Source organism: Misgurnus anguillicaudatus, chromosome 14, assembly GCF_027580225.2.
Source record: "Misgurnus anguillicaudatus chromosome 14, ASM2758022v2, whole genome shotgun sequence".
In the NCBI taxonomy this organism is placed as follows: domain Eukaryota; kingdom Metazoa; phylum Chordata; class Actinopteri; order Cypriniformes; family Cobitidae; genus Misgurnus; species Misgurnus anguillicaudatus.
This window is the reverse complement of record NC_073350.2, coordinates 20,880,707-21,133,813: the sequence shown is the minus strand read 5'-3', so window position 1 is coordinate 21,133,813 and position 253,107 is coordinate 20,880,707. Positions and strand designations below refer to the sequence as shown.

Here is a 253,107-nt window from a genome sequence, read left to right as displayed (position 1 = left end):
TATTACATTTTTTTAAAGCCTGTGCTTATTTACTGTAAGTGTTGCCTGCCACATCAGATCAGATACGGAGCTGTACACTGTAACATTATCAGGATGGTTATGTTTAATGAGGTAAAAGGCTAATTTGTTATTTTATGACTTTTCAGGTTACTTTAAAAAGGCAATTTAACACAACTTTTATTTAAGGGCATAGGAAATACTGACAAATTATTGCCGTTGAACGTTATGTAATTAAATAGTAATACAACCAAAGGTTATATAAAAAATTAATTGCTGCCTTAAATATTTTTGTTGATTTACAAGTCATTTCAACTTACTATTATTTATCTTGACTAGAGATGAGTTGTTATAACTACAGATGAGTTGTTATAACTTGTAAAATATGGTTGAAAAATGACTTGTAAATCTGAATTGATTCAACAAAAAATTTAAGGCAGCAAAGATTTTTTACAGTAACGTGTTGTGGCTGCACTGTAAAAAAAATCCTTGTGCCACTTAACTTTATAAAAATCTAAATGATAAAATTCAAGTTAGCTTAAGTTATTTCAACTTTATTTTGAAAATGTATGGCAACTCGTCACTAGTCATGAAAGTTAAAAAGAATTGTAACTTCAAGTTAATTAAACTTAAAAGTGTAATTGCAGCAAGGATTTTTTTTTACAGTGTGGATTTAAATGTAACAGTGTTGGGAAACACTACACTACAGGATACTAATATATAGTCTAATATTGTCTTCTACAATAATGTAGTAGAATATTGTCTTGTACAATAGGAGACCTTAGAGCCACTATTCTAGAAGCTGTATACTCATGAGACAGAGAAAATCTTTTAAACAGCGTAAGTTTACATAATTTCATAGTTTATAGTTTCATAGTTTACATAGTCCCTTATTGCTTTTACAAAACGGTTACCACATACTGTAATAAACACATTAACACAAATGTTAGTTTGAATGTTTTGTCCTGACATATGAACAGTAACAGAATGTTGCTATGCAATAAAAATCAATGATCAGCTATGGGTGATATGCTGTGTTTACATTTATGCTGGATGAAAACAAATTATGATTACTGACCAAATTCCATAATTTCTACAATGACCAAATTGTTCACGCAAAGATCAATTTAAAAAATATGATATTTTAGATTACAAGGAAACTGTCTTTAAAATATAAAAATAAACCAAACCGATCAAAAACCCCATTGACTTTCATAGTATTTAGTCAGTGGGGCTTCTGATTGGTTACAAACATTCCTCACAATCATTGCCATAGCCAGGGTTTGAAAATTAGTGCAGTCTAGGGCGGGGTGTTAAGAGTTAACAATATCTTAAACATTAAACACACTTTTTGAAGTAAACTTAAATGTACTATTTTTGCACACTAATTTAGTATACTTTTCCATGTGCACTGAAGTACTAGGCTTAAGTAGAACTTTACTTTTAATTAGTTTGTTTTAAAAATGCAATTGCTACTATTAATGTGTAGTTTTAGTACATTCAAATATACTTTATCTTTACCTGGGATCTGTCTTAAACTTTTTGACATTTTACACTTTGGGTACACACTCTGTCTGTTTGTACTGGGGGTGGACTGTTAAATAAGGGTGGATTCTTTTTCATGCAACAATTTTTATTATTGTAATCATTTCAATAAGCAATATTATATGAACAAGATTTTTACAAGATATTAAACTATTTGTGCTCTTATGGTTGTTTTCGGAAGAACGAAAATGAATAGACAATGATGTCCAACAAAAAAAGATTCACTGTTACAACAAGAAATTTATATTTTGGAGCAAATGAAAAGAAAATTTGTGACAAAAAACTGTTCTAAACTCAACATTTTACTAAAACACATATTAAATTATACAAAAAAGTAGTGCTTTTGGTAATAGCCTTATTTTTTTATGTTTAATTACACAGAATTCATGATAAATTAATGTATTTTATAAAATGTCATAAAACTGGGGCCCCCCTGGAACCATCTCACGGCCCCCCTGGGGGCCCCGCCCCCCAGTTTGAAAACCCCTGGTCTAGAAGATTGTTTTCCTTTAGTCAGATAGCTCAGATAGCAGACAGAATTTTTCCTTAATTTTTCCATGTTTACCATTTTGGGGGCCCTAAGCAAAGTCCAAGCACCTGGGGGCCCCCATTCCCCAACATTGCCTAAGGTTTTTAATTTGAATTGCACAACAGTAATATTGACTATATATAGGATAGACATATATAAACCAGATTCAACATAATACAAAATTGTGACAGTTTGGTAGCCTGACGTTGCCATACTCAATTCTAGTCAGAATTTGAGTCTGATACCGCTCCATTGAGCTATAATTATGAGGCGTGTCTCAACCGAAAAATGCCTCTGCACTCAATTGGATAGACCTACGACCAATCAGAGCAACGGAGTGTGTGATGTATGTTGAAATTACGTATTTGCAGCCTGACCGAACTGCTAGTTTATTGACACAACGCTACAATGACACAACATTGTGATTATACTGAGTTAGCGAATGTACATCAACACCTATTATGTTTACAACATTTCGTTTATATCACAACATGAAGTATTTACTAAGTCATAGAGTAAGACTATCTCTTACCATTTGTACGTTAGGTGAACTTCATCCACGACAATACCCATTACGTTGGCTTGAAAATATTGGAGCCTAGCATGTCCCTCCACTTATTCAGCAACCATGATTCCGGGCTTCCGAAAAGAAGCTGGCAACGACCGCCAACCACATCCATCCCGTCGTGCACGCTGAGTTGCATCGCCGTGATAACGTTAGCCATTTCAGTTGCGACCAACTTTTGCCGAATAGGAAGGACGGCAAAAACATCAACAAATGCCCTGCTCGCGTTTCTCTGTTCCTCTTTTAAAATCAATGCTCTGTCGATATCTTTTAGAACAGACTCAATGTCAGAATCCACACATCTGAACTCTACAGCGGCAGCCATTCAACACACGCGCTCTTTGGTGACGTGGTTCATTACGTTACTGTTGATTATCTGTCCATCATCGTATAAAGCCCGCCCTGACAATTTGATTGGTTCGACCAGCATTTGTCTTAGCATAGTAGCTCCTCAACGGAGAAACCCCAGACCGATCTTCCCGTTTTCAAATTCTTGTGGGCGGGGCTAAGATCGGCTGGCACCCAGGCTAACAGTTTGGTATAAAACAAAAATTATTGGTTGAAAAAAAATAGTGCCCATTGTCTTATTCAAAGTGATACAGAAACATACTCTGTAAAATAAATAAGGGTCTTGGTTTTACCTTAAGCCAGTGATTCCCAAACTTTTCCATCAGGCCTCCCTTTTGTTCAGAAAATATTTTTAAGCCCCTTTCAGATGTATCCTTTGCTTGCAAATTCCTTGTAGGATTTATTTAAAATAATGTAATTAATACAGTACTAAAAAACTAAATAAGATAAAAGGGAAAGCATTAGATTACAATTCAAACTAACAAACTGAACAAACAAACACCAGCAAACAACGTTGTAAGTTGATTATTGCCTGGATTTATAACGGGAATTACATAGCTCTCATTTTCATATTGCAGAAACAAACTTACTGAGATACAACAAGTATAGACTAGACATACACTAAAGATAAGATTTTGATGACATTGATGAGATACAGAATATGATTTATGTATTTTCTGCATGAATTAAACCTCTGCTTGGTGTCTATTATGTTTCTTCCTGTATGTGTGTCACTGATCAAACCAAACCACCAATCACAGGTGTGAAGCCCAAAGTCTCAAAAGTCAACTTGACAATCGAGAGAGTCTAGCGAGCGCTCATCCCAGCACTTGCATGTGCTGTCGAAGCTATGCTTACCACGCCCCCTTTTATAAATCTGCCCGTAATCATTAAATAAGAATTCATTACATAAGTTAACCGCTTGTGGCCAGTAGGGGGCACCCCAAGCCCGCGGGGCCCAACGCAAATGCGTGGTTTGCGTAGTGGATAAACACTATGCTACAAATTATCTTTGTCATATGTAAAACAACAATAAAATTGGCGGCAAGTTTGTCTGCATGATCATCAAACAAAAGGTGGAGGTATTTTTTTAAAGCATTATACCACCTATCAAAATGATAAATACATTATTTGATCTGTATAATGTTAATTTTGACATTAAATGCATTAATTTTGCATTAAATGCATTAATTATGTAAATAAAGAGACGGACTCTGTTATTGCAGAAGGTGCTAGACATCATTGTTGGTGGGAGGGGCCCCTTTTCGTTCTTTGCAGGGGGGCCCCACAGAGTTGTGCTATGCCACTAATTGAATTGCTAAAACACTACGTCTAAAAAGGAATTTTAATTAATGGGATCTGGCAACACTGCATTTTTATTTGTTTTTAATTTAGGCTTTTATAAGAGAAGAGAAAAGAACTATAATAAACTGTGAAAAACACAAACACATTATATTTGCATCATATTACTTTATTAAAATTTTAAAGATTATTAAAAAAATTTATTTTTTATATTTTATATATTACTTTATTTAACCACTTAAGATGTAGCAGCTTGTGTAGGTAAAAAAGAGACAAATATGCCTGCTATATATATTTTATTGAAACTGAAACAAACAAGTGGATTTTCTTTCATAAGAACAACACACTGAACCTTGTTTCAATTTACATTTGAATGTATTTAGCAGTGTTTTATATTGATTGTTTCATCTGCTTATGGCCAGTCGCAACATTTGCAATCGTCAACAAAGACAAGACCTGGCTGGCAATGTTGCAGGTATGTGTTTTCGCGGAAACAGTGGAAGTAGGTTGTCTCATCGGCTGGATTAGGGTACAGCCCGTCTGGTTTACCAACACAGAAGGAGGTTGAGGGGTTCGCAGTTGTGGTGGGTCGTGGTGGAGAGGTGGGCTTGGGACCGAAACCTAGTGAAAAGAAAATCAGCATTACACGCTCAGCATTTAACAAAAGAAAGACTATATAAAGCATTCATCACATAAGAAATGCTTGCAAAATGTTTACCTAGTGAGTTGCGCAAATGGTTGACAAGAGGGTAAGATCCTTGGGAACAGAAACGCCCTGAAAAATCATCCAAATCTATCGAATACACTGAGACTCCACCTAGACCAAGGGAGTTGAGCCACTCCACCTGCCAATATCAGAACGGGAATGGTTATCAAACATTGCATTGCCTTTGCGTAACTTCATATATTTAGGACAAAAGATAGTTTACCTTAGCAGTGTAGCTTTCAAAATTCTCATAGCCCACCCAGGCCTTTCCTTTAACTATATAGGGGACTTTCTGATCATCAATCCATTCCACATTGGCATTACTCACCATAGAGCAGATCTGTGAATCAAATAACATTTCAGAACATCTGTGGGGCCAAAAGTGAACAAACATCACACATAGATTTGTAAAGATAATATTAATACAATACCTGACCCAATATTTGTGCCATGTGTTAGGCTAGTAAATGGTAATATAATTAAAAGTCATAATAATTATAAGTATTATAACCTCGTAATAGGACCAGTAGCCTGCATCACGTGTGTAGGGACCAGCATCAGCGGGGCCGCTGGCTGGGGCACCAAGACCTGTTTCTGAACTGGACAGGGTGAATGTGCGTCCCCATGTGGGGAGGACAATGAAAAGTCTAGCAGGAATAGCTCCTCCCTTCAGCCAGTGTGTCACTGAGGCATTCTAGTCAAAAAATACATTAAATGACTTCTAATGCTTTAAATATATGGATTTAAATTTGTACGTATGGTTTGTCAGTCTTACGACATTGAGTTCAAGGGCGTTTCCACTGTCCAAGTTGCTCTTAAAAAGAGGACTGTTGTGTCCAGTCACTGGATCCCAGTGCCCATGGTAGTCGTAGGACAAGACGGTAATGAAGTCCATCAGTCTATAATGACAGAAAGGTGGACGTTAAACACTTTTCAAGCACACATCATGGCCTGAAGAAGTTTGAAGAGGTATTTACTTTGAAATTTCAGGGATCTCATAACCCCTCTCAATAGTGGACTTTACAGAAGCAACCTTGGCAGAGAGAATCAGAGGGGGGTTCTTTGTGTCGTAGGCCTCCTGTTCGATAGCTTTTCTCAGATCCTGAGAATTTTGAGACAGTTGAAATATAGTCAGAAATATAGGAAATGACTGACATACGACTCATTATCTAAATCGTAAGTTATATAGACACGATATAATAGTAATAATGTTAGATTAGAGTCTCAGATCCTTGATCAATTCGGTGAATCTCTGCTTGTCATCAGGTGGACTTCCATTCTGTCCAGGATACTCCCAATCCAGCTCCAAGCCATCAAAGCCATGGGCGCGCAGGTACAACATTGCAGAGCGAACGAAAGCTTTGCGGTTTTCTGGAGTTGATACCATCTGAATAAATCTGTAGTGCAAAGAGGAACTTAAGTAACCGGCTATTTATTTGTTAAATTTATAGTGATAGAACATACGTTTATCACTTAAGTAATGTCTAATCACTTACGGACTGATGCCGTTGGTCAAACCTCCAACAGACAACATTGTTTTCAATGTGGGATTTCTATAAATCAAATTCAAAAATATTAAAAAGATCACTTGCAAACAGCTTTCACATTTAGATCATGAACAACCAGAAGAATTGAATAATTTAAGTTGGCTTGTTTAATAATTTGCATAGCTTTTGCTCACATTGTTTTTAAGGCATTTAGAGACTTGAACATGATGTCGTCATTCCATTCAGTGTTTGTAATTTCATTGACGGAGTTAATGGTGGCCAGAGAGTAGATCACATGTGTGCAGAGGAAGGGATCAACATTGTCTGGGGTGAACTTTCCATTGCCTGGTCTGTACTGGGACCAGTTGGTAATGTAACACGCCAGTTTTGCAGAGTTCACTAAGAGAAAGGATTAGTTTATATCATAATAGTTATATGTTCAAATTTAAAAAAGGAATATTTATTTTGCTTCGGTGCTTTTTTGCACTTATTGTTTATTTGCAAAAAATAGTTTGATTAAAATTAATTCTTACCAATCTGAAGTGTTAGCAGGAAGCCCAGCCCTGCACGAAAGATAAGAGGGTTATGTACCGAGTAAAACTGTTTTCATAGCACATTGTTTTTGCCAAAAAATTGAAACGTACCTGCTAGGAGAGTAAATTTAGTCATTTTAGTGTTGAATCCAATGACACAGATTCTTCAGAATTGTATAATGCTGAAAGAAAAAAATAAAAGAATTCACATGACACTTTGTCACTACTTTAGTTGCATATAGCTGGCATTCAATGAATGTTAATGTAAAAAATGTGTGCACATAAACAGCTTTTAGAAACAACAATAACAAAAATGAACTAAAATGAATGTTAGGAAAACTAAAAAGCTTTGTTACCTGAGCCAGTGTCACTGAGAATGAGCTGTTCGGGAAACCTTACCATATTTATACATTATTAATAGTTCCAAAGTACAGGTGATAAGTGTTAACTTCATCAGAACTAAGCAATAAATTAAGCATATAAGTCATATAACTTGCATATTGTTGGATGATGTTATTATCTTTGAGGTGGTTATGAAATATCGTGTCATTTACCTTCATTTATTTAGCAGACAATTTTATTTTAGCAAGCATATGAGAAAGGCGAGCATTTTACATGGTGCTAGAACTGAAAACATAAATATCCAATATCATTATTTAAATATAATATTCAAAATGAAAAAAAATATATACAAAAACCAATAGCATATTTTGTAAAGATCATGTTCCATGAATATATTATGTAAATCTCCTACTGTAAATATATCAAAACTTTTTTGTGAGTGGAAGCATTTGTTAAAGGAAAACACCACCGTTTTTCAATATTTTACTATGTTCTTACCTCAATTTAGATGAATTAATACATACCTATATTTTTTCAATGCCTGCACTTTTAATTTTTGTACAGCGCTTTGTGAATGTGTTAGCATTTAGTCAAAAAATGTGTTAGCATTTAGCCTAGCCCCATTCATTCCTATGAGTTCAAACAAAAGTTTTATTTTGTGCCACTATACTGACTCGTGTAACTACTCATGTAACAGTCTTTAAATAAGAAAAACATGCAAGTGTTTGGTGGCTTATAAATTCATATCCTGTTTGGAGCCATAGGAATGAATGGGGCTAGGCTAAATGCTAACACATTCACAAGGTGCTGTACAAAGATTAAAAGTGCACGCGTTGAAAAAAGATAGGTATGTATTAATCTGCTAAGTTGTGGTAAGAACATAGTAAAATATTGAAAAACGGTGGTGTTTTCCTTTAAAAACTTCATTTGAACAACATTAAAGGTGATTTTCTCAATATATCGATTTTTTATGCAACATCAGATTCCAGATTTTCCGGTAGTTGTATCTCGGCCAAATATTTTCCTATCCTAACAAACTATACATTAATAGTATGCTTATTTATTCAGCTTTATGTGATGTATAATACACAGGGCTTTGCAGAATGTATATATATAAAACTTTGCATTTGCAATACATTTGTTTCTGAATTTTGTTTATTCTATAATCATAAATTAAGCATGCATGTTTGTAGGATAACAGGCATCAAAGGATTTGTGCACGTGTCATGTTAGTAATTAGTGTATTATAAATTGTGCATGATTCAGATGTATACTATTTACCTTTTAATCTTATCTACAGCTATACTGATGGTGAGAACCAGTAGTTAGTCATTTCCACAGTTTATCACACTTTCTCACACACTTAAGGGCATTTTAGCATCTTCAATGCATTGGAAACCAGGGAAACTCCACACAGAAAGTGTCAAGACCAATAACCTTCTTGCTGTCTTGCTTCTTGATGTCTTTTATGTTGCAGACCTGCATATAGTGTATCTTAACTAGTGTTTATTTGTTGAGTTCGCATCTATATTTGCATGTGCAATAAATAAATCAACAACAAATTACTTATAGGTACTTCAAATACAGTCAAAAGTTTTTTTTTATTGAAGGATATTTACAAGTGCTGCATTATTCACATTCAGCCCACAATGGACAGGCTCGACATTTACAACAACTGGGGTACATGGTAGTTCAAAGACACAACTTGTTGACATCACAACCTGAGTGAGCTTCATGAAAGAAAAACTATAAGCTGTAATCGTACCTACAGCCAGTTTGGAATAAGTTGTAAAATGAGATGATACAGATCCAAGACCAGTTTACCAGCTAGCAATAAAGCCTGAACAAGAGAGGGCAAACCCCACACAATGTGATAAACAGCAAAATCATTACAGATCAAATAAATGATGGGAGATAAAATACAATCATGAAATTGTACATAGTGCACACATAAAGTCATTACAAATTGCTTGAAAGAAGAGTACAAAAGTTTTGGTTTGCAGTGATTTTTGAATGCTTCTACATTCTCATACTGTGATGAGAAGTGTAAAATATACCATTTTTATTGAACCACTAATGAGCTACAAATGAAGCGTTTTACGCCTCAGTTGGCTAACTCTGCTCTAAACATCATTGAGTGATCATGAATCATAATTTTCACTATGCTCAAGAGTTATTGAATAATAATGTCACAGGTGTTAGAGAATAAAAATGTGTAAAAGCAATAAAGCACATCAAACAGTCAAGCACTCCTCACACACTCTGAAAATTGCAATATTTACATTAAAAACTTTTTAATACCACAAGAACTTATAATAAATACCAGGTGTGTACAGTAACATAATAAGACATGGATTATTTTAAGTAGCTGCCCTCATCCTGAAAGATTTTAATATAGAAAGAAAAACAAGTGCACACTGAATGGTTTTAGACTGAAAAAAGTCAAATATCACCTGCTACACTTCAAGTGCATTCATATTTTATCTGTTCCTGACACAAGGACAAAGCAAATGAGCAAATATCCAGTTTAGCATTAATTAAGAAAATGGCTTCACGTGTACCTTGCAAGGAATATTAACACTTAAAAAAGTTTTATAGTAAACTTATTAACTTGTTTGCTCATGAATGTTATCATCAGCATTGTTCAATGTCCGCGTTCGTGCTCGTTTAATGTAAAATTTGCGCCAAGAAGATAAAACGATTTTTTTTATCATTTCAACACTCAACGAAACAAAGCATAATGGCAATAATAATAACTGAGATAACAGTGATAAAGTTGGCGAGCCAAACCCACTTTAACAACAAGATAATCAGCTTCTGTTGTACCGCCGTATTCATCAAGACCTTTCATCTTTAAAAGTAACACACAAGAACGCTACAGTCAGGACCAACACATGAAACATTGTTCACAAATGTTGCCTCTAAATACATTATTAATAAAAATAAATAAATAAAAAATGTAAACAGTTATTTGGATCATTTTGCTGCCATGAAATAGCAACAAAGTATTAAAAAAAGAAAAAAAGATTTTGTTTTACTCAGTATGAAATCTCACAAATACATTGATGTGTATTCACTGTACAGTACTGTACCAGAAAATCAAGGCGGATTTTGACGATGTTGGTCAGCTGTTAGGATTTTTTTGAAAATATAACCAAATGCTGACATAACCATTGTTCAAGTTTAAATGTCCGATAAGGCAAGCTTCTGTCGATAAAATGTTACACAATCAAAGTCTAGTCTTCTACAAAGATTCCTTTGTATTCTTCAGTGACCAATCATCCTTGTACAAAAGCGTTTTATACAAAAGAATAAAATGACTTTCTTCACATCCGCACATTTCCAAAACTTTACATCCCACACTATTCAACCGACCATTGCAAAAAACCTTCCTGCTCAAAAAAGCCCCCCCCCAGAGGAAAACCTGTTTTTGTCAATTATTTTGTGATATTAATGTGAAATGGCTTTTCACAGGCTAAAATCACAATCCCGATAAGTCCATGAGAAGGAGTGGCAGTGCAGTAAATACCAAAACTGATGTGCAGAGACTCTCTGAACCGCCAGATGTGTTCTGGACCATCATTCCAGTTCCTGTTTATCAAACAGACAGACTTTCAGACAACATGCCATGAAAAAAAGATCTTAAGGAGAGATTCACTCAGAATTGAATTCTGTCAATATTTGCTCACATCCTTTCAAACCCATTTGGTGTTGAATAAAAAGGATTCCTGTGTTTTTTCATACAACAATATCAGTGCATAGTCACTACGTCTATCTAGGTACAAAATTATAAAGTCTGTATAGCACAAAAACAGCATAGAAAAGAAACAAAAACTGGACATGGGTAGGAAATGATACGAGAATAAAGAAAGAAACTTAATTTAATTCTTTAATACAATGGTTAAAATTACTTAAAGGGATAGTTCACCCAAAAATGAAAATTCTGTCATCATTTACTCACTCTTATGTTGTTACAAACCCGCATACATTTCTTTGTTCTGATAAACACGAAGGATAATATTAACCAAACCTTACGTGGACCCCATTTACTTCCATACTAGAGTGCGGATCGGGCCACATTTTTCTGTCCGAGCCCAAATTTAACCATGCGGCTCGTGACGACACATCGATGTCCTAAGACAGTGGTTCTCAAACTGGGGTCCGGGGCCCCCAGGGGGGCCGTGAGATGGTGCCAGGGGGGCCACAGTTTTATGACATTTTATAAAATACATTAATTTATCATGAATTTTGTGAAATTAAACCTAAAATAAATAAGGCAGCACTACTTTGTATAATTTAATGTTTTGTTTAATTAAAATGTGAAGTTTTATAACTGTTTTTTGTCATAAATTTTCTTTTGGGGGGCCACGAAGGAATGCTACGTACACAAAGGGGGCCACACGCTGAAAAAGTTTGAGAACCACTGTCCTAAGACACGAAACGATCGGTTTGTGCGAGAAACTGAACATTATTTATATAATTTTTTACCTCTAACGGCGCATTCACACGGGGCGTCAGCGTTAACGCTTCCCATTCACTTTTAATGGGTGATGTCATGCGTTGCCAAACTGAATTGTGGATCTGTCGGCGCCACATCAGTGCCATTGCTCGCGGCAGAAGTTGAACATTTCTCAACTTTTCAAGCGGCAATTCATGCATCAGCCAATCAGATTGCCTCATGCAAATAACCTAGGCAGAGCCAGCCAATTACGTTTATGGAAAAACGGAGCATGTGTTGCGGCCACTGTGATTGGCTGTTGGCCACGCTTCAGACAAGCCATCCGTTAAGCGTTAACGCTTTTGCCCCGTGTGAATGCGCCGTAATACAACACTATCTACAGAGAAACGGGACCCCTGTATAGTGTACGCTCTCATGCTGTGCACCCAATACAGCAGGTGGCAGTATGCACCTATGAAGTTGTTTCACAACCCACTATTAAACATTAGATGAATAAGAAGGTGATGTGAACGCGCGTGTTTCATTTTATGATGAACTATCGCTTTAAACAGGCTCATTGGCTACCTACATATTATAATAAGCTGATTTAAATTTCAAATGTGCAATGCCTTATTGCGCTGAGCCCGACCCGAACCCGAACATAATTTCTAAATATCTAACCGAACCCGACCCGGCCCGTCGGGTACCGTCGAAATCGGTTCAGGTATCCATCCTCTAGGAAAAAAGAATACTATGGAAGTAAATGGGGTCCGCGAACGGTTTGGTTACAAACATTTCTCAAAATATCTTCCTTTGAACAAGAAATGTATCTAGGTTTGTAACAACATGAGAGTGAGTAAATGATAACAAAATTTTATTTTTGGGTGAACTATCCCTTTAAGATTTTTTGACACAAAAAGGTGGCTTATGTTTAAAATAGTATGAATACTAAAAAGTGACCCTGCCTGTGAAAAGCCAGCTAAAATCATCTTAATGATTTTCTATAAAAAATATAACCTTGATATTATTAATATTAATTGAGGAAGACCATGACCATGAAAAATTTACTAAATCAAACTTTGACACTGCTAATCTCATAATTTAGATTATGATACTGTAGCCTGGATTTTACAGACAGGGTCACTAATCTTCTTTCTGAGATCCATATACCTGAATCTCGAGACACAATGGTCTCATGGGCCACTCCGTCTCCTCCATCACCCCAGGAGCGGATCTCAAGAACCACATAGCCGTTGTCTTTTGGTAGCGGAAGATTGATGGACGTCTTGCCTTTGTCCAGTATCTTCAAAGCAGACTGGCCTTCATGCTTGTAAAGGACCTGGCAGAATAGTTAAGAATCAAATATTTTATAAAAGGTTGATACATGGGACCTTTTAAGCAATTTAAATATTTATTTTTATATCGTTTTTAATTACTTACAATCTGACAAAAAGAACTGAAATTATTTTGGAAACATTGTGTACAATGTTGCACAGAAAGGCACAAAGGACTTTTCTCTAAGCCTTTGGAATGCATTATATTATAAACATGTTTGCCGTCTTTCATAACCGGACAAAAGACATCGATAGCAATTTCTGTCACAAAGTTTCTCTGCCCATTTCAAAAGGTTATCTCAGATATCACGAGTGATAACATAAGGTTATCTCACGTTGACATTTTACTGACAGGTGATTTTCTGATAGAAAAAGTTACATTGTCAGACCAAAATCTAATGGAATTGGTTTATGACGCAAAACCATTTGTATAAAATGTGACTTTAATTCTAGATAAGATGAGAGGTAAGATACAGTTGTGCCAAATGACAGCTCTTTGCGCAGGTTAAAAAAGTTTTATTAAAAGTTTCGTAATAAAACTGGTGATTTTCTGATAGAAAAGTTACACTGTGAAACTGTAGTCTAATGGGATTGTCTAAATGTGACTTTAAGTCTACATGAGACGAGATATAAGATTCAGTCGTGCCAAATGTCACCACTTTACACAGGTTCAAAAGGTTTGTTAATTGTTTCGCAATTTTTTTTAAAGGGCACTATACTGGTGGTTAATCTTACACATCCTCTTGTGTGGTATTTATTAAAAGGGAAGTTTCACAAGACTTTTTAAAGGGGACATTCCATGAAAATCAGACTTTTTTCATGTTTAAGTGCTATAATCGGGTCCCCAGTGCTTCTACCAACCCAGAAAACATGAAAAATAGCAACACTGTAACTTTGTTTTGGTAAGGCTCTCTCTGCAAGCATGTGAATAAATAGGTCATGCGGATTTCGCTCCCCCCATGACGTAGGTAAGGGCTCCTATTATAATGATACCGCCCCTTCAACTGCGCTATCCAACCATGAAGCTACCTCGAGTGAGAGTGACCGAGAGAAAGTATGACTGACAGCATGACGCGTTTGTATTCCCTCAAACACAAACAGGAGCCTACAATCTTATAACTTGCAGAGGTGTCAAGTAACGAAGTACAAATACTTCGTTACAATACTTAAGTAGATATTTTGGGTATCTATACTTTACTTGAGTAATTATTTTTCAGACGACTTTTTACTTCTACTCCTTACATTTTCACGCAATTATCTGTACTTTCTACTCCTTACATTTTAAAAATCGCCTCGTTACTTCTTTTAATTTCGGCTTGTTTTCGTTTTTTACATTCCGGCTTGTCATCGTTAAAAAAAAAAAAACCTATCTTGATAAATTGCATCATCCGGATGAATGCGAATGTGGTTGGATGAGAAGTATAAACATACACCATTCCGACACCCTATTGGTTTGTACGCAATCCCCGCCGTACGCAATCCCCGCCCCCCCAGCTGACTGCAGATGATCAAAAGTTTGTTCGATAGCGCTGCAAAGATAAACTTAAAAGAACCGCGAGAGCGATTGCAAAGCAGTTGGAGCAGTTTGCTCTCGCGATGCTTTGATATCATCCGCCATCCGTTTGTACAGTAACAGACTGCGGCATTCTGCCTTCAAATGGAAAAGGACGAAATAAAACTCGCGCATCACTTTCAGGTCAGTGCACATTCACAAGCCTGTGTAAATATATAGCTGGCTGCTGACACCAACGCATCTGTGTGATTTAAATAGTATAACAATGTACCAATTTAAATCATATAACTTTAGTTGTTCAACTTAAATGACATTGTGCTGCGTTGCGTTTTGAGGCATGGCAAAGATATCTATGCTAAAGACATCTGTTGTTTTGTAATAACTGCCCTAAATTTTATTTGCATTAACAAAACCTACTTAGCTAAATGCTTGAGTTTTAATCAATCAAACACATAACCATACATAACAACTTTTGCTTTTGTTAATAGACATCATCTGTTTCCTTAAACCTGACTTTTAATTTACTTACAAGAAAGACAGTCTTCAAAATTACTTGGATTTACACTGACATGTAAGATCAGCTTTGTCACATTAGATTAAGCTGAAGTCCATTAGCTACACTGGGACAGATGCAGAAATATAGGCTTTAATATATAATTGCATATGTGTGTAATTGTAGATTGTGTTGCTGTGAAAATACAATTGTAAATGATAACAATAGCATATTTCTATCCTCACACATACTATAGTTTGTTGTTTTTTAACTAGAGAGGGCACCACTGTAAAAGTTTGGCCAGCAGCGGCCCTGCTCTGAATTTTGACTTTTTGCACCATTATAATATTTGAATATTTATATATAATGCTCAGTAGTACACATATAAGGTTCTTTAATGCAGTGGTTATGAAACCATTTTTTTTGCGGCCTCCCTTGTGTACAGTGGATTCCTTCACAGCCCCCCCAAAAAATTTTATGACATAAATCATTCTAAAACATAAATTTTGAATTAAACAAAACATGTTAAATTATACAAATGTATTGATTTTGTTTAGTAGCCTTATTGTTCTGAGGTTTAATTACACAGAATTTATAATAAAGTAATGTATTTCATGAAATATTATAAAACTGGGGCCCCTGGCACCATCTCGCGGCCCCCAGTTTGAGAACCACTGCTTTAATGTACTTGTTTGCATTGTACTAAAATGCGTTCATTTTTAATGGGCATATACCGTATGCAGTTGAAACAGATATAGCCTAGTGCAGGGGTAGGCAACATGGAGTTCCGATGTCCTGCAGAGTTTAGCTCCAGGTCTAATCAAAAGCCCCTGAAAAAGTCACCTGAAACTGCAGGTAGCCAAGGTTTTGTAAGGGTTGGAGCTAAAATTTGCAGGACATCGGCACTCCAGGACTGACATTGCATACCCCTGGCGCTAGTGCATCCCACATTTTTTAACATTAACATTTTAATATGACACTATAGTTATTATGGCCTTAAGGAAAATTTTTTAGAGGAGATAGGGTAGTGCACAATAGGCCCCTGTGGTGCGGCCTAGGCTTTTTTCCGTAATGACATTTTTTTCCTTACATTACTTTTACTTTTATACTTTAAGTAGTTTTGAAACCAGTAATTTTTCACTTTTACTTGAGTAAAAAGCTTGAGTTGATACTTCAACTTCTACAAAAGTCTTTTTAAACTCTAGTATCTATACTTTTACTTGAGTAATGAATATGAGTACTTTTGACACCACTGATAACTTGTAGTTTTAATATTTCTAAAGATTGAATTAACGTTCTAAAGGATTAACCTGCAAGAGAGAGAGCGAGTGAGTAAGAGAGAGCGAGTAAACGAACGAGAGAGAGAGAGAGAGAGAGAGAGCAACGCGACGGTTCGCTTTCAAGTAAGTTATGTTTAATGTGTTTCTCTGAAGTTTATATGAATGAACACGAGGATTAATGCACTGCACGAGACAGAGTGAGAGAACAACGCGTATTCACTATCATACACAATAAGTAAATATGTTGTTTAATGTTTCTCTGAAGTTTCAAATGAATACGAGGAGTAACAAGATAGATGAGAGACTGACAGAAACGCGAATGTGTTCAATCACAATAAACTTAAACATGTCATGTGATCTGTTTCTCTAAAGTTTAAGCATTAAACGTGTCGTTTTATTACAAATCATTTAAATGTGCTCGTGTGGTTTGGTCAAAAAGTAAACTTCTGAGTGTTTGTGGACGTGTAATTTATTGTAACATGCTGAAAATCATTGTGCCTGTTTAAAACACTGGCAGCATACGAGACCTAAAAGTCTTTATTTTTATTCCACAATGTTCCCCATCTGCTGATAAACATGTATTTAGTATGCATAAAACAGATGATTGACTTTTTAAACTTGTTCAAATATATAATGCTTAACATCGCTCACTAACTTCTTTCGTGAGAGAATCTTCCTCGATGCTACAGCGTGAGCGCTTGAGACTCCGCCCACCTGAGCAGCTCGTTTGGATTTAAAGGGATACACACAAAAACGGTGCATTTCTGCTCAGACCCATAAAGTGCCTTTTTTAACATGCCACAATAAATTACCTATATGGTATTTTGAGCTAAAACTTCACATAATATACTCTGGGGACATCAAAGATTTATTTAATATCTTAAAAACGTCTTGTGGAATGTCCCCTTTAATATGTCAAATAAAACTTTGTTGTCCCCAAAGTACGTAAGTTTAAGCTCAGAATACCATAAGGATAATTTATTATAGCATGTTAAAATTGGCACTTTGAATGTGTGAGCAAAATATGCCATTATGGGTGGGTCCTTTTAAATGCAAATTTAGAGTTGATCTATGCACTAAATGGTAGTGCAGTGGTTGGATAGTGCAGATTAAGCGGCAGTATTATCCCCTTCTGACATCACAAGAGGAGCCAAATTTCAATGACCTATTTTTTCACACTGCATGCTTGCAAAGAATGGTTTACCAAAACTAACTTACTGGGTTGATCTTTTTTACTGATAGAAGCACTGGGGACCCAATTATAGCACTTAAACGTGGAAAAGTCAGATTTTCATGATATGTCCACTTTAAGTGTCTCTTAGGTATGAAATGAAATCATCTTCTATCAAAATGACTGAAACTGAGTTAATATTCTCATATAGTGACATTTGAGCTGACACAAGACATGCAAACATCTATGGTGTCAGGGGGAAATGTACAGTATTACTCACCTTATAGCCTAAAACAGCAGACTCATTGTCCATGGATTTAACGTGATCCCACCTCACAGTAACCCAAGACCCAGACACCTTCCATGAGACATTTCCTGGAGGACGGTTAGGGGCTAGAAATGAAGAGCAAAAAGTAAGCCCATTGGCTTTCACACCGTTCTCAATGACAAGATTTGGAAATGTCCGGTTTTGGTATATGGTTGTTGGTGTAATTTGAGCCATTTTGCAATTTAGAGATTGTTCTAGTTAACAAATTTTCTGGACACAAAATTTAAGCATTTAATTCAACCTATCAAACTATTATTTTATTTATAAAATAACTTCTTGGTTCCCTGAAGAACATTTTAGACAACCATTCTGAGAAATAGCATTTTTTATAGTCTGCAGAATGTTTGTCCAATAGAAAAAAAATATTTTGTGCAGTGGAAAGCTTCGGTGGATGTTAAAGGTTTTTTAAGGAACCATTCAGCCTGACAAAAAGCATTTCTTTGTAAGATTTTTCAGTTCTCTAGGGGATAAAAAGCTAGGACAAAAGCCATTAATAATAGCTCTCAAGTCTCTGTTACCTTAAAGGAACACGCCCACATTTTGGGAATTTAGCTTATTCACTGTATCCCCCAGAGTTAGATAAGTCCATACATACCTCTCTCATCTCCGTGCGTGCTGTAACTCTGTCTGACGCAGCCCCCGCTAGCTTAGCTTAGCACAAAGACTGGAAATGCATGGCTCCAGCTAGTATACTGCTCCCAATAAGTGACAAAATAACGCGATCATTTTCCTATTTATGTGTTGTGATTTGTATAGTCAAACCGTGTACAAATAACAAGGTGATATGAGACACAGCGATCTTTTAACAGTATACATACTGAGAACTATATTCTCTGAAGACGAAGCACTGCCGCATGGGCGGAGTGATTTGCACAACTCTGACCGAATTCTCTGCTCCTCACCAGGGGCTTCTCGTGTGCTGCGAGCAGATCACTCCGCCCATGCGGCAGTGCTTCGTCTTCAGAGAATATAGTTCTCAGTATGTATACTGTTAAAAGATCGCTGTGTCTCATATCACCTTGTTATTTGTACACGGTTTGACTATACAAATCACAACACATAAATAGGAAAATGATCGCGTTATTTTGTCACTTATTGGGAGCAGTATACTAGCTGGAGCCATGCATTTCCAGTCTTTGTGCTAAGCTAAGCTAGCGGGGGCTGCGTCAGACAGAGTTACAGCACGCACGGAGATGAGAGAGGTATGTATGGACTTATCTAACTCTGGGGGATACGATGAATAAGCTAAATTCCCAAAATGTGGGCGTGTTCCTTTAACCATTAGTGATAGTGATTCATATTCCTCTTCCAGGAATATCGCTCTTATCAACCATTCAGTGCCATCTGATTTTAAAGTTAGGGTTCCAGTAATGAAGCTGCAATAGGTTAACAGATACGAGTTCCAGAAAGTCATATAAGGCTTGCGTTGCAAAGATTTTAACTTGAGTAAGTTGTGTTTTTGTATATTTAGCAAAATATATTTATGCTAAAAAAATCAATAAGAAACAAGACTGAAAACTCAAACCATAGAGCATGTTGCTTGCACACAAGTCATGGGTTTGATTCTCAGCTAATGCATAGAAAAGTATACGTCAAATGCACTGGAAGTTACATCGGACAAAAGGATTTATGCATAAACGTGAATATGGAAGAGTCAAATGAAAGGGGTCTTACGGGGTTTCTTCGTGACAACTGTGGTCCGAGGCGAGGGTGGGCCGGTGCCGGCACTGTTGTAAGCCAGAACAGTGATGTGATATAAAGTATTAGGCCTTAGGCCCGTCACCCGTGCGGTGTTCTCCAGTCCTGCTGTTCTCACACGGTCCGCTGCCGCTTCCCTTTCATGCTGGCGCCAGTAACGGATCTGTAACCAGTGCAAAACGGTGTAGAAGAGTATGTAATTACCTCTTCATAATGAAATAAGGGTGTTAATTGTAAACTTACAAATAACATAATAGTCGAATTGATTATAAAATATTTAATTAAGAATAAAATAAATATTTTATTGCTAGGTTTTATCTAAGACAGGTTAAGATTCAGTTTGTATACCTAGATTTTGGCTTTAAACTGCAACCGTCTATGACAGATAACACCACAACTGTTACAGTGTTCACTGCATGGGCAAAGCTCATACAGTATATGCTACCTTGCCAACAATAAGCAAAAGTGTCAGCATACGAACATTGACTCTGTCACGCTATATATGCCGTTTATAATAATTATTAATCCACCACACACACCAACAGATATAAAACACATATTAAAGGCAGAATGGCGTCTAGACTGACCTCATAACCACGAAGTACTCCATTAATATTCAAATGCTGAATGGGCTCCCAAGACACCTGAATCTCAAAAGCGGTCACTGCAGTGGCGTTTATTCTCCGTGGAGATGCGGTTGGTTCTAAAGGACCCGAAAAACAGAGACCAGAGATGATGTATGAAATATTAACTTTATTCAAAATAGTTTTACTTTTTAAAAAATGCCTATGTTTTGCGATGTGACTATTGCATTTGCGATTTGATGACTATTGCGACTGTGCATTGCGATGTTGATGCTGAAACAACATATTGTGCAGCCTTAGCCACAATATTTAATACTTTCCTATTTAACGTCATTTTGTTTTTCTCTCCCCGTGTCGTCCTCGACCCCGAGGACAATGGGACAAACAGACCCAGTTCCGGTAGATGTGAAAGTCGGCACACCTCTGATCTACTGGTCGTCCTTCAACGTGATGCCCAGCTGATGCCTGACCAACGATCACCGGCAGAATCCGCTTAATCTCCGCTTAATCTCCTTATCCGTTTATATGTGTGTGTATATACCTATATATCTCCCAAGGGTTTTTCCCTCCTAGGATTTTTTTTTATTTCCTCGGCTAAACAGCCCGGGGTTTTATTTCTCCTAGGGTTTTTTTTACCCAGGGGAGGCAGCCTTCTTGGGCTTAACTTAGCTTCCTCTTCTAGACGTTACATTAGTAATACGCTCGCTTAAAATGTCGAGTCATAGCCGCAGCAAATTTGACTGCTTATGCTATCGTGTATTATGTTGTGCTATCTGTCGTTTTTCTGTGCTTTTACTGCTTCTATTAATGTAAAGCTGCTTTGAAACAATTATGTATTGTGAAAAGCGCTATATAAATAAAATTGAATTGAATTGAATTATAATGAATGATTTTCACTATAACATACAAGTGACCGTATACACTTTCTTAATTTTACATTTTGGTATTAATTTACATATATAGGTTAATGTGGTCATCATATAATTATTTATACCATTTATAATATATTATACAACATTATAATATAATATATTATATTACAAGATTTTTCAAGAACATCTTTCACCTCCCCCTGACCCTTTGAGACATTTTTGTAGCTCTTTTTGTACAAAGGAGCCGGTTTTGTTATACATTATTTTTTACTGTAGATTCACGTTGAGGGTGTGTTTTTTTCCAAAGCCTGCCCTCTAGTGGTGCAACTGTGATCAAACAATCTAAACTCATCGAATATAACATAAAATCTCAATTAAAGTGCATAACAAAAATATAACCCAAAACATGAATTAGACCAGTGGTTCTCAAACTAGGATCCGGGGCCCCCAGGGGGGCCGCAAGATGGTGCAGGGGGGCCCCAGTTTTATGACATTTTATAAAATACATTAATTTATCATGAATTCTGTGTAATTAAACTTAATAAAAATAAGGCTACTAACCAGCAGCACTACTTTGTATAACTTAATTTGTTTTGCTTAATTAAAAAAGAAATTTTAGAACAGTTTTTGTCATAAATTTTCTTTGGGGGGACCACGAAGGAATGCACCTTACACCAGGGGGGCCGCACGCGGAAAAAGTTTGAGAACCACTGAATTAGACAATTAAAAGCCTCTTAGTGATAGCTGCTATCCACAAAACTCTTAAAATCATATTTAATATCTCTCACCCTCTTCTGCAGAGTGCACTACGGCAATCTGGCTGAAGGGACCCTCTCCTTTTTTGTTGTAGGCCTTGATTCTGACCTCAAATGGGCAGTAGGCTGAAAGACTCTCGTTGCTGTAGACATATCGTGAAGAGTCGACGTGTGGCACTTTTACTACGGTCCAGGTTGGCAGACCTTGCTTTCTGAATGCCAGGATATAACCAAAGCCATCTCCATTTTGATACTCCCTGGCCATTGGCTACATTTACACAAACAAAAATATTTTTTAATAAATAGAAGATTGTGTAATAACTCTTTCTGCTACATAATACAAACAAACATTAAATTTGTAAGTCAATTCATCTGCTAAATAAATAAATGTAAATGCTAAATACAGATGCACAGGTATGAAACAAATGTAATTTGCAATGAGAGCATTAAAGATCAACTGCGCTTACTGTCCATGTAAGGATCAGTTCATTACGGTTTCCACCACCTCCACCAAGTCCACTGGGTGCCACAGTCGGTGCTGCAGGACAAAATAAACAGCTATACTTTAGTGGATCGATCAATTTACACTTACTGAATGTGAAGTAAATTCTAAAGTATTCAATACGATTTAATATAAGGTGGTTCTCTGACCTGCTTGTTTGGTCCGGACTGGCTGGCAGGGCATGCTTGGTTCTCCACTACCCAGGATGTTGCTGGCAATGACCAGAAATTCATAATCCATCCATGGTCGAAGATCCATCACACGTGCAGACTCGGCATTTCCTTCTATGTTTGCTGGGTCCGTCGAAGGCATTTGTGTGCAATGACAGGCACACATTGAATCAGTGAGGTTGACATCATGAATAATGCTTTGATAGACAAATTCATATTTGCCACTTTACGGCTCAGAGAAAATGTTGGATAGAAAAAAGATACTGAGTCCTTCATGTATAAAAAAAGCTAAAATCTGCATTATATTTAATGCATAAAGTGTACATTAAACATTCTGGTGTTTGTATGACACCAAAATGAGGTGCAACCTCACCCGTCCTCATCCGCTTCCAGTCATGAATCTGCGCTGAGCGGCCCATAATAATGTACTTTCCAATGGGACTGTGGTTGTCATATCCACGACTCCATCTTAACTGAACTGATGTGTCATTGGTACTTGTTACCACTAAACCTCCAGGAGGACCTGGTGGGCCTGCAAAGAAAGAAAGAGTTGAGTTTCAACCCTCATAGTTTGCCATATTCTCATCTATACACACGTTCAGTTCAGTTCAGTTCAGTTGGGGATGGTTCAAAATATGTATCAAACAGGCTTATGGGTACCAAATCCTAAGGATATGGATCTGCAAAATATACATTTCACATCTCCACAGGGCAGTGTGTCGAGACTCACACGGCTGAAAATAAATAAAGTTGACCTAAATCTGAAAGAGACTGAACTGTGTAAGATTCACTGGCTATAGGCTGGTAAAATGTGCTTTAATAAGATCTTGACCAGCTGGAAATTCTCACCTCTTACAACAAGCCTGGCTGAAGCCACCTCGCTGTCCACCACCGTCTGGGCCGTGCAGGTGTACGTGCCGGCGTGATTAAGCTGTCCATTCACTATCACCAGGTCACCGATCGTCTCTTTCTGTAGAGAACAGCCCAAAGTAAACTACATTAAAGCGATATAGCCCGTGATGTACTCATCCATAAGCAATCCGAGATACATCTATCATCTTTCAGACTAACACATTTGGAGATATTTAAGTAAATGTCCTTGCTTTTCAGCCGTGATTATGCGATCGCATGATTCAATGCATAATCAGCCAAAGTCCGCATATTTATGCGGGGGCCGCATTTTTTAAATACGCCGCACTTTCGCAGCATAAATTGCAGATTTCTGCTTGCAAAATATGCGGGGCTTGCATAATTTCATAATCCCCGCATTTTCGTAGCAAAAAGTCATATATATCTGAGCAGAAAGTTGAAAAATGTTGCATTTACTTCACACAGGCACAGTCATGTCCCCTGTTGTCAAGGGAATGTTAGGAAGTGACGTAATTACTATACACAACGTGAACATCAATGAAAAGCTGCAAAAGCTGCAAACAGTTTTTGCAAGTTCACACAGTTTTTGCAAGTTCTCGCAATTTTGCCAAGTTCCTGCAATTTCATCACATAAAATTGCATATCCCGCATATTCCATCGCATTTTTTTAAGAAAACGTGCTGCAAGATCAAGGATTTTTGCCCGCAACAATCACAAAAAAACTTTGGGTTTTTCTGGAAGGACTGGCTTTTCTAAGCTTATAATGGGCATATAATCTTTTGTGGGTAATCAATGCGATATTGTAAGAAAAATATACATATTTTAAATAGTGCTGGGCAAAGATCGCGATTAATCACATACAAAATAAAAGTGATTTTTGGCGTAATATATGTGCGTGTACTGTGTCTATTTATTATGTATATTTAACCACACACACATTCATATATTCATTTCAGAATTGTTTTACTTATATATACATTTTTTAAATTTATATTTAATATAGAATATATAAAAATATAAATAAATATATATAAACATGTAAATGTTTCTTAAATACATACATGAATGTGTGTGTATTTTTTATACATAATAATTACACACAGCACATACTCATATATTATGTCAAAAATCACTTTTATTTTGTATGCGATTAATCATGATTAATCTTTGCCCAGCACTAATTTTAAACTTTAAGGGACGGTTTCCCAGACAGGTCTTAAGCCTAGTCCCAGACTAATTTAAATGTTAATGTTGTTTTAATTAAAAACAACTTGCTCTGACATATCGTAAAAAATTTGCAAGTGTTGTGTCTCAAGATGCACACCAGTAATGTTTATTTATAAATTTTACTTTTAAAAATGACTTAAATATCCCAAATGAACTAAGGCCTAGTCCTGGCTTAAACTAATCCCCGTCTGGGAAACTGCCCCTATAAGATATAATAACTAGCAACGTAACTATGGCAATAAACGCTTACTACGCTAAAACTTTTGCGCAAATCCCATTAGTCCAAAATGGCGCAGTTAGAGCTAGTTATTACAGTTTATAAAGTTTAAAATATGGGTATTTCTCTTACAAAATTGCATCAATTACCCGCAGAAGACCTTTATTAAGGGGATATTTCGGCCAAAAATGATATTAAACCCATGATTTACTCACCCCCAAGCTGTCCGAGATGCATATGTCCATCGTTTTTCAGACAAACACATTTTCAGTTATTTTAGAAAATGTTTTAGATCTTTCAGTTAATTAAATGTGAAGTTACGGGGTCCACGACCTTCAATTCCAAAAAATGTGCATCCATCCTTCACAAAATAAATCCAAACGGCTCCAGGATGATAAATAAAGGTGTTCTGAGGGTAATCCGCACAGTGCTGTTGTAGAAATATCCATATTTAAAACTTTATAAACCAAAATAACTACCTTCCGGTAGCGCCGCCATCTTAGACTCCTCTGTATTCAGGAGAAAGTATTAGCATAGTATACGCACTTTTCTTAGTGACGTATGACAAATTCGGAGGGTGGAGACACCGAGCAGCAGCAAAGTAACCTCCGTAAGCTGCGTAAGCTCTCATCCTGAATGCCGATGCGCAGGGCCTGAAGTTAACTTTTTTGACCACCAGCCACTGTGGCAGGTGGATTTAGAAATCCACCTGCCACAGAGACTTTTTACCAGACAGTTTTTTTTTTTTTGCCTGAATAGTGAATGATAACGCTGTCTTTATTGTATGAATTAAATATATATTTTTTTCAGATCTACAAAAGTGAATTTCTCTTTGTCTTAGGTTGTTTGATTAACATTAATGACACAGACTTAAGTAGGTTAATTGAGGTTACTGTCTCTTTAAGACCAGCACATACTGGTTTTTGACTCTCTATAAATACACTTAAGACATAAAGAAATGTTTTATTAGAAAATGAATACTGTTGAGATAATTTTGTTAATATGTGCCCTGTCAAGAGCAGAAAAATTTTATGTAGGCTACGCATGCTTTTAGGAACGCGTTTCTCCGATGTGCCCTATTAAGTCCCCTTAAACCCGTGCACGCACACAGAGACAGAGGGGGCACAAACTGCGCACATAAACCCCGCACATACGTTGTTTTTCATTACTATATTCGCAAAATGTATGTTAATGTACTACAGTATATGGCATAGTAGCGCAACTCTTTTTAAAGTTTACACATCAAGAGTTCTGATCCGTCACAGCAGCACTACACATCTGTGCAACTGTGATTGTACAGTAGCCTATGTCAGCATTGCATTCTCTTCCCATCACCAACAGTTTAATACTTACTCGCACATCCAAACGTAGTCAGAGAAGTGCCTCATCTTCTTTCCAATCGCATGAACGTTGCGAAACAGAAGGCGCATCCTCTTAATGAATCACTCAATTTGCATCAGTGATATGCGCAGGTTGATAAAAAATGAGCGGGTGCCGGTTACGAGTCATCAAAAAATATTTTAATGATATTCAGGACGCGGTCAGTCGGTCGAGTTTAAAAACTATTTTCAACATTTGCGGGCGGGTTATAGTGATGGGTCGTTCGCGAACGAGCCGGCTCTAAGAGCTGATTCTTTGTACCGAACGAGCAGAGCCGAATCTTCAACGCAGGCAGGGGTGGGACCATAGAGGCCAGAAGAGCCGAATCTATGAAAAGAGCCGGACTGCCATCACTAAAATGTAGAGCCGGAGCCGAAAGAGCCGAATCTATGAAAAGTTGAAAATGTCGGTCGGTAGTGGGTTGTTCATACAATGACCCGCGCATAACTGATTCGCATTGACTACCCGCCAATGTGGCTAGTAGATTGACAGTGTTACCCGCCAATTACAAAATCCACCCGCATTTGGCGCGTGGTCGGGTGTTAATTTCATGCCCTGCCGATGCGACTAAGATGGCGCCATTACCGGATGTGAGTTATTTTGGTTTATAAAGTTTTAAATGTGGATATTTCTACAACGAAACTGCGCGGATTACCCTCAGAGGGACTTTGTTTGTCATCGTGGAGCCGTTTGGATTTGTTTTGTGAGGGGTGGATGCACATTTTTTGGACTTGAGGGTCGTGGACCCCGTGGCTTCACGTTTGATTAACTGAAGGATCTGAAACATTTTCTAAAATAACTGAAAATGCCATCGTCTGAAAAATGATTGACATATGCATCTCGGACGGCTTCGGGGTAAGTAAATCATGGGTTTAATATCATTTTTGGCCAAACTATCCCTTTAAACCATTGGAGCCATGTGGATTACCTCTGTGAAGGATGAATGTACTTTTTTGGGGTTTGGGCATGTTTTAAAGTCAGAAGTTGTTTCCTGATCCCCGTTTCATACTATTATAAAGCTTGGAAGAGCAAGGACATTTACTAAAATAACTCCAAAAGTGTTCGTTTGAAAGATGATTGACAAATATATCTCGGATTGCTTGAGGTAAATCATGGGGTAATTTTGATATTTTGCTGGAATATCCCTTTAAAAACTATTAGCCTTCAACTTCACAAGACCGATTATTGTGTTTTTATTAGTTGCTTAATCTGGAGACTCGAAATTGGATTTTAAAATAGACTCTCCAGTTAAGTTAAAAGGTATAATAGCTATATAAAATATTAAATGTAAAAGGGATTTACTTTGAAGTAAATCCTATTAAAATTAATCTCTGAATGTGAGCGCAGTCATGACTGGTGGTAATAAATTAATATAAATTCAGATTTAGTACTTTATTTGTTTACATTTTAGGAAACTTGCCCATTAAAATCCAAGGCCACAATGGCTAGGTGTCTGCTAAGATGTCCTGGGGTTTTTTAGACACTATTGGGCCTTAGAAAGCACTACTAACGTTATTGCAGAAATACATAATTTTAAACCGAATATTATGGTTGTGTAGTGCAGCCTTATAAGCCTATATAAACCAATGCCAAGCAAACAATATTGTTGTTCCTGTTGGCTTGGTGTAGAGCTTTGGGTCAGCAGTGCAAAAGATTGTGGGTTAACACATACTTATGAATGTACACTGCTTTGGATAAAAGGTCTGTCAGATGCATAGATATTAATGTACAGTAATGTAAATGTAAGCATACTCCACTCTGTGTCTGACACAAGGTTTGAAAATACTGTTTTAATAAAAACACATCCTCACCCCCTCCATGCGACGATAGTGTCCATTTGGTTCCTCTAGGTCTAGCAGAACCCCATTGAGGGCCCAGGTGAAGGTGAGATCCATAGAAGTGTCATGTGATGCGTGGCATTGCAGGGTGACATTTTCACCCTGATTGATGTCTGCATTAGAGGGCGCTAGTGTGATTTTGGTGGCATCTGTTTGGGAAAATCAGGTACACTGTCAGACACAGTGTGTCTCATACAATGCTGATAGAAAAATATGAACATTACAAAAATGGTTTGGTTTGCATCATGCATGTAAATGCTTTCACTGATGTCAGGTTGAAGTGCTAACCAGTAGCGCTATAAACAAGCGCTTTAATGTTACCTCTAACAGACAGGTGTCCTGTGCTGTTGGCTTTGCCCAGGTAGTTTTCTGCAAAGCAGGTATACTTCCCTTCATCAGCCCGACTGATATTGTAAATCCACAGAATCCCATCTGGAGTGACTGTTATCCTGGAGAGAGATAATCACATCGTCTTTTTAAAAACTTTCTCTGAAGTCAGTTTGTTACGCTCTGAAATGATAAACAATAAAGTCCCCCTGTAGTCGATAATTTTATCATTTAAAACTCATCTTCGTTCATCTATAAATACAAATATATAAACTTGATTTTTTAACACAGGGGGACTTTAAAACTGTATGACTGTACTACCTGCTGCTATTGGTCAGGAGCTCTGTGCCACGACTCCAGAAGAGAGTAGGTTTAGGAGCTGCACGAGGTTTACACTCCATTTTAACCCGTCCTCCACGGGCAGCAGGAACCAGCCTACGTACCGGATTTAACCTGAAATCTGGAGCCTGGACTGAAATGGGGCAAAAGAACAGGGCATGAAGGGCCAACCACACAGTGAGCATGCAGAAGAAACACAAATAACATTGGGTCAGATATGGATGGAGGAGGGCTAGAAGTGCATTGGGGTTGATATCAAGAGAAATATGTCAAAGCTTATGTAATAATATTTTGATTATATGTATCATGTATCACCTCTGATCAAATTAGTACAACCTAGACACAGCAACACACCCTTTAAAGGTGCATTGTGTTGATTTTAGCGGTATCTAGTGGTGAGGTTGGAAAATTGCAACCAATGGCTAAGGCCCTGTCCCAAATCCTGTCTCTCACTTTTGTGGCCTTAAATTGCGTGTGCTCGCTTAGTTTACGAGTCTGTGGGTGTCCCATCTGTCATTTTTACTCTTGAAGTGTGCTCATCAGCGCCCCGTTTGCATCCTTGATGCGGTCTTCGGCAAAGCCCACACTGCTGCGGGCTTCACGCACTTTACCAACCCAGACGTCCTTGTGAAAGAGCAATAAGAGCAATAAGACCAATCAGACGACGGATGGGAGGAGTTCACACTGATGGGCAACTTCTCTTCCTATTTCCGGCATTCTGTCCCAAAATACGACTCCGGTGCACCCTCATGGACTCCCGTCAAGGGTCCCTAAAGTCTGCACTACATGATGTCATCAAAGTGTGGACTCTGAGGAGGTCCACAGGTCCGGGGTGTGCCATTTGATTTGGGACAGGGCCTCTTCCTATTTCTGGTGTGACGCTCAAGTCTGTCCCAAAATACAACTCCGGATCACCCACGTGGACTCGCGTCAAGGGTCCTTAAAGTCTGCACTACATGATGTCATCAAAGTGTGGACCCTGAGGAGGACCACAAGTACGGAGTGCGCCATTCGGGACAGGGCATCTTCCTATTTCTGGTGTGACGCTCAAGTCTGTCCCAAAATACAACTCCGAATAACCCACGTGGACTCGCATCAAGGGTCCCTAAAGTCTGCACTACATGATGTCATCAAAGTGTTGACTCTGAGGAGGACCACAAGTACGGAGTGTGCCATTTGGGACAGGGCCTCTTCCTATTTCTGGTGTGACGCTCAAGCCTGTCCCAAAATACAACTCCGGATCACCCACGTGGACTCGCATCAAGGGTCCCTAAAGTCTGCACTACATGATGTCATCAAAGTGAGGAAGTCCACAAATCTGGAGTGTGCCATTTGGGACAGGGCCTATGTCTACCGCTATCCACTCTTTCGAAGCACATAGAGAAGCTACGGTAGCCACCACAGGACAAACAAGTTGTCGTCTCAGACAACATAGTGACAAAATGTAAAGCAGTTTCAGGGCTAATGTAGAAACATAGTGCCGCAAATTAGCGACTTCTTTGTAAGGGGACTCGGAGTGTATGTAGATAAAAATGTCTCATACTAAGGTAATAAAAACATAACGGTTCATTATGAAAGGTCTTTATACACCAATGAAAACATAGTTATGTATATTATATTGCATTTCACAAATAACAAAAGATCTAAGATATGCGTTTGCACAAAGCTAATACACTTCAAAAAATTACTTTCTTAGTATTTTTGTCTTGTTTTCTGTAAAAATATCAAAAAAATTCTTAAATTAATATATATTTTCTTGATGTGCAAAATGACCTAGAAAAATAAGTCTAGTTTTTAGACAAAAAATATAAACTTTATGGGGCGGTTTCCCGGACAGGGATTAGACTAGTCCTAGACTAAAACACTTTTAAGAGCTCTCCAAACTGAAAACAATTTGCACTGACATATCTTAAAATACATCAGTGCCCTTTGTTTTACCTCAAAATGCACACAGGTAATGTTTTTAGTAAGGCATGTTTGTTCTAACTAGTTATATTTCCTAAATAAACTAAGGCTTAGTCCTGGATTAAGCCAATCCCGGTCCGGGAAACCGCCCCTACGTAAATTAGTGCTTAAAACAAACAAAAAAAATATGCCAATGGATTAAGTAAAAAATACTTAAAATAAGTTAACTTTTTTTAAAAACACTTAATTCAAATTTTTCTTATTCTATTGGCAGATTTTTTTGCTTGTTTTAAGCACCAATTCGCTTAGATTTTGTTTTTTTTGTCTTAAAACTAGCCTTATTTTCCTAGGTCATTTTGCTCATCAAGAAAATACATCTTAATTTAAGGATTTTTAGATATTTTTACTGAAAACAAGACAAAAATACCAAGCAAGAAATTCATTCCCTGCAGTGTATATAATATTTATATATTTCACAGTAAATACAATTTTAAGTTTTCATACACAGGCCTACACTTCTTTCATCTTTAAAGTTTTTTAAATTTTAGCGCACCTTGAACACGAAGCTCGGCATTCGAGTAAATGGTGCCATGTTTGTTTTCGGCCACACACTGATACATCCCAGAATCCTCCAGGGCAAGGTTACTGATCTTAAGTCGCCCATTATTCACTTCCACACGGTCCTGCATGCAAGCAAGTGTAAAATCAGATTCTCCTACACTTATCAACATGCAAGCAGAGATATGCTGTACATGCACCATTAACACCAGCAGAGGGCCATGCAAGAATTTCTCCTCTCCATCTCTGACACACTTTCAGTTACACAAAGATAATGAGCAAGTTATTCACTGTCACACCTTGCTGCCCCCGAGAAATTATGAGTTTTCCTAAATGAGTTAGTGGTTGTGTTCGAGTCTGATAATGCACACGGTGTGATGAAGATCACACTGCAAAGTATTTGTGGCTGACCTGTGTGCGGAGCGGCTGTCCGTTACGCAGCCAGCGGATGGCGGGTCTCGGTTTGCCTGCGGCTGCGCAGCTCCACTGCAGCTCGGAACTGATCTCCACCTCGGAGTCACTCATTACCTGCAGCCACTCAGGCTGGGCTGTGGAGCGAGTGAGCACACACACACATTAATATCATTGCTTATTCACTTTGCTTTATTTTATACAGCATGACAAGAAGAGAAAGACACTTAACTTAATTTGAAAAGCATTAAGTCAAATTTAAATAATTTTTATTCCGTTTTCCATAGAAACATTGTCACGCTAAGATTGCATAAATGAGTTTTTTGCTTTTAGGGAAATTAAATCAAGAAATCAAAATTGGAGATTGGTGGCCTTTAATCCATGATTTTAACTAGTATCCTGTTGTCCTTCAAGGTGTCAGCCAGCATTTAACTGAGCTGTATTCCTACCTTGTACAGACACGCGTGCCTGATGTGTTTCCCGGCCCTCTGAATTGTAGACTTCACATTCATACATGCCCTCATCATCAAAGGTCAGTTCGGGAATAACCAAGATGGGCCCGTCTACACTGGCAACCTTAGCTGGGAGGAACCCATCGACCTTCCTCCAACGAATCTTGGGAATGGGACTATAGGTGGCAAAAAAGTAAAGAGGGAGGAGAGAAAAAGATTGTTAAACCAATGTAGCAGTGATAATGAAAGCCAGTCACATCTCCAAAGGGAAGTGTATCTGTGCTTAGAGGGACTTACTTGCCATAGGCGAAACATTCCAGCTGTGTGGTTTGTCCTGCTAATGCCGATGTCTCAGCGGGAAAACGCACTCGGATTTTTGGAGCAGATTTCCTTGGGTTTGCTTTGGAACCAAAGGAAAAAATACAAAACTGAGAGAACGCTGTATTAAATTTGTATATGTGTTACCCTTTCAGTGAAATCCAAGGTAAAGTCTCATAGTTTATCTAAAATGGGAATATGTGTATGAAAGTTTGATTTCAATCTTGATTTCACATTGAATTCGAAATTTGAAATGACTTTACTCAGTCATTCTTATGTCTTGCATTTAAATTTGTCTTAAAGGAAAACACCACCATTTTTCAATATTTTACTATGTTCTTACCTCAACTTTAATGCATGCACTTTTAATCTTTGTACAGTGCGTCGTGAATGTGTTAACATTTAGCCTAGCCCCATTCATTCCTTAGGATCCAAACAGGGATACATTTAAAAGCCACCAAACACTGTTTTTCCTATTTAAAGACTGTTACATGAGTAGTTAGACACGTAAGTATGGTGGCACAAAATAAAACATTTGTTTGGATCCTAAGGAATGAATGGGGCTTGGCTAAATCCTAACACATTCATGAGGCGCTGTACAAAGATTAAAATTGTACACATTGATAAAAGATGGGTATGTATTAATTTGTCTAAGTTGAGTTAAGAACATAATAAAATGTTGAAAAACTGTGGTGTTTACCTTTAACCTTTAATTACAATAAAGACGGTATGGAGCTTTGCACTAACCATCGGCGTAAACTGTCAGTTGGACGGCTTTGCTGAAGATGCTCTTGGTGCTGAAGTCCATATTAATTGTGGTGAAACAGAAATAGTTTCCTGTGTCATTAGTTCTCGCATTGGCTAGGTACAAGTTACCCGTCACCTGGGAAACAAACCATCTGCCCTCCTCCGGCTGAATGAAGTTTGGAAATTCATTGATGAACCAGCGGTACGACAAAGCTGGTGGACATAAATGTAATTTTAAGATTTGATGGATTTGATGAAGTTTAAGATGGACGGTGATAGTTGTTTGAAGGCACACCTGGGTAATGAGCTGGTGGTTGGCAGGCAAGGAAGGTTCCAGTTCCTTCATGGACTGTCTGAGGACTTCTGCTTTCAGGAGGGAAATCATGGAGGTCTAGAAAGCACAAAAAAGTTGTTTAGCCATTTAATGGAGGAAAAAGCAAGTAGGAAAATATAGGCATCCTAGTAGATCAATGTCCTTTGTAGTAAAAAGTTGATCTATGAGGCAGATACAACCGATTTAAACCATGTGTTTTATTTACATTTGGTGAGGGTTCATTTGAGATATTTTTATTCAAAAAGCTAATTTTCATACTTGAAGAAAATCATTTGGTTTGTACTCACAGCCGAATTTGAGGGTAGCAACCCGGCTAACAATGGTGCCACATCGGTTAAAGGCGAGACACTGGTACGCCCCTTCATCTTTCCCATGCTGAGGGTTATTAATCACAAGGTTTCCCGCAACCAGTGTATAGCGTGACCCCTCTCCAATATCAACTTCAGTGCCATTCACATGCCACCTGTTTGAAACAACATACCAGATTTCATTTCAATACCTTGAACACTGTCAAAAATGGAAAATGCTGTAAATTTACTAAATTTGTATGCATACAGTGTCCCTTATTGTCACTTATTTTAAGCATCAGTTTTTGTTGTTTGTCTTTAAAAACAAATAAAAATAGTTAAACAAGAAAAATATTTTTGTGTTCTTATAGCTTAATAGTTAGAGCGTTGCATTAGTGCTGCAAAAGTCATGGGTTTGATCTCAGGAAACACACCTACTTTAAAGATACAGGGGACATCTCACATTTTTCATGTTTAAGTGCTATAATTGGGTCCGAAGTACTTTTATCAACCTCGAAAATGTGAAAAAGCACAACCCAGTAACTTAGTTTTGGTAAACCAATCTCTGCAAGCATGTAAAAAAATAGTTAATTTGAATTTTGCTCCCATTGTGATGTCATAAAGTGATAATTCAGCCCCTTGATCTGCACTATCCAACAACGGCATTGCCATTTAGTGCGGAGATCAGAACATTTTCATTTTAAAGGACACACCCAAAAACGACATATTTTTGCTCACACCTACATAGTGGCAATTTTAACATGATATAATAAATTATCTATGGGGTATTTTGAGCTAAAATTTCACATATGTACTCTATTTATTTGACATCTTAAAAAAGTCTTGTAAAATGTCCCCTTTAAAGAAATGGTTAAAGAAATGCACCATACAGATTTCCCTGTAAGTGTCTTTGGATAAGATATAAAGATACATTTTGCAAAAATATATAATAACAAAATGTATTCAAGATTTATTCTCTGAAAACAAATTCCCTGAAAACAAGATGTTTTATGGAGAACAACACAAATGCAGATTAAAATTAATAATTTCTGCAGTGTAAAAAAACATGAAACTCCAATTGAGTTGGATTGATAAATGCCAAATCTGATCTGAGTACCTGTAAATAGCAGCAGGGCTGGCACGAGCCTGGCAGCTCAGGGTGACCTTGCCTTCTGGCAATCCCTCTGGGTAGATCAGACTAGACGGCTGCTCTTCAAACACAGGCCCACTGTCGTGACCAGACACACACACATCCCCTGCTAAAAAAACACACACAAACAGAGCTGATGTCAGATGTCAATAGTAATTTATTGTTTTTTAGTAAGCCTTTTAAGACAGAAATTTAAAGTGGTGATAAGATTGCAGTGGCGGCCGTGACTTCTTTTTTCAAGGGCGCTCGATGCGAAGTTCGTCACAACATGTATGTAGCCCGTCATGTGTGTGGTTCCTTTTTTCAAAATATGTGTTCTGCGCATCAAGAGATCCTGTGTGCATCACGTGTCTTGTCAGGGTGGGAGCCTGCTGCAGACGCGTCTAAAGGGTTTATGATAAAAGAGACGCTTGCGTTTACCAGATTCTCACATAATTTCATGCGTAATCAGAGTTTAGTGTTAAGGGAGTGTCTAGCGTGTATTTTGTGAACGTGAGCGTCTCTTTAATCATTAACGGTTTTGACGCGTATGCAACAAGCACTTATTTTAACAAAACACGTAATGCACATGGTTTACATGACGCGACAAACACATATTTTGAAAACGCAAGCAACACACATGACACCCCAAAAACTTATTGTGAATTAGTGCCCCTCGGATGAGCAGTCACGAGCCATAATAATGTACCATACTAATTACATTGTGCTTCTAATGATGTCACTGAACCACAGTAATACAAAACAAGACCATTTTAAAACTATTTAACTAAACTTTATCCAAAGCAAGGGAATCCCTAATACCTTAAGTAATGTAAGAAGCCAACAAACTTATATAGATCTTTAACCACTAGTCTATATCACACTTAAGAAAAGACAACGATAAATGTAAAATATCCTTTGAGAGTGATCTCAAGTACTTAGTATTAAAATCCTGTCATTCCTGGTCTCATTTGACTGCCAGTGTTCGGTGCCAATGAGATTGACACCTTAGGGATGTCTGTGCCCAACAACAGCAGAGTATTTGCACTCAGAGTGGGAGCGTACTCCACCCGGAGAAACTCAGTAGGGAATACAAGCTGTCAGATATAATTGCATGCACTCAGCTATTTTGACAGAAGAGAGGGGAACTGGGGAGTCTAGAGACATTCAGTAAAGTCTCCAGATAGTCGTGAATGCATCTGATGCATTATGAATTAGGTCAGAGATGCGTTCGGATTATATGGGACTTAAATGCGTGTGTGCATTTATGTCAGCGTGAGCATCTGCAATTCAGATTTTGCTTTTCATCGTTCAAGAATGTAGAAGTTTTATTATAGATTTGAGACTGCATATTCTGTTGCTTTAGATGGGGGAATTTTGTATTAAGTGGAACGCTCCATGCATAAACATGTCTGAATGTGTATGTATAACTGTGTTATCTGTATTGTTCTTGTCTTTTAGTAAAATTATCTAAACATTGAAAGTAAAGTCAAATTGAATTTGCATTTTTTTTACCTTATTGGAAAAATAGCTTTTCTCTTGCAACTTTTTTAGTTACAAAGAAGTATATAAACCAACATGCAATTTTATGTTTCAAACAGAGATGGAAAAAATAGGCAAAAGTTATTGATTGCAATTCAAAGGAGTACTCCACTTTAAAAAAAAAAATCCCAATAATTTACTCACCCCCATGTCTTCTAAAATGTTGATTTCTTTCTTTGTTCAGATGAGAAGTAATTACTTTCTTTAGTATTCCATATATTCCATGATTTTTCTCAATTTAGTAGACTCAACACTTTACAGTTTCAATGCAGTTTAAAATTGCAGTTTCAAGACAGCATCAAGGGCTCTAAACGATCAGCATCAAAGGGCTCTAAACGATCCCAACCGAGGCACAAGAGCCTTATCTACAGTAGCAAAGCGATCATCATTTTCATCAAGAAAAATAAAAAATATGTACTTTTCGCCAGCGCGACCTCACGTAATACGTCATGACGTCAAAGGTCACGCGTGACGTATGCAAAACTACGCCCCAGTGTTTACAAGTGTGGAGAAAGAGGACCATTCTGACGTTGTTGCATATGAAATGATATCAATTAATGTCCTTGTGTTATATTTATTGTTTATTGTCCGCAAATATACATTTCACATATGTAACGTGTGACCTTTCCATGTCATGATGCATTGCATGTCACATGGATAGTGCTAGATAAGACCCTTATGCCTCGGTTGGGAACGTTTAGAGCCCTTTGAAGTTCGTCACAACATGTATGTAGCCCGTCATGTGTGTGGTTCCTTTTTCAAAATATGTGTTCTGCGTGTCGAGTGATCCTATTCGCATCACGTGTCTTGTCAAAATAAGTGCCTGCTGCAGACAAGTCTAAAGGGTTTATGATAAAAGTGACGCTCGCATTTGCCAGATACTCGCGTAATCTCATGTGTAATCAGAGTTTACTGTTAAGGGAGTGTCTTGCGTGTATTTTGTGAATGTGAGCATCTCTTTTATCATAAACGGTTTTGACGCGTGTGCAGCAGGCCCTTATTGTCACGGTGATCCGTGTCATGTTTTGTTTGTCTCCGCTTACGTCATCTGGACTATTCACAGACTGATTCATCACACCTGTTCCGTGTTTAGTGCTATGTATTTATACTGCTGTCTGTTTCTCACCTGTCGCCGGATCATTGTCATTGTCATTACGTTCATGTCTGTTCCTGTTCCTTCTGTTGGATGTTCCTGTGTTTACCCGCCTGTTGTTTTATTTCCGTTCTGTTAATAAATGTTATTTATTTCATGGTGAACCCAGCACTTGCGTCCTCACTCCTGTTACCAGTCGTGACACTTATTTTGACAAAACACGTGATGCACATGGTTCACATGATGCAACAAACACATATTTTGAAAAGCAACACAAACAATTCTTGTCTTGCACTATCCGTGTGACGTGCCTCACGTAATGCATCATGGATAATGCAAGACAAGAAGTTGTGATTCTTGCCGAAAATGACAATCGTTTCACTAGATAAGACCCTTATGCCTCGTTTGGGATCATTTAAAGCCTTTTGAAGCTTCATTGAAACTGCAATTTTAAACTGCATTTAAACTGTAAAGTGTTGAGGTCCAATAAAGTCTATTAAATATAGAAAAATCCTGGAATGTTTTCCTCAAAAAAAAAAAACAAATTTCCTCTCAACTAAACAAAGGAAGATTGTCTTAAGGTATAATATTACTGAAAATCGAGACAAATTTAAGTTGATTAAGAAAATGCTTTTGGCAGAGTGTCTGCAATTTCAGCAAGCCCAACAGAAACTAGGGCAATGAAAGTGAAGGAGGCGAGGAGAGGGTTTGACTCCTCAGGGATTACACCGAAATTCAATGATGTGTTGGCTGCTATGGGGATAAACAACTCAAAACTGCCACTTACGTTCCTTTGAACTCTTTATACAGCTCTTCACATAAGCACTTTGTAAAAGTTGTGTAAAAGACTAAAAACACTGTACTTATGCTGTTAGCCAATTCAACCTGAACATCTACAATAATAAATATACCATTACTGCAAAAATGACCATTACTGCAAAAATGAATGTTTGTTTGTTAGTCTAAGCATGATCTCAAAGCATTTGTTTCTTTTATTGCTAGCCTATTATGTTATTTTACCTACCATAATAAATCCCAGTGTAAACAATATATCCACTACTATAACTGTATATTTGCCTTGTCTTCTGAGCTATGTTGGTGCTTATTACTTTTGGATGCACATTAATTTTGTTTACACACATTTGCACTATAGCAACTTCAGTGGTTTCAGTTCAAATGGTTGCGGACTGACAACGCTGTGTCATTATGGAAATGTGGTTGCTCGTTTTACATGTCGGTCTCTGTTCCTGTTTAGAGTACGTGAGCAGTTCTTAGGCAGAAATTGTTATAAAGTAGATCATGCTTCATGCCGACAGTCAAAGGTTTCCCGCTGTGAGACCAGAAGAGCTTTGACTTGAGTGCCGTTTGAGAAGTTAATTGCATTATGGCCACAACCACACTTTTATTAATGTTTAATGGCTCCTGGATTACTTCAGCCGGCAAAAACACCTCTCAAGTAAATCAAATCCCTTCTGCCCACTGATCTAAAATAACAGAATGAATAATTCATTTGTGGACCCCCAGCCTTAAAACCATGTATGTCAGACACATTACCTGCCATCAAAGTGACATTGTACATTTCAATGATGTTTTAACAAGAACATGGAGCACAGGGAATAGGACTGGAGGAGTGATAACAAAGTTTGGGGACAGACGTAGCTTAGCGAGACCACTAAGGCTATGGGATTGTTAATGAGATAAGATGATAGGAGACAAAAGATCAGAGCACACTTACCCACTGCATAGCTCAGAGCAAGAGAGCTGATAGACAGCAGACACAACAGACTCCTCATCCTCCTACTGCAACCACACCCTGATGAGAGATGAAGGTCTGTCAGCTCCTGGAGAGAAAGAAAGAAAGAAAGATGACTCACTAAAAACATCTAAATAATTACTTCCTTTGTTGAGATCGAGGTTATGGTCTGCAGCCAACCTGATAGTGAGGTGCGCTTCCTTCTGCTAATATAAGCTCATGGATAATTTGGCTTTGTGTCTGACTCATACATACACTGAGTTTCTTTTTAAACATAAATCTTGGCTTTATGTTACTGCATTCAAACTATTTGCAATGGGACTTTATTCAAAAATTTTCTGATTAAAAACGACAAAAATACTGATGCAGAATGTTTTGGTTTTTTACCGCAATGAATCAGCTACAGATATTAACAGATTTATATGCTTCACACCACCTCACCAGAGTGAATCAATCATGCCTTTTGTTGTGTTAAAATCCCTTTCTCTGCTGTGTCCATTTCGAATTTCAAAGCCGAAAAGATTCGTATCAATCGTTGTGACGATGCCCGTTCGGTTGCTTTAGTTTAGGATTAGTCCATTTAAAAAAAATTCAGATAATTTACTCACCACCGTGTCATCCAAAATGTTGATGTCTTTCTTTGTTCATTTGAAAAGAAATTATGTTTTTTGAGGAAAACATTCCAGGATTTTTCTCATTTTAATGGACTTTAATGGACCCCAACACGTAACAGTTTTAATACAGTTTAAAAATGCAGTTTCACCGGAGTTTCAAATAACTCTAAACGATCTCAAACGAGGCATAAGGGTCTTATCTAGCGAAACGATCATCATTTTTGACAAGAAAAATAAAAAATATGCACTTTTATCGTGGCGTCTATCTCAGGTACTGTGACGCAATACGTCATGACGTCAAGAGGTCACTGAGGACTTATGCGAAACTACACCCTAGTGTTTACAAGTGTGGAGAAAGAGGACCGTTCCGACGTTGTTGTATGTGGAATGATACTAATTAATGTCTTGGTGTCAGTATATTGTTTAAAATGGTCCGCAAATGTGCGTTTACAATATGTAACACGTGACCTTTCCACATCATTAAGCAATTATAGGAGGTCGGGCTGGCGCGTCACAGGACCGGAGATAGATGAGAAGTTGTGGTTTAAAAGTGCATATTTTTTATTTTTCTTGTCAAAAATGACAATCGTTTCGCTAAGACCCCTTTGCCTCGTTTGGGATTGTTTAGAGTCCTTTGAAACTCTGTTAAAACTGCATTAAAATTGTTACGTGTTGGTGTCCATTAAAGTCCATTAAAATGAAAGAATTCCTGGAATGTTTTCCTCAAAAACATGATTTCTTCTCGACTGAACAAAGAAAGACATCAACACTTTGGGTGACATGGTGGTGAGTAAATTATCTGGATTTTTTTTTAAGAAAATGGACCAAAATTCCTCAAACAACCAGAATCCTGTCACCTGCTAATGGATGCCTCTGAGGCAAAGCCCTACTGTATATAACAGGGTCACCCAAACTGTCAAATCGTCTTATACGGCTAAAATAACAAGACGGCAGCTGGTTTGCACTGTTCGCCATCCAGACCTCGCATCTGCTTTATCTCTGCAGGATTGTTTCCTCTGCTGTGCAACATAGCCCCCAAGCCCCGTAATTGGCAACTGTATGTGTTTCCTGGCTCCAGTGATGCCAGTCGCTGCATGGGCCGCTGCTCTGTGCATCCCGTTAAGTCAGACGAGACTGTGGGCGAGGCAAACAACCACAAAGAGTCAGCACAGATGTGCCGTTTGTGATGCGTTTTCACAAAAATGGCCCTTTGGATGCCTCCCAACAGTCATTTGAGAGGCTCCAAAGGGAGAGAAACTGACTATCATCAGAGAAATTCCTTAATTACATTAAACGAGATGCCGACTGTCACCTGACTGCGCTCTTAGGCACTGTTTCTGTATATTGTCAGCTTTTTTTACTTCCCTCTGCCTAGCACATTATGATCTGTGAGCAAACAAGATTTTGCAATGCCTGATGTGCCCATTTCATACTGTGTGGACATGGATGGAAGCCTGCGTGGTGCACCACGGTAAATGTAAGCCAGCATGTCACTGAACACACCAATTGCCAAAACTAAAATTAAAGTGAAGCCATATTAGAAACTTTATTTTTTCACTCTTTGGACTACATTTTTGAAACCATTATCATAAGAATGTATTCACTATAAAAAATAATATGCTCAATAAGTCATTACAACATCTTTTTAGATTATTTAAACTTATTTTACATTATATCAAATTGGCTTTAATAAAAAATAAGTTAAGCAATTCGCAAGATACTCCTAAATTTTACTAATTTTATTAATATAACATAATCTCGACTAATGGAGATTGAGTCCTTCCTCAATCACATAAATATTGGCTCTATGCCTTTTACTTATAGAAAGCCTAAGGGTGTTACCAAGATGGCCGCCCAAGGAAATGACTTTCGCTAAAGGAACTTTTGAAATATACAGTAAATCTACTCCTAACAGGCAAATGAAACATGCATACAGCTAATAACGTTTCACTGCAGCTCCCCCAGCACTCCTATCATCACATATTCATGTCTCAGTACTTCTTTTTCTCTATAATAAGTCATGTTATTTGTAGGTCCCAGGGACTGCCTGGAGCAATGGAGCTTTTACTGTCACCCTGACATCTGCTAATGGGACAAACCCCCCAAAATGGATCTTTCCCAGCAGGTGGCCTGTTTAAGCCAGAAGTCAAAAATACATCAAAAGAATTTTAAAGCAGTCTAGCGATAACTTTTTGTGCATTTCCTTTTGGGCACCTGTACTAAGGGGGCGGTACCAAAGAGTGCATATTAGTATCTCAAAGGTACATAATGGTACTAAATGCATGTATGTACCTAAATGGTACCTTTTAAAATGTACTGCCCCAGTGCAACCCATTACTACGAAATTACGTACCTAAAGTCAGAGTCTTTTCCGTGACACTGACACGTTTTTCCGCCTTTTTGCGTGAACATGTCACATATTTCTGTTTACATGTCACTGTCACGTATTTGTTACTCAACTCTTTTGTCCTATTTTCTTACTATTGTCGCTTCGGTTTAGGGTTAGATTTACACCCAACTCTAACCCTAATGCCAGGCGACAATGGTTTAAAAATCAGAAAATATTTTTAAAAATTATGAAAAAAGGTATAAACCAATACTTAAAGTGACATCCTAATGCAAACACCAAATCTAACCCAAACCGAAGCGTCAATGGTTTGAAAATAGGACAAAAACAGTTGAGTAACAAATACGTGACAGTGACACGTAAACAGAAATGCGTGAAATGTTCACAGAAAAAGTCGGAAAAACGTGTCAGTGTCACGGAAAAGACTCACAAATTTACGTGACTATAGGTACATAATTTCGTGATACAGGGTTGCCCAGTGACAGCTTGGGACCATTTTTGACCATTTTTTCTGACAGTGTAGTGTAATTTGTTAGCGAAAGAGATCAGTCTTGGCTTGTGACTTTGTAAAACACTGGCCCGTAAGCCAAAAAGTCAGTTTTACCTTATATCTTTGAAGTTTAAACAGGTGAATTGAAAGTAAACAAATCAAACTTGGCCTACAACCAAACAACATTTTTTGTACATTTTGCTGATACTGCAGAAATATCTTGAGGGCCAGAAAAATCGAAAAGGACATCAAATTGGTATTCATTGAACCAATCCAATCCTGATATAAAATGTATGGCTTAGTGTCTCTAAGTCATGGCCTTGTCACTGAATAAATATTCAGTGTTTGCAATTCCAGTTTGCAGATAAAGTTAGCACTTGATAGCTGGGATTTAAACTGCATAGTGGGAGGAATTATAACAACAATCTATGCTGGTAAAGCCCATTTATTTTCTTTGCAAAAAAAAGATAAAAAAAACTGTATTGGTTTCTGGCTGACTTCGTGCATTGCATTCGCAGGTGTCTCCCTTTCCAATTCTCTACGAAGAAAAAAGATTAAACAGTGTCTCATAGGCCATCCCATAGAAAATCTAAACCTATAGGTTATGTAAACACATGCGGTTTAACATCATGGGTTCCCTGTCATGAGTATTCATGGCAGTTTATTACTGTTTGTTAGTGACTGTTTGTCATTCAGCGCGTTTGCTCAGAGCAATGAGTCACTGCATGAGAGTGTTTAAACAGTGACACAAAGCGTGCACTTATTGAACATCTTGGGTACATTAAACCTAATCATTATAATGACTATGCCATTAAGTCCTAAATCCATGAACCACGAAAATAAAGCAAAGTAGTGAGAATAATTAAAGTTTAAACAGCAATGAGTAATTAACAGATACTACTGGGAGAGCTCAACCAAGCTTACTGTGGTCTATAGATTTATTAGGCCATATACAGCTATGCTATACAAACAGCTATACTATCTATATAGTTAAATGAAACAGATTGCGTGGTATGTTTATCTGATCATATGCTGAAGGTCCTCAAATTTCACACCCATTAGCATAAGCCACTGATGTTGGGTATTCAATCAGTGTTCCTGTTCATCCCAAAGGTGTAAACCATTTTTAATCCCAAAGGTGTTTAGTGAAATTCAGCTCTGGGCTTTGTGCAGGCCTATCAAGCTTATCCACACCAGACTTAGTAAATCACTTGTTTACAGATCTCGCTTTGGACAGAATTCGAAACAAAAAAGCTCCCATTCTATTAAAAATGTTTGTTTGGGAAGATCTATATAATTGCAAAGAGGTTAATTATGTGTTCCCCCAAAACTTAATAGGCCATACAGTGTATAAAGTACATTCATCTGGACATCTATTTATCTTTTTATTTTTAACCCAGCACCCTTCAAATAATGGCATTCGATTTGTTACTATTTATAGATTTTTCCAATGTAGGTAACTCAACACTCAGGTGTCTACAAATGCACCACACAAGAGCTCACTGACTTTGATGACACATCACCTCTTAGGACTGTGCCGTTGTGTACTGAAATGAAATAAAACGAGGCTTAGAAAGCTATGCAAAAGCTTTATCTTGAATGAAAGATGCTAATTATTATGTGAACTATTTAACTGTCACCATAGTATTTTATTACAGTCATAATAATCTTTGCATGTGCATAAAGAAAATATATAGAAGAACCATTGCTTGTATAGAACATTGATTGGTTGCACAGGGCATATAATATATATTGAGCTGTCACATAATGTACTTCAGGATTACCTTTCTGTCCCAGTCACTGTAATTGGTGCCACCACAAAGGACAAACACAGGCACTGAAGCATATGTGCAGGGGAAAATGCTGAGGCTGGATACAACACATGGCCTTAGACAGCAGTGGTGAAGGAAGCAGTCGGCTCAAAATGCTGTTTTTCACTGACTTTCATGGATGTTTGAAACAAGATCTCTGTTGACTCAGATTTCCTACATCCATAGTGCTAATGTGCTTAATTCAAATATGTTGCAAAATTTCAGGAAAATACATTGGCTACAGAAATAAGAATATGCAGATAATTAAATACAAATATTAGATTTTTTTAATATAAATTTCTGGTTGTCCAAAGTAGTAAAACATGTATATGATATAATCGGCCAATAGGAAGCACGTATATCCATGTTATTATTTCTGACATGAAAATAATTCCGGCATTTTGGATTTTGTATAACTAACCCTCGATCAGAGCCAAGTCCGAGTTCATTTACCAATAATTATTAGAAAAGTTGAACTTTTAACGCTGCAACACCACATCCAAACGTTTAAAGTGGGGGGCCACTTTTACTTCAAGGATAAGTCCATTTTCTTAAAAAAAATCCAGATAATTTAATCACCACCATGTCATCCAAAATGTTGATGTCTTTCTTTGTTCAGTCGAGAAGAAATTATGTTTTTTAAAGGAAAACATTCCAGGATTTTTCTCATTTTAATGGACTTTAATGGACCCCAACACTTAAAAGTTTTAATGCAGTTTAAAATTGCAGTTTCAAAGGACTCTAAACGATCCCAAACGAGGCATAAGGGTCTTAGTGAAACGATTGTCATTTTTGGCAAGAAAAATAAAAAATATGCATTTTTAAACCACAACTTCTCGTCTTCCTTCGGTCCCTGACACGCCAGCTCGACCTCACATAAATATGTCATCATGTGACGTATCAAGGATGACGAGGTCAAGGATGACGAGGTCAAGGATGATGTATCGAAACGAAAAGTGTGAAGAAAGAGGACCATTACGACGTTGTATGTCGATCGAATGATACTAATTAATGCCTTTGTGTCAGTTTATTGTTTAAAATGGTCCGCAAACGTGCGTTTCATGTGACACGTGACCTTTCTACGTCACTACGCAATTACGTGAGGTCGCGCTGGCTTGTCACACAGCCAGAGGAGGACGAGAAGTTGTGGTTTAAAGGTGCATATTTTTTGTTTTTCTTGTCAAGAGTGACAATCGTTTCGCTAGATAAGACCCTTATGCCTCGTTTGGGATCATTTAGAGTCCTTTGAAACTGCAATTTTAAACTGCATTAAAACTGTTAAGTGTTGGGGTCCATTAAAATGAGAAAAATCCTGGACTGTTTTCCGCAAAAAACACAATTTCTTCTCGACTGAACAAAGAAAGACATCAACATGTTGGATGACATTATTTACCTCCTATTTACGTATCACATGATTTTCGTCACAGAAACATGCAATAGCAAGGCAATGGCAACACGCATTATCAAGGTAATGGGGTCATGCACAGTGCATTCTGCAGCGTTCATGTCTACTTTCATAACAGTGGCTACATAAAAGCAATAAAATAACGTTGTGGCTTTCGAAAATTGTGTTTTCCTTGCCTTAAGAACAACTTTCTTCAATTTAGCTTTGTACATTTATCCAGAAATAAACTTGACAAGAGATGCTGTGTGCAGCGTAGCGTTGCCAAATCCTCTGCTTTTTTCGAGTTCAGATTTGGGCTACTGTTTAAACTGATATCATTGCGAATGAGTTTGTTTGTTCCCTGGCTGTATTTCGGAGAGGATTGCTTTACAAACAAGGCTCAGTTTGACGCCAGATTTTCCACTTTTTTACAACTATTGGAGCGGTTTGTTTCTGCAGGTAAAGATTAAAAAGTATTTGGTTTTTTAGTTATTGGCATTTGGGCTGAGAATAGTCTTTTTTGGGCTAGTTTTGAATGTCCATTGGGATGGTTTTGATACGAGAATCTGGCAACCCTGGCTGTGCGCTTGCACAGAGGTTTGGTTTGGATGATATAGAATGTACATGTAAACTAACATTTTAATCAGATTGCAATGTTTATGGTGCATGTAAACTGTATTGCCGTAACTTTCAATTTGATTAAATTCAGTCAGATTGAGCAAATTGTGTGCAAGTTAACATAAAGAATTGGCATCTGTTTGAACCTGAAAGCAACTGAATTTATAGATACTGTAACATTATGCAGCGACCTGTTGGTAAAATTAACTGAAAATATTTTGAGTATTAGTGTCCTGAAGTGTCCAAATATATTTTTGCGGTCACTGAATATTCAAGACATATACACTGTATGCATAATGCACAGATTCGGCAGCAGCAGATTGTGCACCACCTGTTTTAATTGTCCTGATTTACATCCCCTTTTAATGTCACCTCATTTCCTCCACATGCCCTGCAGATGGTACGTAACATGGTGCCAGTCTGGGTCTATAAGGTCACCGCCATGTGTCATACTCACGAGACAGACCAGAGAAAGATAAACTGCCTGGTGTAGACCCTCTATCCCTGCTGTAACTAAAATATCAACATGATAGTCTGCGAGTGTTGACAGCCTGCCAAGATGAAAAGTCCTGTAATAGCTTGGCTCACTTCATGGAGGACAATGATATGCTTATCCTTTTGAGTGGAAAAGACTTTAAAATTTGGTGAAAGGCTGATTATAGTCTTTTCCTCCATCCTGTATCTCAGGGGAGAATAGTCTAGTAAAGAATGAGGTTTCAAACTGATAGATGTAATTCTGGATTCACTGTGCATATTTTTAGAAAATGTTTAGAGAAGGATATTATGGTTTGTGGTTTCAATTAGGTCCTGTGGAGAATAGTGAACCTACTTCAGCTGTAAACCTTGTTTAAACCGCAAATGCATATGTCTACCGTATTGATTTAAAAATTATTTAATACAACAACTAAAGTCTCTGACACATAAAAAAAATCAAAGATAGAATCACACATAACCAGAGGCTTGATCTACCCTATAAAGAAACCAAGAGAAATTGCACAGAGGACCGTCTCTATTCCACATTTACTGTGATAAGACCCATTGAAACACATGACGGAGTTGTGGATGGCCGTGCCGAGGGAGGCAGCAATTATGATGCCCAATGACTCCAATTGTTGCATGCCATGTTCTCACTGACAGATACAACATCTGCAGCACTCAATGGAGGAGAACAATGACTGCTCTATATGCCATAAGTGCTCATTGCAGGATACAAAACAGAAGCTCATCTGTACTGGAGTATTTCACAGCAGCGATAAGAGAAACGAGAAACTTTCCTTTTCATTTAATACCTCCTTCTTCACACACAGGCCCGGTCATTCTTTCTGAAGCACAGATCTTAACTATTACCCCATAATCCAGCAGATGTGAAGATGCTTGACCTTATCACCCTCTTATAAAGACGCCGGACCTTTGACCTTGTGAACTATGCCTTTCTATTTGATCAGATATTTTATTGGCACTCCCATTGAAAGGCTGGACTCTGAATATGTGCAGATTAAGGTTAAGTAAGGGCATGGTCCTGACCTGAAAATGAACACACCACTCAAATATATAACACACTTCAGTTCAGGTTTTACTGCAGTAAGCATCTCATACTAATCTCATGAGTTCATGGTTTTGTAAAGGATCGTATTTCAAAAGCTGGACAGGAATGTACCTCCAGCTCCCACACTAATTTCATTTGATCTCACATTAACACAGATTCTCACATCACTGTAGATGCATCTTATTCTCACTTCATCAATGATCCATGAGAGGGTTAATTCAGCCCCTCTTGTGTCTGTTTAGCACTTATACTAAAATTGAAATTTGGAAGAATAATATAAAGTGATGTTGTCTAATGGTATTTAAAGCTACAGCATGCACCTTGTTTACATTAAAATAATTTTTATCCCAGGTTATTATCCAGAAACAATGATAGGTAAACATTTTATGTGGCCTTGACACCTGCATGCCATTAAATATACGAAAACATCAACATCTTCAGTTCAGCCCTTTCAATATTCAATATGTAACATAAATGATACAAATAAATGAAATAAATCATACAAATGAAATATGAACAAAATTAAATTATCAAAAATACGATCTGAAAGGTACAGTAAGACAGTGAAGAAACTGTGAAAAACTGTAAAAAAAAAAGTAGCTCCCATAGTATTTACTATAGTGAACTGTAGAAATATTTTGCAACAACCATTACTTCATAGGTCATAGGCCTCCATAGGTTAAAATAAGTATTACATGGTGGGCTTTTTTGAAGTACAGGCTAATATAGAATATTTTAGCTTCATAGTCTAGGTACCCTTTAAAATAATTTTTTAGAAGTCAAATAAATTGTTGGTGTCCCCAGAGTACGTATGTGAAGTTTTAGCTCAAAAATATAGATAATTTATTATAGCATGTTAAAATTGCCACTTTGTAGGTGTGAGCAAAAATGTGCTGTTTTGGGTGTGTCCTTTTAAATGCAAATGAGCTGATGTCTGCACCAAATGTCAGTGTCGTGGTTGGATAGTGCAGATTAAGGGGCGGTATTATCCCCTTCTGACCTCACAAGGGGAGCCAAATTTCAATTATGTATTTTTCACATGCTTGCAAAGAATGGTTTACAAAAACTAAGTTACTGGGTTGATCTTTTACACATTTTCTAGGTTGATACACGCACTGGGAACCCAATTATAGCACTTAAACGTGAAAAAAGTCAGATTTTCATGATATGTCCCCTTTAAGAGTGTATGTCTGAGCACCCTGGGCTAATAAAGTAGCATTATCTCAATCAATTAAATGTGTTTTGGGCTGTATATGACTTAACACTGACCAACTTTCATTGTTTTTACCAAATAAAGATTATGTTAATAATATATTTTACTTAATTGAAACCAATTCATCATCATGTTTCCACATAAAATACTTTTTAAGGTTATTTTATGAAACATTTTGAGCAGTGAGTCATTTGAACAATCATATATGCTCACTTCACAATATAAACAATTTAATAATGCGGACCACCTACAAGTTTGCCCTCTGCACAGTTGCAAAAACAAGCTTATTGATCGGAGCTATATCTCAGGTCCTAAACTTGACATTGCAGTAAAAAAGCAGCACGTAAACTAAACCGTTTTGAGGCTGAGAATCAGAGAATCAATCTGCCTCATTTACTGCAATTTCTAAACAAGTTGCAAAAGATACAATGCAGAGCGCAAATAGGCAGAGCGTGACTCATAAAGTTTTAAAAGGTGAGTGAATGATTTTGGGATCTCCTTTATCTCTTTAATCTATGTTACTGTGCTTGCTAAGTTTGGTCATTCACTCAACTTATTTTGAAAGCAAGGTGTTTTGAATGCTTTGTGAGTCTGTGTGGATATAGCAAACGCCCTCATTCCATTAAATTGTGAAGCTATATTTACATGAATTATTTTATAAATAATTCTAGGTCATTCTGTAGCCTGGCAGATTCAGAACTTGGTTGAATCAGCGTCACGGTGCCTCTGTTTAGTTCAAACACCTGAGCACAATGATGGTGCTACTTGTAGCCACAAGGCAGGTAAGCATTAGCAGTCTATTGTGTGCTTATCCAGTACTTCACTAAGCTTTAATTTGCTGTTGCTGCCTCTGTCTGCCGTCAGGTTTAACCTCTGGCCATTGCTGCCATTGCTAAAACACTCACGACAGGTTCTCCACTACCATCACAAATAAACCAGAGTCATTTACCATTTGTTTACTACTTTTATTGCCCAAATTACTTGGCCAGTTTTCAAAATGCAATTGGAAGATTAAGATTTGTTTACATGTGAAAGCAGCCCGAAGGAAATTTGATTGTTTAGTGGTTGTGCATATAGAGGTAATGGAGATTTGTTTTATTTATGTGTCAACTTTCTCAACAAGCAATAGCTGTCATTTCACTGTCTATGTTGACTATAGACTCAATATAGACATATAAACTTTTGGTTGCATGTCATTTTTGCCCAAGTAACTTGATGTTACATCATGTAATGTTTACAGAAATTATAAGGTGTTTGGTTTAATTTATTTATTTATGTCATTTTTAGGCTACGGGTATCTATTAAACCTCCTGTTATGTTCAAATTTTAGCCAAATTTTATGTCAAATTGATCCCAAATAGTTTAATATATGCTAAAAACAGTTTAAAAATGAAATTGTAGGCATAAACTTTTAAATTGTTTTATGTACATAATTTTTTATTTAATAGATTAATTTCTGAAAACTTATCTTTTGTAGCACATAAATTGAATGTATATTTAGTAGTGCTGGGCATAGATTAATCTAGATTAATCTCATACAAAATAAAAGTAATTTTTTGCATAATATAAGAGTTTGTGCTGTGTGTAATTGAAGAATTTCGTTGCAAAACGAGATAACTCATTTTTTGGTTGTGCATTCCAATTCATATCAATTCAACTGCTGTTGGTTTGTTTTGATTTAAACCTTCATAACTTAAAAAATACAGCTAAGTAGCAACATAAAACAAAATAATAACATGATAACATAATAATAAACATATTTTGACAAAAAATGTAAAAAAATGGATTTATCTCGTTTTGCAGCAAAACTCTTCAATTATTATGTATATATAAATAGACACATTCATGTATGTATTTAAGAAACATTTACATGTGTATATATATTTATTTATATTTTTATATATTATATATAAATAAAAAATATATATAAATAAAGCATTTCTTAAATTTATATATATGTATGTGTGTGTGTGTGTGTGTGTGTGTGTGTGTGTGTGTGTTTAAACATTTACACACAGCACAAACTCATATATTATGCCAAAAAATACTTTTATTTTGTATGAGATTAATCTAGATTAATCTATGCCCAGCCCTAATATTTAGTAAAAAAAAAGTAAAGTAGTAATGAAAATAATATATAACATTTTATTTATTTCAGTTTTCACATATTAATAGTAAAAAAGCACTCATTAGATCAGTTTTACAGAAACACAATGTACATTTACTTGGCAGACACTGCTGGTATCCAAAGTGGCTAAAAGTAACTTCAAGTCAAAAGGTATCAAGAAAAAGTCAAAAAGTAGGTTAAAAATTTATAAATACAATTAGCACATTTTTCAGAGATGTCAAAGTAGCTTTGTGGTCAATTTGACCCCAAACATAATAGGTGGGTAAAATTTTCACTGACTAATTTTTGCCTTTTTTTTAGCCTAGACATCAGGGCTATGTTTGGAGGGCTATTAGACATCTTTTAAATGCAAAATTGGTTTCTGGGATGTCTTGGGTGTTTAGCATGACTTTTTTGATAAATATACATTTTTAAATTGCATTATTTGGTTTTTTAAAATCGGAGCATACACTCTAAAAACAAACGGTGCTATATAGCACCAAAAGTGGTTCTTTGCTCGTAATCATAGAAGAACCGTTTTTAGTGCCATATAGCACCGGTGAAGCACCAGTGAAGCACCTGTGTAGAACCATATAGTGCTATGTAGAACCATATTTGGTGCTATAGTGGTTCCACATGGCCCCTACATGGTTCCACACAGGTGCCTCACCGGTGCTTCACCGGTGCCACATGGCACCAAAAACGGCCCCTCCACGACCACGATCCAAAGCAACAGTCTTGGTTCTATATAGCACCGTTTGTCTTTTTAGAGTGTATAGTGCAAGACTTGACAAGATCGATTTAAAAATATCTGGCTCCTTTTCAAAGTCTCACAGTCAAAGTCTTAATTTGCTCACTGTTTCCTCTTGTTGCTGTCTATGAGAAATGACTTAGATTTTAAAGAGATTATTCGTTCTTATAGGAGTTCATGTTCCAGATATCTTTGGTGATTCAGACAGTATTTTCTTACAGGGAGGGTGTAGCCTGTAGCGCATAAGAGCGCAGAAAGATGAAAGGACTCAAGGACTAACGCAATGCAAAAATGGACTGATAAAATCACCTTTCAAATAGAGATAACATTTATTAATATATCTAAATATCTAAAATTGATTTACTCAGTAGTCAGTAACAAAGAGGCTTTTCTGAAATCCTACAGATTGTACTGATACGATCAGAAATGAAGCAAGTCTTGGGTTCCAGAGGACTGATTCACAGAGTAAGGCGGGTAGTATTTGGGATAATGACCTTGGGGAGCTTTTGTGTATCATCTGAATGTAGTTTGTTCAGACACAAGCGTCAGGGTCTGCAATCTTTACAACATTTCTATAGAAGTAATAAATGCAATTGCCTTACAATGTGTTAGTTTGAATGTAATATTTACTAAACACATTTTAGCACTATAATCAAATGTACAACATATATTCTATACAGTTTTAATATATTGTATAGGCTACTTCTTTCCACATTTTTTTGGTCTAATAAACTATTTTCTCAAGTTTTTATTCTGAATTAAAAAAGTACTGTGATACGGTTTAATATGATGCATTAATATCAAATGCAATATCATGGCACTCTGATACAGCATAATTCTGAACATATTTTATTTACATTTATAATGGTATTACCACAGCACATGTCAAAACACGGTAATACCATGGTACTTTTTGCTACTTTTGTTACTGCACACGGTTTGTTTTACACCTGTTTAGCTTACACAAAGTCAAATTAGATCTTTAAAGAGTAATATGACAGAAAACCGTGGTTGTGAACAGATGCACTTGGTTAACAGTTTACGATTTACACAGGTGACAGAAAGTAAACAAACCCTGCCACATTACTCCTTATTTATTTAATACAGGTATGCTAACATCTGTTCGCAGTATTTACGCAGACTACTGACATTTTACACAAGTAAAATCCCTGTTGACATCTATTGCGCAATCCCTTTATATATGATATGGGACGCTTGGGATTCTCACAGCAGTCTATAAACACAACGCGTGTCGTCCGATACAACATAAAAGCTCCACAATAGATCAAAACGCAGCTGTTAATAAGACTGAATGGAACGGACTTAAAACGCTTTCTTACCTGGAAATAAAATGCTCGCGTGATGCTTCCTGGTGCTGATGCTGAAGGATGCTGCGCCTTTAACGCCCTGCGTCAATAACAGCAACTGCAATTCTTGAATCTGATATTAATGCTATTCTATATCAACCGCAACCCCTGTCGCAAAAAAGATGTGTCGTCTGTGCGACACGACTTCTCTTTCCCGTCTGTCTCTATCTTCCTTTCATAACAGCCTAAAATCATCCCCCCTCCCTCTTACTTCCTCTCTTACCATGCGCCAATCCACCTTTCTCTCTCCTCCCACCCACTGTCTGTACGCTTGATTCAAATGGAGGAACAGATTAATGCAACTCAACCCTTTTTCTTTAGTGCATTGTATTTCCACAAAGAAGGTAGGTTTCCTCAAAGGAGGTAAAATGTGCGCCCCTCCCCCAAATATACTCCCCCTCCACACACCCCTTCACACCTCTAATGAAACCCCATGGCACAATATGCTCATAGCTCATGGAAACCACATTGTCTGGGTCACAACACACTTATTTGGAAATACTGTCTAAATTATATATAGGGTTACAGATGTTGCATTCAAATAGTCTTTGTTAGTAAAATACAACATTTTTCGAAAAAATCATCTTTTTTTATCTGAAGATGTGAGATCTCTGCATCTGAAATGTTTCTCCTGGACAGAAGGTAGATTTAATGATGACAGATGGAAACCTGTTTTTCACATTTTCTTTTCAAAAAGAGCCTTGCATGTGTCTCCAATTGAGTTTTAGAAGACATCAACGTGAAACCCTGTGCTCACATTGACCAACATATTAAAATCTCTTGCCAAAAGTCTGAGATTCCATATGAAAATCAATTTATGTTATATCATCCGTATGGATTCGATGTGTGCCAACTATGATCTCATTTGTGTTTCTTTTTAATTCTCATCTTAATCAAAGTTTATACCTTAATTAATGACAGTAGAAAACTCAATTGTGTTTAATGGAGTCAATTAAGCTCATCGAGCTATATAAATGGAAAAAGGCTGCGCAATTAAATAACCAATAATAACTCTGGGGGTTTGTTATCAATCTGTTTTTTAATACAACATAAGACACATCACAGGGCAGAATATTGAATGTCTGGGTTTTGGTAGAAAAGAAAAAAAATGTTTTTTTTTATTTAAGGGACTTTTATCATAGTCATAGCCATTGTCCAAGCACATATTATGACACTTTGATTAAATGCCAAATGCCAGAGGATGTGTTTTTTTAGTACAGAGCAAAGAGAGCAAAAGAATATATGACATTCAATTTCTTCCTATTTTAATTGGTTTTGAAAAACTGGATGCCAGAGCACAATATAGACATGCTGTGATTTAAAAACCAATGTAAAGGCCTAAAACAGTGATAAACTAATCTTGAAATTGCAGAGTAAGAGAGAAAAAATTAAATTCAATGGGAGATGCTTGACACAAATGAAGAAAAGCGCATTTGTTAATTGATGATGTTGTCTCAGAATGAAGTCATGAAAGGAAAGATAAAATAGCTGTCAGGGCGAAGCAAATGATGCTGAGCGCTGTGTCTTTAAATGAATTTATTTTACAGGATTCCAGGAAGGTCTAGATTCCTCGATCGTACACAGACAGGAGGATGCGATCATTTTTCAATGCCCTGGTCCCCTGAGACCCTCACTGCCCATCTAAGCCTGACCTCCGCAGGCCAGTGCTAAAAACTCGGCCTCTGATTGACTGCGTGCGCTGGTCCCTGATGTCGTATTAATTTTCATTTTGACTGCTGGAGCCTCAACAAATCTCATCAATGCTGTCACGGACTGTGGCGGTGTGTCTGTGATTCTGGCACTGGGTGATATGATACGTACCCTGATTCTCTTTGTTCTGGCCATGTAATGAATAGTTATTGATGTCGGAGGGAAACCTGTCACTCCGGGTATATTTGCATGTAGAGTGGATAAAACATGGATCTTTGTAGACCTGCCAAAATAAAACCTTATAAAGTTACTACACGCAATATGCAATATACAGATTTGTAGAAAACAACAATCTAAATGCAACTGTCCATCAACTGTATTGTGGTAAGCCGCCAATCATTGAACACAATTACTTTAACAACTGCATTGCACTACATTTTTTGGTTTTGTATGATGCTGCATCCCTGCTTACTACACTCTAAAAACAAACGGTGCTATATAGCACCAAAAGTGGTTCTTTGCTCGTAATCATAGAAGAACCGTTTTTAGTGCCATATAGCACCTGTGAAGCACCGGTGTAGAACCATATAGTGCTATGTAGAACCAAATGTGGTGCTATAGTGGTGCTATATGGCACCTATATGGTTCTACACAGGTGCTTCACCGGTGCTTCACCGGTGCTATATGGCACTAAAAACGGTTCTTCTATGGTTACGATTCAAATCAACAGTTTTGGTGCTATATAGAACCGTTTGTTTTTTTAGAGTGTATACAGGTCAGGATAAAGACCACTATCATATCGACCACTGGTTTACTGGCAGTCAAAAAAAAACAAAAAAACAATTACTTACTACTGTACATTTTATGTGTTATTCTTATTTATTTATTTATCCCTCAAGCATTGCCAGCCGTGACACATTACTCTCTATATCACCACTATAGTATTCCAAAGAGATTATTGATAAAGAAAGCACTTTAACATGAACTAGTATTATGCTGATAATGTTACTGTCTGGTTGCTGTCACTAAAGCCTTACTGTATCGGCTGGCTCCAAACCTTCTTTAGGAGAGCACAACCCCATCTGTTGCTTTCAGTAGGATCAATAGTTGTAATTTCTAATGATCTCTAAAAGCTCCGGGTAACGTGAGCATTCGGCCCAAGGCCCCATTGCTTGCTATTGACTGCCACTGTGGTACGGCACCTTTGTGCCCCTTTTATACAGTAAGTCCCCAGATCTCTATACTGGACTGAATAAAATACTCAAGTCAGATTTTGCACAGCTACAGAAACCCTGGAGATCAGAATGCATTGTATGAAAATGAGATTCTTGCTACAGTAAAATCACTTAAATTTATAGCTACAAAGAAGCAGTAATTTATAAAGCTGCTTTTTTACTATTATTATTTATTATATTATTATTTTATAAGATCAATAGTGGAGTGTGTGCGCAATAGAACCTATATGGCAAAAAATATATTTTCAAATCTTGTTTTAATTATATTTCAAAATATACAAAAATGGCCAAATATCATATATTTTCTGAAATATGTTTAGAAAAATGTATTTCTCACAAATATATTTTTTGGCCATTTTTATAGGTTGAAATATATTTTAAAAAATAAATACATTTTAAAGCATTTATATGTTCACATCGTATTGAAGAAAAACTCTGTATTTTACAAACCTGTAAACATAACCAGTTTGAAAAATTAAATATATTAAAATATAAATTAAATATATTTTCAACCTTAAAAAATATATTTTATAACATTTAATATTTATACATACTTTATAAACTTTTTTTGCCATATGGGTTGTAAAATTGCTCCTGAAATTAATTAAAAAAATATATGAAGGTTGAAACTAAATATATTTTCAAATTCAAAAATATAATTAAGCTTTACTCTACAAAATGTATTTAGCATATATTGAAATAAAATATTTTTTACATTAAAAAATATTTTTAGCCATATGGGAAAAACTGACATTACAATGCTCAATTTTGGCTTCAGTAGTGAAGGACACAGACTTACAGCCCTGCATGAATGCATAAAAAAACTGACTAATTCTATTAAACACCCACACCTAAACTAAACCTCACACAAACACTGATGACAAAAAATGAAAATAAAAAAGTATTTGCTGATTTTCACAGACAGGGTCACATTTAATAAAAAATTATAGAAAAACCTGTACACACGTGAAATGCAATGAACAAAAAAAATCTCATTATATGTGTTCTTTTGTAACTTTTCTCTTTTTTACATTATTCAATCTCTGTTATTCATACATATGTCCAATCAGCAGACCTCTCATCATCCCGATTCCCTTTTCATCTCCAGGCAAAAGTGACAATTAGCATTAAGATAAGAGGTACTGGCCCTCTCTCGAAAACTCTGTATGCCCTTCAGTGTAAAGATTCAGTGACAGCAGTCTAAAGGGCATCGCCACTAGCAAGTAAAGGCTGGCACCTGGTCATGGTCCTCTAGGGGCGGTCTGTCATCTCTTTTAAAGGGGCACAAACATATGTATATGTACTTATGTTTGTGTGTATGCATGACTTGAGCAGAGACGGGCTGATCGGAGGTCCTGCTGGGCTGTTTGTCAGCCTGCACTAGTCTATAATAAGCACTCATCCAGAACAGCCAAAACATTTTTTTTTAAACTTGGCTTATTAAAGGTGCAGTGTGTAATTTTTAGAAGGATCTCTTGACAGAAATGCAAAAAAATATATCAAACTATATTATCAGTGGTGTATAAAGACCTTTTTATAATGAACCGTTATGTGTTTATTACCTTAGAATGAGACGTTTTTATCTACACACACAGAGGCTCCCCTTACATGGAAGTCGCCATTTTGTGCCGCCATGTTTCTACCGAAGCCTTTAACGGACAAACTTTGGGACAAAGTTGTCTCCGACAATGACGTGTTTGTCCGGTGGCGGCTACCGTAGCTTCTCTGTGTTTTAAAAGCGAGGGGTGAGCAGTGGACTGAGCTGTTGGTTGCAATTATCAACCTCCACACTAGATGCCGCTAAAATTTACACACTGCACCTTTAAGGTTTCATTGAATGCTAAGTTTTCTAAAATTTTCAAGTGAGAGACTCTGGGGTAAATGATTGAGATTGAATTGCACCCGCTGATGGCATTGTTATTTGTAAGTGCTGTTTGTGTTTCTTTAGCACCTGATTTACTACATACATTATGCAGATAATCTGGTAATGGCAGCCACAAAATATGTTTAACACAGTTTGCATTGCAATTCAAGATCTTATAGGTCACTTCTGAGTACTACTGGATTAAATCAAAACCACCTTAATTGCCAAGTATCATGGGTTACAAGTAAAGCATTTGTCTAGTGTATTGATGTGACAATGACAGTGAAATAAAAGCCGGTAATAAACATATTATTAGATGAACATAAATAAAGCTATATAAATATGAGCATAAATATAAAAGGCCAGGCAAATAGTATTTTTGTCTTGTAAATAAACTGCCATCTGTAATCATAATTTACATAGAATGAACTGAAAGTGTTTTGCAACTTGTGTTTATTTTACATAAGCATAGACACTTTTATTCAAAGCAACCTGTGCATGCATGCAATCTTTACATTTCTTTGATCAATGTGTGCATTACCTGGGATCAAACCTAAGACTTTTGCCTAATGCAATGCTCTACTCACTAAGATACAGGATTAAACCAGATAACACTTGGTTGAAATTAACCCAGAAAAGGTTTAAATTTGAGCCAACAATGGGTTAAAACAACCCAGCATTTTGGGTTGAAAGAGTGTATAGGTGTTGGTTTGTAAGATGCAGTTTTGCTCTCATAGTTTCAACACTTTGAAAATGTGCTCTTTAGATATTTGGCTTCAGAATGAAACTCCTATGCTTGACATGAATTCACCAGCGATCAGCCAGTTTGCAGTTCAATCTTTTGCTTCTGAATCATACGCCATGCTCTATTTCATAACATCTCACAGCACACATCTGGGTCCTGCCAAATGATGAGCTGTTTATTCCTGCCACCCGGGAACAAGAGAGTGAGGGGAAACACAAAGCTCAGAGAATTTTCAGCATCTTTATCTTTAGAAAGTGTCAGGCCAGCCTGTCTGCTATAGAGCAGCAAATCCCAGGACTGGGAATTGAGGATATGTACATTGGCAGTCCTAATGCCATCTGCCTGCGGGCCGTATTGTGATAGCACCGGGGCACTACCAGTCTCCAGCATGTGATGTGTGATAGAGTCAACACACACCTGTGATAAGACAACTGAGGTATGCAGCATAAAATGAGATGAGATGATCCACTTCATAAGCATTAGCACCAGTTGCACATGCGGTGCATTTATATTTATTAAAAGACATTTTTCCCTGCTGTTTGCTCAATGTTCGTTATAAGATTTTGTTACATTGTTAAATGTTACAAGGTTCTGAGTTGTGTAAAGTGTGTAAATGTGTTCTCAGTTTGTGACACCACAATAACAATCTAAATTTGAATGATTTAAAAAAACACCAAATATTAAATAAGTTATTAAAATCTTGGGAAAACAGGCAGGATTCTTTGCTCTCAAACGCTGGGGGCGTGTCCGCTGTCTGTGTAAAATCACGCCCACTCGCGGAAAAGCGTCCGTCTCTCTCAACTTTTTTACAGCTACAACCTGCATGGATGTGTTAGGGGTGGAGCCTCCAGTGTGTCATCAAGCCACGTTTTAGCCCCACCCAAATAATCCTGAACACAAATAATAGTGTTTAACGGTGTAATGTTATCGTAAGTGTAAATGTTAACTCCACAATTAGCTAACATGAACTAACAATGAATAATACTTCTACATACTAATTTCAGTATTTACTAATACATTCTAATACATTAAATTTAAAGCTAACATTATAGTTAATCCACAATAAAAAAAAACATGTGCAGTTGTATTGCCATTAACTAACATTAACAAAGATAAAAAAAAATGCTGAAAATCTTTATAGCTTGTTTGGTGATTTTCAAACCCAAAATTGAGTCAAAAGGGAACAAACCCAGCCATTGGGTTAAATTTACCAATTTTTGACCCAACGCTGGGTTGAACCAAACCCAGCATTTTTTTTTATTTTTTTTTTTTGGAGTGTTATGTAAGCAAATCAGACTGATCTCACGGAAAGTCGTGTTATAGTCACACAAAATTTGATACAAAATTTGATATTTATTTGTGTCCATGGCACAAAATTCAGATTTTTTTCGTGCCTTGAGCAGGAATGTCTTTTTCGTGACACTCGCACAAATTTCTATAAATAGTTTTTTGTGTGCGTTGCACGACTTTGCTTTTCATTTTATTTTATGTATTGTTTTCTCATCGTTTTTTCCTATTTTCTTACCATTGTCGCTTAGGGTTGGGGTTAGAATTACTTTCTGTTACATTTCATGCATCCTAACCCAAACCCCAATTCTAACCCCAAACCCAGGCGAGAATTTTCTAAGCGTAAGAAAAACATGTAGAAACAATTACATAAAAGTACATTCTAACCCAAACACCAAATCTAACCCCAACCCCCAATTGATAATGATTTAAAAATAGGGGGGGGGAGAGAAAATACATAAAATTACACAAAAAAGAAAGTTGTGTCACGGATGAGAATCTATTTATAGAAATTTGTGTCACGAAAAAAACATTCTTGCTCAAGGCACATAAAAAAGGTGAATTTTGTGCCATGAATAAATTGATCAAATTTTGCGTGACTATGACACGACTTTCCATGAGATAATGTTGCTGCAAATACAACCTGATTGTAAAGTGCTAGTTCTCAAGATTTTTAATGACCACTATATCACTTGCCTATCCACTTTATGGATGTCTGAACTGTTGTGTGCAAATATGCAATATGCATTTTTTTTAACAATTATACAATCAAAAATATGTTTATGATTCAAAAAATTTAGACTCTACTTTACACTAATAACCAAAGGCACACTTCAATATCTTTATTTTTAACCCAGCTCCATGAGACCCAAAGGTTTCTAATCTAAATCTTCTGTGGAGACACACTTAGCTCTAGATGGATTACAGAATTAGCCATGCAAACAAAATGAATCTTTGTCATTAGAAGCAGCTTGTGCAGATGGTTGCATATGTAATCTGAATCTGATTAATTCTTCCATCTTGACATGCCTATTGGAGATGTAATAATATTCTGACATGAAACAGGGACGGTTGCAGTGCAGGCCACAGGTGGAGTGAACCCCACAATAAATGAACCTTCAAAGTTTTAAACAGGCCACACCCCTCAGCTCTTATCACAGTAGATGAATCCCGTGGGACACGACCCATTAAACCCCATTATCTAGATAGAGAGAATATGAGAGAGCAGAGTCATTGATTTGTTAGAGGAGGAGAGAAGAGAGATAGGTATCATCTCTTGTCTGCTGGCAGATCTTCCTGGGGAGGTTGACATTTGCGGAGGTCCTCAGAAGCATGGAGGTGACATTGCTTTGTTGTAATACAACTGCTTTGAGTCTAGCTGATGTTGGGTTGGCCCAAATCTCAACAGATTGACCATCCATTTGTAAAATGAACTTTGAACTTCAATGGACCAGATGTCTTATTTTTTAAACCACTAAAGAGAAGATGTTTAATTGTGGAATGAGATGAACTTCCCTTTAGCATCGTCTTGTGCAAGCAGCTCTTCAGATGAAAGTGATGTGTAGTCTCTATGAACCAAGTATCCGAAGGAGATTCAATGCCTCTGACATAAAGATGAAAGAATCATCCTGTGCAATGATGAGTAAGATCGACAAAACTGCAAAATGCACACAAATCTCCTGACAACCAAAAGATGTTTCTCATACTTAGCTTCACTATTTTTGGCCTTTCACATCTCAGAAGAGGTTTTAGTCAATAGCCCAAACTGATGCTGTAAGTACTGCAGCAGTTTTATATGCTTTAGGTTGTTCTTGGTTTACCATTAAATCTTACTGTACATGTAGGACACTTATAGAGACAGTGGGTGCATCTGCAAAACATGATGATGATTAAACTAATAGTACACTGTAAAAAAAAACTGTAGAAATGATAGTATTACTGGCAGCTGGTTGCCAGTTACTTACTGTAGAACAATATTTATGTTATTTACTAGCAACAGTTTGTTCAAAGTTAAATGAACATTAAACATTAACAAGTCTTTGGGCCCTATTTTAACGCGCACTGTCTAAACGGACGTGTCCGATTCCACTTTTGCTAATTTAACGACGGGAAAAATGGTTTATGCGCCAAGCGCACGGCCTAAAAGGGTTGTTCCTATTTTCGTAATGAGTATTGGGCGTAACGTGCAATATACCAATGAAAGTCTCAGCTCTCATCCCCTTTAAAAGCAAGTTGCGCCTGGCACCATACCTAATCCCTATTTAGAAAGTGGAATTTGTTAACTGAAAAAATAAGCGGAGGAAGAAAACCACCAGTGTAAGGTTAATGTTAAAAATTGTGTTGTTTTTATTTGTATTGAAATTATTATTTTTTGGATTAAAACCTTTAAAATCCGTTTTCTTTCAGTCATAGAAGTAAAAATAGCATGCTTTTATGTGCTGTAAATGTATTAATATCTTTCATAATTATTGTAATCTTATAAAATAATTTGCAAATAAGAAAAGGTTTGTACTCTAAAAATACAAACAAGAGATAAAGAATGCGGAGAGCCGTTTCAGCACTCGGACAGCGCCATGTTTTTTTTAAAGCATTACTTAAAAATGTTTTTCATCTCACCATATCCACAGGTTCAGAGTCATCATATACAATAAATCCATTGGGAAGCATTTAAAAAACATTTAAAAATAGATGCATTTGTTTAAAGCAAAGCATTTATTTACTTACCAGGCTACAGGTGAAGCTGCTCTTTACGCCTTCTAACGTCTCATAATCGGTCCTCATTTATGTCCAAGAGACTCAATAATAATCTTTTACATTTTAATCCTTTAATTTTTCATATTTTAAACCGTTTATGTGCTGGTGCGGCACATCCATGTGTGTGATAAGAAAATTAACGCACGTTGTCGTCCCGTTTATAGGCGCATATTTCTATCGCACTCATTAAATAACAAGAACAATATTGCGCCATTAACTTTAGATTTTAGACCAGGTTTTTGTTGGTCAATGGCGTAGTCCATTTTAGTTGACTCATAATAGCAACGCGCCAACAATGCACCTGAACACATCTCGTTTTCAGACCAGAATTGGGCGCAAATGCATTTGATATTTAAACAACGTGGCGCAAAACGTGAAAATGATAATTGCGCAGGGTGGAAACTAGCAAAAGCCACTTGCACCGAGTGTATGATAGAGCCATTTATCTTTACAGAATAAAACTATAATAACAACCTCATGTAAAGCATTCTGGGAAACAAAATCTGAAAGAAAAAAACTGAAAAAGGTTAATGAAGATTTCTGGTTCGCTGAATGCTTTGCATGAGGCTGTTATTATAGTTTTAGACTGTAAAGATAAATACTTGTTTATGTTAATGTTCATTTAACTTTGAACAGGCTATTGCTATAAATAAAATAAAAAGATTTAAATCTACTGAAAAATTACCATATTTTTGGTCATAAAATCATTTTTTGCATTATCTTTGAAATATAATTTTATCTGATGGTAAAATTATTATTTTGTTCATAAAAAATAATATTTGTTTATTTGTAGCTGTTTCCTCAGATATTTACAGTAGCAGTGAAAAGAATATAGCTGAATTTTATGAGGCAATTCAGTTTGTTATATTCTTATCACCACATTATGCAGGTAAAACATTAAGCAGGTAGACATCATATCTGTCATAACTTTGTATCAAAAAACCCAATTATCTGCCGACTTATAAAACTCCAGACAGCAGAAGTAATGAAGTGCGTATTTGAAAGATTAATATCTCTGACTTTAAGGATCCTTTATTAAATATTAATAGTACTGTATGTGTGTTTATTTTACACCGCCTTCTTTCTCTATGGCTCAGTGATTAGTAAGTATGTTCAGCATTGCCAGGACCCATAGCATTAAACTGAGAAGTATGGAGTCTTTACAGTATGACATGTGAGCTAATAGACTTCCACTGCATGGCATTAACCCATTATGCCAGCTGGGGTATGTCATTCTGGCATGCTTTCATGAAGCCTCGGGGACTGGAAACCCCATCCTTCCCCCACAAAAGATGTTTTCTGTGAGAATACATGGATGAACACATGGACAGACGGAAGTGTATAGAAAGACAGCTAGAAGGATAACTGTACAGAAGAAGCAGAAACACTTTGGATATTTTCACATTTTGTGCCATGCTGGGCATTAGTGGTCCTCTGCAGTCTGGTCATTTGCCTTAAGTGACATAAATTATTGAAAGCTTGCTGAGTGATGGAAGCTGTAGCTTTTAAGCGCAAAGGCTGCCTGACGTTTAGGTCTGACCCATTTGATAAATGAAGAGTAATAAGATTACTCACACACGCTTTTTGTTTTTCCTCCTTGATTAATGTTCAATGGGTGACAAATGTCACATGCATTGATTAATTGTTGAAAGGTATAACAATGCATTATCACAACACAATGTTCCCAGAATGTCTGGCACTCAGTATTTTTATTTATTTAGGTGAGTGTTTTTATGTATATGACAGTAAAAAATATGAAATTTCATGGTTGTCTGGTGAGCCACATATACAGGTCAATGACAAATAAGAGCAAGTTCACAAAGCAAGTGGTACATTATTAGAAATGTAATCTTTTTATTCAGGATAGGTTCATACATTTGTGAAAAAAAAGGTTTGTAGCAGTTTCAACTAAAATTTTGAAGAGGTGTAAAATGTTTAAAATTAAAAAATATTTTTTACACTTTAAACACATTGGTATGATAATTATTTTTAAATAATTTTTAAACAAGGTAAAAATTTTCTTTTTTCCTATTTAAAATATTTGGAATTTTAATGGAAGATTTAATGGAACTGCTAAGAAAAAGTCTTAAAAATGTTTATAGCAGCTACTGTTAAAAAAAGATTTATTGTTTCAACTTAAAAGAGTTAGTGTTCTTGCTGCCTTAAAATTTTGAGTTAATTCAAATAAAAAATATTAGTTATCTCAACATTTTCAGTTAACTATATTTTTAAGTGGAATTAACTAAATATTTTAAGGCAGCATGAACACTTACTTTTTTGGTATGATAATCATTTTTAAATAATTTTTAAACAAGGTAAAAAAAATTCCTATTAGAATTTTTGGAATTTTAATGGAATATTTATTGTTTCAACTTAAAAGAGTTTGTGTTCATGCTGCCTTAAAATTTTGTGGTAATTCAAATAAAAAATATCAGTTAACTCAACATTTTTAGTTAACTATATTTTTAAGTTGAATTATCTAAAAATCTTGAGGCAGCATGAACACTTATTTTTTTGTATGATAATTATTTTTAAATAATTTTTAAACAAGGTAAAAAAATCCTATTCAAATGTTTGAATTTTTAATGGAAGATTTAATGGAACTGCTAAGAAAATAAAAATAAAAATTAAAAATGTTTATAGCAGCTAATGTTAAAAAAAGATTTATTGTTTCAACTTAAAAGAGTTAGTGTTCATGCTGCTTTAAAATTGAGTTAATTCAAATAAAAAATATTTGTTAACGTAACATTTTAGTTAATATATTTTCAAGTTGAATTAACTAAAAATTTAAAGGCAGCATGAACACTTATTTTTTTTATTGAATCAACAAATCTTTTTACAGTGTATAGAAGAAGAACCATTTTGGTTCCCCAAAGGACTGTTTTAGAACCTTTTCCACTAGAACCTTTTGTGCAACAGCAGTTACACTGAAAAAAATGATTCATTCAATTTACTAAATTTTTTAAGGTAAGTGGTTGCAGTCAATTTATTTAAGCTACATGTAAACAAAAAAGATCAGTAAAATAAAATAAAATAAATAAAATTGTTTAAATGGAGCTTAGATAAATTGATTGCAACCACTTAAAACTTAAAAAATTAACTAAATTAAAAGAATAATTTTTTTCAGTGTAGATCTTTAGATATTTAAGGTACTTCATTTAACCATAAATCCTGAGAAAGACTCTTTTAGGAACTTTATGAGTGTATGCGACCAAAACTAATCTTCTGTTGTCTCATTAAAAGATCAAAATATCTTCACATAAAAACCACCTTGACACACTCATAGGGGTCATTGCCTTCTTTTAGGTTTTCTGGTCACATGACAACTGAGAGATGCATTCATGTCACTGTCTGTATCAGTTGTATTTATTACATTATGTATTTTTGAATCATAATAGATAAAAGAACTTTCGTGTCATTGACTCATACGCGGTGGATATATTTAAAGTGACGTCCACACAAAACAAACACGCAGACAACAGGTAGGGATTCAATTTAGCGGACAGGAGAATGACTGATTGCTCTCAAGGCTTTCAGAGAGATTGCATATCTGACAGTCAGGCCGTAGTGTCTGGAGCAGATGTTCTCTGACAACTACATGTCCATCAGTGAGGATCAATATTGGCCGTGTATTTGAGAGGAACAGAAGGAAAGGTTGGAGAACAAGTCATGTTTTATATCACTTCTAATGTAAATGACACATGCGCGCACACACACACACACTCAATACTTCTGACTTTTTCATGTCCGGTGATCCCTGTTTGTTTGCTCTCGAGATAAGCTATTAGCTCACAGTGTGCCTGGATGACCTTTACCTCATTTCTTTGGTCTGACACCCTGATTAGAAAGGCTGACATTACATTTCCTCATGCATTTAAGTCAGCCACTTAGACAAAGAATAAAGAATAGTTAAAGAATAAAAGCATCATGTTTTAACTGAGTGATATCGAGCTGTGTGAGATCATTAGACCAGTCAGAGGCTTTGACTGATGTCTGATGTTTGTAATGGCTGATATGAAGTGTACAGCACACAATAAGACTTGTTTTCTTTGGCATGCATAGACTTAGTATAAAAATGTGAAAAACATTTTGGTTTAAAGTGCTTCTTTTATATCAAACACTTAAAATAATGACCTTTTCAACAATGTATACCAGACCAAAGTCATGAAGTGAAAGTTAAAATATTAATACTAAAGACTTTATTAAACACATTTAAAATTATTCAATTAAAAATTAAGATTTGAATTTAAGTTTTTGATGTGAATGGTTGCATGCAAGATACACTCCGCGTTTTTGAAACCCAGTGTTGGGTCAAAAAGGGACGAACTCAGTCCATTGGTTTGTAATTTAACCTATGCTGGGTTGTTTTAACCCAAATGCTGGGTTGTTTGAGTAAACATTTTCTAGGCCAATTTCATCCAATAGTGGGTTTGTCCCCCTCTCTATATTTTACAAGTCCTTACATTTAAATACATCTAAATAAATTCCAATTATTTGGTTGTATTCTGCCTCTAAACTCAAAATCATATCACAATATATAAATCATAATTTGGTAAGAGGACCGGTAGGTGGTGGAGACATGAAGGATGTCGGCTGGTTTAGCGGTCAGCAAAGCATTGCAGGTGGTTTCAGTACCTCCACTGGCTCTCTGCCGGTGAGCTATAAAAGCTAAGCAATAAATGCCAGACTTACACGTGAGACCGGACGGCTTTGCTGTCCTCAGCTTTGAAGTTGCAGGTGGCCATGTGTGAGATATGATGGGAGACTGGTGGAAAGCATTAGATCTTCCTGCTCTTAACACTTTTAAACCCGACATCAGCTTGGTCAAGCAGTTTATGAGTTACTAAGACACAATTGCAAAATGTTTTTAAAGAACTTATCTAAGTGTACCCAAACCTGCTACAACATATTCTTTAGTAGTAGGTGACTCTAAAGTAGTCTACTGTGCAATAAATGTTATATGTGATTTTATTGCTTTTATAAGGCAGAGAGCTACAGGATGTAGATCTGTATGTTTAATGTTTGGAGTTTATAGAAAGGACACATATGTGCAATATCATTTGAATTATGGCTCTTTTCCAGAAATAATCAATACACACAAATGGGTTTGTGACCATGAACATATGGATAAGTGCAGTGCTAAGTTTAAAGGGGACATTTCACAAGACTTTTTTAAAATGTACAATAAATCTTTGGTGTCCCCAGAGTACAAATGTAATGTTTAAGCTCAAAATATAGATAATTTATTATAGCATATTAAAATTGACACTTTGTAGGTGTTAGCAAAAATGTGACGTGTTGTGTGTGTCCTTTTAAATGCAAATGAGCTGATCTCTGCACTAAATGGCAGTGCCGTGGTTGATTAAGGGGCGTTTTTATCCCCTTCTGACATCACAAGGGGAGCCAAATTTTAATGATCTATTTTTCACATGCTTGCAATGAATGATTTACCAAAACTAAGATACTGGGTCACATTTTCTAGGTTGATAGAAGCACTGGAGACCCAATTATAGCACTTAAAGATGGAAAAAGTCAGATTTTCATGACATGTCCTCTTTAAAGCAAAGTCGTGCATGTCTTGGAAAAACCTAGTGGCATGTCAAGTTTTATTCATCTAATTCTTTATTTGTATCTTTCATGCATAGCCATAACGTTTAGGTGGACAGTGGTGGTCGATCAATTTGGCATTTTTAATGGTTGATACTTTACCTCTATATCGCCATTTCTGTTTAAAACATAAAATTGCAGGCTACTTTACATACTTATCTTACTGTACGTTTGTTGAAAAATAACTACGAAATCCAACTTGAACTTATAATTCATTATTATAACCTTACTGTTGTGAATAACAGATAGCTGCTTTAAATCTTTGCATTTGATCACCTAACACTGAATATGTGGTTATATCTTTGTTTCATGCCAAGAATTGTCAGTCAGTCTGGCTCATCCAGAGTTTTAATTTAGATTCAACCCTTTTAATTTAATTTCATTGTTTAGTATTTCAATTACAGTCAGTAGTTAAACTCTCTAGAGCTGTGCACAATATGCCACGGCAATACTATTTGCACTGGCAAAATAAGTAAAAATGGACATGTAGGAACATCAATCACTTTTTTTGGCTATGATTTCTGAAAATCCAACCCTTTTATGGAGAGTAAAATAAATTAGGGAGTGACTAAGAGCACTCTGGAAGATTAAATGATGTTAGAAACAGAGGTCGTGTTAGGCTTTTCATTGTCCATCAGACAGCCCAGATAGCAACCGCATATTTTTGGTCCAAATCTTTCTTACATTGGGCATTTCAGCTTAATTCTGAATCCTGGCTTGAGTTTGGTCTACCAGAAAAAAAATAATAATAAAAAAAATAAAACAACCAAAAAGGTTTTTGTCTTGAAGAAATGTAAAAAGTCTAAATATTTTTGGCATGACAAACACCCTTTAAAATAGTTATTGTAATAGCAGACACATTTTCTGCTAAATACGTGTATCTTTATTGAAACAAAACTTAAAAAACATCAATTTTATGAGCTGTTAATGTAAAGGTGTCAATGTGCAGTATACAAACAAAGGTATAAATAAATGATTTCAGAATGAAGAAAAATTATAAATTATTCAGTCTGCACTATCATACAACAGACAAAAGACTTAATGGGTGTTAAGAGTTCATGGTTAAATGGATATTTTAAGTATGTCAGAGGGTTTAGTTTCAGTCCTTCAAGTTGTCTTTGTTCTTACACTGCAAAAAAATGATTTTCAAGAAAACATTTTCTTAGTATTTTGTCTTGTTGTCAGTAAAAATATGTACAAACTCTTAAATTAAGATGCTTTTTGATGAGCAAAACAACCCAAGAAATAGGTCTAGTTTTTAGACAAAAAAACTTGAATATTCAAGAAATTCAAAAAAATAATGCTTACCCCATTGGCAGATTTTAGTTGCTTGTCTTATGCACAAAATCACTTAAATTCGATATTTTTCGTCTAAAAACTAGACTTATTTTGTTGGGTCGTTTTGCTGATCAAGAAAAAGCATCTTCATTTAAGAATTTTTAGATATTTTTACTGAAAACAAGACAAAAATACTAAGAACATTTTTTTTCATGAAAATCATTTTTTGTAGTGTAAAGCAGTTATTTTTTTTAATAAATAAGATTTTATATAAATAAGATGTTAGAGTTAGACCTGGAGTCATCCCAATTTTAATTTCCAACTGAAAAGGAACATTCCATTTAGGGTGTTTTCACATATAGTTCATTTTAAAAGAACCAAACCCAGTTCACTTAAAGTGAACCAGAAAAGGGACTAGCCGAATGTGACCTCAGTCCTTTTGGTGTTCATAATATAGTGGACTCAAAAGATGACCCAGTTTTTTTTTTGGTCCTCTTCAGAACTGAAGTGATCTCAGACTTTTTCTTGTTCACATCACAACTTCATAAGAACTCAGACCCCAGCTTTCTGTGCAGCAGTTGATTTTGATACAATGTCAAAACCACACGCGAAACGGACAGGGACCTCATTGATTTCACATATCAAAAAGAAATCGAACCACAAAAGAACCCAAAAGCGCTTTTGGGTCCTTTTAGGGAGGTCTGAGATCACTTGAACCTCATTCACACAGACCTCTGGTCCCAGAAAATACCCGTAAAATTGCCAGACAAGCGTCTGTGTGAACAAAAACTCGTTCCTTTAATCTTCTGGGATCGTTGCCGGAAAGAGGACCTAGTAAGATACGCGGGTAACCCCCTGTGTGAACAAGAAGCCGCAAGGATGCCGTAATGGGCGTGTCGAAGTGAGGACGCGCGCGTCATCATCACAACACAAGTTATGGTTCAGCTCCTTACAACGAGATAACATGCATATAAACATTCATCACGAGAAATGTTGCAAACTAGATTGACGCAGTAATCAGGAAATTATAAATGAGACGCATAAACAATGACGCACGTGCTGTAGTGAGGACGCGCGTGTCATGGCAACATGAAGTTGATTCAACTCTTTAAAATGAGGGATTTACAACATTCACAACGAGAAATGTCAGCAAACTGGACTGAAGCAGATATCAGGTAAGTTAGCTCATTACTTACATCGTTGAAACGGAGATCATTCAGCAGCATAAAAGAATATCACGTCACATGCTCATTTGAGCTATAATAAACGAAAATACCCGCGCGTCATCCCAACAAGTCGTATACAAATATATAACGATATAAACAATCACGATGAGAAATGTCTGAAAACTGTATTAAAGCAGAGCTCAGGGAGCTCGTCAAATATCCACTCTGAAGCTGAGATCATTCACCAGCATTAGAACGGTACGTGCGTCACGCGCTCCTTAATAATCTTATCATAAACAAAAGTGCACGCGAGTGGTTCTTGGAGGGAGAAAAAATATATAATATGCAAACTTCAGACGCTGCGTAGAAGAGAGGGCGGGACTTTCAATAGGTCACGTGTCTTTCCGGGACCGTCACATGCCGGGTAAACTTGGCAGTGTGAATGAAAAAAAATCTAACTATTCCGGAAAAATCCAGGATTCATATGCCGGTTATTTTACGGAATTTGTGTGTGAAAAGGGCTTTGGTTTGTTCACATATACACCCTGAACTGCACTGAGAGTGTTTGGAGGGCTCAAACGAACTAGGTGTGAAAACACCCTTAGACGTCAACCCAACATTACAGCTTACATCGATCCGACGTAAATTTATGACATCAATCCATATTACATCTGGACATTAGTCTAAAGTTGTTTTTTGCCGTCAATCTGATGTTACTTTTGGACGTCAGGCCGACGTTGGGTTTTGACGTCAACCCAAAGTTACAGCTTGACGTCAGCTTGTACATTTACAAGTTGTAAGTGTAATCTGTCCGAATGACAGATAGCTTTTTAGATTTTTCTGTCACTGCTAAAAAAATCAGTCAGAGACGTACATTTTTTGGTTAACATAATCCAGTGGTTTTCAAACTGTGCAGTTTTATGACATTTTATAAAATACATTCAAAAACTTAAAATACAAAATTCATCATTCATCACAAATTCTTGTAATTAAACCTCAGAATAATAAGGCTACTAACCGATCCATATTCAGAATGTTGTTCTAGATGTAAAACAGAAGTTGGTACATTATTGCATATGTTTTGGACTTGTTTGGAACTTAAAACCTACAGTATTGGAGAATACAAACTATTGACAAAATTGCTAATGTTAAACTTTCATTTGATCCGATATTATCACGAATTTCCACGTTTTTTCGTGATCGTAAAAGGTATTCCTGTTTTTGTGTGATTATCACGTATTGGTTACTCAACTGCTTTTTCCTATTTGTAAACCATTGTCATTTCGGTTTAGGGTTAGATTTGGTGCTTGCATTAGAATGTCACTTTTTCTTTTTTTATATGTCGCCTGGCGTTAGGGTTAGAGTTGGGTTTGGGTAGGGATGTCATTTTATGTAAATCTAACCCTAAACCGAAGTGACAATGGTAAAAAAAATAGGACAAAACAGTTGAGTAACCAATACGTGATAATCACACGAAAACAGGAATGCGTTATACGATCACGAAAAATCTCGGAAATTCGTGATAATATTACGAAAAAAGTTTACGTGACTATTAAACTAAATTTCGTGATGCTGGATAGCAGCAAAGAAATGTATAGCAATTCAATGGAAATTAGAAAAACCACCCAGTCATACTGTATGGCATAAAGAACTGTCATCCTATGTTCCTGTTGAAAAAATTATGTTTAATTTGAAAAGAAAATCATCAATGTTCGACAAGATTTGGGGCAAGTTTATTGAATATATGAATATGTTACATCGACTGGAAATGCCGATGTGATAATGTAAATTATTTACTGTAACACATTATTTTTATTATTATTTTATTTTTATGTAATTTTTTTCTCTTTTTCCTTTTTTCCTCATGCATCTCAAGGTCTTGTCATAATGTCCATATAAGTGTTCTGTCTATTGGGGGGTTGGAAAGGGGTGAGAGGGTGATTAGAAAACATTTTATATACTGAATTGAAGCTGTTCTTGTGAAAATAACAAATATATTGCTAAAAAAATAAGGCTACTAACCAACAGCACTACACTGCATCATTGAATATGTTTTGTTTAATTCAAATTGTAACTTTGAGATTGTTTTATGGCATGAATTTTCTTTAGGGGGGCCGCAAAGGAATGCACCCTACAAAGGTGAGGAGGTACACACCGAAAAGTTTGAGAACCACTGACGTAACCTCTGATTTGGATGTTCTGAACAGGTTGTAATAATGTGACACCTGGCATGATTTGGTGTCACGGGTGAATAGATACAGAAGAAATGAAAGGCATTTACAATCATATGATATTTATCTTAATGCTCAACAATAAAAGATCTGAACATCTTGTCCGTTTACAGAAACTACAGCTAGTTACAATGTAAGCTCTTGTGATTGACATTATATAAACTTTAACAAAACTCTGTTCCCATTACCAAATAGCTGATTTGATTAAAACAAATATTCAGCTTAATGCAATGCCACTTGTTCACATTAATCACTGGAGAATACCATTCGTCAATTGCACCTGCATTAAGAGAGTAACCTAATGCCATTATTTATGAAACCAATTACAAAATGCTATCTAGTGCAAAAAAAATTAGGGTGAGTCTAATCTCTGGATATTTTATCTAATGGTGTATAGGGTGATATATGTGACAGGTGTTTTAAAGAACTGGGCATTTCCCTCAGACAGTGGAAGATAGAAAGCATCAATATTTACCAGTCCCAGAGAAGTCAAAGCAAAATGTAGTCATCTCTGTTGTGCACTACTGTATATTCAGGGTCCTGTTATTAAGGACTGTTATTACGTTTACCACTCTGTTTTTTTTTTTTTTGCATCCTGCCATTCGAGACAAGGAGTGAAGTTTTATAAGCTAAGATGTGAAAGTCATTATTAACATCCAGATGTGGGGAGTCAATGGAATGAACTGAAGACTTCACTATCTGATAAAATAATAAATGTCCATCTAATGGACTTTACTTTTAAGGCATACAGTATGTGCTTTAAAATGAAGAATATGTAGAAAAGTATGTTTGACTGATGAAGAGAAAAAACGTATTTAAAGAAGCACAAGAGTCAATCAGAGGCGTGGACAGATCAGAAGGTTGCGAAAATGACACATTTTTACTTTAAAGGCTTCTCGAGCAGATAAGTTGCAGCATCTTGTCATACACGCATACATGGTGAACACAACGACTGGCCATTTTTCTATAGCCAGAATTACAAATAAACACTGTTAACCTACATGATAAGCCATTGAAAAAGCTCCTCTGATGCACATTGGCTGAAAACGTTTGAAACCAATAAAAACTACCAGCAAATATATGCAGTGGTAGTATATATTGTGTGAACTTTGTTCAAGGCAATGTGACGCAACACACTATACGTTTGAGCCAACTCTAAAAAGCCTTGATGTTAAGGTGTGCCACACACAATGCTACAGTCTCTAAGCACACCAGAATGTGTCGTCTGTGCACATACAGTAAATTACTTGAACTCCAATAGCCGGTAGACCTATTGTGCAGAAAAGCAAACAAGGACAGTATTGCTTTGAGGTACAGTATCAGAGAAACAGAATTAATGGAGTGGTCCACAGTGTGCTCCAATGAATTTCATGAACAGATTTTCTTTAATGTGAAGGCATTGTACAGGACATCACACCTCTGTCAGGAAGTTACAACCTGATATTGAGCCCTTTCAAAGAGCAGGCATGTAATCTGCTGGGCCAAGACGTCTCAGAGGTGAAAGGCATTATGGGAGACTGCTGCATTAAACATGAACAGACAAACCATTTCTTTTGCGTAACACAATTGAAAAGTACAAAAAGCTTGTTAGGGATGTGCAGAATGCTACAATGATACAAATCTACAGCATTTGCTATATATACATAATTATTAAAGAGCGCTTCGAAACTGGAAGGTTAGTGACAAATCTGTATGTCACCTACATAAGACAAAAATGACAAACATAAAAGAGCATTTAAAGAACCACCGCTTAGCCACTAGTTGTCCAAACCTATGGAGTCTTTCATTTTGGGATGCACCAAAAGCATTTTTATTATGAAATATTATGGGTACCTTCAGATACAGTAAACCTGCAAAAACGAAGGGATATTTACATGTGATGATTACAAATTCTAGGCCCTAGATGAGAAAAAATACACCATGTTTTCATTATGTAAAGTTACATTAAATAAATTGTAATATATTAACACAGTAGAGATGACACAACAATATTAATACTAAAAAGAGCAGCACAAATAACAAATAAGACACATTCCCTTTAATTAATGGTGACATTTCATTATTTTACATTTCCACATATGGTCCTAATATTATAATCTCTGAAACATCCTACTGTACACAGATGATTTCATGTGCTAAAATCACAGCTGGGTCATTCAGTCAGATTAGCTGTTATAACTGAATGTGCAGTTATTAATAAATTATTCATATATTAGTACCTATTAATTTCATAAATAAAATAAATAAGTGAGGTGCAAAATTTTGAGACGTTTTCTATTATATTTTTGTTCATTACAAACGACTAAAAGTGTAGGGAAAATTCATAATTTCCAAGGACACCATTCTTGCACTTAAATTATGCACTTTATGCAAAACCCTATAATGCATGTTATCCAGAAATGATCAGTAATGATATCGAAAGAAAATGCATGGTCAAATTGGTTTGAAATTCAAAAGGTTTGCTTATTTTCAAGTTTAAATGTTTATCTCAGACTTTTGGACCCCACTGTAAGTACATTAAGGCCTCGGGTAAAGGAGAACAGAAGATTTTGGGGCAGAGTCTCAATCAATAGCGTCTAGAAGCTGCAATCACTAACAAAGGCTTTTCTACAAAGTATTAAAAAAGTGTGTTCAATACTTATTCCCTTTGTCATTTCCCTTTATTTATTATGACTCAACTTGTATACTTAAATGTTCTGATTTCTTTGTATGAATTCGATATTTGGCTTGATGGCTACATCTGGTGGAAATTTTGTGTCAATAGCTCACTTAGAAATCCACTTACTGATAAAAATTCTGATGTGTCAAATACTTATTTTCCCTGCTGTACATCCTCGGAAAATACCACCCCGGGATAATGAGAATCATGAACTGAAAGGACTTTGAAGAGGAGTTGGAATTTCTCTCCCACCCTTAATAAATTAATAAATTATTCATATATTAGTACCTATTAATTTCATAAATAAAATAAATGAGGTGCAAAATTTCGAGACTTATTCTATTATATTTTTGTTCATTACAAACGACTAAAAGTTTAGGGAAAATTCATAATTTCTCTAATAACTTAAATGATGCACTTTATGCAAAACCTTATAATGCATGTTATCCAGAAATGATCAATAATGATATTAAAAGAAAATGCATGGTCAAATTTGTTTAAAATTTGAAAGGTTTGCTTATTTTCAAGTTTAAATGTTTATCTCAGACTTTTGGACCCCACTGTAAGTACATAAAGGCCTCGGGTAGAGGAGAACAGAAGATTTTAGGGCAGAGTCTCAATCAATAGCACCTCAAACAAACAAAATGCAACACTGGATGAATCTCTTAAAAGGATTAAACTTTTTACTGCAGTCTATGGCTACACTTTATCCTTCTGGAAAGATTCAGAGCTACAGGACTGATGGTCTATTACCTTTAATTTCACGAGTGTTTCTATAGCTCAATCCTAAATCCTAAATGCTCAGTTTGGTTTATGGCTCATTATCTGTTTACTTTTTATGTCTGTTACTGTCCCTGATCTCTTAAATGACACCCCACTAATGCACTGATGCACCCCAAATGTTTTTAGACTCATTCTGAAACCATAAGCTGATTGAAAAAAAAACAAATGTGAACCATTTTTATCATCATCATTCTCCTTTAAAGCAAGATTTATATATATATAAAAAAAATGAATATATCATTGCGTATTTATCAAGAGATTTTGACTCTTGACCTCTCCATTGTCCTTTGCGCTAAAATACTACCATGCTTCAAAATAGTGTCTTTTTTATCGTCATTTACAAGTTATGCCATCTAAACCTCAGCCTATAAATATCGGTGGCATTTTATAGTTGCAGCCAATGAAAATTTATAAACAAAGCTTCAGGTCAATGGCAAATGAAAGCATGATATCAGTCCAGTAGCACATACAAGAATATACTGTAGCACTTCACGGACCAGAGGTTCTGCTTTTGCAGTCAACACCAAAAAGAAAAGGAAACATGAGTTCAACCCAAAAGCAAGATGTGATAATACATAGTGCATAGCTTTGTATAGCACAGCAACCTGTGCCGGCACTGTATCCAGAATCGGTTTGGACGCATCTATCAGCTGTGAAAAATTCCTTTGCTGCGGAAATATCAATATGATAAAGTCTTTGCTGACATTCTGAAGTTGCGTCGGCACACAGTTGATATATGTCACAGAACTGGTGCTTATGTTTCCGTTTCTTTGATGCTAGCTACAGTAAATAAGACGGAGGGGCAGAACAATTCCTAAAATAAAAAAGAGCAAAAGCCACACAAAATGCTTGAAAGTTTCAAGTTTCCACCCCATTGCCCTGAGGGCACACTAAAGTCTGTGTGGGGCCTCGGGGACACAGGTATCGTTCCTGCATTTCTTCTCTTCCCAATACCTTGTTTAGAAGAATCATGCACTCCGGTGCTTTGTATGTGACTACTTTCTCATAACGCTGTATATATATATATATATATTTCTTTCTATTTGTGAAGTTGCACCCTCTGGCCTGCTGGTGTCACCGTCCTCGGCTCAAGGTGCTATGCCAGAGAGTAGATAGCGTTTACAGGTGATGTGGCCTCCGAACTCTCGTTTCCCTCCGTTTCCTCTTTGTCCTTCTTAACTGTGTATTGGCCAATGAAGGAGCCATCTTCATTAAACTGACCGTCTCCTCCTTCACCATAGTCTACCAGACTGTCGTCACTCTCTTTAACATCCCTATCCAGAGAGGTCTGGCTGCCCTGCAAAGGCTTGTTGTCTTCATCGCTGCTGCTGGGCAAAAATAGAAAGAGAGTTATAACAAGTTGAGCATTTTTGTCTGTCATAAGAACTGTACAGCAGGGAAAACAAGCATTTGACACATCAGCATTCCCACCAATAAGGGGATCTCTAAGTGGGCTATTGACACTGAAGAACTGAAGATCAAAGTTCATAAAATAGGCCCAAGGAACCTTCAAGATTTAAAGACCATTTGTGTGGAAGAATGGAACAGAGCAAAGCAAGTGTGTTCAATACTTATTCCCTTTGTCATTTCCCTATTTATTATGACTCAACTTGTATACTTAAATGTTCTTATTTCTTTGTATGTATTCGATATTTAGCTTGATGGCTACATCTGGTGGAAATTTTGTGTCAATAGCCCACCTAGAAATATCCCCACCGACAAAAATGCTGATATGTCAAACACCCACCCTCCCCGCTGTACATCCTCGGAAAATAACAACCCGGGATAATGAGAATCATGAACTGAAAGGACTGTATTTTTGGCATCTGGATGAAGAGGAAACCCGGCTCAAAATATAAAACTCCACATTCCTGTTTTGTAGACATTCATTTTTTGAGAAGATTTCTGAAGTTGAACTTGAGAGGTTTGTTTCGTGTATCAAAAATTCTAACTAATCCGTACTGTAGAAAACAACACTGAGAAAAAATGAAAAAGATAAAGGAATCGCATTACTGCTGACAAAAAATGGCAACTCTCAGCTATATAAATCATAAACAATTACACTATTACAGATATATTTCAGCTTCTCTGCATAACAAACACATGCTTCTAGTATGAAAACAGACTTTTTTTTAAGAAAAAGAGCCACTGCACACATAAAGTGTGTTCACCTGAATTTCTTTTCTTCCCTTCATGCACTCCGGTGCTTTGTATGTGACTACTTTCTCATAACGCTCAAACACATGCTTCTAGTATAAAAACAGACGCCTACTACGGAGTCATACAGTGAGTGTGTTTACGTGCACAAATATGCGAATATCTATTAAAAGTCGGAGCCGATGATGTAGTGGGCAGTGCTTCGACATAATGGTGCAAACGCACTTTTGGCGACCCAAGTTTGAATCCCAGCTCAAGGTCCTTTGCTGATCCCGTACCCTTCGCTCCACCCTGTACTCTCTTACTGTCTATCAAATAAAGGCAAACATGGCCCAAAAACATAACTTAAAAAAAAAATCTTCTTATTCTAGAAACCCGTTTTAACCTGCAAATAAAAAACTGCTTTTAGACGGATTTAGAGATTGTCAGGTTTCTCGCAGTCAGTGACGTCAGAGTAGTCCACCTAGTCATTCAAAAAGCTGGTGGGAAATCTGTCAAAAACTATACTGATGCATTTCTTCTCATGCCTGCAGAACCATTAAATCTAACACAAGTTTTGATTTTCACAGTTTCTCCGTCAACTGCATGAGTCGAGGGCAGACTTTTATACATTACTTTACGCTTACTTCCATTTGTAATGTTTATCTTTCATACGCAGAGACATGCAGCCATGAATAAAACTGCAAAAAGCTGGCTGAAGGGGCGGTCACACTACACTTTCCGTTCCATTGACTTCCATTCATATGCATGCTTATGCATTAAGCGGCCTTTCCACTGCACACAACAAACGACGCCAGATAAACCAGAAGTCATTCATTTCCTATGGAGAGTCGCAAAGGGGCTGCGTGAGGTGCCAACCATCTGCGTATGCGTAATTTTTGGATCCGTTTTGAGCGTTAGATCCGTTAAAATTTTTTAACTTGCACCACGAAACAAAACAAAGTACTCCAGCCAATAAACGACAATAATTATTTGGGGGTGGGGGTTGGGCGCATTCATGAAAGCACGGAAGGGAGGGGGAGGAGTTAGCTACGCTCCGTCTGTTTGAAAACAGTTCAAACATCAACAAAAAGTGACGTCTCACAGATTCGCTTAGAGCGCCTTTAACTGTTGCATCAACGTTATTTCAGCGTTGAAACAAGAACTGATGTTATTTCAACCATATTTCAATGTTAAATGATGGTCATATGCCTGCTGGGTATGTTCTCTACAAAAAATATTGGCAGTCTTTGTCATATATGCATAGCTGTTTATTGTTTCATTAATTTGCATTAATTTATGTATTCGACTATGGTAAATATTAGGTTGAAGCCTTTTGTGCTGGAATGAGCTTCTCTCTTATGTTACGATTAAACTGAAACTTTATTACGACTGCCACTAGGGGGTGAACTCCGCCAATCGCTTGCGTATGTCGTGTGCAGTGAAAAGGCAGCTCTAGACGAAATGCAAGCTTGTATGAAGTGAACTCGGACCTGCAAATTTGTATCACGTGGAGAGGAAAACAGGTAGGTCACGGCATGTCCTTAATTCTCTCTACTGAAAAGTAAAGATGGACGAAGCGCACCCCGCCCATATCCGCAGTAACGTCCAAAAATATTTGCATGCTCAAAGTGTAGTGTTACCTCAAGGCGTGTACATGCAATGCGAAAACGGGGGGTAATGGGGAGAAATCTACTTGTTTAGATTGTTTTAAGCTTTAGCCTAATAACCTTTAACCGATTAAAGAAAACTGTTTTATGCGTTTATGACCTTACATGTTATCAGTTTATAAAGCATAATGGGGATAAGACAGTGCATGTAAACACACTCAGTCATGCATAATGATTTCACAGCTAACAGAACCAATAAGTACAAGGCAAAGCAGAAACAAAAAGAGATCTTTATTACTGAATAGAGACCCATCTTCGTTTTATGCAATATCAATAAACCTTACTGGAAACTGAATTACAAGTAGGATGTTACGAGTAAATATTGTAAGCTTCTCACAAAATATGGTTTACAACCAGGCGACATGCTATTATCCATTTCTGGTGATCGTAAAAATGCTTTTACCAATCTCATATATTGTCTCTATAAACGTAAACATAAAGCACTTCTGTGCAATAAAAACGTTTAGATGAAACGGTCATAAATGGTGTGACAGCACCAAGTGGCTCAGTTCTCTACATGCACCATGTCAACAGCTAAATCATATCAGTTTATTTATCTTTAGAGTCAATAAGGAGCATTAAATAAATCTTGCTTCCTTATTCGCGTGCAAACTTTGACTGCCACTTGCACAACCTATAAGAGTTTCAGGTAGGCCAAGTGACAATAGGAATCATTTCTGATTTAATCGATTAAGCAATCCTCTCACTCAGAAAAACCTGCTGTAATAATTTTAATAAAGGGAAAGCAAAACTATGTATAACTTTTGACAGTATATGTAAAGATTATGTGATGATATGGTTAGTCAAAATCAAATCAAATTATAAATCATGTTAAAATGAGAGTAAAGTAATAAAATCTTTACGTCGTAGTCATTATTTATACTTTTAATCATACCTGTTAATAATAAATAAATAAATAAATAGGGAAAGGATGTGTATTAATCGATTAAGATCAAAAATGTATGGCAAATATGCTTGAGTTCATTATTAACATTTCCAAACCAGATGAACTTAATGCCTCTCTTCCATACCTTTCCCTCTCCCTGTCAAGAGACCTTCATTGGACCAACGGGAATGGAAAACACCCAAGAATACAAATGATGAAAGGAGAAAGAGTCAGATAAAATAACGAGTAAAACAAAATATTGTGTGTCATCAAAAAGCACTTTGAAATAAAAGGGAAAACAAAACAATTATAATTGGTAAACAGCCCTGAGCGTGTAATCTGATGTAACACTATTGAATATAGATTACTGACAAACCCAGGGGCTTTAATCTGCAGCAGAATCTTCTTCTCTCAGATTGTAAGAATTGCATTTCAAACCATTAAACAAAAAAATATTTTTTTTTTCATTTCTTGCATGCAAACTTGATCGTTTCCATGTTTCATGCAAGAAAATACCTGTGCATTTAAAAATAATTGACCTGTCATTAAATATTGCGATTTGGATTGCAATTTTCGTTAAGCAGCATTTCAATGGCGTTAAACTGTGACAGAATGTTGGTCTCTCTACAACATCTGAAATTGACTTATAGCTTGACATCACGTTGGATTGTTAAAATGCTAACCTTTCAATAAAAACAATTGTTGTAATTTTGTTTTATAAGGAGACAACATTGTTTTTAGAAGGAATAGGCTAATTGACATTATTTTAAAGTTATTTTTCCAATTCGCTTTCAATTTTTTTATGAACCTTGTAAAAAGTGTGGTGTTACACCTGCTGTTTTTTGTCATAAACGGGTGCAATGTTTCTGGCAACATGTCAAAAAAAAATACAGTATAAAGGGCCGTTCACATTATAACAACTGTAATGATATTAGCGTCCACATCATTATGCTAATTTGCTCACATGCGCGGCACTCTGCAAATACTTGCCTTTAAAGGCAAGATAGGCAGGAATTATCTAAAAAACTTTTTTACAAATTAGTTTAAACTGTCTTTATATACCAATACATAATTAAAATGTAAGTACTAAAATGTGAGAGTATAAAACTCGAGGGTCTGTATAGACCGCTCATGACATTCAGCTAATTATTTCCATTCAGGATGAAACAAATGATTGGCTTGCGCGACTATCACTCTCTATCACGACCATGGGACCACCCCTGTTGCTACGGGATCTGCCCACACATGCGCACACCCGATTGATTTGAACGTATATGAGGCACTCTAGGAAGAGCAAAAGTACGGCAGAGAAAGAGCATTCAGAACTCACAGTACCTGCATATGCAGTCAGCCAAGGCAAACAAAGGAATAAACGAAGAAATCTAACGAGAGTAAATATCGCGTGGCTTTCCCTCGAGTCGACGATGCGGTAACGGTATTGTCTCCGGTGTGTAGTCCTCATCAGAGTCAACAATGCTTTCATCACAGAAACTCTTACATGCAAAACATCGTAACGTAATATGTTATGAATCTTCCACGAAATTCACCTTCATCACAGTGTAACTAATGGTAATAAAAAACTTGTATCATGCAATCTGTTTTTAGCTTTGTCTTATAAATATAACTAGCTTGTTTGTTACCAAATCAAACAAAATATATTTTAAACTTTACCAGTATCGATATGCTAGCTTAATAGTGAGTACTTAAAGCTATCGTATTTGTTTATATTCATAGTGATAAAGTTAGGTGTATTATTACATGTGATTGTGACATGATGTTACTACATGCACCGCGCTCCTTCCTCTCCGCTCGCCTGGTAAATGCTTTTCCTAGCAAACAAAACTTATCAAACCTGGTTCTTGCTCCGGCTTTAACTTCTGTGTATTCGGCAGTTTTGCAACAACGGACCGAATAGATTTTCTCACGCCTTACTGAACTACAACTCAAACTGACGCACGACCTCAACGTCATCGTTCTTAGCCACCCCCATCTGTTCGCTGATTGGTCCTGCAGATTTTTGCAGGAGAAAACGAAACTCTACAGAGCAGTCCCAGACGTAGTACTGAAGCGAAATGAAAATTAAGCGGAAGCATGTAGGAGGGCGGAGCCAGGCTATGCCTATCCTGCCTTTAATGGCATTAACTAATATTGGATATTTCTTGTAATAACAACTTTTGCAATCGTTTACATGTCACTGAATGTGTAAATATGATGTCCTTGTTGCATTTACACAGTGGGTATCGTAACTCTAAATAGTGAATCTAGAAGATTGTGTAATTTAATATCTTACCGTTTGAAATAGTCAGTGTGGTAGGAAAAAAGTAGTACATTTCACAACAACTGCATCAGCGCTGGACACATGAGGTAATATTATGTTATAGACCTAAGCAGGTTCTCCACCAAGCTTCCACTTGCGCGTGCACACTTAAAATTCAAATAGATTTGATTGGCTGTCAATGGTTTATCATTCATCAGGTGGAGAAATCGCCCAGAAAGTAATCCCAACGATATCGTTCATTGTATCTTTATTGTTATAGTTGTGGTGTTAACCTTTAATATAAATTGTCTTTCCTATAAAACGATTTTCAAAACTATATTTTTTATATTTATCGTTATAATCTGAACGGCCCTTAATTCTGAACACTAAAACACTGTGCAACGACATTATTGCAACTATTTTAAACATATACTGTACTGTTTGATGTGTAACATACAGTGTTGGGGAAAGGTACTTTAAAAAAAGTAATGCATTGCAATATTAAGTTACTTCCAAAAAAGTAACTAATTGCGTTACTTAGTTACTTTTTATGGAAAGTAATGCTTACGTTACTTTTTAGTTACTTTTGCGTTACTTTTTCTTGTCTGAGGCTTGATCTCTTTCAGTCCTTGCAGGTGTTTTTTATAATTGAAAAGTTCTGCATTCAGAAATTGCATATTTCATCACAAAAATGTCGAGCTCTGGCCTGCCATCTCAGTTTCTGACTTAAACTGTTCCCACACAGGCGTGTACACATAGAGTGCATAATGTGACTACATTTTGTTTAATTCAGTACATCATTTTTTTATCAAATTAATTAAACTAAAAAAGTAACTCAAATATTAATGTGTACATTTAAAAAGTAATGCGTTACTTTACTCGTAACTTCAGAAAAGTAATATCATTACGTACTGCACGTTACTTGCGTTACCCCCAACACTGGTAAGGTAGACCAAAAGCTTTTATCAATTCTCATGACATCACATTGTATCTGCATAGGACATGGTGTGTTTAGTGGCTCCATAAAATGTGTGAGTTTTAAAGTTTAACACCATTGAAAAGCTTGATGAGAGATTTTACAGCAGCTTTAATTCCTGCTCCGTCATTCATATCGTAACCAATGACATGCTCAGGCTCAAATGATGTGCTAAAGCCAAATACCTGTTCTCGTTCCTTATCAACCCAGCCGCCAATTTGAAAGAGGGAGGGGGGAAGAAAAGCGTTGATGAAGATGGAGTTGAGCACATCACACACGTTAAATGGAGAGAGAAGTTAGTGCTGAAGCCGTTGTGTGAGGGAGAGCTTAGCATAACTTACATATTAGCTTTGCAAAGCAAATCTGCTGTTTGTTTATTAAAACTCATGTTTTAGGATTAGGACTAAAAGTAAACCAGTAAATATATATCACCACACATTTGTTAAACACGAAACTGCCAAGTTTTTCACTGTGTAGTTTTTCATTAAATGCTTGTTGCTGAACTTGTTAGTGCCATGTTATATTTACACACTAAAAATATAGTTGCAGAGTTAGCTCAGGTACAGCTTTGAGAAAGATGCTAAGCTTAACTCAATTCAAACTGGTAAAATACAGCCATGCTACCCTTTGTTACCAAAAAAGTAGCTGAGTATATTCTTAGATATTTAGGTTGACAGTTTCTTTTTAATCTGTAAATTGGCTTTTTGTTTGGTAGGCTATGCTACACAGATGCGTGTTTGGATAAAAACAACAGTGTTTTTAAATATCTGAGGTAATAATATTATGTAAGAAGTGTCACTATATCTCCCCAACTTGACAATTTTTGCTTTAGCAAGCTAGACATATCAATTTACACTTCAGTGTAAAATTTGGCCTGTAGTCCACCCTGAAGAAAAACACTTTTTTTTCTTTTTTTTTGACAAGGTTGTAATATTCACAGCATTTTGAAATGTTGGCTTATGTAACAAAACATAATGCACTTAAAGTAAGAATCTGTCATATCTGGCAACAACAGACAGTTAAAGGAATAGTCTACTCATTTTCAATATTAAAATATGTTATTACCTTAACTAAGAATTGTTGATACATCCCTCTATCATCTGTGTGCGTGCACATAAGCGCTGGAGCGCGCTGCGACGCTTCGATAGCATTTAGCTTAGCCCCATTCATTCAATGGTACCATTTAGAGATAAAGTTAGAAGTGACCAAACACATCTACATTTTTCCTATTTAAGACGAGTAGTTATACGAGCAAGCTTGGTGGCACAAAACAAAACGCAGCGCCTTTCCAAGCGGATCCAAAAGAGGAGCTACATTTTATGGCGTAAAAGCACTTTTGGGAGTACTTCGACTCGGCGCAGTAACACCCTCCCTCTCCCATAATGAGAGTGAGAAGGGGAGCGGACTTTTCAGGCGAGTCGAAGTACTCCCAAAAGTGCTATTACGCCATCAAATATAGTTCCTCTTTTAAATCCGCTTAAAAAAGCGCTACGTTTTATTTTGTACCACCAAACTTGCTCGTATAACTACTCGTCTTAAATAGGAAAAACGTTGATGTGTTTGGTCACTTCTAACTTTATCTCTAAATGGTACCATTGAATGAATGGGGCCAAGCCAAACGCCATCGAAGCGTCGCAGCGCGCCCCAGCGCCCACGCGCACGCACACAGATGATAGAGGGAACAACTCCTAGTCAAGGCAACAACACACTTCAACATTGAAAATGAGCAGACCACTCCCTCAACTGCTACTGGTACTTCACAAGTGTCCCAATATACACCGATAGGGTTAACACAATTATTCAATAAACACCCATAACGGCTATAAGATTGTGTTTGCTGAAGCCGTCTAAACTCTTCTTTAGATTTGCACATTTGCTTTTTCTGATCAAAAACAGAAAGAGGTTTTATCAGAATTTGTTGCTTGAAGTTATGAGATTTTTCTGATTTGGATAGCCGAGCTTCAGTTAGGCCACATTTATAGTGGTTGTTGTTGGTACGGCCATGGTAGCTTTGCGTGAAATTCTTAAAGGGACACTCCCCAGTTTTTGAAAATATGCCCATTTTCCAGCTCCCCTAAAGTTGAACATTTGATTCTTACCGTTTTGGAATCCATTCAGCTGCTCTCCGGGCCCGGCGGCACCACCCCCAGCACAGCTCAGCAAAATCCACCGAATCTGTCCAGACCACCAGCATCGCGCAAAAAACAACCAAATCGTTTTGTTTTTTTAAACTAGTGATGGTCGTTTTCGAAGCACTGCTTCATGAGGCTTCGAAACATTTGCGAATCTTTTGTTTCGAATCAGTGGTTCGGAGCTTGTTTCAAACTGGCCCAAGTCACGTGATTTTAGCAAACGAGGCTTTATTACGTCATAACTGTTTCGAAACGTTTCGAAAATCCGATGGTTCACCACTAGGGCGAGTTGATCACATGACCAGTGTCTAATATGTTTAGGTGAACTCGGGTCAGTTTTACTATGAAAGTTCATAAAACATTTATCCTTCTGACTAATAACACTGCCATTTTGTCTGCTTTTTGTTTATAGACAGATTTCATGACAAAAATGTGCATAACTAAAAGGGTAGTTAGTTTTAATCATTTGTTTGCCCTAAATAAAACTAAAAATACATAATACACTTTTAACTATGTCTTTATTAAGTTAAATAATTTTTTGTAACATATTTTAACAAAAATCTTGCTATTATTTTGTAAAAAAGTGTAAAATGTTTGGACACATCTGCTTGTACACTATTTTGGCCAGCAGGGGTCGCCAGCGTGTGTGGGTTTCGAACTGCTTCGAAAAACTGAATCAATTTTCGAAGCAATTGGTTCAATTGATTCGAAGCTTTGAAAAGCTTCGTTTCTCCCATCACTATTTTAAACGACTCTTCTCTAGTTACATCGTGTACCAATATTGAGGTGATATGGCTAGGAACCACACTCCCACTCCGGCGCAACAATCTTGGACCCCGCTACCACAACATGGCCGCAGGAGGCGCAATGACACCACGCAGCGCCTGAAAACAGTCCCCTCTATTGAAAGTAACCCAGGGGTACTATTTTCAGGCAGTGCGCAACACCACTACGCCTGCCGCAGCCATGCCACGTCAGCAAAGTCCCTGATCACCACGCCAGAACAAGAGTACAGTTCCCAGCCACATCTGCCTAGAAAATCACAACATTTAATTTTCCGTCGGTCTTAGTACATGATGTAACTACAGAAGAGTCAAGTTTTAAATAGGAAAAATATCTCAACTCTTTGGTTATTTTTAGCGCGATGCTAATGGTCTAATCAGATTCAATGGATTGTGCTAAGCTATGCTAAAAGTGGTACCGCCAGACCCAGAGATCAGCTGAATGTATTTCAAAACGGCAAAAATGTAAAAAGTACCTAAGAATCAGATGCATCATTAAAATTATTTTGTGCTTAAGCATAATGGAAAAACTTTTAATTTGGGGTTGTTTTAGATAGCTTGTTATAGCATTTGTTTGGTTAGTTGTTATTTTTGTTTAGAATGAGAAAGACTTATTCCCCAGGGTAAGAGCTACGTTCGGGACCTGTAACAGGTAAAACAAAGTAATTCATCAGGTTCAACACCAAACACAGCACAGAATGCATATCAAGACCTTTAATTTCAACATTTGAAGCCATTTTCCTTTAGGTGAACCCGAACAGGTTTTTACTGTTTATCTTAAAAAATGATTGATAGTGCAAACTTACTGATAGTCAAATGATCCATCTTGGTCTTTATGGTCAACGGCATCTAATGGGAGATCTTTCTTTTCTCTCACTAAAAAACAACAACAGCCATAAACAGTTATTATCCAACAGTTCACAATCATCCCATTCAAATTACAACTCGCATGCAACAAAACAAAATATAATTTTCATACTGTGCTGATCTACTACATCAATATCACAATAATAAACCAGTGTTATTGACTCTAGTTGGCAGTTTCGTGCATGTGCCGGATTTTACCTCGGTATTTACCTCCACGGCTCCTCTTAATGAAGCAGACAATAAGCAAGATGAGTACCAACAGAGCGACGGCACACATGAGTCCAATAAACCAGCCTTGAGTAGCAATGTCTTCGGCCTCCTTGTAGGCTGTTTACCACCAAACAAACAAACACACGGAAAAGACCAGGAGACAAGAGAGGTACAGAATAAAATGTTTAGGTTTGTAATGATTCATCCATAAATAACAACAGCAGAATTCAACTCCCACATGCTATCTCACACATTTTCTTTTCTTTCTACGTGATCCATTGCATGAGGAGAACAATAGCTGAACAATATGAGACCCCCATAAATCTCACTGACTTTCATCAGGCGCCATGGTGGGAGTAATCTGACAACTGTTCTTTATCAAAAACACATTAGTGGTGAGAACGGTGGATCTGAATTTTTGTATATCCTATCCTTAGCATGGCACGGTATATGTAAAGAGTTATCTGATGAAAATTGAAACTCAGTAAAGACAGCAGCTTGGAATTAAAAACATCATGAAATACTATATTTTTTATAATACCGTACTATGATCTAATAGCTGTATCTTGTTCCCCCTATATTAGGCTGATTCTTATAATATTTCTGTGCGTTTTCTGAGTTAAATGGACATTTGGGATGTTTCGACATTGTTGCATAAAACTTAAGTTGCCTTATAAAAGTTACCATATTTTGGTGGAAGATTTTGGAAGGATACCTCAGTGATAGGAGCAAACCATTAAAGTGATGGGTTGAATTATTATGAGCTCAGCGTTCCATATCAGAAAACCCCGAAATGCCATTTATAAGGATGAACGGCCCTTATCATGTTGAGGATTAATATCTTGCTGAGCTCGATCTTACAGAAGATGCTTTGAGATTTCATCTTGTTCACCACACCTGAGGCACACATCCTGTGAAGACGGGTGCTGCTAGAAAAATAACTGTTTGCTTATGGATCTACAATGAGTAATGAGAGTATACAAAATAGATGAGGCTTCAGAAATGATTTTATCAAGCAATAGCATTTATAATATTACATTTTGCATATGCTTTTTATAAAGAGACCCTGGTTCAAAAAATAGCATGTGGTGTGTTTTGGGGACTGGTCTTAACTAGGATAACCACACTTAAAGGGACACTCCACTTTTTTTGAAAATATGCTCATTTTCCAGCTCCCCTAGAGTTAAACATCAGATCTTTACCTTTTTGGAATCCATTCAGCCGATCTCCGGGTCTGGCGGTACCAATCCATTGAATCCGATCAGACCATTAGCATCATGCTAAAAATAACCAAAGAGTTTTGATATTTTTCCTATTTAAAACTTGACACTTTTGTAGTTACATCGTGTACTAAGACTGACAGAAAATTAAAAGTTGCGATTTTCTAGGCAGTTATAGCTAGGAACTATACTCTCATTCTGGCGTAACAATCAGGACCCTGCGCAGCAACATGGCTGCAGGAGGCGCAACGACACTACGCAGCAGCCGAAAATAGTCCTGTTAGTAATTTTCATGGCAGGGGACTATTTTCGGGCACTGCACAACATCACCGCGCCTCCCGCAGCCATGCCACAGCAGCAAAGCCCTTGATTTTTACGACAGAATGTGTTACCAGCATTATCTGCGTAGAAAATCAAAACTTTTCATTTTCTGTCGATCTTAGTACACAATGTAACTACAGAAGAGTGAAGTTTTAAATAGGAAAAATATCTCAACTCTTTGGTTATTTGTTTAGGCGTGATGCTAATGGTCTAATAGGATTCAATGGATTATGCTAAGCTATGCTAAAAGTGGCATCGCCAGACCCGGAGATCAGCTGAATGGACTCCAAAACGGCAAAAATCAAACGTTCAACTCCAGGGGAGTGTCCCTTCAAGAAAAAAATCTGTACCACAGCTGTCACGGGGGCAGTACGCTTTTAAAAAGTACAGCTTTGCACCTAAAAAGTTCATATTAGTATCTCAAATGTACATATTTGTAACAAATGTATACATATCTGTACATAATGACCCTTTTAAAGGGTGACAGCTGGGGTACATATTTTGACGATTTTTTTTCTAACAGTGCAGAAAGACTTCAACCACAAAACAGGCCATGTTGAACAGCTTTACCAGCACCAACCAACCAAGCTGATTCATCACCAGACAAGAACCAACAACCAGTACATTTGAGCCTACTGGTCTTTTCAGCAAGGCAGGCATTCAAATGTACAATTTAACAGTCTGCACATTTCCCAGGAATCAAACGTACAGTATATGCCCTGGCAGTGCTGGCGCCAGCCACAGAAACCCATAAATACAAAATAAACATGACAAAATGCAGTTGCATACACTTTACTGTAGATTTTTCTAATTCAAATGGTGGAGGTCACGTTGAACCCTTTCCTAGTCCTTCCTTGTGTCTCGGCCACCCCTCACCTCTGCCTGTCTCGAACGTGACATAGTCGCTGCTGATGGTGTTGTGCTCGTGGGAATACACCCGCAACCGATACTTGACCCCGGTCAACAGATCGGCCAGCTTAATGGGAGGCTTGTGCTTTACTTGTATGCTTTTCATCAACCCATTACCTTCAGGGGAAGACACAAGAGAGGTGTCCATCAAAGACAGAGAGTGGCCCACAGAACAGCTATTGGACAGCTAAGACCTAAGATCATTTGATGCATCACTCCAACTCTGTCTAGGTGAATTATTTGTTTATCCTACTATGGAAGTCAACAGGTACCGTCAACTGTGTGCTTACCATCATTTATCAAAGTATAGCTTATTTTGGTTTCAACAAAATCAAGAAACTCATACAGGTTTAAAGCAACATGAGGGTGAGGAAATACTGATAGTTTTAAGTGCATCACCTGTCTCATGATTCCTGTTTAACGCTTTGATTATAATATACTCTTACAAGTTTGCTATAATGAGTCCAGGACAAGAGTGGAGGGAGGTGCATCTTGTCTCAGCTACCCATACACATCATCTCATTTTTGAGGACGCTGAACCGTGGAGAGACAAACCCCAGTGGCATTGCCAGGATGTGGACATGATGTTCCAATGAGGTTTCCTGATGAAACCTGTCATGAAAACATCATGCAACATGCAACTCATTAGCTAGCATGAGTTTGAGAAAAAAAAATACGTAAATGAGCATTGCCATTTAAAAATAAAATGAGCACAGTTGTGTGCCATTTTAGTGCCACTTTGAACTATGCTTAGCCTAAATAACAGTAGCTGACTTTTGAATGCTATTATAATCTAATGGGGATAGATCAGCATAGATCTCATTTTAACTATACACATACACAGTGCATGCAACCGCCACAAATTTGACACAACATGATGTGAAAATGAGGAATAACAAAAAATCGGAGTGAAAATAGTACCCAATTTCTATTTCCACATCTTGTACTGTATGCTTGTGCATATTTGGACTGGCCTAATTTAACCCCTCGTCTGGCTAATCCTACAGTAGGTAGCCAATGTTAAACAAATAGTTTCATACAGTAGCCTTTATGCAAGCATTGGATTAAACTCAGATCCTTGCTGACACAGTTACACTAGCCTAATGGAGTATTGCATCAGCACATATGCAACAAGTACCAAGGTTAAATGTGTTACTTTGATTCTGACCTTGAGCGTGAAACATTAACCCTCCCATTAACCTTCTCTGTCTAAAACATTTCCACTCCATATTAAAAAGGAACAAAAGAGGCATCAATCAGATATGCCAGGCCTGCCAGCATATGGGATGCGACAATGGTGGCCAAAATGAACCATGAGCCAAGCAGTGGCGGGCAGGCAGACAAAGAGCATTGCTGGGAAGCCAATGGCAAGGGTTGAGAGGCAAAATGAGCAATCACATCTGATAAGCTGAACAGATAGCCCAAGGACAAAAGAGCAAGCGAGATAGAGAGAGCAAGATGGTATATGAGAGAGAGAAAGAGAGTTTTTTATAAGAAGATACACTGTAGTCAAATGCTACTAATATTTAAATACATTTCTATGCTGGTAATGGCTCATACATGTACATGCACAAGCACAGTACGTGTACAACAAAACACTGGCACAGTGCAAAGAGACGTATTGTATTTTGGTTGGTACTCAAAGTTAGTACCTGCCAAATAAACAAACATATACTTTATGGCTAAAGAGAGTAGGCCGACATGCTCTTCACACAATCATTTTTTAGATCAGTGTTTTGTTTTTTCTCTAAGGTCTTTAAAGAATGCTTAGATTTGTGACCCTGTCTGTGAAATCATGGCTAAAGTCTCAATTTAATTAAAGTTTGGTTAACGTCACACTCCTCGATTTTGCATTGATTTCGATCTTTGACATGACCTTACAAAGGCAATATTAAAGATATTGAGATTATATTTTCATTTTCACAGAAAGTTCTTTATATTCTGTAGGATGATTTTATGTAGAAAACAATAAGGGCCCTATAATGCATTTGGTGCAATGCAGTGTCTTTTGCTAGTTTCAACCGGCACAATTATAATTTTCACGTTTAACGTCACGTTGTTTAAATAGCAAATGCATAAAGGAGGTGTGTTCAGGTGCATTGTTGGCGGGTTGTTATTTTGAGGTAACTAAAATAGACTACGCCCTTGACCAACTAAAACCTGGTCTAAAGTCAATGGCGCAATATTGTTTTTGTTATTTAAAGAGCGCGTTAGTAATATGCGCCTATAAATGGGCTGACAATGCGCGTTTGCTCATCACACATGGATGCACAGCAGCACAAACGTTTTGAATATGAAAAATTAAAGAATTAAAACGTAAAAGATTATTATTGAGTCTCTTGGACATAAATGACGACCGATTATAAGACGTAAAGAGCTGCTTCACCTGTAGCCTTGTATGTTATTAAATGTTTTGCTTCAAACAAATGCAAAAATTGCATCTATTTTTAAATGTGTTTTTATTCTACCGCACAGAATAATTTTTTATGAGTACTTTGTACCTTTGGATATGAGATGAGAGCCTTTTTTTAAGTAATGCTTAAAAAAAACTCACGGCACGGCACTGTCCGAGTGCTGAAACGTCTCTCCAAAAGTTTGTAAATTCTTTATCTCTTGTTTGTTACAAATTAAGAATTTTTTAGAGTACAAACCTTTTCTTGCATATTTGTAAATTATTTTTTGAGATTACACTGATCATGTAGGCTACACTTCCATTTACAGCAATTAAAAGAGTGATATGTTTACTTACATGACTGAAAGAAAATGACTTTTAAAGGTTTTGATACAAAAAAAAGTATTTCAATACAAATGAAAACAACACAACTTTTTAACTTTTTAACTTTTTTCCTCCATTCAGTTTTTCAAGTTATAAATTCCGCCATCTAAACAGGGAATCGGCATGGCGCGAGCACAAATGGCATTTAAAGAGGACGAGAGCTGAGACTCTCATTGGTTTATTGCATGTTATGCCCAAAACACACCCATTACTCATTACGAGAATAAGAACAACCATTTTAGGCTGTGGGCTAGGCGCACAAACTATTGTCCCGTCGTTAAATTAGAAAAAGTGGATTCGGACACGCCCGTTTAGACTGTGCACTGTGCGCTTTAGACAATGTGCTTAGATAGGGTATTCACAGGCATGGTCACATTGTGTAACCAGAAAAAGACAAAGACCCTGATTAAGCAAATGATTTTTGCAGTGAGAGCAGTACTTCATGGACTACACGACTGGACTGCAGTATGCACTCAAAGTTATTGAGCAAAAATCTCACATGCCCAATTAAAGTTAAATATGCAGATTTTGGTGTTTAACCAATCGAGTCTAAAGCCTCTCTCCCCCTCATAGATTTAGTCTAACCTCTCCCTGTTCTCAGCCAATAGTGATAAATACAGCTGCCTAATAAAGGGAACATGCATGACTGCTGATGACACAAAGCAGACACGGTATTGCATCTAGACATTAGTACGTATGACTTGAATGCTCAGGACTGCCTTAATATTACAATTTATGCTACTAAAATATCAAACATTACAGGGAGTCCTAGCAGGAAGATATCATAAATGTAAAAAAATTCAAAACAACATTTACAATTCCTCCCGTTTGAATTAACATAAACTCCCTGCAATGTTTATTTCAGTGTTCTGTAAGGGCCCCATGAAATGCATTACGAGCAAATGATTTGGGTCTCCAGCAGGTCCAGTAAAATCTATGCTGTCCCCTTTACAAGCTCGGTAGGTACGTCTGGCTCTTACTCTCCGACGTGTACTCTATCACAAATGCACCGCTGTCAATGGAGAAGTTGTGCTTCCAGCTGACAGCATAGTCATTGTTTGCATCCACGGTCACATTCCAGATCTTTACATTCGGGGCTATACAGAACAGGTGGGAGAGGAGTACACTTTAATATTTTGTAGTACACACAAAGTTAGCAAATTGTAAATCATTCGTAAACCAAATGTCAATATTAATTCTGTGTAATCTGTGTGTTCGTGAGGGCACAATGCAAACATCAATCATGCCCTTATCCTAACTGGACGGCTAACTGAGTCAAACATACATAATGCATGTCATTTGAACAATCTGATCTGAACGCTCATCTGCTGTTTAAACTGTAGTGTAGTCAATGCACACTGTGTCATTATCAGATACCCAGCAGTTTCCAATCCACATTTTTAGGAGAAACAGGCCGAACACGAAGAACTGTAGTTGTAGTTGTAGTTGTGGTTGTAGTTGCGATAGTAGTAGGTTTAGGTGGAGCAGCAGTTGTAGGGGCGGGTGGGGCAGGTGTGGCTGGTTCTGGGGTAAGTATTGCTGGGACTGGGACGGTGGGAAGGGGAGGGGGAGGAGGAGAAGGAGGGGTTTCAAACATCAAGGCATCTGTAAAGGTAACCGCTGAGAGAGGAAGAGAACACAGAGAAGTTTAGATGGAAATTTTAGGGTTAGACACCAGAGAGACAAACCATCAAAGAGATCAAGTTTGTACAATGGAATTCCCACAATCCTCTTTTTCTGATCATTAAATAAGAATGAAATACTAGTATACTGTATACTTAACAGTATGCGGTATACTATTTAAAAAATTAGTTTATGAAACATTGTGCTGAGTGTTTAATTGAGCAATTCGAGTCCAAATATGTGTATAGCTCAGTGGTAGAGCATTGCATTTGCAGGGCAAAAGATCATGGGTTCGAATTCAAGAACACAATTACTGATTAAACTTTACAGTTTGTAATGCACTGTAAGTTGCTTTGGATAAAAGCATCTACCAAATGCATAAATAAATCAAAAATAATATGTGCGATGTGTCATGAGACACACAGGAACCAATGCAATTTTATGTGCTGTCATATTTGAATTAACCACACACACAATTGAGCAATTTGAGTCCAAATATATATGTTTCTATGGATGACAAATCCATCAATAAAATTATTAAACTTAAAGCTTGTTAAGCAAACATAATTTTTTACTTATATTAACCCACTGGACTCATATGTAATACATTAATATTAAATGTTTGTGCTTTGCCATGTTGGCTCTAATAAAAAGGTAACATGATGTCCACTTTAATATCAATTTGTTTATGTTTAACTGAAAAAAGAAAGTCATATACATCTGGGATGGTGTTAGAGTGAGTAAATTATTAAGATAAAATATTATTTTCCTATTTGGGTGAACTATAACTATTGCTTTAATTATCCATATAAATGGTGCAACAGCCTGACAGATATTAATAAGCAAAGATTTAGGCAAATATTTTGCAGTTCAATGATTCTGCATAGGTTTCATACAGTAAAGGGTATTTTAAAATTGATTGTTGTGCACCACCATGGGGAAGAACAGGGTTACTGCAGACCACTATGGTATTAGTTGAGTAAAATTCCCATCCAGTCATATAAAAATCCTCTCTTTGTAAGCATTATGAGGCATTTCTTCATACTATATCAAATCTGCCATGTACTTATTAACTTATACAAACTCTAAAAACAAACAATGCTAAATAGCACCAAAGGTGCTGGCTCATAATCATAGGGGAACCATTTCAAGTGCCATATATAGCACCTGTGTAGAACCATATTGTGCTATATAGAACCATTTCGGGTGCTATAGTACCTCCGTATGGTTCTTCGTATGTGCTTATAGGTGCTATATAGCACTAAAAATGGCTTCCCTATGATTACAAGCCTTTAGTGCTATTTAGCACCATTTTTTTTTTTTGAGTGTATATTGTTTACTTGTAGAATAAAAAATGGAAGAAAAGGATGTGGGGAAATCCATTAGAACACAGTTGATAAAATTATTAAAAGCAATGGGAAGACTCAGAATACAGACACATTTATTATTCTTTGCGCATACAAGATTTTACCTTAGAAACATTTCCAGAGCACCAGAAACCAACTCAAACCAGTTATAAAAAAAACAAGTGTATAACCAGTGTCCAAACTCAACAGACAAGCGAAAATGAAAAGTGCAGTTAATAATATTGTATCAAAAAGCCCAGAGAGCTTGGTGATTATGCCAGACCAAAACAGAGCCATGCCAACAGGTTTGAAACCAATGCACAAGGGGTGTGGTTTCCAGTCAACTCAGACAACAGCAATGTGGTCTCTTACCTGTACTGTACTGTACTGTACTGTACTGTACTGTACGGTGCTGTATATGTTGTCCGACTGACAAAAAATCATGAAGCAAAGGAAAATGAAGGTGACACATGGCAGAAGCGGTGATGTGCATTGCCAAGGCGATGAAACCAGTCTCTTTATGCATCTGTGCCTGATGTAGTTTAGTCTTTTGATAAGTGTGCTTCGCAATACTCTTAGCTGGACCTTTGACCTTTCATGCTAAGTGGAACAAATTTTAATCCATGGTGCACGGTGGACATTATTACATAATTATTTAACTAATGCAATTACTGCAATAATTATTTAACAATGTGTGTGTGTGTGTGTGTGTGTGTGCGCGCGCGTGTGTGTGTGTGTGTGTGTGCAAGCGTTTGTCTTCATTTAGCATGCTTTCAACATTGAGTATTTAATGCTGTAAATGGGCAAACTTTATTACTACAACTATTTATGAATTGTAAAAAGGCTACTAGATGTTTTATGATGAGCAATTTATAAAGTTTAAACCTATAAATGATTTAGGATATAATCCTAGATGATTACAATTTATGTTTTACTACCAGTGAAGACATTATCCACTTCATTTAAACAATATCCCCTGTATTATTTAACTGGCCTTCTGCTGTTTTCCTAATCATTTTAAATAACAAGCTTCATTAAATGCATGCCATTTGTATATATATATATATATTGCCACTTGACGTTGTTATTATATATCTTATGAAAAACAATAATTATGTTTTATCATTGTTCAGTTATTCAAAAATAACAGGACACTCTGCTGTGTAAAAACTGAATTCTTGAAAAATGTCCTACACAATCACCTGAAACTTAAAGCAACACTATGTAGTTTCCATGTAAAAATGACTTACAGCTCCCCCATGTGGTTGAAAAGCGCAACAGTGCCTGGTATCAGACACTCTTCTGCAGGCAGGGGGAGGGGCGGGGCTGTGTGCTCTACCCTCCACCGCCACTTTCAGAGTGTGCTTGTAGCAGCTAGGAGGCTGCTCAGGTTGCAGCAACAGTACAATTTGTCCAGTTAAAAGTTGTTCTATCACTGAAATAATTTTAGAGACATTATTTAAAGGTAAAAAAACTACATAGTGTTGCTTTAATATCCGCTTCATCTATATCTAAACGCCTATGTCAAACCATACCACATGAGGCCTCTGTTTCAACCAATTTGTTTGAATCAAATAGAGTTTTAAATTGATAATGAGACTAGCATGCTGGGGTATGCCAAGCAAGGCATGTGACAGGAAGTGATATCAGGGCTAACCTCGGTGCGATCAGGGATTAGAGGTCAAAATTATGTAAAGTAACCTCAGATTTACCTTAAAGGAAAACACCACAATTTTTCAATATTTTACTACAATTTTTACTCACCTCAACTTAGACGAATTAATACATGTGTTTATTTTTTCAATGCATGCACCTTTAATCTTTGTACAGCGCTTCCTGGATGTGTCAGCATTTAGCCCAGCCCCATTCATTCCTATGGCTCCAAACAAAAGTTTTATTTTGTGTCACCATACTTACTCGTGTAACTACTCATGTAACAGTCTTTAAATAGGGAAAACATGGAAGTGTTTGGTGGCTTCCAAATTCATCCCTGCCTGGAGCCATAAGAATGAACGGGGCGTGGCCAAATGCCAACACATTCACAAGGCACCGCACAAAGATCAAAAGTGCACGCATTGAAAAAAGACAGGGATGCATCAACCCGTCCAAGTTGAGGTAAGAACACAACAAAACACTGAAAAACGGTGGCGTTCTTCCTTTAAAACAGAACTACGTGTTGATTTAACCATATTTTTGCGGCTCTTAGGTCACAGTAGCAGAAATTAAACAACATTGCAAAATGATTGTAGAAACTATAATCTTCTACACTGAGAGCAGATTCAGTGAGTTCACAGAAATGCAGAAGGCCCATCCCTGAAAGCACACAGTGATGGATGATAGCAGACATACTGAGAAACAGAAAGGGAAAGGCAGCAGTAGACAGTGCAGTTTAGCACATTTCAGCACAGAGTGTCAAAGGTGAAGTGTGTTTCTGCAGCAGTACCATCTTACAGAATCGATCTAAACTCAGTGGAAAAATTATAGCAGATGCTTTTTTACTGTGCATTAATGTGCATTTACACATTTTCTCAGTATATGAGTTCCCTGGGTAACATTTCTGTGCTGCTAATGCAATGCTCAACTAATTGAGCTACAAGGACACTTCTTATTTTGTTCTTGTTTTCCAGTATAAATAATTTTACACTTTAAAACAAGACACATTTAAATTGCACAAGACTTGTAAGCAAATCATTAAGCATATAATATCAAAAGTTTTTGTGTCTTTTATACTTAAAGGGGAAAAAATGTGGTAAGATAAATAAATGTATATTCCATAAAAACATCTACAATTTTGGTTCTCAAGTTAAATTATCATACTTGAAAAAGAGCCAAAATACAGCAAAGATTATTGTTCTCTGATTCTGATTCCAGGTTTGTTTGGTTTACACACTTCACCTTTAAGAAAATAATGAATACATTTCGAGTGTGTGTAAAACTCTCTATGGCTACGTTTTCGTAAAAACAGAAAAGTTTTTCCATTGCGTTTTGAAGTTTCATTCGACAATGATGTTAAAAAGATCCCCATTCACACGGATCAGTGAAAACAACTGGAAATGCTGTATAATGCATGCCAGGCCAGAAGTACCTGTACATTGTAAAAAAATCTTTGCTGCGTTAAATTTTTTGTTTAATTAACTCAGATTTACAAGTCATTTTAACTTACTATTATTTATCTTGACAAGAGATATAGAATATAGAATAAATTTGACATACAATATATTTTATAGGTTAAAGGTGCAATCTGTAAATTTTAGGAGGATCTTTTGGCAGAAATGCAGTATAATATACATAACTATGTTTTCAGTGGTGTATAACTTACATAATGAACTGTACTGTTTTTATTAACTTAGAATGAGCCGTTTTATCTACATACACTGCGGGTCCCCTTACATGGAAGTCGCCATTTTGCGCCGCCATGTAGCCCTAAATGGACTAAGTTATTTACAGAGCGCATTTGATCATGTTTTCTCAGATGACAACATATTTGTCCTGTGGTGGCTATTGTAGCTTTTGTAGGAGGGGTGAGCGGTGGACTCAGCTGTTGGTTGCAATTCCCAATCTCACTGCTAGATGCCGCTAAAATCTACACACTGCACCTTTAAAACAACTCAACATAAGTTGAATGACTTGCAAATCTGAGTTAATAAAACAAAAAAGCCAGCAAAGAACTTTACAGTGTAGGTGATGTCATACGATATCTGAACAAGCATGCATATGACATCACCTTTTTTACAAATTCATATTTTTGTAGTTTATAAAGAGGTGATAAAACTTTTCAGTTTTTGAGTTTTTTCTGGAAAATGTGACCCTGGACCACAAAACAAGTCAAAGGTCCAAGTCGCACGGGTATATTTGTAGCAATAGCCAACAATACATTGTATGGGCAATTTTATTAATACTGTATGTTCCATGAAGATGCAAATATATCAGAAGTTTATTTATCATTAGTAATATGTGTGACTAAAGACTTCATTTGGACAACTTTAAAGGCCATTTTCTCAATATAAAAATTTTGACCGATTCCAGATTTTCAAATAGTTTTATCTCCCCAAATATAATCCTATCCCAACAAACCATACATCGATGAAAAGCTTATGTTTTGTGGTCCAGAGTCACAAATAGTGTCATGTAAGCACCCCTAAACAGTATAAGACAGCGCTCCGTTCAAATTCATCAGGAACTTCAAATGTAGTTGTGAGCTTAAGTACTCAACTGCACTGTCGTATTCAATAAGGACAAACAGAGAATGTGAGGTAGACCGAAAGTGAAGAAGAAACAAAGTAGAGCAAAAGAGAAAGACGGTCAGGCAGGTCATCCAATACCCCATTACCTACAACTGGAGAATCAGTATCTGGGGTGCCTTCGGTCAGCACCACAGGAAAGACAGGTGGAAAAGAGGAGAGACAAGTGAGAGAAGAAACAGTAGAAATAAAGCAGTTAAGAGAGAAACAGGCCAAGTTAGAGACACTACAAAGCATCAGGAAACAACAGTGTTGAATGAGACAAGAAGTATTAACAGGCGAGATCAGGAAGAGTACAGAAGGGTGAAGCACAGACAACGACCAATGATTCTGCTCTCAGATTTTCTAACAACAACACAACACACAACACTGAGACGTATGTTTGCTGACCTTCATTAGCAAAATGTGGCGATTCTACGGCGTACACCTCTCCTGCCCCAACCTGTGTGCGAGCCGCCAGGTAAAACTTGTATCGCGTGAAGCGGTGAGGAAGGTTCATGGTGTACTCTGTCACGTTGGCTGGAAAGCTCTGAACCTTTCTCTCTCCCATCTGTGTCCCATTCACTAAAATAGCAGAACAGAATGGACCGTTTAGTGAAAAAAAAATATATAGCCAGTTTACACAGCGGCCCCAAAAGATATGCAAATGTATGCATTATATGGTTTAATATTTTAACAAAATATTACAGCAGATAAAATAATTTAATTATCATGATGTATTAGACATTTTCTAAAAATTCGGAGCCATTTTTGCATTTACTTTAAAGGAAAACACCACCGCTCCTCAACACCTTACTATGTTCCCACCTCAACTCAGACAAATGAATACACACCTATCTTTTTTCAATGCATGCACTTAATCTTTATACAGCGCGTTGTTAATGTGTTAGCATTTAGCCTACCCCCATTCATTCCTATGGCTCCAGGCAGGGATAAATTTAGGAGCCACAAAACACTTCCATGTTTTCCCTATTTAAAGACTGTTACATGAGTATTTACACGAGTAAGTATGGTGGCACAAAAAAAAAAAAAATTGTATAATGAGAACTATAATATTGCATTAATATTGACGGAAGTTTGAGCAATAGGAGGAGTAGTTAGGAGTGATGATGTTACTGCACACCGAGGTCGAAGTGCTGCAAACTAAGTGCTCTTCCGCCATACAATATAGTTCTCAATTTGTATACTCTTAAAAATCGCTACATTTTATTTTGCGCCACCATACTTACTCGTGTAACTACTCATGTAACAGTCTTTAAATAAGAAAAACATGGAAGTGTTTGGTGGCTTCTAAAATCATCCCTGTTTGGATCCTAAGGAATGAATGGGGCTAGGCTAAATGCTAACACATTCACGATGCGCTGTACAAAGATTAAGTGCACACATTGAAAAATTATCGGTATGTGTTAATTAGTCTAAGTTGAATTAAGAACATAGAAAAATATTGAAAAACTGTGATGTTTTCCTTTAAACGTGTTCATACAGGACATTAAAATAGGATATGCACAATGTGTCTAAATCCATTTCACCTCAATTTTAAACAATAACAAGTAACAAAGACCTTTCACAGTTTCGAATGATGTATTACTATTATCTCTAAGACCAAAATCAGAGGCGTATTTTAAGTTTCTTTCCAAAACAATAAGAAAGAAACAAAGTCGACCCCTGAAGGTTAATGATCAACATACATTAAAAAGTGAAATGTGTTGCCTGAAAGTATTCTTGTAATATCTAATAATAAACTGCAATTGTTTTTAATTTTATCTCGTTTTTTAAGCATTGCTTACATGTAATTGTACAAAGTGTTCTCACCTGTGTGGTATTGAAGTGTGTATCCAATCAGCACACCGTTTGGCTCCAGGGGTTTGTCCCACTTCAGGTGAACCACGTCCGTGTGCTTCTGAATCTTGAAGTATTTTGGGGCTCCTGGTTCTATGAAATGATCAAGCAAGCTATTCATATTATGTTTTAGATACAAACATCAAACATTTCTCTCATTATAGCTAAAACACTCCACAAGCCTATAGTGACTCATACCTCCCTCCTTAGTTTGAAACTCCACAATGTTGCTTTGTGGTCCCTCGTATTCTTTGTTAGCCACAACCATGTACATCTTGTATTTGCTGTAAGGATAGAGTTCAGTCAGGATGCCAGAGGGCTGTTCTGCTGTTGTGTAGAAACCTTTATGAAGCTTTGTCCTGTTGACTTTCAGGCCCTTTATCAGACTGGCCTCCCTCCAGTAGTACAACTGTGAAAAATGATGAATAATGCTAGTTATGAACACTTAATGAAAAGGATGTACTACAATAGTACCATAGCATTTTTTATGCATAACATGCTTTTTTGGATAGTGTATGTATTATGTTAATGGTATTTTGAGTACTGTACCCTGGAGAACCATAAAAGCATACATACTTTACCATGATTTTAGCATCTACAGTAATACCACCACTGAACTACAGTACCCTTGCAGTACTTTGTAAGTGAAGGTACCAATGTGGTTTTTATCATGCAGGATATCATGAAGATTTATATCATCCACTCACTTTATATTCCCTAAACTCTCCGTTCACAGTGCTGGGGTCCACTGGGATCCAGTGAATGTTTACTTTGGTGCTGTTGATCTTTGAGACCCTGAGATCTGTAGGTGCAGCTGATGGTTCTGAGGATGAAGCAGTAAAGATGCATTACCATCTATAACTGATTATATACGTGACATTAGATATCATATGTTAGTACTTACTGTCTTCCCCAGAATAACCGATGACAATATCAGACTCAGGACCGAGCCCAAAATCATTGACGGCTTGGACTTTCAGCTCATAAGGAACATAAGTGCCTGTATCATGGATCGTGTGTTTCGCTCCTGTGGTGGTTACGTGGCTCCACTCTTCATTTGTGTCTTTTAATCTCCACCACAGCATATATCGCAGGTTCGGCCCGTTCCTCTCTGTGTTCTTCAGGGCCTTTGAAACGTACAGATTGATCAGCTTAGTTAGCTTATCTGATTAGTTTTATTAATCAGATATAGGCCTTGTCCCCACGGACACTGGAATTTTTATAACCGTGACTTTTTATACGCATTCGGCCGTTCGTCCACACGAACACGTAGTATCACGTCACTGAAACCGAACATTTTTGAAAACTCCTGCCAGGGTGAGTATTTTAAGGGGTTTTTGCTTCTGATTAAGGCTTCTGATTGGCCGATGTGGTTTAAGGTTAGGATTATTTCACCGCCTGCTGGTTTCACGTGTTTTTGTGTGTTCATGTAGGCCAAGATTTCTTTTAAACCGCAGGAGGAAAAACTCTGGTTATAAAAATACCCGTGTCCGTGTGGACCAGCCCATAGATTCATAAACGTACACTTTGTAAAGATGTGACTCTTGATATTTTCATACGTTATTAGCACTGTTTAAATGGAGGGTCTCTTTCTACAATATTTACCTGCCAGGTGACCTCCATGTTGTTCTTTTTGTTTCCCCAACCTTTAAGAGCACTTGGAATGACATCAGGAGCTGAAACGCAGACTCACAAGTCAGTAAATGTTTTAACTTTAAATTATTCCTAATTATTAACTTTAAACTAATCAGTTAAACTAGCATTTATATTTACATTTATGCATATGGCAAACTGTTTTATCCAAAGCAACCATTCAGTCCATTGGGAATCTAGTCCTTGACCTTTGTGCTGTTAAAATCCTTGTTTAATTAATATAATGGTTAACTTACGAGCACCGCTGGTCTGATAGCGTGCAGAGGGTTGGCTGGGTTCACTCTGGCCCACGGCGTTGATTGCTATGACTCTAAACTGATAGTTTACAAATGGTGACAGCTGCAGGTTAACTGAGTTTAGGTTGCCATCATGCACTGACAGATTCTGCCACTTTCCCGGCTCCCACTTGTCTTCCTCAAATTGGACGAGGAACTGTGCAGATAAATTTGGTGCATTATCACATCTGTGAGAAGCAGGTGACTGAACAAAGTCAATATTAGTTTGCATTATAAAACGGTTAGTTCCAATCCTTGATTCTGATTGGTCAATAGGTGTGCTTTATTCACGATAAAACACTGCTATGACCGCTTCACCCAACGGTTCTATTTAATATCACTGCGCCCTTAGCAACACCCTTAGCAACACATAAACATACAATGAGACAAAGTCTAAGAACAGTTTGTTGTTTTTATTTGAGTTTTCATGTTGTTGTTCGCAGTCAGGGACTATTTTGTCTAGCGGAAGGAATGCTTTTATTGATTTAACTTCATGAAAGTTGCGCTAATATTTTTTTTACTTTAATATTGTGTGGTAACCGTTTTATAAAAGCAATAAGGTACTCGAGGCAAGTGCTGTAATGTGAATAAGTAACGGCTGAAGGGGTTGCAGGCACTCCGCTTCGCGTCGTGCCTAACAACGCCCTTCAGCCGTTACTTATTCACGATACAGCACAGCCTCTCGTACCTTATTGCTTACTTAAAAGACAAATTATTTGAATATCACTGAAATGCTTTCAGCGATGGATGAGACATCAAAGTAGTGTCTTTGCTAGCATGGACGGTACTGTACAAGTTTCCTGCTACTAAATTAAAGGGACACTCCACTTTTTTTGAAAATATTTTCATTTTCCAGCTCACCTAGAGTTAAGCGTTTGATTCTTACCATTTTGGAATCCATTCAGCTGATCTCCGGGTCAGGCGGTACCACTTTTAGCATAGCTTAGCACAATCCATTGAATCTGATTAGAGCATGTAGCATTGCTCTCAAAAATAACCAAAGGGTTTCGATATTTTTCCTATTTAAAACTTGACTCTTCTGTAGTTACATCGTGTACTAAGAAAATTAAAAGTTGTCATTTTCTAGGCAGATATGGTACTATACTCACATTCTGGGTAATAATCAAGGACTTTGCTGCTGTAACATGGCTGCAGCAGACGTAGTGATATTACGCACTGCCCAAAAATAGTCCCCTTGGGTACTTTCAATAGCAGGGGACTATCTTCAGGTGCTGCGTAATATCATTGCGCCTCCTGCAGCCATGTTACAGCAGAAAAGTCCTTAATTATTACGCCAGAATGTGAGTATAGTTCCTAGCCAAATCTGCCTAGAAAAGGGCAACTTTTACTTTTCTGTCAGTCTTAGTATACGATGTAACTACAGAAGAGTCAAGTTTTAAATAGGAAAAATATCCAAACTCTTTGGTTATTTTTTTGCGCGATGCTAATGGTCTAATCAGATTCAATGAATTATGCTAATGTACTGCTAAAAGTGTTAGCGCCTTCTTGGAGATCAGCTCAATGGATTCCAAAATGGAAAAATCTAATGTTTAACTCTAGGGGAGCTTGAAAATGTGAATATTTTCAAAAAAAGTTTAGTGTCCCTTTAAATGTGACATATAGATTATAAATTAAATAATAAGCATATATTATTGCATGATATTTTGAAAAGCTCTTATTCATGACAGTAGTGGCAAAACAAAATAATTGATGCAATACAATGCAAACATCACACCTACAGTATTTGGATAGGGACACCTTGATGTCCGCAAAAATTTTAAATATCCCGGAAATCAATTATTTGGGAACATCCAAGTTAGAGTGGTCAAGTTCAAATATTTTTTACAAGGTCTTAGATTGTCATCTACACTTCAGTGTCCATAACACAGAAAATACTACATCAATTGCATTGTAAAAACATTTCATTCAATTTAATAGCATAGATGACTAGCTGTTAAAAGAGAGACCCTATTGAAGTCATAACACAATAAATTATATAAAAAAGGAATTTGGTCGGTGAGCTACCTCCCTGAAATGAGTTTTGTAGGGTGGGGTGTCTACAAAAAAAAAAACGGTGAAAACTATGGACACCACCTGTACAGCAACAGCTCTTATTAGAACTCGAATAAAGCATGGAAAGGACATTCAGGGGTTTTTAGTCAGCACATAAACAAAGGTACAGTCGTCAGTCTTACGTGTAACTGGGCTGTTGTTTTCATTTCCATGCACCCAGGTGAGTCTGACTCTGCGAGCTGAGGGATCAGACAGCTCAAGATCCAGAGGGGGGTCGGGTCGACCTAGGTGAATAATGGCATGTTTTTAGCCAGGTTCACTTAAATAAGTACCTTTCAGGGATATTATATGTTAGATGCACTAATTGAATGTTAGATAGATAGATACTGTTCTAGATTTGTTACCTGCGGAGGGACTACGAGTTGGGTCAGGACCGTCACCCACTATGAGGTAAAGGTCAGAGGTCAGAAGTCAAGGGTTAGTATGACTATTAATACTATTAAAAAAGGCAAATATAACAACAGACAAATGCTCTAGCTAAAGGAAGAGGAGTTTCTACGCAAAAGTAGTTATATGCAAACTATTTTGAGAAAATACTGAGTAAAACCGGGCTCACACTACATTTTTTAAATCCTGGTCAAATATAAAATCTGGTTGCAATAAAGAATATTGTGCCAAGGATAAGATAATTGTGCCAGAGGGAGAGCTTCACATCACCTCATGAGGAAGCGGATGCAAACGAATAGAGATTGTGACGTTTTCCAATTTGTTTTGTAATTTCCTGATTGAAAATCTAAAATATCAAACATGTTTGCTATGATTGATGTGCCCCCAATTTGCTGGCGAGTCTCCAAACGTCACACATTACATGGTGAGCCGAACATTGAAACCGATTGAGGTCCAGGACCCGATTTGTCTTTGAATCTCCGGAGGGGAAAATCAGGGTAAATTCTGGCTGATAATCCTGTAGTATGAGCCCGGCGTGGTCTACTGTGCCATGTCTACATTCATTTAGTATTTATTATGACATGTGTAAGTTACTTAACATTAGCATATAAACATGTAAACATAACTCAAAACATTATGAAAAGCAGTAGACAGTTATGGCGTGTGCGTGTGTGTGTGTGTGTGTGCGTGTGTCCTTCATTTTTAAGAAATTTCCCTCAAAATGTTGATAAACTTTAGTACATTTGGTCAATGGATGCCACCATTTTTACTGCTAAACAAATGTGTACCTAATACTGTAAGGCGAGCTGATGCTGAGTATTCATCTATCTCAGTTTTGGCAGTGCATCTATATGTTCCTGAATCCTCTGGATTGATATTGGGAATAGTTATGGATTCATCATCCTTTTTTATCCGGCTCCTAAAACATAGACATTTGATGTTACATACACAATCACACAATACACAATTATCTTAAAAACACCTTCCAAATGTGAATATCGATATAATGTATCCTTGTAAAGTTTACAGAAGTGAAGAATAATATTTTTAATACAATTATGATTATATGTGACCACCTGTGTGTGAAATCCAGGCTAAAAGTTTCACTTATTAATTTCACTTCATTTTTTATCTTTGCCATGGTCTTACTCTGTCAATATTAAAGACATCAAGGTTATATTTTCACAGAATGTTCTTTAAATATGTAAATGATTTTATGTAGAAAACAGTAAATCACAAAAAAATGACTTCAGCTTGGTTTTCACAGGCAGGGTCACATTTTATGAGATTGTATTGTTATTGTATATTACAGCCAGCCTAAGCTCAAAGGCTTGTCATCTTTCAGCCATGTGACAGTAACGGGAAGGGATGCGTCGTGTTTAACTCGACAGTCAAAACGAGCTGTGCTTCCTTTAGGTCCAGTCATGTCCTCTGGGGCCCGAACTATTCTTGTCGGTTCTGAAATGAATCACATCTAGCATAAGGAAATTTTTAAACCTACAGTATGTAAATATACCAAAAAAATCAGCAAAATAATTTTGATGTGAACTGAATGGCATTATTGTTTCATACCTTTGACCTCCAGGAGCACCTGATTATCCACCTGGCCCAACATATTGGTGGCGACACAGGTGTAGGTGCCTTGGTCTTCTGGCCGAGCCTGTGTGATTTCCAAAGTACCATTGAAATACACCTTATACTGCCCACCATCAAGACCGCTGCCTTGGCCATTCTTGAACCTGAACACATGTACACACATTGAACTCTCTCTCTCTCTCTCTCTCTCTAGCTAATCTCTCTTTACTAATCCTCCTAACTAGATCTTAAATCAAGCTTACCAACGGAGCGTAGGAAACGGTGAGCCAAAGAAAGGGCAGTCAAGAAAGGTTCTGTTATTTTCAATGACTTTAATCTGTTGGTTCTTCGGACCTAGCATCCGTGGAGCCATGTCTACAAATAAAACAACAGTAAGATCTCACAAAATGAGCATTGTGTGACCCATCTGAACCCTCTGAATGGTTGAACTCATCTTGTACCTAGGATGCTGACAAAAGCATTGGCCAGTAGGTATCCGTGCTCATTAGAAGCATTGCACTGGTACACCGCACTGCTGCCGATCTGCACCGAATGGAACATGATGGTATCACCCTGCACTTCATGGCTTGACTGTGAACCTAAATAGGGGAGAAGATAAAGTATCAGCATATGAACTACAATTATCATTGTACAGGAAAGGAAACTGACTTACTCTCTATAGGTCCCCCATTCATCAGCCATTGGATACTTGGCTTTGGGTTCCCATTGGCTCGGCATACCAGTCGTCCATTTTCATTAGGGGCAAGCACAAGATTGGTGGGCTTATCGAGCCAGTAGGGAGCAGCTTAACAGGGCAAAGACAAGATGTAGAAATTAGACCAAAAACCAGATGCTTTCATTAAAAAATACATTTTAAATCTTCTCAATGCCCCACCTTTGACCTGGACTTCATAGGAATGACGAATTATGCCAATCTTGTTGCTGGCCATGCATGTATATCCCCCGGCGTCTTCCTCTGACACGTTGAGGATACGTAAAGTTTTATTAAAGTTCTCAAACTTGACCTTCTGTAACGGAAGATCTCCTCCTCTTTTAAACCATTCGATTGTAGGGGTTGGGCTAGAAATGGAAAATAAGACTACATGTTGGAAACATCTCACAAACTACTGGACCCCAGTGTTGTTCTCCTTAAAAGTCTTTGGCCTTCCAATACCCAAACATCTTTAGGAGATACCGCCTATAGTATTTTGTTCATACTTACACTCCAGCAGCTATACACTCCAACAGAAGCTGTTCTCCTCGTAGCACCATTTTGGAGCTGGATCCGCCTTTTGGAGACAGAAAGCTGGGCTGTGTTTCTGGCACATTACGTACTGTTAAAGAAAGTTTGGGGGGAAACTTGGTTAGATGCACTAAGAAAGATGCACCGCAAACAACAAGTGATAATTGCTTCTCTGTTATGGATTAAAATTAGTCTCAACTATCACATATAATACACAAATGTTAATTTATTAATATATTGTGTACTGCACGTCTAACTGTGCGTTCACACCACCTGCGTTTGAGGCGTCAAATTTGTGTCTGCCGCATCTAGCTTGCCACTTGAACATTTTGAGTTTACTCGCCTCATTCACGCCAGAGCCGGCGCCAGACCATAACTAACAGGGGGGCACATGGCTTCCAACAGGGGAAAGCCGCATTACCATAATCATGTCGTAATGCTGTTAACGGTCTATAGCCACACTTCACATTTAAGCTTACGTAAATTAAAACAACGCTATCTTACCTTTAAAAAAGCTGAAGCCGGCGTGTACGAACATTAAACTTCCTTAAAACAGTGTTCTGTAGATTTGAAAATTCTTTGAGCCAAGTTTGAGCCAATCGGTGTTTGCATGAAGTCAGAGGGAGCAGGCGGTGCTGGTTTGTTCTAAATGTTCTAAGATCCATAAAATGCCTCGAAAAAACACGTTGCTAGTGTCACATTATTATGCTAAAGACGCATGAGATGCCGCAATACAACCAATCAGAGAAACTGGTCTATTTTAAATAAAGAAAACATATATCAACTATATTTTCCTCATTTGATTACATTAAAAGTCATGAAACATTCAATGTTAAATTTATTTTAATTATTCTTGATATATATTAAATTAATAAAAAAACGGTGTAGGGGGGCACAACAACCTGTTTGGGGGGGCACGGCTCGCGAATGCCCCCCCCTGATACCGGCCCTGATGACTGCGCGTGAAATTCTAGTCAACGATAAATTCATGCGGAAATTTGCGTCATGGGAGGAGCTTCTGTGACACCGCTCGCTTTCTGTAATCACGTCACTACTAGAGCAAACTCCTGATTGGTTAACATGGGGCGTTTTTTTTTCGCCAAAGTCCCAAATGTTTCAAATTGTGCGTTTTCCGCGGCAAAGATCAATTCGCGCCATTCGCACGAACTATAAGCGCAAATGAGGCGGAATCGCATCTACCACGCCACGCTAAACGCCTCATTCGCGCCACGAGACATTCAGATCCGCTTCAACGCGTCTTCACATTGACTTAAAGAAACGGTATGTAAGAAATTTATATCAATTATTCATAAAATGGCCCTGATATGTCACTATACATTAAAAAAATCATTTTCATTTCAAATACTTATATCACTGACAACAGCAGTTCGTCCAGGATATTGTCATTTAAAAAGTGGAGTTGCAGCCCTAAACTAATGTTTATGTTGTCATGTTGTGTATTGGCCACCAGTTGGGTGATTGCAGTACCAGTTTTAGCCACAAGTTTCCTTATTGCAATACCAGTTTTGGCCACAATCCTACATACTGTTGCTTTAACATTGAAATCATTCGCCCTTGACGCCTCTACCGTGGCTGGTCTGAACGCAGCATAACATGGTGAGGGAAATACAGGAAATTACATCACTGGAATTTCTAAAATTGTGAATCTGCCTGTGAAAATTCAGATAAAGTAATTTTTCGTGATTTATTAAAAAAAATCATCATACAGTACATAATGTAAAGACAATTCTGTGACAATACAACCTTGATATATTTAATATAACTGAGTAAGGTCATGTCAAAGATTTAAATGCAAGTGAATTCAATTATTGAAATCAAATTTAGATTTGACTATGAGACTTTAACCTGGATTTTACGGACAGGGTCACCATTTGAAAAAATGTATCCAGGAACTGTAAGGTTGTTACTGCCGTAAGATGTCTGTACAAAGAGTTAATGTTAGATCTTAATAACAGTTTCTTATTACAAACAAATAAACATTGCAAGAACACTTAAAATCTTTATATAGCCTAATACATATAGTAAACAAAGGGAAGACCCATATAACTGTGACAACAGACAGATGGTTAGTTGTGGGCATAAAACTCTTGTTACGTATGTGAAGACACAGACAATCCGCTCCTGCTGATGAGCATGACAGTATTAGTTCTATTGTAATGCATATGTGGCGGTAAGGTTAGCACTGCCTGCAGCTATTAGCATTGCGAGTTGCACCCTTAGAGATGGAGTGACAACTGGCTTTGTTGTTTACATGAAGTGGGAGGATAACGCCCATGAGATTAGACTGTGAAGCTGCCAAGAACATGTGTTATACGCCAGGGTCATGTGTGTGTCTGTGTTTGTGGTGCCAGTCGTGCCAGTTCCCTGTCAGTGAGACCCCACAGTGGCCTATAGACCTGAAACATTGCATGTCTGTGAACTCTACAGTACTTCTGATAAAATCAAATTAAAATCTAAAAATTTAATTTAGAGTAGTTAACTGTCATGAAGGCCCTAAAATTAAATTCCAATTTCTATATAAAACTATAGTTTCAGAATGAAAACCCAACTAGTTATAACATGAGATTCAATTATTTTTTTCATACTTGTCTGTCCATTATGACCCTCAGGCAACATATAAGGATTTGCATATGGTTGCGATTAAACTTACTGAAATATTAATGAACACCTAATCTTTTTCGTTACCATATCTCTAATGAGCAAGGTGATTAGAATAATTAAAGCAATTCCCAAAGATAATCTGAATATTGTTCCTTCATAACAACCTAAGCCAAATGATTTTCACCTTGTGATAAAACTACTGTAGAAATATGCCTTAAAGGGATAGTTCACTTTAAATTTAAAATTCTGTCATCCTCATGTGTTCCAAACCTGTATGAATTTATCTTTTCTTATGAACACAAAAGAAGATATTTTGAGAAATTATGGTAAACACACAGCAGAAAGTGACTATTGACTTCCATAGTAAATAAAAAAAAGATGGAATTTAATGGATACTGTCAACTGTGTGCATACCATCATTTATCACAATACTTCCAAAATATTTTTTTCCTACTATGGAATTCAATGGTCACTATCTGCTGTGTGTTTATCATGATTTCTCAAAATATCTTCTTTTGTGTTCATCGGAAAAAGGAAATTCATACAGGTTTAGAACAACATGAGGATGAGTAAATGATGACAGAATTTTCATTTTAAGTGAACTATCCCTTTAAATAAGATATTTCTTTAAACCGCAGACTGAAACTGAGAGCAACATCCTTCTCTTCCACGTATATTATTTGCCATTTACAATTACGCATTTGGGATTTACTATTCAAGCTATGTATTTTTTCAGTATGTGTGGATTGAATACATGACCTTGCCAATGCAATGCTCTACCAGTTGAGCTACAGAAACACTTACCAGGTGAAGTATCTGTGCTTTCTCTCATGTGTTTGTTAGAAAAAGCAGCATTGACTTAGTTAGAGTGAGTTAAACTAAAGCGTACAGATAACAGACTGCATATGTAACTCACCACTGTACGGGTCAGTGGAGTTGACAAAGGTGTCATTATACGGTTCATCTGTGAAAAAAATCATTCAGTACGATACAGAAAATATAAAATACTGCACATTCACCTGAGATTGATAAAGTACAAGGATGAATCAAAGTTATTTCAAAGTCAGACAATTTACAAAAGATTTTCACAGTAAAATTAAGCATGGATTAGGGCCTTTTAATCCTGGGTTTAGTGAACCCTTAGTAAATAAGACCTGCTTTTGAAATGCAAGTGATTAAGGATAAAATGTTGAACATAAAACAAGATTACCGGTATTCAAAATTACGATAACCTCTGTAAAATGACTTAAAGGTGCAGTGTGTACATTTTTGTGGCATGCATCTAGTGGTGAGGTTGCGCATGGCAACCAACGGCTCAGTCCACTGCTCACCCCTCGCTTTTGAAACACAAAGAGAAGCTACATTAGCCGCCACGGGACAAACATGTCATCGTCGGAGACAATTTGGTAAAAAAAAAGTTTGTCTGTTAAGGGCTTCTGTAGAAACATGGCGGCACAAAATGGCGACTTCCATGTAAGGGGACCCTCTGTGTATGTAGATAAAAAGGTCTCGTTCTAAGGTAATAAACACATAACGGTTCATTATAAAAGGTCTTTATACACCCCCGATAATATAGTTTTGTATATTATTTTGCATTTCTGTCCAAAGATCCTTCTAAAAATTACACACTGTACCTTTAACAACATCAATTGTGAAAAGCCTGTTCAAGCTTTTAAAGGGAAAGTTTACCCATAAATGTAAATTCTGTCATTATTTACAAACCTTTATACTTTTTTTAAAGATATTTTGAGGAATGTTTGTAACCAAACCGATCACAAGTCCCATTGACATCCATAGTATGAAAACTATGGAAGTCAATGGGGCTTCTCATTGGTTTGCAAACATTCCTCAAAATATCTTCCTTTGTGGTTTTCAGACCAAAGAAATGTATACAGGTTTGTAAAAACACGAGAGTAAGTAAATAATGACAGAATTTTCATTTCTAGGTGAACCATCCCTTCAACAGAATTGTTTTAGCCAGCATGATCTTGGATCTCCATGGTCACCCTGTAACAAAGAAAGTATATAAATGGGCTCAGTATGTCAGGGGGAGGGGAGGTGATCCTTCAAACCAAAATCGAAATCGTATCAAATGAAAGTTAGATATATGCCTAAAAAAACGAAACAAATATTTAAAAACCTGTGAATGTAACCAATAAACAATCAAAATAACACCTCTAAAGCCTGTGAACAAAAGGCAATCAGCACAAATAAAGGTTCACTGGCATACTGCACTGCTATCACCTAACCAGAAGATGGCAATATCCACCAACACCTTTTGAGGACAGCACAGACAGCAGTATATCCGACATACCGTAATTCATATTAAATACACCAATCATGTATTTAATACTTACTAGTTTGGACTTTAAGGATGTAAGGGTTCTTCTGCTGAATGGTGTGTGTGAACTCAAAGCGAGCGTTGCAGCTATAATCGGTGCTGGCATCTTTAGCAAGAACATTGGAGAAGTACAGGTCACCATTCAAACCCATAGACACCCGCTTGTCCTGTGTTATAGGCATTATAGCTGTGAAAAGAGAACATAGTAAGATTTATTTAACTTAACTGGGTGAAAAAAGCCAAAGGCATCCACGTAATGATGCTGAAAATGAGTGTGTGAATCGCAGGTAAATGATCAGCATGTGCTGGACTGAACATTTTGTAGCCATCAATGAGAAATGTCTCACTTAAGAGTATGAAAAGGATAGTTTAAAAACTCAATTTTGGTGATCTAATGGTGCAAAAATGGCACTTAGTAATCACAAGCACAGTAGGCTAGTATGTATGTGTCTATGCTGCATGACTCTAGGATAGTTACAGTATACCGTGCCATGCATGTTTCTGCTCTCTCAGCTTTTAGTCAGTTAGTGGAGATTCGCTTGCATGCACTAGCTCAGCACTAATGCAGTAACGGACACTGCTGTGCAGAGGACATAGACAACGAGAGATAAAGGAAGGCAGGAAGGAAAGTATAAGAGTGTGTGAAGGTGAAGTCTGAATGACGACGTTGCTGAGGAGGCTTAATGTCATCACATGAGACCCAATCAATCACAGGAAGATAAGAGGAAAACTCACAGCTGTCCATCCAAAAGGTTTCAGGAGGAGGTAGGCCAGGAGGTGGGTTGCAGGTGAGGACGAGCGATCTCCCTTCACGCACAACCATCGGCTTCAGAACCTCCTTTGGCCACAGAGGAGACTCTAAATAATTGTGAGAAGTGTATCAGATCGGCAATCATAAAGACATCACATTATTAGAGATAGTGAATTCTGCAACCCGTGTAATAGTTTACCCCAAATTTAATTCTTAATTTCTTTTTTATAACATAAAACTGATAAGAATAAGTTTACATTTTAAATACATTCCTCACCATGAGGGTGAGCAAATTTATTTCCAATAATTTATTTTACATTTACAATTTACAGGTACAGTGCATTACAAGATGTACAAAAGCTGTCCCTTCAAGAGGTCCCGATATATACCATTGAGGCACAGATATGTATGCATTCAATAGGTAATAATGGCGCTTTTACAATGCATAGTACCCCACAGTTTGGGTCAGGGCAGCTTAGTTTTGGGGGCTTTTCCAATGGGTGAAGTACATAGTACCTGAAACTTTTTTTAGTACCACCTCGGTTGGGGTTCCAAGCGACTTGAGCTGATACCAAAACGTGACGCAAAAACACTGTAGATCACTGATTGGTCTGAGAGAATCGTCACTACAGCGTCATCGCTATTTGTAAAAGATTAGCTTTACCTGTCTCGAGTAAACCTGTTGTCATCTGTGCTTTGCTGTAACTTCCCAAACTCCCTTTTAGTGATGAAAAACATCCACAGGTTGAGAATCAGGAACACCATAACCGTTTTTTCCAGACTTGCAGTTTGTGGCAGCACATTTGTGATGCGCACATCCGCATATATGCTTAAATAAGACTCAGCGGAGCGCATCGACTGACGCCATGGGTGTTTGTACAGAAAATGTCATGTGAGATAGAGATAGTGATAAACGGGATGTGCAAACATTTATTTGTGGTGGTCAATTTTAATTTTGTGGCGGACTGAGAAATAAATGAATGTATGGGAATGTATAACGATGCTCTCACTTGTATGATGTCACAGCACTAGGCAGCGCAAATATAACGTCACGCCTATAATCCCTCCCACTCCGAAGTGTTACTAAAATCGATGGAAAAGCTAACCAAGCCAAAGTGAGGTGAGCTGACCCGACCTGACCCAATCCAAACCGTGGGGTACTATGCAAGGAAAAGCGCCATAATATGTACTTTTTTTAAGAGTACCGCCCCAGTGACAGCTTAATTCCTTTTAATAGAGCATGTGTGTGTTAGTTTGTGTAACAATACAGTCAACTGGTCCCTTACTGGACACTCGTAGCAGGATCTTGTTGGAAATTGCCGTGCCAAAATCGTTGTTGGCAAAACACTGGTACTCTCCCTCGAAATCTTCTGGTTTCCCGCTACTTCTAATCTCCAGCGACCCCGACGGTTTCCGCATGGTCACCCGCGGGTCCTTCCCCACGTTAAAAAACTTCCCATTCCGCCTCCACTGAAACCTGCACAGAGCAGCCACACACAGGACATGAGCCAATGCAGTTGTTGTAAGACCTTATTAATGATGAGAGAGACAGATCGAAACATCTTAAAGTTTAGCTTAACTTTGTTTTAAAAGTGAGGTCATGGCCTAATATACAGTGTACAACAATGAAGAGATTTATACCAAACGAAAGTTTAAAACCTTGTTTGCTTGTTGTTGACTGAGTGCCATTTACTAACCTACTAAATATTCTGTGAGCGTGAACAGTAAACTGAATGTATTATTAGAGCACAATAGCTTTACTGGGTCGGGCTGAGCGAAACGTTTTGTAAAGTCCAGCAGATCACCAAACAAAAACAGGCTTTCTGAATGGCCACACTGTGTTGAGCTGGTCAGGCCTGCATTACAGAAACAAGCACAAGGGAGCTGAGCTAGACAAAGTGCCCCAACATATCTGATGGCATGAGAAAGAGGGAGGGTGGACAAAGCTGGCAGTGCCACTGTCAGGTTGGGGCATTGGGTGTCACTCACACAAAAATGTGCTGGTCTTTGTCGTGCCTACGCTAATGGCCATCTGGTTTCATTAAAGAGCCACAGAAGAGAAAGAATGAGCGACAGACAGGAAGATGAAGCTGAAGATTGAGACAAAGAGCATGATGGGGTTGCAGTTTCCCATAGGAAAGATCCTTTTAATAGCTCATTTTCTTCTTGGTATGGCATCACTGTAAAAAATCCTTTTATTTTAAGTGTAAGGAGAAGAAAATCTGAGACAAAGTCGATACTTACATAGAACAAAACTGAGAACTCAATAAAGTTTTTCAGGTTGAGACATAACAGGTTGATGATAAACTGAAAACATGAAAGTGGTGAGAGATGGAAACAAAGAAAGCGGAGAAAGTGAAGATGAGATGCCTTAACAGCAAACAGAATAAAGGGTTTCGCCCATTCTCACGTTGGCACTGGGTTCCCCTTGGCCTCGCATTCAATGATGATGTTATCTCTGGGGTCTACAATGTAGTCCTTCAGTGACTGCTTCACAATAGTGGGGGGTTGTTTCACTGTGGTGGAGAGATAAAGAGAGAGAGTCTTATCTAACCAGCATTGATGCAGAACACTCACATTTTTATATATAAAAATAACACTCAAATACATATATACATAAAAGGACCTATATTTTATCATAAAAATGTTGACAATGAATTAAAATGATTATGCTACATGATTAGCCACATGATTCTTGACTGCTCTATTTTACTTCTAGCTGGCTGAGATGGAGATCTGTGGGTATGGCTTACAAACCCCTCAAGTGATCCTCATTCTTAAATCCACGGCCTGTCAAAATACATTCTTTTGGGCTTACATTAGAATATTAATCAGCTTCATTCCTTATTTAAATCAGTGAACTCATGTGAGCTCTACATGTGAGGATTGTGTTTGAAACCCTTTCAATGTATCTTCTGTATCTTCTCTATTTTCAGGCAATGCCATTTCTGATCTGATACGTTTGGTTGTAATCTGTATCAAAACCAAGCACTGATTTAATGAAGAAGTTAACCTGTGTTAATGAGGCACTTACAGTCTTTCTGGATCATTGCTGTTAGTTCCAGATACGAGTGGATGGAGAGAAACACAGATTAAATGTGGAGAAGGGAACGAAAAGAGTGAGGAGAAATGGTTATAAAACTAATGACAACAGTTTTATATTAATGTATTAATGTATTAAAATTACATTTATATTAGTTAGTGAATGCTACAGTGCAACATACATTTTCTACATTTACAGTAACTGTAAGCATCCATGTTTGTGTTTTAAGCAACACCAAAATAAACCAATACACTTACCTGTTAATAAGTCACGGGTGAAAGGAGCATGTAAAAAATGCAAATTAGAAGAAAAGATTAATTTTATGCTGAATGAGTCACATCACAAAAAGAATCACATCACAGATAAATCATTACATTGTTACGTTAGCAAATCATAATCGGGGCATTTATCTTCACCGATGTGGCAGGATATTCAATCTTTGACTGCGCTTCTTTGTCCAGCTGTTAGAATGACAGAGCCTGTGGGGGTTTTCTTACATGATAATAACCACAATCATTGTGATGTATGTTCTTTAAGACCCAAGATTGGCTTTTGCATTGTGCTTTGCGAATTAAAGGAACATGACCTTCATCCCCAGGTTACAGCACCATCTAACAAGAATCATCCATGCTCCTGTGGTGCATCTCGCAGGATAGCGACAGGTGCATTTCTGGCTTTGTGTTATTCATGAAATTACATCAATCATAGCACATAAGTAAGGTCATAGGGGAGGGGCGTCATCGGCAACATATGTGTTAGTGTGTGTGAGCGCATGTGTAATGGGTTCAAAGGTTAGCTAGGGGGGCTATGACAACCTTTGTCAATAGAAATCACATTTGGGGGTACTGGGAGTAAAGGGTTAATTTGAATAATAGTAAGATGCTAATAGTTACATCATACATACGATATGTTAGAGTGGTTGAAAGACAATCCATTAAAATGAAAATAATCGTTCATAAAAAATATGAAAAACAAAGTTTAAATTGATCTTATCAATTAGTGAGTAAGTTAAAGGAGACAGTTCACAACTTTTTTAAAATGTCAAATAAATCTTTGGTGTTCCCAGAGTACATATGGAAAGTTTTAGCTCAAAATACCATGTAGATAATTTATTATAACATGTTAAAATTGCCACTTTGTAGGTGTGTATGTGTCTTTTTTTGGTGTGTCATTTTAAATGTAAATGAGCTGATCTCTGCACTAAATGGCAGAGCCGTGGTTGGATAGATCAGATTGAGGGGCGGTATTATTCTCTTCTGACATCACAAGGGGAGCCAAATTTCAATTACCTGTTTTATCACATGGTTTACCAAAACTAAGTTACTGGGTTGATCTTTTTCACATTTTATAGATTGATAGAAGCACTGGAGACCCAATTATAGCACTTAAACATAGATAAAGTCAAATTTTCATGATATGTCCCCTTTAAAGTTTTAGATGGTGCTAAATGTTTTATATCTTATAGGTGCCAGGTTTAAAATGGAGAACAAGTGTACAAACTGAGCTATAATCACTAATAGTACAATCAGATGTCTCTTCCCAGCAGCCTTTGCTGCTGAATACATTTTAGTAAGGTCGAGAGGTCAGAGGGGTATTATGAAGTGCTCAGAGGCAGAATCAACGCTGCAATCTTCTCTATCTACACAGATCAATAGAGATTCACACTGATGGAACCAGAGCTTGCTGTAAAGGCTGGATAAAGCAGGAACGAGGACAGAAATAAAGGTAGAAAAGAGGGGAAAAGAGGAACTGAGAAAGAAAAAAAGATGAATAGAAGTGAGAGGTAACAAGGAAAAGATCCAATGTGGGAATAGCAGAATATGGGAAAAATAGGAAAAGGAATTGATGGCGTTTTGGGAATACACATCAGGAAAAGAGGAGGTGGGGAGGTGCTGACAGCCTCTGGTTAAACTGAAATTTTCTCTATTGTTAAGCATATCGCCCGTGGGGTGTATCTCTCTCTTTCTTTCTCTCTCTCTTACTATGGGCTCTTATCATTTTTCATAAGCATCAGTGGCAAACGTTCATGCTAATAATATAAGAAAACTAATTAAAAAAAAAAATGGGTTAAACATTTAGACAACAGAACTCAGAATCGATGTATTGCTTTCTTTGTTAAAGATGCAGTGCAAAATAGATGGAAATTTCAGTGCTTAAGTTTACATTATTGTCTGTTTCCTGAATAGAAATTCATCTTTGACAGTGGCACAAAGAAATATATCTTAACAAACAATACAATACATTCACATACCACATAATAAGACATATGGAGCACACATTAATTACCCATAAATGTATGTAATACCTAATTTGGAAAAACGTTCCTTTCAGCCATTTTTAGCCTTATGTGTTTCTTATAAAATCTGTTAATCCATTTTTGTTATTGTCCATAATGAAAGACCTAAATTAGAATTTTGTGGCTTTAAGTTTGTCTATTAGCTTTGAAGCAATATAGTCTACTTTTAGGATACAAATGGGTGGTGCTCAATATATAATATTGGCGTAGTCTGTTTATAAAAGAAAATATGACACCATTGTAAATGGAAGTCTCGTCTGTTCTTTTATGCAGAATAGGAGAACAATAACCCCAGTAGTGCATCAATGAGTAGCTTAAAAACCTCATCACATAAGTGCAGAATATGTCATTTATGTTGCATGTTAAAGTGGCAAGCACTCTACAAAGGTCTGTATAGGTGTGCTTGTGTATAGTGGGGGGTGGGATTGCGTGTGATTCTCTGTCCCGGGTGTATTTTGTAAAAGCACATTTTGTCTGTAATATTTATTTGTATTTCTTGACAATAACTATATTCTTATACCATTACATTGTATAGAAATACACAACTTAGAGTTACAGATATTGACAGCATGTTACAAACACCAACACCAGAATCATTAATTCCCAATCAGCTGAGGTTATTTGGGTTATAATGATGACTTACGGTCTAGTGGGACTTCAATTGAAACCGCCTCCTTTGACAGCACTAAGATTATCGACAACACTGTTAGTGCCGTCCACCGCCCCTGCGTCCACATCTCTCACCTCCGATTGGCTAATCCCTCCCGTCTCGACTCCCTACTGGTTCAGCAGCACGCTTTGAGTCACACTGTATGACCTGTGAAAAGAAAAGAAAGTGCTGCTTATTATTATTGCACAATACTTTATTCATTTCTTTAAAGGGACACTACACGTTTTTGAAAATATGCTCATTTTCCAGCTCCCCTAGAGTTAAACATTTGATTTTTACCATTTTGGAATCCATTCAGCTGCATTAATCTCCAGGTCTGGCGCTAGCACTTTTAGCATAGCTTAGCATAATCCATTGAATCCGATTAGACCATTAGCATCGCACTAAAAAAGAACTAAAGAGTTTTAATATTTTTCCTATTTAAAACTTGACTTTCTGTAGTTACATCGTGTACTAAGACAGACGGAAAATTAAAAGTTGCAATTTTTTAGGCAGATATGGTTAGGAACTAAACTCTCATTCTGGCGTAATAAACAAGGACTTTGCTGCTGTAACATGGCTGCAGCAGGCGTAGTGATATTATGCAGTGCCCGAAAATAGTCCCCTGCCATTGAAAGTTACTAAGGGGACTATTTTCGGCTGCTGCGTAATATCATTGCGCCTCCTGCAGCAAAGTCCTGATTATTACGCCAGTTTGAGATTATAGTTTCTAGCCATATCTTTTCAACTTTTTTCACAACTTTAAATTTTCTGTCATTCTTAGTACACAATGTAACTAAAGAAGAGTCAAGTTTTAAATAGGAAAAATATCGAAACTCTTTGGTTATATTTTAGCGCAATGCTAATGGTCTAATCAGATTTAATGGATTGTGCTAAGCTATGCTAAAAGTGGTACCGCCAGACCCGGAGATCAGCTGAATGGATTCCAAAAAGGTACAAATCTGATGTTTGACTCTAGGGGAGTTGATCTCATTTTGTTAGATATATGCAAAACAATGTGCCCATGGGTAAATAATCAACTTCTATCTATTATCTTAAGTGAATTCTTAATATTTCCATCAATTTTGCAAGTAAATTTATCTTATTTATTATTGCAAAACTAGGCAAAAAAAGACAAAAATATTTTTTCAAAGCTTCAAATGGCATGCAGATTTCGTGTGGCAGGTGTATTCGCCACTACAGGAGTGGGTTGTGTGTATGTGGAGGGTTTAAGCTGGCCTACATTTACAGTTGCCATGAGCATTCCCTGGAGCCATTAGCCCTCTCGCAGATTCTTAATATATGGCATCAAGGCGCTACATAAAGCTTACAAACCAGCACATGAAAACAAAACCACTCTCCAAACCAGATTAAGACACTGAGGGCTAGTTTTGGTCGGCATTTTTTCTTGGTGTGGGCACTGACAAGACGAAATGTCAAATCCATAAAGGGTTCAAATCACAGGAAATTAACATGCGTAATAGTACGCACTGCATGTGCACCACCGGATTTTTGTAACTGCACATACTTTTTACACGTAGGTTGCACATGCGTGTACAGGAGAATGAAGTATTTTGACCAAGAGATGCATTGTATTTTGTTGCAATGTGAATGAACATCTGTCTACACGTACATGTAATAAACTACGCTTTGCAAGGCTGTGAGTTCGACCGTGTAAACAAAATTAGACTTGAGCCCCATGAGATCAGGTTGTTTGGACTGTGTGTCTTTGCATCAGTACATCTGTCAGATCCTGCCTGTACAGAACTGATAATGTAACATGCATGCCATCTACTGTGCTCTCTCTCTATGCCTTGAATAATAACATGCACGCTCTGGAGGTTAGTAACAGGCCCTCCCTGCAGATACCATTCAATTGGAATAGGTGATCATACCTCTATTATGCAAATGAGAAGTGGTGCCCCTGAAAATGACACGCCTCGGGTGGTCTGGGTAAGCAAGAGTCTTTTTGCGTTAAGAAATGTAATTTCATGGACATGGTTGCAGCATGGATAATACCCCAACCAATTACACTGCCTACTTTTTCACTGTGCTCTACTAACACAATACTGTGTGTGGATCCATGTGCTTAAATATTAGATATTCATGTGGTCTGTTTATCTGGTATGTTGTTTGATTAATCTGATATAACACACTGTATATTCTGTAATATTTAATGTGAAATGAAATAAACAGATGAAAGCAGAATTCTTTCTTCATACCAATATGATAATGATCACACACACACACACACACACACACACACACACACACAGTACACACCATCTGCTGCATGTGTCCAAAGTACCTAATCCACACCATAGGAGGTAAACACTTTCCTCTTCTAATACTATGTTGGACTAGATGAGTATGTGTATCAATCTAAGAGAAGCTACTTAATTTGTTAAGCCATGTGGTTAGCTACACTACATGTTACTAACAAAAAACTAACCACACAGAAGCTACTTTGTAGGGTATCTCTGTAAAAGAAATGAGAGAGAGGATGAGAATCAATTTTCAGGGTGCAGTGAACCCGACCCAAAACGCCCTTCATTCGTCTCATGACTCCCGTCATAACAGAGTCCAGGTGGTTAGAAAGCGAGACGGTCTGAAGCCTGGAGAGAAGATGAGGACGGAGCCAGAAACATACAGCCGGAGAGGTCACGGTCACCCGAGAGATCCCAGCATCCTTTTATTTCACATTCGCTCACTTTCAAAGAGCCAAAATTACTTCCGGCATTCAGGATTCCCATAAGCACGATTACAAGCAGCTACTGTATCTTTACTGCCAACATTTTGACATCTCGGTGTCAAGGTAACACAACTGCCTATGATAAAAAGCCTGATACTATACATGCACACACAAACATGCATTTAAACAGCGCTAACGCCGGGAGCATGAAACTGGCAGGATTTCTTTGGCAGGCTAAGCTGCCTTTGAAACTCCCAATATGTTGAATGTCGGTACAGTAATAGTCTAACCCATATACTGTACAGAAAAAAGACAACCCTTCTAGCAACCCTGCTAGCATTTGCTGTCTCCCCCCATCGTACTGAGAATTTCACCTCATTCTAATGGAAACAAACTGAGCTTTAGACACGTACGATGAAGTGCATCGTGCTTGGTGAACTGTTGCATATATTCAGATTAAAGACATTATAGTATAATGAGCCAATTCCTTCTGTGATCTTGAATCGGTTTCATTGCATGTCCAAGACAAAGTTGTAGTGGGTCTGATCGCTGCCTTTTGTTTGACCTGTTTTATGTTATTGTTGTTCTGTATTGCTTTAAAGGTGCAGTGTGTAAATTTGAGCAGCATCTACTGGTGAGGTTGCGAATTGCAACCAACGGCTCAGTCCGCTGCTCACCCCTTGTTTTGAAACGCATAAAGAAGCTATGGTACCCGCCACTGAAAAAAACATGTAATTGATGGAGACAACTCAGTAAAAAAAGTTTGTCTGTTAAGGGCTTCTGTAGAAACATGGCGGCACAAAATGGCGACTTCCACATAAGGGAACCAGTGATGCCGGTAACGCGTTACTTAGTAACGCGTTACTCTAATTTTACCACTTTTTTTAGTAACGAGTAATCTAACGCGTTAATATTTCCAAACCAGTAATCAGATTAAAGTTACTTATCCAAGTCACTGTGCGTTACTATTTTTGAAATTTTCCTTAGTAAAATATATATTTTCTTGTTTATTTCTTCTTGCGTCTCGGGAAGTGAAGTCAGGTGTGCGACAAGTCACGTTTTCAGCACGAGGACAATTCAGGTCACGTGTAAGCGACACAAACGTAAACAACGTACAATGGAGAGAGAAGAGAGATGCAGCTACAAAAACACTACTTCAAATAAAAAATAAAAAATAACATTTGGAGTCGCGGCACGGCGCAGACAGTCAAACTAAGAGCAAGTCCCACCCGGTGATGCGAAGCAGTGAGCAGGAGGTCATCCACTACCCAAACAACAAAAGCTGGACTTCAGTGCAAAACCAGTAAGTGTCGGAGAGTTGAAGAACGAAAGTAACAAAGCGATTTTCTGCGAGCCCTGGTGGCGTCTGCATCTCACTATGACAGCATATTAGCACATAACCTCTGAAAGAGTTGACAAATATCGCGTTATTTACTCACCGATTTCCACGTGTAGATCCAGAACTGTGTTTTCAACCATGATAAGTACATTCCAAAAGCGGTCTTTTTTTCTTACAACGCGTTGTTTTTCTCGTTTCATGTGTTACAATACTGATAAATCTACAAGGTATATAACATCCTGAAGACTTCTCAGTTTTTCAAAATAAAAGTAAGTCGAGTTTATAGAGTAAGTAGATCCTGTCGGGTCAAAAGTAACACTTGTTAGTTTTGTCCCGCTGCTAATACTGTGTATAATATGGTAAAAAATGATATTATTCTAATTTGATTTAATTTTATTTTCATAGTGTTCAAACTATTGAATTTTTTTTTAGTCTCAGCAATTTAAGTTTGTACTGTTGGTTGCTTTTGAAACATTTGATAAAACTGAAATTTAAAATAAAAATGTAATTTAATTATTTTTTACAAAGATAAATGACAAAATAAGTTTGCAGTTACATATTAAAGAGGTCATAGTAATATATATTTAATAAAAACAAGTGTAACACAAAAATCTATCATGTTTTGTTGTGTTACTTTTACCCACCTGTGTGTTACTTTCGTCCCTGCTGTCAAGGTCAAAAGTAACAATTCACTACTCTTGTTTAAAGTGAAATTATACTGAAGTCGTTTTACATTTGTTCAAAATTCCAGCTGGTTTTGATAGACCACACTTGTGAGTTATTGACCACAACAAAAATATATCTCTGTCTAAAACATTAACTTTTAAAATTAAGTTTTTCTGAAAATGGCCCCTGCTCACCCCTATTTATGTTAAGTGAAGTCAAGAAAGACAATATATATTTTTTTTAGTTTTTTAAAACACAACAGTTCAACTTAAAATGTCAGGAGATACATTGTTGACGTTACTGTTAAAAATGCACTTCCAATAAAGTGAGTGTTGGCAAAACCGGTTGTCATTTTTAATGTTGAGGCAGTGGGGGTGTTGGCAGCTACTGGAATGTAACTAACAAAGTAACTTGTAATCTAACTTAGTTACTTTTAAAATTAAGTAATCTGTAAAGTAACTTAGTTACTTTTTAAAGGAGTAATCAGTAATCAGATTACTTTTTCAAAGTAACTGTGGCATCACTGAAGGGAACCCTCTGTGTATGTAGATAAAAACGTCTCATTCTAAGGTAATAAAAACATAACAGTTCATTATAAAAAGGTCTTTATAGACTCCTGATAATAGTTTTGTATATTATTTTGCATTTCTGTCAAGAGATCCTTCTAAAAATTACACACTGCACCTTTAAATTTATACATTTGGAAGATGCTTGTGTCCAAAGCGACTTATAGTGCAGTCAAACTATAGTATATAGCCGTATAGTAAAAACATATTGGCTCTATACAACAACCTAGCGAGCTGCCTGCTAAGAAACCATGTTAACTGAAATGCAATCTCATAAGTAACCAAATTAAAAGCTTTACAATGGGAACCACTCTATACATACAAAACAGCACTGTTAATGCTTAGTGCATAGGAGACTTGACTCATAAATGACTGAGTTTGATGGAGTTGGCTTTAGCATGTGGCCAAATGTATAAAACAACAGGCTAGTAAGTAAAAAATATATGTAGCATGCACAAATATGTCATACTTTATTCAGTATCTTTTAAAGCAACACTAAAGATTTTTTGCTCTTTGCTCACCCTACAGGTTAGAAGCGGAATTGTCCATTACCACTGTCATAAATACTGTAGCATAACTGGCTCTGATTGGATTGTAGGTCTGCCGTAAAGCAAGTTTTAGTAGTTTTCACTCAAAACTACAGGACCGCGACCCGACGGTTGGAAACTTTTTTAGTGCGGTTTTGGCCGATAGAGTGCTGCAAAGCAAATGTGAAAGTGCTGTTCACCCTGTTTCGAGTGAATGAACGACTGAACTTTTTTGGAAATGTTATTTTAAGGTACAAAAAAAACTCTTTAGTGTTGCTTTAATTGATACTATACCTCGTTTAAAGTATGGCCAAATTTCTCTTGCTTTGAAAGAAAGTGTACAGTAAGTAAACCGAGTGTTAGTTACTTTGAATAGCATCATCAGCATTATCTCAGTTATTTAGGGTCCCTACTCTAGTTAAATTGTGTAAATGTAAAGACCTCACAATTAATTATGTTAAAATCAGCTCATCAGCTGCATTTTGGGACTCATTAATGCCATGTAATTAAACTGGCTTTCTGATGTTTTTTGCATGGATGTCTAGATGCATTTATGTTTTAAGTTGGCATCCTTTGTCAACAACCAGATCAAAGAAACGACTATAAATTTTTACAGCAGACCTCTTATTGACTTACACTGTAACAAAAGAAACATTCAGATGTAACGCTTTAACACCAGATGGACTACAAGAACCAGGCAGGCCAAAGAGAGTGAGGCTTCAATGATTAACAACATAATAGTGCTGAAACCCACTTCAGATCCATCAAAGCGGGTGGGTGGGCATAATGTCAGACTCTTCACTCGGTAATGGTCGTGGTTATCACATACTATTAATGCATGATGGTCACAGCACCCACTGGAAGCCCCAATTTAGTGACAAGCGTGACATGTTTTGTTTTTGAAGATGTTTGTGGTACCATACATAATCCAGATACATTAAAGCATTTATTTAAACTTTCATTTGACTCTGCCTATTTCCTGTTTAGCTCATTCCCTGCCAGCCTTTTTAAAAAAAGTTGCCCTTCAGCATTTTTTTGTGATTTTCACAAAAGTTTCACAAAATGCCTTCCAGGAAAAAATCCCTCTATAAATATACAAACATAAAAATATATCAAATGAAAGAACATACCCTCTGCTATAAACAAAATGAAAAAAAAAGTTTCATCCTATTTTCATTTGTTCTCTTTTTATCATCTCGTAAATATAGGTAGGTTTCTTTAAAAATACCACATTTTGAGCAAAAAGCTAAAATAATAGCATTTTTGTAAATGAATTTTGTTAGAGATCAGATTCAGAAGAATTATCAAAACATTCACGAAGTTTAAAATGTTGTTGAATTTGTTTTTGCTTCAGCTTTGAATAAACTGGGTAAGAGCGCCATCTAGTGGATAATAGCGGATTACAGATTACCATAAAAACTTGTCAGGAAAGCATCATTGGCAGGGAAATGTTTTCTCTTAATTGACGAGATAACTCGTCAATGGCTGGGAAAGAGGTAAGAGGATGGGAAGCTGGCTTAAAAAAAAAGAAAACAGTGTGGTTGTAAATCTGATACCATTTTACTTTAATAACATCCACTGGAACTTAATATTTGTTTATCTGTGCATGTCTAAACTAAGTAATTTCGGGATATCTCAAGCATACATTTTGCAGCGAAGAGACTTTTTTACAAAGCATTTCCCAAATGAGCTTAAGGTCAATACAAATGGATGAAAGCACCGTCATCCCTCATTGACTTGTGTAAGCTTTGCCATACATTCCAGGTTTGTTTTGTGCAAGAAATTTTGAACATATCGTGAAGGTGGTACATGAATAAGAATTAAATCGTATAAATAATTCCTATGCAAAATGAGGCGAATGCACGTTATAAATTATATAACCCGAGCGTCTCCTGTATTTACAATTATGGAGGTGGTGATGGCGCAGTGGAGAAGACAAACGCCTTCGGTGTGAAAGACTCGGGTTCGAATCCAGTGTGACACACCATTGTGTCCCTGAGCAAGACACTTAACCTCTAGTTCCTCCAGAGGGGTGCGACCTCTGACATATATAGCCATTGTCAGGCGCTTTGGATGAAATCGTCAGCTAATTAAATAAATAAATAAATACATTTGTCCTAGTTTGCAATACATGTAAACAAAAGTTTCCTTTTTATAGCTGTACAGTAAAGGATTTACACTTCTTCGCAATAAAGGCTTCAGCAGAATAAGTACCCTCAAATCTGAGGTGTGCATGTGGCACCCATGTAGAGTATTGGCAGTTCCATCTTAGAAATTTTAACAAACATTAAAAAAATACAATAAAATCTTTAAAGAATATTAATTATTTTATATTCTTTATTTATTTATTATTTATATTTAAAGGATTAGTCAATTTTCTTAAACAAAAATTGAGATAATTTACTCACCATCATGTCATCCAAAATGTTGATGTCCCTCCCTGTTCAGTCGAGAAGAAATTATGTTTTTTTGAGGAAAACATTCCAGGATTTTTCTCACTTTAATGGACTTCAATGGACCCCAACACTTGGTCACGTGTTACATATGAAACGCACATTTGCGGACCATTTTTAAACAGTAAACTAACACAAAGAAATGAATTAGTACCATTCGACATACAACAACGGAACGGTCCTCTTTCTCCACACTTGTAAACAAACACTGGGGCATAGTTTCACATACGTCATCCTTGACCTCTTGATGTGATGATGTATTACATGAGGTCGCGCTGGCACGTCACACAGCCGGAGGAAGAAGAGAAGTTGTCGTAAAAGTGCATATTTTTTATTTTTCTTGCCAAAAATGACAATCGTTCCGCTAGATAAGACCCTTATGCATTGTTTAGAGTCCATTGAAACTGCAATTTTAAACTGCATTAAGTCCATTAAAGTACATTAAAATGAGAAAAATCCTGGAATGTTTTCCTCAAAAAACATAATTTCTTCTCGACTGAACAAAGAAAGAGATCAACATTTTGGATGACATGGTAGTAAGTAAATTATCTGGATTTTTTTTAAGAAAATTGACTTATCCTCTAAGGACTAATAGCTCTAAAAACACTTTGCTGACGGACAGCCTACTGCATCTTGGAAGGTTACTGTAAATACAATAGGTCTTAAGTGAAGGTACAGTAAATCAGATATGCATCAATGTCTATTATATGCAGCTTTAATGGCTGGTTAAAGCTACTTGACGCACATCTCTAAAAACGAAATGTCACTGTAAGGGCAAATGTCCTTGGTGTCACTGCAAGCTGAAGTTCCAGCAGGCTGGGTTACATCGCTCGTGTTGTGTCCCTAGTGTGCTGAGTGTAGTACAGCCCCAGGCAATCCTCTCATCCAAAACCTTGCACACATACATTACCCAAACTCCTGCTCTATAAATACTGGCATGCCCATCACAGCCAATTACTCTCAGTGGAGCTGCGCCTCAGACACGTCGCTCTTCCTCAGGCACCCCTCTGCTATACTGAGGATACTGGATGAGATGCCCCTACAGCTGTCACTTACAAGAACCATATGCATGTTTTAACACTACGTTTTCAATAGATGCTAAAAACATTACACTCATCTTACCTGAGGGCATGCTTAAAGAGAAATTCCCCATCACTAAGCTATAGTATACATGCTTTATATAAGTGTTATCACAATTTTAACAGCTCTTATGTCATCAAGTTAATAAACAAAAACTTACACAAACGTGTTGGAAAATGAGGCCAATTTCAGGACTGTTGGTGAGACTTTTAAGACCTAAAAAAGGACAGAAAAACAAGATCAATTATCATTTCCAAACATGCCATAAATGTTTGATCTGTAAATCTACAAAATGGAGTATATTGTAGTGTACGTAATACTGATCTAATGTAATTATGTGCCTACATATCATTGACTTCCTATATGGTAGCAAACATTTTATTGAACTTGTCTTACAGCTTTCAGCCCCTGTCTGCAGACATGAGATGCTTTACTGTAAGGGAAGGCATTAGATTTCACTGAAGCACACCATTTTAGTATTCACCATCTGTGGTCCAGTGAAATCACAGTGTAGTGGACACATGGCACTGTATCATCTTGAACTTTAAAAACCTGGGACCTTGACCTCTGTCAAACAAAGATACTACAAAGCCTTTGCTGACCTGAGTTAGGGGAAATTAGAGAGAGAGAGATGTGGCTAATACACAGAGATGGATGAAGTGTTAATAAATGCAGAGCGAGTCTTGCTGACGTCTTTTCTTATGGTAATTGCCAATTGGGCATCGTTTAAATGCCACGGCCTACCTGAGCATTGTTTCTGACCATGTCCATCCCTTTATGACCACCATGTATTCATCCTCTGATGACTACTTCCAGCAGGATAATGCACCATGTCACAAAGCTCAAATCATTTCAAATTGGTTTCTTGAACATGACAATGAGTTCACTGTACTAAAATGGTGAGTGTAGATGATAATTACACACAATACAAACACAAATATATGCGCAAACAAACTTTTTGGAGCTTTGTATATGAGACCCACAAAAGCTTAATGACATTTACTCTTTTAATGAAGAAATAAAGTCAGGTACATCTAGGATGACATGTGGGTGTATATTATAAGAGATTATTTTTCATATTTAAGCAAACTGCTCCTTTAAAAACCAAGTTTAAAATTAGAAACACACAGCCTTTTGCTTTCATTTTGCTGAATCTCTCTCAGGAGTTAACAGAAGGTTTTCCAGCCTCCCTCACACATTTATTAGATTATGGCAACATGCTTCTGGTTTACATCTATTGCTTGTCTAGAGCAGGGGATCTCCTGTCCTGGAGGACCCCTATAGTCACGTCTGATTTAACTCATCAGCGCATTAGTAGAGACTGCAAGCCCTAAATCAGGTGTGTCGTATGAGGCACATGTACAAAATGTGCAGGACAAGGGGTCCTCAGGACAGGTTTGAGAAGCCCAGGTCTACAGCATGTCTCGTACTGTGCAGCAGCACCTGCTCCCATAGGACTACACTTCCTGCCTGACCTCTGACTTTGTCCATTACGAGATCCTGTTAGGCTTTACAGGTCAGAAGGCCATAGTAATAACTTCCTCCTCAGATGGGCAGAACAGTCATGAGGTTATTGATCGTCCATGTAACTCTATTTGCTTTGAATTGAAGGTACAGTTTAAAAATAAATGGAAATTTTGCCATTATTTTCTCATGTCGTTCAAAACCGGCATGCTGTTAGACAGGTGAGAAAAACAGGAGCATAAACTGAATGCACAAAACAGACCTCAGGGACAGGAAGATGGAGAGAAGTGTGCAGAGTCGTGTAGACATTATAGTTGGCAGGAGCGATGGCTCAATGTTGCAGAATGACCTAGTTATACCAGGAGGGAGGATGCAGGGAACAATGTGAGGAGGGGGTGGCACAGGGAGAGGGTAGGGGAGCGAAAGGAGTGCAGATGAGGAGAATGAAAAGGAGTTTGGTGGAAAGCGATAGGAAGGAGGAGAGATGAAGATGCTGGAAAAGGAATGGAGTGAGACAGGCATGTCTGTAGCCCTAAGGAAAACAGGAAGTAATAAATCAATCCCGCCTTCTTTGAAAGTCTCTATCCTCTTCCCACTTACTGCTGTCAATTATTACCTGATGGTAATCCAGAAATAATTTACACCTTAACAAAACACTCTCTCCAAAAAAAAAAAAAAAAAACGATCTGAGTGCAGACACCTGCATCTTTTTAATAACAACTTATAATCCAGTTTAACTAGAGAATAAATACACTAAAACAAGACCACATTGCTTGAAGTTACTGTCATCCTTTAGCCTGGGTTTCCCCATGCTGCCTTGCGCACAAATTTATTCATGCTGCAAGTCTAGCATGGAAACCATGGACCAATTTTTCCCCTGAAATAGGGAACCAATCACAAAATGGGGAGGGGGCAGCAAGGCGATGACGACGTCTATGCGACACACCGAAGCAGTTTTGTTTATCCAACACGGCAGCAGACGCGAAGTTACTTTTCGATGCAGTCTTAGATAGTGTTCTTAGTAGTTTGAATGCAAGTTTATCTTTAAAAAGAGCAACTTTTGGCGTTAAACTATTTTTATATCCAAGAAGGATGTTTGGATATAGCAAGACATGATAGCCACAGAGTTTTACAGGACCAACCTGCTAGGCATCGTCATCGACGAAGTCCATTTAATTTATAAATGGTAAGTGGTATTTATTAATACCATATTGATCGTTCGTTATGCCTGTAGTCTACCTACTGTGCTTGTCACAGTGCCACTAAGTTGTATTGCTTTTCATTTTCAATATACAGCTATTGTTTTAGTTGGATAGCTTTCAGCTGTATGCACACGTAGCCTACCCGATAAAAGTTGTTGACGCTTGAATTTATGTCGCTCTATATACGTCATCTGATATAATTGAAACGATTGGCTATGAGCTACGTACAGACACATTTTGATAGACATTAGTAGCGTCCAATAAACGTCTCTGAGCATTCGTAAACCACGCCTCAAATACGAGAAAGTTAGCATGTGGTTCCAAGACCACTTCTTATTCTCTAAGAGACTCGTGTTAGCCAGGCTAGTCATCCTTACCATGGCAAATAAATTAAACAATGAAGGTCGAACGATAAATAAATCCAGATATGCAAATTGCAAAGAAAACATTCACCATTTTTAAAGAGCTGTTTCAAGTGTCTGGATCAAAGTTTTAGCATCATTATCTACAAACCCACTAAAGTATGCCAGGTAATAAAAGTCTGCTTACAAACATTTGAGAATGATCCTGTGCTGTTTGTGAGTTGAGCGTGTTTGCAATGTCACCTGATGTGCAATGTTTCTTTAGTGTATAAAACACTAAAATCAGCACTATCATATTGGCTTGCAACTTATTCTTTGTGAATTTTATAACCCATATCCTTCTGCACATTAGAGTCGAGCAGGGTCGGGATTTTTCACTGCCAGATGCTGACCTACTCTACTCAAGGTACTGTAGGATGAGGGGAATCCTCACGGCAAGGATAAAATCTGGGTCACGATGCTCTGATTGCAGGGACCAAATTAAAACTAATTATTGACTGTGACGGTTAAAAACAACCTGATGGTCTTCAAAGGGTCAGTATCATTACAGACATCTTAAAATGCTCATTAGCTCATCACATACATGTGCTTTTTCATTTTTTAAAGCAGGATTTCCCCTGTGGACACAATCGATATACAGGACTGCCTTTTTTATCCCATTAGTTCAAGTGGAAAACATGCTGCTGTGCCACAACTGAAATATTTAAGACCCCCTTTCTCTCCTTTAGCCTTAAAGAAGACCACCTGCCTACATCCCTTCAGCACAGCATCAGTCTATTTGCTTTAAATGTGAAATTGGATTGTGCCTAATCTTTACTCATTTATTCATTTTAATTGTTTAATTTATTATTTATCCAAATAAAATCTTTAATATTTATTCAAATGAGAAGAATAAGTATTTTATTCATTTCATATTTAACTCATTCATTCTGCTATACTGGATTACAAAAATCTGTTTTGCCATGTGGCTCTCCTGTAACTGGATAAGAGGAGATGAATTTGTGCTTTGAGAGTGACTGTGAAAGGTGGGCAGAAAACAAAGCCCCGAGCACACACCTAAACCCAGCTCTCTCTCAAAACAAGCTCAGTAATCAATTTAAACAGATTTTAATATACCTTTATTGCCTTTTATCAAAAACCCATTTCTTTCCTTAGTTTAAAAGCACAAAAGCTACCCAAACTGCACATCATTTCCTGTGTGCTCTGCTTGCATGAGACACCGGCCAATAATATACAACTTGGTCGCTAGGGCTGCTTAGCAACAGCATCGGGTGAGGTGTGTGTGTGTATGTGTTTCGCAGTGGGAAGCTTGTCCCAGGGGGGGTTAGTATGTCTATTACCAAGCCAACGTGTGTGTATGTGTGTGTGTGTGTGTGTGTGTGTGTGTGTGTGTGTGTGTGTGTGTGTGTGTGTGTGTGTGTGTGTGTGTGTGTGTGTGTTTCAAATCGAAAAGAAAGAAAATAACCAAAATGCACAACCTCTTTTAAGACCTAATGACAGGCCTATTAAAGCATCCAAAATGTAAAATGAAAACTAAATCGATGTATTCTGCACCTGTGCACTGTTGCCGGGATACTAAGTAATAAACGTTCATTAAAGGTAAACAGCTGTGTGCTACTGAAATGAACTGCTCAAAACATACTCAATGCTCAAATAGATCATGAATCTTTTCATTTTAAGCATTTTGATTTGAAACAGCTAGTCAGAAACCAGAGAATACTGTATGTCTCCTATATGTATAGAAGTAGAGAGGTCAAAAATAGGCCAGTAATGAATATTTAATGCAGAATGATTCCAGTTTAACGTGTCAGACTGATAATATACCCACTGCTATTCACAAGATTAGAGTGGATTTCCAGATCACTAATATATATCGCTTAACCTCCATATTTACCACATTGATTTTAGAGGTGGGGAAACGTTAACCCCTTTCTCATCCCCCTAGATCAGTGGTTCTCAAACTTTTACACCAATTACCATCTCAGAAAATATTCGGCTCTCCATGTACCACATTGACCAACATTAAAGGGATAGTTCGACCAAAACTGATATTAAACCCATGATTTACTCACCCACAAGATGTCCATCGTTTTTCAGACAAACACATTTTCGGATAGTTTAGAAAATGTTTTAGATCTTTCAGTTAATTAAATGTGAAGTTACGGGGTCCACGACCTTCAAGTCCAAAAAATTGCGTCCATCCTTCACAAAATAAATCCATCCGCCGCCATCTTAGTCGCGTCCGCATTCAAGATCATAACTTTACGCAGCTTACGGAGGCTACTCTGCTGCTGCTCTGTGCCCCCGCCCTCCGAATTTGTCATACGTCACTAAGAAAAGTGCGTACACTACGCTAATACTCTCTCCTGAATACAAAGGAGTCTAAGATGGCGGCGCTACCGGAAGGTATTTGTTTTCGTTAATAAAGTTTTAAATATGGACATTTCTACAACAACACCGCACGGATTACCCTCAGAAGACCTTTATTTATCATCCTGGAGCCGTTTGGATTTAATTTGTGAAGGATGGACGCACTTTAAGGAGTCGAGTCCTTTAAAGGATGCGACCTTCAGAGACTGCATTCTTTGAAGACTGAGTGCATCCTTTGAAGGATGCAACCTTCGGAGGTTGCATCATTTGAAAACTGAGACATATGAAGGACGCCACTGCATCCTTCAAAGACTGAGTCCTTCGAAGACTGCATCCTTCAAATCCTTCAAAGGATGCATTCTTTTGTCCCTGTAAAGACGATATCCTTTCGAAGAACGCAATCTTCGACTTTGAGAATCATTGTCCTAGATAAAATAACACAATGATTCCTGATTTGATTTGAACAGTCCTGAGTTCAAAATTAACTCGCATAAACAACTTTTAAAGGGCCCATATTGTGCAAAATCCACTTTTACAATGTGTTTGGACATAAATGTGTGTTGGCAGTGTGTGAACACAACCACCCTACAATGACAAAAAAATCACCCATTCCTCCTTTTTAATGCCCATTAAATCATAGCAGTCTCATTAGACATTCTCTTGTTAATGTGATGTCACAACGGCCAAAAAATGCGGATATATTGGTCCTTTTATAATCCAGGTGACAAAATTGTACGGCACATGAGTGGATGTACAGTACTGTGCAAAAGTCTTAGGCCACCACCACCAGACTTGTCTTTAAGAAGTTTTAATGTCGATCCATATTTATTTTTCAATCTATTTTATTAAGATACAAACAGAAAATACAGGAAATATGTCCTACACAAAATTACATTTTCAGGACTAAATGTCTTCTTTAGGCATCGACGGTGTTTAGTGTGACCTCTCTTGGCACCAAACACATCTTGAGCGTTTTTTAAGCAGAATAAAGCAAAACAATTAAAATTAGAAATTAGGATTTAATTTTATTTAGGTTTAAGAGATCCTGCAGTTTCCTGCTTTTACTCAAGTCGAAAGGGAGTTTACTAGTTTTAATACTATATACACATTTCCTGTATTTTCTGGATGTATTCTATTAAAGAGACTGAGAAACAATTATATATGATCACTATAACATTGCAAAAACAACAAATCTAATTTTGGCATGGTGGCCTAAGACCTTTGCACAGTACTGTATATCACAAACAGATTTTATTTAGTGATTTCACAAAAGCATTTAAAATCTTTCATTTCCTTTCTCTTTAAAACAAAGGTAAGACACACAGAAGTTAGCTAGAGTGACAAAAATAGCTGCCAGGACTCATTTCCTGGACGGGTCCATCTGCCTGAGGTTACCATGGTGATTAAATGCATTCTGGATCTTGTAATGGTCCTAGCTGTGCCATCCCTCCTCCAGTGACACGTGACCCCACCCCTCCATGTCTTTGCCTTTTTCAGGGTCTCTCTCCTCTTTCATAGTTCACACTTATCATAAGGCGGGATTGGTGGATAGTGTGAAGGGTGTGAATTCAGTCTCCAGGGACCCCCGCTCGCTGGCAAATGATAAGAAGCGTACGTGTATGAATCTGTGTGTGTGTGTTTGATTGAATTTGCATGTGTGTGTTGGTGTGTGTGATAGAGGAGGGGGGTTCAGGGTGATGAGCTGCTGACAAATCCATTAATTAAAGCTCAGAAATCTATCCACTGCACAATAACAAGTACAAGAAACGCCCCTGCAGCTAATTTAGGAGGGCTGGCTTTTCTTCCTTTTGCGATTATTCTGGACGCACGCTGCCATTGTAACAGAGAAAATCAGCCAACAAATGAGGTGGACAGGACATGTCCCTTCACATAAAGACAAAGAAGATGTTTTAACCTCAGTCATTCCTAATAAAAATCTTGATACTGTACTGCAAAAAAGCATATGGGTGATTCTCGCGAAATTAGGCTTATGAGGTGTCATGAAACATTTTGATAAAAAAAGTAAATGCAAAGTAAGAGTATCAAAATAAGTAGCATAGTACAAACATCTCTTCACGTACTATTTTGCACATGATTTCAAATGACATCGTACAAACCAATTTTGTTGTTTTTTCCACATTTAAGGGGAACATTTTCATTACCGCAACGTGTCCATGACTGGATTTGGGTTCTTTGACATGGCAATATTTATAATTAAAAATCTAAAAAATAAAAAGCTTCAGTGCATGTTATACAATAAACATTTACAGTAAAGAAACATGTGGTATTTGGTGATCATTGGTAAATGTAGAGACAATAATAAGGAATATAAATGTGTCCAAGAAAAAAATTCTCATCCTCCGCAACAATTTTCAATCATTGTTTAAGCCCTCAATGAACTCACATTTTCTCTCCAGATAAAAGTTGAAATTTTGTTTGTCATAGTACCTAGACAACTTTTTAGTTCTCATTACTGAAACATGAGATTGTAAATGCATAATATTTAATGTAATATCATGTTGCGGTAATGATAATTTTTGATAATGATAATCTAAAAAATCGTATTAAATCCTCTAAAAAGAATGGTTATAGTAAGTTCAGACCTTAATCTTATATGTGCAAAAAAATTGGCTTTAAGGGCTTTTTAAAAAAAATTTGATGCTGGACACCTTCTAAGTCTGGATTTCGTGAGAATCACCCATATTACTACCTCAAACGTACATATTTTATACCAAATGTATACATTTCTGTACCTAAATGGACCTTTTTAAAAGGTACTGCCTCAGTGACAGCTTGGGACCATATTGACCATTTCTTTCAGGCAATGTATATAAGTATGTGTGTCCATGCATCTTGTCTTTTCACCTTTGTTTTGTTTTCCCCCTTTGTCAATGGGGAGATATTTTAAACGAAAACAACTCATTATTTTACATCTTTGCCCCTCAAAGGCATTTAAATATTTTACTAGAAAACAAGATTCTGATTCTGAAGAGTGGCGGTATGCTGCTTTGTTTAAAGAACCCATCACACTAAACACATGCTTCAAACAAACACATTTTTTAATCATATTCACATACAGCACAGACAAAGAGACAATGCTTGAGAAACACAGCTAATTACTCTGATGTTTACCAATAGGTTCACAAAGCTATTTTCCAGCCCCCTGAAGCACGGATGAAGCCGAGGGAATAGGATCTTTGTACAGTTGAGACCATCCCTGCCCTTACCATTCTGATTGAACCCCATCCAAATGCCACCGGGTCAATGCAGTCAGTGCATTCAGGCACTGACAATAATATATGCGCATGATAATCGCTGGGCTTTCTTAAGACTATGGCTTATGCTAAAATCTAAAGCCTCAAGATTCACCCAGTATGGGGTTCTGTCTGATCTAAAGACTAAAACCATACTGGATGTATTGAAATGATGGCTGATGAATCAGAATTCTTTGTCATCCTCTGTTAAACTTCATGTCTGTTTCACCTTTAACTATTTCCTTTAGGGTCTGTATGAGGTCATAATTCAGACCAGTGCTTTGTAAACACATAAACTGTGCTCTAAAATTTATTCCTATTAACATTGGTGTATTTTATAGGCATGACACATCCTGAAATGTAAAACAACCTGATCAATTCAGTAACAGGAGACGTGTGGATTATTTCTTCACGCTAGAGATGCTAAAGTAGCAATTTTATCACCCTATGTCAGCCAGCAGCCATAAAACACACTTTGACAGCCTCAAGCAACACTAATGGTTAAGAACGAATCAAAATTGAGGAAATGCGAAATATACTTAAGCCTGTGAGGGTGCGCTAATACTGTAGACTTTTCAAGCAGAGGAGCACCATTAAGTCTTCTGATGAACAGAAAATGTACCGATTTGTTGTGTATCTCAGTTTATTTGTGAATGACCAGTGAGAAATAAGGTTAATGCACATAATATTAAATTACATTCGCCACAAACTTACGTCAGAAAAGTCATGCAATTCAAACGCAACACTCAAGGGTCCAACAAAACAACTGCTCCACAATTTGTGATCCAAGCATCTGGATTCGTATTTCGATTAAAACACATAGAATATAGGTTTATACTGTAGCTGTAAAATATTAGTAAAATTTCAAAACAGATGCACAAGTCTGGGGACTATCGTATAAACGTGTGTATGTTTGATGCTGCACATTATTCTGCTGAGACTGCCACAAAGGACTACACAGATTCACTGAGCACCAAATGGGTGGCAAAAGCTCAGTGTAGACATAAACACAAGGGACAAAACGGCATCAGCAGTGTCACATAAGCTAAATCTCTCATTATGGAAAGCTGGAGGATTTTAAAGGAAACAGACCTGGACTAATTGGAGACGCTCTATAACAATCCATCCACATCGGGCTAAATCTCATGATGTAAATTAGTACTACCACCAGACTACTTCCTGATTCTATAACAAGGCAGTTTCCCCCTTTGAAAGACAGCGGAAACTGTATGGAAATACATGCTCATTACAGAATTTAGAAAGCAGACTATACACAGTAATTCATTCTTTATACCAACTGAACACATTTTATAGTCGTAGCAATTTAGTTTGGCAACAGGGAGGTTTGGCATGGGCTATGTATGTACAACATATAGACTACATACTGTACTTAATGTGCAACATATAGGCTACATTTGACATATTGTAGTACACAAATCCCCACTATGTGGAATATTGTATCCCAAAATGCAATGATCTTGACTTTACCTCTCATTTCCAATGTGACAAATAAACCAAAAGTGTTGTCAGACACAAAATATTTATTGTTATAATATATGGGCAGTTTCCTGGACAGGGATTAGACTAGTCCTAGACTAAAACATTTTTAAGAGCTGTCCAAACTACAAACAACTTGCACTTACATACCTTAAAATACATCAGTGCCCTTTGTTTTGCCTCAAAATGCACACAGGTAATGTTTTAGGAAGGCATGTTGTTAAAACTAGTTATATTTCATAATTAAACTAAGGCCTAGTCCTGGATTAAGCTAATCCCTGTCCGGGAAACTGCCCCATAAAGTACTGTGCAAAAGTTTTGCACCACCACCAGACATGTTGTTTTAAAAGTTTTAATGTCCATCAATATTTTTTTTTCAATCTATTTTATTAAAATACAAACAGAAAATCCAGGAAATATGTACAAAAAAAACAAATTATTTTCAGGACTAAATGTCTTCTTTAGGCATTGTGGGTGTTTAGTGTGACCTAAATACATCTTGAGCGTTTTTGAGCAGAATAAAGTAAAAAGACAAATTTCTTTAAAATTAGAAATTAGAATGTAATTCTTTTAGGTTTAATGCTGTGTTTACGCGAGTGTTTTCTATGTTAAGTCACTGTGAAAACGCGTTGACGCGTCTGGAGGTCTCGCGGCTCGGATAAGGCGTTTGCTGCGGCGCGGAAGACCAATTCGGCCTCATTCATGCGTCTAGTTCACGCGAATGGCGCGAATTGAGCCCCTGGCGCCGTACGCGCGAATGGTGCTTTTAGTGCATTTTGCGTTTGACGCAAATTTCCGGCTGAAGCCCGAGTTGAAATTTTGAACTTTGCCGGAATTTCGCGCCGCGTTAACCAATCAGGAGCCTGCTTGCTGCTGTGGCAGCAGCCCCGGCCGGAGTCACGCCTGTTTCACACATACTCCGTATGCAGTGCGTTTGCGGTGCGTAATTTTTTACGTAGCCATGTTAACAGGTTAGAGCTTTCACACAGCATACGTATGCGGTCCGTCCTGTCCGTTGCAGATGCGGTGCGGTGCAGCAGTGCTGCGATCGTTTCGGCAGCGAGTCTATTTTTGCTGTACGGCACGCAAGCTGCACGCGCTGATTTAAAGTGATAGCGCATGTTTTGTGGTCAGAATGAATACGGATTTACACAAAAATGCAGTAATTTCACTCTAAATGGATGTAAATAAAGTTTTTCAGTAGTTTTTTCTGTAATTTTATTTGTTTAATCCCAGGATGAAGCAATTAAGGCAAAGCACTTACCACGAGTTAAAAAATGATATGTATAACATCTTGTTAAATATTCTACCGTGTTTATATACATTGCATATACATAAAGTATGCTATTAATTTTACCATTGTTTAATTATACTAACATAGCCTTTTAGTTTTTATTTGTAAAACAACAGTAACCAAATTTATATTGTCTTATAACAATATCCATAACCATGGAATTTTTAGTTAAACTAAGGTAATACAAATCATAATCAATCTTACAAAAACCGTTTTGTCAACCGTTAAAATTATGGTTAATTTTTCTAAAGAGAACTATACAAAATGATCTGTTTGATAGACGGGGAAGCGCACCTGTCAATCAGCGCTATTATAACAGAGCGAGGCAAGAGACGAACGTGCTCAGTAATATGGAATAATGTGTTGATCTGGAATGATTGTAAGAATACATTTGCTTTAAATATAATGTTTTTCATACAACGTTTTGGGAGATAATAATGTTTTTTTTTCAATTGGTATTGAGCTTATTTAGACATGTTATAACAGCGTTTGGCGTATTTACCTCAGAGTTTGTTTCAGTAATATTGCTGTTTTTCCGGTAATAATAATACAATTTGCATGTCAATCTTGCTTCCTTGTCTGTTTATTCATGTCATTATGCTGTTATTTTAATTATTTGAGAATATTTCTTGCCATATGAGCTTCATTGCCGTTATATAAATACTCTCGTCTATGCAAATATATAAATAGTATAGGAAATGTAGCCTATAATGTAACCATGCATGTCACCTATATTTTCTCTTCAAAAGTTATAATGCTAATTTATATTTATGATATATGTGGAGATAAATAGACCTTTGATCCTTTCATGTTTCCTGACCATTACACTAGAGATTTTAAACATCCTAGTCTATCAAATAATATCTAAAGTATATTGTTTTGTGAAGAAAAAAACACAGCAGGATATTATATAGTTTATTGATGAGGCGCTTTTCAACAGAAAGTGTCAATCACCTGATTATTCAACACATTTGATACGCAGAAGCAGCGGTTAGCAACGCACTGCAAACGGAGTATGTGTGAAAGCACAACGGATGCTTGACGGATCGCACCGCATACGTACTGCAACACGCACCGCAAACGCACCGCACACGGAGCATGCGCGAAACAGGCGTCACTCATTAAACATGAAGGAACGCTTGATATTGTCCGTAAGCAGTCACCCGTAGCTTTACTACACAATTTTCCCCCTATAGTAAGGTTACCAAATACCAACCGGTAACTCTCTCGATAAATGCACAAACTCATAATTTTCAGGACTAAATGTCTTCTTTAGGCATTGTGGGTGTTAAGTGTGACCTCTCTTGGCACTAAACACATCTTGAGCGTTTTTGAGCAGAATAAAGTAAGAAGACGAATTTCTTTAAAATTAGAAATTAGGATTAAATTTTTTTCGTTTTAATGCTGCGTTTACACCAGCCGCGGTAGAGGTGTGAAGCGTGAGTGATTTCAATGTTGAGTCAATGTGAAGCCGTGTTGACACACGTCTGGAGGTCTCGGCGCGGATAAGGCGTTTGCCGCGGCACGGAAGACGCAATTCCGCCTCATTCGCGCATCTAGTTCACGCGAATGCCGCAAATTGAGCGCCTGACACTTTTTGTGCATTTTGCGTTAGACGCGAATTTGAGGCTGACCCCCGAGTTAAAAAGTTTGAACTTTGGCGGAACTTTGCATCTAGCTCAAGTGGAAGGGGAGTTAACCCTAAAAACTTGATACATCAGTTTACAATTTTTAATTATATATACACATTTCCTGTATTTTCTGGATGTATTCTATAAAAGAGACTGAAAAACAATTATATATGATCACTATAACATTGCAAAAACAATAAATCTAATTCTGGCATGGTGGCTTAAGACCTTTGCACAGTACTGCGAGTCCTGTTTGGCATACTATTTAGTATTTTATTATTAACGTAGTAGTATGTAGTAACCAGTGTGCTAGAAACCCATTCTAAAAATACTGCAGGTGTGCATTTGGGTAAGAATAGGACTGAATGTGTCATTGTGGGAAAATTTCTAATGGGGGGATTTGAGAGGTTTTTGGTCATCAGTATAAATATTTACAGTGAAAGAGCGCTTCTGTGCATTATCTGTGAGTACATTAACCTCCTCCTGTTCATCCCACACAAAAGAATAAACCATCATACCCCTCATACACAGTCATGCATACATACACACATCTACACAATCAGTCCGTTGTGTTCCATGTCCGGCTATACGGCGCATTCAACAACAATGATGTTACTTAAAGGGATACTTCACCGATTTAGCATTCAGCTTTGTATCTGTAGAAACCCGGCAGTATTACTGAATGACCATGTTTCCCTCCATCATTTCCCCCTGAGAGGAGAGATATCTGCATTTTGGTTCTGCAAAAATGTCCTCCGATGATGTAATATGACGATTTTTGCATCATCGGAGGACTTTTTTGCAGAACCAAAATGCAGATATCTCTCCTCTCAGGGGGAAATGATGGAGGGAAACATGGTCATTCAGTAATACTGCCGGGTTTCTACAGATACAAAGCTGAATGCTAAATCGGTGAAGTATCCCTTTAACGTCATAATGTCGCTGTCAAATGTCTAAGGCGATTTCGCCCCCTTTCAGGTGCATTCATCTAGAACGTAGTCTGTGGTGGCTTTGTACGAGGATCATCTGAAGCACAAAACAATATTTACAAAACGGCGCGACAGAAGCGATTTTGTAAAATGACACTGGTTCATTCATTCCCATTTGTGCAGCAGAACTACACGCGGCACAACAACTCCCGACATGTTTCCATTAGCCACATGTGAATGCTCAATGAACATCAAACAAAGCCAAGACACAAGACAGTCGAACTCAATGCACATGACTGCTATATTATTTATATAAAACAGATGAAAAAGAATGGCTGTAACCACATCAATGATAAAACACTTCCTGCTATCCGAGTTTAGCGTGCAAAGCCAAATAAGTAAGAGTGATGTTTCGAAATGTGCAAACACTGTCGCTCGGTGGCACTTTCAAAAAAATGCTTTTAATTGTTTGAGCTGAATACAGATTTCATGAGAATGAATATGTTGAATGAATATGAGAATGTATATTGAATGTTGCATTGAATGAGAAAATGTATAGAAGAGTTTTATAAACAATTTACCCATTCTTTGTTCAGGTTTTGTAAATTAAGCTTAGATATTATGTTGAAGTGCTGCTGCTAGGTGCACAGAAAGTACAGTAATTTACCATGAAATGATTTTAATACATTTAAATTAAATAAAATTTAGTAAACTTTTAGTTATTAATTCATTACATATTAAACAGTGTGAAAATGTAAGTAACATGAGAAGTGAACTTTTCTGACCACTGCATGATAACATGGTTACAATGTCTCACACCACAATGAGACTCAAAGGCAATACTACATGCTATATATATATATATATATATATATATATATATATATATATAACAATACTTGTACTTGCTTCTGTGGCAGATGTGTCGTTGCATGTGCAATCCCGGCTAAACCCGCTGACTGACAGTTCTGGTTCAGTTTTGGAGTTCAGGATAACACGTTGACTCCTCAACAACCTGACATGCGTTGCAATGATGTTCAGGGTAAATACAGACACTGACAGTAGCCGAGAGAGACAGCCAGACAGAAAGCAAAACAGAGCAAAGGTCAATGTGGAAACACATACACAGTAGTACTAGTTTATAAGACCCTGAACCTGTAACATGTAATCCAGCTCCAACATACAAAGATCAATATGTTCAGATGTGCAATAGGAAGCTCATTAATGTCTGACTGTAATGATTTAAAAAATGACTAAACTTCACATGCAACTCTTTTCATCTTCTGACAAATAACACAATGTTCAACATATTGTCAACAACTGGACGGTAGATTTAGAAAAGACGTCTGAAAGCTTTACAATATTGTGCACCCAATATAACAATCCAGATTCACGGGCATACAGTTGCACAATACAAGTTTATTAACAGGCAGCTGGCAAACACTAGATGCAATTTGACATGTAGTTCTATCAGATCGCTGAAAAATTTCCAAGTTGGCCAATTATGTTGAAATATTTATGGTAATAAATTTATTTTTACACACTTATTGTTTATTCAAATATGATCCAAATTGCTACAATATATCATCACATAATAAACCTAATGCTGATGATAGTATGGACACACTAATCTTAAGCATCCCATTTTACCAGTTGTACCACTTCATCCTATATAAACAATGGGTTAACATATCTGATGACATAAAGGCATCTAAAGTTGGCACAGCAACAAAGCCCAGTATAATGTGGTAACTTAAGCATATGGAATAAAGCATCACACAACCAACAATGGTTAACAAGAACCATGCTTTCTTTCTAGGAACAAAAAAGGCCATTTTTAGCCAGCAGCAGTCTGCATCTGCCTTTAAACACAAGCATGGTGGCCGTAAAAGCCCCCTTTTACAAAGCACCAATGAATGCATGAAAAAACTAATCAAATTTACCTTTCAGGCAAGGTCTCCGGTTTTAGTATGAGTAAGCTGTCATTCCTATTATGGTAGATTCCTTTCTCATTTGTGTTTGCCTGGTTTAAAATCCTTAGACTAGACAGATGCTGTGCCATCAAGAAGTAAAGCAAGTGTGTATCTCCTTAACGATGTGCCTTCTGGGGTCTGTTATCACTTGGTGCATCCCTGCCTAACTGTCTCTGATGTTGCCTCTCTCTCTCTGTCTTTCGCTGTGTCTCTCTGCCTCCCGCATGCACAGCAAACGCTGATTCTCTGTCTGTCACCTCCCACTCTAGCTTCTCTCCACCCACCACATGAATAATAAATAGCCCTGAGGGCAAACCCCTCCCCCTTTGAAAAAAAACAGCATGCACGTGCTCACACGCTGCTAGATGACAAAATGCATACCCACAGTGGAAAATACAAACACGCGTGTGACATATATGCATGAACCGAGGCAAACAGGGTGATTGGGCCTCCCCCACTTCGAGTGGGCGATTTTAGGGTTATCAGCTGGAAGGGATTTAGCATTTCTCAGGCTACCCTCTGAGCTTGACCCCTCCACTCTGACCCGTGTCTTAACCTTGTGTATGTCTGGACTAATTTCACCCCTTCGCCTGTCCTCATGTCACTGACATATCAATACAATGTCAAGAGCATGCAAATGCTAGCAGTATATGATTGGGGAAGCCTACTTTAGACAGATAGATCAATAGACGCCTGTCAGTGCAGTGAGGGTTTATAAGAGTTACATTGTTAAGATATTTATTCAAATTTTTCTGTCCTATTGGATAGTTAATTCGCAATGCAGGTTGACATCTCGCTGTATAAAAGGCCACATATTGCAACTGCAACATTATTTAGAGGAAGCTACTTAAGAAAACACTTTCTGAGATGAGTCTAATTAAAATGAGAGGATGTCAAGCCTAAAAACTGTGATAATTGCATGCATGTCATGCATGCTTAATTATACCTAGAGGCTTATTGCTATGATAAACAAATATTATAAAAACGTGTTGATAAAAAAATATTTTCCACACTAACAATAAAATACGTTATTTGTTTTTGGGCATATACTGTATAAGGGCAATATAACAAGCTCAGATGCAAAACCCTCTAAGTGCGTCTGACATGTTTTCTTGTAAATAAGAAATTTTAGCAGACTCTTAATGGACTCTGCCAACAAACTGTTACTAAATAAAGCTGTGACTAAAGGGGATTGAACACCGGACGCGCAGCTCACCGCCCCGCCGTTCAAAAAAAATCGAAAACATTGTTTTCTATGAGTATACACACACCGGCGCCGACAGGTGGCGCCTGTGCACGCCGCCCAGCTACGACACAGGAAGTTTCTCAAATACCTGTCGTGCCACAGAGCGCCACTCGCATAGTTAAATAACATTATATTTGTCCCAAATCATTAACGATTAACATTAGCTGCTAACATATATTTTGCATTTTGAAGTAGACGCTATCTGACAAAGCTCGCACTATTTAATGTGCACTTCCGGTTTACAATACCTCCGAGTTGTCCTAGACGCGACTCAACGCGACGCTGAGCTGCGCATCCAGCGTGCGACCCCCCCTTAAAGGAATAGTCTACTCATTTTCAATATTAAAATATGTTATTACCTTAACTAAGAATTGTTGATACATCCCTCTATCATCTGTGTGCCTGCACGTAAGCGCTGGAGCGCGCTGCGACGCTTCGATAGCATTTAGCTTAGCCCCATTCATTCAATGCTACCATTTAGAGATAAAGTTAGAAGTGACCAAACACATATCAACGTTTTTCCTATTTAAGACGAGTAGTTATACGAGCAAGTTTGGTGGTACAAAATAAAACGTAGCGCTTTTCTTAGTGGATTTAAAAGAGGAACTATATTTTATGGCGTAATAGCACTTTTGGGAGTACTTTCAACTTGCACTCCAATTCGTGTCATTCGCATTATCCTGAGCGAATGTGCATCTATTTTTGTCTTTGTATGTAATCTTCTTCTTCCTTTATTTCTTAACGCCATTCCAGCATCTACGGCTATATTCATGGCGAGAACCAGGTAATCCATAAGTTTTATTCAGACAAGTTGATTCATACACAAGTTGGGGGAGGGACAATTTGGTATCTCCAATTTGCCTAACTTGCGTGTTTTTGGCCTGTGGGAGGAAACCGGATTACCCGGAGTAAACCCCAGGCACGTGCACACATAGACATCAAAGGGGGCTTGAGCACCTGCCCTTTTTATTCCTGGAGAGAAAGTCCCCTTTTTTTCTGGGGTGCTTTTTAAAAAAAAATAATATGATTGATCTTTATTCATATAACAACTGATGTCTGTCTGTTTCTTGTGTTTTTTACTTGTTACTTATTTAATTTAACATGAAATTATTCAGGAATATTTAAATGAGATTTAAACTCTTATATAAAGAAAAATAGCGCTATTTGTGGCACACAAACGGTTAACACATGAGTCCCGCCTCCAAAATTCACAAAGCTAATATGATTGGCTTTACCTTTCCTTAGTCTCGCCTCTCTAACTTACTTCGCTTTATGATTGGCTTGTCTACACTCGTGCTGCATCATTCGCGCTTCAAGCGCCAAAGCTTAGCCTGAACGAGACGCGATGTCCATGATTATGCAGGCAGCTACCGGTAAGTGTGTGAGGAAGAAAGCATTCTTATATTAACAGTTTTATGCACAAAATATGGGACACGTTGTTACACATAACGATTCAGGGACATTGTTTTCCATGGCAATCCCATATTAACCTGAAGAGTTGCAAACTTGTAATAGTGTAGTGTATGTAGTTTAAACAGACTGCTCATAAAATAATAAAGCACAAACAATAAAATAATTGCTAACTGCAGTAGTAAGCTTTTTTTGTTTGTGTTTTTTTGTAATGGCTGTTAAATAAGTATAATGTGTTATACTGGAGTGCTGGAGTAGATTGGGAAGAAATCTGATGGTTCAGTATTTTACTTGCCCAGTCAGAATTTCACTGACATCACAAAAAAGTAAAATATAAAATACAAATAAAATAGGTCTAATCTATATTTGTTGTTTCTGACATGTGTAACCCTAATAAATATGAAACCTAAGATTAAAGGTGCCATAGGATGTGTTGTCATAATATGTTAAATTGTTCTTTGACAATTACATAGAAGGTATGTTGCTTTATTAAGTGCAAAAATTATCCAGAAACGTTTTTACATGTTTATTTACAACCCTAGAATTAGAAATTTTAATTAAATGGTCTATTTTTGCCCTATTTGAAATGGTCATGAATAATAATGTTGAGCTCTGCTCTGATTGCTCTGCTCTGAGGCTCATGCCAGAAGCTCACATTAGTAAACAGACCTTATATTTTGAGCCCTCATCAGACAAAAATACATTTTGAGTAACAACTAACAACTAATCAGCTAAACGCTAGCATATGATATAGCATTTATTGGCATGTAGCGCTAACTCAGCAGTCACCACTTTGTTTTTAGCATTTTAACAAATTTGTAATTAATGTGTAATTTAATGTTTTCAAAACATGCACATTTTGTAATGGCTTCCTAAACCTAGACTACTCAGGAGACCATGGTGTCTGTGTGAACTGATTATTTTGTAGACATCTTTTGAAAATTAAACAATTGCAGGAGTTTGAGGAAGATAAAATTAATTAACTTTTTTAATAATTTTTTTAAAAAGGAAGTCAGAATTGTGTTAATATATATACTTTTTGTTTAAAATATACATAATTATGAAAGGTGCCCTTTATTTCACTTGAGCCCCTGCCCCTCAAAATGTCTGTGCACGTCCCTGACGCTGACACAGGGAGAACATGCAGAAACTCCACACAGAAAGGCCACCTGCCCTAGCCGGGGCTCGAACCGGGAATCTTCTTGCTGTGAGGCAACAGTGCTACCCACTGTTGTATGTAATCTACTCGTGCAAATCAATGAAATCGAATTTGGTGTGGATGCCCCATAAGTTTGGTGTTCTCCACTTTTTGTTATACTTAAATCTGTAGAGCTATAAAAAGCTAATATTTTACTATGCACTCTGGACATCACTTTTGGCCTTGATGATGTGGTACATGAATATTTTAATAATTATATTTTTGGAAAAAAGGAGAAGGATTAGTCAATGGACAAAATGTACAGTAGAAGGTTTTTGTCAAAATTTCATTTCTACAGAAAGTGGAATACTTCCAGCAAAATGACTATAGTTTTTCCAAACCGTCTATAAGCCAAGAATTGCAAAGCATGGGCGATTGAAAGCTCAGGTTTAAGTGGAACCCCTGACCCTGTGTCTCCATTGTGGGTTGGCAAATTACGGGTATTTTTATTTGAATAGTAACCAACCACGCTCAGTTAAAATAAAAGGTCTCCTCTGTGACTGCCTGTCTATCATTGGGAATCACAAGAACAAAGATAACCGCTCATTTCTATGCAAAGCTGTTTTGCTATACAAAAATAGAAATGTCACGATTGGACAGTGTTTTTTACTGAACTGTATTGCCTGTGGTGGCAAAACATGTTCAGAGTGAAGAACAAAATGAGTTTCCATTATAAAGAATGTTTCACATTTTTCCCTTTCCAATGACGTCTGACGTGGGGGCTCCTGTGTTGGCAGATGGAAAACAGAGGGGTGGGGGGACTAAATAAAAGGTTTGTTTCAGTCATCCGTGATTGGCACAGAAATGAGAGGGAGCTTGAAGATTTGAATTGTTCAAAGCAATGAGATAAACAGAAGAAACAAAACTGAAACTAAGCAGTAACCAAACAGTCTAAGCCAGCTTTATGTGAGTGATCTGTCAGACAAATGCATTGTATTATTTATTATGAGTAGTTTGGAAGCAGAAATTGAATTGAAGATAACAAACAGAACTGTACCTTGAATTTTAAGGGACATTTTTTGAAAATATGCTAATTTTTCAGCTCCCCTAAAGTTAAACATTTTGGAATCCATTCAGCTGATCTCCGGGTCTGGCACTAGCACTTTTAAAAGTTGTGATTTTCTAGGCAGATATGGCTAGGAACTATACTCTTAAACTTGCGTGATAATCAAGGACTTTGCTGCTGTAACATCCATAGATATGTATAAAGGCTAGATGGCTCGTCCGCGCTGCTGGCCAATTGAGTGCAACGTCCGCATTTTGGCGGCCATCTTAGGACAGGGCGCTCGCTCACTCGTAGCATTGAGTTTTAATGATGCAGGTACTTTTAAATGACCATAACTTGCTTAATTTTTTACCGATTTTCAAACGGTTTGGTTTGTTATAAACGTCAAAGATGTACCTATGACACTGCATACCTATACTAAAAATAAAAAATAAATTCATGAAACATGTTAAAGCATCCAGAATTATAGCCACGTTAATAACGTTTGTAAAAACCCAAACCGTTTGAAAATCGGTAGAAAATTGAGCAAGTTATGGTCATTTAAAAGTACCTGCACCATTAAACTCAATGCTACGAGTGAGCGAGCGCCCTGTCGTAAGATGGCCGCCCGGTGATGCCGTTAGGGACTCCGCCTTGAGCCATCTAGCCTTTATACATATCTATGGTAACATCTGCAGCAGGCGTAGTGATATTACGCACTGCCCCAAAATAGTCCCCTTGGTTACTTTCAATAGCAGGGGACTATTTTCGGGCGCTGCGTAATATCATTGAGCCTGCTGCACGCATGTTTCATCAGAAAAGTCCTTGTTTATTACCCCACTTTGAGAATATAGTTCCTAGTCATATCTGCATAGAAATTCGTAACTTTTAATTATTCGTCGGCCTTAGTACACAATGTAACTACAGAAGAGTCAAGTTTTAAATAGGAAAAATATCGAAACTCTCTGGTTATTTTTTACGCGATGCTAATGGCCTAATCAGATTCAATGGATTGTGCTAAACTATGCTAAAAGTGTTAGCGCCAGACACGGAGATCAGCTGAATGGATTCCAAAAGGGGTGCGCCAGCACAAACCATCATTTTGTCGTTAAATAACGACTGTCGAGATGTACTAAAGACACGCAGTGGATAATTATCAGTGAAAAGGTGTGGTTTCAAGGTGTTATATTTGCGACTGACTTTATTGCATATGCATTTATAGGAGTTTCCCTTTTAGACGCACTGCCATTTAGTGCAAAGATCAACTCATTTGCATTTAAAAGGACACACCCAAAACGCCACATTTTTGCTCACACCTACAAAGTGGCAATTTTAACATGTTATAATAAATTATATATATATGGTATTTTGAGCTAGAACTTCTGGGGACAATTTGACATCTTAAAAAAGTATTTTGAAATGTCCCCTTTAAATTAGCATGAATATAGGGGTTATTCGATCTACGTCATCAATGTTCGCGGCGGCCATATTGTTGACATAGAACTGTCAGTCTGTCAATTGACAAGCGCGGCAGCTTTGGTATTATGCATGGTATTATCGGTGTAATTTTTTTAAAACCGCGCGATGGTGTGTGGTGTAATACACGGATGTTCTAACAACAGCAAAAAGAACCCTGAAATTAGTTTTTATGCGATACCGACTGTCAGAAAACATGAAAGGAAGGAGACAGAGGAGTTGAACCAGCGAAGGAGAGACTCCCAACAGCAAAGTCTGTCCCCATCATTTTACCCCAGGTAACGTTAGGGATATATACCTCACAGCAAAGTCTGTTCCCATCATTTTATCACATATGGTTAGCTGTAAGCAGTGGCTGAAACTGCTCTTTCAAATAAGCTGCCATACATTGAGACAGTTATTAAATTAGTATTAATAACTAACTATATGAACATAATAATAGGTCTGGCATTGATACTAGGTATGGAATTAAGGGCCGTTCACATTATATTGATAACTATAAAAAATATATAGTTTTGAAAATCGTTTTATATTAAAGAGAATAGCGGAGCTCACACCAAAACTATAACGATACAGATACAATAAACGACATCATTGGGATCACTTTCTGAGCAATTTTTCCCACCTGATGAAGGATAAACCATTGATAGCATTAAAATCTATTTGAACTTCAAGTGCACGAGCACTTAAAATGACAATGAAGCTCATTGCTGAGGTCTATAACACAAGATTACCTGCCGTTGCTGTGAAAATTGACTACGTAATGCTTTTTAATCTATTACATTAACTAACTGTTATGCCAAAAGGTAAGAGATTACACAAACTATTAGATTCACTGTTTAGAGTTACGCGAAACGCAGCGTGTTGAGGACATCTGCAAAAGTTTTTATTGCAAGCAATATTAAGGCAAGTGATTTGCGCGAGTGCCGTGAGCGAATTAGCATAAACGTATTGTTTGGTGATGTGGACGATGATATAGTTATCGTTATGATGTGAACGGCCCTTCAGTGCTTGTATGATGAATGCGGATACTGTATGAACGATATAGTTATAAATATCCGGATAAGTTACGGCTGGCAATAAGGACGGATCATTACTTAAGGCTATTGGGTCTATTTGATATGGTTCCACAATAATCAAGCTCATCTTCTCTTAATACAGACGAGATGAAGCCATTAGGCTACTGCTCCCCTCGACTCAAATCTACGTGCGGCTAGGGGCAGGACAGATGTCATGTCAACAAGATGGCCGCGGTTAGCAACTTCCGGTGTTTGCGAATAAGCCCTATAACCGTACACCCTTTCCTCATTTAGTATACCTGAATCTATGAATATGCAGATTTCACTTAATTGCGCCAGCTTATACCATAGATTTATATGTACACATAGATGCTACATTTGGCAGTTTCAAACACATAGCTGCTACAGTAACTCCAGTTTCACAATGCATACTTGAAATGCGCGTTTGCAGCATTCATTTTTTAGCACTAATGTTAACAGGTTAGAGCAGCATTTCTCAAAGTGTGGGGCGGCGGGCTCAATGGTAGGGAATAGGAACATTACAAGTAATTTTAATTATACATTTAATTTGAGCATAAATTACCCATAAACAAGTAAACATACATAGCATTGTTAATTATAATCTCCACCTCATGAATTGAAAGGAAAACTCCAGTTTTTCAAATTTTGCCCAACCTAGCTTGAAAGCAGGTTTGTCCAGCCCTTTGATATATTAGACAAGTAACCAGGCTCTACTACAACTACAATCATTTGACATGTAGTGGGACTGTTAATGTCTCTGGTGGATGTTGTAAAGTGGAATGTAGTTTTATTCTGTACTTTATATTTATCCACTCCATCCCCTGAATAAATGTTACAGACACAAAACTCCTTAAAGAATGTGTACATTATCTTTTTATCCGGGCATTCTGTAACTATACAGTATGTACGTTAATGTACAGTATATAAATGTTACATTCAGGTTTTGAGGTTAAGAAACCTGTATTCATTTGATGTCAACATAAAAGGCCCTGGGCAAAGGCATTCCCGCCATATCACTGTTCCCTTGGCGTACGGTCACAAAGGACCCAACTTTCAAATGCATCAGGTGTAACACTAATTGCATTGTTTAAATATTTAAACCAGCGCTAGACCAATAGAGGCACAAAGAGAGAGGGACCGGGAGGGGTACGAGTTAAAAAGAGTGAGAGCGAATGGGGGGGAAATGACAGGAGAAGAAAGGGGAGCTGAATATTTGAGAGAGAGATAGAAAGGGTCTTGTTTTTTGTGGAACTCCAGAACAGGACGTGAATTAGACAAAGAGAACTGATAGTGGTGCATCATGGGTATGTGAGCAAAGTGAGGTCTCCTTTGTTGTTTTGTCTGCGTCGGGAAAGATGGAATGGGACAAACTGCTTTTTTGTTTCTTTTCCCAGCAATCAACGGGGCGGCTCATTAGAGGCTAACAAGAGGTCTGAAGAGGACACTCGAAAAGGCAGGGCGCTGCCAAGTTTATATGAGAGGCCATGTATAAAAGCTGTCAGTAATGAGCTAAAACTGGTCCATGATAGTCCCACTGGAGTGAATCCCACACTGACATGTTCAGTCTTGTTTTCGTATTTGAGTAAATCAGCGGCTTTTAAAAACCTGTTTTTGTGGTGAAGTACCAAGAATACAACTGTTTGTATAGCCATTAACATAATAGGGATAGTTTTACTGTTAGTTATTCTTCATCAAGTTAAATAAATAGTGCTTGATGTTTACTAAAGCCGGGCTCACACTACAAGAAGTAATCCTGCACGATTAAAATCTGGTTTTAACAGATATTCTTCTCTTAAATCTTAAACATGCTCACACCATAAATGTTTAAAATCATAGTGCATTACACACTACAGGATATTATTAAGATTATCATATCAGAGGGAGCATTTTACGTGATCTCACGTGGAAACGGTTGTAGACAAATGGAGATTGTGACACATTTATTATCATATTTAGGGGCGGTTTTCCGGGCAGGGTTTATCCCTAGTCCCAGACTAAAATGCATGTTTGAGCTGCCTTTATTTAAAAACAACTTAGTGAAATTGTTTTGTCTCATGATGCATGCAGGTATTGTTTTGTGTTGTTTTGTAAGGTATGTTTTTGGCAAAAACACTTAAATGTCCTAATATAACTAAGACCAAGTCCTGGATTAACCTAAACCCTGTCCGGGACCCCCCCTCCCCTTAATCTTTACATTTGCTAGTTTCAAAAGGTTTTTCATTCATCTCTGTCTCTCATTGGCCATTGTGAAAATACTGATGTAACTATCCCGATTTTAAATCCTAATATTAAACATTGCTTGCGAGCACATCAGGAGGTGTAAGATTTGATGTGTAACTTCACACATTACAAGATAATCTGCGCCGAACATCGGAGTCAATTGAGGTTCTGGACCCCACTTTCTCCCAGATTCTCAGGAGAAAATCCTATAGCGTGACACCGGCTTAATTTAACTTGGATGTGATCCTTGTTCTCAGTGGTTGCTCAGGTCAACAAAGTGTTAAAGTCATGTAGATTAGGAAGTATCTAGGTGTTCATTCACCACAGTTTCCACATCTCCCATCTGCTAATGTGATATATCATTTCCTCAGCCCATGAGAGCTATTATAGCTTTTTCTTCATCAATGTTTCCCAATCCTGGTCCTCGAGTACCCTATCCTAGAATATTTTAGATGTCTCCTTATTTAACAAACATGATTTAACTCATCATGTTAAATGGATAGTTCACCCAAAAATGAAAGTTCTGTCATCATTTACTCCCTCTCATGTTGTTACAAACCCACATAAATGTCTTTTTTTCTGATGAACACAAAGGAAGATATTTTGAGAGATGATTGTAACCAAACCGTTCGTGGACCCTATTCACTTCCATAGTATCTATGGAAGTAAATGGGGTCCACGACAGTTTGATGATTTTTGGGTGAACTATCCCTTTAAGCTTTCTGGAAGCAGGCTAATAAAAGTGGTATATCATTCCGGGCGAACATTTCCTATAAGAGCCTAACAAGCATACAATGTCAGAGGCTGTTTACACTTGGCATTAACATGCGTTTTCGTCGATCCGATCACAAGTGGACGACATTACGTTTTGAGCTCGTCCACTTTCAACCATATTCAGAAGTAGACGAAAACCCTTTCAATCAGATTGCTTTTGTAGTGTAAACCAGTGGTTCTCAACTCCAGTCCTCGGGACCCACTGCTCTGCATATTGTGCATGTCTCCCTTATTTAACACACCTGATTCAGATCATATTATTTCATCAATTGCGCTGAAAATTCAGAGAAAGCTCTAACATATACATGTACAAAACACTGTGCAGCATGTTTACTTATAACACAAGCAACGGATTCTAACATAATATTAGTTTGCGTCCATATAAACTCGTCATTACTCCCACTCGTGTTTAAATGACAACAAAGAGACTCGCCCACAGTCTCACAGACCACCCCCTTACAGTATTCAGGACAGAAGCGGTCAAAAGAGATGGATTTAAATACCAGGTGTAAACGTGATGTGTCTCTCTCGTCCACTTGTGATCCAGTTGACGAAAACACACCTTATTACCAAGTGTAAACAGCCCCTCAGCAACAAAAGTATAAAAGTTGTCACTGGGGCGGTACCCTTTAAAAACATCTGAATATGTACCATTTAGGTCCCTTTGGGGGGCAGCTTTTGTACCTTTATTTCTCCAGTTCAATGATGGCAAATCCACCAGGCCAATGAAACAAATATGATGTAAAGTGTGTAAGAAGTTCTTCTTGATCTTCTCGATTGGGAGCTCTTAGAAGCAGCTGGTCTTTATTTACCAGGTCTGTTCATCTCCAAACACATTTTGTCTTTTTCTGTCCAACCCTCCATTGATCTGAATGCTCCTCTCCACTTATCGTGCTGTGTACAGCTCTGGTCAGAGGGTCAGATTAATGGTGGTTCTTCAGAACAGCTGCTGCCACAGGCAAAGCAGATATATCCACATTTGTCTCGGCACTCTTGAGACAACCCTTTCTTTCTACCCTGGCTCAATTCGCTCTCTTATTTAACAGCCACATAAAGTGGGGAAATCAAAGCAAGAATAAAGAGAATTTCTATGACCCGAAACGCCATAAATTTTATCCGGATCAATTCTATTGATTTGCCTACAGATATCCTGAAGCACCTCAGGGCACTTCCAAATAAAACTACTTCCTTGGATATATTATTATTTTGTATACAACTACTCTTCTTCACTTTAAACAGAAGATCTGTGTATATTTCATATGATACTGTCAACCTTAGCATTTACACAGCACAGCTAAAATATGATAATAAATAGAAAGTGTTTCATGAACAGGGTCATGACATCATCACTTATGTAGACCATTAAAAAGTTGAAGGGTCAAGGGTTAGGCTCATGTGCCCAGTCTAAGCATAGAACAGATGTCACAAATACAATAACTCCAACAGCAGGGTACCTGGCCACGTGAACTTCACAAATAAGCCGCCGGCACACAGGTTGAGCCCGAGCAGGAACATAGACAGAATCTGTAATTCAATAAAGGCCATAAACAGCACCGCTATTAGAGGTGTAAAATGTCAGAGTGTTTGGATCTGAACGTTCTAGGGAAATTAGGCTGTTTCTCCGAAGGCTTATTCGAGAGACGTGCAAAGACCATATAAAGGTGAAAAGGAAAGAAAAAGCATCAGAAAAAGACTGAGAGAGAAAAGTAAAAATTACCAAATTTGAATGAAATTACACCCATTTTATTCATTACAAATTAAGACTTTTTTTGAAAATATGCTCATTTTCCAGCTCCCCTAATGTTAAACATTTCATTTTTACCGTTTTGGAATCCATTCAGCTGATCTCCGGGTCTGGCGCTAGAACTTTTAGCATAACTTAGCAAAATCCATTGAATCTGATTAGACCATTAGCATCGCGCTAAGAAATAACCCCAAAATTTTGATATTTTTCCTATTTAAAACTTGACTCTTCTGTAGTTACAACGCTCGACTGAAATTAAAAGTTGCGATTTTCTAGGCAGATATGGCCAGGAACTATACTCTTAAACTGCCGTAATAATCAAGGACATGGCTGATGTAACATGGCCGCAGCAGGCGTAGTGATATTACGCAGTGCTCAAAAATAGTCCCCTGCTTTGAAAGTAACAACGGGAACTATTTTCGGGCAGTGTGTATTATCACTACGCCTGCTGCAGCCATGTTATGGCAGCAAAGTCCTTGATTATTATGCCAGTTTTAGAGTATAGTTCCTGGCCATATCTGCCTAGAAAATCGCAACTTTTAATTTTCTTAGTACACAATTTAACTACAGAAGAGTCAAGTTGTAAATAGGAAAAATATGAAAACTCTTTGGTTATTGTTTAGCGCGATGCTAATGGTCTAATCAGATTCAATGGATTATGCTAAGCTATGCTAATAGTGCTAGCGCCAGACCCGGAGATCAACTGAATGATTCCAAAACGGTAAGAATCAAATGTTTAACTCTAGGGGGGCTGGAAAATGAGCAAATTTTCAAAGAAAGTGAAATGTCCCTTTAACATTACATAGTCGATTATGGTGTAAACAGGTGTAAGATTTTGGTCTGTGTCAATCAACTTTTGTGGAATAGAAATTAACCACGTGAATCAGGTTGAAATAAACTACAGATCATTGCCCTGTTCATTTAACTGTAAAAGCTGAGGAATCAATTCTGGGTTTGACATTCATTGTGTTAAGTCCTGGGGTCGTCCTTCAGTTTAGCCTCCATACCTATTTTACATCTACAATGACAAAGGGCTAAACCGGAGCGTGTGTTAACAAAAGCCCCTCCATGCTTGTCGGTCAAACGGCGGCTGTCACGCGCGGGCCTGTTCACGCCCCTTGACCCCCTCCACAAGACAGAAGCCGCCATCAACAGGAGGATGATTTCGTTTCTTCAGTTAATTGCTGGTGGGGGCCTGATCTGCTCTCAAGAAGTCTGGATGAGGACAGAAAAGCTTTGGTCTCCCGCCAGCCATGCACATGTATCCCCCAACACACAAACACACACACACACACATACACACCAATGTCTATGAATACAATGGGACAAAGCAGCTGGACTGCAGAACCACAAGGCAGTCCTGCATACTTAATTACCCAACCAAGACTAGCCATCTGTACCATATGGATCATCATAACATCTGCTTTAAATCAATAACAGACAACAACAGACATTCTTTTTACAAAAATATATACATATATAATCTCCTTTATAAGCTTTTATTCTACAGTATGACATAACTTGCCATTTAGGCTTACAAACAGCTCTGCTGGGTAAGGTATTTGGTAACGGTGTAAATACCCAGTGGGCCCAGTGGACACCTGTTATGTAGGAAAACACTGAAACTTGTTTAAGGCTATCAAGTTGTTATCGAAGGAAACACGTACAGTGGCCTCCATAAGTATTGCAGCAATAATGGCAAAATTGCTTTGTTTGCTGTGAGGTCAAGAAACGTCTAAACATTAAAAGGTGAATATGACACAAAAGCACAGGATGTCATATTTTACTTTTCACCTGTTTTAACATACACAATTTATCAACTCAATGGAACAATAGGTTTGAATTTTAATACTTCTATATCTAATGTGAGCGCATTGAGACCATTGTTGGTAAAACATGTATGCGTTGAAACATAATCCAATGTTATTAAAATGTGTCATTCTGCAGTTTTGCCCTTATATTTATCTTACAAATTTCTTGTATCCACAGCAAACACAGCAATTTGGTCTTCAGTTCAAATGCAAGGATGTGTACTATATGTAATGGACAATGGAGCCTTCATACATGGGACTCATTAGAAAAAAAAACACTTGAGACAAAAAACTGAAAAGGGTGGGAAATATTTGCACAATCATTAAACTATATTAATTATCTTTTCCCCCCCAGCATTTTAAAAAAAAGTTGCCAGCCAGCACCAGCATTTCTTATGATTTTCACAAAGGTTTAATGCCTTCCAGAAAATGATCTTCTTAAAATATATATAAACAAATAATATATTACATGAAAGAACAGACCATCAACCGTTTCATCCTACATTCATTAGTTTGATGATCTTCATTAGTTGAATGTCTTTTATAACCTCCCAAATCTTCAAAAACACCAAATTTTGAGCAAAAAGCTGAGACAATTCCATTTTTGAAAAAGACTTTTGATAGAGATCAGATTCAGAGCGATCCTCAAAACTTACACGGATATACAGCTGTTTGCCCTAGGGCGATACTTCTGTGATTTAAAAATGGCAGAAATACTCGTCATTGGCAGTGAAGCGTTTTCTCTTAATTGACGAGTTAACTCGTCAATGGCAGGGAAATAGTTAAATAATGGTACACCTACATACATACATACATACATACATACATAGAAATCACCATAAAAACTTTAAAGTGCACCTATTGTGCAATTCACGTTTTTACATTTCCTTGTGTAAGTGTGTATTATGTTAACGATATGCAAAAAGTACATACACCAAAGTAAACAATGACGCGAGTTATCGTCTCCAACGTGAATCTCATTTCTTGGACTACAACAAACACACAGATTGTAGGCAACTGTTTACTTCCTGGGATTGTTGACGTAGACAAGACTGACATTATCATAATACCTCCAGCTTCAGACTCACAGCCTGTAAGTTAACTGTTAGCATGGCATTGTGAGCGAATCTTTCAAATATGGTAAGTAGTGTCACATTTCCGGCTGACGTCAGGCCAATCACAACGTACAGATTAGCTGGCCAATCAGGGACACAGAGCTTTTCAAATCCATGCGTTTCAGGAAGAGAGTGAAATATGGAGCTACAAAAACGTACGGTATGTGAAAAATAATGTTTTTTAACTCTTTCCCCGCCATTGATGAGATAACTCGTCAATTAAGACAAAACGCTTCCCTGCCAATGACGAGAATTTCTGGCTTTCCGCAATACCGCTATTATCCGCAACTTATACAACCCGGAAGAAGGGCCTCACGTGAAAGAGAATAAACTCCGTGTATGTTTTAAAGATCGCTCTGAATCTGATCTCTATCAAAAGTCCTTCACAAAAAATGGAATTCTCTCAGCTTTTTGCTCAAAATCGGGTGTTTTTGAAGAAACCTACTCATATCTGGCAACTTTTTTTAAAAAACGCTGGCGGGGAAAGAGTTAACCATAAACCATGCGAACACATTATACCAAATAGCCTACACAAATTAACATTGTTTTTAGCAATGAAATAAGTGCACTTTAAACCTCTTCTAAAAACTATGTACCTTTGTATGTACCTTTTTTTGGAGCATAAACAATAGCAAACAGCCAAAACGCATTTCATAGACACAAAAAACTGTCTTTAAAACTGCAGTGTAATCCCTATTAGATTCATGGGAAAACACAAGGTTAAAGATGCCACAGTTTGCCATGAGTTTATTTCAGATGCATCGGATTACAGACACCCCCCATGTGAAACACCTGCAGGCATGGTTATTATTTCTAGGCACAAAACGCTTGTGTCAAACAGAGGTTATCGCATCTCAGCTAATTACATGGATGAATACAAGCAGAGATGCATCTTTAAAATATCATTATAACACCTATATAACAGTATATATCACTATAACTCAACTGAAATGAGTTAAAAAGTTGTATTACCCATTTAAATAAGTGATTAATATGTGCCCCTGTCTGTGAAATCCCAGCTAAAGTCATCTTGTAAAAGTCTAATGTAAAGAACATTCTGTAAAAATATAACATTGATATCTCTAATAGTGACTAAATAAGTCAAATGAAAGGATTAGTCCATTTTCTTAAAAGAAAAATCCAGATAATTTACTCACCACCATGTCATTCAAAATGTTGATGTCTTTCTTTGTTCAGTCGAGAAGAAATTATGTTTTTTGAGGAAAAGGATTTTTCTCATTTTAATGGACTTTAATAGAGCCCAACATTTAATACTTAACTCCACACTTAACAGTTTTTTTCAACGGAGTTTCAAAGGACTATAAACAATCCCAAACGATGCATAAGGGTCTTATTTAGCAAACGATTGTCATTTTTGACAAGAAAAATAAAAAATATGTACTTTTAAACCACAACTTTTCGTCTAGGTCCGTTCCAGCGCGACCTAACGTAAATGCGTAGTGACGTAGGGAGGTCACTTGTAACATATATAAAACGCACATTTGCGGACCATTTAAAACAATAAACTGACACAAAGACATTAATTAGTATCAGTTGACATACAACAATGTAGGAACGGTCCTCTTTCAAGACGCTTGTAAACACTAGGGCGGAGTTTCCTGTTCAACCTCTGACCGTCAGCTGGCGCATCACGACCGGATCTACATGACGAGAAGTTGTGCTTTAAAAGTGTATATTTGTTACTTTTATTGTCATATAGTCCATTAAAACTCCGTTGAAAAAAAATGATAAGTGTTGAGTTAAGTATTAAATGTTGGGCTCTATTAAAGTCCATTAAAATGAGAAAAATCCTGCAATGTTTTCCTCAAAAAGCATAATTTCTTCTCGACTGAACAAAGAAAGACATCAACATTTTGGATGACATGGTGGTGAGTAAATTATCTGGATTTTTCTTTTAAGAAAATGGCCTAATCCTTTAAAGTAAAATTAATGAGTGAAATTAAACTTGTGCTTCTGATCTCATAATTAGATTAAGATTTAGCCTGGATTTTACAGACAAGGTCACATTTCTTCATAAATTAAATGTAATTTTCTTTGGGTTATCTCCATTTCAACAAGCAGGTTGTAAGAAGTACTGATTTTGACCTACACATGCCATGCACAACAAGTCCAAGAAGTATTTTTTTAAATGAACACTTAAGGAACAGCCCACATAAAAATTTAAATTCTATCATGCTGGTTCAAACCCAACTTACATACATCTGATATTGGTGCTGCAAGTGCATTTCCTTCCTATAGAGACATATAGGCACTTGAGTTACAATGAGCTTGATGGAGGGTGACATGCAGGCTTTGGATATTACATATAGCCCTGTAAAAACACCATCAATGGAGTAATCACGCTCCATTCGAGACACGTATAAATATACAGTGCCGTATATATCATGTTGTGCTGACATAAATCTTTTATGGGTTCTTTTCCTTCCCCCACATGAGCTCGCCTGTTCTACCACCATCATGTGGACATTATGTCGTCTAGGCGAGCAACTTGGTAACGGAAAGTATAATCTTAATTTAATGTTCAATCTAAACCATTTGTGCATTAGGTTATAAACCCCATCACCTTCTGGAGAACGTACGCTCACCCACATAAAAACTAAAAGGCACTTCTGCATGTTATGACCTTCAGAACAGCTGTGGTGACACTGACCTTTAGGTTACGGCCCTGGAGAAGGAAAAATAAACTGTGTGTCGTAACCTCACAGAGATAAAGAGCAATCTTTGTCATCTACCAGCAATCACGATGACAAACAGATCGACTGACATGCTTTAAAAGAGATGCTAGACTAATTAAAAGCAATGCCAGCAGATGAATATGAGGAATACAATGAATAAGAAACAGAGACTGATACTTTGATGGACACCCCGATATTAACAAACCCTCATTTCTTGACCTTTGCAGAGATTAGCCATTTAGCAATGCTCAGGATACGACTGTCTGAACACATTAGCTGCTAGCCCATGCTGACCCAATTAAAACATCATAAAAGAGGCCTTATTCAACCTGAGGTCATTGTTAGCTTTTTAGCTGCTTATTGTTATACAACACAGTGATCGAACTCTTCTTGAGGAAAGAAAGGAGGATAGAATTTGTTTACAAATAATCCACATTTGGTTTAATCCATTAACTTGGTAAGTTTAATGATTTTAATTGGTAAGCAAATAATATTTGTAAAATGTAAATTTTGTGAAAATTACTTTTTTAACTATTTCGCCGCCATTGACGAGACATCTCGTCAATTAAGAGAAAACGCTTCCCCGCCAATGACGAGATTTTCCGTCTTTCCGCAATACAGCTATTATCCACCAGGTGACGCACTTCCGCAACTTATACAACCCGGAAGTAGCACCTCACGTGAAAGAGAAAGAACTCTGTGTATGTTTTAAAGATCGCTCTGCATCTGATCTCTATCAAAAGTCCTTCCAAAAAATTGAATTATCTCAGCTTTTTCTCAAAATTGTGTGTTTTTGAAGAAACCTACCCATGTTTGAGAGGTGATAAAAAAACTAATAAAGGTAGGATGAAACGTTTTTTTTTTTTTTTTTTTAAAAAACAGGGTATGTTGTTTAATTTTATATATTTTTTGTTTAAATATTTAAAGAAGAACATTTTATGGAAGGCATTAAAATTTTGTGAAAATCATGAAAAATGCTGGCGCTGGCTGGCAACTTTTTTTTAAAACGCTGGCGGGGAAAGAGTTAATAATAAAGCTTTGAAAACTTGTTATACTTTTGATTTATCAAAACACTTTTTCAAGCACCATTTATGTGATTTCTGCAGCAAAAAAAAAAGAATTTGCTTTTATTTCAAATACTTTTAAAAAGCGTTTCTGTATTAATATTCACTGTGTCTCATTTTGTAGTGTCTTTTTTGATAATGTAAAATTTGACTGTTATTCCCTGAGATGCAAAATACAGTGATTTCTATTTGACTTTGCAATAGGCTTTATGCCCAGCTGCACTACTTCCTGAAATTCAGCCAGCTCCTAGTTTCCTGTCTGCCATTATTGGACAAACTGATTAATGCAGGTGTGTCTGATTAATGTTGTTGTGACTACTGAGGTCAGGCACACCGGGATTAATCAGTTTATCCAATAATGGCAGACAGGAAACAAGGAGCTGGCTGAAGTTCAGGAAGTAGTGCAGCTGGGCATGAAGCCTATTAAACTGTTGATGTGTTTCTATTGCTGTGACGTCATAATGATAGTATTACGATATGGATTCATTTACATAGGACACCAGGAACCAGATTTACTATCAGCTTGCGTCAGCGCAAACCAAAATTTTTGCGTTAAATAAGGACTGTGAGGATTTACTAAAGACATGCAGCGGATAATTCGCGCTGAAAAGGTGTGGTCTAGTTATTTTTGCGACTGACCTTATTGGATATGCATTATCCAAATTTTTGGGAGGAGATTACACATTAACTCATCAGCTCTGCTTATTTACAACCCTGAACTAATTTGTGCTGCTCTTAGTAGATTGCGTTGGTCATTATGGAAATCAGCTGTTGCGCCTGTTGCGTTTTTTAGTAAATAACCCGCAGATATTACCACTCCCATTGGTGCTTTTTTGGAATTGCCCTTGCGTGCTAATTTGCCCCGTTTAGTAAATCTGGCCCCAGGTATGAAATGCTCGGACCATCACGGACATTAGTAGTACATATTAACTAACTGTAGTAGTTACGATAATACACACTTTAGTAAAAGTTGGATCAATTTGAAAATATATATTCCAATTGGTAACTCCTAAAACAATTAAGTTGTTTCAACTTATATGTTTAAGTTAAAATCACTTTGTGAAAAAATTTAATGTTTACATTTTTTAGGTGTTACCAATTGAAGTAATTTTTTAAGTTGATCCAACTTTTTACAGGGCAGTATATACTGGTGTTACTATAGTAAACACTTAACTATACTACAGTATTGTTCATATGGGTTGTTGTAGTTTAACAAGTCCATGATTTCATTCAAGCTCATGATTTTATTTATCAGGCTAATTAAAAATTTATAAAATGATTTCCCTAAAAGTTTGTCATACTCATATGAATAATTTAAAGTCATTATGGTTCCATTCTGTAATCATTCTCAGTGACATTTTCCATTCATCTTATTTTATGACTGACCATCAATACAATGTTCTCAAATGTAACTCATTAATAAAAACTGTTGCTCTGCAGATTTCGTAAGATGTTATTTGCCAAATTCATAAACCACATCAGCAGGAGCAGTCGTCCCAATGGCTGGACACTTTCCAGTGTGCTTTGCGTTGCCTGTATTCCATCTCTCTGCGCAGCAGGATGTACAGATGGGACCGTGTGCAATTTGGCTGGTTTTTCCCAAAAAAGCCCACAGCATACATCTGGCATAGGAAATCTGTGCTGTCTGATCATTAAGCACTGAAGTGAATTGAGACATAAATGATTTGCACATAAACTCAGTATTTATAAAAGACTTCACAAAACAAAATCATCAGATACTGTATCACAAAAACATGTACTTACTGTAATACTACAGCTAATACAAAACACATTGCTAATTTGCGGTTTATTTATTTATTGTTTAGCAGTAGAAGATCGGTTAGTTGACCATTATTTTAATACCTCTCCTGAGAGTATCCACTGAGTCCCAGCTGTGCACATACATTTGTTATACTATCATAGATAAGACTTTCCATTAACTGAGCTAATGATTCTTTTAGATTCAAAGACATTATTTACTACATTAAAGGAATATTCCATTTTCTTAAAAGAAAAATCCAGATAATTTACTCACCACCATGTCATCCAAAATGTTGATGTCTTTCTTTGTTCAGTAGAGAAGAAATTATGTTTTTTGAGGAAAACATTGCAGGATTTTTCTTATTTTAATGGACTTTAATAGACACCAACAATTAACACTTAACTCAACACGTAACAGTTTTTTCAACTGAGTTTCAAAGGACTATAAACAATCCCAAACGAGGCATAAGGGTCTTATCTAGCGATTGTCATTTTTGACAATAAAAATAACAAATATACACTTTTAAAGCACAACTGCTCGTCTAAATCCGGTTGTGATGCGCCAGCGTGACCCCACGCAATACGTCATGACGTCAAAAGGTCACAGAGGACGAACGCGAAACTCCGCCCCAGTGTTTACAAATGTGTTGAAAGAGGACCGTTCCTACGTTGTTGTATGTCAACTGATACTAATTAATGTCTTTGCGTCAGTTTATTGTTTACAATGGTCCGCAAGTGTGCGTTTTATATATGTAACACGTGACCTCCCTACGTCACTACGCATTTACGTTAGGTCGCGCTGGACCGGATCTGGACGAAAAGTTGTGGTTTGGAAGAGCATATTTGTTGTTTTTCTTGTCAAAGATGACAGTCGTTTTGCTGGATGGGACCCTTGTGCCTCGTTTGGGATTGTTTATAGTTCTTTGAAACTCAGCTGAAAAAACTGTTAAGTGTTGAGTTAAGTATTAAATGTTGGGCTCTATTAAAGTCCATTAGAGTGGGAGAGGTCCTGCAATGTTTTCCTCAAAAAACATATTTTCTTCTCGACTGAACAAAGAAAGACATCAACATTTTGGATGACATGGTGGTGAGTAAATTATCTGGATTTTTCTTTTAAGAAAATGGAATATTCCTTTAAGCTGTTAATATTTTTGGTTTTCTGGTCACCAAAATATGTTGTAAGTGATTGCTTTCAATATACTTGTGGGTATCTGGTTCCAAAATTGTACATTTACATTTCAACAGCTCAAAAAAATTTTTTGCGTCTGACATGTTTCTTGTAAATAAGCATTTTTTATCTGCCTCTTAATAGATTCTGCCAACAAACTGGAAATTCTGAATGGCCTGAGGCCGGGATTAAGCGGATTTTAAGCAAAGGTATGCCAAACATATAATATGTGCCAATAGCATTGGGTTAATATTATTATCTCATTTTTGACTGAAGTGAAGTGTCTGAACTCATTATTTTTGCACTTGCTTTTATCCTAAATGACTTACAGTGCATGCTATACACATACATATTTTATCAGTATGTATGTTCCCTGGGATCAAATCCATGACCTGAATTGTAGGCACAACCTGACCCACATACTGTACACATACATTTTTGATCTTTCTTTCGATGCTTCTCTTGCCATATTTAGCACATCGTCCAAAACACTGCACTACAAATCTGTCCAAACCAGAAAGAACTGTCATTCAAAGATCATTTTCTTCATTTTTTAATCTTACCGATCATTCCCTCCCCTTTTGTGTCAATTTGATCCCCCGCTCTTTATTTCTCTTTCTTGCCCCACTTTTTTCTTAACAATAGAGACAATCGGGTGGCCCCTGAGGGCCCAAGAGGACGAGTTTAAATATCAAAAGCCCACAATGGACACCACGCCAGACTCCAAGAAGCTGCTTACCCCGGCCCCCACTGCCCATCTGCTTATAACGGGAGAAATTGGGAAGGAAGAGAGAGCGAGAGGGAAAGGACACGTTTGTGTCAACGCTGTAACAGACTGTCGTCTCTTGTCCCTTTCTCGCCTATTTTTTATTGTTTTTTAAAGGCTCAGTCAAGCTTCTTGCCATCAGCTGTCAAATGATACTCATCCAGCGTGAGTCCTCCCCCCCACCTCCAAAGCACCACGGTCCCTCCCCAGATACACACACAAACACATGACACATGAGGACAAAGTCTGTTCTCTTTTCTGACACCTCTCTCCCTCGCCTCAAGCCCCGGGGCTCGGGTTTCCCAAAACGAATGAGTCTTCATTTTTTCACATCATTTTGTTCTGTGACTGCATGAGACTTTTGAAAGCACAATCTCACAGTAATTGCAGGGTGGCTGTACAAGATTTTGACATAAATGAAGAATCATATCACTAATATCCCTGAGCTAAATGTCCCTAGCGACTTAACGGCAGTCTTTACACACTATCTGAAACCACTAACAAGAACACACTAGCCAATTTCGTCTGACAGACAGGTCTATAGCAGATTATATGTGGTTATGATATACTGTATGTGGTGGAAGTAAGCGATGACGAAAACATCTTCTCTCAACGATGACCTCGATATTAACTATGTCTATAAAGGTGGCTTGTTGTTGTTAACACATATTTGAATTAGGACATCACATAATCGCTACACAATTCTATAAACAACATGCGATCCTGACAATGAAAACTCAGCTAGTTATTTTTGGTTTTCTATATATAACAACCTACATATTATAATGTAACGGCCATTCTGTTAAAATATAACCTTGACATTTTTTCTAAATAAGATCATGTCAAAGATTAAAATGTGAAATTAAAGGGATAGTTCACCCAAAAATGAAAATTCTGTCATCATTTATCATCCTCATGTTGTTCTAAACCTGTTTGAATTTATTTTTTCTGATGAACACAAAAGAAGATATTTTGAGAAATGATTGTAAACACACAGCATATAGTGTCCATTGATTTCCATAGTAGTAAAAAAATATTTTGGAAGTATTGTGATAAATGATGAAGAAAATATTTTGATAAATGATGGAAAGCACACATTTGACGCTATACCCATTAAATTCCATCATATTTTTTATTCCTACTATGGAAGTCAATGGTCACTTACTGCTGTGTGTTTACCATCATTTATCAAAATATCTTCTTTTGTGTTCATCAGAAAAAAGAAATTCATACAGGTTTAAAACAACATGAGGATGAGTAAATGATGACAGAATTTTCATTTTAAAGTGAACTATCCCTTTAATGAGAGAAATCAAACTTTGATGTTCATAATCTCAGAAATAGATGAAACTTTAGCCTGGATTTCACAGATTTTTTTTAAAACATAAATCTATGTAAATTAAGCTTTTTATTAATTGTGCCTTATTCACAAAACTCGTCGCTGTTTGCTTGTCACAATAACCGTTACCGTTCTAGTGAAACCAGATTATAGATTTCTGTGTCCCATATACTTTGCATAGTCCAAAGCAGTTTCACATGACCACACCTTATACTGACACGCAGGGAAATGACATAGCCAAAGATATCCATTATAGTATCCCTTTGGCAAAATCATAGATTGTTTCACGTTTTTTCATTGTTTTGGGACAACGGGTATTTTGACTTAACTGATCCAGGTTGTGATGGGGAGATTCCAGAGCTTGCTGGCTGTCTGTGATCCCGTGGGATATACAAGTATCTAATGGAGACCCCACCTCCACCGCCATGGAACAAGCTGTGATGTGAGAATGTGTCATATCAGATGACTCCATTACTAATATGATCAGAGGGCTATTGATTTTCTATTAAACAAACTTATGTGATCTTTAATCTGTTAAAGAATGATTTTGCTATGGTTTTAAAAAGATACTTATTTTACAAGTTTGTTTAAAAAATAAAAATGCAAACTTTCTGCACTCTCATTTTTTACTCTAATGTGGATTTATTTTACATCACTCAATAATCAAGGACTTTGCTGCTGTAACATGGCGGCAGCAGGCGTAGTAATATTACGCAGTGCCCGAAAACAGTCCCCTGCTATTGAAAGTAACCAAGTTGACTATTTTCAGCGTAGTGATATTAAGCAGTGCCCGAAAAGTCCCCTGCTATTGAAAGTAACCAAGAAGACTATTTTCGGGCAGTGCGTAATATCACTACGCCTGCTGCAGCCATGTTACAGCAGCAAAGTCCTTGATTATTACGCCAGAATTAGAGTATAGTTCCTAGCCATATCTGCCTAGAAAATTGCAACTTTTAATTTTCCGTCGTTCTTAATACAGGATGTCACTACAGAAGAGTCAAGTTTTAAATAGGAAAAATATTTTTTTCCTGTTTAAAAACTCTATTTTTGAGCACGATGCTAATGGTCTAATCAGATTCAATGGATTGTGCTAAGCTATGCTAAAAGTGCTAGCGCCAGACCCGGATATCAGCTGAATGGATTCCAAAACGTTAACAATCAAATTTTTAACTCTAGGGGAGTTGAAAAATTAGCATATTTTCAAAAAAAAGTTGAATGTTCCTTAAATATGATACGCATGTATTGGCCAACCCCCCCTCCAAAAAACAGCGTTACCTCATTAGAACTGTGCCTTTTACAAAGGATTACACATACCTGCTACTAGTTCTCTCACTGTCTAGTTAATGGTTACACATTTCAACTAATGTACACCATACAATGTGTGACTTTGGGACCTCAAACATCTGTCGTTCAATGACTTTAAATGGCTTTCAGCCTACACAACAGCTCCCAAAAGACTTCAATGGAGCCATAGGGTCTGAACTGCAGCTTTAAAGAAAAGAAGCTTTCTATAAAGATTTCCTGCTTTCAGACATTAACAATACTGTAAATGAAACACTCAAACAAGTCATCAAAGGGATCATCTACCCTATTTCAATATAATGTTTGATATGTACAATGTTACTCTTATGTCAACACAATAAAGATTTCCTCTGATGTCTTTTGTCTGATAGCTAACAATGAAACAATATTGCAGACTGACTTCTTCTGCGGGCCTTTTAAATAAAACACCATACACGTCCAGTGTCAAAAAATCATCATGTTAAAAATAAATATTTGAAAATAACAATCAAAGGATAAACAGGGAGTGCTCGTAGCATTGTGTAGCTCTATAAAAAAGTATCTTTCAGATGCATAATTTGAATGTAACAACATAACTTTGTGTTTCTGGTTGCATTAGCAGCACATAGGTCACAGGTTTGATCCTAGGGAACACACCTACTGATAATAATGCATATCTAAAAATGCACTGTAGATAAAAGCATTTGCCAAATGCATAAAAAATAAACTAATTTTTCTAATTACATTACATAAGCCAAAGTGTCCATTATTAGTCTCATTACTGTCTTTACTGTACTACCCCATGCTCAATTTATGCAATTTATTTATTACAGCAATCCTTGGGGGTAGGGAGCTCGGTCCCTGATGCATACGAATGACCCCCTGCTTCAAACATCTGCAGGTGCAGGGCTGATGGGTTCAGAGAACCAGTGGGCAGCCTGCAGGGCTGAGGGCACCTTGTACACCCCACTCAAAGTCACCGGGTGAGACAGCACAGCTACAAAATTCGAGTGTTTTATTAGTGCACCTATAAATCTGCTGAATTAAAATGCTTTTATTACAGTTTGTGCATATCAAAATACAACATACCGATCACCATATGAACAAAATGGTGCCATGTTTTGGAAAGAATGAGGATAAAAACACAATACACTACAACTTGCAAAGCTTTGATGTTGTACATCAAAAACACAGTCATCATGAAAAGTAATTCCCGAAAAGGCAGAGGTGAGCACTAACGCACATCAAACAAAACATGAGAGGACGACTGATACTGCACTTTGGTTGAGGGTGTGACGATACAAATACAGACAATGTCGTACATTTTATTAAACTACTGAGCCATGGTTAAATATGGGGTAACTGCATTAGACAGGAACAGGAAGACCTTAATAAGGATTCGAGTTCAGGGATCGAGATGCATGCGTTATTTCTCTATAATTATATTAACCAATATCTGCTGCATCTCATGAAAATCATGAGTGACAGCGGAATAAAGCAGATCGGGAACGTTAATCATCAGATAATTACCTACAATGGTTATTTAAAACATTTTATAACCTATCGCAGTAAGGCTTCTTTTAGCAACTTCATTGGACTGAAAAAACAAAAATCTATAAAGATGTAGCTAGTCATCCACCCTTCCTGTTTTACTCCAGTCTGAAATCCATAACTATTAACTGCCTTAACCGAACCAAGGCGAAGAGCACCTTAGCAGCTATAACAATTTTTAACACAGCCCATCTCCTAAAACACACTGCTCTACAAAAAAAAAAAAATGTTTTGGTCTTATCGTTTCATAAAAAGCTGCTGTTTCATAGCTAAAAATAGCACCACTGGAAACAACAGCCAGAAAAGTAAAAGGTAAGCATCCCATTGCAGTGTGGGAAACCTGAGAGATGGTGAATTTGAGATGCAGTATGGAGGTGAGGGAAGAAGGGAATGCTATTATTGGAATGAAAGGATGTGAGACCGATCTATCACGTTTTGGCCTTATTTCTATGCAAACAAGACATATGTATATTATGTAGAAAGGGACGCATCATCGGGTATTATTACAAGAGTTATTTACATTCATTTAACAAAAACTATGCACTTTAAAAAAAGACAGAAGGGCCTAGGAAAGAATAGCAGGTTCCTCTAATGCCGTTTTAATTGCATCCTCAGTATGAGCATCCACAGGACTGCTTTATCAAGGGTTGCCAAATTAAAGGATTTCTTCAAAATTAGCCATATGGCAGAAAATACCGCTGTAGGTAAGGGAGGGGGTGGGGGTAAAAGCATGTGGAGGTGTTTACGGCCAACCCTCTTGGCTGGTTTATACAAAACACAAGCTTATACCAACTCAATATTTATGCACCAATGGAAAAAAGTCAAATATCAGCATCTAGTGGTGAGTTCAAGAGACTGCAACTTGAAGACAGACATGAACTAAAAGTGAAATTTTACAGTGTAAGTGAACTTGATGCAGTTGAATTATTGTATACAAACAGTAAAATAAATCTTCTTAATATTCTTAATGTGCATGTCATGCCCCATTACGCGAGTTGTTACACATTTCTTTAGAGTAGCCACATTTTTTGTCTGGTTGCCAACGGTTAGGATTGGACAATACAGATCACATTTCACAACTGCTGAGTTAGTGCTCTATGGAAAATACCTGCACAAACGATTGAAAAACAGTATGGTGAACCCGCTGAATAGAGTGATGTCATGTACATCTCTGAATCATTCAGACCATTGTCCAACTTAGTGGGAAAATGGGCTCAGGCCAGGTCACATGGCCACAGATATTATCTAATGTGGGCAGCTTTGCATCTTTAATTCATGATGGAAAATGAGTTAAAACTTTCTCACTTTCTATGTTGCAGTCAAAGATTAAAAATGAAAACTTTCCTTTTGCTGATCTATAAACAAAGTCAAAGATCAAAAAGAATAACTTATTCCCTTAAAGCCAACCTACGGATTAATATTCATCTGTTCTCTACACTGTAAAACAGAGTGGACCTTCGCTTTATCCACAAGGACATATGGATGAAGGATAGATGGATGGACAAAATTAGTTCTTACCGGATGTGGTTTAGGCCTATGACATTTCATCCAATCATTTACACGCCCATTATAAAAACACAAAACAATACTGTATATTTGTGACTACCGGTATGTCATTACCAAATATCACAGTTAGCCTTCTAAACCCCATGATGATAGAAGGTTACCTATTCACACAGGCCAAGCTCACACATCCTAAAAGATACAGATAGCAAATTATATTATAATGCATCATTTGCATTACCAACACAAGGATTTACTGTTTCACAACATCCTTGAGCTAAAATAATGTGAATTGCAAAAAATTCCCGCTGGATGGTGCGATGACAGTTACACTCCTTGCAGCATCTTTGCCCAACATGCGGCAGCATCGGCCTCAGAACCAACTAGGCTAACTGCTTTAAAAAGCAACATTTATTAGCTTGTGAATCAATGTGAAGCTGCGTTTATTTATATCTATCAGACACTGCCAGCATCTTCATTTTTAAAAGGCTGTCGTCATTTGCGCAGAGCAGGAGACATAAGACCGCATGGAGATGCGCAGAGAGGCTGAAACACACGAGGATTACGCGGCTCGTGTTTACTGGAGCAACACCATCATTAAAGAAATCGCAAATCTCGTGTTTTCCTCTGCCAGTCTGTTATAACAACGCCAACTGCTTGTAATTCGCGTTAAACGACATGTGTCAACGTTATGATAGCTGTTTTTTCTTACCTGTGTTGCTGCTGGTTTGGCCACATATGATGCAGTCTGGCTTGGTGCATCCAGTTGCTGTCGGGTAATGCGGTACAAGGTTGGTAATATCCCTCCTCGCTTCTCTCTGTCCGTGAGTCCGTTTCAGCAGAGCGCGCACCCGCTTCCCACGCTCGCTCCTGTCTGTAGGGAAGAGTGTTTCGGGATAGGGCGCGACTCCGATTACGGCTGGACAGGTGTCATAGAAGCGCGCGCATAATCTGCATTCATGCTGCACTTCAACAACGCAAAGCATGTAGCATCACGTGAATAAAGTCAATGACAAAACAAGCTCCTAAAAATGTATTAAAAATTAACGTAATTCATATTTTTAGTCAGGAACGATGTGTTTCAAAAGTTTTGTTTATTGAATAACTTTTTTAGCACATTTTTATAATTTCTTTCAAAATATTTTTGATATTGCCATTCAAAATGTGTCAGGTGGTACAACCAATCATTGTCTATTTGCCAGATAATTTTTATGCGCTGTGTCATCCTGATTTAAAATGTATAATCCTGAAAATAGTTATTGGGGTGTTTCCCGGACAGGGATTAGTTTAAACCAGGACTAGGCCTTAGTTTAATTAGGAAATATAACTAGTTTTAACAAACATGCCTTACTACAAAATTACTGACGTGCATTTTGAGGCAAAATAAAGAGCACTTATGTATTTTAAGATATGTCAGTGCAAGTTGTTTTCAGTTTGGACAGCTCTTACGCTTATTTTAGTCTAGGACTAGTCTAATCCCTGTCCGGGAAACCGCCCCTTAAAGTGTTAAATAGCTTTATCATAAAACTAACATTTAAGAACTATACATTTAAGAAGAAGAATTTAAAAAGTATTACCGACAACATTAGCTTGCATTTATTAAAGCTAAAATTATTACCAAAATTATCATCTTATTAAAATTATTTTGCTTAATGTTTTTTATTTCTAAGGAACATTCATCAGTTGCACCCTTTGACTTTTTGGTTGCACCACCTGACCTTTACAATGAATTTACATTTAACAGAGCTGCTTGGGTGCTGGAATATTGTGTGATATCAAATTAATAAATATATTTTTTAAATACAATTAAAATGTGTTTGCTAAAATAGCATGTTTTTTGTTGTTGTTGTTTTACATTGGTTGTACCACCTGACACAGAAAGTTATTACATTAGCAGTCATTTCATTTAAGTAGCTATTGATGATGTGATGTCATGTTTATATTACTTCTTAATAAAAAGGCATATGATTACGTTTGTACCTTGACATTTGAGAACATCCAAATTGTTGGACAAAAGTTTTTCAATTATCCTAACATCCCAGCAACTACTGATATTCTAATTCCAACACCATTTTAACAGGTAAAATAATAATAAAACTGATTATTCGTATGGACAGTTGCCATGCCTGCCATTTTAGATTGAGATACCAAAAACAAACATTATATAATAAAAAAATACTGAAAATATATTTAAACTATAGTTTTAATAGTTTGTATAGAATAAATGTCATACATGTATCAAGTTATTTTTCTAGGCTACATAATTAACATGTTACATCAATAACGCATAATGTCATAAATATTACGCTGAAATTGCTCAAGATTTTTTTTTTTCATTTTTATGGTAATACAGTATATTGTTAATTTTACTGCAATAAACCATATTTTGATGGTTTTACCTGTTAAATTTAAGGTCTTAATCTGTAAAACTAATTACAGTTTTTCACAGTGAATTCTACGATTATCACATGTTTTGTGAAATACGGTTTTATTCTGTAGCATTTATGCAGTATTTTACTGTTGAATTTACGGCCATTTTTTAATTTAGCAATGTTAAAGTGAGGTGAGTATGTGTTTTCCTGATACTGTTATCCTCTGATATAGCACTTTAGGTTTAAAATAAACAAACATTTGAAACATATTTTATTTGCCGGTACACAGTTTTGTATTAGCACTAAAATGGGTGCACAGTAGTCTCAAGAAGTTCTACTGGGAATTTACTGGAAGGCTTGGAAATCTAATCTTGTATGCAGCCTGCAGTTGTGGTTTCAGTCTTACAAAAGTCAATCCTGCATACTAAACCTTGAAGACAAAGAGCTGCACTGCAATTCCCACATTACACACAAATATGTCAGACACTGACAAAGTTTGCCGTGATGTCTGTCTGGAATACATATTAACAGTGCTCAGTACTTTGCTTTTAATGTTTGCACATACATTAGTTTGTACAAGATTATACATTGCATTCAACGCAGAGTGTGCGTGGGGTACCAACTCCCCTGGTGCCGGGGGCACCATCTAGGCATCCAACAAAAATGCATTAAAAGTCTAATAAGAGAAATAATAAAACTTGATTGAAATTATGGTTCCCATATAAAATTATATAAAACTTGATTAAAATGGGGAACCTTCATTTAAATATAGTCAGTAAATTTCAAATTTTATGTAGTAAGTTAAGTAAGTATTTGTGTATACAAAATATTATCATTATTATATTTTTGTAATGTAACTGTCATAAAAAGGTATGTAAATCCATAATTTGATTTGATACATGTACTGGGGGTTCCTGCTTCTCCTCTCTATCCATTAAGGGGTCCTTGGCCTAAAAAAAGGTTGAAGATATCTGCTATAGACTATTTTGCACTGGTCCAGAAGCACTTCCTGTTGTTTTTAAGTTTTTTAGTTCAAATTTATTTTACATTTTGATACAGTTCCAAATTTTCAGTTGGTTGTATTATATTCTAATATTAAATAATATTAATATTTTGTTCAGTGTTAAAAACTGAAACAGTAAGTGCTTCTGGACCAATATCTTGCAAAATTGTCTACGCAGGCTACTGCACAGCACAAGTGCACTTTAGTTTTTGGGGATACGATGCCTCTAGTGGTCATAAAAAGGATTACAGTGGGACTAATACTGACTGCGCCATATTTTTTATTACCATACCATTTATTTTGGCCTAAAAATGTAAAATAGGCTACAAAAAAAACCCTTAGTGTTACTTTGATACTTTAAAAAACTACACACCCCCTCACTATATATCATTTGATTACTATAGTAGGCCTAACACAATATTGTATCTACATACACGTGAGACAATTATATCAAGCATAAATAATTTAACACATTTATAAACTAAACAGCTTGTTTTTCTATTTAGACAATTAGATGTATGGTTAGTAATTAGCAAACCATGTTAATCAATTTAATAAATGGTGTCAGCTGTTTATGGGATAGACAAAGGGTCTAACCAAAAGATGGCGCTGTAGTTTCATGTAAGAGGAGTGTCACCATAAGAGTGTCATCAGAGGCCTTTATATTTTAGTGCTTCTTCAGAGAATCACTCAAACTTAGAAAATTCAACTTACTTTATTCAATCCTGGTGATAATTATAAACACACTTATATTGCCTACGAGACTAGCATCTTCGAAAATGGGAACGCCCTATGTGAAGAGTGTTTTCACTAAGACAGCGACAGGTAAATGTTTTATACCCTAGTTCTGGTAATTATAAAGCCGTACAGTTTTATAAATCTCATGTTTTAATAACCTTAGTAATTAGTTCAAGTTTAATATGCATACAAAAAAATTATACCACTGCGGTGTCTGTCAGGCATTAGGCCTATAGGATGCTGTTACCTGTGTGGTCCAATAGAGACCGCCATAGCTTCTATCAAACTATCTGAAGCGACGTGTCGTGAGATTTGACTGTGAAAAAGCCGAAAGCCACAGTGAGCAAGTGAATAGGTGTGTTCGATTTCATGTTAAGACAATTTGCGCAGACTGTACGGTGTATGACATCACAGTACCGCGAGAGCGATTGCTGGGCGTATAATCTCGCGGTACTCTGGTGTCGTTCGCTTATCAGTCTGCGGCTGCGCAGCACCTCGTGAAGTCGAACACATCGAATCACACAACCCGGTCAGACGACCGCGCGAGAGGAAAGAGCGCGTGTATCATATGGATTAACAGAAACACGCTTATGATTTTTGTCTGAGTAATACGCGATTTTTATCACCGTGCACTGGAAACCGCCGCCTGATTGGGATTTATAAGCAAACAACACTTCAGCACACCGACCACCTCGGTAATACACGAGGAGGACTATGACATAAACGCTGAAGAGACCGTGCACACGGTATGTGGTGAACGTTTCTCTTTAATTTGCATCCTATTCGTGTTTTTAAACATTTGACAGTTTTAAAGACGTTTACTGACAATTTCCTACGAGGCTGAATCTAGCTTCTTATTCGCAGCTTCTTATTGACGCTTTTCGTTCCACCTTAAAAGACGCGACCCTTCCGCGTTTGCAGTTTCTTTTTCACGCACAGCTTAGGGACCGTAGCGCAATATCTCTTATTCGTGCTGTTTTGAGTGATCATGTTTCTTTTGTTACTGTGAGAGTAATATACATTTGAAAATAAACAGAATAACAGAGTTATGAAAGAACACGGATAGTCAGAATGTAAAGATACACTAATATGTTGTAAATTTACATTGTTAAACGTGTCATCTTTGGATTGCATTAATGGATCATCTTAATATATATGTCTTTGTGATGTTTGTGTGGGTGCTTGCGTGTGTGTGTGGGTGTGTGTGTGTGTGTGTGTGTGTGTGTGTGGATATGCGTGTGTGTGGTTGTGCGTCTGTGTGTGTGTGTGTGTGTGTGTGTGTGTGTGTGCGCGCGCGCGGGCGTGCTTGCGAGTATGCGTGTGCTCGCGGGTGCGTGCATTTGTGTGTGTGTGAGCACGCGGGTGTGTGTGTGTGTGTGTGTGTGTGTGTGTGTGTGTGTGTGTGTGTGTGTGTGTGTGTGTGTGTGTGTGTGTGTGTGTGTGTGAGAGAAAGAGAGAGAGAGTGCGCGAGGGTATGTATGTGTGCGGGCGCACGGGTGCGTGTGTGCTTGCTTGCTTGCGTGTGTGCGTGTGTGCGTGTGTGTGTGTGTGTGTGTGTGTGTGTGTGTGTGTGTGTGTTTGTTTGATGTTTGCAGATGACTCTAGAAATGATGAATCTACTACAGAAGTGAGGCTGGCTGGTTCAAACTGTGGAGATGAGAGTAGATTTCCTGAAGAGCCCCTATCACTCCCTCTCAACATTTTCAAATTTACTGTGCCAGAATTTTTTTTCCACAAGACATCTTCACCTTAAGCAGTTACAGTAGCACATTTGCTCCGACCTTGCTGTTTTAAAATGCAGTATTGTATAGTGCAATATCCCACACTAGGGTTTAACAGGGTAAACTGTGCAAATACACAGTACAATATACATCATATACAGTTTTATATACAGTACCTATAGATATTTGTAAATAACTCTCTCACTTGCTTCTTATCTATATTATTTGTTTTAATTTCAAATTTTACATTAAATGTTGCTATTTGCTGTTTATCTATACACTGTTTGTCTGTAAGTACCAAACTAAAATACATTTCTTGTGCAAGTGTGCATAATTGGCAAATAAAGCTTATTTTGATTCTGGTTCTCTGATACTTATTGTAGCTGTTTATACTTTACAAGACGTAATGACACAACATCAAACTTAATGTGCATTTATTAAACAAATTATTTCTTATTACATAGCACTCTCAAATTACTTTAAAGACGAATTGCATTGTCAGCTCAGTTGTTGGCACTATATCTGAGCTGCTTTCTGGGGTGCGTTTAAACTTTCACTGCAGGGTCACACCCAGTGCTGCTGTCTATCTTCGTGAAAAAATCTGATTTATTTACAGGAACATTTTAAAGTTATGGTCCCATAAACTTGGCATTTTTGACAATACAGTTACAGACACTGCATTTTAACCATATTTGAGATGCAATATCTCAGTTGCCCTCTGGGGTGTGTTTAATATTTCAATGCAGCGTCACACTGAGTCCAAACGTCTATCACAGTGCCAAAGATCGGACTTATTTGCAGCAGCTTTTTGAAGTTGTGGTCACATAAACTTGGTAATTTTGACAGTGCAGTTGATGGACATTGCATTTTAAACCGTATTTGAGGTGCTGTGTCCCGGTTGCCCTCTGGGGTGCGTTTGATGTTTCAGTGCAGGGTCGCACTCGGTGCCCCTTTCTATCGCCATGCCAAACATCAGACTTATTTACAGCAGCACTTAAAAGATATGGTCCCATAATCTTGGCATTTTTCGCAATACAGTAACAGACACTGCACTTTAATCAAATTTATGGTGCTATATCTCAGTTGCCCTCTGGGGTGCATTTAATATTTCAATGCACAATCACACTCAGTGCTCCTGCCTATCACCATACCAAAAATCAGAATAATTTACAGCAGCATTTTTAAGTTATGGTCCCATAAACTTGCCATTTTTGACAAGACAGTTACAGACACTGCATTTTAACCAAATTAGAGGTGCAATATCTCAGTTGGCCTCTGGGGTGCGTTTAATATTTCAATGCAGCGTCACACTCAGTGCTCCTGCCTATCATCATACAAAAAATCAGACTCATTTACAGCAGCATTTTAAAGTTATGGTCCCATAAACTTGCCATTTTTGACTAGACAGTTAAAGTAATTACACTTTAACCAAATTTGAGGTGCTATATCTCAGTTGCCCTCTGGGGTGCGTTTAATATTTCAATGCACAGTCACACTCAGTGCTCCTGCCTATCACGATACCAATAATCAGAATAATTTACAGCAGCATTTTAAAGTTATGGTCCCATAAACTTGCCATTTTTGACAAGACAGTTTCAGACACTGCATTTTAACCAAATTAGAGGTGCAATATCTCAGTTGGCCTCTGGGGTGCGTTTAATATCTCAATGCAGGGTCACACTCAGTGCTCCTGCCTATCACCATAGCAAAAATCAGACTTATTTACAGCAGCATTTTAAAGTTATGGTCCCATAAACTTGGCATTTTTGACAATACAGTTACAGACAATGCATTTTAACCAAATTTGAGGTGCAATATCTCAGTTGGCCTCTGGGGTGCGTTTAATATCTCAATGCAGGGTCACACTCAGTGCTCCTGCCTATCACCATAGCAAAAATCCGACTTATTTACAGCAGCATTTTAAAGTTATGGTCCCATAAACTTGCCATTTTTGACAAGACAGTTACAGACACTGCATTTTAACCAAATTAGAGGTGCAATATCTCAGTTGGCCTCTGGGTTGCGTTTAATTATTCAATGCAGAGTCACACTCAGTGCTCCTGTCTATCACCATAGGAAAAATCAGAATAATTTACAGCAGCATTTTAAAGTTATGGTCCCATAAACTTGCCATTTTTGACTAGACAGTTAAAGTAATTACACTTTAACCAAATTTGAGGTGCTATATCTCAGTTGCCCTCTGGGGTGCGTTTAATATTTCAATGCAGGGTCACACTCAGTACTCCTGCCTATCACCATAGCAAAAATCCGACTTATTTACAGCAGCATTTTAAAGTTATGGTCCCATAAACTTGCAATTTTTGACAATACAGTTACAGACACTGCATTTTAACCAAATTTGAGGTGCTATATCTCAGTTGGCCTCTGGGGTGCGTTTGATATCTCAATGCAGTGTCACACTTAGTGCTCCTGCCTATCACCATACCAAAAATCCGACTTATTTACAGCAGCATTTTAAAGTTATGGTCCCATAAACTTGCAATTTTTTACAATACAGTTACAAACACTGCATTTTAACCATATTTGAGGTGCAATATCTCAGTTGGCCTCTGGGGTGCGTTTAATATCTCAATGCAGCTTCACACTCAGTGCTCCTGCCTATCACCATAGCAAAAATCAGAATAATTTACAGCAGCATTTTTAAGTAATGGTCCCATAAACTTGGAATTTTTGACAATACAGATACAGACACTGCATTTTAACCATATTTGAGGTGCAATATCTCAGTTGACCTCTGGGGTGCGTTTAATAACTCAATGCAGGGTCACACTCAGTGCTCCTGCCTATCAACATAGCAAAAATCAGAATAATTTACAGCAGCATTTTAAAGTTATGGTTCCATAAACTTGCCATTTTTGACTAGACAGTTAAAGTAATTACACTTTAACCAAATTTGAGGTGCTATATCTCAGTTGCCCTCTGGGGTGCGTTTAATATTTCAATGCACAGTCACACCCAGTGCTCCTGCCTATCACGATACCAATAATCAGAATAATTTACAGCAGCATTTTAAAGTTATGGTCCCATAAACTTGCCATTTTTGACAAGACAGTTTCAGACACTGCACTTCAACCAAACCAGAGGCGCAACATCTCAGCTGGCCTCCGGGGCGCGTTCAATAACCCAATGAAGGGTCATACTCAGTGCTCCTGCCTATCACCATAGCAAAAATCAGACTTATTTACAGCAGCATTTTAAAGTTATGGTCCCATAAACTTGGCATTTTTGACAATACAGTTACAGACAATGCATTTTAACCAAATTTGAGGTGCAATATCTCAGTTGGCCTCTGGGGTGCGTTTAATATCTCAATGCAGGGTCACACTCAGTGCTCCTGCCTATCACCATAGCAAAAATCCGACTTATTTACAGCAGCATTTTAAAGTTATGGTCCCATAAACTTGCCATTTTTGACAAGACAGTTACAGACACTGCATTTTAACCAAATTAGAGGTGCAATATCTCAGTTGGCCTCTGGGTTGCGTTTAATTATTCAATGCAGAGTCACACTCAGTGCTCCTGTCTATCACCATAGGAAAAATCAGAATAATTTACAGCAGCATTTTAAAGTTATGGTCCCATAAACTTGCCATTTTTGACTAGACAGTTAAAGTAATTACACTTTAACCAAATTTGAGGTGCTATATCTCAGTTGCCCTCTGGGGTGCGTTTAATATTTCAATGCACAGTCACACTCAGTGCTCCTGCCTATCACGATACCAATAATCAGAATAATTTACAGCAGCATTTTAAAGATATGGTCCCATAATCTTGGCATTTTTCGCAATACAGTAACAGACACTGCACTTTAATCAAATTTATGGTGCTATATCTCAGTTGCCCTCTGGGGTGCGTTTAATATTTCAATGCACAGTCACACTCAGTGCTCCTGCCTATCATCATACAAAAAATCAGACTTATTTACAGCAGCATTTCAAAGTTATGGTCCCATAAACTTGCCATTTTTGACTAGACCGTTAAAGTAATTACACTTTAACCAAACTTGAGGCGCCACATCTCAGCTGCCCTCCGGGGCGCGTTTAATATTTCAATGCACAGTCACACTCAGTGCTCCTGCCTATCACGATACCAATAATCAGAATAATTTACAGCAGCATTTTAAAGTTATGGTCCCATAAACTTGCCATTTTTGACAAGACAGTTTCAGACACTGCATTTTAACCAAATTAGAGGTGCAATATCTCAGTTGGCCTCTGGGGTGCGTTTAATATCTCAATGCAGGGTCACACTCAGTGCTCCTGCCTATCACCATAGCAAAAATCAGACTTATTTACAGCAGCATTTTAAAGTTATGGTCCCATAAACTTGGCATTTTTGACAATACAGTTACAGACAATGCATTTTAACCAAATTTGAGGTGCAATATCTCAGTTGGCCTCTGGGGTGCGTTTAATATCTCAATGCAGGGTCACACTCAGTGCTCCTGCCTATCACCATAGCAAAAATCCGACTTATTTACAGCAGCATTTTAAAGTTATGGTCCCATAAACTTGCCATTTTTGACAAGACAGTTACAGACACTGCATTTTAACCAAATTAGAGGTGCAATATCTCAGTTGGCCTCTGGGTTGCGTTTAATTATTCAATGCAGAGTCACACTCAGTGCTCCTGTCTATCACCATAGGAAAAATCAGAATAATTTACAGCAGCATTTTAAAGTTATGGTCCCATAAACTTGCCATTTTTGACTAGACCGTTAAAGTAATTACACTTTAACCAAACTTGAGGCGCCACATCTCAGCTGCCCTCCGGGGCGCGTTCAACACTTCAACGCAGGGCCACACTCAGTGCTCCTGCCCATCACCATAGCAAAAATCAGACTTATTTACAGCAGCATTTTAAAGTTATGGTCCCATAAACTTGGCATTTTTGACAATACAGTTACAGACACTGCATTTTAACCAAATTTGAGGTGCTATATCTCAGTTGGCCTCTGGGGTGCGTTTGATATCTCAATGCAGTGTCACACTTAGTGCTCCTGCCTATCACCATACCAAAAATCCGACTTATTTACAGCAGCATTTTAAAGTTATGGTCCCATAAACTTGCAATTTTTTACAATACAGTTACAAACACTGCATTTTAACCATATTTGAGGTGCAATATCTCAGTTGGCCTCTGGGGTGCGTTTAATATCTCAATGCAGCGCCACACCCAGCGCTCCTGCCCATCACCATAGCAAAAATCAGAATAATTTACAGCAGCATTTTTAAGTAATGGTCCCATAAACTTGGAATTTTTGACAATACAGATACAGACACTGCATTTTAACCATATTTGAGGTGCAATATCTCAGTTGACCTCTGGGGTGCGTTTAATAACTCAATGCAGGGTCACACTCAGTGCTCCTGCCTATCAACATAGCAAAAATCAGAATAATTTACAGCAGCATTTTAAAGTTATGGTTCCATAAACTTGCCATTTTTGACTAGACAGTTAAAGTAATTACACTTTAACCAAATTTGAGGTGCTATATCTCAGTTGCCCTCTGGGGTGCGTTTAATATTTCAATGCAGGGTCACACTCAGTACTCCTGCCTATCACCATAGTAAAAATCAGACTTATTTACAGCAGCATTTTAAAGTTATGGTCCCATAAACTTGGAATTTTTGACAATACAGTTACAGACACTGCATTTTAACCAAATTTGAGGTGCTATATCTCAGTTGGCCTCTGGGGTGCGTTTAATATCTCAATGCAGTGTCACACTCAGTGCTCCTGTCTATCACCATAGCAAGAATCAGACCTATTTACAGCAGCATTTTAAAGTTATGGTCCCATAAACTTGCCATTTTTGACAAGACAGTTACAGACACTGCATTTTAACCAAATTAGAGGTGCAATATCTCAGTTGGCCTCTGGGGTGCGTTTAATATTTCAATGCAGCGTCACACTCAGTGCTCCTTCCTATCACCATAGTAAAAATCAGACTTATTTACAGCAGCATTTTAAAGTTATGGTCCCATAAACTTGGAATTTTTGACAATACAGTTACAGACACTGCATTTTAACCAAATTTGAGGTGCTATATCTCAGTTGGCCTCCGGGGCGCGTTCAACACCTCAATGCAGTGTCACACTCAGTGCTCCTGTCTATCATTATAGCAAGAATCAGACCTATTTACAGCAGCATTTTAAAGTTATGGTCCCATAAACTTGCCATTTTTGACAAGACAGTTACAGACACTGCATTTTAACCAAATTAGAGGTGCAATATCTCAGTTGGCCTCTGGGGTGCGTTTAATATCTCAATGCAGCTTCACACTCAGTGCTCCTGCCTATCACCATACCAAGAATCAGAATAATTTACAGCAGCATTTTTAAGTAATGGTCCCATAAACTTGGAATTTTTGACAATACAGATACAGACACTGCATTTTAACCATATTTGAGGTGCAATATCTCAGTTGACCTCTGGGGTGCGTTTAATAACTCAATGCAGGGTCACACTCAGTGCTCCTGCCTATCAACATAGCAAAAATCAGAATAATTTACAGCAGCATTTTAAAGTTATGGTTCCATAAACTTGCCATTTTTGACTAGACAGTTAAAGTAATTACACTTTAACCAAATTTGAGGTGCTATATCTCAGTTGCCCTCTGGGGTGCGTTTAATATTTCAATGCAGGGTCACACTCAGTACTCCTGCCTATCACCATAGTAAAAATCAGACTTATTTACAGCAGCATTTTAAAGTTATGGTCCCATAAACTTGGAATTTTTGACAATACAGTTACAGACACTGCATTTTAACCAAATTTGAGGTGCTATATCTCAGTTGGCCTCTGGGGTGCGTTTAATATCTCAATGCAGTGTCACACTCAGTGCTCCTGTCTATCACCATAGCAAGAATCAGACCTATTTACAGCAGCATTTTAAAGTTATGGTCCCATAAACTTGCCATTTTTGACAAGACAGTTACAGACACTGCATTTTAACCAAATTTGAGGTGCTATATCTCAGTTGGCCTCTGGGGTGCGTTTAATATCTCAATGCAGTGTCACACTCAGTGCTCCTGCCTATCACCATACCAAGAATCAGAATAATTTACAGCAGCATTTTAAAGTTATGGTCCCATAAACTTGCCATTTTTGACAAGACAGTTACAGACACTGCATTTTAACCAAATTAGAGGTGCAATATCTCAGTTGGCCTCTGGGGTGCGTTTAATATTTCAATGCAGCGTCACACTCAGTGCTCCTGCCTATCATCATACAAAAAATCAGACTCATTTACAGCAGCATTTTAAAGTTATGGTCCCATAAACTTGCCATTTTTGACAATACAGTTACAGACAATGCATTTTAACCAAATTTGAGGTGCAATATCTCAGTTGGCCTCTGGGGTGCGTTTAATATCTCAATGCAGGGTCACACTCAGTGCTCCTGCCTATCACCATAGCAAAAATCCGACTTATTTACAGCAGCATTTTAAAGTTATGGTCCCATAAACTTGCCATTTTTGACAAGACAGTTACAGACACTGCATTTTAACCAAATTAGAGGTGCAATATCTCAGTTGGTCTCTGGGTTGCGTTTAATTATTCAATGCAGAGTCACACTCAGTGCTCCTGTCTATCACCATAGGAAAAATCAGAATAATTTACAGCAGCATTTTAAAGTTATGGTCCCATAAACTTGCCATTTTTGACTAGACAGTTAAAGTAATTACACTTTAACCAAATTTGAGGTGCTATATCTCAGTTGCCCTCTGAGGTGCGTTTAATATTTCAATGCAGGGTCACACTCAGTACTCCTGCCTATCACCATAGCAAAAATCAGACTTATTTACAGCAGCATTTTAAAGTTATGGTCCCATAAACTTGGCATTTTTGACAATACAGTTACAGACACTGCATTTTAACCAAATTTGAGGTGCTATATCTCAGTTGGCCTCTGGGGTGCGTTTGATATCTCAATGCAGTGTCACACTTAGTGCTCCTGCCTATCACCATACCAAAAATCAGACTTATTTACAGCAGCATTTTAAAGTTATGGTCCCATAAACTTGCAATTTTTTACAATACAGTTACAAACACTGCATTTTAACCATATTTGAGGTGCAATATCTCAGTTGGCCTCTGGGGTGCGTTTAATATCTCAATGCAGCTTCACACTCAGTGCTCCTGCCTATCACCATAGCAAAAATCAGAATAATTTACAGCAGCATTTTTAAGTAATGGTCCCATAAACTTGGAATTTTTGACAATACAGATACAGACACTGCATTTTAACCATATTTGAGGTGCAATATCTCAGTTGACCTCTGGGGTGCGTTTAATAACTCAATGCAGGGTCACACTCAGTGCTCCTGCCTATCAACATAGCAAAAATCAGAATAATTTACAGCAGCATTTTAAAGTTATGGTTCCATAAACTTGCCATTTTTGACTAGACAGTTAAAGTAATTACACTTTAACCAAATTTGAGGTGCTATATCTCAGTTGCCCTCTGGGGTGCGTTTAATATTTCAATGCAGGGTCACACTCAGTACTCCTGCCTATCACCATAGTAAAAATCAGACTTATTTACAGCAGTATTTTAAAGTTATGGTCCCATAAACTTGGAATTTTTGACAATACAGTTACAGACACTGCATTTTAACCAAATTTGAGGTGCTATATCTCAGTTGGCCTCTGGGGTGCGTTTAATATCTCAATGCAGTGTCACACTCAGTGCTCCTGTCTATCACCATAGCAAGAATCAGACCTATTTACAGCAGCATTTTAAAGTTATGGTTCCATAAACTTGCCATTTTTGACAAGACAGTTACAGACACTGCATTTTAACCAAATTAGAGGTGCAATATCTCAGTTGGCCTCTGGGGTGCGTTTAATATCTCAATGCAGCTTCACACTCAGTGCTCCTGCCTATCACCATACCAAGAATCAGAATAATTTACAGCAGCATTTTAAAGTTATGGTCCCATAAACTTGCCATTTTTGACAAGACAGTTACAGACACTGCATTTTAACCAAATTAGAGGTGCAATATCTCAGTTGGCCTCTGGGGTGCGTTTAATATTTCAATGCAGCGTCACACTCAGTGCTCCTTCCTATCACCATACAAAAAATCAGACTCATTTACAGCAGCATTTTAAAGTTATGGTCCCATAAACTTGCCATTTTTGACTAGACAGTTAAAGTAATTACACTTTAACCAAATTTGAGGTGCTGTATCTCAGTTGCCCTCTGGGGTGCGTTTAATATTTCAATGCACAGTCACACTCAGTGCTCCTGCCTATCACCATAGCAAAAATCAGAATAATTTACAGCAGCATTTTAAAGTAATGGTCCCATAAACTTGGCATTTTTGACAATACAGTTACAGACACTGCATTTTAACCAAATTTGAGGTGCTATATCTCAGTTGGCCTCTGGGGTGCGTTTAATAACTCAATGAAGGGTCACACTCAGTGCTCCTGCCTATCAACATAGCAAGAATCAGACTTATTTACAGCAGCATTTTAAAGTTATGGTCCCATAAACTTGGCATTTTTGACAATACAGTTACAGACACTGCATTTTAACCAAATTTGAGGTGCTATATCTCAGTTGGCCTCTGGGGTGCGTTTAATATTTCAATGCAGCGTCACACTCAGTGCTCCTGCCTATCACCATACAAAAAATCAGACTCATTTACAGCAGCATTTTAAAGTTATGGTCCCATAAACTTGCCATTTTTGACTAGACAGTTAAAGTAATTACACTTTAACCAAATTTGAGGTGCTATATCTCAGTTGCCCTCTGGGGTGCGTTTAATATTTCAATGCACAGTCACACTCAGTGCTCCTGCCTATCACGATACCAATAATCAGAATAATTTACAGCAGCATTTTAAAGTTATGGTCCCATAAACTTGCCATTTTTGACAAGACAGTTTCAGCCACTGCATTTTAACCAAATTAGAGGTGCAATATCTCAGTTGGCCTCTGGGGTGCGTTTAATATCTCAATGCAGCGTCACACTCAGTGCTCCTGCCTACCACCATAGCAAAAATCAGACTTATTTACAGCAGCATTTTAAAGTTATGGTCCCATAAACTTGCCATTTTTGACAAGACAGTTACAGACACTGCATTTTAACCAAATTAGAGGTGCAATATCTCAGTTGGTCTCTGGGGTGCGTTTAATATCTCAATGCAGCGTCGCACTCAGTGCTCCTGCCTATCACCATAGCAAAAATCCGACTTATTTACAGCAGCATTTTAAAGTAATGGTCCCATAAACTTGGCATTTTTGACAATACAGATACAGACACTGCATTTTAACCATATTTGAGGTGCAATATCTCAGTTGGCCTCTGGGGTGCGTTTAATATCTCAATGCAGCGTCACACTCAGTGCTCCTGCCTACCACCATAGCAAAAATCAGACTTATTTACAGCAGCATTTTAAAGTTATGGTCCCATAAACTTGCCATTTTTGACAAGACAGTTACAGACACTGCATTTTAACCAAATTAGAGGTGCAATATCTCAGTTGGTCTCTGGGGTGCGTTTAATATCTCAATGCAGCGTCACACTCAGTGCTCCTGCCTATCACTACAGCAAAAATCAGAATAATTTACAGCAGCATTTTAAAGTAATGGTCCCATAAACTTGGCATTTTTGACAATACAGATACAGACACTGCATTTTAACCATATTTGAGGTGCAATATCTCAGTTGGCCTCTGGGGTGCGTTTAATAACTCAATGCAGGGTCACACTCAGTGCTCCTGCCTATCAACATAGCAAGAATCAGACTTATTTACAGCAGCATTTTAAAGTTATGGTCCCATAAACTTGGCATTTTTGACAATACAGTTACAGACACTGCATTTTAACCAAATTTGAGGTGCTATATCTCAGTTGGCCTTGGGGTGCGTTTAATATCTCAATGCAGTGTCACACTCAGTGCTCCTGCCTATCACCATACCAAAAATCAGACTTATTTACAGCAGCATTTTAAAGTTATGATCCCATAAACTTGCCATTTTTTACAATACAGTTACAAACACTGCATTTTAACCAAATTTGAGGTACAATATCTCAGTTGGCCTCTGGGGTGCGTTTAATATCTCAATGCAGCGTCACACTCAGTGCTCCTGCCTATCACCATAGCGAAAATCAGAATAATTTACAGCAGCATTTTAAAGTAATGGTCCCATAAACTTGGCATTTTTGACAATACAGATACAGACACTGCATTTTAACCATATTTGAGGTGCAATATCTCAGTTGGCCTCTGGGGTGCGTTTAATATCTCAATGCAGGGTCACACTCAGTGCTCCTGCCTATCAACATAGCAAGAATCAGACTTATTTACAGCAGCATTTTAAAGTTATGGTCCCATAAACTTGCCATTTTTGACAAGACAGTTACAGACACTGCATTTTAACCAAATTCGAGGTGCAATATCTCAGTTGGCCTCTGGGGTGCGTTTAATATTTCAATGCAGGGTCACACTCAGTGCTCCTGCCTATCATCATACAAAAAATCAGACTTATTTACAGCAGCATTTTAAAGTTATGGTCCCATAAACTTGCCATTTTTGACTAGACAGTTAAAGTAATTACACTTTAACCATATTTGAGGTGCAATATCTCAGTTGGCCTCTGGGGTGCGTTTAATATCTCAATGCAGGGTCACACTCAGTGCTCCTGCCTATCAACATAGCAAGAATCAGACTTATTTACAGCAGCATTTTAAAGTTATGGTCCCATAAACTTGCCATTTTTGACAAGACAGTTACAGACACTGCATTTTAACCAAATTCGAGGTGCAATATCTCAGTTGGCCTCTGGGGTGCGTTTAATATTTCAATGCAGGGTCACACTCAGTGCTCCTGTCTATCACCATAGCAAAGATCAGAATAATTTACAGCAGGATTTTAAAGTTATGGTCCCATAAACTTGCCATTTTTGACAAGACAGTTACAGACACTGCATTTTAACCAAATTAGAGGTGCAATATCTCAGTTAGCCTCTAGGGTGCGTTCAATATTTCAATGCAAAGTCACACGCAGTGCTCCTGTCTATCACCATAGCAAAAATCAGACTTATTTACAGCAGCATTTTAAAGTTATGGTCCCATAAACTTGCCATTTTTGACTAGACAGTTAAAGTAATTACACTTTAACCAAATTTGAGGTGCTATATCTCAATTGCCCTCTGGGGTGCGTTTAATATTTCAATGCAAGGTCACACTCAGTACTCCTGCCAATCAGCATACCAAAAATCAGAATAATTTACAGCAGCATTTTAAAGTTATGGTCCCATAATCTTGGCATTTTTGACAATACAGTTACAGACACTGCATTTTAACCAAATTTGAGGTGCTATATCTCAGTTGGCCTCTGGGGTGCGTTTAATATCTCAATGCAGTTTCACACTCAGTGCTCCTGCCTATCACCATACCAAAAATCAGACTTATTTACAGCAGCATTTTAAAGTTATGGTCCCATAAACTTGGCATTTTTGACAATACAGATACAGACACTGCATTTTAACCATATTTGAGGTCCAATATCTTAGTTGGCCTCGGGGGTGCGTTTAATAACTCAATGCAGGGTCACACTCAGTGCTCCTGTCTATCACCATGCCAAACATCAGACTTATTTACAGCAGCATTTTAAAGTTATGGTCACATAAACTTGGCATTTTTTGACAATACATTTACAGGCATTGCATTTTAACCAAATTTGAGGTGCTATATCTCAGTTGTCCTCTGGGGTGCGTTTAATATTTCAATGCAAGTTTATGGGACCATAACTTTCAAATGCTGATGTAAATTATTCTGATTTTTGGTATATTGATAGACAGGAGCACTGAGTGTGACGCTGCATTGAAATATTAAACGCACCCCAGAGGCCAACTGAGATATTTCACCGCAAATATGGTTAAAATGCAATGTCTGTAACTGTATTGTCAAAAATGGCAAGTTTATGGGACCATAACTTTAAAATGCTGCAGTAAATAGGTCGGATTTTTGGCGTGGTGATAGACGGGGGGACTTAGTGTGACGCTGCATTGAAATATTAAACGCACCCCAGAGGGCAACTGAGATTTAGCACCTCAAATATGGTTAAAATGCAATGTCTATTAACTGTATTGTCAAAATTGCCAAGTTTATGGGACCATAACTTTAAAATGCTGCTGTAAATAAGTCTGATGTTTGGCATGGTGATAGACAGGAGCACTGACTGTGACCCTGCATTGAAATATTAAACGCACCCCAGAGGACAACTGAGATATAGCACCTCAAATATGGTTAAAATGCAATGTCTATTAACTGTATTGTCAAAAATGCCAAGTTTATGGGACCATAACTTTAAAATGCTGCTGTAAATAAGTCTGATGTTTGGCATGGTGATAGACAGGAGCACTGACTGTGACCCTGCATTGAAATATTAAACGCACCCCAGAGGACAACTGAGATATAGCACCTCAAATATGGTTAAAATGCAATGTCTATTAACTGTATTGTCAAAAATACCAAGTTTATGGGACCATAACTTTAAATTGCTGCTGTAAATAAGTCTGATGTTTGGCATGGTGATAGACAGGAGCACTGACTGTGAGGCTGCATTGAAATAATAAACGCACCCAGAGGGCAACTGAGATATAGCACCTCAAATATGGTTAAAATGCAATGTCAATTAACTGTATTGTCAAAAATGCCAAGTTTATGGGACCATAACTTTAAAATGCTGCTGTAAATAAGTGTGATTTTTGGTATGGTGATAGACAGGAGCACTGACTGTGAGCCTGCATTGAAATATTAAACGCACCCCAGAGGTCAACTGAGATATAGCAGCTCAAAAATGGTAAATATGCAATGTCTATTAACTGTATTGTCAAAATTGCCAAGTTTTTGTGACCATAACTTTAAAATGCTGCTGTAAATAAGTCTGATGTTTGGCATGGTGATAGACAGAAGCACTGACTGTGACCCTGCATTGAAATATTAAACGCACCCCAGAGGACAACTGAGATATAGCACCACAAATATGGTTAAAATGCACTGTCTGTAACTGTATTGTCAAAAAATGGCAAGTTTATGTGACCACAACTTTAAAATGCTGCAGTAAATAGGGCTGATTTTTGGCATGGTGATAGACGGCGCGACTTAGTGTGAGGCTGCATTGAAATATTAAACGCACCCCAGAGGGCAACTGAGATATAGCAGCTCAAAAATGGTAAATATGCAATGTCTATTAACTGTATTGTCAAAAATGGCAAATTTATGGGACCATACCTTTAAAATGCTGCTGTAAATAAGTGTGATTTTTGGTATGGTGATAGACAGGAGCACTGACTGTGAGCCTGCATTGAAATATTAAACGCACCCCAGAGGACAACCGAGACACAGCACCTAAAACATGGCTAAAACGCACCGCCTGTAACTGTACTGTCAAAAAATGGCAAGTTTATGTGACCACAACTTTAAAATGCTGCAGTAAATATGGCTGATTTTTGGCATGGTGATAGACGGCGCGACTTAGTGTGAGGCTGCATTGAAATATTAAACGCACCCCAGAGGGCAACTGAGATATAGCAGCTCAAAAATGGTAAATATGCAATGTCTATTAACTGTATTGTTAAAATTGCCAAGTTTATGTGACCATAACTTTAAAATGCTGCTGTAAATAAGTCTGATGTTTGGCATGGTGATAGACAGGAGCACTGACTGTGACCCTGCATTGAAATATTAAACGCACCCCAGAGGACAACTGAGATATAGCACCACAAATATGGTTAAAATGCACTGTCTGTAACTGTATTGTCAAAAAATGGCAAGTTTATGTGACCATAACTTGAAAATGCTGCTGTAAATAAGTCTGATGTTTGGCATGGTGATAGACAGGAGCACTGACTGTGAGGCAGCATTGAAATATTAAACGCACCCCAGAGGGCAACTGAGACATAGCAGCTCAAAAATGGTAAATGTGCAATGTCAATTAACTGTATTGTCAAAATGGCAAGTTTATGTGACCATAACTTTAAAATACTGCAGTAAATAGGTCTGATTTTTGGCGTGGTGATAGACGGGGAGACTTAGTGTGATGCTGCATTGAAATATTAAACGCACCCCAGAGGGCAACTGAGATATAGCACCTCAAATATGGTTAAAATGCAATGTCAATTAACTGTATTGTCAAAAATGCCAAGTTTATGGGACCATAACTTTAAAATGCTGCTGTAAATAAGTGTGATTTTTGGTATGGTGATAGACAGGAGCACTGACTGTGGGCCAATCCCATTTCTCTGTCTTACCCCTTCCCCTTACCCCTACCCCTTAGTTTTGCACGTTCACGTGAGAGTAAGGGCTATCCCAATTCTCGTTTTGATCAAGGGGTAGGGCTAAGGGCAAGTGGTAGATACCCCTTAAAACCAAGAATTTCCGCGAGCTTACTTGAAACCAAGGGGTACCCAGAATACACTGCGCAACCGGCAAAAATGGCGGCCAGAGCGTCCCATAAATGTAAGTATTTTCGGCTTAATAATTAATTTAAAAATTAGTAACGTCTTGTTTTGTGCTCTACACAGTCCTGTTCATATATATTTGAATTATGTTCTTAATTTAAATGTTTTAAAATTTCGCTAGTTTGCTACGCTAACGTTACGTTGCTGATTTGCACAACATTCCCGTATTTGCTGATTTGCACAACATTCCCGTATTTCTCTAACTAGCCATGAATGGACTGCATGCTTGTCTACAGTTTTAACTAAATTTCATTAACGTTAGCAGCGAATTTCGTTTGATATCAGTGCATAACACTACTTGCTTGGGAGACATCGGTACGTGCTTTTAAGTATACCGTCCTGTATCACACAGGGACGCCAGAAGAAACTCGGCGGCTGATTCGCTTTCGCTTACACTTGCACTCGGCATCTTGGAAGTTTGTGATCAACATTTGTCGCGTCTGGTGATGTTGCAGCCAGCAAACGACGATGTATGATGACGTAACCGTAACCAAGCGGTGTCTCATTTCATAGGGGTATGTTTTCACCCCTAGCGCTTAACACTTGGTTTTGAGGGACAAGGGCTAGGGGTAAGACGAAGTGGTAGGGGAAGGGGTAAGACAGAGAAATGGGATTGGCCCTGTGACACTGCATTGAAATATTAAACGCACCCCAGAGGACAACTGAGATATAGCACCACAAATATGGTTAAAATGCACTGTCTGTAACTGTATTGTCAAAAAATGGCAAGTTTATGTGACCATAACTTTAAAATGCTGCAGTAAATAGGGCTGATTTTTGGCATGGTGATGGACGGCGCGACTTAGAGTGAGGCTGCATTGAAATATTAAACGCACCCCAGAGGGCAACTGAGATATAGCAGCTCAAAAATGGTAAATATGCAATGTCTATTAACTGTATTGTCAAAAATGGCAAGTTTATGGGACCATAACTTTAAAATGCTGCTGTAAATAAGTGTGATTATTGGTATGGTGATAGACAGGAGCACTGACTGTGACACTGCATTGAAATATTAAACGCACCCCAGAGGACCACTGAGATATAGCACCACAAATATGGTTAAAATGCACTGTCTGTAACTGTATTGTCAAAAAATGGCAAGTTTATGTGACCACAACTTTAAAATGCTGCAGTAAATAGGGCTGATTTTTGGCATGGTGATAGACGGCGCGACTTAGTGTGAGGCTGCATTGAAATATTAAACGCACCCCAGAGGGCAACTGAGATATAGCAGCTCAAAAATGGTAAATATGCAATGTCTATTAACTGTATTGTCAAAAATGGCAAGTTTATGGGACCATACCTTTAAAATGCTGCTGTAAATAAGTGTGATTTTTGGTATGGTGATAGACAGGAGCACTGACTGTGAGCCTGCATTGAAATATTAAACGCACCCCAGAGGGCAACTGAGATATAGCAGCTCAAAAATGGTAAATATGCAATGTCTATTAACTTTATTGTCAAAATTGCCAAGTTTATGTGACCATAACTTTAATTGCTGCTGTAAATAAGTCTGATGTTTGGCATGGTGATAGACAGGAGCACTGACTGTGACCCTGCATTGAAATATTAAACGCACCCCAGAGGACAACTGAGATATAGCACCACAAATATGGTTAAAATGCACTGTCTGTAACTGTATTGTCAAAAAATGGCAAGTTTATGTGACCATAACTTTAAAATGCTGCAGCAAATAGGGCTGATTTTTGGCATGGTGATAGACAGGAGCACTGACTGTGAGGCTGCATTGAAATATTAAACGCACCCCAGAGGGCAACTGAGACATAGCAGCTCAAAAATGGTAAATGTGCAATGTCTATTAACTGTATTGTCAAAATGGCAAGTTTATGTGACCATAACTTTAAAATACTGCAGTAAATAAGTCTGATGTTTGGCATGGTGATAGACAGAAGCACTGACTGTGACCCTGCATTGAAATATTAAACGCACCCCAGAGGACAACTGAGATATAGCACCACAAATATGGTTAAAATGCACTGTCTGTAACTGTATTGTCAAAAAATGGCAAGTTTATGTGACCATAACTTTAAAATGCTGCATTGAAATATTAAACGCACCCCAGAGGGCAACTGAGATATAGCACCTCAAATATGGTTAAAATGCAATGTCTATTAACTGTATTGTCAAAAATGCCAAGTTCATGGGACCATAACTTTAAAATGCTGCTGTAAATAAGTCTGAACTTTGGTATGGTGATAGACAGGAGCATTGAGTGTGACCCTGCAGTGAAATCTTAAACGCATCCCAGAGGACAACTGAGATATAGCACCTCAAATATGGTTAAAATGCAATGTCTGTAACTGTATTGTCAAAAATGTCAAGTTTATGGGACCATAACTTTAAAATGCTGCTGTAAATAAGTGTGGTCTTTGGTATGGTGATTGACAGGAGCACTGAGTGTGACCCTGCATTGAAATATTAAATGCACCCCAGAGGGCAACTGGGATATAGCACCTCAATTTTGGTTAAAATGCAGTGTTTGTAACTATTGTCAAAAATTCTAAGTTTATAGGACCATAACATTAAAATGCTGCTGTAAATAAGTCTGATGTTTGGCATGGTGATAGACAGGGGCACTGACTGTGACCCTTTAGTGTAATATTATACGCACCCAAGAGGACAACTGAGATATAGCACCTCAAATATGGTTAAAATGCAATGTCCGTACTTGTATTGTCAAAAATGGCAAGTTTTTGGGACCATAACATTTTAAGATTTGTTCCTGAGGATAGACAAGAGCATTAAATGTGTCCCTTCAGTGAAAGTTTAAACGCACCGCAAAAATCAGCTCAGATATAGTGCCTAGAACTGAGCTGACTATGCACTGAGTCTTTAAAATAAATCCAGAGTGCTATGTAATAAGCAATAATTTGTATAACGAATGGACATTAAAAATTGAGTTTTTGTTGTGTCATAACGTCTTGTAAAGTATAAACAGCTACAATAAGTATCAGAACCAGAATCATAATCAAAATTAGCTTTGTTGGCCAGTTGTGCACACATGCACAGGAAATTCATTTTGGTTTCGTGCTTGCAGACATGCAGTGGACTTAAACGGCAAAAGAGCAGAATTTCATGTAAAGTTGAAAATTAAAACAAATAATATAGATAAGAAGCAAGTGAGAGAGTTATTTACAGATATCTAACATACAGATATCTATTTACAGAAGTACTGTCTATAAAACTGCATATAATGTACATTATACAATGTATTTGCAGAGTTACCCTGTTAAACCCTATGGGATATTGTAATATTCAATACTTTAAAACAGCAAGGTCGGAGCAAATGTGCTACTGTAACTGCTTAAGGTGAAGATGTCTTGTGGAAAAAAAATTCTGGCACAGTAAATTTGAAAATGTTGAGAGGGAGTGATAGGGGCTCTTCAAGAAATCTACTCTCGTCTCCACAGTTTGAAGCGGCCGGCCTCACTTCTGTGGTGGATTCATCATTTCTGGAGTCATCTGCAGACATCAAAACACACACACACACACACACACACACACACACACACACACACGCACACACACACACGCAAAGAGCACACGCTCACCCGTGCCACGCACACATACACACACACTCGCGCGCGCGCACGCACACACACACACACACACACACACACACACACACACAAAGCAAGCACACACTCACCCGTGCGCCCGCACACATACACACACACTCGCGCGCGCGCGCACACACACACACACTCGCGCGCGCGCGCGCACACACACACACACGCAAGCACACACACGTGCGCCCGCACACATACACGCACACTCGCGCGCGCACACACACACACACACACACACTCACTCACTCACAAGCACGCGCACACACACACACACACACACACACAAGCACGCCCCGCGCGCGCTCACACTCACACACACACACACACACACATACACGCAAACATCACAAAGACATACATATTGGGATCATTCATTAATGCAATACAAAGATGACACGTTTAACAATTTAATTTTACATTAACATATTTAGTGTATCTTTACATTCTGACACTATATTTTCTTTCATAACTCTGTTATTCTGTTTATTTTCAAATGTATATTACTCTCACAGCAACAAAACAAATATGATCACTCAAAACAGCATGAATGTGCTACAGTCCCTAAGCTGTGCGTGAAAAAGAAACTGCTAACGCGGTAGCGTCGCGTCTTTTAAGGTTGAACGAAAAGCGTCAATAAGAAGCTACGAATAAGAAGCTAGATACAGCCTCGTCAATTTCCTTGTGGGGAATTGCGATTTCCCGCACAGTAAAGCAAAAAATTGTAGCGTTGGTCCCACTGTGACGTTTAGTAGCTGATCTGATGATTTAAGGAGGCTTATCGTCGCGGTTTCATTTACGTTATCGACTGTATCTCAAACGAAACTCTGAATCTGTATCTCAAATGAAGTACTTTTGTAAATATCAACTTGACAAGTTTGTGCTTCGCAGTGCCACTAAAGCTGTATGCAATGAGACAAATATTCAGTTAGTCTAAGCCATGGATGGATGCTGTGTTTATCAAAAGCAAAATTTATTGAGGAAACGTTTCGCAGAGCTGGATTACCAAACATATTTTAAGAGATACGATTTATGAACTGCAGGATGGAGATGATGTAAACATAAAGGGTCACGATGGTGTCTTTTGCTACGCAATGTCTTGCTTCGATATATCGCATGTGTTGAACACGACGTCATGGCGTATCTACATCAAAACATGCTAAACGTAATCAATGACAACTTTTACAGCTAAATAATTGTTTTGTTTCGGTCTATGATTATTCTAAACACGTTTTTGTTTACTAATAATTTTGCTTACTAATCTGGATGACTGGATGTTTATTCATCTGAAAATACTTAACAAGACACATGATTAAGTTACATTTCCATAAACCGTAAAAAAACATTATATTTATACAACAGTAACTGAGCAAACCTGATTCTAGATTCAAGATTCAGCTTGTGTCAGAACCATTGCATTCTGGGTAATCAATATTTACACTAAAGCTTTACAGGCTTTCGTTACTAAGGGGAGTTCATATTTGTCATGGACTTTGTTTATCAACAGTGTTTTTTTACGATCAGTCCCTTATTTTAGTGTGCATGCTTCATTTAAGCAGGACAACGTTGTATTACATAAAGACCTTGACCTGTTTCAAGTGTTCTAGCAAAATATCGCATTGTATCTCTGAAACTACCCACACATCTAATCTTAGAGCAGAAGAAGAGACCAACAGGAGTAAAAACATGCCACAATTAAGGTTTTTATCAGTTCCAACATCACTTTTGAAACCGGATCTTGCAGACCAAACTGCAGAAGTAGATTGGGCTCAATTTTCAAAACTTTAACGAGGATCTTGTCCAGGTTTCTTAGATCCTCGCAGCAGGTCAGAGGTGCCACGTGTTTTAAATGAGTCACCTTCCCATGGGATTTGAGGTTTGTGTGGTTTGTAGTTTTACACTACACAACTCTGGTCCCATTATTATTATAGCTGTAGGTGTGGTTTTAACAGTTATGTAGGTCCTTTTTAAAGTATGTTTTGCATACTTGACAATCCAAGAACCACACAAATTTTACTGTCAGCTTTGATGATACCAAAGAGACAGAATTTAACCTCATGCTACTACCTGCCTGTCAGGTAGTGTCATGTGATCTTGTGGTCTCTGAACCAGTGTTACAGTGGAAAAACCACATGTAAGAAGTTACACATTAATGGAAGACGTCAGCATAGAGCAACACAAACCCTGATCAGCTGGTAGTAGCATACAACAAACCCTGGGCATGGAAGGAGCCTTGTGATATGTTGGGGTTGTGGGTGTGTTGGGGGAGGGGTGTATGTGAAGGACAGGGATGACAGCGGCCTCTTTGTCTTGGACTCTTGGAGCCGTGTGAACGCGTCTAAGTTGGCCCTGCCTCACGTGACGCAACTGCCCTCACTCCTCCCTGTCCTTTGTTTGGCCAATCTGGGAGCCACCCCTGGTTGAATGGGATTATAACCCAGCAGGGGATTGATTCCGGGGGCCTGTATCTGGCTGGCCTGGGGTCCCTGTGAAACAATGCAGATCCACCCTTCTTGCCACCCCTTCTGTCTTACTGCTCCCCTCCGGCCAAAACTCCATCATGAGACCCTGCCTGCATATGAAGCCTATGGGAGGCTGGTGCTCTTGGGAATGTAGGAGATGCTCAGGAAAGCTGTCTAGATGGAGATGCTTTTGGTTATGTAGTCCATCTGTTGGTGTCTGGGAAAGGTGTTTACCAACATCTAATTTTGCCAAAAATAACCAGGAGAATTTTCATTGCGGTTGACTGTTCCAGAGCTACTGGGAGATTTGGAGGTCAAAATTGGGCAGCAGAGCTGCCTGCAATGAAATCCCATTTGCCCGCCATAACTGCATATTAAAATCAAAACTATTCAGATAGGCTGTAATTGTGTGGTGCCTAATAAGGACACAACAAATGTAATGTTCTGTGTCTTCCTGCTGTATACCCAAATCTCTATGTATTTTTTAAGCTCGGCATTAATGTAGAAGTCAAGTGATGTGACACTGTTTTGTTTCATCATGTGCAATTGTTTTTGGAATCATTAAAGATGTGGAGCATTGGGAATGTAAGGAAACGTTTGTAAAACAGATGCTTTACTTCTCTCTTCATGTGTTTCCTCTCTCACTTTTTGTTCTAGTGCCACTTTTTTGGCGAAGGGGGTGAGAATTCCCTACAGTCGTGTTTGTGGGTGGAGTTTTAAGGCCTCTACTACGTTACAAAAGAAATAACCGGTCATAAATGGTTAGACACTAGTGTAAAACCACTCTTGAACATCTACAACTTTTGGCATTCGCTTTACTTGTTTAACTAAAGGCTTTTTAAATGAGCCATGGGCCATAGAGTTGTATACATGTGAAATGATACAACTCTCCTGCACAGAGGAATCATTCTGCTGTAGAAGAACTGATGCTGTATTGATGACTGTGCTGAAGGAGAATGATGGGGAGATCAGCTTGGCTCTCTGATTTGCTGAGCAAGCGAAGTCAATAAAAGTCAAATGATTCAAACCAGAACCGCACATGTTGGTTCTCCTAAACACAGATCTGCCATCTGTGACTAAATGTGTTTTATTCCATATCCGATTGAGGAATGGCGTAAGAGAGTGTGGTTGTTGTGTAATAGCTGATTATCCCCCTAACCAGTTGTAGTTAGTAGGGATGTAACGATTCAATCACGATTCAATCGCGGTCCTCATTAAAAATGCCTGTCTGAAATCGATTCTGAATCGCAAGGCTGCGATTCTTTGTTTTATGCACAGCTTGTGCCTGTATTACGGCATTTGGTCAGTAGGAAGTCCTTATCAATCTAAAATCATTATGAGTCGGAGTCGTTTATAACGTACATTTAAAAAAGCAACACTCGTTAAACAAAATCATTCAAAATATTCTTTATTATCATGAAAATACCTGAAACAATTTGAAGAACAGCGTATAAATATTCATGTGTAGACATTTCCTGGAATAGCGTTTGTAGTGCTACTTCTTGTGTGGCACAAAGGGAGTTTCTGCACGGGAGCGCCCTCTGGCGTTCGGATGTGCCGGGATTTCACCGTAATTCATTCAAATTCATTCATTGAGAAAACGCGCATTTGCACGATGAATCGTTACACCCCTAGTAGTTAGTAGTGCTTAGGAAGTCAAGCATCATTGTAGCTTATTAATGATCTGTTTACATTGATTTTAAGTGTATTTTCTTTCCTTAGGTATGTGTAGTCATTCATTTTGTATGGTAAAACAGCTAAGTGTAACACTACTACCAAAACTGTTAGTTGTAAACTGTAGATTTTCATACACGTTCCAGATGTTGCACTCTCTAAAAGTGGTATCTCCTTCTCTCCTGACAGAGCCTCATGAACGGGTTGTGCAACCCGTAGTGCCATCAAGCTCCTTTTTGCGTTCCTCCAACGGACTGCAGCACCTCCCTACTGGAAAATGTCCGCAGCGCAAACGCAAAATGATCGGGAGCAGCGCTGGGGCTGTTTGGAATCCCTGGGCCTCAGTCAGAAGGAGCTGGTCCTTGCAGAAGCACTGCAAATGGAGTACGATGCCCTTGCCCGCCACCGACAAGACAAGGGGCCAGCAAATGCGCTACCCCCTGACACCAGCAAATCATCCCCCTCTAAGAGCGAACCATCATTGCCTAGACGTGTACCCAGCCCTTCTTGGAATAATTTGCAACCGGGTGTGCCAACATCTGATCCCACATTAAATCACGACCAACCCGGGGTGTCAAACCTATCACGTTCAGCAGGTGAGTCCCACGGCTTTAGTAAGGAGCCTCGTTACATCCTTGATGAATGGGAAAATGATTTTGAAGGAACATCGCAATTACTAATGAAAGGACTCCCGCCACTCGATGAGCCTCCACCGGTACCGCCCAGAAATCCCATCCCCCAGAATGATTCGTTCATTGACCGTCGAAGCTCCACACCGAGGGATGTAAACTTGTATACTCCTGAGGTGGACCAACCCAAGCTTTCCTATGGAGATGCTCTGAACTATGATAACTTAAATGACTCTCTTAGCAAGCTGAATGGTGATTGGCCATCACCTCGAGGTCGAAGAGTAAATGGGGATAAAACGGGGAAGGTGGTGGCACGAAGCAACACCCTTCCTCCTCAGGTTCCCCCTCGAACCTATGTTGCATCTCAGAAGAGCACTAGAAGCCAGCGCAGAGTATCAATTGATCCGGTCAGCAGCTTTTCTTAAAACTCACCAAATGAAGCATTCACATCTCATTTGCAATTAACTAACAGGTTTTCATTTTTTTTATCCTTTTTAGGCATCTTTTGGGCCCAGGTCTAATGGCTTTGGATATGAACTCTTTCAGGTGTCTGAAGAGAGGGATGAGGAAGTAGCTGCTTTCTGTCATGTACTAGATGTGTAAGTTGCTGCCCTTTATACCAACCTCTTTAGTAATATAACATAAGGTATCAAAAATAAATACCAGTGGAATGTCACTTGTATGTTCAAATGGATAGCTAATTTGTGGTTCGAGCCCTTAGGCATATAGTTTAACGCATGGTTTTGTTTAAAATTTTGACAGGCTACGATCGGCGTACCCGTGTAACGACAGCTCTAAAAATGCAGGCTTTGTGTGGAGCCCATGCGTGACGCCGGAGGAGCTGCAACAGGGACTGGGGGTCAGCATCAAGGTCACGGTTTACAGTGCCCACTTCAGAGAACCAATCACTTTCTCCTGTGATGGTAAGCTAAAGCTTTTACTTTTTTATCATAACCCAACAATACAGCCAGATAAGCAATACAATCTCTGCATATGTTCGTACCTTGGAAATCAAACCCATGTCCTTTACACTGCGATCGCATTGCGATAACAATTGCGCTAGAGGAACTAACCTATAATCCAGTGCAAAGTTTGTAGACTTGAGATTATTAATATTTAAACATTTTGCATTAGCTTAGTCATAATTATTTTTGAGCTGTGTCAACACCATGGCTTTTTCCCCACATCCTGAAACTTTTTTGAAAGTACCAGAGAAACTGGAGAGGCTTTGGCCCCTGAATTCTCTTAATAGCATTACACTGAATGGGCGTTCTGCCAGCCATCTGTTTTGTGTACTCAATTAAAAGAGCCAGCTTTTCATTCACTTGCCTTGAAGGAACACTCGCACCACCCCACACACACGGAGCCACATAGACCGATATGGCCTCATGTGGAGAGATTAGAAAGGGGCGCGAGAAATGTGTTGCGAGCATGTTTTTATTCTCACTATTTCATTGCACTTGTTTTTTCTTTTGTTTTGCATCATTTGGCATGATTTCCCTCACATATGCCCTTTTTCATGGCAGCCTGCCATATGATATGATGAGCACAAATTGTGCTGCCATTTTAACACATGGGTCCCTTTTCACATCACAAGCACATTATATGCAGTTAAATGATTGGGATGTTATACAGTAATGGAAGTCTCTCTCTATTTTATCCATTAATTACAAACAACTTGGAAAATCATCAATTTATTTGGAACATTTTTTACGTCTGCCATTGTTTACTATTGGACAAACAGATGGCTCTATCCCAAAGTCATACCATCGGTTACTCCTGTGTCAGGCAATATCAAAATCAGTCTACAAATGGCTTACTTAGTTGTCTCTGCACATAAAATAAGGAATAAAATTCAAAGGTAATGATTTTATATTTTACTGCTGAGAACATCCATAAAATTTTGTAGCAATGGTGTGCCAACTTTTATTGTTTTGCTTTTAATTTAAACTTTGTGCAATAAAAGATCTATTTCGTCTATGTCTGCCATCAGTTTGAGTCCATTATAACAGTTCATTGCTGGTTTGCTGGAAGACTAGAAAAGTGAGATGACGAGTTTCTCTACTGTGACCACACAACGCTGAATTTGCCCTGTTGGGGTGTAATTTGTAGGAAGGGTGTAATTTGTAGGAAGGGTGGATTAACCTTTATCTGGTTCATCCCTACAGAACCTTTGCTCATTGCATTTTACATCATACATCCTGCATGTAGATAGCTGTGAAAGGAAAACTCTGATCTTGCTTGCTTTGTAGCATGAAAGGAGTCAATTTTCATTCACACATTGCGCTTACCGGTAAATTACTGGTAATCTTACAACCTGTCTTACTTGTAAATTGGGAGCACTGATTTACCGGAAAGGTTCTGTTCACACATGATCTGTTAACTGCAATTTACCAGTAAATTACTAGTAAAGACTGTATGTGTGAAAGGGACTAATGACGTTGCTAAAAACATTTTGTGTATTTGCTGTAATGTTTACGTGCTTTGTTTTCCACATGCCGAACATTATTGTTGCACATCTATGCCTTTCTAAAACGTGTAGGTTTTTTTACAAAGCTGATCGTTTTAAAAAGTATGGCATGCAAAAACCTGTAAATGTAACATGAGCTTAAATTTTCGCAGTTTCTCTTCCAACTGCTTTAGTCGAGCGGAGACTTTTATACGTTACTTTGCGCTTCCGCTTTTATCTTTCACACGCGGAGACATGCGCACATGGACAAAACAGTGAGAAAGTGGGTTAAGGTGTTAACATGCCACACATGTAAATACCTGTGCCAATCGTTTTTGCTCATGCAGTTTATGGGCTTTCCCCGATAAAAGAAAAGCATTTTACGTGTTTACATTACCCCATGTGTTATCAGTTTATTAAGCATAATCGGCGTAAGAATATGTATGTAAACGCACTCAGTCATGCAAGTAAATTTGTTTTTGTAATGGCTTTGCCAAATGAAATGTCATTCCATCTTCCTTTCAGGGTCCTCAACCATCGACCTGCTGATCTATCAGACTCTGTGCTACACCCATGAGGATCTGGATCTGATTGATGTAGATGACTACCTACTGAAACTCTGTGGCCAGGCCGAGTATCTCAAAAAGTAAGAACTCTTGTTTGGGAAGCAGGCTTTAATGTGCATTTTATGGTGGATGGATTTTATGCTGGTTAATGCATGTTTGATGCTGGCCTAGCTGGTAAACCAGCATAGATTTTGTATGGAAGTCCTACTGGACCTTTCTGATTAATTTGGTTAAATATACAGTTGTGTTCAAAATTATTCAACCCCCCAATGCTGTTAAGGGTTTTAGGGAATTTAGTGTACATTTGTAATTGTATTCAGAATGAAATCCTACAATGACTTCTTAAAGAACCATATGCAACTAAAATGACATCAATTGGTTTTGTAATATAGTAGTAAATGTTTCTTTTGTGAATTCTTCATTGACACAATTATTCAACCCCTTAAAGAACTACCACTCTGAAGAACAGAGGTTCATTGAAGTGTTTTCAATCAGGTATTGAAAACACCTGTGGATGTCAGGGAACAGCAATAAAGCCTAATAAGCACCAATTAGGCAGCTTTAAAATGACTGTGATACTCAACTCCTTCTAAACATTTACTGGTGTGGTTACAAACATGGTGAAGTCAAAAGAATGGTCCAGGAAGACAAGAGAAGAGGTGATTAATCTTCACAGGAAGGGCAATGACTATAAAAAGATTGCAAAGATGTTAAACATACCAAGAGACACCATAGGAAGCATCATTCGCAAATTCAAGGCAAAGGGCACTGTTGAAACGCTTCCTGGTCGTGGCAGAAAAAAGATGCTAACTGCGACTGCTGTGCGCTATCTGAAGCGTAGAGTGGAAAAAAGTCCCCGTGTGACTGCTGAGGAACTGAGAAAAGATTTGTCAGATATGGGTACTGAAGTTTCTGCTCAGACAATACGGCGCACCCTGCGTACTGAAGGCCTCCATGCCAGAACTCCCAGGCGCACCCCCTTGCTGTCTCCAAAGAATAAGAAGAGTCGACTGCAGTATGCCCAAAGTCATGTGGACAAACCACAGAAGTTTTGGGATGGTGTTCTGTGGACTGATGAAACAAAATTAGAACTGTTTGGGCCCATGGATCAACGCTATGTTTGGAGGAGGAAAAACAAGGCCTATGAAGAAAAGAACACCTTGCCTACTGTGAAGCATGGTGGGGGGTCAATCATGCTTTGGGGCTGTTTTGCTTCTGCAGGTACAGGGAAACTTCAGCGTGTGCAAGGTACCATGAATTCTCTTCAGTACCAGGAGATATTGGATGACAATGTGTTGCAGTCCGTCACAAACCTGAGGCTTGGGAGACGTTGGACCTTTCAACAGGACAATGATCCCAAGCATACCTCCAAATCCACTAGAGCATGGTTGCAGAAAAAAGGCTGGAACATTTTGAAGTGGCCATCGCAGTCACCAGACTTAAATCCGATTAAGAACCTCTGGTGGGACTTAAAGAAAGCAGTTGCAGTGCGCAAGCCTAAGAATGTGACTGAACTGGAGGCTTTTGCCCATGATGAATGGGCGAAGATACCCGTAGATCGCTGCAAGACACTTGTGTCAAGCTATGCTTCACGTTTAAAAGCCGTTTTAACTGTAAAAGGATGTTGTACTAAGTACTAAGATTGAATGTCACTTGGGGTTGAATAAAACTGATAATGATGTGAGCACAGAAAAGACATTTGTGGTTATTTCATTATAAATGTTATGTTATATTTGTCTGACCTACACATGCCTCTTTGATGTAATTGTAAGCAGGATGACTGAATGATCAAAATCAATGTCAAACCGGCCAAAACAATCAATTTCAGTTGGGGTTGAATAATTTTTAACACAACTGTAAGTCTTGCTAGTTTAGTTGGAAGATCTCCCAAACCAACACGGACACAAAGCTGGCCTCTGCAACCTGCCAGTGTGCAACATGGTGCTAACATTTTCCCATTCGGTAATATAATAAACTTTGTTTCTCAAGCACTTCCATTGTCGTGCTGTTGGGAATGGGCGATTCGAAAAAAACAAAAACAGGCCAAGTTTGTGGTCTAAATTCATCCTTGTCGTATAACTGAGGACCTTCAATTGTGGTTACATTAAAATAAGCAGTGCTTACGTCTGCGGGCTGCTTTAACCACATTGGGTTTTCCCATGACACGACCACCATTTTGACGGCGGTCTTAGCAGCAAATCGCTCATACATGTACTCTTTCAGTTTTCCTTATATTCTGAAAAGGCAAGCATCCTTTTAAATAAAATTGTTTTTCTGATAAAGAGCAAAACAGGCTGCATTGTTTCAGATGTATCTGGCAAGAAAAGCAGGTGTGATTTCATTTAAGTGTGTGTGGGTTGGTTGGTTTTGCAGCTGTGTGGTAGGAAGCGTGTCCCTTCCTGATAACCGGTGAAAAAGGAGGGACATTGTGTGTGTGACTGTTGTAAAGTAAAATGTTTCAGAACAATAAACTCCTTCAATCAAATGGCCACTTTAAACAATGCCAGTGGTGCAGTGGAAGTAAATCATAATTCAAAGGACAGTTCACCCAAAAATTACAATTCTGTCATTGTTTATTCTTCATCATGATGTTTTAAACCTGTGAGTTTATTTTGTTTAACACAAATAGATGGGAAGCATACAGTTCATGGAACTTATTGACTTTCATAATGTTTGTTTTTCTACTATGGAGATCAATGGGTACATTCTACTGTGCGCTTACCATCATTTATATCAGATTTTCTTTTGTGTTCAACTGAGCAAAGAAACTCATACAAGTTTAAAACGATGTAAGGGAGAGAGAAAACAGTGACAGAATTGTAATTTTTGGGTGAACTATCCCTTTAAGTACTAAACTAATGTTCACAGTTCCTGTATGATGTTATCTTAGAGCATTGTTTCATTGTAAAGCTCTGGATTAGTATGAGCCTAAACGATCGTGTTTCCAGATTTCACACTTCACTTCAGTAAACCCTGTGTTAACATTCTTATTTGCATATTTATCTTTACATATCACTGGTTGGATACAGACTTTAACTCTTAAAATGTCACACTTGCTATTATTATTTGACATTTAAGTGTTTCTATATATTGTTACGGATACCTTAACAAGCTAAGAGTCTATGAATATTTAATGTGACATGCATTGTTTAGTTAGTGATTAGTTGTATTTTGCTTAACTGTTTCAGACTGATGTGCTGTATTACCCAGAATTTAACTTTTTCAAGTGTGAAATGTTACACAAAATAGGCGGCTTTTGTTTTGACAGCTTGAATGCCGGTTTGGTTCTGTTCATTGCTGGTGTAGCTCTAGAGTGTTCCCTGCTATTATTAATCTTTCCTCCATTTTTATGCTTTTCTGTTCTCCGATCTTGCGGTCTTGATTCTGCACTAGAGTATTTGTGTAAGGCAGTCTGATTGGTCAATGCCTGCGTTGGCACTTAAAGTTGAGACATTTTCAACTTTTGCCAGCAGCAATGCCAATGAATCCGTTAATGCTAATGCCCCGTGTGAATAAGGCATATAAAGATGGAGATTAAAATGGGTTTTTGTTTGTATTTGCAAATCTTATCTTGGCACTACTTCAATTTACAAGGAATTGTACAGTATGAACCAAATGATGACTAAAGCCTGCAATCTAAAGGGTTTCTTTTCTTTCTGATTAGCAATCAAACTCTGGCAAGCTTCGAGTACATTCAACAATGTCTGAAATTTGACTGGGACATCAGACTCATCCTCACCAAAAGAAGTTCTGTCAATATGGAGCTCGCTCGAACGGTAAGACCAGAGTTGACACCAGATGGTTCAGTGGCCCAGCAACTTATTTTTCTTTTGTTCAAATGGTTGAAACCGCAGGAAACACCTGTAGGAAATGTTTTTTTAGACACCTAAACCCAACAAACCTTCCTAGTGTGTACTTGATTCTGGATAATCTTTACAAAACCTTCAGCCACAATCAATATCCTGCATAAACCCAATCCCAAAAAGTTTAGGAAATGTAGTGTAAATGTAGTCCACTTTGCCCAAGAAAGGTTTCAGCATCATAAAAATGCTCAAGTGCTTGTAACTTGTGCTTGTAACTTGCCATTTAGACTACAATAAATGAATTATGTCTGGAATGTGCTTTATGAAAGGTGAAACCTAAGTGCATTGGATTCTTGAATGATTGCCTCTTTTAATTTGTGTTGCTTCATTGGCATTTTGTTTTATAGACAGAAGATGATGAGACTTCATCCACCATGAATCACAATATTCTGCTGCAAGAAAGACCAGTGAAACAAACTGTGACCAGGTGAGGGAAGGAGAGGAGATCAAGTGCTTTAGATGATTGCATATTGGTATGCGTTTTATCCGCTGTTTGATTCATCATACTCCTTTGTTTGTGTGACACAGGGAAGCACTGACATTACTTCTAGATACCTTTCATAATGAGGCGGAGTCTTTTGTTCTGTCTGAGGTAAACTTCTTACAAACATTTAGTTTTACACTTTCAGAGTGATACCACTGGGAAGACTTTTAAATAGACATTTTTAAATGAACAGCATTTCGATACTGGCAGTACATTTACATTTCGACAATTAACATGCCAATACCTCACTTAAAAGCATCTTTTCATATTAGGCTAAGCAGTAAAAATGCTATATATTAGTTTTTTGTTTTTCCCTCTAACACTCTTGTGTTTGTGTTCTTCTGCAGATCGAGTTGTCGTTGCATGTGGAGCGGTTAGTGCAGTCTGTGAAAGCCCTGTGTAGTTCACTAGCAGCTGTCGAGACGCCTGACATCACTGCTGCCCTAAACCAGCTGCCAGCCTGCCCCTGTAGACTACAGCCTAAAGTGCAGAAGGTTGTGTCTTTGAACACGGTCTCGTACACACGCAACATGAGAAGTGTTTTGGAAACCTAATAAGCACACATTAACATGCTTTTCTGCAACACTGCTGTTTTCTTGTTCCTCAAATCATCAGACAGACCGGTTTTCCGTTCTGCTTAAACTGCTAACACTTGAAACTGCTAATCTTCCTAGAAATGCGTTACCATGCAAGCTATTTTTTTTGGTCCGTAGGGGTTTTAGTTTCCATTAGAGAAATGACAGTTTGTGTTTGGTGCTTTCTATTATGCGTGCTTATGTATGTTTTTTTCTGTTTCCCATCATAGGATGTCAGTGTTTTGGCAAAGAAAGAAAACCGAGGTACTGCATTGCTTGTCATACTGACCTTAATCTGAGGCTTTGCCAATTAAATGAAAACACCACTGCTTTTTAATATTTTATGTTCTTTCCTTAACTTAGACTAATTAATACACGCCTATCTTTTTTCAATGCGTGCACTTAATCTTTGTACACCTTGTCATTAATGTGTTAGCATTTAGCCTAGCCCCATTCAGTCCTTAGGATCCAAATCCTAAGGATCTAGTTTGGTTGCTTCTAAATTCATCCCTGTTTGGGTCCTAAGGACTGAATGGGGCTAGGCTAAATGCTAACACATTCACGACGTGCTGTACAAAGATTAAGTGCACACACTAAAAAAAGCTATGTATGTATTAATTAGTCTAAGTTAATATGAGAACATAGTAAAAAATTGAAAAACAGTGTTGTTTTCCTTTAAAACTTGGGTCACCATTTCACAATTTCTCCCATTTTGAAATGTAGTCATTAAAACTATGATACGAATGGTTAAACATCGTTATTACATAATTTGTATAGTTCATGTTTAACTTTATCTACATAGTAGTCACCCTTTGCCAACATTTCTGCAAACTTAAGGCTGAAGTATACAAAGTGCGTGTGATGCAATTTTCGCCATCAGAAGACTGCGCGTGTTTTGTACGTGTAAAGCCAGATTTTTATAACCATGCATATATTGTATGCGTATGTAGCGCATGCACCTACAGGAGAATGAAGTATGTAGCCCAGGCGATGCAACTAGGCGAGTTAAACTATACTTTGCAAGCTATGTTTTTGACTGTGTGCATAGGTTTGCGTACACGTAAAAAAACTATAGTTCGGGCTTTAAACGCAGTTTGTTTAGAAGTGTATAATGAATAAATTTAATTTCTGCAATTCATATATGGTAAAGTAGTGATGTTTTTTCATAATCACATAAGAATGTTTAAATAACCTATAAATATAAGTTTAGTCAGTTTTGTTCAATCGTCTTGACTGGTAGTCTAGCATCAGTACATTATCAATTCTGTTACTCCGGGAAAGATAGTGTCTTTTTTTGTTGGAGTATGTATATGTAGAAGAAACAAGGAAGTCTGTGATTAAAGATAGGAATAAACGGGAAGGATGCGCAGCTTGAACGTGTACCAATTTTATTGGCCCCCGTGCTATTTCGGTGCATTAAATTTCTCCTGCTGTTCTATCCATTTAGGGCTTCATGACCATAGCAACAATTTTTTGAAGATTTAAAATCCGATTTTATTTTCCTAAAGGGGAAGATGAAAAGTGGCGTTGTCATAGTTTTCCACAATTAACCTTAATCTTATAAGCCCAAATGCCTCTTTCCCGTTGGCTTATTACTGACAGATATTCAAATGATCAGTTTTGTGGATATACATTACACACAATCTTTTAAAAGGTTATGTAAGTGAGGGGTCTTGTATCATCCTGAGGGGATTTATTTTGCAATAATGACTAGCCAACTGTACATTATCTTGCTTATTACAGTGCCATTTGCCAAGTAAATGGATATGAAATATTGATTTGGTGTGAAATGATGCGATTATGGGAGACTGTGGAGTGCTACAAGAGTTTAGCACTACAGTTATACACAATAGTTGTCACATTCAACAGCCAAATATAAAGATTGTAAAAATATATCGATGTGCGTTCCTCGTATGATGTTTTGCATACCGTGACCCGCAATGTACAATAATAGATCTTTTATTTTTTCCTTTTACAGCGAAAATCGTAGAGAAGTTGACTGCAGCCATCTTGGATCTCGTGGAGCTGTACTGTAGCACTTTCAATGCTAATTTCCACACAATGCCACACAACAGCAGAACCACGACACCCATACAGGAAGCTGGAATGGTCACCAACGTTCTGTCTTTTAACGTGTATGCAGCTCATCGCGTTCCCATCACGTGGGCTGCCAGGTACTGCCTTTCTCTTGTTTGGTTTTGTATACTCAAGATTAAACTGTGTAAAATTAAAGGGATAGTTTACCAAAAAATGAAAAGATTGTCATTAATGACTCACCCTCATGTCGTTCCAAACTCGTAAGACCTCCATTCACCTTGGGAACACAGTTTACGATGTTTTATGTTTAGTCTGAGAGCTTGTTGACCCTTCATTGAAAATCTATGTACGGTATACTGTCCATGTCAAGAAAGATAATAAAAACATCATCAAAGTAGTCCATGTGACATCAGTGGGTCAGTTAGAATGTGTTGAAGCATCGAAAATACATTTGGGTCCAAAAATAACAAAAATTACAACTTTATTCAGCATTGTCTTTTCTTCCACATCTGTTGTGAAGCGCATGTGCGAGACTGAAGTCACGTGACTGCAGTGACACGGATGACGTGTTATCCTCTCAGACATGTTTACGAAGTGCTTTTTTTCCCAATCTTACAGCGTGCGTCTCCCTCATACTGTAGCCCTGGTGCACAAAAAAAAACAACAACTGGGGCGCACCAGATAACACGTCAGCCGCGTCACTGCAGTCACATGACTTTAGTCTTGCGCATGCGCTTCACAACAGACGCGGAAGAAAAGACAATGCTGAATAGTCGTAATGTGTTTCAAACCTGTTCAATTTCTACTGCAGACAAGGTAAGATATTTGTTATCAAACAGGAAGCAGGAGCACAATTGACTTCCGTAGTAGGAAAATACTATGGAAGTAAATGGTGCTCAAAAAACGGTGTTTGGTTACAAACATTGCTCAAAGTATTTTTGTTTTTAGCAGATCATAGAAATTCATACAGGTTTGAAAAAATAATGATGGAGTTTTTGACACAAGTTTCATTTTTGGATTATCTATCATTAACATTTAAACAATGCACTTTTATATAAGAATGTTCTGTAGACAATGGATTTGAAAGTGGATTATGTTTTTAGGGTCAAGTGAGTTCTTTTGTGGTAGGTGGTAGTGTTGTTTTGTGTGTTTTGCCAACGCGAACAGACTAGCTATCTGGAATTACAGGTTTGAGAATGATATCATCTTACTTGCTTTCGTTTCTAGCATCTTACTGTCTCCATTTTACAAGTCCGAAGTTGAAAGTAGACAAATTCATTCATTCAGTTGATTAAAAATTCTATGAATTAAAAAGTGCTACAGAAATACAGTTGTTTAGGCATATACAAAAAACGACAAAATACAAGTACAGTGAACAAAATTAAGGCACTTATAAATCGCTCTGTGTATCAAATTTTCCATAAAATATATTTATATTTATTTAAAGTATTAGCAATTCTAATTTTGTCTAATTCTAAATATCTTTAGGACTATAACCGGAAAAGGTAATTTCATAGTGCTATTAAGCAAATATAAGAATTATTTTTTTTAAGTATAAATTCATAATACTTCTGTGATTGGGTTGTTAGGGCTATGGAAATTATTAGACAATAGGAAAAGCTGACAGTAGTGGAGACAGATGTAGAGGAATCTGAAACATTGCTATCCACCAGCTGTCTGCATTGCTGATCCCCATCAGTAATCCATTGGGATTATTCAGCGTTGTGGTGAGGTGAGCGTGAGATCTCTTGGGAATGCCGAACCTTCTATTTCACTCCTCTCCGCCCTCTTTGCTATCCCGGAGAAGCACCAAATAACCAAACTGTTGCAACTGCTCCCATCAGCATGGTGACAGATGTAGACCAACCCTACATTTCACCACATCCCAGTCGTTCAGTAATAAAATAATACAGCCCTTTTCCCTCCCTCTCACATCATTGGAATGGTCTCTCCCGCCCAGTGACCTGGACTGGTGCTCTTTGTCTCCCCGTAAAACTGATGCAGACTGGGGAACAAAGTCGTTACAATGGAGAGTGTATGGGAACTCAGCATAACCTTTGACCTGTGGAGGCCAGGCAGAGGGCTGACCAGGCACCTGTGTAGTGATGATGGAGGGCTGAGACTCTCTTACATGCCATCTGGTTTAAGCAATTCGTGTCAGTGAGCACAACTTAAATGGGTTTTCAAGGATAGTATGAACTGCTGCACTACTTTGCAATGCTATTTTTCTTTTTGGAGTGGATTCTTGGATTAGTATTCCAAACTTGTAACATTAGCATTCCTCTTGCTTTTATAGTCTTCCCTCTTTGGTATTCCATTTAGCTTGGGAATGTTTTCAAGCTATTTACATCAGACTCTGGAGAGTTTGTTTCCCATTTAGAAATCTCTTAAGCGTTTACATTGTGCCTGAAAGATGGATTACACTGGATAATTTTGAGATTAGGAAGACTTCAGCAAAGTGTCCGCAACTATTAACTAAGCTGTAAATCCACAAAGCATGTTTAAATTAAATGGTTTTATTTCTGAATCCTAGAGCAAACGGTTATGCAGGTCACACGGGAATTGTGGTTTTCTCACGATCAAAAGTAGCAGTGCAAACTAATGCAAAAATATGCCATTTATTAAGTTGGTGCAGCAATATGAGCATAATTTAAAGGAACAGTTCACCAAAAAGGGAAATGTCGTCATTTTTCTTAGACTTATGTTTTTTTAAACTTGTACAAGTTTCTTTTTAGTGGAAAATGCAGGGGGAAAGTTAGTTTAATTTGCAGTACCGGTTGCTTTTACATGCACAGTGAATGTCTGGAGCTTTGAAGCTTCAAAAGATTCATAAAATGGGTCCATTTTAAATTAAATTATTCATTGCATTTTAAGTGGAGGGCATGAAAACAGACTCTTTGAGCACTAGAGTTTTGTTGATACTCACCTCCTACAGTAAACATGTGGTGGTGGTTAGAACAGGCCAACTTCTGCAAGTTTTTAGTGGCCTACAACCACCACATACACTACAAACAGTGCATATTTTAGTGCATGTCAGGTTCTTTGAAGAGAAGTGATTGGCGTGATGGTAAGGAACTAGCAAGTTCATGTTTGGGTGAAGTGTTTCTTCAAGCCTTTTAGATGTAAATTTAGCTGGCATTTGCTCTAATTTTTTCTCACTTTCTGTCTGTCCCTTTCTGCTCTATCCTTTCACAAACGCATCAACAGCTATGAAAATTTCTTCCTGTCCTGTTCACTCACCCATGGAGAGGTGGAGCTTTGTGCACCCCAGCATACCAGTAAACAGTCGGTCAGCAAATATCTCTTCCACCTGGTGGTGTGGGACCAAAGGTGAGCTCGTGGCAACCCCAAATATATTTAAATAACATTTACATTTATGTATTTATCAGATGCTTTTATATAAAGCCGATTTAACCCCTTAAAGTTCCAATGTACAACAACTCAAAAACATGTCACATATCTTTGGATTTTAAATAATTTGAATCACAAGAAGCTTTCAATCAACCCAGTAGGTACAATTAGTGTCCTTTTTAGTTTTTTTTTTTTCATTTTAAAGGAATGCTATGCTATACTACGAGTCTGAATTTTTTTTATCCGAATGTATGTTTACTGGGTATTAAACCTATGACCTTTGCATTGATAATGCTATGCTCTACCAACTGAGCTACACAATCCAAGTACAGTCTCGTTGAGGATTGTTAAAAATAAAAGGGTCTTACTTGATAATATAAGGTCAAAGACCCTATGTTTTGAACATATGTTAGATCTTGGTTTGTTTACCAAGTACATCAGACGACCGGTTTAAAATAACTCATCCAGTTCATCTTCCTGTGGCTATTATTGTACTTCTTTTGTAAGGTAATTGTATCGTGTTTGTTTTTTAGTGGACAATTGTAGTTTATTTCCTTCGGCCTGGTGAATATATTTAGTCTCGGATACGTAGGTGTACATGTACTATTATAATTCAATGTGTAGGTGTTTCAAAACAAGCTTTTGATGCAAGCTAGTTTTAAGGATACTGTTTGATTTGCATAGACTAATCTCATTTTTATGTATATTTATCTTTTTGAAAATCCAGAGTTTGCTTCCCCGTCCAGATCAACCAGTTGCCTAGGGAGTCGCAGTTGACTGTGATGCTCTACGCCACCCCTTTACCACCCCCTGGAGGGGCGGAGGAAAAGAGCAAACAAAAACGCAATATGGAAGCTCTGGGTTGGGTCACCATGCCATTGTTCAACTTCAGACAGTAAGCATGAATCTGTCAATTTTTTGTGGAAAATGTAATTGCATTAGAATGAAGTGTGGAGTGCATCACTCAATGGAGGGCATGAAAACAGACTCTTTAAGCACTAGAGTCTTGTTGATACTCACCTCCTATAATAAACATGTTGTGGTGATCAGAACAGGCCAACTTTTGCAAGCCTTTAGTGGCCTACAATCACCACACACATTAAAAACATGTTTTTCAATAAACTATACTTTGCAAGGCTGTGCGTTTGCGAACACGTAATAAAACGGACTATACTCAGAGTACATTTTCTCTTAGATGGGATGATTCACATATTTGCTTTAGCATTTGTATTCGGGATCCATTTCGCAAATATTTACCTTGCTTGTTAGCCTGGTCCAACCAGACTCTCGTACATTCATTTCATTTGTACAGAGAGTCTGGCCACGCTCCACTGCAAAGCGTTACTTGCGTTAAAGAGGGCCCTCTGGGCAGATCCAATAATTTTAAACTTCAACAGAGTCACTCAGGATCTGCCATAGGCGATCGCTAACGTGTGGTCGTGACGTATATCATGCGCCGAAACCGGCCGGAAACAACAAGTACGAATCATCAAACCAACAAAACTTAGCAAACCTGGTTCTTGCTCTGCCTTTACCTTCTGTATATTCGGCAGTTTTGCAACCATGGACGAATAGCTTTTCTCACGTCTTTCTTCGCTGCCATTACTGAACTACAACTCAAACTGACGCAAGACCTCAACGTCATCGTTCTTAGTTCGCTGATTGGACCTGCAGATTTTTGCAGGAGAAAGCGAAACTCTACACAGCAGTCCCTGACGTAGTAATGAAGCTAAATGAAAATTAAGCGGAAGCACGTAGGAGGGCGGAGCCAGGCTACTTGCTTGTAAGATAAATGTAAAAACTTGAACTTGGGGGAGCCCCATGTATCTATTTATACTTCATCCTTGTCCGTATCCTGTTGTTGCTTGTTTTCCGCATAGGTAAACGGATGTTAGATGTTTAAGCATGGTTGTTGTCCTTCTTCCTTAGTGTTTTGACATGTGGGAGGAAGCTGCTGGGTCTTTGGCCTTCAACTCCAGGCAGTGGAAACGCTCGATCCAGCATGCCCAACTTCAGCCAGCCAGACAGCGTCATCCTCCAGGTTGGCCTTTTTGCTCACTTCAGACTGTATTATACAGTTAACTGTCTTATGTATATCCTACTTAATTTAGTACAGTTATGACTCACCCGACGACTTAGGAATACACCCACATGAACTTGCACACCCACTTTAGTCTAAGTGTTTGCTTTTATTTTGGTTGATTAGTCTTGTATCAAAGAGGCTGTGATGTGCTGAATAAGCTATTGTTAGGCCTAAAGATAAGTATTTTTTTTCCAGTCCCAGTGTAATTTATGCATGTGCACATGCAACCAAGATGGATTTGGTGCCAAAAAATTAATTGGGCTACACACGCACACACTTTTAATTGAGATGTTTATATAAGGAAAGCAGTTTGTTTAACAGCTTAATCTTTTATCTGTCTAGACATATATGCTTTTTGTCTTTTGGCTGAGGTGTGTCATTGTATTGAAGGTATATTGTGCAGTTGGCTCTTAACTTTGGTAATAGGGTTGGGCTGGTGTGCTAGAGGAAATGTTGTCCCTCTGCCTGCAAAAGGTCCTAAAAGTAGGTCAGATAGCTTTGCAGAGAGAGAAACAGAGACCGAAAATTGAAAAATTTGATGCACATCTAAACAGCCTTAGGCAAAACGACAACAGCTAGACCAGTTTTATGATTTTATTCCTATTTTTTTCAGTGCCATTGAATACATGTATGCGTTTGGCGGATCATTTTATGCAAAGCAACTTGGTGTATTTTAAGGATATGCATTTTATCAGTATATGTGTTCCTTGGAAATTCAATTCATTAAACTTTGCAATAATTATACTGCAATTATAGCGTTGTTATAACCCTAAACTGCACAATACAACAGTTTGGCAATTATTTGGCAGTATCACACAGAAATGCCACTTTTATTTTGAATCAGATGTGACTAATTTGTCAAAGATTCAGACGCAGTGTAAGCACCTGAGCTGTCACCGCAGTGTTGCATGAAATCATGAGTCACCACATCCCCTCTTCACACATTTAGACGTGACGTTTCACCTCTGATCTCTGTAAACAGCACTGCTCTGCTGTTGTGGAAAACCCTTGCACGACTGGTTTTCTCCTCATACTGTCCTGGTCTCTATAAAATTCCCACCCCTGCATTGGCCTCCCACTACACAGACACTGTTCTTCTTTCTGCTCTAGGCCTGTGCCAAGCCAACCCATGGCAGTGCCAAAAGGCCACTTTTGTAGTCGAATGGCATGGCTTTGTCTGAGGTCAGTGGGCTGTGCAGTTTAAACTGGGAGTGCAGCCTGGTCCTGTGTCTATTCAGTAGATTCTGTCATTCATTAAGTTGCAGGGGTTATTCAGGTTTTGAGAATGTGTGTGGTTGATTTCTCTTCATTTGGGACCTGCAATCTGCCCGTTCAGCTGCCCCACCAGCAAGATGCATCTGGGTCTAATGGCACATCTGGGACTCATTAGGACTCCTGAGTAACGTGCACTCGCTCTTTTCAGATTCTCTTCATGTGCCGCCCTGTGCAGCTCTCCTCTACATCTTTCTGACCTAATTCACATTTTTTTCTTCTTTGGTTTTCACTTTTCATTCAATTCTTTTTGAATCGGTTAAACCTAGCCAAGTTCCACATTGCCAGTCTAGTGATTCGGCTTTTGACAAAATGGTTATATGCTGTTGATAAACTTCAATATGTAACAAGATAGCAACTTAATGAAGTTTAAAATAAAGTATAAAATTTGAAAAGTTACACTTAATGAAAATTTACTTCACTACTTACTAAGTTGCTGTCTTTTTAGGAAGGAAAAGTAATTTTGACAATAAAAGTGAATGCAGGCAGGCATTTTTAGTTATGCTGGTTAAAAGTCTCCTTACATTCTGATAGCAGTCACTGTTAAGTTGTTTAAATGTATTTGTAGAAATTTATGTCATCTGTGAAAGGCGTAGGACCAAAAAATGTTCAACCAATCATAGATCTCGGTCCGAACGGACGTTGACTTTTTTGTCCTTCATCCGTAAGTGTAATTTGAATGCCACCGCACAGCCTGTTCACGCAGACACCATACGTCATCGGCACGTTCACGTGCGCTCACCTCCCGTCTGTAAACAGAGGGAGAACGGCAAACTTTTCTGCTGAGTTGACAACCTGCACAGGAGACACAAAACGAAAGAAATCTTTTATTACAACAACAGCAAAAACTGCCAGGATCAGCAAATAGCAAAAACCCAAATTAACATCAGTAACTTTACTGCTTTACCGCGAGATGCAAACAGCTGCAGGAGGCAACGGGTCTGAAAGGGTCGTTGCAATGTTTTTTTTGGTAAGGTAACGTTAGGTACGCAATATGTTTGTATTGAGATGGATTCAGACATTCTACTTTGATGAAACATTGTGTTGCTTATGAAATTTGCGTTTGTTTATGGATTAGCGCAACGATATAGTTACTACGTCTACACAACCGAAAATGTGCTTTATTTTATTCTGATGTTAACCAGTTGTTTATGTTGGTTATTTTGGTAATGTTATTCACTTTGTACTGTAAAGTTTTCTTACTGGTGAATGAGATGTGACCATCTGATCTGTGCGTGTTCATGTGTTTTGAAAGAGGCGTGACTTTGGATGGCAATTTGAATGGAGGGTGGGATCGTGATTTCATTGCTAGTCGGCTACCGTTAGCATTTTTCAAAATGTGTTATCCTACCTTTAATATTACACTGATTGGATTTAAAAAGGAATAGAGGATGATTTTTGTTTGTTAATACAGTATGTAACTTATTCTTTTAGGTATGATCCGATCATACCATATTATGAAATCTACAAAACCATGAAGTAGATGGGAGCTGTACTTTTGTACCTGTTATCCAGATTTGCCATAAAGCTGCTTGGGGTGTTGCAAGATGGTCAATTGAACTAGTTTCCCTGCAGGCTCTTTCAATGCATAATAATCGTTCCAGATGGATCATTTAGTTTCATGTCCTGAAACTGATAAGAGACTTTTGGTGTTGATTAGCTTTAACATGTTTTGCTCTGGTTATGGCTGAAGTGTGATGCTGAGAAGCATTTGGCAATAATGATTGGCTGGATTTCAATCTGAACTGAAAGATGCCCAAGCCCTTTCCTGGTACCATGCAGCCCATGTTCTCAGTGTGTGTTAGATCTGTGGCATTAGTGTTTTTTTTGGCTTGTTTAAGGAAAAAGGCTCTCATGTTCATATGCTTATACCCATCCAGGATCTTTGTTACAGCTTTCAACATGCATATTAACAGCTGCCAGCTGTGATGGTGAACTTCATCAACTGCTTTGCATCATAAACCTCCAAATTTTATTTTTTGTTTCAGTTGGGTCGTAAATTTGAGACAAGTATAACTAGAAATGTGAAAGCTGTATTTTTTCTGTTCCTCTTCTGAATTTTTAATGTTCTTGTGGGTTCTTGTTAATTTTCTTGCAGCATGTGTGAAATCAGTCCATTTGCTATTGCCAAGACAAAATCTGTTACAAACCTCTACAGAAACCCCAAAAACATGTAGTGTTTTACTGTGTTGCTGCAAAACAAAAAGGAAAACTGCATTTACAATTGGTATGAAGTCTCTGTATAGTGGGAGCCATGCCGTAAAGGGTCCAATGAAGCAAGTGTTGCCATGTATCATTGTTTTTTAAAGGGACACTCCACTTTTTTTTGAAAATAGGCTAATTTTCAATCTCCCCTAGAGTTAAACATTTGATTTTTACTGTTTTGTAATCCATTCAGCCGATCTCCAGGTCTGGCGGTACCACTTTTAGCATAGCTTAGCATAATCCATTGAATCTGATTAGACCATTAGCATTGCGCTTAACAATTACCAAAGAGTTTTGATATTTTTCCTATTTAAAACTTGACACTTCTGTGGTTACATTGTGTACTAAGATTAGTTGCGATTTTCTAGACTGATATGGCTAGGAACTATACTCTCATTCTGACGTAATAGTCAAGGACTTTGCTGCCATACTGTGGCTGCAGGAGGCGCAATGATATTACACACTGCCCGAAAATAGTTCCCTACTATTGAAAGTTACCAAGGGGACCATTTTCGGGCACTGCGCAATATCACTGTGTCCCTTTTAAGCTCATACATCTTCCTTTTGACGGTTCACAGTTCTTCTGGGAGCATATACACCTTCCATTATTAAAACAAATGACTACCCATTTTCAGCAAAACTCTTCTTGTATTTTTTTAGGTGGATTTTCCCACTTCTTCATTTGAAGTACACTTCAGCACCCCCCCTGCCGCCGAGTTCAGTCCCCAGTATGACTTAACCCGTCTGGACCAGGTCACCCAGCAGCAACTCTACGACGTCTTGCACAAAAAGTCACTTTTCTGGTGAGTCAGCAGTCTGACAGCTAGCTTCTGCTCTGTCCTGATCTAATTATGAGCTTTTTCTCCATTGTGTTTCTGAGCTACAGGAATCTTAAATGATTTATATTTATGTCTTCCATATGTATTCCTAGACGAAGTTCATCGGGTTTTTGTTAAGCTTTTGAACTACTTGAAAGCTGTTATTCACATGTCATTTGATCATTCTAGTTCAGCCATGGAATGGTGATGTATAAAGTGGATATTGTTTCTCGCTGTAAACTGGTTTGGTTGGTGAATGCTGATAAAGGATATGCAACTTTTCCACTGCTTGTTTTTCTTCAGAATTACGTTGAGCGTGTGATTGTTTCGCCATCACAGGAGTTTAGTTTGACTATGCTTAATTTAATAAAAAACATGCAAACCAGTAACATAAAACTGCTCTTCCCAGGACTGCCAGAAGTACTTTGTTTTCAAGGTGCATCTGGAGTTCTTTGGCTCATATTTTGAAATTAAAGGGACACTCCACTTTTTTTGAAAATAGGCTTATTTTCCAGGTCCCCTAAAGTTAAACAATTGAGTTTTACTGTTTTGGAATCCATTCAGCTGATCTCTGGGTCTGGCGTTACCACTTTTAGCATAGCTTAGCATAATCATTGACTCTTATTAGACCATTAGCATCACACTCAAAATTAATCAAAGCGTTTTAATATTCTTTCTATTTAAAACTTCTCTTCTGTAGTTACGTCGTGTACTAAGAACGACGGAAAAATTAAAGATGCAATAATGCAGTGCCCGAAAATAGTCCCCAACTATTAAAAATTACCAAGGGGACTATTTTTGGGTGCTGCGTAATATAATTGCGCCTGCTGCATCCATGGTATGACAGCAAAGTACTTTATTAAGTCGAAATGAGAGTATAGTTCCTAGCCATATCAGCCTAGAAAATTGCAACTTATCGAAGGAAAATACAGAAATTTTTAAGCGTGATGCTAATGGTCTAATCAGATCCAATGAATTGTGCTAAGCTATGCTAAAAGTGGTACCGCCAGACCCGGAGATCGACTGAATGGATTCCAAAACAATAAACTCAATTGTTAAAAAACTATAGGGGAGCTAGAGTTAGAGGAAAATAAGCATATTTTCAAAAAAGCGGAGTGTCCCTTTAAGCTATTGTTACTTATTGTTCTTATTTTGGCTTGACATCTCTATTCTGCTTTCACATGGGAGCAGAGGTTGGACAAACCGTGATATTGAAGCTGATCTCAGATGTGCATGAAAGTATTAAGCCAGTTAGTAATGGATCCCATCAGAACAGCAGCATTTGTATATGGTCAAGGGTTAACGCATGAGATCAGACGGGGAGGGGAGGAGGTTTAAATGACAACATGGTCCAATCTGTGAAGTCCAGCTAAAGTTGTACTTGTCATTTACTGTTTTCTACATAAAATCAACCTATATACTGTAAATATATATTGGAGTAAGATCATGTCAAAGATTGAATTTAGTGACTCAACCTGGTTTGGAGTGTTCATAACAGCCCTTTATTTTTCAATTCCCCGTTTTTGCAATATGAAAACAGTGCTTAATCGGTAGGGCTTGGTGCTCTACAATAATCACTTTGTTGTTACCTTCAGCTGTAGGCAGCTGATGTGGATATTTCCAGCTGCTCCCTGTTCCTCTATCTCAGCTTGCTTTTTTTCTTATCCGTCTCTGGTGCTTGGACTCAGTGGAGCTCTAAAACATTTGCTGCAGTGTAAAATTTGGAGCCACTCCAGCCTGGAAATATTCAGTCATAAATTGTCTCCAGCTCTCGGATCAAAGGTTGAGTGAACGCGTTGAGTGTAAACTCTAATCTGGGGTGTGCCAGCAGAAAGTTAATGTTTCATCTCTTTATTTTTGCCAATATTTGAACAGTGTGCACCATTGTCATATTAGACTTTTAGTACCGAAAATGCTTTTTACAGTTGTGTATACCTTTGAATCGAGAATTTGGACAATCGTGACACCCCTATACAATTACATTTTCGATTCTAAGGTCACGGTTCGGTTCTAGATTTTAATTTCTCTTTTTTTTTTAAAGAACAGGTTGCTATGCCATTTTTAGACTTCACTTTTATGAACTATAATATCTGACCTTGAACCTGGAGATGCCCTGCCATATTAGTCATGCTGCCAGTGGATAAATATGGTACACGCACATACCTGATAAAACAAAACTTCCTGTCAGATGAACATCTGTCAGTACTTTGCACTTTAAAAACACGCTTTTATTACCGTCAGATGAGATTGTGAGGCTATACACCAATAAGTCATGTTTAAATGCTGTTTTCATAACTCTTAAGCAACTGAAATAAGTTGTTGTGAAAACACATCTTAGTTCAGTGAAACAACCGGTCCTGGCACAGATGCCGTTCTGCTGTGATTTGAGTTCAGTTGAAGGCGGGAGGCGCGTGGTGTTTTTTTTCCCCATGTAAAGAGACGCTCGCGTGGTGTCTCCTGCATCTGTCATGCTATCTTTTAACTGGCTGTAGCTAGCGAAGTTAGAGGAGGTTAACTAGCAGCACTCAACACATGTTTTTTTCTCTCCCCGCTTGGCAAGCAGACCGGACGTGACATGGGGGGCGTGGCAGCATCGACGGTTCTTTTTTTTTCCCGAAGTTTGAGGTTGTGACCTTAATTTTGATCGATTTCAATTAAAAAAATTGTGACACCCTTACCTTTGTATTACCACACCATGGTAAATTCTCATAATCTAATTATGAGATTAGGAGCATCATGGTTTGTAGGAGCATCATGGTTTGATTTTAGTAAATTATTTCACTTTAATTTTAATGTTTCATTTGGTCTCACTCTGTCAGTATTAAAGATATCAAGGTCATCAATTTTCATTATGTAGGATGAACAGTAAATCACAAAAGTATGACTTCAGCTAGGTTTTTACTGGCTAGTACTAAGGGACGTACTGAGTGTTTCTTTTACTGCCAGACCATCAACAGAATTTTATAGACAAACAATAAAGGAGTAATTCAACCTATATCTAGTATCTAATTTGCCTTTGTTCCAGCAAGAACAACAGTTATGAAATGTACTATTATCTTTGCTAGTTGTGCTATCATTTTCTTTATTGATTCACAGATGGACCACAGGTTTGCCTCAGGCAATTGCATTCAGGAATCAATACTACTTTTTGAGTCCCCTGTGAATTGTGGGATACGTAGTTCTAAAATGACAGTCATGCATGTTGCCATGAAGAGCATGGGTGTGACCATGTAAAGCTTTCTGAGCCCTTCCCCCAGTATATTAGGCTGTCTAATGACTTTGTATGGTTGTGGCCCAACAGGCACGGAGGTAATGTGATCCGAGTGTCCTGCCCTATGGCTGTCATGCCTGGAGGGAGAAGCCACTTCCTGAACATGAATTCATAAGACAGCGGGAAAATAGCTGAATGGTGCTGCTATGGTGGATCTGTTTTAGGGTTACCAATTGCATGGACCACCAGTACTAAGATTTTGTTATTCTAATAAGCACATTAAAGGAATATTCCATTTTCTTAAAAGAAACATCCAGATAATTTACTCACCACCATGTCATCCAAAATGTTCATGTCTTTCTTTGTTCAGTCGAGAAAAAATTATGTTTTTTGAGGAAAACCTTGCAGGATTTTTCTCATTTTACTGGACTTTAATAGACACCAACAATTAATACTTAACTCAACACTTAACAGTTTTTTTCAGCGGAGTTTCAAAGGACTATAAACGATCCCAAACAAGGCATCTTGGGTCTTGTCTAGCGAAACGGTTGTCATTTTTGACAGGAAAAATAAAAAATATGCTCTTTAAACCACAACTTTTCGTCTAGGTCCGGTCCAGCGCGACCTAACGTAAATGCATAGTGACGTAGGGAGGTCACGTGTTACATATATAAAACGCACATTTGCGGACCATTTTAAACAATAAACTGACACAAAGACATTAATTAGTATCAGTTGACATACAACAACGTAGGAATGGTTCTCTTTCTCAACACTTGTAAACACTGAGGCAGAGTTTCGCGTTCGTCTTCTGTGACCTCTTGACGTGATGACGTATTGCGTCGGGTCACGCTAGCGCATCACGACCGGATCTAGACGAGCAGTTGTGCTTTAAAGGTGTATATTTGTTATTTTTCTTGTCAAGCAAAACGATTGTCATTTTTGACAAGACCCCTATGCCTCGTTTGGGATCGTTTATGGTCCTTTGAAACTCCGTTAAAAAAAGTGTTGAGTTAAGTATTAATTGTTGGTTAAGTCCATTAAAATTAGAAAAATTTTGCAATGTTTTCCTCAAAAAACATAATTTCTTCTCGACTAAACAAAGAAAGACATCAACATTTTGGATGACATGGTGGTGAGTAAAAGAAAAATCCAGATAATTTACGAAAATGGAATATTCCTTTAAATTGCATGTTGGGGAAAACAACTGCTTTTGCATAAGTGTAAGCGTGTTTTTCAGTGTTTGTTTAGATTTATAGCTTGTTTGGCTTTCATTTATTCACAAAATAAACAGTTTTTCTTGGAAGGGAGCCTTTGCAGTGTTTACCTCTTTAGTCGGACATCCGCGTCTGCTACGTAAGTGTATATCAAAACATGCATCGTAAATCACCCCGAGATGCAGTTTGGTTATTTTCCATCCTTTACTCGGGAGAGAGCTTCCTCAACAAACACGTTTTACTGTCTTGATATCAAGTTTTTAATTTTTAAGAATTGAAGATTCATTGCTTTTATGCTCCATCAGAAAAGATAATCATGTTTTTGGACTACCATAGCTTGCTTGACTGGGTCGTAAATTGGGTCTTGTCTGGAAACCGCGTTAAAGCCTCAGGATATTTTCTGTTTGCATAAGCTCCTGTGTGAAATGTCTGTTTATGTCTTCAGTTCCAGGTGTCCCATATGAACATCGTATTTGCTATTTATCAAGACTTGGTTTTCATCACTCTTTAACTTTTTGGTCTGTCCCCCAGGTTGTCTCCGGAGGATCGTCGCCTGCTGTGGGAGAAGCGTCATTTCTGCCATGTGGAAGCCAGTCGATTGCCGTTGGTCCTGGCCAGTGCACCCAGCTGGGAGTGGGCATGTCTGCCCAACATCTATGCCCTGCTTCGCCAGTGGGGATGCATGAACCACCTGGACGCCCTAGGCCTGCTGAATGCCACGTGAGTATTACGGTGACCATGGCAACAGCTAGCACTGTTGTTTAGCTGTAGGCTAAGTGGAGCTTGACTGGTTCTTGAGTTGGCAGACAGACTGATTTGAGTAGACCATGAAGAATTGACCTTTTGGCTTTTGGCCTTTCCAGCATAATACACATGAAGCCAGGAAAGACATCCACATCAAATCACATTTACAGACATGATTTTGAAGTGTTAAAATGTGAATTTAAGTATGCAAGTCATAAAAAAATTGAAGGTGATCAACCATCTTAAGCTTGGTTTTCCCAAATCATTCAAGACCCCAACAAGTTAGCCAGATTGTTTATTTAGCTCAAGCCATGTTAACCAAAACGGTTCAAGTCTCTTCAACTATCTAAGTCTTCAATGAGCTGATCTTAGCTGGATCTCCAGCAGAGCTGCAGTCTGGTTTTTATTTCTGCATCCACCCTATGCCTCCGGCTGTGCTATAGCAGACTCAGCTATGCTGACTGTCACTGCGATAGCTTGTGGTGCACTTCATAGACCACAACACCTGTGATTGGTCCGTTTTCTAACAACAGACAGCTTTTGGTTTAGTGTGAAATTGACACATACATTTTTTCAATTTGTTTTTAAACCAGGTTTCCGGATCAGGAGTGCAGGCACACAGCTGTGCAGTGGATGGACTCCATCTCTGATCCTGAGCTTTTGGATTTCCTCCCTCAGTTAGTGCAGGTAACGCTGTCCATTTCTGTTTTATTGCCCTCTATCTATTCTCGTATAACTTTTATTTGAGAGTATGGTACTTTCCTATAAGCCTTTATCTGTTTATATCCTATATGTCTTACTCTTTATACTTTTTTTGTTCTTTCTTGTGATTCCCCCACCCACTGAATAACTTGCTCTCAAATGCTTTCTCTTATCTTTATCTTTGTGTTGAACAGGCTCTGAAGTATGAGTGTTATTTGGACAGTCACCTCGTGCGGTTTCTTCTGAGAAGAGCAGTGGGGGATATTCGAGTGGCTCACTACCTCTTCTGGTGTGTGTGATTATCCAGAAAAACCAAGTTTACATTTATAGATTACACACGGTATACTGAGGAATCTGTATATACTGGCTCACATTCTTAAACTTAGTGTCAATGTGAATGTTATACAAGGAAATTTTTAAAAATTAATGAGGGCTATTTACATCAGCTGGGATAAATGCATTACATACATGTTTAAGGTTTGGTATGTGTATAAAATTGGTTAACAGCTCCACCTGCTGTACAGATGGGGTATTTTTTTTCTCTTGGATCAGTCAGTAGACGTCATAGTAAAATCTTTGTATGTCGTCTGTTACTCAAAAACTGGAATCCTAGTGGTAACTAACCTTTCTACAATTTTTAAATAGAGATTTGCATATCTGAAAAGTTATGGAGATTAATTACTTTATAAAATCAATGCAAAAATATGTTTTTCCTTTTTGCGTCTTTAGACCATGGGTTTCAACTTTTATGATGCCAAGGACCCCCAAATATGATGAACCTTTCGTGAGGGACCCCTACCTAATATATGTATATAATTGAAATGACATGTATATATTTTATGTATAACAAATATATAACTGGCTACACAACAGTTTAAAAGAAGCTTTAATCCTGGCTTATAAACCCCAATAAGTGAGTTAGAGGGGACTGTAATAAGAAAAACACACTAGAAAGACACAAAAATATATGTAAATGATTCCAAAATGTATAGCAAGAAATGAGCGATAAACACCTGATAAATTGTACAATTTTCTGTGGCTTTTGTCTCTGACATTTTTTGGGGACCCCCTAGAACATGCTGAAGGCCCCCTGGGGGACCCCGGGGCCCATTTTGAAAACCCCTGCTTTAGACCATAAAAACATAAGTCGCACGGGTATATTCGTAGCAATAGCCAACAATACATTGTATGGATATGGCAAAATTATTAGGACATAAAGTAAAATCTATTAGATTAATGTCTTACCAAAACTAAATATTTATTTATCATTAGTAATAAGTGTGGCTAAGGAATTATTTTAGACAACTTAAAAGGGGGATTTTCTCAATAGATTTTCTCAGATTCAGATTTCAGGTTTTCAAGTAGTTTTGTCTGTCAAATATCCTAAATTTTTTAGCTTACCGCCCCTCTTGTATGGTGCATCCCTTCGTGGCCCCCCCTGAAGTAAATGTATGACACAATTTTTATGAACTCTTTTCCCACCAATGTTTTTTAAAAAAGTTGCCAGTCAGCGCCAGCATTTTCCTTGATTTTCACAAAAGTTTAAGGCCTTCCAGAAAATGTTCTTCTTAAAATATATAAACAAACAATATATCAAATTGAAAGAACAGACCCTCTGGTTTCAAACAAAAAAGTTTCATCCTACCTTCATTAGTTCTCTTTTTATCGCCTCTCAAATATAAGTAAAAACACCAAATTTTGAGCAAAAAGCTGAGATAATTAAATTTGTGTGAAGGACTTTTGATAGAGATCGCTCTGCATCTGATCTCTAAAATATACACAGATCTTTCTCTTTCATGTGTGAGGCGCTACTTCCGAGTTGTATAAGTTGCGGAAGTGCGTCACCTAGTGGATAATAGTGATATTGCGGAAAGCGGGAAACCTCGTCATTTGGCAGGGAAACGTTTTCTCTTAATTGTTGAGTTATCTCGTCAATGGCGGGGAAAGAGCTAAGCGAATTATTCAATGTAGTGCTGTTGGTTAGTAGCCTTATTTTTTTAACCCTCCCTGGCACATCTCAGGGCCCCCAGTTTTTGAGAACCACTGTTTTAACAAACCATGCATCAATAAAAAGCTTATTCACATTAAAGATGATGTAAACACACTTTTTCAAATATTTTTCCCTTATGACTGATTTTGTGGTCTTGAGTCACATTTAATAGTGAGTGTAATCTCTAATAGGATTTGTAATAAGTGTACAGTGACTAGAATTAAGACATTTAAAGCTTCTACTGTTAATTCTCTTTCCATAGGTTGCTAAAAGATGCTCTTCAGGATTCTCAGTTCAGTATGAGGTATCAGTATCTGCTGGGAGCTCTGCTGTGCTGCTCTGGTCGTGGTTTAAGAGAGGAGTTTGATCGGCAGGGTTGGCTGGTCACCATATTGGCTGAGGTGGCCCATCATGTCAGAGAAGCATCACCTTCATCCAGACAGGTCAGCTTTCAAGCTTCCTCGCTTCACCTACTGTGAATTAGACCTGTTAGGGTGCACTCACATTATCCAAACCAAACCATGCCCCAGTGTGATTGTCATCCCTCCCTACTCCCCCAGGTGCACGCACTCATACTGTACTTTTATCGATCCGAGTCCGGGCGCGCTTTCGTCATTAAGATGCGATTGTTTTGAAAAAAGAAGGAAGTAAAGCTCTCTCTTAACACTGGAACCCAACGTAACAATAAGTCTGTGTTTTTTTTATTCGGTGTCATTTGGTGCACGATGACAGACAGCCCTCTCACATGTCATCATATTGCTTAGTTGATCTGTTACGTGTGCAGTTTGGACATTCACGTAACCCGCTGCGTGTGTCAGAAGGTTTTACGAAGGCAGATGAAGGTGAGTGGTCACGCAATTGACGTCTTCACCTTTTGAATCACGCTCAGGCGTGATTGCGCTCACACCACAGCCTTCCGCGCCTGAGCCCAAGTAAACCGCGCTTCGGCCCACCTCTGCAACCCGGCCGCGGCGCGATTAACCCGGGGGGCGGAACAGAGCGATCACACTAGTCAAACAAACCAGGCTTTGGGGGTCAAACGCGCCCGAACGCGGTTTGGTTTGGATAGTGTGAGTGCGCCCTTAGTAACATCTGAGCAGAAGTGTTAAAACAGATCACTTCATCCACATTTAGAGAGAGACAAAAAACACGACAACATCATATTTGTATTGGACCGTTAGCAGAGAGTTGCTCTAAAGCTGCAATCATTGTTCACTCAAATCATGGTTTGTAGTGAGTTTTTGGCTACAACAGTGAACTTCTTACATTTGCCTTTTTGTTCCTCTCCTTTCGAAAACAGTCACAGGGGATGCATTTGAGACATGTAGCAGGTGTAAACAAGGCCTCATGTTTTCTTCTCTCTGTTGCATCATGGGAACAATTACAGAGCTCAGAGCTGGAAGTAATTTGCAACAAATTTAGTACTTTAGAAGAAATTTAGCAAAACTCTTGTTTTTTCAGGCTAAAAATAGCAAGTCTACCTAAGGGGTGTTTTAATGTTCTTTACACCATCTGGTCACCAAATTGATTCTCATTAATCCTTCGTTTGATGTTCAGGCTATTCTCCGTGAGGGACTGGATAAAGTCAAACAGTTCTTCACTGTGAACAGCAACTGCCGACTTCCCCTCAACCCGGGCCTTCTTGTCAAGGGCATCAACATAAGGGTACATATAGTGTCCGTCTAGTCTTCTGCGTAGACCTTCTCAGGATCACAACATTGCCCTTAATCTCCCTCTTTCTCTCTCTGTAGTCTTGTTCCTACTTTAACTCTAATGCGGTTCCTCTGAAGCTCTCATTTCTAAATGAGGATCCTCTGGGAGACAACATCAACGTCATCTTTAAGGTACCGGCTGTGTTTATTACAGCTCAGTTTTTCTGATGACTTTAGATGTTCGCCTTTGACTCAGCTGTGTTATCTGTCTCTCTCAGTCGGGCGATGACCTCCGGCAGGACATGCTGACCCTGCAGGTCATACGGATCATGAACAAAATCTGGATCCAGGAGGGGCTGGATATGAGGATGGTCATCTTCCGCTGCTTCTCTACTGGACGGGCGAAAGGTAAACACCCAAACAATTGCAGATATGTGATTTAATAATGCATTGTGATTGTATGAGACATTCACTTGATTTCATTATTGCTGGCTTTTTGTGCTTGTTTAGGCATGGTAGAGATGATTCCCAGTGCAGAAACCCTCAGGAAGATCCAGGTTGAGCATGGAGTAACTGGTTCCTTTAAAGACCGTCCGTTGGCAGATTGGCTACAGAAACACAACCCCACCGAAGAGGAATATGAAAAGGTACAACTGTATTATTTTAAGTATCGTCATACTTGCGTACTTCTGTGTACATACAAGGACACAGAAATATTTTAGGAGCTCCGCAGCTGCTTTAGTTGCGTGGGGTTGCATCATGTTAATTTTCCTGTGCTAATAACGTAATGCACCTAGAGATTAGGTTAAAGACGAAGTATGTAATGTCTAAACAGAATTGAATAATTATGAATTATTTCCCAAACGCCTCGGCCATTTGTTGTGTTTTTCATAGGCTGTGGAAAACTTCATCTACTCCTGTGCTGGCTGTTGCGTGGCTACTTACATTCTCGGCATCTGCGACCGCCACAATGACAACATCATGCTGAAGACAAGTGGACACATGTTCCACATCGACTTCGGCAAGTTCCTGGGGCACGCGCAGATGTTTGGCAACATCAAACGGTAGGACCATTAAGCTTTGAAAGCATTTGATTTATGTCAGAACAATGTAGAACAACAAGAATAACAAGAAGACCGGTTACACAATGGCTCGCAGAAATGTTTTGAACAAAAAAAAAACAGATGGTTGATAGTAAATTCCTCTACTCTGCAGGGACCGGGCGCCTTTCGTGTTTACCTCTGACATGGCTTACGTCATCAACGGAGGTGACAAGACATCCAGCCGTTTTCATGATTTTGTAGACTTGTGTTGTGAAGCCTATAATCTCATCAGGAAACATGCACATCTGTTTCTTAATCTTCTCGGTCTGGTGAGTTTACAGATAAATATTGGTTATTGCTTTAAAAGAGTGTGAAATAGGAATGTTGTTTTTCATCTTGGTTGTAGATTATTAAGTCTTATTGAGTTTTTGTCATCTATGTTTTAGTTTATAATACTAAGAGTAACACTGTGTGTTTGTCTGCAGATGTTGTCCAGTGGGATACCAGAGCTGTCAGATGTAGATGATTTGAAATACGTTTATGATGCTCTGCGACCGCACGAGTCTGAGGCAGATGCAACCATGCACTTCACCAGGTGAGGATATTAACTTCAAATTCAAGGACCTTTCAAAGACTTTCCAGGTGCAATACCTTCAAATTCAAGGACTAAATGTGGGGACACATTTCAAGTGAGAGCAAGGTTACTTCGAGTTACCTTTTTAGATGCGTTGTTTCAGTTCCCTTTCGAGGAAACTCGCGCTGTGTCATTGCAATGACACTTTGGGGATGCCTCAAGGGGTAAGCGAGTGTCCTAAGAAATCACACAAATCTGTGTGACAGCCCTAGTCTTTGAAAATTGGCTTTTTTTCAGGGATTGGAGTGGCACCATTTGAATAAAAACCTGACTTATGTAATGCATGTTTCTTGTTTAGCATTAAGACTTGAGTCATGTTGTATGCCTTGAAAAGTGCAGATTAATACTGCTCTCTTTAAAGGATTGCATTTATCTGCTGACCTTTATCTAAATCTTCTTCCCTACCCTAGGCTTATCGAGTCCAGTCTTGGCAGTGTGGCCACTAAGCTGAACTTTTTCATCCATAACCTGGCCCAGATGAAATTTGCATCCTCTGAGGAACGCCCTGTTCTCTCATTTGCTCCACGTGTCTACACTCTGAAAAGCGATGGCATGATTCGTGGTCTGTTTGTATGCAAACACATTAAAATCTGCACCCCGAGCAAGGGTTATGTAAGTCTACAGCACTTGCATTAATTATCATCTTCTACAATGTACTTCATGGTCAATATACACACACTTTTCCCCTCTGTTCTCTTCAGTCTTATGTTGTGAAAGTAGAGCGGGATGGTCAACAGGGAACGACTTTAGTCCAGAGGACCTTTGAAGAGTTTCAGGAACTTCACAGTAAACTGCAGCTCATCTTCCCTTCCTCAAAACTACCCAGGTATGATAATATAAGCTTTCATTAATGCCAATTGTATAACTCACTGAGAATTTGAAAGGAAACTCTTCTGAAGTGATGTTTGTCTGTGTAGTGCCTTGAGCTATTGAAAAACCCTTACTATAGTGGAAAAAAATCAGTGTATTTAGTCTAAAAATGGTTATCAAGCCAGGTGAAACCTGGGCATTGAAAATTTCTTCCCAGTACTATCAGCATTTCAGTTCTATTCCCAAACCTGTAAAGTACTGAAGGTTATAATATGTAATGTAATGTTCTCTTAGCTTCCCCAGCCGCTTTATGATTGGTCGATCTCGAGGGGAGGCCCAGGCAGACAGGAGGAAGGAGCAGCTTAATGGATATGTTTGGCATTTGATCCATGCTTCTCCTGATGTGGCACAGGTAACCACACTTTAATCCTGAATCGCAGACAGTGGTGGGATTCTCACTATTATTATTCACAGTACTGTGCAAAAGTCTTAGGCCACCATGCCACTATTAGATTTGTTGTTTTTGCAATGTTATAGTCATCATATATAATTGTTTCTCATTCTCTTTAATAGAATACAACCAGAAAATACAGGAAATGTGTATGTAGTATTAAAAACTGTATAAAAATGTAAACTGATGTGTCGAGTTTTTAGGGTAAACTACCCTTCCACTTGAGCAACAGCAGGAAATCTCTTAAACCCAAATAAAAATAAATCCTCATTTCTTACTTTATTCTGCTCAAAAACGCTCAAGCTGTGTTTAGTGCCAAGAGAGGTCACACTAAACACCGACGATGTCTAAAGAAGACATTTAGTCCTGAAAATAATTTTTTTTTATTTTTTAGGGTACATATTTCTTGTATTTTCTGTTTTTTACTTAATAAAATAGATTGAAAAATAAATGTGAATGGACATTAAAACTTCTTAAACAGCAAGTCTGGTGGTGGTGGCCTAAGACTTGCATTGTACTGTACGTTACAACTAAAAGCTTAAATTATTAGTTAAGACTGCATTGTATAAGATTGTGTTTTACACTTTAAAAGTTCACAATCGTCAACCACACCAACAAATAATATTATTTCCTGATTAATCCTATTGAGCACTAGTATGATTTCATTCACATCAAGATTTAGTTTCAGTTTGACATGTTTCTTTTTAACTTGGCCATGGGTTCTGTGAAAACAGACACGTGTTGTCTGTAAATGTGTACTCATAGGCCTGTAAGTCATGAACCATGAATGACACGACCAGCTGTCAAACTGTGTACACTTTCAGTTTTCTTATACCTGTACTGTATCTCATGAATGCAACCAGATCGCATAGCATGCATATTAGTGCAATGCCTATAAATGCGTGGCTGCTCCCTGTCTTGGTATTTGTTTACTTGTTCACGGCTTATGAGTTAATTGCGGTGATTCATCTGTAATGTATCTCTCTCCTCTTGTTTTCAGTGTGATCTGATCTACACTTTCTTTCACCCTCTACCAAGAGATGAGCGAGCAGGAAGTGTGGGAACTGTCATCAATGCCCTTCAAAATAAACCAGCAGGTTAATTTCCTAATGTCTCCTCAACACACTCATACACACGCTCATACACACGCACACATACATACACACACTCACACACTCATACACACGCACCCACACACATACTCTCTGACCATGAAAGTGCTATATTATATAATATTAGTGCTGGGCTTAGATTAATTAAATGATATTAATAAAACATTTCTTAAATGTGTGTATGTGTATATATATATCAGTATGTGTGTGCGTTTAAAGTGTAACTAAACCCCTGGTCATAGCCTGACTCCACCCACTGGCAATATTTGAAAAATGCAAGAAAAGTGGGCAAATCCCAACAGAGATAGAAGGGACGAACTAAGCTCGTACCAAGTGTGTGATGAGATCGTAACAAGGGCATGGTAAGCTTGAAACTGCTTACATCACGAGTCATTTTTTGGACCCAACATCCAATAGGAAAATTCAACTGCAGTAGCCACCGTTCAACCTGAAGAGGGCAGCACTCAGACGCCATATATTGTAGTATTGAAACACTTTATATCCAAATGTCAAAAAACTTAATAAAATCAATGAACAGCACTAATAAACCATCATTCTTACAGATCAGTAACTAAAAAGAGTTGGATTAGGGTTTAGTTACTCTTTAAAGGGATAGTTTGGCCAAAAATGATATTAAACCCATGATTTACTTACCCCCAAGCTCTCCGACATGCATATGTCCATCGTTTTTCAGACAAACACATTTTCAGTTATTTTAGAAAATGTTTTAGATCTTTCAGTTAATGAAATGTGAAGTTACGGGGTCTACGACCTTCAAGTCCAAAAATGTGCATCCATCCTTCACAAAATAAATCCAAACGGCTTCGGGATGATAAATAAAGGTCTTCTGAGGGTAATCCGCACGGTGCTGTTGTAGAAATATCCATATTTAAAACATTATAAACCAAAATAACTACCTTCCAGTGGCGCCGCCATCTTGGACTCCTCTGTATTCAGGAGAGAGTATTAGCGTAGTGTACGCACTTAGTGACGTATGACAATTTCGGAGGGCGGGGGCACAGAGCAGCAGCAGAGTAGCCTCCGTAAGCTGCGTAAAGCTATGATCTTGAATGAAGACGCGACTAAGATGGCGGCATTACCAGATGCGAGTTATTTTTGTTTGTAAAGTTATAAATGTGGATATTTCTACAACGAAACTGCGCGGATTGCCCTCAGAGGGACTTTGTTTGTCATCGTGGAGCCGTTTGGATTTGTTTTGTGAAGGATGGATGCACATTTTTTGGACTTGGAGGTCGTGGACCCCATGGCTTCACATTTGATTAACTAAAAGATCCAAAACATTTTCTAAAATAACTGAAAATGTCATCGTCTGAAAAACGATGGACACATGCATCCCGGACGGCTCCGGGGTGAGCAAATCACGGGATTAATATAATTTTTGGCCGAACAATCCCTTTAAATATTCATAATACTTATATGGAGCACAAAAAAATTACTTGTATTTTGTATGAGATTAATCTACCCCCAGCACTTTTATTTATTTTTATTTATTTGTATATTTATTTACATTTATTTATTTTTATTCTAGTTTTTATTTATTTTTCTAGGTTTTTTATTTTATTTATTTGTTTATTTATTTTTCTATTTTATTTATTTATATAATCAAAGTTCACACGTTTAAGTCCACCGTCACATCAAATTGTTATGTGTTAGTGTAATAGTCATGAAATAGTCAGTTGTTTTGGTCCAATCAGATGCAGCAAGACATTATGACTATGTGCGTGACTAAGGTTCACACCCAGTTACTGGACTAAGTTTTATCTTTAACTAATGCCGTGTCACTGCAAGCACGTTGCACTAGTAAACCAGTGTGCTCTGAATGCAGGGTCAGCTCGACAGTTTGTGAACGCTTTTGTACTTCACTCCCTAGGAATTTGTCACACCTAGTTAAAAATTAAAGGAATTTTCATGTGTAAACTTCTCACTTGTTGTCATTACCCTGAATAAATTATGGATTCAATAGTAGGGGTCATGCGTTTCTAAATCATTCTTATTAGGATTTAAATATCCTTAAATTACGCTTTTCAGTACATATCTTGAAGCTTTATTTATTAACATTAGCTTATCATTTCCCCTGGTTTCAGGGGTAGATAATGGTTAGGCTTTCTGTTGTCTTGTCAAAATCTGATCTGTGGCAAAGGTTACTGTTTGACAGGTTTGTGTCTTGTTGGTATGTGCTGCAAGGCTTTATTTACGTACTCCACTTTAAATGTGCCTTGTAGACAAATGCATAGATGTGTATAAAGGCTAGATGTCTCGTCCGCGCTGCTGGCCAATTGAGTGGAATGTCCGCATTTGGCGGCCATCTTACCACAGGCAGCTCGCTCACTCGTAGCATTGAGTTTTAATGGTGCAGGTACTTTTAGATGACCATAACTTGCTTAATTTGTTACCGATATTCAAACGGTTTGGTTTGTTATAAATGTCAAAGATGTACTTTGATGAAAGATGAAACATGTTAAAGAATTAAAGCCACGTTAATAACGTTTGTAAGAAACCAAACCGTTTGAAAAATTGGTAGAAAATTGAGCAAGATATGGTGATTTAAAAGTACCTGCACCATTAAAATTCAATGCTGTGAGTGAGCGAGCTGCCTGTGGTAAGATGGCTGCCAGGTAACTCCGCCGTAACACATCTAGCCTTTATACATATCTATGGACAGATGGCCAGACAGATCCAAGGTTGTATGATTTCACACAGGCATACATCTGCTTAACACTAAATATCGTTTCTCTGCTTGTCCAGATGTGTCTTGGGCTCCTGTGCCTGGTAAAGTGGCAGGTGAAGTGAAGCTTTCAATTTTATACAAGAGCGAGAAGCTTTTTATCATGGTGATACACATCAGAGGCTTGGTGAGTGTTGGGATACAGTTTTCATTTTTAAATCATGCAACTTTTACCTTGCTAATGTATTGTGTGTCTGTCTTTAGCAAACTTTGCAGGACGGAACCGACCCTGATCCATACGTCAAATTGTACCTCCTCCCCGACCCTCAGAAAACTAGCAAGAGGAAGACCAAGGCAGCTCGGCGTACATGCAACCCCACTTACAATGAGATGGTAAAGAAAGATTTTGCTGTTGCATAAATCTTCAGTTTAGCAGTTGATTTTAGTTTTTAACTTTCCTCTCCTTTTACGATAGCTGGTGTATGATAGGATACCACGTGGTGACTTGCAGCAGAGAACCATTCACCTGCGTGTACTGAGTGAAGGGGCATTCTGGGAAAATACTCTTTTGGGAGAAACCATCATCCAGTTGAAAGACATTGCACCAGGCCATCGCCAGGTGGATTGGCACCAGCTGAGCTCTAGAGTCTCTGACATAAACCGCTAACAGAGAATACACTAAACTGACATGTACCTGTGTGGACACCTATCGGAAGTGAACATTTTCATTCGTGTCCATAGGCGTGCATGTGTTCACGTCTGTCTTTGCTTATGGGTCGGGGAGTTGAAGATGCCCAGCTGCTCAGAAGGCCATTTCCTCCAGTGGGGGTGTGTGTTTTTGATTCTCCTACCCAGGAGACGTGTAGATTTTGTGATGAAGTGTCATCACTAGATACTGTTCTGGTGGGATTTCATGCAACATGTAAACTCGACCTTGGGTTATGGTTCTTGGTAACACAATGGGACAAAATCCAAGGATTGGCTATGATTGTACAAGATTTTTGTGGGGTGGGGATTTCTGAAAATATGTTTGAAGTCTTGCTGTCCATGAAACTTTGAAACCCCAATTTTGTCATTGAGAATTCAAATGGAAATTTAAATTATTTTCTTCTTATGATTCTCTATTGCAGCTCAGTTTTGAGTTATGTTGTGTCTTGTGACATTGATTATATTTGTTTGTATTGAATTTACTTAGTAATTAATAGTGAGGGACTGCTTACATACTGTAAAATGTTGGGTAAGTTCACATTGCCTGTGGCAAACACCCAATCACATGAACAGGGAACAACATGTAATAGTCGTTGGTTTGAAAAACAAATGTAAAATTTTGAAATGTCTGATTCAACTTGCTCAAACCAACTACAAAAGAAAATTATACAAACGGAATAAAGTGAATGTAGTTCTAATGTAAATAGGAACAAACCCATGAAGTGCATGTACAGTGTATTGAACATAAGACACAAACCATTAACAATATGGATTGATTTATTTTGTTTGATTCTTTTTGTTTCTTTAAAATATAATGGCACACACCTTTATTTACTGAAAACGTTTTCAAAGGGATTGACCTTAGGGTCAATGAATTGCCTTGCTGGTATACAAGCATAATCGACATGAAAATTTCTGTTTGAAAATAGTTGATTTGCATGCTGTGAAATTTACTACTGGATAAATATTGCTTTTTTTGCATTTGTTTGTCAAGTACATTGACCTTATGTTTTTCCAAGTTTTATTGGTTAATTTAACTTTTTGGTTGCACATAAAAGAAGTGAAATGAAGGCTTTCGACTGTAACTTAGTCAGTGTTTCCATTCCTCCTTTTAATGTAAAATAGCATGTAAATTTTATGCTAAATCTACCACAGCAACCCTGCCTAAAGATGTTGAATTATGTTTTGAAATTTGTTTTGCACCTAGTTTAGTTTTCTGAAGAAATATCTGAAAGTAGGGTTTATTTGAAAAGAAAATTAAGTGAAGTGATTGAAAATTTGTATAGAACACCACAATTGTCCAATTGAACTAAGTGGCAATGTTTGTGTAAGTAATAGAAATGAATTGGCTGTTTTGGCTTTGAAATGTGCATACGTTTTTTTTTTATTGTTTATTGAATTCACATCTTTATCTACAAATTGAAAATGCTGCCCTGTATGTCAAGGTGCTTTAACAATCCAGTAGCCTTAAATAAGAAAACGTTAAAATAATCATCCATGTCAAAGTATTATATAGCTCTTTCTAACCAGACAAACCAGCTCCATGTCAGACATGTTTACGTTTTTAAGAACTTATGGGAACTTTTTGATTTTTGTGGTAAATGACTGTATCATTGCATGTCAACCCATAATGAAAAAATGAACTTTGGAAATGGTATGTTCTTGTTGTGAATGTGTAGAAGAGTGAGTTTAAAGGCATAGCATTTTTTAACATTGTGCCTCTTATTTTAATATGAAGAAGAATATGTGACTGAAACCAATAGGATTAATGCTGGGAATATAATTTTGATGCAAGTTATGGAATATGGTTATAAATGGGCTTTCATTAAAATTGTGTTTCTTCTAATTTCAAATCATGTTTTTTCTTAAGTTTATTTGCACTTAATAAATGCACAAGGAAACTACTTTAAGTTTATTTGATTGTTTTTGCTACCTGCACTCACTTTCCGTTTTATTTCAACCACACTACTGCTTAACTTCTACAGAGATTGTGCAGTTAACACTAAATTATGAAATTGGTGTACAACATGAATTGCTGTTTGTTGGATATAGACATATATTCACACTGATTCCCTCTTTCAGACATGTATTTAAATGTAAAATCTCAGTTGGGTACCACTGACCACAACAATCTGCTTTACTGAGACTGTAGTTTTATCCCATATGCTGTGTTTGCTCATACTGAGGTAAGAATTACATCAGGCTCGGGTTTATCGTGAAGACTTGGTGTATGTTCAGACAGGCAATTATGTTGGTTTGCATTACTCATTATTGTTTAGAGAGATCTCTTGAGAAATATGATGACACAAAATGTATCTTTTATCCATCTTAACATATGTTATAACAACCTACACCGCATAAATTAAGACTGGGAATAAATTTCAACTTAATTTCATGACAAACAGTCATTGAAACTAGTTTGTAAATTAACTAAATGTGATTTCTATAAACATAATGCGCAGGTATAATTTTTAAAAGAGCTTTGTTACATGGTTCTCTAGACATTACTTAAATTTGATAGGTCAGTCACAATACTCCAATGTCTATTATTGTATCTAACAGGCATGTCTGCTCTGTGCAGTACGAGCTGCGCAGTTATAAAGTCAAAAACATCTGCTCCATACACTAAAAAAATAAAGGCTGGATTTACTTAAAAATATAGCGCGTCATTTTTGCATCCATTTTTTTAATGTCTTATGTGGAATTTTTAGCAATTTATGCAATTACTTACAATTTCAAGTAAAACTTACTTTAAAAAGTGGATGCAAAAATTATGTACTTATTTTTAAGTAAATCCAGCGTATTCTTTTTTACAGTGTACAGCACAAGGTTAATAGTCCCCCTAAGCCTTGTTTATACATGTTTGTGTGAATTACAGCACAGCACATTGGGAGTCATGTGATGACAGTAAAACTGCTTGATGATTGACAGGACGATCAAAAAGCGGAATAAAGTTTAATTTTTATGTTAAATATAAGCAGATTTGTTGTTGTGTTTTCCTTTAAAATATAATGAACCACACAAACTAAGCATTCAGAGGTGTCTTTCATGGGGGTCAAACCACCAAGCAATGTTTAAAGTATTATTCCACTTTTTATTGTCATGACAGGTTAAAAAAATATTTCAAATCAATATTTTGGGTCCTATGGTTTACTAATGTGGCAATTAACCATGTAATAAGTAAACAACCATCTGGAAGTACTTTACTTAATGCATATGTTGGTTTATAATTAAATGTATCTAATGTATGTTAAATCTGAAGGAGAATCCAACTAGAAAAAAGATATTAAGGATTTTAATATAACATGCTCCAGAAGGATTCTGCACATTGCATGTTCACTGAAAATCAAAGCACAAATGAATTTGTCAGATGCCTGCTCAAAGTCTCACAACTAACTGGTTTCTGCACTACAGAGAGTAAAGTAATAAGATGTGACTTAATGAGCAGCCCGTCGCATTAAATATTTACTTGATACTGAGAAATTTCTTTATGATGTGCAAGTGGGTCACATAAACAGATTGTGTTATATAACACGTTAAACGGCACAAAGGATCGACATTTTACCACGGTCCCTTATCGCGCTACACATGCTGAACTTTAGAGACGATCCCTTATAGCATTTTCTGATGAAATCTCTCCGCTTTAGCTCCGCGGCTAGCTCTGACGAGAAAGCGAAACGGAAATACCAACGAGGCGAGACACAAAAGTATTCCATATAAAGCGAATTAACAAGTGAATCCGTTTTATTTTTACATCAAGGAGATCTCGTATGCTTGGTTTTGGTGTTTGTGATGTTTTAAAGCTTACGGAATTTTCAGAAAAACGCGGGCTCGATTGAGGTGACACAAGACTGACATATGAAGAATCGACACTTTCTTCCCACAGACGACAAAATGGCTTTCGTTTCGTACTTTACTTTGGAATATACCGGACTGTCTTGCTGTTTTATCGCCTCAGAATACCTTTCCCATCCTTCTGTCGTCTCTACAATTCCCTCAAGCCGAAATAAGTTGTGTTATTTTCCTCAAGAAGGCACGGTTGGCGTAAACGCTGCGGTCAGTATGGACGCTGATGGTATTCGCTGGCGCCAAGTCGGACTCTAAACGGACCGAGAAGAATATTTACCAGTACTCATGTATCCTGTCAAGGGCTGAAAAACAATGGAAAATAAGCGATTTACTTTTTTCGTAGCTAACATTTAGCCTAAACTAAATCTGTTGTGACCTTAAAAAAATAGCTTCTGGCTGCGTCGGGAAGTTTAGTCTTATAAGGACATATCCGGGTTGTGTTTGGAAAAGCTGCTATTCGGTACATAATTCAAAATAATAACATTAAAAGAGAAATCTTTGAAAACCCAGCACTTTTATGCACATTTATCAGTAAAAGTGGCCATCTTTGAGCTATTCATAAAGTAAGTCGCTTAAATTAATTGTTAGCTTGTTATATATCAATTAAGTTTATCTAGTTGTAGTCAATTTAAAGGAGAACTGATGTTTAGAAGTATGAACGCACATGGACACTTTTCTAAAGAGAGCACGCGCTCCACGCGTGACAGCGATGAGAGCCCTGACAGCTCGTGGATCAGCGCGTTCTCTCTGGTCTCCAGGCCCGCGTGGTCTCTCCTGCAGAGATATTTACCGGGAAGAGTCCAGACAGCATGCGACATGAAGTCAAATTTAGATTTGACAAACTCGCTGATGGGTGGTCTCGGTGATATCCCTCTGAAAGAGGCCTACCTCCACTGCCAGCATGAAAACGCGGCGTGCGCGACTTCCGGTGACCAGGGGACCCTGCCCTGGTTGACGCCCGATTTACTGGGCGAACTGAGAATCCAGAACACCGCACAGAAGGATTTAAATATGCAAAGGCAGGCCACATTTGGATACCTCGGGACGGCGAGACATTATTTCAGCCAGGTTTTATTGAAAACCGGAAGAGAAAAAATAGATGCGGTGACCGTGCGCTCTGCCAACAGCTGGTGGTTGGGTGGATTTTGGGGGGCCGAGGATAGCCCTCAAAACATGCTGCTGAATGTACCACATGGTCAAAAAGAGACTGGTACCACCTGGCAGCATTGTAGAGAGCATCACAGTGTTGCCTATTGTCCGAGTCACTCACAGGGTGTCGTTGCCATGACAACTGTATGTAGCAATGATGGGGAATCAATGCACAACGAAAGCGCTGGACCCTTGTGCTCTAAAGGGCTGGACCACAATGCAAGCCTACACACAGGATCCCTCACAAACGTATACCAGCTTCCTTTAGATGATGAGAAGCAAAATGCTTTAAAACCTCTGGTTTGTTGTAGAGCCTACAGCGAAGTGGCAGTTCTGACCCCAGATCAGGATAATGGCTATTCGAGCTTGGAGGAAGAACACTCAAATGGTAAGCTTCGTAGTATGAGGCTGCTTTCTAATGGGCAGGAGGTGTCAGAAACCGATGGGGATGTTGCCTCTGAGGGCACTACAGAAAATGAGTCTCATAGTGAGCCTGTCGATTGCAAGGAAGAAGTTAGGGAAACGATGAAAGATTCAGAGTTGTCCGATACTGAAAAGACGGCAGAGGCAGCCGAGGACCTGCCCGTTTTGCCCAATCCTAGCTGTCAAAACAAGGTCATCGCCTATATCATGGGTAGCCCTTGCAGTGGAGAGTCTGAATCTGAGGATGATGATGAAGAGTGGGACAGTAATGATGACGATGGGTTTGACAGTGAAGGTTCATCCCACTTCTCTGAGTCTGAGGACCTGGATGACAGCGATGATGAATCAGAGGAGGATACCGATGAAGAGGAGGCAGACTCTGAGACGGAGAGACTCTGGAATTCTCTGTGCCAAAACGGGGATCCTTACAACCCTAGGAATTTTACAGCTCCGATAAGGACAGCCTCCAAGCCAAATCCCACTACAGAATCCCTAGTCTCAGAGTCTCCACCAGCGCATATGTCATCCCACCTTTCATCGTCTCCATTGTTGTCCTCACTTTCTGAGAACGAGTCGAGTGAAGACGCTTGTGATGTGGATGAGGAAGAGAGTCTCAAACTATGGAACTCGTTTAGTTGCTCATCAGACCCCTACAGTCTCTTCAACTTTCAAGCCCCCATAAAGACTCAGAAACCCCCTAAATCTTGCCGGAAGAAGGCACGGGCTGGAACCCCGTGTTACAAAAGCGAGGAGGCTGAGGAGAGGTTGGACAGTGGATTTTCAGAGATTTCCTCCAGTAATGCAATGGGTGTGCAGCCGAAAAAGGTTTGTATTTAAATAATGCATTGCATTTACTGTTATCACGTGTATTGCATACAAACTGCAACTGCTTGTATACTTGTGTAATCTTTTCTAAATGCTTAGGTTACTCTAAAAGCGTAATGCATTTAAGGGTGGTGTTGTTTGGCTTACTAATTGAATAGATATCATTACTTCTTCTTTGAATCATATAATTGTTATGAGCCATTTAGTTGATGCAGATATAACAAAGTACTCAGAGTATAGCACCAGCAATAACCTGTACACCCACTTTGTTGTCAAAAGATTTAAAATGATGCCTCGTGTACGGTAAGTCAAGGTTGGAAAAGTAATTTCCTGCCGTAAGTTAATTCTAAATTGTCAACAGATGAAATCTACAGTGTATTCAGTTTAGAGGTTGTTTAAGATAAGACAAGACTTAATTGACCTGGGGGAAATTGAGGCTTTGCACACAGGGACCGTAATTATTACATCTACTGTAGATTAGAAGAAAGGAAGGAGGGGCAACTAAAGCAAAGTAATAAAGTGCATAATGAAATATGCCTTGAAAAATAGTGCATATAAGACAATGTTTTCATCAGTCCTATAATAGTGTGTTTTTAAACTCAATCTTTTATTCTGTTAGATGTGGGCTTAATTTTCCTTCTTCCGTCATTCAGCTTTCGTTCTGTTCCCTGGCAATATGGCAGTAAATGCTAGTCTGTGTAAATGATGTAAAGCCATGCAATATCATTTTTATTTTTCCTCTGCCTGTGATAATCTGATGCAATGGTACCATTTTGCTGTCTCCAAGGAGACAGGAGTTAGTGCTCTGCCCATTACTCATTATCACTTGATGGTGTGCTGGATTTCATAACTCTGACATCACACTAGTCACAGTCATTAGCTTTGGTCTGGGGATGATTGCACTCCCAAACAGTCAGGTGGAGGGAGTTATTCATAAGGTGCAATTATGTACTGGCATTACATTATATTCCATATAACAAAGGGCTTTCTCCAACGGTCCAACCTTTGCACTTTTTAAAGGCACACCATGTAATTTTTGGTCACTAGGGGGTGCTAGACATGTATTTTTCACGTCTAGCGCCCCTAGAGGCCACAAGCGCCACAGCACTGTCGCAAAGGAAAAGAAAACAACTCTTTAGGTCACAAAGTGTGCCTTCCAGCATGTCATATAATATAATTTCATGGGTTTTATTTTTTTCGAACCCCAAAGGATCGCGTAGCTCATGTTTACAAGCCAGTTGTAACGGTGATCGCTTGGTTAAAGTTTATATTTAAAAAAAATATTGCCTTAAAGGGGAATCGAACCCGGATCGCCCATGTCGTAGGCGCCACAATTTCACGTGATATAAGTCTCTCTCTAAACTCTCCAAGTAGCTTCCAGTAAAATTCACGTAAAAAGTGTTCGGGCGCCAGACAGGACTTATATATGCAAGCATTACACCAATAAGGTGTAATGAGGGCCAAGTTAGCATTGGTCAGAAACCCCTTCTACTTCTTTCGTTCACGCCAGCGAGCGAACGCTGGCCCAATATAATTGATACTCGTCCTTCTTTTTATTCTGTCTTCTGTCACTCTCCTCTTTTCTTTTTCTGGTCTCCTCCGACAAAATCTTGGGTTTCTTTTTCTTAGTTGCTGCTTCGGCCATGACAAAAACATCAGGAAGATAAATAGTTGTGCTCTCACGTCCAAATTTGAGGAAGTGGAGAAAGTGACGTATGCCGTAAAGCAGATTTTTGTAGTTTTTTGTTTTGTGCTCGGGTTATTACCCGAAACCCCAAGTTTAAAAGTATGAGTAAAAGCGATACAGACCCCCTCAGGCTATGGTGGACATGTCATTCAACCTATTTTAAGTCGATGTACCATCACAAGGGTCTTGAATATATTATAAAGGTTGAAAAACGACAAAGTGTCACTTTAAATAACATCTGGACTTCATTTCTTTGTGAACTTACTGCTTACTTAAAGAAGAGATGGGCTTTCTTATTCACTTGATTGTTGAAACTTTGCAATGCTTGTCTGTTAAACTGGATCTTTTGCATTTTTTTTCTTTCATAGGTGCAGTTTGTAGAAGAGGTAGAGGAGTTTTATGCCAGCAGCGATGAGGACCGCCACGGCCCCTGGGAGGAAATTGCTCGGGACCGCTGTCGTTTTCAGCGTCGTGTTCAGGAAGTTGAAGAGACTATTAGCTATTGCCTATCTCCAACTTTCCGCCTGGTCATATTTCAGAGACTCCACAATACTAGCTAATTAAAAAATTTCTTTGACAATAAATGTAAACAATGAATAAGAAACAATGTATCAATAGTTAAATTCAGGGCATCGGGAAGGCCCTTAAATGTTCTAAGGGCTCACAAGTCACAAATCCAAGGAACTCGGAGGATCCTTCTAGTGAAGGTCATTTCACTTGAGTTATGCTGAAGTTCCATGCGTTTTGTGCTGAGCTGTGGTGTGAATTTGGAAATATGCATTTTGTTTGATTTTTGTTTTCTGCGCAACTCACGCTGTCCTTTCTACCCCGTACTGCAGTAGTTTCATTTAAGGAGAAACGAAACTAATAGATGTTCTTGTTCAGTGACAAGGAAACAGAGTTTTAAATAGCTGATTTGTTTGTGTTTTACTTGCGCCTGTTAAAAAATTTGATTTAATGATTTACAAACATTACACACAAATGCACTAACTTTACCTCTTGGTGGGACACTAAATTCATGTTTATCTTACTGTCATAACTGACCGTGTTAGTGCAAAAGTGTTTTTGAGGAATGAAAGGAAGAAATGACCTATGCGAAGTGCTTGCCATTTTGTTGTTTTCTTCTTGCAGGCCTTTTTTGACAAACCCCGTGTTGTAACCTAAAGCCAAAGATAATGTACCTCTGCTCTGGAGTGGATCATTAAGCCAGGCCCCAGTATTTTGCAACTACAGGAGTGTACCGGGTAAATAATTCACCAGAGTATCCACATTGAACCTAGTGGTATTTTTGCCGGAGCTGAGCAATGCTTATATCAGTATCTGTCCATGTGTTGGAGTGAAGATATATGGGTGTGGGCCTTAGTGCAATGTATTTGCATGATCGTAAATGGATTCCCTATTACTATTTATTGGACAAAACCATTTTACCTAATATATGGATATCACTGTTGTGTAACGGGGTATTTTCTCTGTGCTTTGAACTGTGGCGGCTGTGACAAACAGCAAAATCTTGAACTATAAAGGTGAAATGCAGGGACAAAATGCATGTTTTTGATTTGAACTATATAAAATGCTTGATGTTGAAGCATAAAGGTAATTTGTTATTCACTATAATTAACAAAGGCATTTTATTTTTGTAATACATTTTAGGAGTTAAGCATCTTGGATTTGTGACACAAATACTAGTCCTAATTGAATTAACGTTCATTAAAAAGTAATGCAAGAAATTTGACTGGTGTTTACTTATTTTGCAATGTTTATATTGTAATTGTACACAACTGAGTCATATCATATAACACAAACCTTGTTATTCTTTCCTTGTGGAATTTTCGCATCTGGCACAACAAAGACAGTAAGATGTGCCTGTTGGTAAGTTGATGCAGTAACTCTGTTCTTTGATTCAGATAGTGTTCAGTAAATTCGTTCTTGATCGTGTCCTTTGCTTTTGCGTTTTTTAGTATGGAAGCATATTGGTAACAAATTTCAATATAGAATGTAATATGCAATAAGGCAGTGCAATATGTAAAATTGCAATGCATTCTGTATTTAAAATGACATTTTCCATGCTATATGCGACATGTTTGGTACAAAATGAAAATTCATTAATTTTTTATTTACATGTTTTATACAGTCGTGTTTTAAATGCATCTTTTATGCTTTTTAAGTTGCAGGATTTAATTGGAAATGTATTACCTGAACCGATTAGTTGTTTTTGCCAACAAGAAAAAACTAGCAAAAATGATAATTTAAAAGTAATTTTCCTAAATACAATTACATTTATGGGCAAAACACATGGGATTGCAATTTCATCTACATAGCGAGCAATGGATGTAGCAAAATTCATTTGAAGTTGAAATTCAGTTGACCACGCCCCCGCCCTGTGAATCATTGCGTCAAGGCGGGGCCAACAGTCTTCCGTTGCACGTGCTCACGTGGGAAATATGGCGGCCGCAGACCAGTGATGATGATGAGAGTCTTATTAAAAAAAATTAAGTGATGGAGAAATGCTAGTTATGAAGATTTTACGTGTCTGTAGGTGAGAGAACTGCCGTGTTGATTAAACGTCTCATCGAATTGTCTGCATTATTTATTGTGAATGCAGACCGAGGGATCCAGCGATTTGGATTTCCGGTAATAAAAATGCCCCCCCCCCCAACTCATTAGGTTCGTTTGCGCAGAATCGATCAATCCTCCCCTCACTGCATCCGCCTGTTCTCGTCTAAATTTCAGGCAAGGGGCATCTCAAACAATCCCTATTCTCATTAGTGAGCTCTGCGTATGACCATTTTCTGATAATGAAGTATCGCGAGAGCTATTCAAAAGCAGTGCCTGATGTCATACACTGATCGGTCTGCGCAGCGCTTGGCGAGATTTACCGATTGCAATCAAGGGAAGAAGGCCGTTTCTCCAGCAGAAGGCTGCATCCCTTGGAGGTCGCATATGCAGGCTGCATTCGTCATCAAGCCTTGTTTATTTCAGTTAACTGAGCATAGCATTGGCAAGTCATAAGTCTATTTCACCAATTTACGATTAACTTAGTATAATGGTAAACTTTCTAATTGTTAATGTTCTAAAATAAGACCATCTTTATGACGTATGTCCTCCGAAGGATATAGCCTTCCGTTTAAGACACTTAGCGCTTGCTGGGGTGATGCTCACTCGTTGTTTTTAATAATGAAGTAAGTTAGATGCGATATTTGTCAAATTAACAAACGTTTTAATTAAAATTTAGCTGCCATTAACACTTACATGTTATGAATACATAGGCACAAAAAGAAAGGTAAAAATAAGTGAGGGTTTATATATTATTTTTATATTCTTTTTACGTTTATTTTATTAAATGACATAAAACTTATTAAGATTACACGAGCAAAGTTTAACTTTTATAAATGCATTAGCTGAAATTTTTTTCTTCTTTCTCTCTGGCAACCTGTGTGACTGATACCTCTTGTTCATGTGGCACTGAGCAAAATTAGCGGAGGTGTCAGAATATCGTGAAACGCACGTCATCGTTATCGTCAGTGACCAATCTTCACATTTTTCATCTCT

The 253,107-nt window shown here is 37.8% G+C and overlaps 5 protein-coding genes across 30 annotated transcripts; 2 read left to right on the top strand and 3 right to left on the bottom strand.

The window, feature by feature from the left end:
* Window positions 1-4,565: 4,565 nt before the first annotated feature.
* chia.1 (chitinase, acidic.1) lies at window positions 4,566-7,247 on the bottom strand. Its single transcript, XM_073876066.1, has 11 exons — window positions 7,124-7,247; window positions 7,013-7,042; window positions 6,674-6,878; window positions 6,489-6,545; window positions 6,226-6,389; window positions 5,970-6,096; window positions 5,768-5,891; window positions 5,504-5,686; window positions 5,216-5,332; window positions 5,005-5,131; window positions 4,566-4,907 (listed from the first exon to the last, which is right to left on the bottom strand). Exons 1-11 carry the CDS (start codon window positions 7,146-7,148, stop codon window positions 4,699-4,701), a joined length of 1,368 nt encoding a protein of 455 aa, XP_073732167.1. The 5' UTR covers window positions 7,149-7,247; the 3' UTR covers window positions 4,566-4,698.
* A 1,680-nt stretch (window positions 7,248-8,927) lies between these two features.
* Window positions 8,928-53,715, bottom strand: cntn2 (contactin 2). Its single transcript, XM_073876065.1, has 23 exons — window positions 53,441-53,715; window positions 39,202-39,307; window positions 34,820-34,961; window positions 33,703-33,878; window positions 33,377-33,472; window positions 33,082-33,294; window positions 32,314-32,416; window positions 32,014-32,192; window positions 31,565-31,701; window positions 31,149-31,278; window positions 28,673-28,823; window positions 28,346-28,473; window positions 27,998-28,173; window positions 23,342-23,462; window positions 22,871-23,024; window positions 22,472-22,626; window positions 22,288-22,358; window positions 21,854-22,088; window positions 20,197-20,312; window positions 19,586-19,772; window positions 17,864-17,976; window positions 12,963-13,131; window positions 8,928-10,945 (listed from the first exon to the last, which is right to left on the bottom strand). Exons 2-23 carry the CDS (start codon window positions 39,257-39,259, stop codon window positions 10,836-10,838), a joined length of 3,120 nt encoding a protein of 1,039 aa, XP_073732166.1. The 5' UTR covers window positions 39,260-39,307; window positions 53,441-53,715; the 3' UTR covers window positions 8,928-10,835.
* A 20,425-nt stretch (window positions 53,716-74,140) lies between these two features.
* nfasca (neurofascin homolog (chicken) a) lies at window positions 74,141-176,234 on the bottom strand. Of its 25 annotated transcripts, none has more exons than XM_073876045.1 (34): window positions 175,985-176,234; window positions 131,309-131,364; window positions 121,820-121,993; window positions 118,872-118,889; window positions 118,248-118,353; window positions 117,124-117,314; window positions 115,822-115,944; window positions 115,103-115,273; window positions 113,662-113,709; window positions 110,103-110,214; window positions 109,776-109,960; window positions 109,554-109,685; window positions 109,342-109,479; window positions 109,144-109,255; window positions 108,878-109,044; window positions 108,616-108,763; window positions 108,094-108,224; window positions 107,263-107,301; window positions 107,044-107,142; window positions 104,807-105,007; window positions 104,523-104,593; window positions 103,822-104,044; window positions 103,625-103,740; window positions 103,116-103,326; window positions 102,891-103,010; window positions 101,469-101,642; window positions 101,168-101,197; window positions 95,246-95,488; window positions 94,849-94,965; window positions 91,060-91,209; window positions 88,643-88,759; window positions 88,372-88,441; window positions 81,564-81,587; window positions 74,141-78,054 (listed from the first exon to the last, which is right to left on the bottom strand). In XM_073876045.1, the coding sequence occupies exons 3-34, from the start codon at window positions 121,911-121,913 to the stop codon at window positions 77,823-77,825; spliced, it is 4,113 nt and encodes a 1,370-aa protein (XP_073732146.1). In that variant the 5' UTR covers window positions 121,914-121,993; window positions 131,309-131,364; window positions 175,985-176,234; the 3' UTR covers window positions 74,141-77,822. The 25 variants fall into 25 exon arrangements, with proteins under 25 accessions (XP_073732146.1, XP_073732147.1, XP_073732141.1 ...); XM_073876046.1 differs by having other exon boundaries at window positions 74,141-78,051; XM_073876040.1 differs by having other exon boundaries at window positions 88,631-88,759; window positions 175,985-176,233.
* Window positions 176,235-179,354: 3,120 nt separating this feature from the next.
* pik3c2b (phosphatidylinositol-4-phosphate 3-kinase, catalytic subunit type 2 beta) lies at window positions 179,355-243,530 on the top strand. Of its 2 annotated transcripts, none has more exons than XM_055183858.2 (33): window positions 179,355-179,472; window positions 204,523-205,369; window positions 205,461-205,561; window positions 205,725-205,885; window positions 207,937-208,057; window positions 211,642-211,753; window positions 212,188-212,267; window positions 212,369-212,432; window positions 212,672-212,818; window positions 213,130-213,163; window positions 214,878-215,073; window positions 218,144-218,266; window positions 219,015-219,182; window positions 220,217-220,328; window positions 224,508-224,650; window positions 229,625-229,813; window positions 230,431-230,524; window positions 230,734-230,828; window positions 232,792-232,972; window positions 234,087-234,194; window positions 234,281-234,373; window positions 234,460-234,589; window positions 234,692-234,828; window positions 235,076-235,245; window positions 235,397-235,553; window positions 235,710-235,819; window positions 236,269-236,470; window positions 236,560-236,684; window positions 236,963-237,080; window positions 238,120-238,216; window positions 240,998-241,104; window positions 241,182-241,310; window positions 241,393-243,530. In XM_055183858.2, exons 2-33 carry the CDS (start codon window positions 204,611-204,613, stop codon window positions 241,582-241,584), a joined length of 4,755 nt encoding a protein of 1,584 aa, XP_055039833.2. In that variant the 5' UTR covers window positions 179,355-179,472; window positions 204,523-204,610; the 3' UTR covers window positions 241,585-243,530. The 2 variants fall into 2 exon arrangements, with proteins under 2 accessions (XP_055039833.2, XP_055039832.2); XM_055183857.2 differs by lacking the exon at window positions 179,355-179,472 and adding an exon at window positions 179,871-180,131.
* Window positions 243,531-245,237: 1,707 nt separating this feature from the next.
* Window positions 245,238-251,285, top strand: ppp1r15b (protein phosphatase 1, regulatory subunit 15B). The gene is made up of 2 exons (XM_055184014.2): window positions 245,238-247,871; window positions 249,927-251,285. Exons 1-2 carry the CDS (start codon window positions 246,117-246,119, stop codon window positions 250,116-250,118), a joined length of 1,947 nt encoding a protein of 648 aa, XP_055039989.2. The 5' UTR covers window positions 245,238-246,116; the 3' UTR covers window positions 250,119-251,285.
* Window positions 251,286-253,107: the final 1,822 nt, after the last annotated feature.

Coding starts and splice junctions, on each gene's coding strand:
- pik3c2b (XM_055183858.2), top strand. CDS start 204,611: ATGTCCGCAGCGCAAACGCAAAATGATCGGGAGCAGCGCTGGGGCTGT. Junction 234,590..234,691: donor CTCTACTGGACGGGCGAAAG/GTAAACACCCAA, acceptor GTGCTTGTTTAG/GCATGGTAGAGATGATTCCC. Junction 236,685..236,962: donor CCTTCCTCAAAACTACCCAG/GTATGATAATAT, acceptor ATGTTCTCTTAG/CTTCCCCAGCCGCTTTATGA.
- ppp1r15b (XM_055184014.2), top strand. CDS start 246,117: ATGTTTAGAAGTATGAACGCACATGGACACTTTTCTAAAGAGAGCACG. Junction 247,872..249,926: donor TGGGTGTGCAGCCGAAAAAG/GTTTGTATTTAA, acceptor TTTCTTTCATAG/GTGCAGTTTGTAGAAGAGGT.
- chia.1 (XM_073876066.1), bottom strand. CDS start 7,148: ATGACTAAATTTACTCTCCTAGCAG. Junction 6,390..6,488: donor TTGACCAACGGCATCAGTCC/GTAAGTGATTAG, acceptor TTTGCACTACAG/ATTTATTCAGATGGTATCAA. Junction 5,687..5,767: donor ACGCCCTTGAACTCAATGTC/GTAAGACTGACA, acceptor TTTTTTGACTAG/AATGCCTCAGTGACACACTG.
- cntn2 (XM_073876065.1), bottom strand. CDS start 39,259: ATGAGGAGTCTGTTGTGTCTGCTGTCTATCAGCTCTCTTGCTCTGAGC. Junction 28,174..28,345: donor AGGACACCTGTCTGTTAGAG/GTAACATTAAAG, acceptor TTTCCCAAACAG/ATGCCACCAAAATCACACTA. Junction 23,025..23,341: donor AGCCAGGCTTGTTGTAAGAG/GTGAGAATTTCC, acceptor CTTTCTTTGCAG/GCCCACCAGGTCCTCCTGGA.
- nfasca (XM_073876040.1), bottom strand. CDS start 121,913: ATGTGGACGCAGGGGCGGTGGACGGCACTAACAGTGTTGTCGATAATC. Junction 117,315..118,247: donor AAGGGGAACCCAGTGCCAAC/GTGAGAATGGGC, acceptor TGCTCTGTGCAG/GTTTCAGTGGAGGCGGAATG. Junction 78,055..81,563: donor CTTGACAGGGAGAGGGAAAG/GTATGGAAGAGA, acceptor ATTTTTGCCCAG/CAGCAGCGATGAAGACAACA.